Here is a 288,358-nt window from a genome sequence, read left to right as displayed (position 1 = left end):
GAATGGGGAACCCCTGTAAAGTCTCCATTACTGTTAAGAAGAGCTATAGGGCGGGTTGACAGCGGCTCCACGCATGAGCATGAGGAACAAGAAAAACAAATAAAACAGACATGTTTTACCATGACTGTCTGTCATTTCATGAATAAAAGCAATTATTTGGTGAACAAAGTGAAGCATAGTCTGATAGCTTACAGATCTAATTGAACTGACAAATTATTAAATTATTGATTTAACTAATACAGTTGTTTAATGTTTAGGGAACACTGACAAACATATTTCTACAACATGACAAATTAAAGCAACTAAAGTCCAATGTTATAGTTTATAGGGGTAGATGTGTTAAAATCTGACATATCATTTCTGTCTGTCTTGATGTGGGTTAGTGGACTTAGAACTTACAACTCAATGGGTGAATTCAAAATGTTATCATTATAATGTAAGGTATTGGTCCACCACAAGCCTCCAGAACAGCTACAATCCTACTTGGTACACATTCCTGAAGTCAGTTTATTTTTACTGGAGGCATGCAGTCCTCCAAAGATATTCCCTCATCTGGTGTTTTGATGGTGGTGGAGGAGAGAGCACTGTCTAACTTGCTGGTCCAAAATCAGCCATAGTTGCTCCGTCGGGTTGATGTCTAGTAGTGACTGTGAAGACCATAGCTCATCATTCATTATTTTCATACTCATCGAGCCGTTTAGTGACCTCCTGTGCCCTCTGTGAGCCCTCTTTTTGGGCATTTATGACTTGTTTGCACATCCTCATAAAGAGCAGGACAGTCTTGTAATAATAAATTAAGTAGTAATTTATTGATCTATTGTCATAATTAGCAGCGGAATACAGGATGGTGGGATTGCAGTGTACCCACTTATCAGCTGACTTGCCACTGACTAATCTGGAAATAGTGTGGTCACAGTGCTTCTAACCAACACCGCTCTGTAAACCTCACACATGTCAAGAAGAAGTAGTAGCAGTGCAAATTCACATTAATGATCACTTGATATCAATGCTTGGTGGTGTAATTGAATTTGAAGGTTCAGTCACACTGCATCATATTGAGGGATGGGAAATAAGTGTAATCAAAATATTATATTGTATATTCGAAACAATAAGTCAGAAAGTTGTTTAATGTTTTCACTTAAATTAAAACCTTTTTTTGGACTATATTTATGTTCTCAAGTGTTCAGGATTTCAAAGTTACATTTAAATTCAGGCCCATTTGTTTCAAGGCCTAAGATTTTTTTCTTCAAGCATGCCTATGTCTGCATTATTTCTTAATGAGGTCTACCTACAAAGCAAAACGAAACAAAATCAGAAATCACAGCTTTCACTCTGACTCACAAGGCTTGTTGACTCCATATTCTCTTTAGTTGAAAGACTAGATGCCTTTGATCTGCTGTTCACAAGAAATAAGTAGGTCAGATTCAGTGTCACTGTTAAATTACTAAAAGATCATCTTCAAATCTATCCAAAGTGTTAAGTATTTTATAATGAGGGAATGCCCGTACAACCACTACATAATTCTTCCCTGTGAGAAATTGTCACAAGTGTGTGTAAACTGCTCCCTCTAGTGTCATAACAGTGTACATGCATCCATCCATCGAGACTGTATGCAGTGAAAGAAGTATCGTGTTTCTCATTCAAAAGGCCTCAGTAAATTCATTTTTCAATAATTTGGAGTTACAGATTTTAAGTAAACTGTAGAAAGAATATTTTAAAGTCAAACTGCAGACAGTTATGTAGATTTCTCAAGTAAAAAATATCTCTTTTAGGAGGAAATGCACATTTTGTGCGCGCGCACTATTTTATGGTATTTAAAATGATTAAAAAGCTGTACTAACTAGCCCCAGTTCAGCTAGTTCAGTTCTGGACCAAGTTTAAATGTATTAATCAAGCTCTCATACTGTCCGTGTATCTTTCTTCACACTCCTGTGTGTGTGTGTGTGTGTGTTTTCTGCCATGGTTAAGCTTCTTTTGATGTTAGATGCAATAAAAACAAAAGACAACAACAACAGAAAAACGCTACTGAGGATACTAGACATGAATGTTTAAGAAGCACGCTGTTCCCTAGTCTCTGGAATGACCCACTGCCAAAGATTCACCCATCCTCTCTCTCTCTCGCATACACACACGCATGCATGGCAAGGCATATGACTGTCAGCAATGACAGATGTCCTAACAGTCTGCTAGTCTGGAGGCATGGTTGTGGTTGTTGTCCTGCAGGGCTTTGACACACGATGTATCAGCATACATTACACACATGTCACACTAATACTGCTCTATCTGCTCCCTGTCTTTTGTTTGCAACCATCAAAAAAAAAAAAAAAGATCCACATTCATTTTCACTTTTCCTGGGATTTCAGTCAGAGAGGAGGGTGGTGATATTTTTTGATTCCACCTGTTCCGGCCCTTTTCATTTCACTGCCTATTACATGTTGATAAAGATTCTTATTTTTTCCCAGGCTTCACTTTTGCTCAGAGTCAAGTGTGATTGGATGTCTGAATGCCTTATGCCATGCTATTACACACTTTCACTCCTAAGATCTCTCCAGTGCAACACAACTGAATGTAAGGCTGAAAAACAACAGTAATCATTTAGTTACTTGAGGAAAACACCTCACAGACACGCTACAGACATGATAAATTGATTGTGCTCATCTCCAACCTCAGTCCTCTTACTTTCTAACTTAGCAAAGAGAACGGTAGTGTATATTTGCAATGACATCTTCTAGGTACAGGTAACAAGGTGTGGTGTATTGTTATCTGCTCAGTTTATCATAGCACCAATGAAATGGCTCAACAAAACCCTGCAACAGAAGAGTGGAATGGTTGCTCTACTTATACGTGTTTAAATTTGCTAACTTACTGTCTGGAAAGCCTGGAAAAGCCTGCCATTGATGGATTATTTAATTAGTATTTATTCTCATTTCTTTACCATTATCCAGTAGGCTACATGTTTTGTCATTAATGTATACATTTTGTTGTAGATATGAAGGTCTCAAAATCAGGTTGTGAAAATAATTAAATTAGTTTTCTTTATTTGTTTTATTATTTTTTATTTAATTTTAATATTTATTTTATTTTTAATATACCTGCAGCATTTTGGATCTGTATTTTATGACTTTGTTGTGTCTTTTAAGCTCATGTGGGTTGGACCCAGTTTTATGCATGACAGCAATAAAGACATTACCCCAACCCATCATTTATTACAACACCATTTGCTTTTACATGTTCATCCGGATTTTATTTTGTAACCTGGTCCGGTCTAAAAGGTGTCACAGTTATGTGCTGAAATTGTGTAGACTCAAGGTACAGTTCAGCTGTTGACCATTAGGCAGCGCTAGAACACCACAGGAGAGATGAAGGCCAAGAAAGGAGGCAACAACGTGGAGACGTGAGTTCAGGATTGATTTGATCAACAGCATGAGTCTGTCTTAAGCCTGTTAATGTAAGACCCAATATGGTTCAAATTTGAAAAAGGCCTTTTTCAAAGTAGGGAAATCACAGGTGTAAATAATAAAATGAATGATGGCTGAATTTCAATTAGCTGCTTGAGTTTTAGGGTCCTGCTGTGGTGCATGCTGGTTTACTGTTAGGGTGTATTGTTAATGAAACGTTTCATCTTTGCATTTCCTCCTCTAACAAGTCAACATGTCTGCTGTGAAAAAGGCCTAGTACTAAACATTACTATACTATACAACAGAAGGTAAACACCATAAATGGTAGCATATTTCATTCAATAAAACCACCAGTCACCCAGTTACAATGATATACACATGAATTCTGGAGTTACTGTTGGATGTTAAAAGAGTAAGCAAAGATAGAAATCTTAGCTTTGCATTACCAATCAAAATTGTAGTGTGGGATCAATAAAGCCTGGTAAAAGAATTGTATTCATGTCAACCAAACTCCATTATGCTACAATATTAAACAACTGTAGCTTCCACATCCAATTCTCTAACAAATGGAAGCAGTAGTGGTTGATCATGTTTGAGTGAATTGCTGTAGCTTGTGTCGGGGGTGGTGGTTGGGTGTGTGGGGATTGACAGAGAGTGATGGGGACAGTCAGTACGGCAGCTGAGGAGAAAAGGTCTTGAATGTTCCTGGGACTGAACGGGATCAGGACAGAGGAGGAAGAGGTTTTAGCAGAGAAGCAGGGGAGGAGGAGGGTTATAGCTTCAGAGAAGAGAGACTGGAGAGATGGGGCTTAGAAGTTAGCAGAGTTTGTATTCGTGACTGTGGGGCTCAGTCAGCAGGAGTTATAGTCCCTCTGAGACCTTAGACTGTTTAATGCACTTCTGTATAAATGGCTGTACTCATTGCATGCATTCCTGGGTTGAAGATGTACACTTTCAGTGTGCGTTCTGGATGTCTAGAAACCTTACCTCCATGCAGAAGTATCTGCACTGCATGGACACGATTCATAAATTCAATTAGATTTAATCATAAACGCACAATATTGCATACCGAAGGCTGAATAGGAGAATGATGAAATAGAAAATATGCTCTGATGCTTAATGTGGTGATAACAGAGCGCCGCATTGTAATACAATCAATAGCCTGTGTGAATAATGCATCAGCTGCCCCATCACATTATGCACTGCTGATGTCAAAATTGTTATTCATTCTTGTCCATTTGTCAATTTACAGAAACTCCAGCACGGGCAATGAATCGATTTCATTTTCCAGCTCATTTTGATCAAGCTGCTTATTATTCTGATGCAGGGTCAGCAGGGACGTCTTTCACAGAGATTACATGTATATCACGCAAGTAATAAACAAAAGTGTGATTAAGTTACTTTCTCTGTTGTTTGCGTATGTGTAGCTCTGTGTGTGTGGGTGGATGCGTACAGTATATATGTTAATGCTTATTTGTTGCTGCCCTCTAGTGAGATGCAGCAACCATCAAACAGCCAATTTAGAAAGCTGCTTTGCCTCATACACGTCACTCTGGTACGTCTTCACACACAGTGGTTGAGATACATGAGTTTGATTCTTCCATATCAGACACTGATATCACTGAAGTTCCTCCCAGCACCAGCAGCTGAGATTAAAATGTGATTAAAACATTTCATTTTAAAAAACAAAGCAATATAATAGGATCTGCCTATATCTATGTAATTATGTAGCCTAGTAACTGTCAGAAAAATGTGTTTTTGGGTATCTTTCTTGTACCCAAAATGTTGAGTTCATGTCATATTGGACTTGCTGTCGAAACAGACTGCTGAGTGTAAACAGCATTTCAATTAGCCTCCTGGTGACAAGAAGTAGGATCATAGCCATTTCCTTCAACATGGCTTCATGAAGTGTTTCAAGACATGCAGCAAATATATCTGGTAAAGTTAGGAGGAAAAGGTGTTCAATGTCAAAACAAGTTATGTTTATGATATTACAATCGACTGTACTTTGAAAACCCATGCAGAAGTTTGTTTCTGATTTTAAGAGATGATTTTGGATCAAGATGTTCTGATGAGTAAAACCCTGATGCAATGAAAAGCAGTCTTCTGTTTCCTGTGACCGAACCTGAATGTGGTAAAGCAACACCAAGCAGACTGTGCAATATTATATTGGTAAAATTATGATTGTAAACAAAACAGGGCCGTCAGTTATTTTCAATTTGCAGCGAGAAAAGCAGCATATCCTCAACTAACAGCAAATGTTTGATACTTTTGTTTGCTAAATGACTCAAACTAAAAAACAAAACCTCTAATTTACCATTTGGATCATGCATTCTTTTTGACATTTTACAATGTATTATCAATGGTTCAGCTTTATCCCAGCAGCATAAAATATTTACTGCATGTGTGTGTATTTGGGAGACACCATCTGTCAAATACCATACCAGAATATATTGGGATCCTGCACCCATGTCACTTCCTCCATTTACATCATCGTCTTTACCGCTATTTTTCCTTTTTCCCCTATTTTTTGCTTACATTGATTCGGAGTGACAAACCTGCGCAAGCATCACTGTAAATGCATCCTGTCTGATTGTGTATTTTTGTGTTATGCAGTGAACATGACCTCCTTTTAAATTACTGGAATATTAAAGAGTAAACAGAACCTACAGAGCACGGATGGAGACGCCAGCAGGCAGCTGCTCCTCTCTCTGTTTTATCATCCGATTAAAAAAAAAGATATATAAATAAGCAGAAAACCCTGACAGAAGTCGCTCAAACTGAAAGAAAACACACATGCTCATACACACAAAGGAGGCTTTTGAACTTTTCTCTAGGTATAGCCTTTTTTCACAACATTAGAGGGGAACTCTGACTTTTTATCATTTTAATACTGTGAACTCATATGGATAATTCACACTCGCTGGCTTTGATCTGTACTGCCTCTCTTTAGTCTCTGCTTGCTCTTTTGCCTCCTTCTGTGTGTATGTTTATATGTGGTGTGTGTATACCTGTGATTCTGTGTGTGTATGTATGCAGCACAGCTTGAAAACCAGGGTAAATAGTAGAACACGTAGCAACTGTCTTTATTGAACACCAGCATTTTAGAAGGTAGGGATTTAACATATATATAGTTGAAAGCCTACAAGAAAAGTAATTTAAATATTTATATATATCTTTACAAATGTTCATGAGCGAGTCAGAGAGCTTGTGTCGGCTAAACTTGCGATCTCGGGAGTGTACAAAGATAGACATGCACAGGGAAGAGGAACAACGGCAACCGCAAAGTCACCTTTTACAAAATGGCTGAGTTGGACCCTTCTCTCGCTCTCTTCCACTTAAACACATCTTTATCTGTCCCACACGCTAAGACACACACACACACAAACATACACACACACACACACACACACTCACGCCACACTACCCCAGGCAATGGTGTCAGTCTCATATCCAGAAACAGTCTCCTTTTCTCTGTCGCCCCACCTAGTAAACACACTGGTTGCTATGGCACTGATTATACGGCGTAAAAATAAAAATAAGTCTGCTTTGTGGGGTTCAAGTGCTCTCACAGGTACAGAGGGGGTTTGCGGACTGTATGTACTGTATAAGAGTTCGGGTCAGGGTCCTTTTTTGCAATTCAGTCTTTTTGGATGTAAAATTATTTCTTTTCAGCTGACTGAAACTAGAACTTTAGTTATGAATTTATTAATAATTGAATACAAAGACATTGAATGAACCTTCAGAGGACAAAAAAGATGTTTTAGTTTTTGTATTGTTGCAGAAAATCCACATCTGAATTAGTTGGATTGAGATCAAATTGCCCAAAACCCTCATCGTGTGTTATGTTGTGTTGGCAGTTACCACCCCTGTCCTGGAAAACTGTGATTCCAGCATGTCCATGTTTACTTCCTGTTTTCAGAATTAATAAATTAACAAATAAAGAGTCTTAGATGAGCCTCAGCCTTCTCCATGGCGAGGCTCCTCCTTGTAATAACAGGTGTTCACACACGCATACACACACCCACACTCACACTCACCCACCCCTAAACAGGATGTGTTATTTCCACACACACATCAGGATGACTTGTTCGGGACAGTTCAGGTTAGTGTTACATTTCAACATAAGATAAATAAATGACAAGAAATATGAATTGTCCCAAAGAAGATACAGTAATGCATGGGAATTAACAAATCCTTTCTGAGAGAACACACACACATATCCACACACACACTCCCAAATGCAGCGCTCCAAGGCACGGGGACCGGGTGGGTGGGGGCTACTCAGTCTTTTCTGTTTTCCCGTCTTTGCTCTGGGGCTCGGCTGTTTTCCGGAGCTGCGTCTTTTCTGAGGTGTTGTTGATCTGTTGGTCGGTGGGTCCGCTTGTTTTCCCGCTCGAGTTTTTGTCCAAGTAGTTGAGCATCTCACTCAGGACTGTCTGGAAGGTGCTGAGAGCTGCGCAGACCGCCGGTGTGCCGAACCCATGAGTGATCAGACTATCAGGGAGGAGACATGAAATGAAGATCAGAACAATGACAAATCTTTGTTTCATTCAGGGGCAAAAAAAGTGGTACCTTTAGGGTTTGTAAGGCGTACTGGTTTACTTAAGAAGTGCAGATGCCTCTTTCTTTCCTCAGTTTTTACACCTGCAGAGAAACTTTCCTCTCCATGCATTATGGAGCTTCTAATCCTCCTAAAAGAGTTTCTTTAGTTGGGCTAAACCCTGTCAGATCAGAGTTTTAATGTCCTGTGATGTTCTAAATGCTGTTTCCAGCCTATTTCTACAATAATTTATGGAGAACACTAACTACTACAGCTGTATTCAGCAAATAAGCCTGAATATGTCAGATTTAACATATTACATAGAGATTACAGCTGAATCGATTAGTCGATTGTTAGACTGACCAAATAACCAGCAGCTATTTTGATAAACGATTAATTATTGAAAAATGTTCCCTTGTTCTACATTCTCAGTTGTGAGGCTTTGCTACTTTTCTTTGTTTAATGTGAAAGTAAACTGAATGTTTTTAGGTATAGGACTGTTGATTAAGGAAAACAAATACATTTGAAGGTTTCCCCTTGGGCTTTTAGAAATTGTGATGGGCATTTTTCACAGTTTCTGACATATTATTGAAAATAATCTTCACTGAAAATAATCCTTAGCTGCAGCCCTAAATCAGATATTATCAGCCAACCAGCTAAACCAGTTTGTCCACCCTATAAGATCATCAGGCAGAGCAAAATATCTGGTCACCTCTCAGCACAACCTTTAAGCTGCCAGAAGGAAGCTGCTGTTCATTCTGTCTGTCATAACTGTGTTCATACAACTGAGCTCACATCATATTTCTCTGCCCAGCACTCTACTGTACATCTCCCTTTGGAGGTTTGATAAAAACTTTGTATATTCTGCAAAGGATGACGCCACAGATGTGACATTTCTGCTAACAAGCCACTGTTCCCTCCTCCTCTGTCATTTGTGCCAAATAACAAACTGCACAGCTGCATCTTTCGAAAATGGCAAAGCGGTCGGAGCCAAAACGGAGAGCAGCCGGGCTCTGCAAGAAAACTGACTACACTCAGTACTTTTAATTATTTAGAGTCATTTCAGATTGGACATGTGAGTTTTTTAAAAAGTCCATTTATTCTGTATAAGTGTGTGTTACCTGAAGTGTGTGAGGTGTCTCTGGATGTCCAGGTCCAAGATTGGGGTCGGTCTGGAGGAGCCCAGAGGAGAACGATCTTGGCTCAATAAGTCCTGGAACTCCTTACAGATTTGCCTGATAGACAGAAGGAGGGAGGGAATGAGGGTTTACCATCTGTCTCCAACACAACCGTCGCAATTTGTTTCTTTTTCTTTATTTCTTTTTTTTTGCACCCATCCTCATCTATTTGGATCAACCCACATGTAAATTCCACCTAGGAAGCAATTAAAGGAAATACTACATGCATGAGCAAGATAGTTTCAATGTCAATCCAAAAAACAAGGAAAAAACTCAACAATCAAAAATTCTGCAAATGTAGTTTCAATGTTGGCTTTCAACATTGATCTAAGCTGTCTTTTTTGGATTTTATCCAGTGTTGAAATCATTGTTTGAATGACTTTATGGGAAAAGGAAAATCAACTTAGCTGGAAAAGAGTGGGAGCTGTTTCCCTTCAGCACATTCAGTACTTAATGTGCAATAGTGCTTGTAAGAATTCACTGCACACATATAAACAGCCTGATGACAAAAGCCTGATAGTCTAAAGTGTGTGAGCACAATATCATAGAATTCAAATCAAGTAGATGCTCTATGCATGAAAAGTGTGTGTGGTTTGGAGTTGGAGTTTGTCATACCTCATGACAACACTTTCCACCTACTGTGCATGAAGTGTAGACTTTTATGTTCTTCTTGTTAATCAAACCTTCCTGAAAACTTTTCGCGGTTGTCTGACTCTCACATACTCAATACAACCACCAGCATTTTTTTGTTGAACCAAGCACTTTTAAATCAAAGAATTGGTGATACATTTTTCTTGGCCCTATTCCAACTCTGGAACTGATTGTGATTTTCACCCACACATGAAGACCTGTAGACAAACACTAACTTTAATCTGGACCTTTTGACATGATGGGTCAAGAAATGAAAACCAGATTCAGCAGAATTTCAGAATGTTACAAGAACAATTTAAGCTCTAAACCGTTTCAATGTGTTATGTGTATGAATGTGTGTGTGTTTGTATTCTCACTTTGTAGCCAGAACCATTTTCTTGCGTGCGCTGGTTTCTTTCGGCTCACTGTGCTGCCTCGCCAAATGTTCCCCCACTGCCTTACTAGGAAACTCTGTCTCACAGGTGTAGCCAAAGTCCCTCGCCAGGTGGAGCGCCTCACCTGAGCACAAAACCAGGAAAAAGACTGATGAAACAAGTGCTAAAAGGATTCAAAATAAAAACTGTAATAGGAAATTAATATATCCAAAGACATACCTAAAACATTTTGGATGTTTTTGCAAAGTCCCTTACCTTCCACCAGGGAGGTGAGCAGCGTGACGTTGGCAGCTTTCCTCCGTCCTGCAGGCAGGTTGAGGCCTAGACGGTCTAATTTCTCACGAAGACACCGGCCTCCATTCTTAGACTTTGCTCTGTGGTAAAGTAAAATAACTTTTTTTAACACCACATGTTCCTCACCATCACACTATTACATTTTATAAGACACAGAAAGACTGAATGCCTCTATCACATTATCATTATTGATCACCCGATAATTTTTCATTGAGCCAAAATACAAATAAAATCATCTGGCCTCCTTATTCTACAAACAGATGTTTTATTTAATTAAGTCTTCCAAATAAGGATGGAAGAATATAGATATGCTTTGATTTGACAGGCATAAATTAAGCATAAAATCAAAGAGTATAAAATTAAAACATGTCAACTCATTATATATTAACTATGCTTTCTTTAGACATGGATATGGTTACATGTCCCCTTGAGTTTCCTCTTTCATTGTTTGAGCATTTGTCTCTTACCATACCCAAAGTTCTATTTTGAGGAGGAAAAACGGTCCCTGTCATTTCTTTATCTTTTATGTGAAATTTTAAAAACACACATGCTTACTTTCTCTCCGATCAAACTTATAAATATAAATAAAAAGACCCTTTTGGGACATTTTGATTAAAATGATTGAGGTTTTTCTATCCTTCTGTAACAAACCAGTGTCCAGGCAGAGGTACGTTCACAGTTTCACTGAAAACAAACTGCTGTACATGGAAGTGATTGTGGTTCTGATACTATGGCAAATCACACTATATCAACAAAACACAGTTCAGGTTTTCACCTGTTAGAATCATTTCTGTGTTGTAGATGTAATTTATTCTCCTCCAGATAAGGATCAACACCTCTATTTGCACGCTTTTTTTGTTTTGCTCTGTTGACGCCTCATCTTGTAGGACCAGCCATATTCTCTCTGCTCTCTCTCCTCTTCCCCCTTCCCTTTCTCTCTGCCTCATCAATAATACAGCGCTGGCAACTCTTGCTTTCCTCTGGTTCCTCTGATCCTGGCATGCTTTGGCCTGGTCTCGCCACCCTCTGGCTCCCTGGGCATGGCGGCGCGTGCAGCCCCCAACCCCTTTTCGCCTACAATAGTCTTTGTGGACGCTACCGTATATCCTCTGTTTCATCTGAGGGCTACACAGACTCAGGCAACGTTCACCAACCAGATTTACGCTTTAGAGACAACCTTTTCACTTTCAAAATCCCTCTCTTTCACACTTGCCTCTTTACTTCAATATTATTTTGTTACAAGACAGACAGAGGGTGGACAAAATAACTTAAAGATTTTAGTAATCTAATACAACTCAAAAGAACAACCCTTCAGCTCGCTCTCTCAATCCTACTATGATCATTGATCATTTATCATGACTTTGTCCACAAGTTGTTGATTTATGAGGCTATATTTCGTCGTTGTCGTTATTGTACACTGCCAGGTGTTTCCGTTATATCTTCGCACCCCTTCGCTATTACACTTACACCCTTTATTCTTATATAATATTTCTGCTGCAAGATGGACCCAATGTTTTTAAAGTTTTGTGTCTCTCATTCTCCCGGGATGATATGAACAAGTCAAGTTCTCTGCAACAGCAAGATGAAATGGTTCTACATGGAGTCATAATGCTGCAATAAGATGAGATGACTTTTAGACATTTAGCATGTAAAAAAAAAAACCCACACAACTCTTTTATTTGATTTGTCTTTATATCAACAAATCAGTATACTCTCTTGAGTCATTGTAGTTGCATTTAGATCCATTTAAGAAGCTGCCCCAGGCGTGCAGTCACATTTCTGCGATGTGTGCGTTTGTACTGACCTGCGCAGTATGCCGCCCAGTAAGGAGGCGTTGAGGCACTCTGGTGGGGACAGTCTTCTTTTCACCTCTGCGATGGTGACTTTGTACTTGGAGGTTGAGCTGAGAAGTGACAGTCGGCCCGGTACCGAGCAGAACAAATCTGTAGGGTTCACCACACATGTCCCCCCTGCACACAAACACAACACACTTGTCAGAACAAGGTTCAGCACGGACAAACAGAGCTGTTGTGCACTCACCATCAATTGAGACACTGATTTAGATCTCAAGTCCACAAAATACACAGTGAGTACATTAGCACAGCTCGATGTCAGCCTGCAGTAAGACAACTTCAGGGGCCAGGAATGGGCTGTTTTACGTCATTCAACTGGAAAAAAAGTGACCATCAAATTACTGCGAATGGGTAGGCCTGCATAATCCAACTGTAAACATGCTGTAAAATCTGTAAATATTTGTGTTACAACGTTCTATAACTAACTACCTTTCTTTTGTAACACACCATCCACTTTTCTGTTGACCTCTAAACTGAACACTAATTAATGATATTTTGATCTGTCTGTCCTATAAAAACCATGTATCTCCAAAATGTCACCTTTACCTGAACTAATAAAAACAGCTTTTCTTTTTCAGATATCCTCATGGAAATGTAACTAACAAGTTTCCGGTCAATTTAGTTTGCTTTGGAGAAAGCTTACATGGAGATGTGTTAATGAACTGGCTGTGTTTTTTTTAAACCTACAAACTCCACCCATGTTTCAACTGATGCAGGAGCAAATACGGGGAAACTATTTCTCTAATGATGCTCTGTTTTTTCAGCAGATAAACCAACATGAAACTGAAATAATGCAGCACAACAGGGGAACCATTGAACAAAGAACCGTGGAGCAGTCCAGCAAGTTTCCAACCTAGTGCTACTCTTGGTTAGCAAATGCTTTCTATAAATTAATGGTGAAATTATCTATGTGTAGCAGCATTTCTACTTCTGTGTACTACTGCAGGATCTAGTGATCAAAGTGGTCAAAACATCATTTACCACAGCCTCCGTAGGAATGCTAACCCAACTCTTGGCACATTTTACTCTGTATTGCTAATTGTCTAAGAGTGCACAGCTTATAATGCATCAAACATTTGTGTTGTTTTGGGAGAGTTCCTATGTAGACATAAGCTTGAATATTTCAAGGAAATTGTGCAGGCAGATTTATAATAGTGTTTTTATTTAGTTCCATTATGCCAATGACAATATACAGCCATGAACAGCAGTTATATTCAGAAGAGTTTTGGTTAAACATGTATTTTCACACTTTTTTAGATTCTGATCAGTAGGGTTTCAACACAAGTGGCTTTTCTCAAGTTCTGTAATGATAATAATGCTAATAACAACAAAAATGGCCTTTAGTTTGAGAGATACCTCATTTTGCAATGAATGTTGCAAGTTATTACAAGAGCTGCAAGAGCATTTTTCTTTACTTTTGGTGTAGGTGTACTGAGTGTATCCAATAAAAATCCATTTAGATCTTTAAAAGCCTAGAATCAGGAAATACATGTACATTTTGGTCCAAAAATGATCTAATGCATTAAACTATAAATGTATCCACAACCCATCCATCATTGATATCCAGTATTGAATTCATATTGTTCACAAAACAGTTTGAAACATGTTTTGTGGAAAACACTGAACCTTCATCAAATCCCACGTCAGAGACAAGTGTGTAGATATTAGCACCATTTTGCACCTTTGTTTTCAGAGGGTGGCTTTAGCTGTGTACAAACTTTGCATGAGGTCTCCCTGGTTCTTACTTGTAAGAATTACACATTTCAGGAAATTATACAAGTTATAAAAAACAACTACATGTCTGTGAGCAGAGCATACAGGAAGTCTCTTATCTTTTCAGGTGCAATAATGTAATGTGTCAGTGGAGCCAGTGTGCAGTCGTATCTACTGTCAACGGAAATGTCCTTACAAGAAAAAATGCTGATCACTAAATCTTTGCCACTTGTGTTATAACAAAATAACTTGATAATTTTTTTTTGTTGCTGTCCTAGGAAAACCTTGAATCTCCAAAATGAAGAGAAACAGCACTGTTTTCAGCTTTGTGACACATTTTTTCACATAATCCAATTGTTTTTAAAAGGCTTAGTTATCTTAAGAAGTATTTGTCTTAACCCATCAAAGAACAATTATTCATTTTAGTTTAGCTTTTCTGAACAATTAAAAATCACCAGATATGTGTTTTTCACTGGACAACAAAGTCTTGCTGGTTCATAGCCCTTATTATCCTTGTACACTCTTCACAGTATAGCTGTAAACATAATATATGATTAAATGTAATTTTAATCAAAACTTAAAGCAGAAGAGTCCATAGAAATACATAGGATCAAGCATCTACCATCACCATTGGCAAGATCAATGTGTTTCGCTCAGCACTTCATCAGACTTCTTTCCACTAGTTAAATATTACATTTACATCTTTTTTTTTTCTTACTAGGCTATATACATATATTTATATTTCTGTTTCAGCTCAATATTTGTCTGTATGTAAGAAAAGGCTGCTGTAATCCCAGGAGGGGAAAACAAAACCTCCCTTTAATCACCTTCCACCAACCACCAAGTTGATTTCATTGTGGACTTGAGGCTCCTGAATGTGTGAATAAATGATTGTGGTTGTGATAGTGAAGGCTCTTTCACATTATTAATTGCATCTGAATCAGTGTTGCTGGGTCCTCCTGGAATATATCGACTGCTCTGAGTAGGCCTGTTATTATTAAACTTTCACTTGAACTAACGTCCCAAGCAGCTGAAACGCAAGGTTTCTGTCTGATGTACTGTAGGCTATATTCTATTATTCATCCCCCTCATTATCAAATCTAACAGCAGGGTGTGTCGCTTTGTTATTAGGCCGTGCTGGATATGATGGAATGAAGAAAAGGGATGCCATTTAGGCCGAATAGAACAACGCTGCGGGCTACGATTGTCTACACATGCCAGTTTTTTTCGGGGCAATGTGGACAATTTCGCCAAGAGCTAAGCCTTATATATGACCAACTGTAACCTATATTTTTGCTCTAAAAATCTATTATTCACAATCAGCAGAAATGTGCTAGTTTCGTATTATGTTTCTGGCCGCAGGAAGGCAGTCAGACCTGTCATCAGAACATGTCATCTGGGTTCAGCACCACGGACAGCGGCTTCCACCTTTCATTTCAGCACCTGGACAGCGACTCGTGCCTGCAGCACAACCGGCCTCATCATAATGGTGTGGTAACAAAAGCCTGTTGTAGGCTACTGCAGCGGGCAGCGCTTTGTACGAGGCTGTATGTGACTTGTATTTCACTCAGGCTGTCAAAAATGGACAGTTGCAGGTCGAGGGAATTGATTGATACTATTGGTTAAACTTGGACTCCTTTGTGTGCGTGTGTGGTGTGCGCGTGTGAAGTCCGGCTCGTCTGTGTCTACCCTATTTGTGACACAAACCGGGCGGACCTGTCTGTCAGACTCACGCGCTCTGACAGGGGCGCGCGTCTCTGAAAGCCGCGGGTTCACATCATATTAATTCCCCTAAAAATGTTTTGATTCAAAGTAGTTTGTATTTTATGTTGCCAAGGGCAATCGAAAAGAGCTATTGCCGGTAGTGCAGTCAGTGGAGCGCGCGGGCCCAGAGGCGATAACGGTATTTAAGCAACGGAGAGTAGCCTCAGGCTGCGGCGCGAGCGGCGGGCGGGATCACACGCGAAATCAAGCGCCTTTTACGAGTTTGCCACGAAAATTAAAGAAAAAAAGACACGGGCCAAATGTCATTCTCCTCATATTTTAACAACAATGTTTATAGCTCCAAAAAAGCCCGCCAATGTCTTGACAGAAAAGAGAGAGGCGCGTACACCGGCTGTAGTGGCGGGGGCGAGCGCCTGACAGATCAGCTTGATCTGAGGCTGCTGCTAGAGCTGAACTGGAAAAGGGATAGCAGGGTGATTAAAAACACAGACGACTCCTCCTAAGTAGGATCCGCGTTTCTTGAGTGATTTTCTTTTGAAAAAGGTTATGTGAATATTCATGCCGCCAAAGCCGCAGTCAGAAAGAACAACATTAATATGATCTCGGCTGAATCCGGGGCCCCGCTCGGCATTAGCATATCAAAGCGTCCGCCCGAGGCGAGAGAAGCTATCGATACTGGAGCGGGAGGTAAAGCAAAGATTATTGGTTGTGATGGTTGCAGCGGCTGAGCTCAGGGCCAAATACGGCGCACCATTAACGGAAAGTGATAGCGAAGGGATTCCCGCGTCAATCCGAGAGAAAAGCCCCAACACCTAGGCAGAGCTGATGAAAAATTAAACCCGAGACACAACCTTCCTCTCTGTATGGAAAACTAGCCTACTACACATAGTCCCGACTAAAAAAACAGAGCAGGCTTTGACGGACCAAAAGCAGATCCACAGCGCGTTAAAACCCACACTCATGAGGAAATTGGCTGGCCTGCTATGTGTTGATGCAGACAGAGTCCACATCCACATCTTCACCCTGAAGAGTCGACCTGAACCGGCTTCACGACCCAGCCTTTAAAAGCTATAGGGTTAATTATACTGTATGTGATTAAACATGGCCTTCAGGTACATGCAAGAAACAACAATTAGGCTACAGCACTCATAATTATTTATGTGATGTACTTTACATTAGAGCCTACAAATAAATAAAGGCTACTAGGCTACATAAAAGAAAAATATAATGAAATAGCTTAGAATTTACCCAGAAGCAATGCATGGTAACACTGAGAACAGCTAGATTCATTTTGTAATAGGCCTAGGCCTAAATGAACGTTATTTTATATTTTCTGTTAGCATACCATCCGATTGAATTGAATCTATTCATTCACAATAGACAGAAACCTATAATTTAATTTCTAGACGATTGGTTTGTTATATTAAGCATCACAGCCTTTTAAATGTTGTGACATTATACATTATTTTAATAATAGTAAAAGTTTGGTCATAAATAATTGGGCTATTCCTTGTAATAGTCTGCGTGTTTCCTACTTGATTTTTATTACAAAAGAGAGATAAGATCATCAACAGTAGTGTTTGGGGATATGATGAATTTATGATCTCAAAATAAACATAGTCTACATATTATATTAAAATAGCGTAGGCTGAGCCTACCTTTGTTTTACCTTTGTCAGTCTGTTGAAATGTAGCCTACAGGTTTGACTTCAAAAAGGAAATGTCTATATGTAGACTATTGTGTGAAAGGCTATATTTAATATGTCAAATGCACATTTAAACATATAGCCTACTATCAAATCGGTGGCTATAAATGAATGACTGCTGTTGTGACATTTTAATTTTCTTAGGAGAAAAAGTCAAAGACAGTGTTTAGGCTGGAAAAAGCAGACGTAGATGTTGAGTGACAGTCCATTTCATTCTGGAAATGGGAAGCACCGTCTCCGCGCGTGTACACTGTGTTAGCGTTTAAATAGGCGAGAAAATGGGGCCGTTCCTGCTGTAACGTGTTGACAGCAGACAAGAGAGCAGTGTTCCGCCTGTTTGTCTGTCTCCTCGCTCTCTTGTCGTGTGGAGCCGTGAGTGTTCACGGCCTCCGGTGCAACAACAGAGAATTAACAGGGCCTTACCTCTCCGGATGACGCCCCCTTGGCCATTCAGCACGAGCCCACACTGCGCTTCCACGGAGCCCTGCGGAGACACGCACTCATTAGGATGAGCAGGGAGGTGAAATGACTTCACCCAGATTTTTTATACCGCTAGAGCACAGTTTAACCAGCTATCAGGCTCCAGAAACAGCATAAATGAATGGCGTTTCTTTCGTTTTTCTAAAGCTGTGATGCTTTATGGATATCCAAATGATTTGTTTCTTCAAGTTCTTATTTAGCCTACCATTGCACACCAAACATTCATCTTTGAGAAAAATCTTACTGATCAATGAAACTGAGACCGTAAAATCATGGTAATATCAGAATAAAGAAAAGTCTGTGATTAATAGACTATTTAATGATTATGGCAGCACTGTTGCTGATCTGCAGTGCCCCTGCTCACTAAATGTTCTGTCCAATAGGTCAGTGGTCTTATACCTTGTGTCCACAAATTCACAAGCCTTATGGTAATGAAGTCGTTATTTCACAAGCAAACAATATTAGATGTTAAAAACATTTCTATGTAGCAGAATACGTTATTTGATTCTTCCTGTGCAATTAGTCATCTTATGACCCCTCAGATGTGCGACCTTTAGGTTTCCTTACTGCACCTTGAAGTTTGGCAATTAGAGCGTCCACATGGCCTATTACCTTTTAAGCTATAGCTTCTAAAACACACCCTCCTTTGAAAACAATTTTCTAGTGGTGGAAGCCTTTTTGTTAGAAAGTCTTGGCCTACGTTACTTAGCAGGCTTTGAGTAAAATTGAGGGCAGAGTAAAATGCAGCTCACGGCTCACACAGAAACGAGCTTAATTTGAAAGGCTTCAGGCTGTAAGCGAGGACAGCACAACTCTTCCAGGCTGAAACATGAGTGTCCACAGTTTGCTGCAGCCACCAACCTGTTGGGGATAACTCTGGAGCGCAAGCAGCCCACAGTAGCCTATATAGGCTAAGGCCTATATATTTGTGGATAGCCTACCTGTTACTGCGGCCATTTTGGTCCAGATCACACTCGCGTGCTATCAACAATGTCATCAAGAAAGGAGAACACGCGCTTTTTTATTTAGAAAACGCTTAATCCCCCGTGCGAGCCTCGAGGCATGGCCCACGCAGAACCCCCTGATTAAAATAAACCTGAAAAAAGGAGCTTGTTGTAGTTCTTTCTTAACCAGCTCCTGCTCTGTTCCTTTTCTTCTATTCCGAAGCTAAAGTGATTATAAAATCAATATACAAAACGCAGAGGTCTTGCATGAATTAGCTTAGTGACGGGAGAAAGGTGTGGCAGCTGCTTTTGTTCAGCATGAAAATCTCTTTAACGCGCTCAAAGATGCGACCGGGCTGCACGAGACCATATGCGCATCTGTTCAGTTCATACATCCGCCTCTTGCAAGCTCAGGTTCACGAGCCGTTTCTTTCTTTCCCTCAATAAAGGGTCAAACCTGTGCTCTTTTCATGTGCCAAAAGCTTAAGATAAATATAGTATTTGCCATAACAATGATCAACTTTGAGCCTCTAGGTTTGAAAAATAAAATAAAATAAAATAAAGGCAACATGACTTACTTACGCTATTAATTTTAGATTATTAGAATTTAATAACACATGTTACGTAGAATAAATTGCATATTGTTGTCATTATCACCCAATTAAAATGATTAAATTTCACACAGAACTTGCGTTTAAAAAGGTCCATGATGACAGAGATCAATAAAACAATAATTAAAAATCATGCTGGCACAATTATAATTTCCTAAACTCGCTGTAGTATTTAGGGACAATTACGTTATTTGTAAATTGAATACATCATCATCTTCAAGGTTATACTGCCACACCCCTTAAATAGCCTATAGTAAAAGAAAATGAATTCGCCTAAAAGAAAACTGACTTAAAAATTAATAAATCAGATTACGCTATATTAATTTTTTTTAGCTTATCAAAATAGTAGTTATTGTTGTTGCCAGTGTAAACATTAGGACACATTAGGAGCGTGTGTAGCGTAATTACAGCTAATAATGTCGATAAAAACGACACTGTCTCGAGCTGAACTTGAGTGGAGCTGGTAAATAGTTAACTTGACTGAAATTATGTGTCGCTGTCTTAAATTGTGTTTAACTAGAGGCGTGTTTTAACCAGCTCAGATGTCGCTGCATAAGCAACAACGTTGATTGACGTTAAGTCGGTAATTGGATAAACTACGGTGCTTTATGGCGCTTGAGCTGGGCATTGTGCCTTGAACCCCGATCCGTTAATCCGCCCTTTACCGGAGAATAGAGCAACCAGCGGCTTTTCTTTGCCTCAACAGACAGCCGGACACACTCTCTGTCTCTCTCTCTCTCTCTCTCACACACACACACACACACACACACACGCTCAAGAACCGTGCGAATCCGTTTTCATCTTGACCATTTCTTTACATCGAAAAGAATTATGTAAAATATGGGTCACGTGTGTTTCTGGAAAAATAAAGGGCGGATTTCACAATGGGATTGTATAGACTGCCAGTCAATTAACCTTTAGAAACAGGCATGCCTTTCAGAGGAACTGCACCGTGTGGACTTGACATTTACTTAGCCTGTTGTAAAGTCACGTTTGGTTTGGCAACAAAATTATCTCAAGAATGAAATCCAATATTATTTACTCCAAAGTAGGACAGAGGCAGTGGCTGGGGATGACCAACAGGCCAAATGTAAGACAGACTTGTCAGTGTCGACAACAGACAGATGAAGCAGACAGGCAGACAGACAGACAGACATCTGGCGCTGTCTTTCTGTTCAATATTTTGGAATTGCTGTGTTGCTGGTACAATAGAGGGAGGGAGGGGGGTCAGTAGTAGGCCAGTGGGGCAGGGATACTCGGTCTTGTGGCAGCGCTAAGGGTATGTTGTCCTATCTTATCCTATATTATGGAGGAGTGTTAATAAACCAGAGATGAGAAGCCGAGGGAAATGAAAGAGAGGGTAGAAAAGAAAGGTGCAGTTGGATCTTCGGCCTTGGGGTGTTGTGAGACTGTGAATTAGCGGGGGAAGAATGATGGAGGCCGCCGGTACCTGCAGGTCGTCTGACGCAGACGAAGGGAGACCCAGACCGGCGCCCGGCAGCAGCCTCTGGTCCGGGTGGTGCATACCGACGCCGTAGGCCTGGGAGCCGTGTGACGTCATCAGCGACAGGTCATGGCGCCGGTAAGCGTCGAGGCAGCCAAGCTCGCGCCTCTGCTGCTCGTCCAGGCAGGAGGACTTGAGGGCCGAGCGCGCGTTGTGCAGATTGATGAAGTCGGCGGGCTCTCCGTGGTGGATCTGCTGGTAGTACTGGCCCGAGTGCAGCGAGTTCAGCCCGTAGGCCTCCGGGGCCACGGCCGGGTGGGAGTGCTGGAACTCGTAGTGGAAGGACTGGTGGTGGAGGGGCGTGTACTGGTGGTTGGCCGAGAAATAGGGCGAGGCGAACTCCGTCCCCGCCGGCGCTGGGTAGGTGAGCGGGGAGGAGGAGGAGTAGGCGACCGAGGAGTTGGCCACGGACTCCAGGCACCCGAGCTGCATGAGACGGTAGCTGTTTGATCCGTCGTGACGTATCTACAAGATAATAAAGAGACGGGGAAATATATGAGCCGTGTCATTTAGCATCAGCCGGTGTCTCCTCTTCTCTGCCTCCCAAACACACTCAAAAACACAACTCACACACTCAAAGCGTTTTTTTCCCACTTTAAACCACCTGAAGGAGATGTCATTTCCACACGCCCGGGAGGGGAACGAACGCACGGCAACAGGAGCCATCGGTATTTTTCCCCTCCCTTTGGCATGCCTGTCACTCTCCTCGCAGCGTTTAAAAGGCGTGCTGTTATATATTATTATTATTACCGAGCTGCTGGCAAATGTACTGTCCCAGCTCTCTCGCTCATTCCGGATGGGAGGTAAGCAGAGTGAGACACAGCGGAGTGTTCCGCCCTAAAATGTTCTAATCACACTGTTACCGGCTCACACACGAGCCTCATTTGCTTCCACACACTAATAAAAAGCCCCGTTTTTACCGGCAGCTGCAGTGAGATGCACGACTCATTCCTTCCCTCCATGCACATGTATATATATATTTTATCCACGCGATAGGCTACAGTATTCCACTTAGACTTCTTGAGAGCTGATGCTGTCTCGAAATGCCTCCATAACTCACTTTAAACCAAACAACATTTCTTCCTCTGCACATTCTTCTATAATTTCATAAATTAAAAGGATGTTAAGTAAATAAATTAGCCTACCTCTGCGTCGTGGACAAGTCCGGGGAAGGTCGCTGACATTGTGCTTTCTCCAAAGTAACCCGTGTTTTTTTTTCTCCGCTCTCTGGCCCGATCGAATAATAATAAAAATGCGTTAAAATCCTGAAAAAGCGAGAGAAATGGAAAAGTCCCCCCTCGCGCGCTCTCGGTAACGGCAGAAAGCTGGCGGAACGCGAGCGTCTCCCCTCTGCACGGACGGGGCTGGCTCACGGATTTTGTACTTGCAGGGTATTTCTCGGCTGATGTCGTAGGTCCCTTGGTAATATAGAAGTTTTGAAAATTAAGCATCAGCACTGAGGAATGGGAGGACAATAGACGGAGCGGAGCATCCCAGGAGACAAGGAATAAATATTGTATCTTCACCTTAATAAGGAACCAAGTGCTTCTTTCAACATTTTCTACGCTTTTTGTGGACATTTTCCTTTTTGACCCGTTTGTATTTTCACAAGGTCTTGTGCTCGGTTTCGTCGTATTATTTTTTATTGACACCGGCTAAGTCGTTTTTTTAAATGTTACGGATTTTCTACGGAAATGTAAGTTTGCTTTGAAATATTATAAAGTTAATTTCGACATTTCTCAGCGGAATAAAAATGGATTTTCGTTTGTTTCTAGACCGAGGTTGTATTGCATTTAGCTTGCTTCGACGAGGAATTTCATTTGGAAACGGGGTGTTTTCGATGCTTTCTGCATGCCTCAGATGTCTTAAGATACGTTTTCATTATTAGTTTTTAGGCATTTTTTAATACTGTAGTGTCTATGATGATTTCTTAATGAAACAATCACTCATATGAATGTGCACACATTTCCAGTAGAGATTCATTCGATGTAACCACAACCGAATGTATTAAATATTACCCTTTTAAGAGTTTATGAATTTAAAGCACGTTTTTAAAAATAATCAGTAACATACTTGAATTGTTTACTTTTTATGTGCAAATTTGCTAAATTAAATCGATAACGCTGCTTTAAAAAAATCTTTTTTAGTTATTTTTAGTCTTGCATGGAAAGGAGCTTTTGATGAACATTATTTATTTTTTCTTTTTATGGGGGATGGGAGGGGAGGTGTTATAAGTGTTGCCTTTGTGAAGAACCGACAGAAGCACGAGACCTTTTCTCTTTTCAAATAAGCAATGTATGTGTATGTATGACTAGAGGCGCGAGCATGGTTGAATCGACGAATTGATGATGTTGAGGACTGCTTCCATTTTTATTATTGTGCTCTATTATAATTATTAGGCTATTATTATTATTATTATTATTAGCCTGTTGTTATTTTTAGCCTATCATGATATTTGGACAGGCAGATCAGAACAGTGACTATTTTGTCGGTCAGTCGGTCAATCTCGTGACCCGTCTCTCTTCCTCTCTCTCTCTTTCTGCCTTTCTCCTTGTGCTGTAACTCACCTGAGCGCGCGCCCTCGGGGTGGTCCTGACCAGCTGAAGGGAGCAGCTGCAGACTGAGATGATAGAGGAGATTTTTTTTGCTTATCTTGTATTTATTTGAAAGCTTATAGACAGTGGGAAAAATAAGAAAAGTAACCATGATCAGGTAAAATACATTCTTTAACACAAACAGGTTTATTATGTTGCTGGCGTTTTATTGAACAACAACAAAGCATCGAAATAGTAACAGGTGTACAGAGCCACATATAGTGAACATCTAGCCTATATTATCAGAATGAATATACAGCACAGCTACTACTGCTGCCTTGCCCTAAGGCCACCCGGGAAGCAACAGAAATAAAAAACGTAAAAGCAGAAGCCCAAAGCATGTGGCCACAGTCTGAAGAACAGCAGAGGGGAGGAGAGGAAACTGAAGGAGGAGAGGAGAGTCTCTCAGATTTCCTGCCATTCAAAACAAACCAGCCGAGAGAGAGAGAGAAGAGAGAGAGAGAGAGAGAGAGAGAGAGAGAGAGAGAGAGAGAGCAGTAGCTCTTACCCATAAGCCCTAATCGGTTTTGTTTTGTGGATGTTTTTCCTACTCAGCTGTAACTGTAACCAAAGCGTCTCCCTGATATTATAAAAGTGCAGGCTGTGACCGTGCTGACGCCGGGACGCCGCAATTGACTCTGCACTTTAATTAAGAAACTATTTCCCCGCCCATCTGTTACTGCATGCGTCTCTCTCTGCCCTAATCGGCTACAATGATGATGATGATGATAATAATAACAATAATAATAATAAATTGTAACCCTAAATAAACCTTTTAGATTTATTTAAATATATATTATAAAAGGTGGTCATTTGCTCTTTCTTATTGATTTTCCTTCAGATGGTGCCATTTCTCCAGCTGGAAATACATTTTCAACTTGCTGGCCATATAGCTCAAAACACAAATGCCCCCAAACAAGCTTAAATATTCTACAAGATGTTCCTTTTCTTCTTGATCAAGACTATTTATCCTATAGTTTTGCAGTCACATCTGAAAGGAACTCCTCGTGGCAAACACAAACGGCCCAGGCGGTGCAGGGGCCGCCTTAAATAGCCTCCGTTAAAAAGTTCTCAAGGCCTTTTATATTTTAATTAACCGTTACCGATTGTTTTGCCTCGGGGCGCGACGTGAAACCTCTGCACGACGAGACCGGTGAAGGCCGGTTGTCGCAAGAGAGGGAGGGGATGAGAGTAGGGGGAGAAAAAGAGGAGGAGGAGGGATGAATGGGAAGGCCACGGGGCAAAGAGAGAGCAAGAAAGAGCTTTGGTGTAAATTAAGGTAGGCTACCTTAAGTGATTGTAAATGTGATCATATGGTCATTGCTTTGCTATGTTTATATTATTTTGGACAAGAATATAAAGAAAGACTCACCAAAAAGATGTTATGTCATGTCATTATGACACCAGAAAGGCCCACATGGGTGTACTTTTGATTTCAACTCTGGGCAGGAAATCATGTTGACATACAAGCCTTCAGTGGGAGTAACAGCTTAACCTGTAGAGCTAGACTGAAAGCATTCATTAAAATGTGACACCTAGTCTAATTTGTATTTAAAACGACTTTAAAGCCATTCAAGTGAGTTTCTCACAACTAGAAGCGATGTATTTAAAGGTTTACCCCAATCTCTGCACACTCCATTGACCGGTGTCAGATCACTGAGCGCATGAGTCAGATTTAGTTTATATGTCAGGAGGTTTTGGTGGTGAATGCTGTTGCCTGGGTCAGATATATATTCAGCCACCGTCGCCGCAAACCCGAGGCACCAGTTGCACTGCAGACGGTTCTAATAGGGCTTAATGCCGGCGAGTGGCCCCGCTTTACCAGGGGCTGGGAGCGCCGCACCAGATGCGCACTGATCTCCGGACAGGAGCCAGTCCATCTGCCGCCTGACGAGGCAGGGAAAGGCCCGAAACCCCGCACAGTACAGCCCAGAGGCGAGAATTTAGATAGCCCCGAGGTTTCTGGATTGACCGCCGCTCCTGCAGAGAGCAGGGGGCTCTGTTGTCATTTTTAAAGCAAGTGTCAGAAAAGAAGACCGCATGGAGAGGCAGAAGAAGATTAGGACGTGAGCTCATGCGTGGCATTTGCGCACTTGTGATAGGCTACCATGTGTAGCGAAAGTGACCTTAATATTGTAGGCTAATTCAAGAGATATTTGTATAAACCTGAATCTGAAGTGCCCAAACAATAATCAACAAAAAAATAATGAAAGGCCACAAAATTAAAATGTTGAAATGCCTCTACTAACTTCTACAAAAGCAGACCTACCTCAGTCTCTAGTTACATACAGCAAAGGGAATATAATGCAGACTAGGGTTTAGTCTTCATTTATTTAGTCATCATTCATCTCAATTCATTCACCAATCCAACATATTTTGTAAAATACACCAGATTCACTTAAAACATAAAGTTCATAATGTAAATAATGTTGCTAAATAAAGATGATGCCACCCTTCTTGGATTTACTATTAGTCCTGATTGGTTTAAATGCTTAATGAATGGGCCACAACTTATTTCTAATAGATCACAATGGATATAGCCTGCAGTCATTTACCCTTTTGCTACCAGTGTAAACAGTAATCCCCTTACAGGCTTTAAGGCTTCTTTAAGGATATTGTGTCACAGTGTAACACTTAGTAAGCGTTAATGTATTTAGTGGGTGAGGGGATCCATGCTGAGATATAATGGGCCTATAGGCCATACAGGCTAATGTGCCTATTTGAACAGGCTAATATGGAGTCTACATACTGTGCAAGAAGACGTTAGTTTACACATTTATTTTTCATTAGTCAGCTGTAACGCTCTAAATTAGAGCAGTTAGATGGAAAGCTTAAAATCTCACAATAGTGTCTGCTTCCAGTCTACGTGCACATGTGTTGGCCTTGTTTATGAGTCTGTTTGGTTTTAATCAGACACCGGCCCTCATATGGCCATGAGCGTCCGTTAACTCAGCCCTGTAGCCTATCTGTGGTGGGCCTGCACCTTTCCAGCCAAAATAACGACTGGCATAATGAAGGCAACCATAACAAACGGCCCAGAAGATGTTTGTCCTCCATCAACAGCAAAAGCAATTAAGAAAATAGTGTCTGACCTACATAAAGGATGCGTCTCGGAAGGAAGCACAGGTTAATATGCTAATATGGATCTGCTAATTGTGGGGATTTACTTGTCGGTTTGCGGAGGGGAGGGGCCCGGGCGTCACTGCCTTGTTTAAGCCTTCAAGATTTGCAGCAAATTAATTTCTCCCCATGCAGTGCGTGAGGTGAGGAAAGCAGAGGAGGCAGGAAACAGGTGGTCGCTGTAAAAAGGACAGTCAGGGAGAAAAAGACTAGTACTGAGATAAAACATCAAAAAATCTGCTTTATTGGCGCCTTCATTTCTCCTGTTTTTCTTCTCATTCAAATTTATTGAGAAGTGTTATCCTTCTCAGGGATTAAAACAAATCATATAGAATACATCTACGACCTGTCAAGTGCATACATCATATTAATTACTATAGCCCCCGGGTGACAACCCCACCTCCACCCACCCACTCACATACAGAGCCGCAGGACGTTTAGGCTACTTCAAGGACCCCCAACTCTCAAGGAAACAATATAATATTAAGTGTTTTTAAAAAAAATAATTTTGCGGGAATAACATGGGTGCTAAGGCTACCCCTTATAAGAGGCAGCCACCGGGTATCATTGCCGGTTTGTGTTGTCAATTAGCGTGTTCAATTATTGTTCTTTGTTGCCGTAATTACTCCTGAAGTCAATTGAGACGTTCATTTCAGGGCAGACACGTGTCATCTGCTGCGAAAACAGTAAAGAAAAGGCCAATCTGCTGCCAACGGACAGTCACTCACCAACATATTGGATAGCTACATATAATCCTTAGGCCTGTACATGGCGATAATTATTATAAACAATAAGCCCTGCGTCAAATCATGCCCCTTTTGGTCTATTATTGTGAAAATTACTATTTTCTTTGATTTCTTTTGTAAAACAACCCCAACTTCCCATTAATACATACCCCACCCCCCCACCCCCCAAGAATCGGAGATTAAACTAAAAATAATAAAAAAAAATATACCCTGTAGGCTAAGCAAAGTGAATGGCTGTTAAAACGGCGTCTGTTTCTTCTCTATTCAATCAATTAATGGTCCTCTATGGTGAATGATTAACAATATTTTAAATAGACGATTATGGCCATCACTCGGCCATAACCGATGCTATAAAATTGATCTCTAAAACTTAACTTCAGCAGCTGTTAGATCAGTAAGCCTGCTGTGTGTGTGTTTGTGCGCGTCGATCGATGTTCATTAACTGCTCTTTTCAAGAGTTTCTGAAGTGCTCCTGAAGATCACACGAAAGCTAAGTCTTTTGACTATTTCCCATCCAGTTTTTTTTTTGGTAATGCACAGATGGGAGGAAAGTGCAAAATATAGCCTACTACTTTCAGATTTTCATCATTTCTTCTTCTTCTTCCTCCTCCTCTTCCTAACGGTTTTTCTTTTAAAATGCAGCTATTCAATCCAGGTTAAAATAAAAAATTAAAACTAAATTATTACTCATAAATGAATCAATTATTTCACTGGGTTCAGTTTTGGCTGTTTGTTTAGATGGATGATGTATCTAAATTGTGTCTGTGGGATTTCAAATATTAAAGATGTGCCAGTGTTAAAAAAGATGAAATAATGGTGAATTGCTTGTGTGATTACTTTCATATGGCTCCAGGCTCTAATGGAGGCTTTTTCCTGCATGGTGAGTTCAATGCCAAGAGTCAAGTGGGTCTTTGACCTTTTGGCTTTATTCTCACTGCAGACAGTTTCAGTTGATGTCAGACTTTACTCTGTAATGGAAGACTTTCATATATGTACAGCATCAAACTACCACAGCTAGCTGGACTTGGCAGTAAATGCAGCTTATTGCTGGTTGTGGATTGTTTCTACTGTGGTCTTTGGTGGTTTTTCTCTGAATACAAGAACTCCCACGATTAGCTGGTTGTTATAGTAAGCAGGGTACCAAATGCCACATCAACACATCCAAGTACTGCCCACAAGTCTGCTTTATTGAGACAGCTTGCATGTGGATGTAGTAATTCAGCCCTTTTGAAAATGTTATTAATGGAACCGTTAACTTATCATATGCACTTCTCCCTGCTAAATTTATATCCATCAAGAGCTTTGCTAAGAAATTTTACACTAAGGTTTGAAACCTTTTTGGCAGTTAACCCTTAAAACAATGTGATGTTAACTTGTACCCCTCATTACTTTTTGCTTAAGTCTAATGGTTGTGTTCAAAACAGCCAAAGTGTGTTTGTTTATTTTTGAATCATTTTTAGAGGCCTAAAGAGGTCAAATGATCAGGACATGCACAAGATAAAAACAAATAATGCACGAAAAAACGAACAGAACTTTGTGTAGCAGATCTGTTTTCTCTGCTTCCCTGTGTTCTCAGTCATATTCTGACTGCCCAGGTTTATCTTGTGACTCCTTAAAATATGGCTTTAAGGACTTCTTTAACTAGGTTGCACTGATCTGCGAATATTAAGTGGTCTAAAATAAGCCATCAGCACACTGAAATTTGATTTAGTTTCATGTAGGCAATGTTCTGACCTGCAAAGTCTTAATCAGGCAAACAATTTGTTAGCATTTCCTTTTCCTTTACTATCTTGTCTAATCTCAGCTCTACAAGCTCCATTCTGTTCAACCTTTAGTGATTTCCATCTTTTTCTCTCACTCTATTTCAGGTCTTGGTACTTCACAACACACAGCACATGTTAACAACTGACATGTGTAGACTTTTAAACTGTACTGTGCTGAAATCAACACGAGATTTTTTGTTTGTGGGAAACCGGGCAAGTAAAGGTCAGCAAAGAATGAAACATCTTTTCAGTTCAATCACAGTCTGTCATTGTTTGACTGGCCCAGAACCGAGCTCCTCCTCTGGACATATAGTTAATGCACTTTAGCAATCTGTAATGATCCTGTGTGAAATGTCAAAACATGTTCTTCCACAGTGTCTGGCTGTTGTTTTCATGCATGAAAGTGTATCCGCTTATTGCTGTTCTTGTCCTGGCCAGCAGAGTGCGCCGCTTTGGCAAGGCAGCATGAGGGGAGATTAACCTGTGGGTCTCTGAGAAGAGAAGGGGAACACACACACACACACACACACACACACACAGATTCACACAATCTCTCACTTACAAAGCTAGTAAGTATACACATGTGGAGGGAGGGGGGGCGTGACGAAGGTTCAATGACTTTGATCGTGTAATTCCTGTGTAATCTCTGTAATCTTTTAAAGAGAGCTTTTTGAATGTATATTATATGTGTGTGATTGTGTGAGGGACAAATGTGCGTAATGTACATTGGATTAACAACATGAAGTAGCGTCCATGACTACTGGTGAAAGAAAATCTTTAAGAATCAAACAATCCGGCCAGTCGCTTTTCAGCCCAGTACAGTTACGACCGACAGACACTGGAGTTTTATATTGTGAGAGTTGTGAGAAATGACAGAAAGCGTGAACCATGTATATGCCACATAGACAGAGCCTGCACATTCACAGTGTTAGCTATTTTCAAGGATGTCTTTTTCTATTGTGTGGATGTGAGTGTCAGTAGGCAGTTGGACAGATATTATTGCTTTGAAAACAGGAGCAGAGATGTGAAGTGTTCACAAGTTCACAGGAGATGGTGCAAACTTCACAGTCAACTGGAGGGCAGCATTTAGAGGTGCCATGAAGGCCTCCAGGCAGCACACTTTGACCTTTTTTATTATTATCATAAAGTTCCATAACATGTAAGTCACCGATGTTACTTCTATTTTTTACATAACATAAACACGTATATGTTTGTATGGAATAAATCCAAAATAAATCCCGATCCTGAGAACTTCAACTTTGTGTGGGTTTTTTTTCTATTTTGGGGAATACACGTACAAAATCTCACGGTCTCCATTTTCTCAATACCTTACATATGGGAAGAAGCTTTGCTCCTGTATTGTATATGACCGCAGTTGTAATTGTCATTTTATTGTTACCCTGTATGCCATTGTCTTTTAAAGCCTATTAAACAATGGCTGTTGATATTAAAAACTAATCTGATGAGAGCTCAAGATGAGAGCCACCAAACCAAATATTGGTGTCCAGCCAACATTTAGTTTCTAGTCAGCTGTTACTTCCAGCGTGGCCTGAAATTATCTTCCAGGAAGAAGAGGTGGTATCTGATTTATTTGGACATTATTGTGAGTTATACAGACAGAAATTTTGTAGACTGATGAAACAGTGGCTTTAAAAAGTTTGCAGCTTTGTCCTTTATGGAGAACAACCTGCATCATGACCAGCTTCCATGGTTGATAATATAATGATAATTTAAAAAAATGTCTGAAGTCATGGTCTTATGTAGATATATATTTTCCGAGTCAGGGAGACACGTACACACAACATGCAATATATAAAATAAAAGCTATTCTTCTTATAGTAAACTAGAAAGGAGCACAAGGTTAAGGCGGGTAGTGTTCCTGACTTGGTTTGTTAATGAACATAACGACTTTCCAGCAAGAACCAGTTTCATACAGCCTTGTCCTATGACACGGAGACATTTCAAAGTTGTTTGATTTTGTACATTTTAACAATGCTAGATCCATTGAATTTATACCACAGATCATTCAGTAGTTTTCTCATGTAGAGTCCAACAAATTCTACCATCCACAGAATCAACTACCCCAGCAGCATAAATCACTTCTTGGCAGTCTCTCCCTATGCTCAGGATGTTCTGAACACTTAGGACAAAATATGGCTGAGAGCACAACTTGCATCTGTTCCATCATTACAGTGCCAGCCTTCCACAGAAGGAGCCAATTAATAAACTACACTAGGGATCATGACCAGTGAATGAACCAAAGATTGGCTTAGTCAGGCTAGCCAATGAGCAAGGTGGAGGATTGGAAGTCATGTACCTTGCACCTTGTACCTAACTATTTTAGCAACAGTATGTTGTTAGGAACATAGTGTTGGACAAAGCAAAAGTGAATTAGGCTGCCAGGGAGGTTTTTAAAGTTTATTTTACTTTTAGACCCGTGTTTATCTGTTTAAATCCAGCACATTCACAAGCTGGCCACACACCTTTTAGAGCCATTTTATAAATATCTAAAGGGGGGTGAATGTTTAATACTCAAAGTGATAGTCCTCCCATAATCTCTTTAGTTTTTAGACATTTTGCCGTTTTTAACAGTCATCAGTGTGTATGTGCTATATGCCTTAACCATTAGGCTACAGGGGCACCTCCAACGTTTTAAAGGACAGAACATTTTGCGAAGTGTGCTTATCACACTCCAGCCAAGATTTTGGATCAGAAGATCGATACCCTGTATGTCAGTACGTTTAATATGAAGCAACAGCTAGCAGTCTGTTAGCTTAGCACAAGAACTGGAAACAGGCTGGCTGGCTAAGAAATTGTCCGATAACTACACTTCCATTTATGTACTGATAAAACCTATTAGAAGTGCTGGTAGGAGGTACTACTAGGTGTTTCACCCTACTTGTAGTATTTGTATAAGCTAAGCTAACTGGCATCTGACACTAGCTATATTTACCGTATAGATATAATGGTGGTATTGATCTTCTCATTTAATTCTTGGGTAAGAAAGCAAATTTGTTTGTTTTTTTTTTGGCCAGCATGTCAATTTTAAACAGTAGGCAACATCTTCAGGAGGTCCTGGTTAATTAATGGCCTGGGCATTCCTAGGTTTTCTTGAAGTTGTCACAGTGGATCATCACCAAAATAAGCGATAGACAATGTAGGATTAAAGCTTTCACTCTTACTACTGTCATGTCCTGCTGTGTAGACAAGTTTGACAGTAAACATAACATCATAAAAACAACATTGTTTTGTCATCTATCCAGTGACAAAACTGCCTACACAAAAAATGTATAGAAAGCCTCTCCTTTTTTTCCAACAGAATCAGAAATACTTAGAACAAGGATTTCCATTTTGTCCCTCACAGGCTACCATTAGCCACATTGATTTCCCCCACTGTCAAACTCAACTTTCTCACTGTGTTGTCTTTTCAGCCTTTAATGCTTTTGTTTATCCTCAAATGCAACAGAGGCAGATCTGAAACAGAAAAAGTGTGGATGAAACAATACCCAAATCGAGCAGAGAGGACTGAGAGAGACACTGTAAAAGTTGAAACCAGACTTAGTCAATTATAAAAGACTCCTTCAGCTTTGAGCCTTTGGTCGGCCATAAGCTCATATGCTGTTTTCTTAAGTCATCTGCTGCCAGAGAAATCCTGTTTACTGTGTAACAACCAGCGTGGCTGTCAACCGCATTGTATACGCATGCACCTGAGATCACAGACCTGCTGCTTTATGGCAAGACAAACACCCACATTACACACCGCAATACACAGGAAACACACCACAACAACACTGAAACAAGCATATACAGGGATGAATGTGTGTGTGTGTGTGTGTGGTTACTTGACTGCTTCTGTATAATTACCAGGGAAGTCTCCTGATGTGGAACCTTTGCTGTTCTCACAATGAACCCATTTACCGCTGCAAACCATCAAACACCTGCCAAACACACACACACTCAGAGGCCTAGAGAAACACACACACACACACACACACACACACACACACACTCACACACACACAAACCATTTCAAACGAATGCAGGGAAATAAACAGAGACGAGAGCACACAACCCCTTCACCCCTCTGGGAATTTTACTATTCTGCACTTCTCTGCTTCTCTCATCCCTCTCTCTCTCTCTCTCTCTCTCTCTCTCTCTCTCTATCGCTCTCTCTCTCACACACACTCACTCTGGCTCTTCGTCTCTTCCTCTGCTCCTTTGTCTCCCTGATTATGCAGTCGATCCCAGGGTGCGCTACTCACTGAGATCATCCACCTGTCAATCTGAGGCACACACACTTTTTGCACACACCATACCACCAGTGATATTGATACAGAGGAAATATTAATGACTTCACTCACCTGCAATACACTGTTGTATCTTGCACTTCCAACACCGGGCCATGCAATTCATCAAGACACAGTTCTGGAAACTTCCACTCAAAAAAAAAAAAAGTGGTGAAATAACACTGAATGCTTTGTCCCTGAACACACACACACACACGCACACACACACACACACACACACACACACACACACAGATGTGTTGAAAAGCGTCACATCAAATGATAAAAATGCAAGATGGCGTGTATATTTAGCACTTCTTTAACATATGTCATGTTGTTTTTTTAGCACTTTGGCATATGTATATCTTTTTATTAGAATTTTGGATGGTGCAATCATAAATCACATGGTATGTGTTCAGGAGTGAATATTACAGTAAAGTCTTCACATGCAGGAAAATACTTACACAGCGAAGATGGATAAGGATGAAGAAATAAATATATCATTGCAGTATCTTCTAGCTTTTGAATGCATGTTGAATTATCATGTGCATATTTAAGTGTAATGTTTATTGTAGCATGTCTACGTGTATGTGCTGCGTCCTGCCCCACATATGAACTCCTGTGGATCCTCACACCAAGAGCATCAGTCAATATGTTTACTTTTAAGGAAGACAGAACAGTAGCAAGTTTAAACACTATAGGTTTTTGAAAGATGATACGGAGTCTTATAGAGTAAAGGAAAAAGCTGTTGATAACTTATATTTTTGTTTTGTCAAACAGTCTCATAAGACCAACACCAACAATACCATCTTCGTCTCCCCCAAGCCTACAGGTTATTACTGAAGATTTAAATCTTAAAAATTGAATAAATAATGAAAAATAGGTAAAATAATTCTGTAAAGGCCCGATCGCGTTGAGAACTCAAATATTTACAACAACATGAATTCATTCCAGTTGAATCATTGCAATCAGTGGATTTTCCCACCTGGGCAAAGTAAATCAACGCAAATCTTTTCAGTGGAGTTAAATTTTTATAAACCCTTATACGCCAGTTTGTGCGGTTGACCAACAGCAAGCCATCTTGACAGTGCTGGCCTCAGAGGGAATAGAGAGCCAGTGAGTCCAAACAGAGGAAGCTATCGTAGCTTATTAGCTGTGTTGTACCATCCACTTTTATTTAACTGCCTCTGTTGGAATATAAACTGCTTCACAAAAGAGAAATGGTCTCCCTCCAAAAATAACAATAAATGATGTACAACCTTGAAAACAGGGGGAGTGAAAAGCCCAGTAAAAGGAAACTGAAAGAAGTTTAGACAGCTTTTAGCTTGCACATTCCCAGGTAGCTCACCAGCTGCAGTAATTACTAACTAGCCCTGTAAGTGCAAGTACTAACTAGCCCTGCAATATCTATATCTATATCTATCTATATATATATACATATATATAGAGAGAGAGACAGAGAGAGAGAGAGAGATCTAGACATTTTGCCATTCATATGCCCTCAGAAAATTACACCAGTTGATTTTCATTCATAGAGAATCAAGGCAGTCGGAGACAGGAAGAAAGACTCCACACCACCACACTGGAATGTTTTATTTAGGTAAAAAGGGTATTAAAGGAAGAGGGCAGCATTGACTGGTTGAAAATGTGAAATCCTATTTCTACATACATGAGACAGCAAGGCATGCCTTTCACCTTCGTCACAGGTAGTCAGTCTTTGTTTCAGAGCAACACAATAGACAGACAGATTTCATCTCGCCTCTATAGCTCATTTCATTTCTGTGTCTCACTCCATCACTCTCTCTGAGATCCTGAGGCCTTAGCCTCATGTGCTCTGATGGTAGATGTTACCATGGCAACGGAGTGGTCTTGTGGCCCTGGATGTACGCACACACACACACACACACACACACACACACACACACAAACTCTGTCCCTCGATCTCTCTCCATCTCTTCATGCATACATATTCGGATCTACAGGTGCCCCCAAAAGTATCATCCTTCCTGATGTTGATTGACACACTCGAGGGGCGGCGGATCACAATTAGTGATGGTGCTAATTTCCCACAATGCCCTGCAGCCACTGGGCACCCACTGCGCCTGCAGCCAGCTCATAAATATTCATGAGCCATCTGATGAATATGCAAATGAGAAAAGCGGCAGTGTCCAGGTGTACAACTTCAGCTCACCAATCAGAGGCCGCCATATGCACTAGACATCCAGAGGTGGGAGACGTAGCAGGAAATGCCATCACCATTTCCTTTCAAACCCCAAGTGCTCTTTTACGACCAGATGTTGAAGTGAATGTGAAGACTAGCAATGGTGGGGCTAATCTATCAGCCAATATTATCTTATCACAGCTGCATCAGATGGGTATTGGTAGGCTTTTAGATTTTGGATGATAAGTAACAAGACATTGCAGTTCAGATATGCAAAATAAATTCATAATAAGAATAAAAACAATAAGATATTTCAAGAAAAAAAGGGAATATTGGCTGAGATATCATAATGAGTCTCAAATATTAAAATTAGTCTTGGATCTGAAAAATCCAGAATCTTTCTAGCTCTGGTGAAGATGTTAACCCAAAAGGACCTTTACATGAGGCTTCTCTCTATATCACTTGTATTCCTGAACCATTTTCAAGGAAGTTCTGTTAGTTTGAAAGAGGATATCTGAAAAAATTTTACTGATTTTGCGTGGACATGGCAATGCACAATAGAGACAATTTTGGTGATGATCTTGATCTAGAAGTTCAACTCTAAGTTGATTTTAAAGTCAAGAAATCAAACTGAGGTGACAAGAAGTAAGGCGTAATCTATTTTCTGGTTTACACAAAGTTGGTTTCAGCCTCTAGTTGGTTTGAACCAACCATTCTTAATTGTTGGAGTTCAGAAATATTTATGGGTAAATGTAGTCTAGTAACCCTGCAAGAAGCATCTGTCTTGTTGTTACACTATCTTATAAGTGTTTTTGGTGTTTTGAGTGGTTCAAACATATAATCATGCACACACAGACACACACACACGAAGCCACACCGGGAGCTGCTCTTCTGCAGTTCCGGGAGAAAAAAACAAAGCAGACAGATCAGAGCAGAGATATAATCAACCCTGAGTTCTGAGGAAAAACCATTTCGCTCCTTCCTTCCACTCCTCCTTTACCTCCTCTCATCTCAATACCATCTTTAACAACCACCACCACCACCACTCCCTCTTCTATCCCCTCCCCCTGTGTGGAGCTCGGTATGGCGGCTGGTGATGCTGGCACAAACAGAGCCAGTTCAGGGTTTGAATAGACAAACCAGCGGCCGGCGTTGCTCAGGACCCACAGCACAAACTCCGAGATGGGGCTCACATCGAGGCAGCACTCCGGTGCAGAGTTCAGCTAAACCAGAAGGTTTATTACTAGGTGTGTGCATGTGTGTGAGTGTGTGTGTAGGTGTTATTGAGAAGCATGGCTTTCCCCAGAGAGATCCTCCATTAATTGTGAAGTGAAGGAGCCTGAGGGCGACACCAGGGACCTCCATTAAACACAGACAGGCAACTGACAACCTCTCTCTCTCTCCCCACTTTCTTTTCTCTCACCCCTCATCCCCTCCCTCATTTATCCTCTAAAATTCAAATTCACATTCAAATTTAAACAAGGTTCATTGCCATGAAAGGAGCAACCTAATGTTGGCAAAGCAGTAACAACACACAAAGAAAATAGTTTTGTTGATTCTGGGAGGCTGCAAACAAGGAATGCATCACCTAAATGTAGCATGCATGCATAAAATATCAGATTTTTGCAAATTTCAAGCAGCAATTACCCTTGTTAAACAGCTTTTGTTGTGCAGGAACCTCATTCTGTTTTTGTCTGATTCCATCAGCTGAGTTTGACTCAGGATTCTAATTTCCTCTGCCACACACTCCTCAGACTTTTAAAAATCAAGATGCCCCAATTATACTTTTAAAACATCACACTATTTGTTAAGTGGCTTTTTATTGTTCATATTTGTCTCGTTCCGCACTGTGGCTAGCAAGTCGGCAGTCAGTGGAGATAAACTTTGTCTCCTCAGAAGCAAGCTGAAACTTCCTAATGGTGTTGGCTCTGTCCTTGGAGCCTGCCCTGCCTACTATGGGTGCTTTTTGTAGCTGGGCTGTGAGTCCCTTATGAACTTATTTCCAGAGCAGGGTAATTATTGCAGGTACAACGCCTCAGGACGAGTACCTGATTCCCAACAGGATCTGTCTGGACTTCCAAATAAGCCCATATTGAGATCTTCTCCAAACTGCCAGTCAGCAACTAGATCTTCACCAGAGGGAGCTCTGTTTTCTTGTCCCCGGTGAATCTGCAGCTTCTAGTAAGTACGATCGCTGCTCTGAATATAAAACTACTTTAAAAAAGGTCACCAATTATCTGCCATTGTTCTCGTTTTTTAACATCTTTCAGTTTTTTTTTCGTGTGTATACCTGCATGTGTGTGTAGATGAGCAGTGAGGGTCACTAGCCACTAGAGGGAGCACCAGTAGTGTAGAAAAGGCTCACATACTCACCCCTTCCATGACTTTGACCATCACACACACACACACACACACACACACACACACACACACACACACACACAGTACAGTATATGTACATGCGGCTGTATACTGCATGCTGCAAATACCAATGAACCTAATGGACTCCACCTTAACTCTGATTATCAATGAATTTGCCAGGTGAAGCACTGATGTGCATTTTATGCACGTGCACAAACAACTCGCTCTTGCACACACACACACACACACACACACACACACACACACACACACACACACATATACACATACGCTATAGCAGATGTTAAGGATTAGTGTGTGTGTATGGGTGTGTGTGTGCGTAGCCTGAGGCACTGTTCAACAATGCATTATTCCTGAGTGCACCAGTTAAGAGGGGCACTCCGTCTCCATGGCAACCACCCTGGCTCTGATGTAAACATGGGGGTAGTTGAACGTCAGCCCCAATAAAGTGGAAGATTTGCCCCCAAGATTACAGACAATAAAAGACAATAATAACACGCCAAAGTGGAAAAAAGTCACAGTGTCATTTGAAAAAGTGTGAGGATCATCTGTGTGAGGGCAATTTGGGCAAAATTAAGGTCAAGTGGGTAGATAATTTGAAAGATATTGCTGTATTTCTACCATCATGAATCCTCTCTTCATTTTCATCATCTAAATCCATGCTCTGTGAACATAGCACGCTCAAAATGAGAGCAATTTTGGTTAAATGAAGGTCAAATAATCTGGTTCTAAAGGATAAACATATTCCCTCCTCTTTTAATCTAAACCTGGTTGAGCTGAAAGTTTGCTTAGAGCATCCTGAAAATCATAATCTTTCATCTTAGATGTAAAAACCCCAAACAAAGCCGCTTGCTTCCTGGTTAACATCTGAGGGAACCCTGCTTTGTTATACAATGTAGACGGCTGCCAACTTTTGGCAGCCCGCAGAGAGAATGGTGGATTTCTGGGGAGATTAGTATAATCACTGGAGTCCCAACGGGGCTAAATATAGGTCGACCAAAAGCAGAGAATCTAAGCTAAGAGAGGAGTAGGTGCTGGTGGCCACGGGCAACATTTTGAGGTTTTGAGGCAGCGTTGCAGGGCAACTGTGACCAACAGTGTGCTTTTCATTATACTTCTTTCCCTCAGAGCCCACTGTTCAGCAGTAATCACACAGAATCTAGCCCATTTCATCCAGCTAAAGGGAACACAGTCCAAGGATGCAATCACATAAAGTTCCCCACTTTTCATATTGTTAAACACAGTGTTGATCAACTCGTTTCATTTATTGCAATGAATAAATGTCTGGTCAAAACCAGAAGCTGTCTGATTGCTACAAGTCAGACAAGACAGTTCTGTTTTGTGCCATGCCTGAGAAGACCCAACATTTAGCAATTGTTCTCATATCACTGTAAAATTAAGTTTAGTTGTTGGTTCATCATGGTGTAATGGATGAAAGCCATCAATTGTACCAATCACTTTCACTTCATCACTTGTGCATTTGTTTTTCTGAGGTGTATTTGTAACAAAATAATCCTTAAGTGTAAATGAACATCCTCAGAACATTTAGAAAAATGTTGCTTGGTTGAATTCATCACAACAAGTATATAATCGTCAAGTAGGGATCACAAGTAGACATCGCTTCATTTAAAGGGGTCACATGCCAAAAAGGCTGGGAACCAATGTGATATTGTATCATATAGCATTATTCTTTATTGGTCATATCATATCACATCATATCATAGCTGTTGTCATGTAGTAATGGGTTACTCAACAATGAGTAATTTAACTATTTATAATTAGAAGTAACAGTCAAGAGAAAATTAGTATTAAAGGTGCAGTATGTGAGTCTAATCAAATACATGTCTTTTTGTCAAATTCATCAAATATTTCCTTAGTCCACAAGCTGTCTGTTCTGTGTGTGCGCTAAAAAAAATCTACTCAGTACACATCCCCGGCTCTGTATATGGGAAACAAACAAAGTGGCTTGGACGGAGCTACACAACACTGTTCCAGTCATGATTTGTATCAGGTAACCTTAAATTACTTGCCCACAGACACTCATCTTATTTTCTAGTTTGCCAAGATGCTGTTGATGTGATGCTAGCTAAAGTAGAGTTGTGAGTTCCTGAAACCGTCTCGTCTTCTCTAAATGTTAACTTTGCAGCAATAACAGTAGACGGTTTGCTAACCCACAACTTAGATAACGTTAGTTACTTTAAGCTACTTACTGTGTTGTTGCTCGCTCTATATTATAGCATTACATTAAAGAGGTGGTATTGTGCTTTTTGGCTTTTTCACTCTCCTTCATTGAGTTATATCTCTTTTGTGTGCATGTAATAGGTTTGCAAAGTGAAAAACCCCAAAGTCCAGCTGTAGTCCAGCTGTTTCCCTTCCTTCACTGTGACGTCACAATAACAACGCATCATAAAGCTTGCCAAGCGGCTAGCAGGGGTCAGGCACGCCCTCAAACCAAGCTAGTCTGAGCGGAGGCCCTTTGATTTTAGATAAGCCCCTTTTCCACTGCACAGTACCAGCTTGACTTGGCTCGACTCGCCTTTGTTTGGTTTTCCATTGTAGAAATGTTGCACCTGTACCTGCTTCCAGGTACTTTTTTTCGTATCACCTCCGTCGAGGTTCCAAACGAGCTGAGGGAAACTAAAATGTAACGTGAAAACACGAGAGACCGCTGACTGGTCAGAGAGAATCGTCACTATCACTGCATCATCATCGCGTGCGCCAGACAGAGGCCAGCAACAAAAAGTTATATATTTTACAGTTTTCGTATGTAATTTCATCACTAAATCCACTTCTGAGAAGTTTTGAGGTGAGAAATCAGCTGTGTAGATTTCGAATATTGACAGTTTTACGAGAAGTGATGGCGGAACAAATGTGTGCTTGATTATTTTTGAAGTTGAGGAGCTCCGCTAGTGGCTGTGGAGGATGCTTGTGCCAACCCGCGGGAGGAGCGTGTGAGGCCGGCCAGCCGCCTGCTCACAGAGCCCTCTGCTCCCACCGTCACACAGACCGCTGCAGCAACAACGGCAGAGGAAAACACAGCTGGAAGGTTTTCATAACGCTTACCTGTCTTTACATTCTGAGTAATGTTGAAATGTTTTAACTTAAAAAAGAGAAAGCTGTGTGGATCACTGGTGTGTGTGTCGCATTTAACATTACATCGCGGCAGTTGTGTGTGGCGTCACTATGATGACAAGCTACATACTATCTCTGGGTACTATCTGCAACGGAAAACGGAGCAGGGCCGAGCAGAGTCGAGTCTATCGATTTGCGCTATGGTAGCATTTTTTGGCAAGGCAGCATAGATCGTCAGAACACCGGCAACAGTTCAATGTTTAGTCCTAAAAGACGATGCAACTCCGACTCTGTTTGAGCCTGGAAATTCACAATCACAACCTGTAAGTATGATTTATTGGTTGTGAATTATATTTAAAATAAACACGGCAATGTAACTTCACAGACTGTACAAGTGCGGAGTTGTTGTAAATGTTGGCTAACACAGCTAAAGTTATAGCTATAATGCTAACGTTACACACGATGTGAAAGCTACTGAGCAAACGTTCAAATTGTTTAGCCAATTTTTATGTAAAAGTGAGTTGAAATATGGTGATTTCTGTAGTGGTTTATGGTAAGATGTGGAACAATGATGTTGTGTGGTTGTGAGTAACTTACACCATCTGCTAGGTTACGGTCGCAGTCGGAAGCGGCTTTGATTTGGATCACACTACCTTGTTTCTTACGACCTGCCCTTCTCTGCTTCTGATTAGGTAGTAGTCCTTACCTGGGAACTGCGCATGTGCAACTCCCAACAAAGATTTTGAACAAGTAAGATGCATCACTGTAGCTCAAGAGCGGAGCGTACAACACATAGGGTGAAAAGAGGATCTGCAGCAATGTGCAGTATGAGAAGAATATGGTCATCCATCCATCCATCCATCGTCAACCGCTTATCCTGCGTACAGGGTCGCGGAATATGGAGTATTTTGAAAATTAAACCGTGTAAACCTGTTCTGGTACAACTCCTAATTAAGATTTTGAACCTGTAAATGAGAATAACACTACCTCTTTAAAGCATAGCATAGCAAAGCATACAGTAGAGCTTTGTCTATTAATCTCTGAACATTTAAAAGTAAAACAACAGAGTGCACCACATCAGAAACCCAGGACAACAATTTTTATTGATGGCACTCTTTCACCAACAGCTTATGATGAGTTTATAAAAAAAACCCTGTTCTGTGGTTCCCCAGAAAACAAATAGACGAGTGTCAAGTCAAACCAGCCAAACCCAGCATGTCATGTCCACCACCTCATCCAAGTTATTATTGTCTGGAAGCCACACAAGCAGAAAAGTAGGGGCGACGGGGGTTATAATGCTCATGAGTGTGTTTAGAAGTGTGAGTGTGGATCCTGAACTCTCTCTATCCATTGGAATGGATTCTAATGTGTGTGAGTGTGTGCGTCTGACAGCTCAGATGAGGACTGGCTGCAGGCAGCTGCTTTGCTCGAGGCCACATTCAGTTCCGTCGCGCTGCATTAGTCCCCAACCAACCTGTCACCCCTAGCAAGAGAGTGATAGCACGCGGCGTGCGCGCGCGCACTCACACACACACACACACACACACACACATTACTAAACACATTTACACACATTCATCAATCACCAGTTTCCCATGTGTTCATGAGGGAAAAAACGGCACATAACACATTGACACATGAAAAGTAAACCTAATGCAAAGATTATTCCTGACTTTATCTTGTGTTGATCGCACGTGGTGGCATAGCTGTGGCTTCCTGTCCATGCTAGTATGAAGTTGCTTATCAGTTAGGGGGAAAGTGTTAATCAGAGCGAATATCGCTGAAGTGCAGTGTCGGTATGTGTATTTGCGTGTGTGTGTGTGTGTGCAGTCCGTCAGTGCTGATATGCTAGTGAGGGGGACTAACCGGAGTTGAGTGGAGTCTTTTGTAGCGCAGGCGAGGCCCTCAGGCACAGCCCCAGACCTAGATCCCCCCACCACCACCACCACCCACCCACACATCCACATCTCACACACACACAACACATGCATATGCCCTCGGCCGTCGTGCTGTAGATCTGATGTGACAACTACAGTGGGGCAGACTTTCCCACCATCGCCCAGCGTTTCGACGGGATGTGACCGCGAATGGGTGTGTGAGAGTGTGTGTGTGTGTGTGCGTGTGTGAAGCTGTGGTGGGGTGGGGTTAGTTGAGGGGTGCCATAATGAGGCTTGGTTTGGTGGGACAGATGTTGGGATTCAGAGGGCATCGGTTGAGACAAGGAAGTGATGGTTCATTAGTATGAGAATCCCTCTCTCTCTCTCTCTCTCTCAGCCTGTCTGCTTCCTTGTGTTTTTCAGTCTCTATCACTGCCTTTCTCTCCCTCTCTCTCTCTAGTATGATTTCCTTTGCCCGGAGCCACTGACAGAGGCAATTCTTCCCCACTCTGCTGCAATGGTGCATCTCTGATTAACTTTTAATGACTTCACTATAACAGCTAGACACACAAACGGAGACCAACGCTGGCTGGAGATGCAAGCTTGCGATGAGTTGAATCAACCAAGAAGTTTGCACTTTGGCTCAGCCAGGCTAATAGTCTGTAATGGAAGCGATACATCGGAGCAATCAGACAGGATGGAGAGTTACAGCCTGGTGAAATGCAGGGGAATGTTTCTTTTCTTGCCCTATGTTGAGTGGAGGGTGGTTGGGCAACCTTGCTCAAGGAGTTGCCTCAGCATAACTGCTGTGATCATGCATGAGAAAGTAATCTCTAATAGATTTTTAACCCTCATTTTATTGCTTATTCCTGAAGGTACTGACCTGAATTTATGTTACATTTTAGTGGAGCTGTACATTAAACGTGAGACATGGACATGAATCAGACATAAAGGGGCACACAATCAATTTTACATATCAAACTCAATTTATAAGTCACAAGGAGTACTACACAGTCTGTCAAACCAGTTGTATAATGTCTTCTGAAAAGTCCCCCAGTTGACATCGCTCAGGTGTCTGGGCTTCAGTTTGGAGGCTACAGATTATGATCCCTGAGTTATGTGGTGTGGAGTTTGAAAGATGCAGGTGTTTACCAGTCACGGAGAGTCTCATGAAAGATAATATCTAGTTGCATTGTGGGAGGTGTATGATCCAGTGCTTTTGGAGCTGGACCCATATTAGGGACAAAGGATATCTCAAGACTTGTTGTCTTAAATTACTTGAGACTTGACTTGAAAATAATCTGACAAACTGGACACTTGACTTGTACTTATCTGAAACAACTCATGACTTGACTTGAAATTACCCTGACGGAGTTAAGACTTTGCTCGGACTTTGACTCAAAGCTGACGGCTTTGAGACTTGACATGGACTTGATTCAAATGATTTGAGACTTGACTTGAGACTCATTCTCACAAACTCAAGACTTTACCTTGGATTTGTCTCTAATGACTTAAGACTTGACTTACTCCCGCTTTGACCTGTACTTGTTCTTAGAGACTTGATATTTGACTTGAGACTTACTCTGACAGATTTGAATTTGTTGAGACTTGAATTAAACCTGGTATGACCATTTTTTCTCATTTGGGGGCAGCAGAAACAAGTTGTGTATATATATATATATATATATATATATATATATATATATATATATATATATATATATATACACAACATATATCATCACCTTTTAAATTGAATTGTTAGCACACAGTTGATTTTTTACACATCCAAAAATTTCGGAGCAACATGACCACTTAATTATCATTTATTTGGAGTCATGTTTCTGGCCACCTGATGAATGTAACTCCATTGTTCATTGTCTTTTAACTGTGCTATTGGCCTATGTTCACCAGCTAGTCGCTAACTGTGATTGTCTGCCATTTGGTGCAGAGCAGGAAGTGGGTTTTCACAGCTTCTCCACTGAAACAGTGCTGTGAGAGTGAATCAAAACAGTTAAGTTGTGCGTCTGATAGCTAAATAATAAGCTGAAACTCACTATAAAGCTCTGTAGTCAAGGGGACCTGCAGATTCTGGTAATAATTCTCTGCAGTAATTCACTTTGTCACATTGTTTTTACGTTGTTGATATAAAAAATATTTATTATACCCACTTTAAGAATTATTTTGACTAACTCATGACTTGACTTGGATTTGTCTTGATTGATTTCAGACTTGTACTTCCCCCAAAGACTTGAAAACAGATTTATCATAACATGTTCAGATGCTCGATTGAATCTTAGTGTACAAGAGGAAAAACATTCAATTACAAGCTTTCAAATGCTTTACAATATTACTGTGATTGTAAAAAAGGAGATAAAAAGCCTGAGCTGACTAAATAGGTGGGGGGAAAGAGAGCAAGCAGAGATGTGAAATCAGCCAGTGTGTACAGGGGGCACCGCTGAATTACCACAAACCTGCTATGTGTTTTAGCGCAGTAACATTTGAATGTTTAATACTCACCAACTGTGGTACAGAGAGTGACCCACTTCCTGCCCACTTGTTTAGGGACAATTTATTCACTCGAATTTAAAGTATAACAAGTTGATATATTTTGAGGGATAAGGGAAGAGGACATAATTCAAAATAAACAACAAATTGTACAACTAACATTAATGTGAACATCCTAGATGCGATGTCAGTGCACCATCAGAAAGTAATTCATCAATGTGTGTTTCTCAGTTTGTTCCATTGTGATTGTAGGCATAGGGTGGCTGTGTACCATGCAGGGTCAATGGCTAAAGGTCCAAACCCTATCAACTCTACAGCCACTCGCATATTTAGAGGTGATTTGTAAAAGCCAACACTGTAGGTGATGCACCTGTGCAATTATATGTATCAAATTTACATTGTAAACACCGTATTACTGTATAATAAGACCTCCAAGTGGGAAACTAAGACAAAATGAATACTTTATGGGAAAATTGTTGTTAGGTCCACCTAGTTATAACTCATGCAGCGTAATACAACAGCCCTGCACTAAATCTTACCTATATGACCGTTATAATGTTCAGTTTTAGAGTGGTGTTAATTAAACTTCATGGTCATTTGAAGGATGTAATTTGTGGTGCTGTTGAACTGTACTGCATTATACAGAGAGGTGTTCCTGTGCTCATTGACATAAATAGGATGGGGTCAAAAGAACAGAAACATTATTTGTAGTAGTATATTTTTTAATAAAAGCTTGATGCATCTGTTATGCTATGTGGTTTACTCAAGAAAAACATATTGCTGCAGTAACTAAAACTGGTTGATAGCGTAAAGCTGAAGCTCAGTGTTGAATGATTGATTTTTTGTGGCATTTAAAAATCCTGATCAAGATGACTCTGTCAAATATAAAAACAGATACTCTTTATAAAACGCTCAAAACTTTGCTTATCCCTCATCATTCTGTGAGTCTACTTTGCATCTGCTTTTTGTACTTGTACAGACATTGACATGCAGAAAGGCTTTTTCATTTGGTGTGTTTTCTCCTTGGGGCAGAACATAAAAACAACATAATCATAAACCCCACAAAAAAGAATAATACAATACAAATAAAGCTAATGCAACAATGTTGCATGGACCGCCATTAAAATAAAGTGTCCTTATGAAGTTTGTCATTTCTGTTTCCTTTCCCTGCGTATAGCTGCTGAATAGGCAGGCGAGTATTGATGAGTTCAGCCATTTTGTTTTTTCTCCGGGCAAAACTCTCTCTTTCATGTTTCTGATCAGAAAGAAAGAAAACAGTTATGAATTAAACATGTGAGTGTAATACCTCTACCAAATCCATACCTTATTGCATAAATATGTGTGTGTGCTCGTGCATGTGTGTGTGTGTGTGTGTGTGTGTGTGTGTGTGTGTGCGTACACTGATAGTTTCCAACAATGCTTTTTGAAGTCTGCTTTTTTTCTTTTTTTTTTACGATTCTCCTCTATGCCTCATCTGGATACTTTTTAGACTGCTCTGTCGACTTTAATAATTTCAGTCTTATTTTCCGCAGCTCTCCAACCGCTAACACTAACAGGTTGTGTAAATATGTTAGGCTTGTTTCATGTAACAGGTTGCTTTCAATTCAACCCTGCTGTGGGACCTGCCTCTTAAAAACATACCAATTGGGTTATTTGCATTTTTGGTCCTCAAGTACAATTACAGAAATATAGCAGACAAAACAATCTCACCACAATGTGTATTTAGTAGCTGGTTTGGAGCTTTCCACTGTATCACATGATCTTCATCTGCAGAGGAGTGTGGCCAAGATGTTATGTTATGCAAGTTCTTCTAGGACTTCTCATGCATGTTGGCTTAAAAGTTGAGTTACAGAGTTCAGTCTTGACCTTGGAAACTGCAGTTGAATAAACAATCTCACCACAAGGTCCATTTAGCAGTTGTTCTGGAGCTTTTGATTGAATCACTTAATCTTCCTGTGCAGATGGAGCTCAGAGTTGAATGTGATGGAGCTCAGAAATATCCAAAGAAGGTTAAAGTCAAGAGCAACTGGACTTGGTTGAAGATACTAGAAGACGTTTTGTCCCTCATCCAAGAAACTTCTTCAGTTCTGAAATGACTAGTGGGGAAACTCAACTCAGGACTTCAACCAAGTACAGTTGCCCTTGACTTTAACCTTCTTTGAACAACTATGACCTGGATAACTGAGAACCTTCACAGACATCAAACTCAGAAATGTTTGAAACATCAAGTCACTCTAGAGATTTCATGTTGGGGATGTTTTTCATTCTTTCTCTTCATTCCTCTCCCATTTGATCAATGTTGATGCCTTTATCTAAAAGCAAATGGCTCATCAATTTAGTTCTATGTTTTTCAGATAATGGAATAAATTGCATTACAAAAACATTTCATTTGTTCGCTCCTACAATCTCCTGACAACAATGTGCAGAAGGTAGATTTAAAAAAACGTCTCCAGAAGCCAAAGAAAACCCTCTACAGTACTAGTAAAGCAGAGAGGGATCCATTCAGGCAGCAATATTGATATTTCAGCAAATGGATGCAAATTCAAACTGTAAATAGCTACAGGTGTCATTTAGAGCTCCATTAACACATTTTTCAGCATTTTGTAAATTTGCCTAATTCTAAAATTGACATTTCCCACAACACATTGCAACCTTATTGCCAGACAGAACATTGATATTGGATGATTTTTCAAACCCTCGGATTATGTCCATTGCCAACAACAAAACAAAATCCTTTCTACAGTATCATTGCATGGCAACTATGATATGGTTTATGTTGGGTAAAGATCATGGTTATTTCAGATATAACACAACTAAGGTAATGTTAAAGCTGGACAACTAAAATATCAGAATAAGGTTAGGGAAAAGCTTTTTTTAAAGCAACTTTACTGTTGTATTGTAACAGGACATGAGTTCCAGTCTTCTGCATGAAAATTGGATGTGCTACATGCCCATCCACCACCTCAACTTTGACTTCCCCCCTTACTTTCAGCTTTTATAGTATATATATTTATATATATTTGCTCTGGACACAAATAGTGCGCTACAAATTCTTCCAATATGAACATTATTTCAAATAATAATTTCCACAGCATTTCTCTGCACACTTCATCATTTTTAAAAAGGACAATATATTCAATAGGTCCCTAGTGTAGAGTGGCATCTTGCACACACTGCTTTTGACTTGTCAAATACATCAATACCTCCTTTCTATTTTCCTCAGTCACCGCTCCATAGTGAGGAAGATCATCTGTCACTTCCACACACACTTTCTGCTTCCTCCAAAGCCACCTTTCTCACTGGTTGTGCAAAGTGTGTGTGTTTCTGTGTGTGTGAGGTTACACTGACATTGTAGGTCACTGAAAACCTGCAGCGAAACGAGCCTCACCCTGCTGCTAACCCATCGCATTTTATTAGTCGGGCTTTTTAATGGAGAAATTTGTTTATATGTCATGTGATGGTTTGACAGCTGCTTCAGAAGATCTTTTCCTCACCCTTTGTGAAAAATTGAATGAGAGTTTTAATATCAAAATACTGCAAAAGTATTAAAGATTTTTGAAACTGGAAAATATTGGCAGAACGTTGCTTCAAATGTTAAAAACTGGATTTTGGTGCTCTGATGATAAAACACAAGACTATGTGGTTAGCGTGGAAAGACTCTATAATGCTGGAAAACACCATCAGCCTTGCAAAGCCCCAACATAACTTAATTTCTGTGTATGTGTTGTGTCCATACTCTTGTGTTGTGGCCATGAGTTTCTGTGTGGGTGTGGTTGAGTGCTATGCTGTGTTGCATCTCCTTCGTGGTGGAGATGGAAGGCGACATGGCGGCTGCTCTCTGTCAGAGCAAGGCGAGTGTTAATATTTAACTGAGCGAGGCTCTATTTAGAGCCCGCTGCCTCTCCTCCTCCCTGGTGGACAGCACAATGCAGATGCCGACCGGCGCCGTTATGGAGGAAAGCTGTAGGAGGCAGCCGCACGTCACTAAGTCTCCCTGACAGAATCAGTTTGCAGATGAGCTTTAAAGCGTGTTGCGCTGTTTTCCATGGCTGCATGTTTGTGTGTGTGTGTATGTTTCTGTGTCCTGACAATCTCTAATTTAAGAGTTTCTCCTCAGAGAGACTTGCAAGGCATCCCAGCATGCATTGCACTTGAGCTCACAGGCCCATTGCAGGGCATTCAGGTGCAACAGTGCTCCCCAAAAGTGCAAAAGCCCACAGATTGAAACATTTCTTTTATCCCCACAGTTGTTGTTTTAACCTGAATTAACCTCATGCTTCTTCTTCTGTGTTCCTGCGACATCTCTAATTCGTCTTTGACATCTGCACTGTTTAGAAATCACGTGTGTCAAGTAATGTGCCCAGTGTTTCCTTTGAGCTTCCACTGAGTACATTAACATGCACATTAGTATCCCAGTTTTGATACAGGAGAAGAGAAACCAGATTATTCATGTCCCTGCATATGCATCAGCCTCGTTTCTGTTCTGAGTGAGATACAGTTGAGGATGAACACAGTTTGGATTCCAACTGTCTTACGACTCCCATTGGACTGATTTAGCATCTCCATCTAATCACTAGTAACAGGAAAAAAAGAGCCACAATACAATTTAGTTGCGGAATTACCAAAAAACAATAGATTATTATATTGCTTACATCATAGCTTTTGTTTTATTGCCTAACTACTACATAACCTGAGTTGAATGCACACCTATAAATGTTGTAGAATATGAACAGAAACCTGGTGTACCATGCCACAGTATCACAGTTTTTAGAGGGGTTCTCCAGATAGCTCAAGAAGATTAAAATTCTGTAGGTGGTGTCATCTCTTGAGCCATGGTGGCAATTTCTCTATTTGCAAACTTCTATAAACATCTTTGGTTTGTGTTTGTTTAAGTTTGGTAGAAAAACATTCAGAAGAACATTCAGAAAAGCATATAAATCTTCAACATTAAAGAAGTTAAGGAAGCCTTTAGGAAGGTTTCACTTGACAGGACAAGAACAGTATGTTTTGCAGTTAAAAGTCTTCTTTGTTTTGTCCTTTTTTTTTTTTGATTAATGATAACTTTCCCTTTGGGGGTAAATTAAGATCTTCTTGAGGTATACACCATGTCCTCTGTATGCCAGCTTGTTTACAAGCTGTTGAAATGGTCTGAGAAAATATTTTTAATTAATTTTTCTAAGGAATATCTGACTCAGAGCAAATCAAATCTGCATTATGGAGTTTGCTTATTCCATCTACAGTAAAATATTGAACAAATATTTATGTTGATGCATTTATAACATTCAGTATTATGTATTAAAATGTAATGTGTCCTTATTTATATGCTGTAATAAAACCAGTGTTAAAAGGTCAGCCTAATGCTAATATTATAGGATATATTTAAGCATGAAATAACAGACCTGTAAAACGTCCACAAATCTTTTAAGTCATGGATCAGTCTTTCTGAAGGACTGTCTGTAAACTGTGTGGCCTCTCTTAAACTTCTAACCTCCAGAGTGAGACCCTTTTGTCAAGTGCTCAACAAAAGCTTCTCTTCAGCGTGAGGAGTCCTGAGCTCCAGTGTCTGCTGTGGGACAGCCAAGACCTCCCTCCCTCCCCTGCCTCTCCTGCCTACCCTACCTCCTCCTATTATTCAAAGTACTTGAAGGCATTTGGATATAAGGTGTGTGCAGTTTAAAAAAAAAATGTCCTTGAAAACATTTCCTCAGACTCCTTACCTGCCCAGTTGACTGTAAATTCTCAAAAATATATTGTATTGTATTAATACATCTGATATTAACTATGTAACATATGGCCTGGTCTCTAATAATAGCTTGTTATAGCCTGGTAATTTTGAAACAAAAAAAGTGTGAAAAAGATAACGGGGTAAAAAAAACTGTACTGTGTACTGCCTTGCATAAAGGACAATGTGTACAATCTATATTATATTAAACTGTGGTAATTCCATCAGAACAGTAATACAGTATAATAATAATACCTGGTAAGTGTTTAACTGCGAGATGCTGTAAGGGTCCGAAATGGTATAATGAGACAGCACCGCACTTTGCAACATACACATTAGGTTACACTGACTATGCCAAAACAATTGTGGGTTTGGGACTTCCATCCATCCATCCATCGTCAACCGCTTATCCTGCGTACAGGGTCGCGGGGGGCTGGAGCCAATCCCAGCTGACATCGGGTGAAAGGCGGGGTACACCCTGGACAGGTCGCCAGTCCATCGCAGGGGATTGGGACTTTATTTTCAACCAAGGCATTGAAGGGACTGACTGTCTGATCTGAACATATTCCAGTCTCTCGCCGAGTAAATTAATTTGAAAATTACCAGTGGAAGAGAGGTCATTTTCAAATTATCATTTTACTCGTTTCTTATAAAAACAGCATGTAAACCTATTTTTTTTCCTTCCATATTTGTTAACCTTTTTTTAGCGCTTGCTTTCACCGCTAACCCCGTGTTTAACGTCACAACGCTATGAATTGTGGGTAATTCCATCTGCCAAAGTCTGCATAGATGCAGACGTAAGGGAAGTGTGCATAAAGAGCTCAAAAAGTATGCGAGAGCGCCCTTATGCACTTGAGGATTTGACAGTGGAACAGACCTAAACCCTCCTGGACATAGCAGGAGTGCGCCTCAAAGTCCATGACACCGTGAGTTCTGAGATTGGGACTTTGGCCTTGTTTTCCTCTACAGTTGAGGTATATTCTGAATGAGGTGAAACTCTGTGAATTTATGTTATACAGAATAAATACACTGCACCTCCAGCATCTGAAAGAGAATTGCAGGTAACAATTTTTAGTAACAAAAACTGCAAAAAGCCTGATGTATATTTTTGTAGTTGTGTAGAGACTAATCTTAAAACCTTCAATGTTATTGTAACTTCTGCTGTATGTCCACTAATGTTTACCATGTAGTACTTTCAATCTGACTTGTGATGTTAAATGTGCTCTAAAGTCTAGTGATTACTGACGCAGTAGCTCTTAGATATCTGGAAAACAAATTAAGAATAAACTATGAACTTTAATATTCAAGGCTGGCTCTGGCAAATTTAATTACCAGATACAAATAAAGCATTGCATATGTGTGTGTGCACAAGGGTGTGTGTGTGTGCGTGATCTGATGGGATCAATAGTGGTTTGGGAGGCCCAGTTGGCAGCTGCTGAGAGCAGGAAACAGGTGCAGACATGGCTGCTTGATGTACAAGGCGACTGAAATGAGATGAAACCACTTGACCCCCAGAAGAACCAATTAATTACACAAAATATCCTGCAACAGTGAAACTCGTACCAGCTCGAATGTGGCAGATCAGCGAGGAATGCCTGGATCCAGCACAGCCCTGCCTCCCCTATCTCTGTTTGAATAAAGAGAAAGATGATAAAGTTAACTGAGAAAAACCACAAGAGTTGAAATGTTTGCTGCCTGACAATGAGGTGGATTTTCCAATAATGCATGAAATTTTGCACAAACACACAGAGAGAAGAGAGAGAGCGGTAAAGACACATAGAGAGAGAATTTGTGTGAGAGAAAGCCAGAGATTGACAGTTACTGGGAGGATTTTCAACAGGGCTCTTTCCTGAGAGTATTGTAGAGCAGCAGCTGAGATGTTAGGCATGCTAATGCTACTGCTAATTATGCAACTGTGTGAAACTGGCCAGAAATACACAAACACACGCAGCAGCACCTCAGAGACAAACACACTGGCCAAAGCAAATACAACTGAAAATTTCCATTTCTACATCAGTACCATCTAAATCTCCCTTTTGTTCTTTATAAGTCTTCAATCCTGCTCTGATATAATAATATGGGGGAGTGCAAATACATATTTATTAACTCTGCAAATTAGACCAACTGTAGTTAGCGGTTAGATAGTTAGTAGGATCACGTAAAAAACTTGTTGATAGATTTTGGTAAATTGACAACTATGGTGCAGATCCAGATCCAAAGCACCACCATGTGGTCACACAGTACTGTTTGCTAACTTCTGAACTGAAAGTAGTTTCTTTGTTTTATACTGTGATTCAAGAGGTGTGGTACCATCACACTAAAATTTAAAACACCACAATATTGTTGTAGTTCATTACAATGAGCCACCATGATCAGTGGAGGTAAATAAGTATGACTCTTTGTTGTAAGGTTAAAGATTAATTTATGGTAATAATCAAAATTTTCATTTAAATAAATGCCTGTTAAGTCACTATCGGTGAATGATGTAACAATGGTGATGGAGCTGATGGCCCACTGATGAAAGGCCTTGCATTTGCAGTATTATGAACTGGGTAAGGATTTAACTGGCAAAACACGAGTAAACTTTTATTATAAGGAAGTCATAGGAAATGCAATGCTTTTGTCAGTGAGATTAGTACTGACCACCATAGCTCCTCATAAGTGTGTCTACAAAACAACACAACATTTTCAACATTTTTTGACAACAGATTTCAGTTTGAAATATTGTAGGAAGTAGGCTAATGTAACAACAAGAAGAAGCCACAGTGAGTTGTTAATGCAGAGCTGCAGGCAACAGCTGCACACCTCCATCCTCTCAGCGAGGCAACCAACTTCTTTCACTGTGCGCTTCTGTTCGCAGACTCAAGCCATGTGCAGCATAAAATCAGATCAGTTGTTCACAGAATGATGGAAATAGGCCATTTATTGACTAACTTCTTTATCAAAACCACAATAGTTTGTTTTGCTGCCCACAGATTTCTTCCACAAAAGAGGAATGTTGTGGTATGAATGTGTTGATGGTACAAATACATCTTGGGTTAGCGACTGACCTAGCAAGCTTGCTAGTTAGCAAGCTAGCTAGCTGGGAGAGCCACGGTTAGCATGTTCAAGAATTATAAATAGTCATCAAGCTTCTAGGGCCACATATTTCGTGAGGAGTGAAGGAACTTTGCTGTGCCACTTTATGGTATGACCAGGACTTTTCCAGCAGATCATTTCCACCTTTATCCAGTGCTCCTGATAATAGTGAATAACATATTTGAATAGGCCCAAAAAAGTTTTAGTTTTTTGATATACACAAAAAAAAAACATTATTCCTTGTTGCTAAGTGTTTCATAGTTATTGCCACTTTGCCTAAACTCTTTAGTGCATTGTGCAATTGCAACCCAACTTTGATGACAAATTTAGAAAACTAGTTTGTGGTCATCAGTCTGACTTTATTAATTCTTGAATAAAGCCCTGATTTTAGGTATTCTGAAGCAAACCAGCATGATTCCCCGTGAGTTTGTGTACTTGGATACAGATCCAGTTAAAAATCTCCATGCATTTGTACAGCATGCATTGCTTTTGTTATTTATTGTGGGAAGAGAATTATTACAATGGGGAGATCTAGTATGCTATTTTTCCTTCTTAACAGTATTTAAATTCTGAGGGACAGAAATACTTTTTGATGGGTTGACAAAGTTTTATTTAAATATGAGCATCATTTTCAGCCTTAAAAAAAACCCATTCAAACTCTTGAGCGTGTCAGTCAGCAGTAGGTGCATTCAGTCGGGTGAAGGGGTGAAGGGGGATCTTTGAGGTGTATAGGTATCAGGTGGCCTTCTCTTCTGAAGCACCAAGCAAAAATTTTGAACACTGCCCTAATTGAGTGCCCCTCCCTTGGCTGGCGTGGTCCTGGTATCCCCCCTCTCGGGGCCCGGGGGGGCCAGTGTGGCCGTCTGGGGGGGCCTGACCCCAAAACCCTGCCTGAGGCACTGACTGCCACCAGCCTGAACCCTCCCTAACCCCCAACTAGCTCACTCCCCTCTCCGGCTTTCTTTCTCTGATGCTCTGCTCCTCTCTGTCCAATTGGCTCTGAGCTACAGACTTCTTTTGTCTGTCCTCATTAGAATACTGATCCCACACACACACACACACACACACACACACACACGACAATACACACATTCATTTTTCACTAATTGCAGTATCATTAGTCGACCCATTGCTTGCCAGATGGTAAACAAAGGAATTTGAAAATTAAACTGAGAAAGTGGGTATAATTTTTCTACACATTTCATAAAATAAAATATGTAACGTAAAAAATATTTAATTTGGTTTAAAAGGTTTGGTTTAAATAACCCAAAATTATAAATTACAAATTCACCTCAAAGGGCTTTACAATCTGTACAGCAACAACCTCTATCCTGTAGACCATCTGGATAAGGAACCTGCTAATACTCACACACTTTCGGTGCTTGTGGATAATTTTAAGTACAGTGAACTGGTTGTTATTTTTCTTTATTACCATGATTTGTAAAATGTGAACAAGAAACCAGGCTTCAATTATTTGGCCATGAATAAATTAATAACCTTAAATGTGTGGATGTGCTGACAGGGACTTCAAACATAAAAGTAAAGTATCATTGTAATGGCACTGCAGCGGGACCAACGGTGCTTATCTGTATTCACAACAATTAAATGTGACAAAAACTTTGTAAAAACTCAGATATTTCTTCTGTTATTCTCATCTAACTGCACTACCTATCACTGTAGCCGCTTGGTATGTCTTTTCTGGCACAGAGGGAGAGGCGCTTTACGTATCAGATTTGTTTAGAAGAACTAGACAGTCAGCATGAGCACTGATGGTTACCATAACTGAACAGACACTGACATAAATACAGCCAGTATATAGTGTCTTCCAAGGACAGAACAATTCAATTTGGATGTTACTCCCTTTGTTGTTTTTATGGCATCCCTTTTTCAGTGCGATCATGATCACAGACTCTGCATCTGAAGAGTCTTTTTATTCTCTCTTCACCTCTGTGTGGTGTCTACGTGTCGCGGGGAATCCAGGTGGTAGTGAAACCCATGTGAAGAGAGAATAACTAATGTAGACACATCTATTCTTTGCCTGCACGAGTCCAGGTATGAGACTCACACCAGTAGAAGGCTGCCTGGCTTCTCTGTCACCTCATATCTCTCCACTTGATTTTTCATTCATTCAACACAGAAAACTGTATATGTGCATGCAACAGGACATTATCATAGGTGTAAGGGTAAAAGCGACAAGTGACTGTTACACTCATGATGAACTTTTCTGTCTAGTAATCTGAATCTACTGATTCTTAGAAATTATTTTCAGGAAAATACATTTTTAAAGTAAATATTGGAAGTGTGTACTCAAGACATTTAGAAGGGTACTGCGTGTCAGCATTTTAAATATAAATAAAAAAAAAAGTACATTGGGTTGATCACAATAGTGATAGCTCATTATTCATATGCAACACAACGTATAGTTTATAAATCAAATGCATTCACAATCCATGGCAATCAGGACAATACGGTGCGTCTAAATACGTATCTATTATAAGCCTCTGAACAGCTCAAGCTTGGTGCTACATACATACATAGCAACAGGGAAAAACATGATCAATGATGCAATCATGACCCACTGATCGGGTATGTGATTGCAGAAGTTGTGCCTACAGAGAGCATTGTCTCTTTTAGACACAAACAGAGAAATCACAGATGAGTTTGTCTGTGCAAACGAGCCGGTCCCTTCAAATCCTCTCTCCACCATCCACTAGCACTTGTCCATCATTTTGATTGGCAGCTCAGAGGAGGGCTCCGACGGGCAGATGAGAGCAAGAAGCCGATCTTTGCCTCAGAGGCAACAGCGGCAGTCCTGTGTTTCCTGCCTACCTCCCACCACCTCCTCCTGCTCTCCTGCCCGCCTACCACCGCCTCCTGCAGGCCCTCCTCCCTCCTATGCCTGCAGCCAATAAAAAGTGGACATCTCATGGAGGAAATGTATTGTTTACAAGGACCAGTGTGCTCTCGCTGTCTGTCTGGCTATTGTTAAGGCATCAAGGGAAGACAAGAAAGTGCAACATACATAAAGTTGTCACCAAGAGCTGCATTTAAGAGCATCACTTCTGTAGAGCTCTGAGAAACTTCACTAAACATTCCTGCACGGAGAGACTTCATGCTGCTGCGCCGCCTCCTTCTCCAAGCTCACTTTGCTTCCCACGTCTACCTTTAAATTCTTCTTTTTCACCTGCATCATGTTCTCCAGGACTGACCTCCATCTCAACCACCTTCATCTTCCTTTTATTGACCCTGACCTCGCTCCTCAGGCCCACTGCGCTCTCCAGGACCCCTTTCAGTCTCTTTTTATGGACCGTACCTGCCCCACAGTATACCACACCTCGCTCCCCAGGCTCACCTTCTTCTCTTAGCCCACCTTGTTTTCCAGGCCCGCTTCATTCTCCAAGCCCACCTCATTCTCCAGGCTCCCTGTGGCCACTTGATTTTCCAGCTACCTCTGCAGGCCCAGTCTCCACTCCACAGGCCCTCACTAGTCTCCAGGCTCCACATGCCCACAGCTAGAGACACTTTGATGTTGCCCTCCTGGCAGACAACATAGGGGTTGGTGGACGGATTGTGTGTGTGTGTGTGTGTGTGTGTGTGTGTGTGTGTGTGTGTGTGTGTGTGTAGAGCAAACACACATAACACTAAAAATAAAATCACATGTGCACATCACGAAAGAGCCTCATTGGTGTGTGTGTGTACCACACTGGAATACACTCTTTTCTTTCTTCACATTCACAAACACAGAAAAAAGGCAAACATGAAAAGGACTGGGTGATGAGCGGCTGACAGCAGACTGGCTCAGCTCGGTCTGGCCACAGTGGGCGGGGCGTCCTCTAAAGATTGACACATGTCACCACCAATAAGACTCCAGCCTGACTCCAGGCTGGCTCACAGCCCCTTGGAAGATTACACTGACAAAAAAATTAATTATAATCAAAAGATTTTCAATAGAACATTTATTAACAAACTAAATTATCTGAAGAAGAGAAACAAATTGGAAAAGGAGCATTTAACTAAAATTCAGAACTCTTCTGAAATGTTTCCAACATGGACTTATCGAGTTCTCACAATATCTGTATGGAAAAAAGTTTGTTTGTTTGTTTGTTTGTTGTTTTGATGTCAAGGGTTTAGCATAAGGACTCACAGAGAAAGTATTTCATTTTCAGAGATATAACATGTTTTACATTCAGGAAAATGAACAGTGATACCCACTAGAGCAGTTTACATGCATGATAAACTTTATCATCCAAAAAAGATATTTACTACAAATCTGTAAAGTCAACCTGTGCAATAGATGATCTTCCATATTTTGCTAAGGAGACAAACTCCCTCATATTATGGAACCATTTGCTCCTATAATCTATTGCATGTACCCTGAGTAACGTACACCGCACTTTTTCACTTCACTAAACGCTTTTAGCTACTGTAGATCCCTCCAGTAGTCAACACGAAGCACGAGGTCTTGTTTAAAAAACGGGGTTTTATTTCTACAACATATCATGTCAACCCCTAAGAACTGGGTGAAAAGAGAGAAAAAATAAAAGGTTACAATAAATAAAATGCATGTCTTGAATTCAGTGTGTGCCGCTATAGTTACACACTAGTTAACACAAGCTATGCACATGAAATATATCACAGACAACCGGATACAAAAGAAACATACCTCGTAGGCTGCTTTCTACTTAAGAGGGGCTAAATCTTAAAGTCTTCTTCATTGTCTTCTTTCTCCTCAGATAATATACGTCCAGATATGTTTATATTCTTAATATTTACTTAGCTTGGAGAGCTCTTGCTATGCTATGTTTTTAGCGCTTCGCTTACAGGTGTTGTGCCCTTTTAATTACGTGCGGAACACAAGATCGGAGCTAATTAGTTCCGCCTCTACGATCTCCTATTATTTTCGGGTAGGAACCAAAAACAGTAACAAATTTAACTAAAAACTAAAATGTGAGGCAGTTACAGCTATCTTGCCTTCATCAGTTTGGTATCTGAGGTGTCTGAGGGGTATGTATCACCTTGGAAAACAAGTATACAAAATACTATATTTAGTCTCAATGGCAGTTATGCAAGCTTGATAAGTCAACCAGATGCACCTGGTGCTGTAAACACCACTAGGATCAGAAAAAAGTAGAAAAAAAATGATTTCACAGTGGAAGCACAAGGAAAGTGAAAACGTAGACCCATGTAGACATGTTAAAATTGTCTTTTTATCTTATTATATTGGTGGTTTCAGTGAATGTAACCTCTGCAGATGTTTCAGGAACACAGACTGAGGTCAGAAGGTCATTTTATTACTCACTCCTAATTTATCCCATGTGGACTGGACTGATGATTTCCTGCCAAAGAACCTGTTAAAAACTTTGTAATGCAGTCCTCCAGTGGTGGGGTTTCTCTGAGCTAATCCTCTGTACTTCAATAAGAAAATTATAATTGCAAATGATCACAGATGAACTGACCGCTATCCATGGAAAACTATAATTGTTGCTGGCCTCATTTGAGGACTCTGGAGTAGATCTTAGGTCACAGCTGAACACCCAATGACATTCAGTGGTGGCACCTGGTGAGCTCTCTATAAGAATTAAAGCCAAAGTCAGAACAATTATGTGACAGTATTCCTCCAGTGTCTTGTGAGAGACACATCCGCTCTTAAAAGGAACATTTTGCTCCAGTTATTGCTCTTCAAGGGGATTACGCTTTTTATAGAACTATAGGAATTCACTTACTTCTCCCTCAAGGGGTACTACTTAAATGTCATTTTTGTCAAGCAGATTATGACAAACTTTAGACTGCTTATTAAATATCGCATGTCACGGCCCATCAACCTTGATGTTGAGAGCAACATTAGAAGCTCTATAATGATCAAATGTATTTTTGATTTGAAATGAGACAACAATGAAGCACCGTCAGAGGAGGATTCATTTGCCTTAGCTTGCGGTTGTTGCTGGATGTACGGCCTATGGCTGGCAGGCTGCTGCTAGCGCTCTGCCAGGCAGATGAGAGCCGGGTTAATGTTGGGATTTGTTCCCTAAAGCTCTGACACAATGGAAATACTGATCAGCTCTGCCGTCAGCCTCAAGACTTGCTAATCGCTAATCAGCCCTTACACAGACTCTGTCTGACTTACACACATGTACACAGACATGTACACACACACACACAGGTTCAGTAGTGACACAATTACGTCTCGGCATTATGCGTGTATGTTTGTGTGCAAAACTGAAATACCCTGTATGTCTTGAACTTTTTATTTTTTCACGTTTTCTGTCATACACTTTTTTAAATCTTGAATCTGCTGCATACATCTAGCAACTAAAAGCAATTGCAATAAACTATTTCAATTACTGCCATTCAAACTTCATCTTAGTATAGAAAACGGTTTTATGCACCTCAGTTCTTCTTTTTACCATCTTAATACACTAACCAAAAACAGTCCCCTCAGATTGGAACCAGTTAGCAACACACATCAAATAGACTGCTAATACAAAAAGGTCAAAATTGAAAGTGAAGTATAATTTAGGTCTAACTCTGTTAGAATTTTTGGGCCGATTGTTTGTATCTTTCTGTGTTACTGTCTAGAAATTGTCCCATGAATATTGTACGTATTTATCATAGGACATATATAGAATATATGAAACCTGGAAACACTAGAAACTGCACCTGCTAAAGCCAATGGCTGATTAACAATAAACATTGCCTTGTTTGGATTAACAGCTGTTATACAATACATTAAAAAATCTCACACAAGTGCAGTGGCTGGATCATATGTAAATTCATGTATATATTATAACAAAGCTAAACTACTGGGGTGAAAAACCTTTAACAACATTAATAAAAAGAAACAACAGAGTTTTTCTTTTATTATTATTAATTTTTGGTAGAACTTTTGTTAAATGTTGCCAATTCTAATTTCTAAATCTTTTTGAATTTGTTATCTTTCTATTTGCGATTATAGCAAAAAGATAATTTCTTTAAGTAAACATCTATGGCAGAAACTAAACAAAGAAAAACACTATAACTAGCAATATGGCTGCTAGACAAGATGCAAACTTTCTCATTATTCTAAAGAAGCATTTTTCTGCTACTGCTGTACTTTACATTGCTCGATCAGAGAGGCAAATGCCATTTCGATTTTTAAATCAAGACTGAAAAGACTTTCTCTTTTTTTATAAATAAAGCAACAAAATATATATCCATACATGTGACATTGTTATTATCTTTTGTTTATAGTGTATTTTAGTAGGGACCGATATACAGCTTGCATAGATAAACTGAAAACAGCAATCCAATGTGTGTATCATAGCGTTTTTAGCAGTTGCTAATTTGCAACACCCATGCCTAGAAGGGCTTTTAAAGAAAAGAAACATTAAAACAGTGAGGGAAAAAGAAAAATGAACAAAAGTATACAAGTACAAAAAGTTACAGTATCTCTGATTATCTCTGATATTGTGTTCATTCTTTTATTAAAGTGTATTGAGACACTGTTATTTTACACTTAAAAAACGTGCATGCTTACTAGTCAACAAACGCACTTAAATGACATCTTTTTAAGTTTATTTATTAATTTTTGTAGTTGTTCAAATATATATTTGCATTTTTTTCAGATTAGTTTAACCTTTTTTAATTTTACAGGTAATTGGCACAAAACCTGAAAGTGCAGTGCCACTAACAACTGAACTGAAGATGCTTGATGGATTTTTCTACCACCATTTAAATAATTTAAATGTAATATTTACTCAAAATATTGTCATTTTATTGCCTTGAAATTTCCCTGGAATGATAATATAAGATGAGTAAATCAAAGTCCATTTATGCATATTTAGGTGGAATTTGACTGAAGTGCAAATGTATAATTTCAGTCTTTCCATTGACAACCAGCCAACGGTAGTATTTATCAAATAATAATCCAAACTGCATCATTTCAATTGCAGCAGAGGTGGAGCACATCTGATTTGTAATAAGAAGGACAACATCCAGCCCCAGTATCAGTCTGTCCACCTGGCAGTTCCCTGTGATTAATTCAACATCTCAATCACATCCAATGTCCACAGCTGATTTCACTCTCCACTGCTCCCCTCAAAATCACTATGATCAAAATCCCACCTCAGCCATCTTAACCTCCTCGACCACGTCCAGGTACTTCCTGTCTGTCCCCACCCCCACCACCCTCAGATAGGACCAGTCATATGGAGGTAATATGGGTATTGTTCTGGGCTGGGCCGGCCTCTTCACAGGAACATTGGATTCTGTTTGAAGTCGTGATCCGGCACGGCCGACTCACCTGCAAGATCAATACGCCGGGTTCAAAGCTGCCGGCTTCACAGAGAACACACTCTTATTAATTTATAGAAACTTCTAGAAACTTTGTCTGAAGGGAAAAACCTCCAACTCTGTGTGGTGGAGAGACAGGGGGAATTATTAATATACCTGGAGAGAGAAAGAGAGACATGGGGGAAGAGAGAGGCCGACCAACCATCTTCTAACACCTTATATGAATATTTAAATGAGTTACTGTTTGATGTGGATTGATCATACAAAAAGTGTGTGTGTTACTGTGTTGTGTGTGTGTGTGTGTGTGTGTCGGGAGTAGACAGAGGGATAAGGAAGACGGTTAAAAGACTCATCAAGAACACGAGTGTGTGTAGGCGTGTGAGCATGTGTGTGTGCGTGTGTGTTTAACTCATTAAGGGAGTCTATTTGAGTTTTCTTTTGTTGTCAGATTTGATGATTTGGGGGAAATTTCCAGCCTTGGATTCAAAGCATTCCTGTTCGGCGCTCCAAGCCCGCGGCGGCAGGGTATGAAACACTCGGCATTTATATTTAATGATATCAATTTATCAACAGGAACAATCTCAGGATGTTGGCTCAGATTTGATTCCATGTTCCCCTGTTTTTACCTGAGGGACACATGCACACGTTTTCTCATCGCTGTGCCATTACCATACTCCTCTCTTTCTCTCACATCTGTGCGCTGATAATAACCAACAACTTCCTGACACTGCAATTCAATCTGTGCCTCGCTTGCTTACCTCAGAAACACTGAGACTGGTACTGAAGAGAGGGTGAGGTTTCGGGTGGAGTTTTCTCATACTGCATGCAAACCTTACAAAACAAAAAGAAATGTAGGAGTTAAGAAAATGATTTATGAATCATGTACAGAACAGTAAGTTATAATGTGTATAATAGGTAAAGTCTTGACTTACAATATTTCTTTTTGCAGAACTGACACGATCATAGAAGGTAAGTCACTGCTATTAATACTGTATGAATATGTGTTTTAAGAGAGAAAAGGCATCACTCTGAGGATGTTTACCCACCTTCTCATGTCCTGATATGCATGCTCACACTGAAAAAAGTACAGGTAAACAAACGGTTATATCAATAATTTCTACTGGTAGAAATAACACTGGAAGTTATTGGAGAATCCATACAATGTCAAAGATGACAATAGCAAAGCAACAGAGCCAAGGCTGTTTGGGCTGTGTGACACAGGACAGCTACGTTACATTAGCAACAATAGTGGCAGTACTAGTGGTAGAAATGGTATCAATAGTAGAGTAGATTTGGAGTTAGTTTTCAATAGCACTTTAACAAAATGTGATCCAGTAGCCTATTAAATCTGATTATGATAGTGCATCCTTTATCAAATATATTCAGGATATCTATTTTAAGTTGAAAGCTAAATTGGCCTTTTTTTGTAACCAGGCATCTTTAAGGGAGACCTGGTCAAGTCTGCATAAAAAGTCACAGACAAAACAACACTAAACAAAAACAAGTAAACTAAAAAACAAGCAACTACAACGTGAAATCCTTTTGAAGACGGATCCAAGTGGTTGGAGCAGAAAACATTATGCCATTTTGCCATCTCTGTCTGTACATTAGGGACAGACAGCAGGTTTTTGCTGTATCACCTGTATACTATACACTAATTATAAGCTGGTTTTGAATTTGTAGTGTGTTCACACTGGAAAAGTGACAAAATAAAGTATATTCAAAACAGTCACAGCAAACTAATTGTGGATGGTGATTAATCAGCACAAGGAAAACCTCAGACAACAAAATCAAGTTTCCTTTTTTTTAAGGGAGCAAGTCAGTGTTGATTTCTTAGTGTAAAATGCTAATAACTGCAAAACGTCATACTATAAGAATTAATATATAGTACTATATATTGCATTTAATGTGGATTGTTGGACCCGGCTAATGATTGAAGGTAAACTCTATGAAATATATTTGCAGAAACATGGTGGCCAATTGCACAGAATGGCTCTATAAAGAATAACTTATATGTAAGAACTTAATGGTATTATAGATTATAAAAGATAAGCATTTTCTCCAACACCAATCAGAGCCCAAACCAAGGTGGATTTATATTAAATTGATTGTTTATGTTAAGTTTTACAATACATCCAAATCCAAATAAAGATTTTACCCATGCACCAGGTTTCAATGAAGTCTCACTGAAAGAAATCATTTTGAGACTCCAAAGTGTTTCTGAACTGATGTCAGACACACAAGGACTATAAGTCCAGTATTTCAGTAGTCTCACTGTTCGTTAGCTTCAACTACAACTGATCTGACATGACACTCTCTTGATTCTGGCACCTAAAGGTGAAGTAAAAATCTGATTACAGTCCTAATCTAAAGAACCTCAAAGTCAAAGAAATTCTCTATTAATCACTGAGTGTCTAAACCTCCTGCTCCTCCTTCTACTGCTTTAATGTGCTGGTCTGTGTTGGTCGAGGACTTCTAGAAGTTGTGTGTGTGTGTGTGTGTGTGTGTGTGTGTACACGCCGCATATAAAAGCTCCTCCATCCTCGAAACCAACTGAACTCGAACAAGCTCAAAGCAACAAGGTTCAAGAGTGCACGGTTGAACTGGAGAAGCTGAAAGTGTGTGTGAGAGGGAGACGCTTAAGAGGTAGATATTACATGACTGTGTGTGTGGATGGAAAGTCCAGTGTGCAGGCCGCTGCAGTGAACTCTGGGGAAAGCAGAGAGAATCCTAAGTCAGTCTGTAGAGATTGAGGGCTTTCCCTTTCAACTAGAGCTCCCCTGGACCTGCACAATCAAAAAAAAAACACACACACACACAAAAACACACCCGGAGACACAGTCTTGTAGGTAGATCCATGCACAGACAAGCAACAACACACACATACTGACAGGAGCAGAAAAACACACACATACACACATGGGGGACATGAGGACGTGGATGCCCGCATGCACACACAGACAAAAGCACACATGGTATATCGCTACACATTGTTACACACCGGAACGCACACAAACGGATGCATGTACGCACATACACACACTCGCGCTCTCTCTCTCTTTTAGTGTCTCTCAGTAGTTCCTCAGTGTTTCATCTGACAGCTTATTCCCAGTGTGGCTCCACTCTGTATTCACCCCGGATCCCCTCAGCACAGACACCCTGTGAACACACATTCCCAGGTGGAGAGCAGGGGAAGGTGACCTCAGTCCACACACACACACACACACACACACACATACACACACACACACACACTCTCTCTCTAACATGATCATGTTCTCAACCTGACAAAAACAAATTCACCAAATTCAAATTACAAAATAAGTTTCTGCTGTTCACAAAAAAAGTGAAAATGTTACTGTTTCAGAATTAGCATATTCTTAAAATGTCTGACATGTCTGCCGTGACGAGGGGCTGTCTCCAACGAGTTCTGGAGATTTTCAGGTGACACATTTTCAGTTCAGTTTCTTGGTTTAGTTACAGTACGAGGTGAAACCTGAAGGGCTGAGTTTGCATGTGAGTGAAACAGGCAGTAAAAAAATCAAAACTGCACCCAGCTGGTAAATCAATGATCATGTTTTTTTCCCTCCTTAAAATCCGTCTACTGTAAAACTCCAAAAATATGGCTCATAACTATTTTGGCAGTCTAAAAAGTGTGAAAAGAAATCTAATAAAAAAAATGTAAAAAGTGAGTATAGTTCTTTGTCAATTACTGAAGATGTTTTTACTGTTGTTCTCTATAACATTTCTAAATACAAATATACAAAAAAATGGCATGTAAAGCAAGTTTTTGTAAGTTTACTCTCCACTAAATATCTTGTGAAATGGTAACAAATTAAAAGTTTTTCATAGATGTTTGTACAGTGCAGCCTAGAAACCTTGATATTTCTGAGATGTATGCAGGTGTTAATATTCAGTGCATAGCTTATTTTAAAAAATGTCAAAAACAACAAGTTTAGTGTTCCAATATATAAACATTTGTTCTTGCTTTTTTTCTCTTTCTTCGTCTCCCTTTAAAGGTGTTAAAATCAATATGTTTATATTCACAAAGGATAAGGTGAAATGTGAAACAAGTCACCAAAAGTGACAAACACTCTATCCACTGTACTCTACCTGCTCAGCACAAAATGACACAGTTGGTGACTAGCTGGTGAACAAAGTGAAGCATTTAGCAGCTAAAAAGCCAGATATTTCCCATAAGAATTTGTAAAGACCAAAAAACAGAGCAAAATGGAAACTGAATGTTGGACTTGTGTTTGTCAGGTGGCCACAAACACAACTCTAATTCTAATGTTGCTTTATGTCTGCTCAATTTTCTAAATAGGCAACTGTTTGCGAAAAAGTTCACCATATCGACTTTATAGGTTGTCCCCGCAGAGCTGAACCAGGCCCTTCACTGAAAAACAACTTTTGCCAAAAAGCTGAAGAATCCTTGTGTCCTAAAGCTTCTAGAGAAGAACAGGAACTCAGAGTATCTATCAGTCTCTTGCAGACCTGTTCGTCCTTGCCCCTGGGCCCAGGCTGAAAACATTTTGTGTGTTTTTTTTCACCATTAGAAGTTGGTTCCGGTGCATTTTGAGAACTGTCCTGTACTTTAAGTGAAGAGAGTGTAAACTGACCTGAGCAAAGACAAGTTTGTTTGACTTTATCTGTCCCCCATGTGGTTTAGATGCATCATCATAGTGCATTGTGGAACTTCATGCTTATTACTGATGAGTAATAAATGTAACAACAGGTGAATAGGCAGCTGTTTTGATTAGCTGGCTGGTTGAACCGGAAGTAGATCCCTTTGCAGTTAGCTAAAATAGATAATCCTGGTTATTTAAAATTGAACTTTAGGAAGTTCACACTGATTGCCTTGATGTACAGTATGCCATTTCACTGGAGCCTCTGTTGCAGTCTAAAATTGAGGTGGCAAGAGCAAAGTTAGACTCATAGACTCATTTATCAGATTTCAAATTCTCGCTGCTACAGCGAGAGCCGACACCCCCACTGCACACTTGTCTTGCACAAGGCCGTCAGTGATTAATGTTTTTTAACCATGTATCAAAACAAAATGATTTCATCAACTGTGATGTCGAAGGAAATGTGTCAGTAAAACAGGAGGTACTATAATTGTGTCTGTTTCATTGAGACTTACAGCAACCCAATAAAAAGGTAAATGTCCTCTACAGCAAGCTGATGATAAGATAAGATAAGATAAGATGCTTCTTTATTAATCCCCCATAGGGGAAATTCAAGTTGACACAGCAGCACAGAGGAATGTAAAAATAAGAACAAAATACAATAAATGTAGAATCAGTTAACATTCTATTATGATGTATTATTATTTTCACACTATATACAATCCAATACACATATTATGTACAAAATATTTACAAAAATTTCAACAGCTAATTTGCAGGTTTATCACATATCACATGTCAGTGTTCCCCTTTGTGGTATGTCTCCTATTCACAGTACACGTCTTACAGAAATACTGAACCAAACCAAACCACCAACTCAATCCTTAACTTTCTCATTCCTCCTCCTCCTCCTCTTCCTCTTCTCTCTCTCTCTCTCTCTCTCTCTCTCTCTCTTTCTCTCGCTCTCTCTCCTTAGGTTTCCCCTGCAGCACTTTGGGAAGAAACCCAGCGTCAGGCAAACCGCCTGCATCCCCTGAGAGTGGGTGACATCCACAACCCGTGTGTGTGTATACTGTACATGTGTACATGCACACACGTATGACTGTGTGTGTGTGTGTGTGTGTGTGTGTGTGCATTTTTGAGCGCGAGAGAGAGAGAGAGAGAAAGAGAGAGCTGTGGCTAGCCCTAAACCATCAGCCTAGCGGCACTACAGTAATAACCACAGGACTCAGTCACTACCACAGGCAATGTGTGTATGTGTGCATGTGCATACTGTATGTCTGTGTCTGTGTGTGTGGTCATGGGTGTATTGATCTATTTTATGTGTGTGTGTGTGTGTGTGTGTGTGCAATTGTATCCTTGCTTCCTATATTTTGTATAATTTCTAACAGTGTTCTCAGTTTTCAAAAGAAGCTGCTTGCTGTTTAACACACACACAAAAACATGGTATGTGCGTGTGCATGTACTGTGTATACAGTATGCATCCAGGTGTGTGTGAGTGTGCAGTATCGCCTGTAGTCCAATCACGGCTCAGTTCTCCAGCTCTGCGTCTGTCAATCCAACCTCGACAGCTATTGGTTTCGAAAGGTCCAAAGCCATCAAACAAGGTCACTACAGACAGACAGACAGACAGATAGACAGATAGATAGATAGATAGATAGATAGATAGATAGATAGATAGAAAGATAGATAGATAGATAGACAGACAGACAGACAGACAGACAGACAGACAGACAGATAGACAGATAGATAGATAGATAGATAGATAGATAGATAGAAAGATAGATAGATAGATAGACAGACAGACAGACAGACAGACAGACAGACAGACAGACAGACAGACAGACAGACAGACAGACAGACAGATAGATAGATAGATATGCATACAAATAACTTGCCACTAACTATATGAAGAGAATGTGAATTATATCATTTTCAAAAAAGAGGAATGGTAAAACGAGCCTGCCCTCTACTGCCTCTCTCTCTCTCTCTCTCTCTGGTTGCTGCAGGGTTGATTGGAGGTTTTGTCACGCCTGCTTTGACAGGCTGGGCAGAGCTCAGGTCCCAACGGTTTGGCAATTATCCTCTAACCCAGCAGCCTACTACTGCACAAATGCACTCACACACACACACATACACACGCACACACATACATGGCCTGCATGTCAATACGTCAGAGATGGGGAGACAGGCTGTCTGTGTTTTCCATCTCGTTCTCTTTCGCCATCTCCACATCTGTCTCTCTCTCTCTCTCATTAGCTGGGCGCGCTTTAGAGGGGAGGAAGGTATGAAACTCCGGAGACTCTTAATATTCCCCTCTAATATACAGTCCATCTTAAGCCATCCAGGGCCTGAACTCGCACACACACGCACATACGCACACATACACACACACTCCGTAATCCTGGGAGATCACAAGGGCTCCTCTTCCTCTTGCTAAGTAGCGTTGGACCCGTCTACAGACTCGCTGACAGTCTCTCCAGCTTAGCAAATGTACAGCAGCTTGTCAAGCACAGGAAGTAGCTTAGGCTCTGGAATTAACTTAAACATGCTCTTTAGAAACATGGAGGAAGCTACAGCATCCAGCCTGATGTTAAACCAGCAATGCAATTTGTAACTTTATTTCAAATTGTAATAAATCAATAGGATAGGACTGTATAGCTGGGTCCCGTTCCATGCAACGCAGTAGCGCTGTAGAGAAATGTCACTGTATGTATACATATTGATACTGTGGTATTTGGGCACTTTACTCGCAAGAAGTTAATGTACTGTGTTGTACGAACAGCATGTCAAGTGCATGTTTAGACTACTGCCAATTCAACAGCGAAAACCTTACAAATAAAGAAAAAAGATCCCAAATGGAGTTATGTTTAATTAGTCATAGTTTAAGCCATTATTTCGGTTTGTTTTGAAATTTGTAGTTGCCAAGTTAATTGCTGAGATTTATGAATTTGGCAACATTGCTAAAAAGAAGTCCAGTCTTGATGCTCATGTTTCTTGCCCCATTAAAGCCGCCATGATCACAGACCTTAGCAGTTAACTTGGTGAGTATAAATTGATCATAACCTATTGAACTGATGCCAAAAACTATGAAAATAAGAGCCAACGTTGTAATAATCCTGAATATCCCTTTAAAAACTGGCAAGTTATCAGCCCAGCTAACAAGATCTTCAAAAGCACCTATTATTATTGTGGACAAGTGTAGAAGTATCAACACCGCATTCAAAAATATAGTGATTTTAGGTTGCAAAAACATGCCATATAGTCAAAAACAAAATCAACAAACTACATAAAGTGGGAGTGGGACTAGCAGTGAAACCATTAGTCAGTTAAACAAGTAGTCAATCGACAGAAAATAAATTCAATGTAATTTTAATGAGCAATTCATTCAAGTAATTTTAGGGATTCCACATTCTCCAACATGAGAATTTGCAGCTTTAATCATATCATAACCAACTAAATTCTGTTGTGCAGACAAAATAGATGTTTAAAAGAACACCATGAGCATTTATTCTTATGTTCTGTACTTTTTGTAGATGAAACAATCAATTAATTAAAAAACAATAATCATTCATTAATGAAAATACACATCAGTTGTAGCCATGTAGCAGTCAGTGCTGTCTGTACTGTCCGTTGTGAGTGTGTCCAGTGGTGCTCCAGATGTGGCAATGTGGCGTGCCTGACAGCAATGATTACTAGTGCTTAAACTATTGGTCAATTAATCAACGGCAACATGAAACAAACGGCTGAAGAGCGACGCAGAGTTAGCTTGAGGTCACATGCCAGACGCTTGCCAGTTTGCCAATTTCCATGTAGAGAAGAAGTGATGCTGGATTATCCCACACAGTTCATCAGACAGCCCATCAACATGAGTGACAAGTTTAGCGGTGGTGACTGACGGGATGGATTTACAGCAGGTGCTGCAGGTGAATTTATTAGCTGGCGGGCAGAAATACTGGGAGTATAGTGGAAGTACAGTATAGTACTTGTTTTTATCTTTTATTCCTGAGTGCAGCGGCAGGAAACTGAGTTGTGGACCCAAATGCAGACTTACGCGAGGAGGATCCAGTTCAACAAACAGGATTTATTAAATCAACAAACAGGCTTACGTAGGAGCACAAGGCAAAGTCCAAACAGAGGAAAATCCAGAGCACGGGCAGAACACTCAACATTAAACGAGGATAAAACAAAAACTAAACAGAACAAGTAAACATTTAAACACCAGGTAATGAACAGGGCGAGACCAAGACCAGGTGGAGGACATGAGGTAGTTAAACAGAATGGGAAGCAAAACTAGACAATGACAGCAAAGGCAGACAACTTCAGACTAAAACAGGAATCAGAAACACGGGCTGAATGGCTCAGACAAAAATGTAACTTTACACAGACACAGAACCTACCACTCAAAATACACAAGCAAATGACATGGACGAGACAGACTGACAAACGGACAAAAACCAGGACAAACTACAGCAGACCAGGATGAATAAAACAGAACACAGAATACATGTAAAATCTAAATGGGAAAGTAACTAGTACACAGATCTAAGAACTAAAACATAGAACGAATACGCAGAAGTAGGACTACCCACAAAGACACTGAACTAAGACACCGAACTAAGACAGGGAATGAGACAGTACTGGCAAAAGTAAACTAAGCTGAACATACCAGATGAACATAAGAACAAATAAGGCTGAACAGTGGAAACACCAGACACAAAACCAAAATCCCAACAATTTTACCCTTTCAATTCCTATGGATATGTGTCTTTTTATATTGTTTTGTGTTTCTTTCATATATCATCTTAAAGATATAAAGAACAGGTCACTTACATTTTGGGTGGGAATGCATGCATTAAAAGCAGTGACAGGTCATTTTCTTGGTGGAAGCAATTGAGCATATGGCTATTTTATATGTGTATATATTTATTTTTTTAATTTTGGCTTGTAGGCTATAAGTGAGTCTTTGGAGTTCACATTTAACCTTCTTTTTAACAAAGATATCTTCAGACACTGCCATTACTCTCGTATGTTAATAAATACCTACCTGCACTCCATGTTTGTTCTTGTTAAATTTTTTTCAGACTTTTTCTTCAGTAGAAAGTAGTTCCAATGAAAACTGTTTACAGTGAGGTCGAAGGATTTTCCACAGTAACCTGAACATTATTTTGAAATGAAATTCCACATAACAGTAAGTAAAAAAAACCTGTCAGAATCCAAAAGGAAAACAGACTTAGTTTGAATCTGATAACGTAAAATTAAGTTTTGTTTCAAAATTAGATTTAGAAGACTGTTTAGAAGTCAAACCTATTCTCAAAAATGATTGCTTGCACAAAATAGAGCCTATTATTTAAAAATATTTAAAGTAATCAGTGGTTTTGACAAATTTTACCTGATGACTGAGCATTGTGGAAAGCAACTTAATTTCTACATCTAAACAGGTTTCCATGACACTTTGTATTGTGACTCATGGTGGGAAACATGAGCTACAGTAAATAAATAAAAATTTTGAAAAGACTAGTTTTGAAACAGTATAATGTGTCTTATTTCAGTTAGTTACTGATGACAATGAAAAGAGGGTGTGTTGAGAATTAATCTCAGCTTGTGTAGATTTCCATGATAGGAGATTTCCCTCCTTTTAACTTCTTTAATCAAGTTGTCCATGTTCTTTTCCTTTTCCTGTTTTACAGCGTGGCACCATCACTGTTTCTTGCTCAGCGCCCTGGGCGGCGTAATCGTCAAATCCATCAACACACTCGCCTCACATCAGATCAGCACGGCGCTCTTTGAAGGAGATGGACGTTGTAGCTTTATCAAACAGACAAAGCAGTGATCTTCCCTTCCGGCGTAAAGCAACTACATACACCTTACAGCAACAAACGCCTCTGTGTGAGTGTGTGTGTGTTTGTGTGTGGGTATGGAAGCAGAACAAGTAGGTGGGTGTAATTTCATAGGTGCGTTTGCTTGAGTGTGTGTGTGTGTGTGTGTGTGTGTGTGTGTGTAGGCGGACCTTGCCTCAAGCTAAAGTCATTGAACAGTTAAGGAGTTCCTGCTACACTCCAGGCTAAAGCTGAAATGCAACCGTCTGACCACGCGTGAAATTACCATCCTTTCATGAGTGCAAAGCACACACACACACACACACACACACACACACACACACACACACACACACACACACACACACATAATTGTACTCGGACATTCCCACATGCACAAAACATACTGTACGTACAGTATCTGCACACCTCTAATAGACAAGCAAACACACACACACAGACACACACAAAAGCATGTGAAGATAGCATGTCATGGCTGTTAGCGGTAACATGGCATGGCAACATGGAAGTGCCTTGGAAATGCTAATAGCCCTGCCAGTGCTATCCTGTGCATGGGTGTGTGTGTGTTGGTTCTTTTGTTTGAACTGCATTACGCAGTTGAATACCTTTATTTACACTATACAGCACTTTTCTATCCAACAGCGGAACAAAAATACAAGGAGATGATGCAATAACACAAAGATAAACCTTAAAAGAACCTGTCGATATCCTAAATTTATCAGATAAAATGTCATATTAAACAAAAGTATTATGGGACTAACTGACACCAGATACGGGAGAGGCAGAGGTGTAGTTTGTGGCTTAATTTCATATATCTGCTTCAGTTTCAGGGTCAGGGTCCTGGTGTTGTACATGCTGGCTCACTGTCCACAAAGCTGTAAATTATACGGCTTCTTGTCAAACATGCAAATGTCATTAATATCTGTTGCTGTCCTTGCACTCACTTCAGCCATCAGCACATCCTTTTGCAATGTAGTTATATAAACAAACAATATTTCCTGAAGAAAATGTCAGTCTCGCCCCCTCTGACGTTCAACTTTGCAATGAGATTGAACTTGCACAAAATGAACAAGGTCAGATGAGTAGGCAACTAGAAGCCAATTCACCTCACCCAGTTCCTTATAGAAAATAAATAGAGATCGACATCTATTGTGACCGCACCTTCACACTTCCTACAGAGAGGGTTTGTGAGAGTGTGATGGTACATGGATCCGTCGATGTAGTGTGAGCAGATGTACAACTGAGACAAGAGTTAAAATGTGTCGGTTAGATTCAGATTTCCTAAATTTTACAGATGCTACGACTGGCTTGCAGACCGCAAGAAAGGATATGCACCCTGAACTTAACAATGACATATTGAAATTCATTAAAGTAGGTAACAGAAATGGAAACAATGCGGTGTGGAAGTCAGAATCAGTGGTGTCGAGAGGAAGAAGCTGTTTGTAGAACATGTTTACTTGAACTTGCAGAGCAAAATACAGCTTCTCTGTCTCTGACTGAACCTCAGATAAAATACACAAAATAATTTCAAAAAAGGTATTGTAAGCTATAGCCGGTATTGCTCACTGCTCTCTTTTTGTTAGCATTAAAATGTTTCCATTATCATCGATATTGCACATATAACAAAAGAGTTGCGCACATCAAAAACAATGTGTACAAATGCTTCATTACACCTCCACAACACATGCTTGCTTTTTCACTGCATTATATTAGTTTCAGTTCAGTTGCCACTTAACGTAAATCTTTAATGCAGAGTAGCTGCACATCAGCACAATTCGGGCTGTAATTAGAGCAAGCGCTCACTCACTCTGAACACTTTTTATTCTACGATCTGAAGAACAGTACTCACTTAGTCAGTTTGACAACTCATATCACTGTTATGTCACCTTCTAAAGTCTTCAAAAAGTTTACAGTTTGTGTTTGAGTGATGCCACAACAGTGGATATTTTGTTTTCGGTTAATTTTGTTGTTTATGGTGAATATTTTAAGAGACATTTTTTATCCTGGCCGAACAAATCTCCAGCCAGGGCTCTAGTTGACTAAAGGTTTTCCATTGGTTCAGCTGATTTTGGATGTTCAGTAGCACTCAGTCTGTCAGTCAGACACTAAAAACTGTTCAGCTTACTTTCACTGAACACTCAATACAGAATCCACTCGTGATTTCTACAGACATTTTGTTTATCTATCTGCCAGTCAATCTATCAATCTGTGTTAGGCCTTACACGCACTCACACACTTAGCCCAGGGTGCTGGTTTCGTAGGGTAATACAGTCTCAAGACTTTCGCGAGGCCATATGACACAGCGCATTATCCCAATTTCAGATCACAGTGAGCGTCATTTAGACACACACATACAGTATGTACTGCTTACACACATGCGCGCACACACACACACACACTGAGCCATCACAGCAGTCGTCAGTTATATTTGGTTCTTTTGAAGCGGAGCAGAAGTGCGGTAATGTCACTGCCTTGGGCGACAGACTGCTAGCACCCTGACACCCATATTACTCCCCCGACCCTCCTCCCCTCCAGCTCACCCAATCCTCCCCTCGCCTGCCCGCCCGCCTGCCCGCCCACCACCAACACCACCTTCCTCTGCCTCACAGTGAACTCACCGAAACACACACACACATGCAGACTGTCACAGCATATCTAACTCCAAACTACTACTCAGTCTCTGTGTTTTTAATATCTCCATCTCAAATAGTGTGAGCTGTTTCACTGTCCTCTCCAGCTCAGAGAGAGAGAGGAAGAGAGAGAGAAAAGGCTAGGATACACTTAGCATTAAAATCAGTCTCAAGATATTCCCTATACATCTGCAGGTGGCCTGTACCTGTTTTCATGTCATCAACATGTAGAATTACAGTCCTACATTTGCTCTCCATATCTTTATGTTGTAAGTATAGCGCAATGGAAAAGATGCCTGCCTTTGGTGTGAGAGACCTGGGTTCAATCCCCCACTGTGACCCATCTAGCAAGACACTTAACCCCTAGTTGCTCCAGAGGCATGCGACCTCTGACATGTAGCAATTGTAAGTTGCTTTGGATAAAAGCGTCAGCAAAAGTAAATGTAAGTAAAAATTGCTTTGTTGGTTAAAAAGCAAATCGTTTTGATGCTTAAACCCTGTACAATCAGCTAAATTTGAATGAGAGCTGGATGCCTGACTGTGATTTATCAGATAGTTTCTTTTAACACATCAGTTTCATATGTCACTTCCCATTGGTAAACCTTTGATGTTAACCAGCAAAGACCAGTAAAAAAAATGATTAAAATATAGGATCTTTAAAGTGACTTCTCATGTTGGAGAAATGTCAAAGTACCATTTTGGTTTAATACAACTAGGGTCTAATTTCCATACTTATTATTATTAGTGTTAGTGACATTATACAACTAAAAGTTTCCTTCAGCCCACTGTTGTGTGCGTTTCCACCATGGTCCAAAGACCTGTGAAGATTAGGCAAATTAACCAGCTGACGTAGGCTGTAGGCCAGGCTGTACACAGCGATGCACTAGTTTGTTATTTGTAACCACTATCCATGAGCAACATTTAGAAATTACAGATTTGACTGGAATATAATGAAAAACTATAGGCTTAGCTTGACCATTAAAGCAGCTTTTTTGTGTGGCAGTATAATGAGGAGACACGCAATAAAGTTTGTTACACATTTAATAACAAAATGGATAAAGCCATTCTTAAAATAACTCCAGCACAGAGAAAGCAGGATAAATATAAAATCGTGACAGTTTGGAAGGTTATTACAACATTTCCAGCCAATGAGAGCTGCAGATCAGCTGGCAGCACATGTCTGTGTCCGCCTGCATCGGAGGAACGGGCATGTTTACCGAGCTTTACCTGCTGTAATAAGCTGTTCCACTTGTTTTGGAGAGGAGGAGACCGACTTTGTCTCCTTGTAGAAACTTCCTGACTGATGAAAACTCAAAACAACAACTTCTGACCCAGTATTTAGCGTAACTCCACCAGCTGCTCGCTGTAAACACACTGCTGAACGCTGGCTGCTGTTTCCCAGCTATAAATTTAATGCCGACATACGATCTCTGGCGGACATCCGCGAGACGTGTGGATAACAAACTGGATAAAAAATAAAGTTCTTAAAACAACTCCAGCACAGATAAAACAACACAAAAATAAAACTGCGACAGTTTGGAAGGTTATTAAAACATTTCCAATGACAAGAGTTGCAGATCAGCTGCAGGACTCACGTCTGTGTCGCCTGAGCGTTGGAGGAACATGAGCTTTATTACCTGCTGTAATCAGCTATTCAGCTGGTTTTGAAGAGGAAGAAACCGACTTCAGCTCTGTGTAGAAACTTCCTGACTGATGAAAACTTAACAACTCTGGACCCAGTAGTAACTCTATTAGCTGTTCGCTTTAAACACACCCAGGCAGGCTGCTATTTACATTTAATGCTGACGATTGATCTCAGGCGGACAGGGGCGAGACTCGTGTGGCTGTTTTCAAACAATGGTGGAAAAGAGAGGAGCAGTAGCAGACAAACACCCGACATTCTCCAGTTAAAGCCAGTAGTCTCTACTCGCCCATTCAGAAATTCACTGCAAGGCAAGCAAAGTGCTACCCCCGGGCAGGGTCTTTTTAGGGGGTAAAATGAAGACCCCAGAACTACATTTAGACCCTGGTCCCTCTGGTGGGAACGCAGTGAGTTCCTCCAAAGATTCCTAGTTCCGGGGTATAGTTCCTTTGGTCGAAACGCAGCTTTAGTTACACCTCCAGAACAGTAGTTTAAATAATCTGGCAAAGTGTTTACTTGCCTTTTCATACCTCATTGTAGCGCTGTCACCATATCCTCAGATCTCAGATATTTATTTGACTGAGCACATTCTTGACATAACTACTAAAAATGATGTCCAAAACTATTAACACAAGACCCCAGTTGAGTAAAATACAGCATCTGTTGTGATAACACTTGGAGGCCAGCAGGCCGTTTTTATTGACTTAGTTTTCACTGCAGCTGCTCAATAAAACTTGTTGTTACAATTAAAATTTCCTCCTTTGAAGCATTTCATAATTTAATTTCCTCTGTTTAGTCATTTAACAAACAGTGAATAGTATTATTAAAGTCTGTCTACAGTGGGTTTACTGTAATCTGACGCAATGTTAGAATATCGACAAGTGCATGTTAGCAGTAATGATAGTTTTACTGTAAAGCTTAGGTGAGCTCCAATATCAGCCAAGTATGAGGCACTAAGCTGCTTTTCACTTGTCTTCTCAACTCTTCCTCCACAAACGAGGCAATTTGGGAAATGTTCTGTTCCTGTTGTTCTGACCGCCGTCAGAGCAACAGGAACCGATGTGTCTCCGAACTGTGTTCACAAATCTGTGGATGTGACATATCGACTGAGAGATTTATTCAGTTCAAAAAACCCTGGTGCTTCCAGTGGATTTTCCTCGGGTCCCTGCTCTGTCTAGTCATCGGTCACACTCCAGCTCAAGGACGATGTGTGAAAACATTTTGAAAGGAAAAGAAAATACTATTTCCCAAATATATTTCTGTGTGTGTGTTCATGTGGGTGAGAGTTTATTTTGTTATGGGTGAGCAGGTCTGTGGTTGTGGATTGCTTTTATCTGCCTTTGTGTGTGTACAGGTGTACATGGCAACTCTTTGTGTTAATGTGTGTGCAATATTTCTATTAAGTATGTTACTGTGAATGTATGTATATTACTTTGTTTGCAAGTGCTGCTATGTGTGTGTCTGTATGTGTAGCTGTGTGTGTGTGTGTGTGTGTGTGTGTGTGTGTGTGTGATAGACCATGGCCTGAGGTTATATCTGCGTCAGGCGGCTGCTAGAGCTCAGTGCTGGAGCATGATCCCCTACGCCTTTAATTAGATACATTAACATACACACACATAGACACACACACACACACACACACACACACACACACTTCTTCACTCTCTCACTTCATCCTCACTCTCTTTCTCTCTCTCTCTCTCTCTCTCTCTCTCTGCCTCCCACAATAGGCCTGTTGCATGACCCGAGGCTATGCCGACCACACCACATTAAAACCTGGGCTAATCAACCTCATACTCTCATGGACACTTACACACACACACACACACACACACACACACACACACGTACACACATGCAAGCCCACCCCCATGTGAGTCACACACGCATTCTCAGCTTGTTAATTCTTCATACAGAACATGAACTCAGAGTCAGGGTGGTTACAGTCTGATTAGATGTGGTGACTGTGGCGAGGAGTAAATTAAAGCTTGAATACGACTAAATAAACAACAGGACAGACTCGATCTGGAATATAGAAGGATGCAGGAATGACTCAATACGTCCCTTTAAGCTTTTTAACTGTACACCATACAGCTGTCAAGAATAAAAAATCAATGTACCTGCCTGTGGTCAAATTGAACCAATAACCCACTGGGTAAATGTATAATCATGGTGGTAAAAGTAATGCAGGGTAATGTCACCATGCTCAACTGAGTCACGTCATGCAGAGGCAAACTGAGAGTTGTTTTTCTTGCTCAAAATTTGATAGAATGAGAAGATACCATATAGTTTCCCCACTAAGTGACAGAAGATATGGCAAAGAGAAAGTTTAAATATTCACACAGGTTGGTAGCAATTTCTCATTTAGCTATATAATCTAAACCAAGTGTTTGGAAATGACACAGAAATTAAGCACACCTGAAATGTTGATATAATCATTCAATGGAGAGAAAAACAACGAGTGATGTGTAAGGTGACTAGAATTTTATTTTAAAACATTGACAAAATTAACTAATATTAACATCAGAATGTGAAGAAGTAACAATTCCGACATTATGTCAAAGACAATCTACAAAGTACATAGATATGTATTGCGTTGGAGACCTATCTACTGAAATGAACATGCTAACTAGCTAGCCCCCTTCCTGTGCTGACTCATAATACCTATTTGTACCTAAGAAGCCATAGTGTAGCTCAGGCCTCTACCTTGTAGTTTCAGCTGGGAGATGTTTGCAAGCAGCGGGTTAGCTACCTCAAGCAAGCTCTCTTCGCTTTTTCAGTCTAATGAACAAAGAAAGGAAAGGGAAGGCACTTTATTGTCACATACACATACATGTAGCAAATTTCATTCTCTGTATTTAACCAATCTCTCTATGCCTTGGTCAAGGTACTGACCGGAGAACCTGACCTAACATGTTTTTAATGGTGGGAGAAACCGAGCACCTGGAGGAAACCCACGCGGACACAGGAAAAAACATGCAAACTCCACACAGAATAATCTCAAAAAGTGTCAAAAAAGGATATATTCTCACACCTATCCTTATTAGAAAAATACACCTTCCGAAGTTTCTCTCTTTCACAGACCTAATAGCGTTGTTAACTCATCCTAAAACACACATCATTGAAACTCAACAGAAATAAAATAAAACTCACCAGTTTGGGCAAAGTCAGCTAACAGGACCCTTACTAGCTGCACAGCTAACTGAGATAGCAGCCATTAGCATTTACTCTGGTGATATGCTGCCGCCTATTTGTTTGGAGTATAAATTCAACAGGTGGCCAAAATCTTTTGCAATTCTTATATATTGCACCTTTAAATACTTTAGGCCAAGGTTAAATCAGGACGTCGGCCTGCAAAATCAGATTTCTGTTTACAGACAGATTAAATAACAAGTTTGACTCAGTACCATATAACTGAACATCCCTGGTTTGATTTCAGCCAGGAACCTTTGTAATATATCATACTCCCTTTTCTCTCCCTCCCCACATCTCCATCTCCACTGTCCAACTGTCAAATAAAAGCAAGAAGCCAAAATAAAGTTTGACATTGTTTTCCCTTCTAAAAAATTTAGGTTAAAGATGGAGGTTGTTTACAACTTGTAATATTTTCTGACTGCACCAGTTCCTTGCTGGACTCCATTCTAGCGATGTTGGTACATCCTCACATCTTAGCAGTCGTGTAAAATCTTGAGAATGTCCGTCCATGAGATAATCAGTAGTTTCAGCTGACACCAAAAGGTCTGATAGATGATATAACTTTTAACCTAAATTTTAGAGCATGGGACACTAAAACTTAATTGAAATCTTCATGACCTTGTGGTGTTCAAATCTGTTTAGGTTAAGTCTGTTTGATAGGCAGCAAGACTGCATCTACAGTTTGCATGCATATCTGATTTTAAATTAAAAGCCACCACCAGCTCAATACTTTAGTTTAACCCCAGTGCAATGTCTTTCCTTGAGGATTTTACAAAACAGATGTATACACATGACTGTTGACAGCTGTCAATACTGTAACATCCTCATTTGCATGTTGCTTTCCTTGCTACTGACAACAGAGCAACAGACAATCTGCAGCAGATCCATGTAGGATATTCAGTGTAATGTGATTCCTGAAGTTCATCTCACAAATGAAGAAACAATTAGTAATCCACAGAAAACCTTTTTCAAATCAGCAGACTTGCCTCGGTTCATTGAAAATCAGTAGGTTTCCACTGGCTAGTTGCTTGAGGTGTGGACGTAACAGTAGCCTCAGGGTTTATAGCCAGGGATCCTTGAGGCTGCCATAAGGAAGTATTGTGAGTAATAGAGGCATGCACTGGCCACTAACCTGCAGCTAAATACACTGGGAGGCAAACACACAATGAATAGTTAGTGTCTTTGATCCATAAACACAGACTCACACAAGCTCCTGATGAATCTCCATATCGACAAAACAATTAAATAATATTGCACTTGTTTCTACATCCCATTCATTCACATAATTATTTAGAGGCAGGTAAATATGAGAATGCACACACAATTCCACATATATATTACCCATATGTTGATCAAGAGTGAGCAACTGACTGTCTTAAAAGAAAGTGTATTGTTGAGAATATTATATGCAGTTACAAGGAGCACTTTAACAAACTAGGCCTGTTGGGAAACTTTCCCCAATATACTATTAGGATAAGTTAGTCCTCGTCCTTGAAGCCTTTCTCCCTTAAAAGTAAAAGATAAAATACTTCTACTATTTGTGTTGTCCAAGTAGGTTTCCAAGTGCATGTAGGTCTTTATTCTGCACGTGTCTGTTTATGCTCACACACTCTTCTATCAAGTTCTTGGATGTGGTAAAAAATCATTTTCTCTGGTTGTTTGAGCTCCTCATCATGGGATTCTGCAATACCAGTAATTCTCAGCTGCTCTATGATTTGGTGTGTTTCTGCAGTAAAGGCACCGGGAGATTAACTAATTTTTACTCATCATGGCTTAATTTCCACCATGACGGCAAAAACTTTACATGAGATATCAGAAAATCCCTTAGCTTAAACTGGGCTTTAGGGCTAACTAACACTATAAGACCCACTGTAAGTGGACAAAAAGACACTGACTAGCCTAGCAATTTAAAAGGTGGGTTCTGATTTTTTTCAAGTATGTCTTAAAACAATACTAACATGCTATTATGAGGCTTAAGTGGTCTCAATTAGCCAAACCGAGTAGCCAACTTTATCCAGGTATTTGCATGTAGGCTTGTTGTTGGTGCTTTGTATCTGCAATACAACTAGGACGTATTCCTCTGCCACGGCACAGCAAGGTAACGCAAGGAAACTCAAAGACAGAATTTTGTAGTAACAAAGCTGTTATTTTGGAAGATCAGCTACAAATCACTGCAGCGTACATGTCCAAATATTATATCTGGCCACATCTTACGGTATATGTGGATCATATTTTATTACATTTAGATCCAATTTTTGTTTAGCTGGTATTGTTTTTTTTTCATCATTCCTATCAGGTGTAACAACATTTAACTTGACAACATGTATTTGCCTTTACAGATATGTTCTTGTAACTGCTTATCAGTTAGCCAAAACTATGTAAACAAGACTCAGACTGTTGATTAAAAGGACATTTCTCTTGAAGAGGAGATTTTAAAGGTCTTTAGTAATGCTGATTTCCTACACAGTGTTAAAATGCGACAATATCTAAAGAATTTGCTTGTGTGTTAGTTGTTGTATGTCCTTGTCTTTTCTTCTTTCCAGTCATGTAGTGTAGTAAACAAGTATAGGTGGTTAAAAATATATTTATGAAGGATTTTAGTTAGTAGTACTTGCCACTTTTGGATGAAGTTATCCACTTGCAGCTATGTAAACATGTACTGTAACTGTACACACAAACACACAAACACATATGATGGAGAATAGGCAATCGCAGATAAAGGGTAGAAAGACGCCGATGGCTCGTGCTCTGAGCACCTCTCACCTGGAAAAGTAATAATTATTGACTTCCCTCCAGCGAGCGTTGGGGACGTTCGCCTCAGGCCCTTGACCAGGGCAACCCCTCATCTCACACACACACATAAACTACAGAAGTACAGTTGACACCAGACACACTCAGCCTCAGAGGCAGGAGGAATCGGCCATTTAGCATCATTCTAATGGAAACCACGCACACACAAATTTAGCGTTGACAGAGGGTTAGTGAGGAAAGAAGGGGGGGTGAACGAAGAGAGGTTTGGTGAAGGAGGGGGCATTGTCTGCCTCTTTTTTTCACTCCAGTAGCAGCATCATTGCCTGGGGGGCTTTAGCCCTGCCACTCCCTGCCAGAGGAGAGAGGCTGTCACTACGTGTCTGCGTCACTCTGTGTTTGTGTAGTAGTGTGTTTATGTGAATGTGCATATCGGCATTGTACATGTGCACATATGTGCGTTTTTGTGCTTTTCCACTTGTCTGTGTGTGAGTGTGTGTGTGTGTGTGTGTGTGTGTGTGTGTGTGTGTGTGTGTCACTCCAGCTCTGTGTCAACTGCTTAAAGCTGCCAGGCCACATTGTGTCCTCTCTCGCTCTCTCCTTCTGTGTGTGTTTCCCTCTCTCACTAGCTCGGCACTGATTGGCCAGTTAGTTGGTTTCCGGGGGTAACCAAGGCGTTAATAAGCCAGGAAGGATGCGAGGGCGGCAGTGTTGCAGTTAGTAGTGTTTTAAAAGGAACTTCTCGCAACTTTTTTGTCAGTTAGTCTTCAGACAGTCTGTCTCAAGAATCACCAAAAGTGGTGTTTCTGCAGGTCCTTGAGGGGATTCAGAGGATGGCAATAGTTGCTATAGGTTCTAGTTTAGTGCAGATCAATTAGCTGATTAGCAGTAGAGTTTACCAGCTACCAGTTAATAATTTAAGTAATTCATTAATGGAGTGGGTTTTTTTAATTACTTTTTTGTGATTTCTTTGTGTAGGGATCAATGAAGTCTTTCAGCAAAATGAACTTATTTGCTTTGTTGCTGAGTTAGATGTGAAAATCAATCTTATGTCTGTGTGCCTGGAGTTGGAGCTAGAAGGCAATTAGCATAACTTAGCATGAAGACTGAAAACAGGGGGAAACAGCTAGCCTAGCTCTGTCTAACAGCACTTCTGAAGCTATAAGACATTTTATCTTGTTTGTTTAATCTGCACACAAACAGTAATGTAAAATCAACAATTTGTGGTTGTACAGGCAGTACTTACATCCTGTAACTTTCTTGATGAACAATGAGTGTGCAGTGACGTCTTGGAGTCTTTTTGTCACAGTGTGGCTGTCAGGTAACCAGCTGAAACACTGCACAGAATAGCTGAATGGACAGATAACAATTTTGTTTGTCAAGAAACTCCATAATCATTTGTTTTTTACATTTCTGCTTGTACAAAAAGACATAATGTGTCTCCATATTGACAACAGGAAAGCAGGAAGTTGATTATATTTGATGTGATGTAATGTGTTACCTAGAGAGCTTCAGAGGTGCTGCTAGGTGGCTAGCTGTCCTCCTTCAGTCTTTGAATAGATTTGCTGTTTTTCTCTGTTTTATGTCAACTGGATTTAATGATTACGAGTTATGGACTGATGGTTTGACAAAACAAGTAATTAGAGAGGTGTGACGTTGGGCTTTTGAAACTTATAATGGCCCTTTTTCCCAGTTTTCTCAGATGTGTATTGATTAAAGGAAGCCTGTGTGACTTTTTCTGTGTACTGTGTAGCATTACAGTAGTGTAACGGTAGCACAAGTAGAGGATAAGTGTGCAGTATTTATCTTAAGTTTTCTAATTTAAGATACATTAGCCACCATATGCTGCTGGTCACCAAGGAGGGCTGTAGCTGTACAACCATAAAGTGCATTGAAATAAGCAATGGTGTTTTTCATTACTTAAAATATTAAATACATAAATAAATACATTTTCATTTATTAGAGGAAGATTGTGTTATTCTTTCTTTCAAAAGTTACAAAGTCTCACAAATGATTGATTAATTGGAAAGGTATGACACCACTGCTACCTGCCCTATACAGCAAGTTCTCCATTTCAATAATAAATCAGTAGCACACAAATGTACCCATATGGCTCTATGGGATAAAATCAAAATCTGAGGCTTTTTGGAGGCTCATATGTGTTTGTGTGAACATTTGTGACATTAAACATAAGACAGCATCTGCTCAGTTAGGACAGCTTGAATTAAAAATACCACCAGAGTGACAGCCACTGGCCTGTTTTTATTGTCAGTAAAAGTATCAGTTGACTGATGTGAGGTTGTGGTTGTGTGTCTGCTGCCGTCTGTTTGAGATGTCTGGCTGGATTCAGCACGTCAGAGCGACGTGAGGAGGTTTCCCACAACTGACAGATGTGTTAAAGCCGAATCGGCCCTCGAAACCCAGCCGTGTCACCCCGACACGTCGCTGTCAGCTTCCCCCTGACAAGCTCTGTAAGTGAAATGTCTCTCTTGTTCAATTCAAAAGACGGCATCAGTTTCTTAAGCATTTTAAATGGTTTTGTTGTTAGAGTAATCGAGAAATTTTACTGAAATTTCAAGAACTTTCACATATTGTTTTCAGCAGGAAGAACAACAAATTTGATATCTTGTGTTATCAAAGCATAAAATAATTTGAGTGATTTAACGACACTGTTTTACTACCCCAAATATATTAATGATACAGTTTTAGATCTTTACAGCATTTGACATGAAACTAGAAAAGCATTCGTGACTCATTGCAATTACAAACAGCATAGCATTACTAACGTTACTTATGCGTAAAAAGAACATTTATAGCCTCTAAACACACATAAACCCAACATTATTCTTAGCATACATACCATTTTATTGTGCAAAATGCTTTCAGTTCAATAAATAAAAACATTAAGCAGGGTAGAAATGGACTTGTTTAACCACACACCTCTATTCTCCAATACTGATTACATTAATGGTAATAAAATGATGAAATTATCAGTGGTGTATCTTATGTTTCAAAGAGCATCATCAAGGCAGTTCACATGTGCTAACAAGCTCTGTCACAGAATACTAATAATGTTTTCTTTGCTGACCTACAGGGATTCACGATACATTATCCATCATCACACCTGAGATGTATTTGTATTTATTTAAAAACTACCATGACCTTCACAGGCCTCGTCTCATGGATGTCACAGCTACTGAACATGACTGAGAGGAAAAAATCAGTTGGAACAACAGCTTGGTGAACAACAGGGCAACCATCATACTGCATACCATACAAAACATGTACAGCATATGGGTTAGATGGGTGTTGGACTGATGGTACTGGATACTTACGATGCATATAACCCTGAAAGAAATCACAAATATATGTACATGTACAGTATATGGTCACCACTGTCAGGTGTATGACTACTGATACAGGGTTGAAAGATTTAAGTTTTGGGCAAACTAAATACTGTTATTGTCCATTTTGTATATCTGGTTGCTCTGGAAGCTATAATGAAAATGTAAACACGACAGGATGCATGTTGGAATAAAGTGCATCTCTGTCGCTCTAAAGTGCCCTTACTTCCGTCTCAAGTTACTATACTTGTTATGCTGATATATGTTTTTCTGGAAGTATTGTGCATTTGAGCACACAGATCATGGTCTTGATTTAATACATAAAATGTCCACAACATGTTTATTAACATTTAACCTAAATTTAATTTGTAATTGGAAACAATTTAGTACTATAGAAACATAATTTTGCGGAGACAGGGTTGACATAATCAAAAATGTCCTGTGCATATTCAGCACATCATGTCAGCAATTGTTCTTGTTCTTGATTAAGCATTGACATTATCCTCGCCACTGATGTACCAGTTAACCAATGAGCAGAGAGGCAGATAGGAAGAAAGGTGAGAATAGAGGGACGTGTGGAAAGACAGGGCAGACTTTTAACTCTTTTAATTCTGCTGGAGGAAGCTGGTTAACCCTTAAGTGTTTCGCCCTGAGGACATCCATGAAAACTTAATCAGCCCCACCTGGGATGGGCACCTCCATAACAATGACTACTCGTGTGTGTGCATCTAGGAAATGCTCATGTATGGAAAGGCTGTGAGCCGTGGTCAGTGAGGTATGCAGGTCTATGTCTTATTGATGAGCGACTGTCAGCAGATGGGCGGAGTCTGTGGTGTGGTGGCAGCACCACAGAAGAAGAAGAAGAAAAGAGCAAATCAGGAGATGAAGGCATCCTGAGGACCATATGCACCCTTTCAGATCGGTTAGCATGCCCAAAGGCATGAGCGCTTTCATCTGAATATGCCAACTTTGTAGTGCATGCAAAACCACCATAGTAGCTGCAGGTCAGTGTGGTCTGTTCAGCGTATGTGTGTGTGTGTATCCTTACAACAATGTCTGCTTCTGCCTGCAGAGATCAATACTTTCAGTGTCCGATGGTCTGCTGCATCAATAGCATTGATCACATCATATCTTGTCTATTCTGTATGGTAATGCAATGAAGCTAATGAGACCACACACACACACGCACACACACACACGCATGCACGCACGCACACACACACACACACACACACACACACACACACACACACACACACACACACACACACACACACACACACACACACACACACACACACAGTGCTCATCCCACCTGAGAGGTAATTTCTTGCTCTTGCTGAGAGGCACCAGAACAAAACATTCATTTATTATTCAGAAATATATTATTATTCATCTATTCAATTAGCTGCTGTTCTCCTCAGCAAACCTAAAGAATCAATGTGGGCAACGGATATGATATGCACAGTACATCGTCTGACACACACACACACACACATCGAGAGGTCAGTCAGACTGTGATAAGAATTTGTAATGGAATCTCCAACCTAAACCCACAGATCAGACAAGTAAGCCAACATTAACAACACACTGCATTGTTAAAAACTTTTGTTGTGTGGATGGCCTCTCATTTTCATTTATAGGACTCATAACCCTAACCCTTACTCATTGATGAGAAAATGATACATACAAACATAAAAGTGCCCAATTTCAAAATACAGGTGCCTTAAAGTTGAGTTGTGTTTATGAAAAGAGTTAATTTGAACGACCCACTGATGTGGCATTCACTAACTTGTGAGTGGAATTTTTTTAAATGTCCTTTTATTTAAATTGCCAATGAAAGTTTCCAAATTTACTTATTTTTTTGTTGTTGTTTCCAATTTATTCTAGGTTTTTTACCGTTTTTTAATGCTAACATGCTACAAATTATAAGAACTTTTTTTGTTACTACATGCCTTTAACAGATGTTCATGATTTAAACCATGAATACCAAGTGGTTTATTCTCCTTCCCACAGCAAGAACACCTCACAATTGCAAGGCAAGACGATGTGAATGAATCATAAATTATGGTACATTCTTATGGCTTTTGCCACCTTTGTTTAAGGAAGTAGCAAATATTATAACAGCAACAAAGTATCCGACTACTCTTTACATGTGTATCAATCTATCAGGACATGACTGTGTCTAGAGTGTCAGGTGACAGAAGTTTATAGTGTTAGGGCATTGCCAGACTTAATAAGGCATACAAATAAGAGACAGAAATCCAAGTTCATCAAGAGTATCTCATGTATCATATTAGACACAAGTAAATGAAAAGGCAAGGCTGTGTTATAAAAACATTCATATAAAGTGTGCCTTTTGCAGTTGAGGCTGCTCATGGCTTGGCTTGGCACAAGTATCTAAACCTATACAGAAGAACGCTATATGTAGCTTATATGTAGAGTATTTCCTTCTGCATATGTTGACTGTAGGTAATGATTTGTAATCTATTCACCAGCAGTGTACGGTAAAGGATTAAATATATTTCCCATAAACTCAACATGTCATGATAAGTTGCTATTTTAAACCAGCAGGCTTACTTACTTAGTGAACATAGTGAAGTGATGGCTCAGCAGATGTGGTCAAGAAAAACTTTTTAAAAATATATAGTTGTACACTCAAAAACTTGTTGTATTCATTTAACAAGCAGGTAATACATTTTTTTCAGAACTTCTCCCACGGCTTTTTAACCAACATCTTTAGAGCAACAACTGTTCATCAAAGACCTTTGTGGAGCGAACACACCAACACTCTTGACACTGACCTGTGTGTCAGCATGTAACCGATGTCAGCCTCTACATCACTTTGGGGATAAAGTCTTGACAAAACAGAGTCGTTTCCAGTAGGAATTAGCCAGAGGTTATATCCCCATTTGTCATATTCGTCAAAAGATAAAGTCTCATCCCCACTCAACACTGTGCATTGCTCAGAGCCACCCATCATCAGAGTATACTGAAGAGATAAAGAAAGAGATAAAGAGTGACAAACAGAAAGCGAGAGATTCAAGATAGAAAGAGAATAAAGAGAGAAAGTGTGTATGTGTGTGTGTGTGTGCATGCGCGCATAGCAATAAGTTAGCTTCAGATAGAGACATTGGGCCATTTTTTGTCCCTCCTCGGAGGGGATAATTATCTTTTGCATATTCATATATGCAAACACGACATGAATAATTTCCCTCTCCACCTTCCTCTCCCTCTCTCCAAAGGTTATCTCATTAATTACAGCCCAACAATTAGCAGGAAATATATTTTTATAATTAATTATTTTGTGTTTCTTTGGCACCAGCATTCGTGCATAACTTACAGGGGGGTCAGGACAGCTGTTGAGGGTGTCTGTAGCACACGGCGTGCCCATGCTAATGCAATATATGTCTGTCTCATGCTAAGTTGTTAATGATGTGTGTGTGAAGATATGGAGTAAAACTATTTCAAGATAAAAGCACATCGGCATACGCACCATCAAGGCAAAACCACACACAAGCAAATCAACGCACATGTCAAGACAAAAACATGCACACACAGACCAAACGCTCACTCTCCCTCACACACATACACATACACACACAGGCAGCGGTCTGAGTGTTGGTTGTTGCCTGTGGGCCTGTGGTCTTTGAACTGCCTCTCAGACTCCAGTCTGTCCAAATTCACTATGAGAGATCCAGCTCTCTGCCTGCCTGAACTACTGCAACTCAAACATACACAAAGAAAGAAACACATGCACATACATAACCCAAAGACAGACAGACAGACACATGCACTGAAACACGCGTGCGCGCACACATACACACACACACACACACACTGAAACACAGTACAAATTGCTACACCTTAACTTCCTGCAAAAGTTCTTGGAAAGTGGGTTTTGGTTTCTACTTTGAGTCAAACATCTAACAATCTCGCACAAAACTTATATAATTAACTAATATTTACCAGCCACATATTAACCAGTAGTTGTAAACAGCACCATAATGGATTCTACTATGTTTTCAAGTCTAAAGAAGCAGCAATACTGATCTGCAGAATCCGGACATACAGTCATTTCTGAAAAGCAAAAAAATGTGTTGCTAGATTATTAATCTGATAAGATCTGGGCCACCCAGCCTGCTATCTGCTGTCAGCCATTTACTTTCAATGGGTTGCGTTACATTTATGTGGAAAGCTTTGCTTATTCATATTTGAAGCAATAAATAGAGAATGCAATTATCCCAGCATCATTCTGTACTTGACTTTGTTCCGTCTGATTTTGGTTTGGTAATATCTTGATAAAGAGTCATTCAATAGGATTGTATTCACTACTTGTAGCCTCTCCTCTGACCTCTGTTTCTTCCTGAAGCAGTTTGGGACAGATAAAGACTTCCTGATTTAGCTTTTAGTCTGTCTGCAGTGGCTACAGTTAGTTGTGGCTGGTTGCTTTGTGTCAAAATGGATAATAGAAGGGCTGTATTGAAGTATTGGCAGTATTGGTTTTGGAGTTGCTTTTCATTTGGCAGAGCAGGGTTGTGAAAATTTGGATTGGATGAAACAGTTAATACGACTGTTTCTTCCATTTCTTACTCTCCAGATATCTTAAAGGTCAACACTGTCAAGATATTTTGCAATTAGTCCACAATGCATATTTCACCAAAGTCAAACAAACAAAAACATACAGTGTAAAATTACTTATGTAAACTTATGTAAATGTACATAAACAAACTAATCTTTAACACAAGATACTGGAGCTGAACTGAGTGTAACTACTGAATCAACAGTGTCACTGTTCATACTGTGCCAGGATATCACAGTATGTTACTGTTATTTTATTTTCCAAGTTCTAAAAAGGACAGCAAAATCTACAAAAGCCATTGTGATGACATGATATCTTTAATCTTTATTTAGAGAAGCATAATCTTTTAACTGTTGTGATTCATAATTTCAAGCTCTAACATGTAGCCCAAAACTGGATTAAGAGAGGACACATTTTCCTTTTTCACATTATGTGGTATAGTAATTCAGCAGAAAATTACATGCAGAAACATTACAGCAAGATGTTATTTTCATTGTCATCTTTATCACATTGAGTCAACAGGTGCATAAGGTGATAAAAGCTGCAGTTTTGCTCACAGCATTTAATGCAAAGTGAACAATACAACACCATGGTAACAGATTCCTTTGGTCAATAAACCAAAGGCTGTAATACTTTACTGTCACTGCGGTGTACAGCGGATAATTTCCCTTCTCTCGTGTGAAGGCCTGGCATCTTCTCACTTTGATCCAGATTCTCTCCTCACGCTGTGAAATGAGAGGTGATGTGACTGCGCCGCCGTTCGCCGTGTGTGTAGTTTGTCTCTCAGCTTTAAAGAAGTGCGTTTCAGTGCCGAGCAACCTGTCCTGTTCGCTTTCTCCTGAAGACTAATTTAACCACGCTGCCTCTCATGTCGGTGCCACTCTTACACCGCAGCAAAGGAGTTGTTGACTTCCATAGAGGCAGGAAGGTGTGCATATGTACACTCATCAAGTAAGTGTGTGTATTTTGTGTGTGTGTTCGTGTGCTTAAAAGAGAGAAATAGAGACAGGGATGACGCGTGGGCGTTTGAAGAGTGAAAGGAAACATTCTCCAGCTCTCTCCTCCCATTAAACATATTTGTACATTTCATCGCCAATAAAAACAGCAAATCAATCTCATCCAGCACTCTTCAGAGGGCCCTTTGAAGCCTTCTTAGTGAATGACCTCCCACTTTCCCCATCAACCACAACCCCCACACCCCCGGAAAAAAAGACTAGTGCAATATTTATCTCACTTCACAAAATTTTTAAGTTTTTTTTTCTTTTTTTAAGAAAAATCCTTGAAATTTTCATCAAAAGCATTCTAATCAGGCACTCCTCAGGTCAGCTAATGAGTTGGCAGGAGTGGGGCCCTCGCCGGGCGGTTCTCTTCAAAGGGCTAGCTCATTAGCGTTAGCGGCTCTGATTATGATACTTTCACATGCTCCCCTCACACACTCTTGCACATACACACTTGCTAGCTCACTGACGCTGTCTCTCCTGCTTTCACATACACACACACACACACACACACATACAGAGATGTCATTAGCATCATTAGCATCATTATTAGCCAAGGTCAGTGTTTGAAGCTAGAGACAGATGAGCGACCTCCATCTTCCTTCAACCAGCCTTTCAAAATGTCTCTTGGATACTTTAACAGCTCCAAAGTTACATTGCTACAGTTAGGCCAGAGGGAAAGAGAGCAGAGAGAAAAGGCAGAGTGGAGAAGAGGAGGAAAGAGAAGATGTAGTGGAGACGAGAGGAGAAAAGGAAATGAAGTGAAAGGAAAAGAACATGAATGGAAAGGAAAGGAAAGATGAGGTGTAAACCAAAACAGTAGGAAAAAGACAAATTTACTCTTCACATTCTCTGCCCTTAAACTATGCAGGTTTTTTGAAGCAAGCGTTTCCCACCATCTTTCAGAGAGAAAAGAGTTCACATGTGATTTGCCACAACTCCACTGAGAATTAATTAAAAAAGATGAAAAAAGATGTCACCCCTTCGTGGATTATTCAGCCTCCCATTTACCTCTTGATAACATCACTTCTCGCTCTGTGTGGTGACTCTTTAGGGGAGTTTTTCATGTTTGCTGACATTCGTTGAACCAGCATGGTGAAAGCATGATCATCATGTGTGAATTATAAAATCATGTATATCACCTCCAGTACTGGTTCTCCGATCTGAGTCACGTTTCAGACAGTAGATTCCATTTCCATATAATTGTTGTGCAGTTTTTAATCAGATTTCTAAAATGTAACCAAAATAAAATCCAGTCAATCAACTACCTTTATGCAATGCATGTTACAGAGGATGTGACAAGATTGCATAATTAAACACCAGGACCTCTGATACATGATGGCATTTCATTGCTGTTTCACAAGATGCAGACTGCACTTGTATTTTCTCTAGTTTTTCTACCGAAGGAATCTGTCTCTTCTAATCCATCCGTACCTTGTGGTGTTTTTATCGGCAGCTATGTTGTTCAAGAGGGGGTTGAGCAACAAAGGTACGTCCACTGTTTTCATTCTTAAAATATCTTGGCCTTGCTGTTGGAAAGGAGGCATGTGCTGTGATGGTGAGTGTCAGCATGATATGACTGCTTATGCTGTCTATGGCAGTAGCTTCCAACTTTTACTCGTGACCCCTTGTATGATTTTTCAGAGAGCTATTTATATTATTTATAGAAAAACAGAAATATAAGTTTGTTTCTTCCCTTTCTATCCCTTTTGTTATCTTTTGAGGGACAAGACCCCCAGGTTGGGAACCACAGCTCTAAAGTAGAATAATAAGAAGCAACCGCAACGTCAATGTGTACTTGAAAAACGTCTTTACATCAGCCTTTATTGTCTTTTTTAATATGTCAATGTTCTCCTTTTATGCAGAAATTCAAAATGCACATACAATCTGGTGGTCAGAGATCAAGTGTGTATCCTGTTTATGTCTGTATTGTCCTCAAAGAAAGGTAAAGTTACAAACCTAACCACTGACTGATTCTGGTACCATTTAGCCCAAAGATGGCGCCACAATTACAGGTCTAAAACATGGTGACGTCATAATTGGCCCAGAGGAGGAGGTGCATCCATCCATCCATCGTCAACCGCTTATCCTGTGTACAGGGTTGCGCGTGGAGGTGCATCCATTAATGGGAAATGGCATATGTACTGTTGGCGTTGTTGTTTATTAGTTTATTTAAAAATGTATTTTCTGCTTCAGACTTCAAAAGGAAATAAACCACATGAAACAGATATTTGAGGTGTTGAGTCACAGCAGTAGCTGTAAAAAAAACAAAACAAACACTTTTAGCTGCTCTAAAGCACAGTATGGGTGTATCATGACATCATGGATATCAGAATGAAGAGGTGGCATTTGTTAGAACCTAAAACCAAGCTTTAAACCAATATTACCGGGAGGTAAGACTTGTCTTTCCCTCTCATTATTCGTCCGTCCCCTCCTCCTTTTTCACTTGTTCTCTGTGGTCAGTGTGTGACAGAGGCCCCGGGCTGACTAATGGCTGTGGGCAAGATGTCTGGGAGATGGATCTGCCCCTCTAATTCACTGGTGGTGGACACACTGGATTTAACCCAGACTGACTGTGAATGTGTGTTTGAAGCAGTGTGTGTAAATGTGTTTGAAAGCTGGAAAGAGAGAGAAGCGGTGCTGCTGTGTGCATGCATGCATGCACATGTGTGTGTGTGTGTGTTTGTGTGTGTTCCCAGAGAAAGAAGCCTATTGAAAAGCCTCTCTCCAGTCTATCAGATTAGCTCCATTAGTGGATTAGCCGGATTAGCGGGTTAATTGCACTCTGCTGCTGCGTTGGTGCGCAGAGGCTAAGGATGGCTAACGCTAGTTAATCACACACACAGCCGCGTTAGCCAGCTACTGCCACGTCTGGCAACATGGCACACACATCGGGGAAACCAGCATATACCAGCTTCCCATGAGGATTAGGAACAAGACATATTTGGACCACACATCTTTTGCCAATAGCATAATCTTTTTTTTGGCAAAGTTATCTATTTTTTTTTTATCAACTGCTGTTGTGTATGTTTGTATTTTCATTTTAAACACATTGTTTTTACAATTTTCAGTTGTTGGAATTAGGATGGCTTTGCTTCTATGTGATGCATAATAGGTTCTGTCCTGTAAATAGATAAGTTTAAAGAAGATGTTGAAGCCATAATATGTTTTTGACCAGGTTTATACATATTTACCTCTGACCCTCAATTTGACTCTTTCAATTCTGTGTAATTTTTTATGTTTCCTTTTTGTCCACTGTCACAAAAACAAGGCTCCGCACTCCTTCATAGTGTCTGCCTATAAGAATAAGCCATGCATCTAAACTGAAGAACTTTGCTGCACAGTCAAGTAATCAAATAAAAAAATGAATGAGAAAAACAACAGAATCTATCGCTGCTTGTGCACTAGAGTGAATATCTTTTCAGGATCACATGTTGCAACATGCTATCATTATAAAGCCATAGGCATGACTTAATTTGTTTGCAAGCCAGGTAAACACTGTCTGCTTGCATAGTGCCTCAAACGACCCCCTGCTTATTGTTTATTTTATTATGGACAACAAATCAGGAGATAAATATGAATGCCTTCTCACTTCAGTGGTGTTTGTAACAGCATGGGGCTGTGGAAACAAATACAAATAAAACAATTAATATTTACAGCATTGGGACTGTAAAACAGCATTTTAATGGAAATTTAATCTGATCCTGGAGACGTGGTTCACTTGTGATATAATGCAATGAGTTAGGGATAGCCCTATTGTTGTTGTTCTCATTATTCTTTCTTTCTTTCTTTCTTTCTTTCTTCTTCTTTTTCTCCACTAAAACTGTTCGTGCAGCAAAAACAGTAAAACCAAAATGCATCGAAATTGGCAGGTCTGCTGCAAATTCCACCCACTAGTCAAGCACATATAATGACACACTGACCTTGCTACAACAGTCGAGTTTACATTTTTGCAATTATCTCAAAAATGGCTTGGTATAGAGTTAAAATTATTTTAACATTTTAATCTCTCAAATCATCTGCATTTGGTCTTCTGCTCTGAAAATGTCAAATTTGGCATTTTCCGCAATGGACCCCGATCCTTGCCTTAGGCATCTTTTTCATGCTTGTTATTTAATTTAGTTGGAAGGAGTCTTTGTAATAGTAGTTGGCCTACTACTAGTAACTGCAATATCCTGACTAACAAAGGTTTTAATGTCTCATTAAATGCTGTTTGAACAGTGGGCAGCAGTCATATATAAGAATGATGGACCAATACAGGTTTCTGATGCTTGATGTGATGCTGATATTTTTGGATTATTTATTTATTTCTGTAATGTTTATTTGTATAGGAACAAGTATATAGCATGGAGCTATGCCACAGGATTTAAAGCGTAAGCAACTTTGTAAAGTCGGTCCCTATCAGCCTTTATACAAATACACAAATTTTGACCAATTAAAATACACACAAAATGGCACAAAACACAAACAAAATAACCGTGAAAATCAAGATGACATGATCACACACTGCTTCAACCTGAGTGTTTAAATGATCACATTTAATACCAATATTTTGTGCAATATTGGTAATAAATTTGTCATTTATATGAGCCTAGGTGGACATGACAATTTTCTCGATCACATAAAGTCTTCTTCAGGTGTGTTGAAAGGTTGTCAGTGCTTAATGTGCATAAGAAAATGTGCTTGTGTGCATAAAAATAATCAAACCATATTGAATATCTGCACACATTGGCTAATCCAAAAATATTAGTGTTATATCAAACAGCAAACAACACCCATTTGGTATCTTTATTCATAGTGAAATTCTAGTTAAGTCATCCACATGTGAAATGCGGTCCAACCCTAAGTCCTCCTGGATCAACACCGGGGCAGATGTGTAAACAAAACCCATTTCAACCCCAATCACTGCCACTGCAGACATGAAAAGAAAGAGATAATCGGTCAAAGCGGCAGCACGTGATATGTTGCCGATGTGGTTTTGGAAGCTGAATGAGTGCGGTGTTATTGATGCAGTTGCCAATGAGGTCTGACACATGGCTTCAGGACAGGAAATGCCAGGGGTTGTGGGTAAAATGGGTGTTAGCGGGAGTGTGCAGAAAACCAGAAGCACACCCACACCTGTGCACATCGCTCGCACGCAAAGACATAAGAAGCTGGAATGTGAGCGAGCACTGACACACACACACACACACACACAAACACACAGACTTTCCATATATTCTGTGGGCACCTCGTCCTCATTAAGGGAAAGTGAAGGACTCCCTGCTCATCTTTTAAAGATAAAACAAAGTGCTGTGATGTCATACCTCATCAGCCTTTGCCAAGGAGACGAGAAGCACTTTAGCAGAAAGAGCAGAGTGTGTGATCGCCTGAACGCACAGACCTCCCTCTGACACTCTCTGCCTTGCTTTTGTTCTCACACACACACACACACACACACACACACACAATCGTGGCAGCAGTGGATGGTGGATGAGGGATGCATGTTGGTTTGGGGCTAAACATGATATCTCCTTTCCCCAGGGCCAGCCAATCAGAACAACCTGCCAGTAAAAAACAGCAAAAGCACTCAAGACCGGCTTGAAGAAAACCCACATAAACACAGACACACACTAACAGGCACATAAACCTACAAAACACACACTCCTGTACTTCTGCGTGCACCAACAATACCTCCAAGCAACCACCCATACAGACAAAGAAATGCTTCTACAGACACACACCCTAAGTGGCTGTCGAACGTTGAATTTACAGCATCTGAAGGTCTTAATCAACTTCATCGTCATCGTCTTCCATTTTATTAAATTCATCAATAGCAAAAATATCAGCAGCTAGATGCTATCAGCAGTACAAGCAAGTACAAAGCCAAGCCGAGTCGTCTATGTTCTTAGAGTTGCACCAGTGCCTGTGGGGGGGGGGGGGGGGGACTTTAGGGTGGGAGCTACAGGGTATGGGGCACAGGAAGTAAGTACCTGGGAGGCAGCAGTCAGGGGAAGCGCCTTGAGGTCCGGGGCCCAGGGAAAACAGAGTCAACGCTATCGGCTCAGTTAAGGGGGAAGTACTGGGGCTAAGTGTTTCCAGGGGAAGTGTAATAGTAGAGGGAATGTTGTTAGGAGGATGAAACCATAAAAAACAAATTGGTTTAAAGAAAAGATTACAGTGAATGCAAAATAGAATTAGGTGCTGGTGAATGTATAACAGTGTAAGAATTTCACTTGTTCTCAGGAGACATTTGTTGTTGTTGTTCTCCTTGATCTGATTTTTAGAGTTTTTCATTGGGGGGGAGGCTTTTTGTTGCTATGTTAATATCTGTGTTGAATATTGTGCAATGAATACTGTAACTGAACTCTTTTCGATTATAACACACCACCAGCACAGCTTAATGCTAAAAAGACACAGTCATTACTTCATACTGCATACTTATTTGCTTTCTGATCAACACAGGTCCATTTTTTTCCAAGTACTGAAGGAACTGCCTGTTCCTTAATGTCGGAGAATCACTTAGAGGTATGGTGGCCGAGGATGGACAGCGGTCACAGTGGTCACACTCAAGTAATTGAAAAATTTGAGTTGAAATAATAACTCAAATAAAAATATTAAAAATGTTAAAAAATGAAGCAAAATTATATATTTTTTTAATACAAGCTCCAGATGTAGTTCAGAGCAGTTCTACCAGAAAGGTAAATTTTCTACTTCCAGCTGTTTCTAATTTTCATTGTCAATAATTGTATTTTATTAATAGTTTAGCATGTAAAATATCAAGTTCACAGAGCCAACAGTAACGTTTTAAAATAGCTTGTTTTGTCTGACCAGACAGAACATAAAATTAAGTGACAATCTTCTTATTTGACATGCTGGAAAAAGCAAATGTTTGCCATTTTTGCTCGATAAAGGACTAACTGTAAGATTGTTGATTCATTTTCAGTAGATCAACTAATCATCCATTGTTTCAGTACTAAACACATACTTAACTTATTAACTTACTTTTACAACTTTACTTTGCAGATGAAGATTTTACATACAAAAGAAAAGACTAGCTTGTAATATGATGAATTGTTAAGATTAAAGCAGTTAAATCTCCACCCCGACGACCAACTACAAAATATAAGTGCTGTTCACATAAATATGCATCAGCAATAAAATATGTAATAATAAAACACTAATGGGGCATTCTGCTCAGTACATTTTGCTTATAATATTTATATATGTATATATATATATATATACTTTACTTTTACTGATATATATAATATACTTTTACTAGTGGAGTGTTTTTACACTGTGGTATTACTACTTTTACTTGAGTAAAGGATCTGAATACTTCTTCCACCAGTGCTTGTAAACCCTTACATACTGTACATTCAAATATAGTATCAATGTCAGCATGGCAAACTACAAACTACAAGAAAAAGAGCATAAAGCATCTAAAGTCTGGCAGTAACGAGTCCAGCCAAATGCTGCAGCTTTGGTCTCGGTTGTGTGACTTTCATTTGAACGTCTCGCCTATGTGTCACCCTCAAAACACACACACAGACCCACACACACACCAGAGGGAAGGCTAGTTATGCAATGTGAGGGCCGAAGCCACAGTGTAGAACTCGAGCTACTTGCTGGGGAAATTATCAAAATGTAACTGCATCAGTCTGGGAAACTGCAGATTTGTGAATCTATGAGCAGCATGCGAGTCAAATCATCAAACCACAGCTCAGGTGCAGCTCAGTGACAGAGGATTAGAGACAAGAAACGCTCGGGTTTGTTTGAGGAGTCGAGTCTATCGTCGCTCTTTGGTTTGCCTGTGGGTTTCACTAGGTTGTTGACCCCTTATCGATCTTGACAAGAGCTATCTCTCACTTTCTATTACATCATGTCGGCATGCGAAGACACCAACAAGTAAATAAATAAATTAAAGCTTGAGATCATCGACTGAAAAGAATGTTGGATAGATTTTCTCTCTTTACTTTTTTATTCCTGCATAGAATCATTGTACGACAATCAAAAATAAAATGACTAATACAGCAATGACAACTGTGATGGTGAGGGCGTGAGGTGTGGTAGGGGTATTTGGCAATGGCAGGGTCATTATGGAGTGTCGGAAGAAGGGGCATCAGGGCAAGGAGGAGGGACGGTGGGGGTGACAGTTGAGGAGATTTGCGTGGGGTGAAGGCTGGGTGTGTAATGGGGGGGGGGGGGGCAGCTTGGAGGCTGGTGTGCGGTGGGGGTGAGGGTTGGTGGGGAGGGGGGTATCAGTGGGGAATGGTGTCAGCTGCAGAGGCAGCAGGGAAAGCCGACATCTTAATAAAACAGCCTCAGGCTAAATCCCATTAAAGGCCTCAGAGCCTGTTACCACTGCTGGCCAGGTAGCGCACGTAACACACATAACATACATAGCTCACTTCACACACACACACACACACACACACACATCATATATTTCTGACTGTGCGCACGCACACACACACACACACACACACACACACACAGGAATATATTATGGATTTGTGTGTCCGTTTCTCTGTCTGTTCCTGTCTGTCCATGTGTGGGGGGCTTTTCTTTGTGCTCGTTGTGTGTGTGTGTGTGTGTTTATGTGTGTGTGTGTGTGTGTGTGGATGTGTGGTTTCACCATCTGACCATGGCACAATTATAGCCTCCAAATCACACAATACTGCACACCTCTCGCCTATTGTTGTTGAAGGCGCACAGTCCGTTCACAATCCAGTCGACTTGTTGGGAACCAATGTTGTCAGCTTCGATGTGACGCACCATTCTGCCTCCAAACCTCTCCTCTGATTAGAAAGAGCGAGGAAGAGGTGGAACTACCATTCCCGAGTGTTTTTGAGATCTGAGCTTGTGTCGTCCCTGAACTCACCACTGGAAGAGAGTGTGTTGCTGTTGCTACAGCCGAGGATTCTAGACCTCATCACCGTATAGGTGAAACGACGTGGGCTATATGATATGCGAGAGGCCTAAAACCACAAGAAATGTGGAGTTCTGTGTAGCTCAAGGCCTTAATTTAGCAGGGATGATACAAACTAATTTCAAAACATCTTGTTAGTCTACCTGTATGCCCTATAAATAATTTTGACAGGTTCAGTTGGTCCTATTAAGGAGGCCGCAGCCATGTGTCCTGTCAAAGTGTCCTTGAATGCCTAACAGTTCACTCATTAAAAATGGTTCATAATGAATTAAATGACTAAAATATCAAATGAAGGGACAGGAAATGGCATGAAACCTGCTGAAAGTCAGATTAGTCATTGTTGTATCACAGAATAGACCTCAACCTATTTAGTGCTTAAAATGTCACAGGTGCAAAGGGACTACTGTGTTATTTCCTCCAAATTAAATCGAACTTTCCTTCTGCTGATGGAAGCGGTCACAAAATAAATCTGAAGGGCCACGTGATGGTTGACAGCATGAGAAAGAAAAATATATTTAATTCTGCAATGATTTTATTCAGGCTTTTCTGGAATCTTTGTCTTTGTCATGTGAAATACTGGATAGTTTCACCTGCTTAGACCTCTAATTCTTTAAGCGAAATCATCCAAGAAGGGGAAAAAACATGCTGAAATACTTATAGCTCGAAGACATGCAACATGTGACAAGCGGTCACTTTTAAAGGGTCACAAACAGAAAAAGTTGGGAATCACTGCTCTGCTCCACACAGCTGCATGCAAGTACCTTCAGCTGCACTACTGGGTATGATGCAGAAATGGGAAGTCACATTTTTAAAAGCAAGAAAAGGAAAAGGCAGAGAAATCTTCTCCAGTGCAGATGAGCTCTAGAGGAGATTTGTCAATGATGGCAATTCCTCCCTGGAGCGCTACAGACGCTTGTATGATGAACAGTATCTAAACTGTCCTCTGAGTTTTTATCCACACATTCACGCTCTGATTCTGGGCTCAGATCCAAGTTTACTGGCCCAAATGAAACACATGCTCACACACACACACACATACACACACACAAAGTGGGGGAGAGATCAATATGAAAGAGGAATCTATATGTCCCAAAGTTGAAGTTCAGCCTCTGTCTGACAGAACACACAAGTTCCTGTTGTAGTAAACTATTGTTTTGACAGGATGTCACTTCAGTTCTGCCGAGTGTGTGTGAGAGCGCCGAGCGCCGCGCGCCTCCTCTTTATCTCAGGCCTAAGGCTACTGTCACTGAGCCGGGGGGAGAGTGGGAGACCAAGGCAGACAGACAGAGGGAGAGAGAGAGAGAGAGAGGCAGGGAGGGAGAGAGAGCGAGGCAGGGAAATAGGGAGGAAAAAGGGAGAGATAATTCACTTGTCAGCTGCCTGATGAAATGCCATTTTAACTGAAGCTGCTAATAGGAGCATTACGGGGGTTCAGCAAGCCTGAGACAACTTGCTGATAGTGAAGTGTGTGTGTGTGTGTGTGTGTGTGTGTGTGTGTGTGTGTGTGTGTGTGTGTGTGTGTGTGTGTGTGTGTGTGTCTGTGTCTGTGTAATGCCAATACCAGCATACTTTTTTCCTCCCTTTAAATAAAATCCCTTGCTGCCAACATATCCAACCCAAATCTTATATCAAGAATCTGACTCCACACTGACTGGGCAAATGTAGATTTTTGTTTTCCTTCTCCACCTAGTGATAAAACCTACTCCATCGATCCCAGTTATTAATTACTCCATGAGACTTTTACTTGTCAATGCTCATGTGAAATGATAGTGTTAAAGATCTAAATGATGTTTGAACCTCTCAGTGCGCTGTGGACTAAATGTGTTCTTGTCTTTTTCAGAGTTTGAAAGGATAGTATTGCGCAGGCTAAACATATCACTTGAAAAATTAGATTAGATTAGCTTCAATCAATCTTTATTGTAAGTACAAGTGCAACGAAATGCAGTATTTAACAAGATAGTGAAAACAGTAACAAAGTACATGTAGACATATATACAGATAAATGAATATCAATAAATCAATGGGGTAGTGATAGTAGGAAGGAATGTACAGTTACTGTGGTATATAAGACATACAGTACAAATGTATGCAGCTATGATATGTCAGTTGTGTAACTATAATATGACCACTACAGACAGAGCCGGTACATAGTATATACAGATGAATAAGTCTGTTTATGCATTATGAATATAAACAGCAAGCTCATATGTAATATGTACAGGGTAAAAGACAATATGTATACATTTACTTACAAAATGTTTCTACAAATACTTTTAGACACATCTTTAAAACTGAGTCATGTAATTCAATTTGTGAGACATACACCTTTTACATAATAGGTCAATTAAAATAAAGTAGAAGATCATTACTTTTCGGTGTAATGTTTAGATCAAATGTAATTTTGATTGAATTTAATCAGCGGTCTGGCTGTCATCACACCCATGTTTTGTCCATATTTATATAGACAGTTAAATATAGTTAATCTGTAACACGAAGTTCAACAGAAAACATTGATGTGCAGCTATCTATTGACAGTATAGCATTTGTATGAATCTGCAAATATTGGATTATTATCAAAATGAATTCAGGTTTTTGTCAAGTTTTAAAAGCACTAATTTGAAAAAATATATTGTCATGGAACAAAGAAACACTAATATGGGGGGAAACGCTTTACATTTTCAGCTACATAGAACACTGATATATACACTCTCCCCCTAAAAGGTTCGATCATCATGTCAAATCCAGGTTTTTATAAAGTTGTACAAGCAATGATTGTGCCAAAAAAAAACATGTGATCATCATACAGAAAAAATGCATTGATATATATATAAGAAAATTGTGTTACATTTACATTGTACTTGGACTTAAAAAAGACATCTTCATATCATACATTAGTTTGATTATTCTGATTAAAAAACAGCACAGCTTCTGCCAAATGATTGTAATTTAAATTAGATATGAAGGATTTCTGTCAAGCTAAAAATGCAGATGAGGTCTATACACAAAAATCGTGGTAGTAGTTTAATCACAAAAAGATATAGACTTTAATTTAAGTACACTTCAGTGTCATTCATCCAGATACTTCCCGTTTGCTGTCAAGTGAAAGTCTACACATTTTACCATACTGTATAGATTATATTGTTGTTATTTTGCATTAAAACACATTATTTTATTGTCTAGACTAAATTTGAAGTTTCCAAATGTATGTGGCATTTCACTTTAATATTAAGTCTTAATGTAAAATGAGTTACTGTAAAGTAACTTCCCTCTGATGGTTGTTTTAATGTGTGTTTTGGAACTTTGCCCAAACAGTTTTGATGGTGCATTAGATTTCATACAGATATAGTGGAAGCTTATGCAGCATCATCACAGCAACCAGTTATACTGTCCACCGACATTACTGTTTTCAAAGGGAAATCTAGCACACACAGAGACACACACACTCGCACAGAGAAAGGGTTAAGAGAGCCCTGAGGCCAAGTGATTTACGCAAGAATGGGCTGAATAGTTACTGTCTCTTTCTGCATGTGTGTGCATGCACACACTCATGCACGTGTCTGTCTGCGAGTGTGTGCGGGCACTCAAGTACTGTATTTACATAAAATACTCAGATACACATCTGCGATACTCCTTTCTAGCGGGCATTTAAGAGATGGATGGTTTGATGTCTTCATTCCATCATTTTGAACTTCATTTTTTTCCTTCTTTCCTTAGATCACACTGAAAACACACACACACGGAGACACAGATGCATTAATACAGAGCTAAACAGATAATCTAATGCACAGATATGTGGAAGCTGGATCAAATATGACTTTCAAGGCTTTCTTACCATTATTTTAAACTACGTATTAATTATGTTTTCAGAAACCATCCTTTTTATTAATTCAATTTAAATGGTTTAAATTTAAATGAAACTTAAATGGTTTCAATACATGGGGTTTTAGAGTTACCCTCCATGGATATTTTGATTCCCGAGCATCACAAGCACCATCATAAAATAAATCATCTTTTTTTGTTCATGAAATCATCCATATATATTTTTGTTTATGTCCTAAGAGCACCTATCTTCGTGTAACCAACAAGAGTTGGCTGCCGCTTACTAGGTAGGACTCAAATTTGACCTAAAGATGTCAATCTAAGAAGGCAGGACTTTCATTTGCTTTGGTTTCAGCCTACAAAAGAGCCTGAATGCCATCTAGTGGCTGCAGCAGGAACCAATGCTGAAACAGTGCATACAACAACAGGATCAGAGGTCACAAATGGAGCAACTTTAATGTCAACAGCACCCCCTGCAGGGTGAAGCTCACACTCCCATTTTCACACAGGAGAACTGTATTGGCTGCATTTTCAGTTGAACTTGGACATGTATGGAAGTCATGGTTAAATATTTGATATATTAAGTAACATTAACATTAAAGTCATGCACTCCTTAGAGAGGTATATGGGAGACATATAAAAAGTCTATTTCTTACAAAAACTATCAACTGTTCATTGTTTTTCTTCAACTTCTTTCTTTGTTAGACAATAACCATACACAGCATCTTTTGAGCTGCAGGTTAATTTCTGTATTTAGCATGTACTGTACACCAGCTACAATGATGCAGTGGAACTTTTAGAGAAATACTGAAATTGACCAAATTACGGAAAATTACAAAGCAGTTGTACACTTCTGTGAACTAAGACTGAATTACTGGTTTGGGTCAAATGTTTACCATCCAGCTTACAGCTTAGTTTACAGTAGGTAGTATCTTAAAGAAATAGTATAGTATAGTATAGTATAGTAATACTATATAAGCTTTGACAAAGTGGACATATAGTAGGTCACAAAAGAGAGAAAAAGGTAGAATTTATTTATAAATAAATAAAATTCATGGTGGCAACTCTTTTTCCCATCAGTAGGTCCAATACATAGTTATAATAATAGAATAAAGCACCATAATAAAAACAAAGCTGAGTGTTGTACTGGCTTGGGAATGCCTCAGGATCCCACAGGACGACCTGGAAAACATTGCTGGAGAGATAGGGACGTCTGGACTACCTTGCTTAGCCTGCTGCCACCACAACCCGGCCCCGAATAAGCAGCATGGGTGGGTGGAAGGATTTTGTACTGTATCTAATGTGCAGTATCTACCACCACATTTATGTCCCAGTGGCGGTCAACATTGAGCTGGTAAAGGGAAAACAGGGACATTGGATGGGCCTTCAGCGTCTGACTGTGGGGGAGCAGGGGACCATGGAGACTGACATGACACACACACACACAAACACACACACACATACACACACAGATACACACACATACACACAGGTGTGTGTACGCATTTTACAAAACTGTGAGTATGTGTGAATGTGCATTTTCTCAAGGTGTTCTTGTCTGCCAGTGTGTGTGTGTGTGTGTGTGTGTGTGTGTGTGCGTGAGAGAGGAGCTGTGGATCTCCTAATTTAGCCTCTAGAGAGCTGAGACGTTGGGGTGTCAATCTCACTGCGCCGCTTTTTTCCCCACTTAACTTTTTAACCGAGTTTCCTCCTCTTTGCAATCCTCTGTATTTATAGCTGCCAAGCCTGGAGCAGCCACGTATGTCTGTGTCTGTGTGTGTGTGTGTGTGTGTCTGCGGTATTTACCAACATTAAACTCTTTGTGCTGTGTGAGTGTGTATAGCTGCACAGCTGTTGATATTGTGGGGTTAGGGGTTTGGTATTTCAGTCAATTTCCACAGAGACGAAGATGAAGCGCAATGTGAGAGAGACAGAGGAAGTGTGGAAATCGCTGGAGGAAAAAGAGAGAGCAGAGGAAGAAAGAGAAGGAGGTGAAAGGGATGAGGAGGGAGGGATGGTGGTGGTGGGGTGGAGGGGTTTGAAGTGGGTAGAAGGATGGATGGAGGGATGAGGCAGACTTCTGGCCGGGTGCGCTGCTCTGAGACTAATTAAGGTGAGGGCAGTGGCAGAGACGAGGTAATGATGAAGAAAAGGATTTACTCCCTCCATCCCTTCGTCTAAGACACACACCACCACCTCTCTACCCGTCACTCAGCCCCTCACCTCTCTTCCTTCACCCCCCTCTCCATCTCCTCCCTCATGCCCTGTCCAGCTCCCTTTCTCATTCCTTCTCGGTTTCCATTTCCTGTCCTCGCTACCTAATGCAGTTTGGGACAACGGAAGATTTTGATTATACACACAACAGTGCTATGGCCACAAAAACTAATCTGGTTACTGGAATCCAAGAAGAGTTAACATGTACATGAATGAAAAGTCGATAACCAGTTTGATTTATTAAAACTACTTCACTGTAGTGCAAACATTTCACCTCAGGGGCAAGAACATTGGATCACAAAACAGCAAGTAGCTGTCCTCCTGTCCACTGTCATCAGTGGAAAATGGTAAATATATATACTTCTATAGCGCCTTTCTAGTCTTCCAACCAGTGAAAGCACTTTACACTACATGTCACATTTACCCCATTCACACATTCATACACTTATGGCAGTGGCTGCCATGCAAGATGCAAGCCAACTGCTCATCAGAAAGAAACTAATCATTCACACAGTCACACACCGATGGCACAGCCTTCGGGAGCAATTTTGGGTTAAGTAACTTGCCCAAGGACACTTCGACACGCTGGCTGGGTGAAAAAGGGGATCGAATGGCCGATGTTCCGGCGATGTTCCGACAGTGCAGCTAAAAAGGAAGTTAATGTCAGGCTAACACAAAAGAGGAAACACTTGGAAAAGTCAGATTTTTTCATTGAAATCATTGAAAAAAATTTATTGTCATAACTAATTTATTAAATTTCCAAGAAGTGGAATTTGTTTGGGAGCATGTTAAATGTCACATTAAACAATTTAAATCAATGTATCGGTATTCTGCAACAATGGTTGCTTCTTTTGTTTTCTTAGTTGTTGATCCACTTTACTCTGAATGATTACATGACAGCTGTCCTGGTAGTGTAGTGGTTAAGATGCATTGTGATCACAACATCCTGTGGCCTACAGGCAAAAAAACTTTTAAGGTGAGGTAAAGTCTTTCTTAGGGTTCATCTCTGTCTATCTTGCTCTCACTCTGCAGATCTGTTCCACTTTGTTTCCCTTTAATACACAACATGTACAGAAGCACCACTGTCACCTCACATCTTCCACATGTCAACATTTATTTTAGAAACTAAGAGAAACAGGTTTGGTTTTAGCTTGAAGGCTGTGCATTTTTGTAACAGTATCAAATTAGTCTTGTACTTAACTTAAAACAGAGGGTGGTGTATTTTTCTCAGACCAAAGATTATATTCACATCACAACAGAAATATGCGAAGTACATACTGCCTGTGGTTACAGCATGTCTTAATGTAATTATGAAAATATCTTTCCCTAAAATAATGTCTTCCATTTGGGGTAAAATGACAAAAACACAACACAGGTTTGAGAGGCAGATATTAATCTGTAGTGGGAAAATAAAATAATAATATAATAATATTAAACTGCAGGTGTGTATGAAAAATTTAATAAAGCGTGTTTTAGAACTTATCTCATCATCATGTACTTCAGTAAATGTTGTTGCACTTGCACCTTTAGGCCTTTTGACCTGTAAACATTTCTCTGGCTAATTAAAAAAAAATGTGGCTTCATTTCCACATTCTTGACATTTAGAGTTTATAGGAAAAAAAGACCTAAAGCAAAGCCAAAACATAAATTCTGATAGAGAGTTTGTTTGAGTTTAAAATGCTGATTTAACTAGAATATAAGACCTCTTAAGTTTTATTCCATATAAAAATGTTTGCTAAATTATTTTAATAGAAAAAATAGTTTTTACTGTACTTTAAAAGCTCTTGCAAATAAATAACTATTGTATAAAGTATCTGATTTACTTTTAAAAATATTATTGCAAACATTCATGTGATAAATCAAAAAATATTTAACATGCACATACAGTACAAGATGTGCAGGTTAAATATTTAAACAATAAAAAGGCTTAAGAGGGAAATATTATTCCAATTTAACAAATGCAGTGATAATAAGTGCCCAGTGCAACTCTTGTCTGACTTTTTCACCCCCGTTTTCTTGTTTTCTCCTATCTCCTATCATCCATACCTCCCTCTCTAGTCCTCTCTCCTCTCTCTCTTTCTCTCTCTCTCTCACTGTCAGGCAGGTGTGCGTCTGTTCGCTCTCTCCAGCTGTGACTCCTCCACTGGTTTTCTCCTCCCTCCATCTTCCCATCTCTTGCTCCTCAGGCATCTTTCTCTGGGCAAACAGGAAGCTATGGCGGCTTGTCATCAGGCCTCCTGTTCCAGCCAACTGTATTCCTGTCAACCAACAACAATGCTTCCCTTTCCCAAACGCTCACTTCCACCCACACGTTTCCTACATCTGCTTCTCACCGTGTTTTGGCATCTTCTTGTTACAGATTTGCATACAATTTGCAGAAACAGTGTCTTACCCTTGTGTACATCCTTTCCTGTTGTGTGTGCCTGTCACTCCCTGGCTGGAACTGGAACGATGACGTGAAATGTCTCCTCACTATAGTCTGGTCGTTTCAATGGAATGAATGCTCTACAAATATGTTTTGACTGTAAAACACAGTTAAAAACATCAGTTAAAGGTACAAAGAGGTACGATGCTAACCTCTGATGGTCAAGTAAAACAAAGTCTGGCCTAACACTCACATACATGTTACTTTAAATACATAATTTCAACCAGCACATTCATCAACAAGTGTGTGTTTTACAAAAAAAAGTTCACATATAAAACTTTTAAAACCTTAATTGATAGGTTCACATTTCACAAGTCCATCTTATAACAGTACTCACGTGCCCATACTGATTAGGTTTTTGCTTGCTGCAATCATTTCTGCTGTTGGCTACTGAAAGATCCCTTTCTAATGTGGTTCCTGTTGAAGAGATGAGGGACAAAATCCACAGTCCTTGCAAACCTGTACTCCAGAGTTTATCTGAAGTTAATATGAGGCTTCAGCAGTCGGAGTTACAGCTGTTTTTGGTACTAATTTGCCTCTTTATGTTTCCACAGACAGCGTTCCCATTGTGGTGGAGGAACAGCAACCCAAAGAAAGAGTTTTGCACTACATATTTTTATACTACTCAATTGTCAAGTGTCTCTCTTTAACATTACGCATTATTGTATAAAACAGCCTATATGCTGTGCAGTGAACCTCCCTGCATATATTAATGTTTTAAATAAAATAATAAAAACATTCCTGGAAAATGGCACTGCTGGTACATGTGCCATGTCACCGCTCAGCCTAGCAGCGCAAGTACAGAGGAACAGGCTCATGGGGAGAGACAGCAAATGTATGATGATTTTAAATGCAATAATGTTTATGTTAATGTTTAAAATATGCTGCCTCTTCACCACTTTCACCAGTTCAGGCAGCCAACTCATATATGGATTTATAATGTGAACACATAATATGCACAAAGTTGACGTTTAGATCTTGTCACTCCCTAAAGTAAACAAGCTCACAGAGACTGGGCAACAGCGGCTTTGGAGTGACGGGAATGAACCTCAACCTACAGAAATATATGCCTTGAAGAGGACAATCTCTTCTTGTGAAATGTTACATAGCATTGATATACAGAAAAATATACAGCAGATAAATATAGACATACATAGAGCATGAATATATCAGTTATCTGAAAACTCACACTGTGGTTTGTTTAAAGACTTCCTGAATAGTGTCAGATTTTAATGAGGCTGCGATGCACACATGGAGCTCGAACAGTGCTATTAAAAAGCAATCTTCCGCTTTCTTTCTCTGAATTTTTGACCTTTGTATAGATGCATTTAATCACATCTTTAGGGCTGAGAGTGATAAAACATTAAAGTTGGTTCACTTGCTTGGTATGCACATCCCCTTTTAAGATAATTTAGTTAATAATCCGACATAATTCAGGCTAACTCTGCTGAATTTATATAAATCTTTTCAAATCTGATGTAATTATTTGTTTCTTGCAAGAACGTCTAATTCCAGCTCAGTAAATCTTCATGAGATGTTAGGTTAGTGTGATGTTTTCTGCTTCAGAATGCCGGAGCACTGTGTGGAATACCTGCATAACTAATAGCTTAGCTTTTAATTCCTCGGGTTTCAATGAAAATATAAATTGTCCTTGCTACACATATGCTCAGTGATTTTCCGAAGGAAGTCGGGTAAATAACTAGACAAAAAAGAATAGCTTCTAAAAAGTGTACCCTCTGTACTTTTACATATAATGATGGGAGGACACAGCATGAAGATATCATGTTTGATCACTGTACACATCAGACAGAGAAGAGAAGCACCTCAGAAGAACTTTGGTGTTGGAGTATTTCTGTAAACTACTAAACTACACCTCCAGAGTCAGTATAAAAATGTGAAAGATTACAGAAAATAACACAGCGTACTTTGAGCAAAAATAATACAGTACACAATGATCCTAGGTGATCGTTGCAACCTTCAATTTCCATTATTTATACCATAAAGGAAAAAAAGGCCATGTGTCTCACTTAGAGATGTAGATTCTAGTATTAACAAAGCGTAAGAGGTTGTATATTTTGATGACACATAGGCTAATACATAAAAAAAAGTATCTATTATTAATATAACTCAGCAATACTGGCATGCAGTAACCTCAATTGGAGCAATTTGAAGTTGAAGTATTGTTCAAATATGTTAATTAATTAATTGTAAAAAGATACACAAGATGTCAAATCTCTCTCTCTCTATACACACATGCTGTAAATACTGACAGATAGTGTAGAATAAGGTATTTTATAAACAAACTATATAGTCAGTGAAATCTTTGAACTGAAGTGACCTGATTGATTCAAAGTGATTTGTAATATCAACTTCCAGCAGATTTATAATGGCACACCCTGAACTTCATCTCATTTAAGTTTACTCTAAACTGGCCTAGATGACTGCGTACCTAGGAAGGTCTTATGTCCATCATTTTTGTGTTCGTACAGTAGTTTTGCATTATAGTCCTTGCAAATTTTAATGTGTTTCTACAAAAATCTGCCAGAAAAACTTTCTGGATTCCTAAAGGACCTTGATGAATCAAGCTTGGTCAGCAATCTGTCACGTCAGCTCCCACCTGCTGCCCGTCCCTTTCCGCAATGCTGTCTGGTACTGCTTGGTTGACGGCCGTTTGAGCAATGCAGGGACTTTGTCCATCATCGAATTTACCTCACAGTCTTCGCAGGTGAAGTATGAGGTAGAAGAATAAGAAGCTAAACCTCCAATCCCAATCCTTCAATTTAAAGGAGACAGAATAGTAAAAACACCCCCTGATGAAAGGAAACACATGCACACGTATCCTTAAAGCACTATATTGGCAACATTCATTCACAAACCTTAACCTACATCTTAAACCTTAACTAATCCCAATCATAATTTCAGGGCTAGCAGTGGTGTAAGTGGGGTGGAACATAAAAGAACGCCGTTCAGACATTAAAAGTTGTGAGGGAATGGCTTTCCCGCTCAGGTTTCGAAAATATAAATGTTTTTGTTTAGGGGGAAATTCCTCATAGCTTTTTCACACTGTTTCTAAAGCGTGTTATGAAATTAATATAATTTATTGTGTTTGAACGCACCACAAATTCAGCTACTCCCCATACAGCCAATGGGAAGGCATGACATTGCAGGGAAACCAATCCCCAAAGTAGCGTTTCTGCATCGGCCTCCAGCTACAGGTGTGCTGAAAGCTGCAGGGATGCTGCTAGGTACGTGTCCTGTGTCTCTGATGCTTTAAACTCCTAATGGTCACAGTAAACTCACTATCGATGCACCCTATTTTTCTGTGATTATGCTAATGTTACATTACGACCAACAAATCTGTGTTGAAATCATAGAAATCCTGCTCTGTGAGCTCCTACGCGCACACACAGCCAACAGCAGAGCAGAGAGGCAGTGGTGTAGACAATGGATTACTTCAGTTGACAACAAAAATGCTTGTTACTGTATGTAAGTGCAAAATAACACTTGCAATTAAAAAGCCAATACTTTATTAAAACACATGTTTAATAAGCATAAACATGTACAAAGCATATACTGTATATAGTGACTTTGCTGTTGTAAAAATGACTGTTGCTGCTATAGAAACATTTAATTATTTTAAAATTTCTAATCCTGTTCTGAATATATTTTTTAAAAGGACTTTAAATAATGAAAAAGCACCAATAAGAGGTTAACATTCAGGAGACTTTATTTGCCCTCATAGGTAATTTTGTAGGTATTTAAGTATTGATAAAGAACCAATAGGAGTAGTAGTATCAATAAAATCCTAACAATAACCATTTCTAAACACAGGTTTAACAGTACAATTTATTAAAGAAAAATGTTTTATTGGGGACCCAAAACAATAAAAATATCCTTGTTCCAAAGATCAAAACTCAAAGTGGATTGAACCACAACCGGAAACACATCTAGAAATCAGCAATGAAGTCCATGTTTCAGTTACGTCAAACCCTCTTTATTGAAAGGAGGGGAGAAAACAAGCCCTTGACAAATAGAGTTTCTTTCTGCAAAATGGTGGGATGACAACCTTTGACCCCTCTTGATTACAGCACCTGAGAGGCGGGGCCCGCAGCCCAGCAGGCGCTCTCATTGGACAAGGTCACTGGACATTTGAGCCCTGTGGTGGGTCGTGATTGAAGTGCGAGCCTTGTGCAGAGCGCAGGATGCAGTCGAGAACAAGAAACACCAACACAGCATGAGCCACATGCAGAGAGAGAAGGAGGCTGAGACGAGAGAGGGAGATGGATGGATGGAAGGAGAGATGGGGAGGAAGGTGTGTGTGTGTGTGTGTGTGTGTGTGTGTGTGTGTGTATTATTGTGTATGTGTGTGCGCAACAGAAAAGCCCAGATAGCAGTGTGTCAAGAGTGCTGTCAGTCACTCATCCATCCAGCTGGCTAATTGGCTCCTTACCCTCTCTCTCTCTTTCTCTCTCCCTCTCTTTTCCTCACTCACTCTCTCCCTCCCTCATCCCTCCCTCCCTCCCTCCATCCCTCCCTCCCTCGCTTGCCCTCTCTCTCTCCCTCCATCAGGCGTTGCTCCTAACTGCGTGCCCGAGGCCAAAATGCAGATGAGCTCTGCCTCGCGTCAGGGGGAGCTTCTGCTCTGCTTAATTATCTGAGAGTGTGTGTGTGTGTGTGTGTGTGAAAGAGAGAGAGAGAGTTAGCTTATCAGCTTACCGGCCCACACACACACACACACACATACTCACACCATTCATGCTGCTACTGCTGCTGTTGCTGCTATGCTAAACAGCAAGGCATCCTGGGAATTGCAGTGACAGCTCATTTTGGTTTTTTGCAGTCTATGTATGAAAGCTGCTGAGAGACAACCCTTCCCTCCCCCCTATACCTCTCCCCTTACAACACACATACACAAACACACTGACACATACATACACACATTGACATATACACACACTCTCTTTCCCTGGTGCTCATGGGAACGGGTCCGGGGCCTGTCACTACTAACCCTCCCCCACCCCTCCCTCCCCACCACCCCACCCTCCCCTCATCGCTGCGGTGACAGGGCTTGTTGACAAACGCCAGCAGTCATCAGGGCACCATGGGAAATCTTCTGCCACCATTTTGTCAGCAGAATGACAGAAGTTGTTAATGTCTCGCCTCTCGCCCTGACACGAGACGTGGGGCTGACAGACTCTGACACGTGGCATACACACACACACACACACACACACTCACGCACAGACACACACAGAAATACACACTGCTTTGCGCAGCCGTACACTGACACAAATGTCACGCTAGATACAGACACAAACACACACATCTATGCACGCTCACACACACTGACATGCTGCACACACACTATTCATGTCCACATTTTGTGCCCCCCATCCTTCACGTTCCCCCATCTCACTCAACTAAATCAGTCAGTGTGCGCGAGATTGTGTGTGTGTGTGTGTGTGTGTGTGTGTGTGTGTGTGTGTGTGTGTGTTGTCTGACAACTAGATGTGTATGGATGTTTAGTGTGTATGACTTGGGAGTGTTAATGAGGATATGTCTATGAGTGTGTACGGCTCCTAATGAGTTGTACTCTAGTGTGTGTGTGTGTGTGTGTGAAAGAGAGCATGCATGTGTGTGAGAGAAAACAGTGTCTCAGCTCTCGTTATGGATGCGGCGTATGCGTCTGATCAATAACATTTACAATCCCGACAGGAGATCGAGCCTGGCGGACAACCCTAACTGACCGTTATGAGAACATGATGAACTCCGGACAGAGCGCGCACACACACATACATACACAGATACATATGGGCAGCTTCTCTGGACAGCCAATTACCGTTCCTCATAATCCACTTGCTCCACACAGCCTCTGCCATCCAACTGTGTACAGTCGGTGTACAACCGACAGACGTCAAGATGTATTTGTGAGTGTGTTTTTATGTGTGTGCATGTGTGGGTTGCTGAGGATGCCAAAGTTCCCTCCAGAATCCACAAAGATACACCGTCTTAAGCACACAGGCCCCTGAAAAGATCAACATTGGTAGTTTACCACATTCCGCTGCACTGGCTGCACCTGTTAGGAACTGAACTATCTATCTCAGGATTTTATTGAGTCGTACCTGCAGGGACAAACACTGCAGAATCTGTTGGAAAAGGAAAGAGATGTGTTTATATTGTGCTTCAAAGTGTGAATTTGAATTAGCTTTGGTGTTTCCAGAGGTGGGAAAGAAACCCAGCTAGCAATAAAAGATGTCAGATGCCAAACTGACCATGCAGAGGTAACAAAATGTGACCTTGTGGCTTGATGAAAGAAAAATCATATTACAGAAGGTTTGGAGGTTGCTTTGACATTACACCAGACAGATTTCACTTAACAACACATGAAGCGGCAGCAATTCAACATCAAAACTAACAACAATCAAAGGCTATAAATATCTATACTATATAACTATAAAAATATATCAGAAAAATACACACAAGGTAATGAAGCTGAACTAAAGGAGTATAATTGTGTGCATATCACATGTGTTAAGTGCAAGGCAATAGGAAAATTGCATTGATGAAAGGAGTAGAGCATGCACAATGATACCAAACAACAAATGTATCTAAACACACAACTTTCAGACAGATATTTATCAGGTCTAATTCAACAGATACATGTGATGCCACCGATGTACCTCTGATAAGATTTAGTCCAGGGGACCCACACCCATGCTGAGTTGCAATCTCAAATTGCATGTTTGCACACATTAAACGTGGAGAGGTAAAGTAAAGCTTTGATTGCAAAAGTCATTTATGCATGTGAATTAAAGAAGAACTTAACTTTCTGATGACCCTTGGAGAACATGAGAACACATAAGTATATATATATCTTTTATTAATTTGATTTGTTTTGTATGTAACATTCATCAGAGTAAGCAGCTTGACAGCAGGAGGTTGTTTTATTTCCACTCTTGAACTGATTGCAGGTGCGTCATTAAACATTTCTAAGACACTCTGACCCAACATGTTCTGATAATAGAGCACTGAACAGTAAACAGAAACTGAGGAAGGACACCACCAAAAGTTTAATTTATAATAATTTAGTGAAACAAAAGGCTTTGCGTGCAATTTAATAAACCAAAACTGTAGTTCCAATATGAGGATTTGCTGCTTTTCTCTGTTTTATGTCTTAAAATGCCTATCTTTGGGTTTTAAATTGTTGGCTGGACAAAATGAGAAATCTGAAGAAATCTCCTTGTGCTACAGGAAGTTGTGACGTGCATTTCCCACAATCTTCGAATGTTTTACGGACTGATTTTATAAATATTTAACCCAAATGCTGTCTTTTAAATGCATGTATTTTGCCCTGCTTACAGATGTTTATATTTTTGTTCATTTTTTGTTGAATTTCACCTTGTTTTTATTGTGGTCTTCAGAAAAATACATTTTAGAAATGCATAAGCTAGGGTTGAATTACTGAACATATTTGGAAACAATCACTGATCTGTGTAAAATAACTGAGCTCAGTCATACATATTGTCCAACTCCTCCTGGCCTATACTTTTATGACGTTTGATGATGTGGGTGGCGATGGTGCAGTGGATAACACACATGCCTTTGGTGTGAGGGACCTGGATTCAATTCCCACTGCAACACATCCACCAATGTGTCCCTGAGCAAGACACTTAACCCCTAGTTGCTCCAGAGGCGTGCGACCTCTGACATATATAGCAATTGTAAGTCGCTTTGGATGTAAAATGTAAAGATATTTTGACACAGTGAATCACAGCAGACATTAAAAATCAGTGGCCCTCAACATCTTTTAAAAGTTATTAGATGCTAGATGCATATCACCTGCTGCTCACATAATGTTTACAAAAGCTTGATCAAAATGTTTTTAAGGTATCAATTTTAAAAACTGTTCTGAAGATGGGGTCTTCATTTAGTATTGGGGTATTCACTAGTAGACTATCCGGCAGGTGATATGCTAGTACCAGGTGCAAATGTCACAGAGGAAAGAAATGTCAGGTTAGGCTACGTAGTACAAACATAGGAATTTCACACAGGAGACTGCTGTTCAAGGTGATGTGTGGTATTTGAATGCATCTACTCGCCATAGAAGTTAATAAGGTCTGGCATTTAACCTGCATGCAAAATTGGACTTCTGTGAATACATTGCACACAATTTTAAAGTGTAAAGTCGAGTTAATTTTACACAGACTGAATTTAGTATTCTACTTTAGTATAGGACTAGTAGTTTTACTAGATTAATTATGTTATTGTAGATCCTTTAGGGATTTAAAGGAATAGTTTGTAATTTTGGCTTCCTTCGTCAAATTGCCAGGCAGCCTGCAGAGATTCCAGGAAGTTTCAGATTGGGCTTTTAACTCATTAGAAGTGTAGCCATACTTTCATGATCTTTCTAGTGACTTTTATTTTCTACAAATTGGGGGTGAGGAACCAACCTGAGATGAGGTTGGGAAAAACAAACCCTGAACTCCCCATTAGCATAGGCTAATCAATACGCGTGTTTCGCCGCATTACAGTACAGTGCACTGAAACCTGTTTAACATCACACGCGTACACACGCACGGCATAAGCACGAGCAGGTGGAGGAAGCGCGAGTCAAACGCAGCTTTCACCAGGTGCCTCCCCGCGTGAGCCGGCTAGGAGGAGATGAAAGACAGCGCTGCACGCTGACTCTCTCCCCGACTCCCTCCCTCCCTCCCCCTCCGCGAGAACACCCCGCACCCCCCTCCCTCCCCTCCCTCCCCTCCCCGCTTCCCTGCGCGCTCGGTGAGGTAGATTTGTAGTGACAGCAGCGGGTGCATTCGCCAGTCATTCCCCATAAAAGGTTCCGTCTGATCAAAGCCCCGCTGAGGCAGGGAGGCGGCCCGCTATGTCGGCGTGTGTCTGCGTGTCTCCGGTGTCTCGCAGGGTTGAGGCGGTTTTGAAGCTTTAAAAACACAAAAACCCTCTCTGTCTCTCTCCCTGCTATTTACATTCGAGCTCCGTTTTGCTTTGGCAGTAAAACATTGGTTTTATTCCCTCCGCCTGTAGCCCGTGTGACAGGCTCGGTCGCATTAATCAGCTCCTCCCGCTCAGAGTCAAGGATTTCTTAAACTGGAAGAATTAAATCTTTAAATACATTTTAAACGGAAGTGTCTGACTGAAGTTATGTTAACAAGCCCCCCAACCTGAGGTGTGCGTGTGTGCGCGCGATGAGTGGAGCAGATTCCCCGGTGAGAGTGAGGAGATCCTACACACCAAAGCAGAAAGGAGGCAATGTGTTGATATAAATTTACCCATCCCCTGTCAATTATAACCACTTTAGCGGGTGTAAAAGTTGACTTTCCCCCCCACCATAATATCAACACCAGATATCAGGGAGACACCATTGCAACCTGAACTTTTAAGTAACCTGCCAGCCACATTCCCAATCTTCCATGTACATGTTGTTTTAAAATCACCAGGAAGCCCGAGCATCCCGTCTTTACCTCCTCATTAACATCAGTCGTCCCGTCAGAAGCAGACAGCATTACTTACCATCAATTAAGCACAGAAGACTCCAAAGCCAGTCTAGTGCTGACACATCCTGCTACAGAAGGCAGGGATGCAAATGCAGAACATTTTTGGTAATGCAAATTTTGAAATCTGTTTGAGTGTAGACTACATAGGCCTACCCCGATTCCCCCAAATTCACTGTTATTGTTGTTGTTATCTGCAGCACAAGGCTTTCTATACATTGATCTTTTTCCTTGCAATAGTTTGAGTCCCTGCTGAATTAAACACAACCCATCGGCACTGCTTGAAGTTGTTGGCCATGCATCAAGGCCTTCAGTCACAAAGGGTGTAATGTAAGTGAAGCAGAGAGAAAATGCAAACCCCTGACTAGCTATGTTTTGTATGCTTTCCATCTTAGCCTGATTACTGAAAACACAACTTACCAATCATCTTTATTGGAGGAAAGTCAAAACCTGGCTAACCCAGCTTTTGATTTATGAGAATGTTAAAATCCCTAAACCCCAATCAGTTTCCTATTATGAGCAGTAGTGTCCAACACAAATACAGACTATTGTACTAAAGTTAAAGCAGTTTTTTTTTCCCCTTCTCCATATGACAGATTTCTGTGTTTTTGCTCTTTTTACTAGTTTGAAGTAGGCGGGGCTCAGTAAAAAAAAAAAAAAAGGGTTAAATTTGGGATTTTAAGTGTTAAACTCTTAATAAAGTACAAACAATTCAGAACTTTGATGCTTATTCACAGATATTTTTTGATATAGAAAAAAAAACTTGAGATCTGAAAGTTTTCATGGGCTTTAAGGTAGTTTTTTGCGACAAATGATTATTTTCATTATTGTGTAAATCGGCCAATAATCTACTTGATTAATAGTTTCGTCTATAAATGCCCATAAGATAATTTTGGCCTCTCTCTGTCTCCCCTCTTCTCGGCCTTATTTACCTCTCTCTGAAAAAAGAAAAATGCTTTCTAATTTCAACTTCTGTCTTTCTTCAAGCATCTGCAACCTTGGTGTCAAGAGGGAATTTGGAATTGAGCTTTGTGGTACTTATTCACAATTTCCCTTGATCTACTGTGGCTTGGATTGTTCCTCATCTGTACAGTATGTCTGTTTAAATTAAAGTTTCAGTAGCTTGTTGCAACAGTCCAAATCCCAAAGGTATTCACTGTACTCTCACATAAGACTAGAAGAAAACCATCAAATTCACATTTTAAAAGCTGGAACCAGTGAATTTCTGGCATTTCGGCTGCAGATAATCAATGTGCATGTGCAGGAATGTGTAGACCCAGGTACTGTGAATGCTTGCAGACCGTCATGGCTTAGTGGCACACTTGACTAGAACAGAGTCATTGTTAATGCTACTAGCAAAATTGTTGCTTCTCCTCCCATGACAGGTCAAAATAACTGCTGTGAAAAAGACAAAAAAAGAAAGCAAACCCAGAAAACAGTGTGGGTATCATCACACCATTTAATTCGTAAGAAAAGAATATCACAGCGTATATAAACATTAGAATCACTCCAGCTCCCCTGAGTGCTTACATTTTACTATGTTACATTCGCCTCAGTGACAACGTTGACATGGTGCGCCTCAAAAGTCCACAAAGCCCTAGGCAACATTCCTCAATGGCATTCTGCTATAATTTAACAACCTCTAAGCAAAGTTGAATTTACACAAGATTCCTCAAAGACGCTCACATACTATATCTGACTCCTTTCTGATCAAGGCAAGGTTGTGCTAGTATGTACACTCTGTTGTCTGGATGTTAGTGTGTGTGTGTGTGTGTGTGTAGCAGTCATGATGAACCTGAAGATCAGGTGGTGTTTTTAAGCACTTTACTGGGGGTAGGCCTCAATCACCATGGCATGACCCTGGAAAACAGAAGAAAACAATCAAAATAAATAGGATGTAAAGATTTTAAATGTCTAAACAAGATCTAAAAAAGAAAGTTAAGAAAAATGCAGTCAAATGTCCCTTTTTAAAGAACATCAGAGCTGCCCAGAAATAAAAATGTGTAATCTGGAAAATTATTTTCCTAGTCACATTATAAATAAACAAAATACTATAACATATTGTGCATTTTATACTTAAGTCTACATTTTTCAATATTTTAAGATCTGAACTAGTCGTACCAAACTACTTGGACATTTTAATTTAACAGCCATGTGCATGAGACAGCAGAATCACACAAGCCATGGCTGTCAGCCATGAATTACCTGTCCTCCGGCAGCACAAGCCGCCACCAGTCCATACTGTCCTCCCTCCTTCTGCAGCCGGTGTGCCACTGTGGTTACCAGCCTGCAGCCTGTGGCACCAAATGGATGACCCAGAGACAGAGAGCCTCCCCACAGGTTGAACTTCTCCATGGGAGGAGCTCCCACCTGCACACATTTGGTCAGGACTGATATTTACATTTTTATCCTTCGTGTAAAAATCTGAATTCCGCATTCAAAGAGGTGGGGGCTAGAAACAGACACTGACTGGTTAAAGATCAGCTCAATACGTTTTAACTTTAAAACTATATCCAACATGTCTTCCATATTACTGGAATGCAGTTAAAATGAAAAAGAAGGGCAAGGAACTGGATTGCATTGACATGTTTTCCCTAAAAATTGCTTTGCATGGATCCCTTGGTGTTAATTCATGCAATTATTTTGTTACTATTTAGTCTCTTTATATTAATCTGTACTTTTCGAAACATTATTATGTATATAAAACAAAGCCAACAGATCACATTTCTAATTGATGTTCACTGATTGTGGTAATATTAGGTGTGAAATTAAAAATAAACTAGTAAAACAAGATCTAAATTTCTTTGATATTACTTTTTTAGAATTTTTGTATTTCAGTAAATCCGTATAGAAATATGATGACACCAATCCCAAATGCTTTTCATCATATGACTATCTTGGCCAGAATGTGGTCAATGTTCATCTGTTGCAGCATGCAGCAAGCATCCAGATGTACTGTATGGATCCATTCTGAGAAAAAGCCAACAGCTGATCAGCAGATATCTTTACCTTCGATTTCCTGCCCAAGTACGTCTGGCCGAACCAATCTGAGTCCATAGCCTTCAGATTTGCCATTATCTGACCCTGGAACACGAACACGAACACACACACACAGTTATCATAGATACCAGACAGTAAACACATTGATTTCTTCTGATTCAAAGGTGCAGGATATGAAGTAGACTCCAACATCGATGTCGATGAATAACATAGGCCACAATTGGATGAAGGCAGACACAGAAATTGAGAGATTCTAGTTCAATCATTTAAGAAATGCACATCTGTGACTTAAAATATCTTGGAGATTGACACGACAGTAAAAAGACCAACGCACACATTCAGACACCACTACACCAGCTCACACAGCTTTCTCCCCAAAATGTTAGGGCTGCTTGATTGATGATTATTTTGGTCAATATTGAGATCATGATAATTTAACACGATTACTCAATGACCTCAAAAACATCATGCATTATATATGCATTGTGCATAAAACCCTAAATAGCCCATGAAATAAGGAATAGTAATCCAACATTATTAACTTTAAACAGCATCTTAGAGTGCAAGACGATGAAAGCAAGGCAGTGTGTCCACAGGATTCCTTCTTAAAGGGGGGTGGATGGGCCACCGAGGGGGCTCTGTATGTGGGCCGGGGCTTCTTAGGTGCCAAGTGATCTACTGAGTTGATGACAAATTGTTATGTTGCATAACGCTGAAATTTAAACATGGTATTCTGTTAGGGAGAGGCAGTGACTTGAACTGTTGAGTGTGAAAAGTATAATTAATATGTAATTTGTTAAGCTATGAGTAGAGAAAAAGTCTGCTAGGCTAATGTAAAATGCCGTAAAACCTCTCATCATCTCGGCTTGAGCTGAACAAAACATGCCACAGCCTGGCTGAGAGTGAGTTTGGGCTTTTAGAGAGTGGAAAGGGGGTGCGCTGGATTCATAACACAAGACAAAAAGAGAGCACCACAGCGAAACGGAATGCGGTACAATCATCGTTTTCTCTCGATTATCTTGTTTTTGTATTTGAAAACTTCTGATTGATCGTCCAGCCCTACCAAATGTGATAACTTACTGCGAATGCCTCGTGGAACTCAAAGACATCAATGTCACTCATGGTCAAGCCAGCCCGTTCCAGGACCTTTGGTGTACCGTACGTTGGCCTGAAAAATAAAATAAAACAATATTTAGTCTTCAAGAGAGCCTTTACCTACAGAAACAAATGCACAGTAGGTTAAAACACACACATGGTTAGTTATCATCACAACTGGTATAAGGTACATATTACTTTTTTAACTGAACTAAAAAGGTGATATAAATGAACTAAAAATAAATTATAATAAATTAACTTCAAAATAAAATGAGGAAAAGCATCATCAGTTGACATGCCTCCCAGGCAATAATACAATACAGAGGGACTCACCCCAAGAGCAGCTGATCTTTGGGGTCCTGAGACACGTAGACAAAGTCTCTGCCAGGATGACAAAATAACATGATCAGCATATCAACTGATATAGCATCGCTGGGGGAATTGACCCTTCGCTACGCCACGCCCTGAACATGAGGCTGGCCTATCACAGCACAATATAGGATTCTAATTGAGGTCCGACACTTTCATGGCTGCGCTCCATCACAAATCCAGAGAAATGTAGACTGTGGGTTGTTCCTAATGTAATGTTAGTTATCTAACTTCCTATTGAATAGAACATTATAAAGCCCTACTGTTCTGCTTTTTAATGATTGTAATAGTGAACAGAGACCTACCCGGCTGTACAGAAATAATGTTGATCTTTAATATCGTTGTCCTCCATCTCAATAGTCAGGTGATATTGTGGTTCACTTTTACCCTATGATCGGTAGGCTTTAACTTCTATCATTATTTTTTTGAGTCAGTTTGACAGCCTGAATACAACCTTCATATGCACAATGCAACTGCAAAACTGTCTGCTTCTTTCTGAGAACGTTTTTTCCCAAAAATTAGACAATATTTCTCCAGGGAGAGCAGTAATAGACAGTGGCAGCACTGTGATAAAAGTCTGTCAGGTCCATTAGTTTGTTGGACTTAGCTACAGTAACTAAGGGGGGCGTGGCTTAGTGAAGGGTCAATTGAGGATGCTCTACCAAACAGAGTGGATGCAGTTACCTGAGGTAGGCCTTAGGCTTGTAACCCATAGCCAAAGCTTTCTCTTCAGACATGATGAGCACAGCAGAGGCACCGTCAGTCTGAGGACATACACAAACAAGCAGCATGGTGACAATGCAAAGAAGGATGAATTAAGAACACAGAGTGCTGTGGGGCCTGATATGTGCGTGTGTGTGTATGTTTACCAGGAAGGAGGAGTTGGCAGCGGTGACTGTGCCGTGAGGTTTAATGAAGGCAGGCTTTAGTTTGCCCATTTGCTCCATGGAGGATGGGCGGATGCCGTTGTCCTTGGAAACAATATCACGGCCTGGTAAAGACAAAAAAATATATATGCTCATCGCGTAAACAATAAAAACAAGCTCAAGGCTATGTGATGTTTTCTATAAAGCAATACTAAATTGGACATACTGTATGTTGCATTTGTTAAAGTAAAAAAAAACTTAAGTTACAAAATTATTAGCTACTGTGGTAAAGGCTGTACTTTTCTATTCAGTTAGCTCCGACACTGGAAAAAGCACTAGCTTTGTATTGTGTGTACTATGCCGTACGGTTATGTAATTGGCTGGTGGTGGTAACTTGACACCATTATATTTACCAGATATGTTTTACTAACTTTCTGCATCAGAGTACTCAAAATACATATAAAACATGGCAGCAGTCAAGATGCTGCAACTGCATGCAATCCCATGCCTCTCTCACACAATCATTATTTAAGCCAGTCAGTTAAAATTGATTCTGTAAATACAAACACAGTATGTGCATAAATCTATTCTCCTTCAACGGAAGAATGTGTCTTCTCTCTTTTGTATTATGTTTTAGCCTTTACCTGAATTTGTTGCTGGTATACAGTGCTATGCATAATCTCTTCATTTGGAGTCAAAATGAGTTAGTTGTATCACTCCAAGGTACAACTTGGGTAGGAATTTATCCATAGGCAAGATGTACTTAAATGACTGCTGCCTAAATACAGTTAGTATTTATTTTATTGGATCCCATCAGCTTCTGACATAGCAGTTAATAATATTTCTCGAGTCCACACAATAAAAATATAGTAAATCTTAAAACAGTAAAGTTTAGTAACAATATTTAGATAAAACAAAATAAAGAAGAAAATGACATAACTGATTAATCAATTATTAAAATAGCTGCAGATTCATTTTCTGCCGATTGACTAAGCAATCCATTGTTTCCGCTCTACACACAACTACTAACAATCTAAATAAGGTTAAAATCAACACACAAAAGTAATGCAAACATTGCACTACTAATTATAACAATAGAACCAACCATATTTAACAACCATCTACAACTCTTTATTGTGTAATGTTATGTCTTACAGTTAAAAGAGTGAAGCAAAGTTTACCTGGCACTTTAAAAGAGACGACATCCTGCAGCAGACCGGCATCCTGGGCCTTTTTGGCAAGAGTGTGTGATCGCAGAGCAAACTCATCCTGCTCCACTCTGGAGACCCCAAATGCAGCAGCCAGACGGTCAGCACTGTGGCCCATCGTTTCAGCTGTGGAGAACTCTGCCACAGCAGGAAGCTGCGCGCACACACACACAAAGGTTACAGGATGGAATAGTGCACTGTAGGGCAATGATCCAAGATTTCTGAAATTGCAAAACAGCTTTGGAGTCAAATTTAACAATCTGAAAAAGTGAATCTCTAGGAGATTTTAAGTGAAAACGTACCTCTGGGGAGAGGTGTGCCAGCCGGATACTGCCAATCAGACTGAGCCTCTGGCCAACGGTCTTTGCCTTGTTGAGGGACAGCATGGTTTTCCTCATCTTACGGCTGTGACGGATAGGAACATCGGACATGAACTCCACCCCTCCTGCCACGACAGCATCACACTGGCCTGCAGCAATCAGACCAACAGCTGGAGAGAAGGAAGGATGAGAAAGAGACAAAGGTCAACCAACCCAGTTAATATGGAAATTTAAAAAAAATAAGAAACTTTTACAAAAATGACATTCACCCTGTTTTTATATTCCTTGTTTTTTACCATAGCGTTCTTTGCACATGTGCCTTACTGTCATGACACGTCTGATCTCTTTCTCCTGCTGTGATCCTCCACCATTATTTCCACTTCATTGTCATCAGACATCTATATAGCTGTTTTATGATTCCTCATCTTCAACATGCCCATTTGTCAAGGTTAAAATGTATTTTGATTACTTACAAACAATAACAAAACAATAATATCAAGTCAATAAATGACAATATGTATAATGATGATGATTGCCTAGACCAAAATATACAGTACATGTCAAATGGAAGAGGTTTGGTGTAGAGATTTCTTCCCCTCACATACCTGAGGTCATTGCCTGGTTGGAGGAGATGCAGGCCATGGTGACGGTGTGAGCTGGGATCTTGTCGGAGAAGCCTGCACCCAGTGCAGCCTGAAATCACGGTAAAAAAATGAAGGTGCACAACAGAACTGGAGCCCCCTTCATAACTTTACACACAGATGTATGTGCAGAGCACAGAATGCTCCTTTGGTTAATATTTTATATTACTGCTTAATGCTCAATGCTTAGGATTGAGTCTTAAAGCTAGTAAATGAAAACATATGTACGTGAAGCTCCAGATACTATAACCATTTAGTGTGAGTGAGTGAGTGAGTGACTGAGTGAGTGAATACCTCTCTGGCTACATTGCTGGTTTTGACCTCCTGAATGACTGTTCCATAGATAATGTAGTCTACAGCATCTTTGGGTATACCCGTCCTGTGTAGCAGACCCCTAGGGAAACCCATATGTAAATCTTTAAAAAACAACTTTCTGTCATACATAAAGATTCTCAGAATTTGAGAAACAGGCTTGTGAAATGACAGGGACAAAAGTAAACAAAATATTCCCACACTCCACATCTCTGTCAGATAGTTGCGCCATTGTTCACTCCTGCTGTCTACAGCGTTTTAGAAGCTTTAAAGCAGAGATATTAACATCTTAAGGACACCCACTATTCACAGAACAGTGGTTATATGTAACTCTTGTTTTAATGCCTATACTGGCTGGTAACACCACACATTGCACTCGCACGTGATGAAGAGCCTTTCTTACTTCCCCAAATTGAAAGCAGTGATTTCAGCACACAACTTAAGGACACACTTACTGCATAGCTGCTCTGGCCAGGTCATGGGGCATAAGGTCAGCATATCTGTAAACACAAACCAGGAAGGTTTTTCCTTCAAGCCAAGATTATCTCTCAGTAAAAGTAATGTGACTACAGGTTTTCCTTGACAATTCAACATTTAAAAAAGACAAACATGTTCATTTCACTTTTCTGATCATCTACAGGTCAATGAACCTTTGTTGAGCTTTGTTCTCATCAAAGCACCATAAACTTAAAGTGGTCACAGCCACAGCAGATACGTACGTGGTTCCAGACAACAGGAAAGGGGTTCGAACTCCTTCCACCAGAACTATGTTCTTCATACCAGGGCGAGCCAGTGTCTTTTTGCTCTTTGTCTGAACTGAAAAGAAACCGGTTGATGGATATATGGAATAAATTTGATTACCATCACAATATAAAATTTCCAAACATTTAGATTCATAGGATTAATTCAACATTTAGTTTTGCACAGGTTCTGTCCAGAAAAATAAATGAATCAAATAAACAGAGGCTCTTCTGCTCACATTTAAAACAGTGTGATCTCCACAAGGCTATAATCTGGATTTTTATGTGAATGTAAATGATATCACTTAAGAGTCAACTCACCCTGAGCCTGAAGCTGGGACGTGGTACTGAGAGAGCGCGCCCCTGCAACACACAGAGAAAAATATTCCTCAATAGTTTAAAATACTTCACCGAACTTAGGTTGGAACAAACATTTATAACGATTAATATACTATACACCAATATAAGGAGGTAACAGTGTTTTGGCAGCAAATGGAGAGGCTAAATAAACAAAAGTGCCAATGGCCAAACAATAAGTGTTGGTGTTGTATGTTGCCTTTGTGACTCCATTCTGTTGTTGCTAGAATGTTTTTCTCAGTGCCTTGACATATATTGAAAATCTGTAAAACTGTCAATGTACACAACTTACCAAACTGCATCGCCCAGGAAGGGCTGACCGAGCAGCCCCGCATCGTGTTCAGCAACATGGACGTCATTATGTTCTACAAAGAATAAAACTTTAATTGTTACAACAAAGTTTACCAGGCTCCTTATGAAAAGGTTATGGCCCTGAATCAACAAAAACTGAACAGTATAACATTCATGAATGTAAGATTTATTGTATTAGACTGCATTAGTTTTAGCTAGGTACCTAATTATAAATGAGTATACATACTTCTATATTTTTAATAGTGTTTTTTGAAGTTGTGGCTTTCTATGTCTCCATTTACAATGACATTGTTATTTTAAATGTTTATCTGCATAACTCATGAGGGTTTTATGTATTAGCATTATAATCACCACTCTGATTGTGGAGTGATATAACCACACAAAAACACAACACAAGGCCTCTCAGGTAATACTCAGACCTACTTCTGTAGGCAATAGGTCAACTGTAGTATGCACCTGTGACTTCAACATCTGAATCACACCAGACATAATAAACTGCATCAGTCAGAATCAGAAATGCTTATTCTAAAATCTAAACATCTAAATATAAGGAGTGTTGACATGTACAGTATTTTACAGAATTAACAGAAGTGTCATGATAAATAGTAGTAGTAAATTAAATACTAATAGAAATAATAAGTACAGGTACAGATGATATTTGTGTATATTTGTGAGTATAGAGGATAGCAGCTGGTGTAACGTTAACTTAGAGAGATTAAACTCCATATACAACTGTAGAAATACAATGTTACCCTGCTAATCAGTAGAAACACTAGATGTGTGTCTAACTATAAACGTAAGACATTTAAAGATTCGTCATGAAGCACATGCACATGAAGCACTCTGTTCCCGCATTTGGCCATATTAAATTACATTACATTACATTTATTCATTTAGCTGACGCTTTTATCCAAAGCGACTTACAATTGCTATACACGTCAGAGGTCGCACGCCTCTGTGTTTTAAAATTGTGTACATATTTAACGTTAACTTACAGAAGAAATACGATAATATAATGTTTTATTCTATGCTTTATTTTGTAGAGATATTAAGACATATCATTAACGATCACCCAGCCCAACCCCCCAAACCCTGGCTGTGACCCTTCACCTAGATTCCTCTCCTGGACAATGACAGTGACAGAAATAATGCAAGAATCACGGGACTCAATCAGGGTCAGCACTGCTTACAGATTGTCTAAATATTTGGTTTCTTAAAGTAACGTTTAAACCTAAAAAATACATTACTGAAAGAATTTAAACAGCAAAACGATGAAGCTGGAAGCTAGATGCAGGCTAGTAAAGCTAGGCGGCTAGTTGTTAGCTAAAGTTTCCAATCAGTTGTGATCTATTTCTCTGTGCTTGGGATGAAGTAACGCATTTGCAGAGTCAACACTATATCTTTTCTCTTTCTAGTTGTATTATCTATCACTGTTATTAACAGTGAAAGCGAAGTTGAAGGTTACCTGTACTTCTGTTGTCTTTCCCGACACAGGGTCCCTGTCAAACGATCAGCCAGACTAGTGCTACAGAACTACGCTTTCAAGGACCCACCAATGTGTTTTAGCTGACCAGAATAATGCCTGAAGAAAACAAATTAGTAACTAATTCTATAGTTGTAATTTATAATTAAAAAAGCTCTTTATTACACGCGGGTGTAATTATAATTGAATTATAATACTAACGTCACAAAATATTTTTTAATTAAATAACAGATAATAATTTGAGTATAATAACATTTTATGGTACGGCGATATTTTAGCGTGTTTTGAGGTCCTTATCTTGTTTGCCTTTTGACATGCTGGCGCCCCTAACGGTCAGATTGGACGCCGTTGTGAAAGACTTTCAGGTGAAGATGGCAGTTTCTCTTGCAGCCGGAGTTTTTATCCAAGTTTGCAAATAGCAAATATCCTTTATTGTTAGTGTATGTCATACGAAGTCAACAATTGAATATTTGTTTTATTGAAGACAATGTCCTCACAGTTTTATAGGCTAAACAATTAATCGATTTTTTTTTTTTTTTTTTTTAAGTATTGACTGAGACCGAGGTCCTTTATTTCTAAAGTTAGTGTTTTAGTTTGAGCTTTATTGACACCATCTGTTTACCACTGCCCGGCTGCAGGAGAGCTGTAAGTTACTTTATTGCCAGTGATGGGAGGGTTGAGGGTAACCTTAGATCCAAAAGTAGATCAAGGGTCAGGCCTGCCTCCTCCTCATGTGAGGGCAATCTATGAGCATACAGTACAGTATCTAATAGCTTCTAATATACACTGACAACTGGGGGTCAGACTGATGATTTACCAATATATCAGTCCGTTTTAGTAAAAGTAAGACATTATCAAGTTTGTGTGGCCATTATCTGATGTGAAAGTTTCAAGTCCAGATTTATAGATGTTTAAGATTGTGAATTAAACTGTCCTCACCAGTCTGTAACAAATTCACCCCTCCTTGTTTCACATCATTACTGTCTGTCCTGTAAACAAACTATTTGCATTGTTGACTACTCATCAAAACTATTCAAAACTATTTGCATTGTTGACTCATCAAACACACTGTGTGTGTCCTTGAGGTGAATGTGTTTCCTTCCTCACAAAACATCATGCAAACTTTCTTTTATATTTAGTTCTTTTACATTTTGTAACCTCTATTGTTTACATCCATGTTTACAGTTTGTCGTCTTCTTCGGTGGCAGTAGTTCAGTCTGTGGGGACTTGGGTCCAGCACCGACCAGTCATACAGTGTGGACTGGTAGCTGGAGAGGTGCCAAGTCACCTCCTGGGCACTGCCTAAAGTGCACATGAGCAAGGCCCTGAACCCCTAACTGCTCCCCAGGCGCTGTACAGTGGCTGCCCACTGCTCCTGATTAAAATGTAGAGAATGAATTTGACATGCATTATACTGTGTGTAATGGTGTGTGTGTGTGTTTGTCCTGAAGTGTGTTTTGGTTACTCCAAACAATAAGTTGCTATTTGTGAACATCATCGGTACCATCTGCCAGAGATTGCGTCACCTGACATTGAAGACCAGCCGATAGCAATTTGACACTTCAGTATCTGCTTTTAACTTATTAGATTTCTGGCCACACACAGATTTGATCTTGGGGTTTTGTTACTCTTTAAAAACATTCACTTTTCATTCAATTGCAATTCACCTGGCGACAGGCTGGTTTGTGGGGCCCTCCCAGTTCCAACATTTCGCCTGTGTGTCCTTGAGCAAGGACACCGTTCAAGTGTATTAATGCAAGCATTCACCAGGGATACTGTTAAACTAGCAGAAATTAGCATAATATAATACTGGTAGCCCTCTATTTGACGATCTATCCTCTATTTTATTTTATTTTTTTCACTTTTCTCTCCATCAAGCTCAGACACATCAGCTACGAGCTCAAGGATCACGTGGCTGTTATACGACTCAGTGATTCAACAGACAAAGTGTGTGCGTGTAGCCGTGTGGGTGTGTGTTTATGGAAGAAAGAATGAGACGGTAAATGTCAGAGAGAGAGAGAGGGAGAGATTATGTTTGTGACAGTCTTGACTACCTGTCTCTGTCTCAGTCTCTCACTGACAGATGCGACATGATTAATCAGAATGTGTGCATGTGTTTGTGTGTAGGTGAACACACTGTCGTTGCAGATGCAGTCTGAGCTGATGGAGGTGATGGGGGAGAGATCTGGTCGAACGGAGCAGTGAACAGTGCCATCTTCATCTCCAGCAAGTCTGGCTGCTTCATCGCTGGGGCAGATATGAAGTAGGCCAGGGGTTTTCAAAGTGTGAGGCGGGCCTCCCTAGGGGGCCTCCAAACCGTTTCAGGGGAGGCATAGTGAAAGGAAGTGAAACAATATTACATTACTTATTGCATAAGTTATCAAAAGGAGATCGCACAGAATAGCCTACATGTGTGAGAGTTTAGAGATACAGTAATTTTTGGGAACTGTTTTCGCCCCATCAGAGTCAGAAACTAATAAAAAATGCTTCATACTTTCTTGACTGCAAGCAAACTGGGGCTTGTAAATTGGGATCTAATCCTGTGAGAGCAGTGAGGAGGCCACCCATCTCTCTCAGGAACGTCAGAAGATTGAGAAAGCTTCCATCTCTATTGTTGCTGCCATCTATGGCTCTCAAGGTATGACCGTGTGTATGTGTGTGTGTGACTAAGATTTGACCACTAAGCCTCGTCTTCTCTGTAGAAAGCCTGTCATTACAGAACAAAAACCAAAGAAACGTTCCTGGGGACACCAGAGCTCATGTTGGAACTGCTGCCTGGAACAGGCGGCACTCAAAGGCTGCCTAAAACAGGATACATACACACACTCATAATAATCAGTTATTCAGTTAATGGCTTGAAAGTACTGTCACAGTTTTGTGCTAGTGGCTACTAAGCTACACTGGAGTATATTAAGGTCAAGAGCCTCACTTGGGGGGATATCAACTCACAGTATCTGCAACCCACTTGTTGCATGCACGTGCATGTGTGTGTGTAGGTGGGTCTCCCCGGAGCGTCTGACATGATGCTGACAGGCAGGAACATCAGGGCGGATAAAGCCACGAAGATAGGTCTAGTGCACCAGCTTGTGGACCCTCTGGGTATGTTCGACGTGTGGCATTTCATAATTTCTGTGCTTCATACGAAAGATAGTACTTTTTTCCTGCTGTAATCTTCTGTGGTTTGCTCCTCTAGACGAGGGTGGAGGGGGATTAAACTCTGTTTGTTGACTCAAGGTCCTGGTGTGAAGCCTGCAGAGGCAAGCACTATTGAATACCTTGAGGAGGTTGCTGTGCGCGCGTGGCCAAGGGATCCAATAAGAAGGTTCCCTTTACAAAGGAGCAACAGCCTCAAGCAGAGTGAGTGAAGGCTGGTTCACACTAGTTGCCCTAATTTAACTAGATATCATGGCTGACGTCTAGCTGTGCAAAGACTTACAATTTATAAAATTACATTTATTATAAACATTTATTAAATAGAGTAATGTGGACACAGTCAGTAAATCATATGTTTGGTGGTACACATCTGTATTTGATTTCCAGAGAACAGATATGCAGATAAGTCGTAATCAACAAATTATATACGCAGATATAGAGGTCAGGCTCTAAATACACCACATGGTCCACATCTGTAAACTGTCAACAGACTAAAGACCTCTACCCTGCTCCTGTCAAAATCATTGGGGTGAGGAACTCACAAATGGGAAGTAGCAGAAGAAAAACACATTTCCACACGATGTTGTTCATATGTGGGTCACGCTCTGTCTTGTGTTTGACATTCTGTGTGTCCAGACTGGAAGGGAGCAGGACTGGAAGGGAGCAGGTCAGAGAGGCACGTTATCTGGCTGAAGCTGTGGTGAGTTTGTGAGTTTTCTTTTCCTCAATTGTTTTTTAGGCAAAATGTTTCTACAGTTTAACAATTTAGTTGGCAATGACTTCAGTGTTCGAATCTCAGTCAGGTGACTTGTAAGAAAAAACACTTTGAGCTTCAACTAAGAGTTGTAGACAGGGGTGATATACTGTTAACAACACCCCAAATATTTGATGTATTGACAATAGACTGTATATAAAAAGGTATTGCCTCAATGTCAGCAATAAGACTGTATTTTCTGTACAATAACTGTATAATAGGTTTTGTGTGTCAGGAGGCTGGTGGTCCTGGGTGCAGGGCTGATGGGTACTGGTGTTGCCGAGGTGGCCTGACCACCATTCTAAAGGGCACCAGAGTGGAGAACATCAGCAGGGGACATAAACAGGTCCAAAAAAGGTGAGATGCACATGTAAATTTGCATTTCGCCATTTCTCAAAAAATGGTACAAGCAAGTGGCTTTCACAACAACTCAGAAGAATAGAATGATCCTCTTTAAGGTTTGAAAATGTCTTGTCTTTGCCTTCAGTCTCAACACTGAGGTTAAGGGGGGAATGTTGATGCCGAACTTAAATATTCTGGTTTCGAGTCTGCTGACATGGTGATAGAGGCTGAGTTTGAGGACATCAACATTAAGCATAAATCCTGAAGGAGGTTTACAATCTCATGCTCTGAAATTCAGTTACCTCAGCGTTTCAGTTTGAGAGTTTGGACAACCAGTTTTAAACTGTACCAAAAATACATGCATGCATGAAAGAGCTCAGTAGCTCTCTGACAAAACAAATGATTTAATGTTCATATTTTAAAAAGTATGATATACAGTATATTGTTTGGCCGTTCGGTCACAGCTGGTTACCCAGAAGTGGTATTGACAATGAAAAAGTGGAACAGTAAATGTGCACTTCTTTAGGATTTCTGGATTCTTTGGAGAACAAACTTGTTTCACTCCCTGAAAGCCGCACTTCATCTAACGTTTAGTGAGATTTGAACAGAAACCTTCAGGCCCAAGCCATGGAGTGCCTTCCTCAACCTTTACAGAATTTACCGTCAATCTGTAGGTTTGGGGGGTCAATCCCAGCTTACAATGGGTGAGACCCTGGACAGGTCGCCAGTTAACCACAGGGACTTTTTTTGGACTTATTTTTTTTTCAAAACACAATTTCAGAATGCATTAAAGTTAGTGGGATTAGTGGGAAATTATTCAGGGACAGATGTGCAACACTATCTGCATGTAGGTAGTTAACTGCAGCAGTGGGTGATAATTACCACTAATGTGTTATTTAAAGTATCAGCTCAGTGTGAAGATGCACTGTTGATATGATACATATTGTACTTCATATTGAGTCAGTTTCTTTGAGAACTGATTTTTACTAAAACAGTGCATGTTTTTCATTCAAGGAATACAGGAGTGTGAATCCTGAAGATGTATAAATCTTCAAGAAATACAATGTGCCAGCTCCCCTGCGGTGTAAGACATTGCACTCTGATATCTCTATAAAATAATGATCATGTGTGTTTCTAGCAGTTCTTCAGACTCTGACATGCAGTACCGGATTGTATCACGCTTTTTAAATGAGGCAGTTCTGCGTCTCCAGGAGGGGATACTGAGAGACCCAGTAGAGGGAGACATTGGAGCTGTGTTTGTAGTTGGCTTCCATCCCTGCCATGATGGCAGATGTAATCAAAATGGAATCCATAAATCTAAAATTGCAGCCCTGAAGTACACAACTCTCTCTGTAGTGAATGTGCTGATCCCACATTTTTAATGTCATGTTTCTTCAGGTCCGTTCAGGTTTGTAGACACATTCGGTGCAGAGCGTCTTGTGAGCATCATGAGGCGTTTGGAGGATGTTAATAGGAACAAATCTGCATTTACCAAGTTTTACAAATGAGCCAATATGGGGATTTTCAAAGTTTTTTTTTCAAAGTTTTTTTTTTTTTAATATAAAGCATGACATTAATTTGGTGATAATGTGTTCAACTTCTGCTGGATGTGACTTTTACTTTTTACACCAATGCACTTATTTGACAGCTAAAGTTACTGGCTACTTTTCAGATTAAGATTTTTTACATTAAATAAAACATAGAAAATGCTTAAAAAATACAGTTCATTGTATGAAAAAATTAATCCAGTGGTTCCTAACCTTTTTGTCTTCAGTTTCAGATGTTCATTTGGTTACATTAAAATAACTGCTCAAGGCCCAAAGAGGTAAAAATCATCCAGTGTTTTACAAATAACAGCAAACATTAGAGAAAAGTCTAAAATATTAATACACATTTCCACTCCAATTTATCATCTCATGACCCCTCAGATTTATCTTGCGACCCTTTGGAGGGGCCTAGGTTGGAAACCAATGGACTAAACTACCCACATGAAGTGTTTATATACAGTCTATATTGTAGTTAAAATGATCTCTACCTTGACCATGGTGCTTACACATCATGATGATGCATCAGTATTAACAATCTAATTATATAATTTCTAATAACATTTAGAACAATCTTGTTTCTTTTGAGCTCTCTTGAGCTTTTACTTTTGAAACTTAATTAGTTTTACTGATTGTACTTTTACTTAAGATTTTGAATGCAGGAATGCAAGTATTGTAACATTTTTGTACAGTATTGGTACATATACGTGAGTAAAGGTTGCAAGTACTTCTTCCACCACTGCTTACCACTGAAGCATCATCACCTTTTTCATGATTTGTATGATTACTAGCTAAACGAAGGCGAAGTAATCAGATTGATCACTGCTACTGTAAAAAGAAAAAAGAGGAAATGGATCAATTAATTAATTAAAAACACGTTTTCTACTTCTGATCTTGTCTTTCTTACCTGGTTATGACTCTGCCATAAGCTTCTGATTCATCTTGTAACCACTGGGCTCAGTTGAAAGTGTGAAACTCTTCATATCTTGTTTATGTTTTGTTTTTTATATGAAGGCCAATTTACTTCTGAAACCACAACCATCGCAGTTGCAGTGACATGTGAGAGTTGTGCTTGTTGTATTTGTACCTGGAATAAGATGTTTATTTATACTTGAATTGAAAGACCATTAACTGTTGGCATGGCTGTCTTTTGTAATTTGTCCTGGACACTGACATGGCTAAATAGCCTGTCGCACCGCCCATGTCTCTGATAACTGATTGATCTGAGATGCTGTTTTATTTTATCATTTTCTTTCAATGCAATAACTTTGATACTGCATCCGGCCTTATCTGCAATAAACCTCACAACTTTCTGCCTGTGTGCTGTTACAACTCTAGCTTCCCACAACCACCAGGGAAAACAAAAGGATAACTTGATTTTCAGAGGTCATTAAGCTTCTATTTATTTTGTTTTCTCATATTTATTTATTCATTGCTCTTCTTACAGTGGCCTTGCAGTTACATGATCAGAGAGAGAGGATTTATGGAGCTTGTGAGATGTCATGAGAAACAGTTTTTAGGTCTTTAGGTTGGCCTATCAAATTTTGGTCATGTGGAATTTAAAGAGGATTACTTCAGACATTATGAGAGAACAGCAGCTTGTATGGCAACAAGAGAATCACAAGAAATAATGAACAAGTTTACTTTGACATTTAAATGACACATAACATAAAATGCATTTTCACAGTTATCTGGCTAATGATCTTGCTCCCGCAGTGTAGCTGATACTACAGTTCCTAGTTATATCACATCATTATCATCAGTACCTGTTTGAAAAAATTGTTTGTACCCCTATTAAAGCTGGATATACAGTATGTGTAGAATTCATAAAGCAGGCCCTGTTCAATTTTGACAGATGTAGAAAAACTTCAGTCCCTCCATCTGCTGATTTTTGAGTATTTCTGGCAAATATCTGGTCATTTTGTTTCTTTCAAAATTCAGTTTATTTGTATTTTTAGCCACAATAGATCAAATCTTTAACATACTTGTACTTTTTCTCATTTTGTTCCAATTCCAATTATATTTGGTCTAATTTGGAGGTATTTAAATGTAGAACTGCAACTAATGATTATTTTTATGATTGATTGAATTATATTTTCGATAAGTCATTCAATCTTATGGTCTATAAAATTTAGGAAGATAATGAAAAATGCCTGTCAAAATTTCCCTCAACTCACAGATATTGCTCTTAAATTATTCCTTTTTTATTATTTAATAACTGGACAGTTACAACTGTTGTAACTGTAACTGTATTAATATCTGATTCAATATTAGTAACACTAATTAATAAAACAGTTTATAACTATATCGTCTCCAATGGGGCTTTGGACCTTTGCTCAGAGTTTGACATTTCCATTGCGGTTTATTTACTGCACCTATTACTTGCATCAGTGTGTTCTTTGTCTAGTGGTGCGTAATGAAGACATAATAACAAAAAAAAAACAAATGTCTATGTGAACATATTACTTAGTGTATATCATTTATTATTATGCATGGCTAAATCAAGCCTATCTGAACAAAGGATCTGAGGTACATTTTGAGAACTCTATTTCTGAGGCAGTCAAGATTATATTATAGCATGGCAACACCTCTGTGTATCTGACGACAGACCGAAGGACATCTTGTGTTACCCTTAAAGGGAATGTTAATTAAAAAAATGGTCCCAAAGCACAAATGGCCCTGATACAGTAAATTCAGCGATAGTTAAATGAATCATTGATCAGTACCAGAAACTCAATAATTACTTCATTGGGTGCTAAGATTTCTGACTTTCAGATTTTCTGCATTTTGTTTTTTTTAATTTAGCTTTAAACAAACTAGCTCTTTCTTATCTACTAAGAAACTTGCACATTTATGCCAATTACAGTCCACTGAAGTTCAATAAGACAGGTGAAGACGGTTGTGCAAGAGACTCGGGTAGGGAACAGGTTCAGTGTTACATCTGTGTTGTTGCATGTCTTACTGGTCAACAATAGAGGTGGTCTCTTAACGATCCTTACATTACAATAAGGGGTGTTAAACCCTTACTGTGGTGTGAATAACACAATATGTAAAATCTGTTCATTTCTCAAAAAAAGATTTTTGTAAAATAAAGAAATGAAGGCATGTTTTCCCCCCATATTAGATTTTTTATGGTAGCACAGCATGAAGGCCACACAAATCCATGTTGTGTTTAACACTCTCAAAGCATGAAGATGTATTGTGGTTGACTATCTGCCCCGAAGACGAACTGAAACAGGGCACTTTCATCATGTAGCTCTCTGTCGTAGTCATTTGTTAGTAAGCTAGTCCCAGTCTGTGATTCAGACAGGAAATATGCAGTCAGTCAGTCAGACTCCTGGCATGAGAACCAGTCAATTGTCAGTTCTATAGGTTGACCACAGGATGGCGTGGTTTCCTTCAGCAAAGTCTTAGCTTCAGTCAGTGGGGCTCAGCAGCCAGTTGCTCACAGTGGAAGGCACATTTAGGATGGCTCAGTAGCCAACAGGCACATTATCAGGACAGTGTGTGTGTGTATGTGTGTTAGATCTTGGGCCTCCAGCCCTGAATGAACTGTGTGATCTTGGTAACATGGAGTCGGCTCAGGTGGAAGTCATGTGACAGGATGTCCTCAGTCAGCTGCACCAGGAGGCTGCCATCGATTCGCTCCCTCTGGAATACAGACACCGCCGCCTCTGATAGGCCAATGAACCGCAGGCAGGCCGACACTTCCTCCAATGACAGCACAGACAGATCAGCAGGAGGCCGCCAGGTGGGGTCAGGGGGCGGAGACAACGCTTCATTGACCCCTGTGGACGTCCCACCGCCCTCTGCACCTCGGGAGGAATCTGTCGTGGGATTGGCAGGGGGCTCAGGTGAGGGGCAAGGGGACTGGCGGTTGAAGGGGTTCAATGCCCCGAAGGGAGCAAATCGACTCTGTGGAGGTGGTGGCCTCAGTCGAGGTCCGGAGGAGGTGAAGGAATCTACCCACGGCTCTGCCCAGGTGGCCTGTGCTGGCTGAGGATTGGCTGTGTTGTCTGCAGGGATGACAGAGACTGGCTCAGGACTGGCAGGGTTCGGGGCAGGGCAGTCCGCCCAGGAGCACGGGTAACAGTAGAGGGAAGCATCCGGAGAGGGCGAACAGCTAGGACAGAGCAGGAGAAAGTCACATTAGCTTCTAATAGTAAAGTACTATATAGTTATTCCCATATCAACTAAGTTAGATTTTCAACAGTACTTATATTTCAATGTCGATCAGGTTCTAACTACATGCATTCAACCAAATTTAGCAAAGTTGATAAAACAATCTCACCACTTGGTCCCATAAGTAGCTGCTCTGGAGCTTTTAATCGTATCACATGGTCATCAGCAGAAGATTTGCCCAGTTTGCCCAGCTGAGGTTTCAAGTGTTAAAGTGCTTAGGAAAATATAAACTGCATTTACTGATGATCATGTAATATGATCGAATACTACAGAACAGCTGCTAAACAGTGTTTCCAAGGTCATGGAATTTTAGAGCGCAAATTTAGCAGTTTTATTTTAAAATATGTTTCATTGAGCAGCCAATACATGATATTCTCTACCTACATTTAATATTACAGTTCTAAATGTGGGGGTGAGGAAAGAAGTGAGTTTACTAGACATCTGTAGCCCACTCCTCATTTCTGCTTGAGACTAGAGGCTTGAGGCTACATCAGTCATAACACATCCCAATGTCCAACTGAACTGTTGGTGGTAGGGTTTTGTGGGTAATTTAGGTGGCAGGTGAATGTGTGGAATGAAAAAGATTATCTCTCTGACTCTGGATTGATTTTCATCCTTTTTTAAGTGTCCATCATGAGTCCAACAGTGTTATAAAAGTGTACTCTTTTAAGTGACGCTAACTCTTATGTGAGGGTGCTATATGTAGCTATTTGTAATTTTCAGAGTCATTGTGTCAGCCTCGATCACTAGTCATATTACATGAATTTTGATTTGTCCCTCTTGAAGAGCAAGAAGGATGAGGATTTTTTGAGTAATGCCAAAACATTCACACTGTACCTGTCCTGAAGTCCAGAAGAGTAGAAGGAGAGGTTGGGTCTCGGGGAAGTGGAGGTTTTGGGGAAGCGAGGTGGGACAGGAGGGCTGGGGACCGGACTGGAGATGGAGCCTCCTTTAGAGCAGCGAGGGGGAACCGGAGGGGCGATCAAGTAGCGACATTCCTCTCTCACCTACACACACACACACAGAAAAAAAAGTTAACTCTTAAAACTTGCCTTCTCAGAAGGCTTTATGGGAGGTGTATGTGTGTGTGTGTGTTTTGTGTGTGTGTGTGTGTGTGTGTGTGTGCTGGCCTGTCTCAACGTTCTGCTTGGTAAATGTCAAACTTGGTGACCTTTACACCTCAAACAAACTCCCTCACACAGTAGCAAGCTCTTACACACACACACACACAGTGTCTTGGCAGGCTAAATATCAGGGAATGAAGAATGCTGTGTGTGACAGGGTATAATCCAGCTGCATGGCAAACATCAACACCCACACTCCCTCTCTGTAGCGCTGCTAACTGCCATCACTTTGACAGAAAAAAAGGTAATTAAGCAAAACAAGTGTGATAATTTCCCCTTTACAAACACCGACATATGAACACTAACATTTGAGGACAACTTAATAACTCCGAAATAAAAACAGCTCAAGCATGTTTTCAACATGCCTTACTATTTTCTGGTTTAAAAACCATTTCCTGTTTGAGATGGTTACAGTATAAGAAAGTAGTAAGTACTGGTCATCTAATAGAGAAGTATGAAACAATGTGGATAGAGCATGTTTCCAGGTAATTATTAATTAATAGAAGAACAGTAGTTTGTTTACCACAAAAGTTATTTTCAAATAACTTAAATACTGATCATTCAAGTACTCTAAAGCTGATGATGCACGGAGCAACTTCTAGAGCAATGGTGCTGGGCAATGTTGCCGTCAATGGTAATGAGTAAAGATTACTACTGTAATCCCCTTCCCCCACCACTCTGCCACCTGCCCTGCCTCCCCGCTATCCATTCAAAACATAGTCAGACTTGCCACCAGCAAGATTGCCATGACCTTGAAAAAGGTGGTTTGAAATAACTGCATTAGTGATCAACAGAAAAATAATCAACAATTTAAAAAAACGGATTTGTCATTTAAGCCAGAGTTTGTGCTACTTTTCTCTGTTTTACATAGTTAAATTGAACATCTTTGGGACATCTTTGGGTTTTGAACTTTTGCTCTCTGGGAACCTTTTTTTTCATGATATTTAATCAGCACTGGGCCACCTGAACAAATGTGGGATGAGCTGGCACTAGCAGCTACTGCCAACATGGCTGATCAAGAGAAAAGTGTCTACTGAAACTAAAACTTTTTATCACTGAAACTCTAACAAAAAGGACTGCCCACCCTGTTCGTTTTCTGTTCTAATCATCAGAAATGATTAAATAGTCACTCTGTGGCCACCTTTTATCATGAAATCAATAATAATTTGGTCATTCTTAAGACCAAAGGCTCCATCAGTATTATACTTTTCTAACATGGGGCTGAACTGCCTCTGTACTATTTATTACATTATTGTATTCAGCACACATGTATCTGCATCCTTGCTGATGACAAATGTATTCATGTGCTGTGAGTGTTTGGGCTGTGAGTTTATGGCAGCCTTTCCAGGAAGTCTGTGTGTGTGTGTGTGTGTGTGTTTGATATGTGGTCACTGAGGTTTAAAAGCTGTAATGTATGAATAATTCATGGCAGGCTTTCTGACTTTTAACAACCGGATGCTGCTGTGGACAGATAAGAAAGATGAGAGACAGAGGGATAAATAGAAGGACAGGAGGCTAGGACTGAAACTCACAGCATCCGATTTTGGAGGTACAGGTGGCGGGGTAGACACTCTTGTCAACACGGTACCAAGAGAACCGTCTAATGAGGAAGACGAATGGAAGGAGATGAGGTTTGGCTCCTTCCCCAAGCCCTCTGCGCTCTGATTGGTCCATAGTTCCTCATAAGGAATTTCCTCACTGGTCCTCATTTCAGCCTCAGTCCACTCAGGAGTCACATACTCCCGCTCTTCACCTGGTCCCTCCCCGAGTTGCTCTCCAAGAGAGTCCCTGAAGCGCTGTGATAGGCTGTCCGAAACCCCACCCCCATACCCACACATGGAGAGGCGCTGCAGTGCCGGTGCCAAAGAGTCCTGACCCGACACACACATACGAGAGCGCCGCGGGCTCACACACTCCTCTGTCATACACTCCAGCTCTGGCCGGGTTTCTCTAACAGCACGAGAGTAGGCATCTGGGTCAAATGCGTGTCGCAACAGGAGGCTCTCTAACGCCGCCGTGTGGACAGAGGCCTCAGCCACATTGAACCGGGGCATGCACCGCAGCAGCAGGAAATGGGAGGGGGAGACTTCCTGTCGGCGGAGTACCATGCAGAGTACCACTGTCTTGCTGACGATGTTGAGCAGCTTGTAGCGGTGGCCCTCTCGGACCGCATGGCGGTCGTAAGGGTTTCGCGGTGGTCGTGAAGGCACGGACACATTGACGGGGAGGCGAACCCTCTCGATGATGCTGCGTACCGTGTGCTCCCCTCCCAGCATGCCTTGCTCCAGAGGGGAGCGTGTGCAAAAGCGTCCACGGCAGCCAAAGGGCAGGCTGACACTCTGATTGGTGCGATGGTTCATACAGACCAGGCAGGGTGTTTTACCTGAAGAGGAGACAGGAAGGTGGATCAGTCAGGGGTCAGAGTACCAGAACACAGAGGAAAGGTTCGGTCACAGTAGCATTCAGCCATGAAAAAGGACTTAATGTCACAGTTCCGATGTGGGTTATATTCACATATTGAGCAGAGTTTGTAGTTTGGTAGTGTGATGTACATGGTGAAAAAAAAAACGTGTCAGAGTCTCTGTAGGCCGCAGTCCAAAGCGACAAAGTCAGCTGTTTAGTGATGGTCTCTCTATTCTGGTGTTCTGGAAAGACCATTGCTAAACAGAGGAGGAGGGCTAAGACACCATTTATCCCCCAAGCTTACCCGGCTGTTATTTAATCTCTTTCCAGGGGGGTGAACAAACACTCATGTTTGGCCTCATGTGACAATGCCAATGACATGACTGCAACAACCACAACGACTGTCGTTAACAGCCAGGAGTACTAACAAACAAAGCCGTATCTGTCACATTGATGAAACCCTAATTGTGCTTTCAGACCAAACATGAATTTAATCCTCGCGACGCTTTCCTTGCGTGAGTACATTCACCAAGTGTTCACACACAACGGGAGAAGGCGATTGGAACCCGCGAAAATTCACTCGAGTTGGAAATTTTCAACTCACGCCGGCAGAGTCGCCGACACCACCTCCTTGCGTCGCCCGACAGGAAATCGCGGCTCTACGCGTCTTTGTATTGACTTTGTATGTAAACTCACCGCCCCGAATGCTCGCTTCGCTTTTGGTCTGAAAGCACAGTAAAGAGGTGAAATGGCTGGGATTTCCTACCAGTCCTTCAAGACTGAAGAAGAACATCTTCAAGTATCTTCAACCAAGTCCAGTTGCCTTTGATTTTAACCTTCCTTGAAAAACATACATCCATTTTAAAGGAGGAATAAACTTATCAACCCATACAGTATTGCCTATTATCTCACTGATTGCCCTTTCCTCATTCTCATGTGCAACTCAACAGTTTGGCCTTACTTACTTCTAGGAGTCTTTCCCAGTCGTCTCAAGAGCGCGCTCAGTCCTGTCTTTTCCTTAGAGGGCGTGGCACAGAGAAGCTCCGCCTTCCCCATGAGTGACAGCTCATCTCCAGCCTGCAGAGTGAAGCTGTAGGGCTCACTGTCCTCACTGAACTCCCCAGAAACCACCTGCGTTATACAAATGTATGGATATGTGGACATGATATAGCATGACAGAAACACTGAGCATTATATTCTGATGTTATTAAAAAACAAAAAATGCAATGTAGTGTACAAAAACACCATATAAAGTAATTATATAGCAGATGCGGTAAAGAAGCATATGTGCGTCTGTACGGAACACAAACCTTCACGCTAAACGTTATCATCTCCATGACAAACACCCGGTCAGGGAAGACTCCAGCAACTTCCTCAACACTGGAAAAATATTGGACCGGATCCCTGACGTCTCTGTCTTCATCCAACAACTTGAACTTCCCTACAGAGAGGATGAAGGCAGGACAGGAGAGAGAGAAGACAGTAGAAGTTTAAGACGTGAGATACAAGATAGAGGGAGGAGGAGGAAGTCAGTTGGAAAAAGGAAGTGAGGGAAAACACAAAAGAAGAATAAGGTGGAGGGAAGATGAAGTTAAGGGAGGTGAGGTGTTTGACAAGGAAAGCGGAGGAAAGAGATGAGTGGAGGACAACAAGAAGGAAGGAAAGTGGGGGAAGCAAGAAGGGGAAAAGTTGTTTTTGTCCTGTCTTTCTTTTTGATGACTCCCTTCAGTCTTTCTGCAAACACACACACACACACACACACACCGCAGTAGACACTGTTTCGACGATAAGAATACAAAGACACCTCCATGACCTATGACCTGGCACCAGCTCCCGGCCAATCAACAGCAGACGGGGTTGTCAGGGCAACCAATAAAGGACCCCCATTCTCACGCAGAGCAGAGACACATCACCATGGAGACACTCACACTCGCACACACACACACACACACACACACTCTCTCTCTCTCTTTCACCCTTTCTTTCCCTTGCTCATCCCCTCCTCCGTCTGTAAATCTTCAACACTCGTGCGCTCCAGTGTTCCAGCAACTGTTTTGTGAACTGCAAATATTTTTAGTTTGTGCCACTTTTTCATGTTGTAAAGACCCCTCCCAGGAATGTAGGCCCCAAATCTGCCTTGTTAAAATCACATTATCTTTTTTCTTATTTACCAGTTAATCGGATTGCATTTAACTACTATAACCCTCGAAGGTGCCTCCTTCTTCTCACAGAGTCAAAGTGTTGGTGTGTGTGAAGGGAAAGGGAGATGAGAAAAGTTTTTTTTGTCTGGGAGGTAGAGCAGAATACCAAACTCCACCATCTCCTCGCCAGCACCTCCCGTCTCTTCTGTCCACCTCTTTCACCCCCCCAATTCAAACAGAGCCCCCAGGATAAGGAGCTTCAACACACCAGACAATACCAGCAAGTGCTATTTCTCAACACAACCCACCCATTCCCTTCATAAAAACAGATTTAATACAGATTACCACTATATACACCATTTATATAGCCTATCAAACAAAACTCCAGCGCCATCCTGGCAACTCCAGTATTATGTAGCTATAAGTGAGACTCCAAATGTTACCAAGAGAACTGAGATGTAACAACATATTGCCCTGTGAGAAAATGTTGTTCAGAGAAATAAAAAAGGAGTCACTCTGAGGCTTTTAAATCCCTACACACATGGCTTTGGCAGCTAGCTCCACATTACAAGGGTAGCTGTGGCGCCACTTGCTACCTTGAAACTCGTTCATTCAGCTTTTCTGTCGTCTACCCTTCAGTTATCCTTGCCTCTCACTGATGGACAGGGGAGGATACAGACAAAGAGAGAGAGGATAAGAAGGAGGGAGCATCCTGTTGTCCATCCCCAGGGGGAAACCTATATTGCTCTCCTCCTAAGCTTATTTAGACTTCCTGTATGAAGTCATCACACAGACATTAGCTCATCACTGGCGATGGCCTCCGATTCCATAACATCTCACCTGTCATATTTAAAGAGACGCAAAGGTAGTCCTACAAGTATGCATACATTAAAATTGGCTTTGTTGGCTGGCCAGAATGCATCGTTAAACTGAGAAGGATGTCAGGTTGATGTAATGCTGCAGGGTCCAGCAAAACAATGCCCACAGCTATGCAACTTCATGCATTTTTCCAGAAAAATTCCAATCTGAAAGCACCCTATGGCAGCTCTTACAAGTCTGTTACTAAGACCTATTAAAAAGAACTATTTCGGTTCTTTCTCCACAGTTACTTCCTTCTAAAGAAGTTCCTGCCATGAATATTACTAATTGGCTAAACATAAGAATACAAGCCTTTTTCAAAAAAGGGAAACTAGTTGAAGAAATATAAAGCAGCAGATGTTTGTGTCAGACTATAGTTAGAAGCAGCCATGTGGGAAATTGGGGCGTGAAACCACTCAAACACCAAGACAACTAATCACATTTTCGGACAAGCCAGAAATCTATCTGATCAGACGGCCAGATCGTTGACCATTCAAACAGTTGACCAATCTGGCAGATTTTTGGATTCTATAATTAGTTGGGGTTTACCCATTTGGGGTGAAACTGGGCTTAATGCATACAGTGTATACCTGGAGATTTAGAGTTTGAGACAATGGAATAAAAAACTGCAACTGAAATTGTTATATTATTTATAATATTTCACTTATATTTTTCTTATACTAATGTGACTTGATTGTAAGTAAATATAATCCACAATATCTGCAGTTTTCCGATCCCCTACTCCCAATGTGCTTATTCTTGGCACTTCTTGTGGTGTGGTGGAAACATATTGTTCAAGGAACTTTTGAAGTTCCAGAACTTTTTATTACTTCTAGTCCCTGGATCATTGGTTGCAAAGGGGAATTAAAGGGGCACTCCACCAATTTTTCACATGAAGTTGAGTTTACTCCTCTCAAGAGAACTAGTCAGCTATTTAATGTATTTTGTGGCTCTGGAGGGAGCATTCCAAAATTAGACAAAATAACCCTGATGCTAATTAACAGCAGTTAATTATGGGAAATGTAGGATCTAGTGTTTAGGTAAGCCTGACCCATACTAGACACAAAAAATCATAGCCTGTCACAGCTTCTGCTTCTATTCAAACAAGTGTAATACTAAATCACTGGAATAACTCTTTGATTGGTTACAATAGCACACCCCACTGTTACGTTAAAACAGGGTTAGTAAACAACAGAAAGCAGCATGGAGGCCAGCAACAATGTTATTATGGTGGTTGCTGTGTATATAAAGGTGTAGCCGCGGTGTTTGTGGTTAACAGCATCGTGCCAGGCAGGTGACCGGTGTGTTTATGGTGTTTGTGTGCTATAAAAGATGTCACAGTGTGGATATAAAGTCACAGCTGACAGACTGTTAGCCAAGCATGCTAATAATACATAAACATCCAGATTAGATGCTTATGGACATCCGCATAAGGAAACAGATGAAAGAGTCGCACTGGTAAAGGCGAGAAAAAAAGAACACACACACACACATATAGTCGGTCATATGCTTCCGATATGATGCAGCACCCACCCACCCACATGTTCTTTCATTCTTCTGAAGAAAGAGCCTGAGAGGAGGCAGTAGTGTGAGGTGACATCAGCACTCCCATCAGTGAAGGAAACGGTGAAGAGGAGTCATTAGGATCCAGTTACACAGTGAATAATGTGACTGGTCGGACAGTTTGAACAATGGGATTGTGGCGATTGAGCTCCGGTGAGGTCATAATGACTAGACTCATTCAGCAGGAAGAAGACAGGTCAATGGACAGGAGGAGTCAGGGAAGGTCACGTCTACAGTTTCACCCAAAAGCACAGTTTTCACAAGTTCACAATTTTTACAAGACAATGTAAAAATGTCAATTTAAAATTCTGTCTGCACTGACTGGCTCAAGATAAAGTAAAAATATTCTTAATATAATACCTGGCATACATGCCTTTTGGGAGCAACCAACCACGAAGGTCACACAAACATGGAAAAAACATGCAATCTCTACAAAGAAAGGTTCCAACTCAACCCTAGTGGGGTTTGAACCCACAAGCCTGCAATATATAATGCAAAAAAACATTTCACCATTTGAATTACAGCTTAAATAACAGATTGTGACAGGGACGATTATGTAAAACTCATTCACGTTTATCATAAAGAAATGTTTTTTGATTCTGGCAGTTTAGTCTGGGTCCGTGTTATGTCATACTTGAAAGGTCTAAGCTTTTGAATGTTATCTGCCAAGTTCACGATGAATCACCAGATAAACAAAACAATGACAGAGACTGTTCCACTTCTATTGTAAATATGTGTTGCAGGGCTAAGACAAATTCTTATCAGCTTGTTCCCGTGGAAATAAAGAACTTTAACTTACTGTATTTCAGCTTTGGAATTTATCTTAAATGTCAATGTAGATTTTGAAGGACACATCAGACAATATTTCTTGCCACTATCAGTTTATCAGTCTAATGTTACTGTCTTTTGTATGTGTTTGTTTGCCTACCCTCAAAGAAACATTTTCCCTCCAACAAAAATTGAGCAAGTGGAAAATGTTGACCTTGTGAGAAAAAAAATATTTTTTTCCCTCCCAGAGGAAATAGACATTTTTGTGGAAAATTTTATATTTTTAGAGTGAGGACAAGATTTTGGCTGACTATTAACACATTTTTGTGCAGTCTAATGTAGAAATTTGTGTGTGTGTGTGTGTGTGTACGCTCACCCTGGTATTGCAGAGGGATATCTATCTTGGGTCCAATGACGTAGTGTCCCTCCTCTAAGCTGTGGGCAGTCACTGTGGTCCACTGACGACAGGAGTGTAACAGCACCACATCCTCCTCCGACAGACCCTCCACACATTCACCTGGAACACACACACATTATCACACAAATCAATGCACAGAAATTTATTAGGAATAAACAAATAGTCTAACGGCCTGAGGGCCGATGAATCAAAAAGTTTTTAATTTCTAAGGTCACACAAAGTAGCTCGCACTCCACACAAACATGCATTCAGGATTCTGTGTCCATAATTACCACCATCAGTGACAGTTCCCCTTACATGCTCATCAGGACCCCGCTATGCAACTGGCAACCCACTATTACACAGCCCACATACATACGCACACACAGCTCTCCAGCTTTCACTAGAGCCATCATGTCGCACTACAGCATCGATTTCTGCTGATAGCACAGTGGTACAATTCAATCCCATCACACACACACACACTCACAGACTCATACAGATCACATGGATTTTGTTCTCTTTTGCTGATGGATAACTGTTACTACCAAGCCTTTAAATCTAACAATCACGTTGATGGATGGGTTGAATACAAAATCAGGACAGATGACGAAAGATTGTAAATAGAAATGCAAAGGGCATCTGAAAAGACGATTATCAGCAGAAGAGTTTGCTTTCTTTTGGGCTTTTGACTGATGGTCATACTAAATTTTAATATCTGTATGTCTCAGGTTCCTCTGGCCAGAGAACTTGTCAATGGTTTTGCTGCATGCTGAAAGGTCAGTTCACCCAAATCACAAAAAGACACATTATTTCCCTTTTTTCATTGTGGTTATCAAGACATTGATATGTGCTCAAAGCAAAAATTGTACACAACAGCAATACCATTGTCCATACACACTTGTCTCCATGGCAAACACCCAAGATATTATCTGCTCTGACAACAAGCTTAGACAATAAATTGGGTGTTTGCAATGGAGACGTGCTATTGTTTGACAAACAGTGACAAACACCTGTACACTGAAACCTGTGAGGTGCAATATGTGAAGTATCTTGAGTAATTAAGAATATGTAAGTGGCAATACCATACAATAAAAATAGAAAGGTTGTTCCACCTTCAATGGCACAAACAACTATTATCAGCTAAATGTACTTTAAACATCTAAAGTATTACTTATGCAGTATGTCTCTGTTCAAAGTGGTATAGTATAACATACTGTATACATTATGTATTATGTAATATAATATATGTTATAATATTGTAATGTGGCTGTTAGATTAAGAATCTATAACAATGCATCATAATTTATAACTGCTCATATGTTTTGTATGTTAAATCTTAATCTGCAAAGTAAATAGTAACATAGCTGTCAAATACAGCAAAGTAAAAAGTACAATATTTCCCTCTGAAATTGCGGCATAGAAGTAGGCCTATAAAATAGCATAAAATGGGAATACTCAAGTAGAGTACAAGTACCAAATATGAGTAAATTAACTAGTAACTTTTTTCGCCACTGGTTACAACCCCAACTAATTCCATTTGGATCACATGAGAAAAATGTTGTTTTCATGTGATTTGGGTTAACTGATACTTAATGTAGGTGGAGAAATGCCTTTGTGTAGCCTAGTGTATTTTACATCACACTGAATTACAGTCTACACTTTTACATACCACTGAACAACAGTTTCATACAGATAGAACACTGTTGTTGTTGTTGTTATTGTTAATAAGAAATGGAAGGGAAAAGGCTTGCACAAAATGCTGACATCCCGTCCTGTTGTAAATAACTAACCACCATCTGGGGTGTCAACTACAGTGCAGTTAACAAACACCTACGCGTGCTCTCTCTCTTTCGCACACTCGTGCTGTCAAAAGTAAGGTGCGTAATTTTCGGGGAACACAACACTGCTCGGGTGCGCGCTTTTGTCCACGAAGGACGGTTTTCCTCCTCGTTGCTGCTCGTTAGTATTCACCACATTCACCGACAGATTACAGCATTTACATATGAAAAGAATTGAGCAGCACTTCAGCAGCACAACAGACACTTTGTGGCTTTCCGGGCCTCGCTGGACTGGAACAACTTTGGCCATGACACACATCGACCGTTCCCAAAGTAAAGACACCAAATCTGGTGAAGCAGAGCGGCATGTTGGCGGCAAAACATGAAACAAACAAAAAGAAAAACTGAACACTAAATGTTACATAATGACTCCCTTATGCAAGTCAGTGGGTTGGTGTGAACTAGAAAAGTCAGAGTCCGAGAAATAAATGCTGCAGCTGCATCAAGGTAGCCACGTTGAACAAAATAATAACGGAAATGATGTTTGTTTCAAAATAAGAGTACCAAATGAGCCCAGGGAACTGGGCCAGTCAGTGAAACAAAAACACGAATGGTCTAATCCAAATTTGTCATACTCTAAATGGAGTTGTATTTTGACAGCACAGCCCATTTTAAAGAAAAGTCATTTGACTAATGTATGCCCTGTAAAGCATATGTGTCATTTACACTGGGGACGCTGGGGACATGTCCCCATCACTTTTTGAAATGGCTGATTTTGTCCCCACCACTTTTTGAAAGCATTTGTTAAAATGAAAAAAAAATAGCTTACACCAAAAGATTTTAACTAACAAATAAAAATACTTTAAGAAAGGTTTATTTGCATAATAAGAATAAATGCAATATAATTTAAATATAGAAGAAACAAATGTGCACTAACTAACTTAACTAACTTAAGTTCAAAAAAACAAAAAAAACACAAGCATCTGGTTACTGCATTACATTCTGTTGTATTTTTATTTATGAATTGTCACCTGCCAGCCAATTTTTTTGTTTCCCTTTATATAAATACAGACATTTCCACCATAAATCGGACAATAAAACAAGTGACAATAGCAAAGCACATCCAGGAAGGTGTTTTCTGCTGTCTGTCACTTATGGGAAGTGTTCACCCAGAGCCAGGAATTGTTGAATTAATAGCATATATATAAATTATAGCATATGACATATAATTCTAAGTCGCTTTGGATAAAAGTGTTAGCTAAATGAAGAAATGTAATGTAATGTAACAAACCCTAGTTAGTGTAATGCTGCCATAAACTTGGTAGTTACTGATTTAAAATTAATTTCAGGAGGTGGGTAACAGAAAAGCAGTACCAAGGTACACCCTGTTATGCAGTTCCAGATCTTAATTAGGAAACATTATAATAACATAGGATATAAATTAATTATGCAAATTATCTTCATCAACATGAGAAGAAATAAGATATTCTAAAACAAAACTCATCATACAGTAAATAACATTTATTTGTCTAAATACCTATTGAGTGGCTGGTAAAATTTGAACATTCACTAACCGTTTGGCCCGTGATCAAAAAGGTTCCTTCAATTATCGCCATTAAAGTATGTATAAAATTTCTGTTTTGCTAATATATGCTGTGTGGCCAAGATTATGCAAGGTTAACCTCTAAGCCACTGATATGCGATTACATATATTTATTTTATTATTTAAAAAATGTTAATTATTCTCCTAAAACAATTTTCTCCGTGAAAAGATTGACAAAGTTAAGCATTTATTTTGAAAACTTTAACCGGAAGTGAAGCCTTTTCCTGCACATTTTGACACCGTTAAAGTACTCCACAGATTCTTAAGTAAATTGCTTCACTTGTTCTTACATCCCAGCGTCATTATTCTCATAAAACCCTTTCGAAACACACTTTCGTCGATGAATGTTTAAAGGTTTTCTCTTTTTACAACTGGAAAACCATATTTATCGTTATTTATCATCGTTACTGTCATGGTTATCTTAACTCTGGTGACATGAGAGCACGGAGGAGCGTGAGAGTTAGCTAACAGTTGTCAAAAGAATACAAAACGTTTTTTAACAGTCGTGCTGGAGGTCGAGGCACCCGATAACGATCGTGTCTTACCGGGGGCCAGGCGGACCAGAGTGGGCAGACGGAACTTGCTGACCACCGCGTCCAACGGCAGCGCCAACGGGCTCCAAGAGATCTCCGACAGGCTCGCCGACAACTTCTCCATCCTCCCGGGTCATCACGGTACCGGAGATAATGGTGATGGTGATGGTGAAGATAATGATGGTGGTGGTGTTGGTGGTAACGATGAAGAGGAGGAGGATGAGGGTGATGGTGGTGGTATAATGTCAAAGAGTTTCGCCATGTTTGAATGTTGGAAATAGGCAGCGCAGTCACAGTGGGTGCGCACGAGCGGTGGGAGGGAGCGCGAGCCCTCTCTCTGTCATTATTCAGTGGTTGTCCACCCCCACACGTCCACGAGAACAAAATAGCAAACTCAGGCAAGCTTTGATTTTTATCACTATGTAGATATCAAGCATAAATGTCAAGGCGCCTCCTATTAATCTTTTCGCGCGTATTGTTGATAAGCTGCCCTGTCTCTTTATGTTTTCCCCATCAATTATTGCAACACTTTGTCCACACAGCTTAATCTGAGCAGGTGTGTAGGTGGTAAGCGAGAGACGCAGGGACCTTTTCTGGCCTGTTGTGGGCTAATTTTTAAGATCCCACATTTCAAGAAGCCCATACAGAGATGGTATGCAGCATGTGAATTTGAGCCTAGCAGGGTCAGATAACTTCATGAGGTACAATTTTGAGGTACCCTACAGCATTTGTGCTTTCAGTTTTTGCTTTATGGTTTCTACTTTTACTTCCATGTCAGGCAATAGCTATATTTACTCCCCACTTTGCAGATTGGAGGTTTTACACACAAAACTATTATTGAATTTATAAAAATCCTATGCATCGCAGTAGTTCATTGCAGTAACCAGGGGACTGGGATCTAGATAAATTTGAGGGTTCGCAAGATGACTTACAGTAAAGATGACAAAGCAAAGGCTGCTTCTGCTACACAAAATTAGGCTATTTATGTTTTCTTGACTTTTACTTCTTCCGTCCTCTTAACAGTTATTCAAATGAAACAATCTAAGAAGGGGGGAAAAACTACTCTTTAGTGGAACTACACATGACTCAGACATATACATGTTAATTTTCAGGGTTCATAAGATACAAAGGTTAGGAAACACTGGGTTAAACTGCCAAAGGTGTGCAGTTGTTACAATTAGCTCCTCCTAGGTCAAGTACAATATTAAAATGCTTCTTACTTGTATTAGCAAAAAATAATCCAGTATAATATACTTTATCACATCAGTAGATAGGACGACCGTCAGTACTCATATACAAAAATTAAAGGGGCCATTTTCTGCATAATAAGAACTTTTACATCTGATTTTATGTTTTACTTAGATTTTGTGTGGAAAAACTAACTTATTTATATGCAAAACATTTTCTGTGGGGCAGTACTGTATATTTAGGCATCCATGGCATGACAGCTGTGGTACTAGGAGCAGGAAGAAACCTGAACAGCTCCCACATCAGACTGTAGTACATTTATTTAATGATGTAGCATTAGAACAAATTCATGAATGCCTACACACCGGACCAGTATCTCATGATCCCTCCAATCAGAAGCTATCGATTCCTCTCAGTCAGTCAGTCAACTCTACAAAAGACCACTACTGCATCTATGACATCAATAAGACAATAATAAAAAATGTTCATGTTTGGAGGCACCTAGCCTGTTTTGGGGGTGGACTTTATGTTTGACAACGAATGAGTTGCAACAGATATGATTGCATGACTTAAGCTTCAGTCTAGGTGGTTCCTAACAAAACGTATTGACACAAGATAAGTTCAGACTATTGAATTGACACGTTGATTTCAAACCATTAAATATTATATTGACATTTCATGTCCAACACTTGTGTGATTAGTTAGTGGAATCAGTTTATCCACCTCTTCACCCAGCACTAAACTTCTGGCCCCAGGCAGGACTCTGCTCAACTCCCTCTCAGTTCAGTGAACCACACTGTAAATAGAAACTGATTCATTCGCAATTGATTTTTTTTGCCAACAAACCAGTTGTGATGCTACAATCCTTTGTGCAATCAGAGTGAATTATTATATTATTATTAATTAGAATTATATAACTGATGTTAAATATACCATTGTAAATATCAAATGTAAAAGTAATAGCGCTGAGTGTGCATATGGAGATCGTCATTATCATGTGGGTTCACCCCATTACAAATATTAGGTTAAATTAGTGATGTCTGGCCTCCCAGAACAAGCAACTAAATCCACACCCACTCACAACCAAATATGGCAGTACTGTTTAAATTAGTTAAAATGTAATCCCAAAACATTCATTGGCTCTGAATAGCTCACTCATTGTCTCCGGATATGGCAAACACTAAGACACAAAATGTCCCAAATGTGAACTGATCTACTGATGAAATGGAGTTGTCAGACCGTATAATGCAAGTCTCAATCTGCATCAGTAAGCATCCCTGAAAATATAGCAAAATTGTATTAACCATATATAAAAATAAACATTTTCTGTGGAGACAAAGTGTTCTGTAGAGAAGCGCCTAATGTTAATTTTGAATACATTATTTTGTTAGTAGCTTCTTCTGTCTACACTCACCACTGAATAAAACAAAACAAAAAAAGTCATGTGGCATTACTTTAAAGCCACAACAATACAAAAATAACACCACCAATGAAAATAAAAAGTTGTGGATAACAACTTTATTTGTTCCATATTAACAAAAATTCAAATATGAAGCTGAACTTCTGGGCTAACGACTGGGGCATTATTTCACAGCAGGTGGAGGGGTGGACATCATGGTGGAAATTCAATGGGCAGGCTCTGCAACAAGAGAGGACCACAAATAAACATGTTTGATGACCAAATTGATTATTATTGATGCAGACTCGTACATTTCTTATTAACAACAACATTCACTAAAATAGCCGCCACTGATGACGGGATTAGTCAATCACTGACATCTAGAGGGAAATATATGTAGTTGCACAACATCTGACTTTTGCTGTAGCATACAGTAGCTCACGATCACTGCTGCAAACTTTTTACACAGACAGAGAGGGCAATGACTGATGGCTTACCTAACCATTTTAACACGTGTTTAAAATGAACACACCCAAGTGCCCAAACTTGGTGCCATTGCTAATAAAGTTTGTTCTGTTCAACATATTTAAATCCAGGGTAAATTCAAAATTACAAGCATATTGCAGACAAATGTTTACTCAAGTGCAACATGAGGCCCACAATGGCCAAAACACTCAGAGATCTGGGGTCATTAAGTTTTTAAATTATATAGTTTGAATACACAAAATTTTAGGCTACTTACTGTCCTTTACAGCCTTCTTGCCTGGAAGAGAAACAGACATTATATTAGACACATTAACCCATACCTCTGAGAAACAGTGCATTTTAAATACATCTAAGTAATTATAGCTGCTTATGTATTCAATACTATGAAAACCAAATGTATTTCACACCTGTTTCTAACTTCAGTATTCTTAGGACAATATCCTAAGGCAATAAATTGTCCTAAGAATATATTGTATTAGGACAATAAAATGTAAGTATATTATTATTACTACAACTAAATTAGTAATCAATCAATCTGTGCTATGAAGTGCACCTATATTTTCAACAGTATAAATTAGTAAGACTTGAACTCACCCCCATAGGAAAGTTTGTAGTACAGGTATGTCATAATGCCAAGACCCACCCACATCTCCTGGTATGCCTTAGTGTAGTAAGGGCTCATCTTGCCCCACCAACTTGCAAACGCACGTCCAGCCATCTGTGGGAGAAAGCAACAGTCTCAAAACGGTGTTCATTTACTAGGTCAGTGCAATGACACAACCTCAAATAACAGTTTATTTCAGTAGAGGCATGACTGGAACATCAGAAGAACATCTCTACAGAGAAAGACTACAACAAACTAATTTACTGATGTGGTGTGCTTAAGCTTACCAGGCAGAACTAAATGTGGGCGTTTAATTAATCATATAGAGTTCATACTTTTGGCATAATCCATAAAATATGTTAGGTTGCACTGATGTTTACTGAAGCTACGTTTTAGAAACCGGTTCATTTTCTTGATTCAGATTCAATTCAATTAACTTGGATGCAGGACTCTGAGTGATACCGTGACCCTCAGCTGTGTTAGGCCTCAGTAATGAATTTGGCCACCTAGTAAATACTGATCAAAAGAAGAGGTAAAATAGCATTTCACTTTTCTTATCTTTACTGTGAGTGGGATAAGAGATTTTTTCATCGACGTGTCCAACCATGTATATTTACTAAAATAACGTAACGTATTTGGCTATGCTAGTTGTTACTGCTAACATTATAACTTTGATTCTGTAAGTTAACGCTAGTATCCAAGACAGCGTTAGCAATAAATGCATACACGTCGGTTAAAATAAGAGAGTATTTACAAGCAGACACATTATATATATATATTAGTGTTTATTTAACTTGACTAGCTAACGTTAGCTGAAAGGCTCTGTGCTAGCGTCTTAGCATCTTCACTGGACAAACGGAAAGACTCCACTACACTTAGCAAGAAGCTAGCTAGCTACCTGAGTAAACCTGCAGAAGTAAGACACACAAGCATGATAAGTAGAGACGATTACTTATTTTTAAATTCCTTTCTTGAGGCAACAACTGCTTATTTTCTGTTATGATAAAGTGACTTTCCTAAATAAGCGCTAACTCTTCCCTTACCTTTCAGTTTGTCACGCTGCAGTAGGAAGGTCAGGGCTACTGCTAAACGTCAAAGTCGTGGGGGATGTCTTCTTCTACTCTTAACTGAGTAGTATTTAGTTCATGTTTTGGTATGTAGCGCCACCAAATGGAGGTAACGTTACACTATTAGCTTATTTAAGAGACAGTATGCCTACCTTTATCTGTTGACTCCACCTTGAGGACTTAACCATAAATGCTAAACTACAAACTTAATGTAATTATACAATCCTGTTGTAAAATGACATATACACCCTGTACCTTGTGAACACTGATCTTTTCTTCATCAAATCATTTTGCTGAAATCTGGGGATTATGTGCTGCTGACACCATCATTTTATTTAGATTTGTAATTAATTAATGAAAAATATATTTATTACAGTAAATGTATAGTGTAGATATCATGCTGTAACCTAAAGACTTAATTATATTAATTGTAGTCTCAAAATTAAATGTGATAAGATGTCATATACCATGTCACTGAAACGACATCTGCCAATGGAAACATGATTTCAATCATAGTTCTGTCAAAAGAATAAAAATAAAAAGAAGAATAATGGGTATAAAGCTAATTTTGGTCATTCTCAAGATTCCCTCCCTTGATGATTTTCTTACACTATGTTTAAAAAGGATTCTAAAAGGTGGTTCCTAGAAAGAGATTGAAGTTAAGGTTGTGGCAAATTTGATGGATTGGTCAGCCATCTGAAAACTAAAAAAGAAGTGGACACTCTAAATTGGCCATAATTGTGAATGTGAGTGTGATGAACAGGCAACTTGTCTAGACTGTATTACGCCTCTCACTCAATGTCAGCTGGGATTGGCTCCAGTCTCCTCACACAACCCTGCAAGGATAAGCGGGTATAGATAATGAATGGATGAATGGACATTTTGTGTAGGACCAAAGGCCAACAATTGGTCAACAAGAGTTTCTGGGTTTCATCTTGTTAGACGTTTAGATTTGCACATTGGCTTCATGTATAGGTAAACAATAATTGACCACTGAAATCTTATAATTACTCTCGTGGTATATTCAAGTCTTTATAAGACTTACAAAATTGACATGCATGGGGAAGTAAGAGTTTGATGGTGTCATATACTTGTTGATGCAATTAAACCCGATACCAGTTTTCAGTTGATGCTTTTATAATCTGTGTTTTCAGTAGAAATACACTAGAATAACCTTTTAATGTGAAAAACCCTGCCTTACTTTCAGTTTCAATCACACACTTTGCAAAGGAACAATTATTCCTTACTGTATATTCCTTATTATAATTATAACCATCCTGTTCTACGTTTTCATGCCTGTACCACTGCCATGACACACGTGGGAATTTGAGGTGAGGTTGCAGCTGTTGTGTGACACACAGACCTGCTCTGTCTGCTCACCATAGTAATACAACAAATAAAACACTGGCACTGATCTCAAGGGTAAAGAAGGCATTGTATGACATGATCTACTGTTAGTACACTCTCTTTTTGTTCAGGTGAAACAAATAAATAATGTTCAGTTTAAATTCAGTTATAAGCATCCTTTTCAGGTAAAGTATTAAATAAACTTGCTCCCAGTGATTACTTACTTTGAACTGTAATTAATAATGATTGAAAAGCTTTACTAGATCGCTATAACTCAATATGAAACCAGCTGAGAAAGTACAGGCAGAATTGCATTTTTAAAACTGTATATTGCAAAGTCATGAGGGGGAATGACCCATAAAAGGAACCTGAAACAGTTTCACAAATAATGCATCTTTTTCAGTGTCATTTTTTCTCAACTGTTACATTATTAAACTAGCTCACAAGTAAAAACAAGAAAAGGATAAAGACAAAAGATATAGCTAGTATAAGAGATTTGTGTGTATATGATTACTTTTAACTACAGGATAAAAAGGTTGTATGAGAGTCTGCAGGAGTGGTTTGGGCCTGCAGTGTGCGTGGGCGGGACTTTCCACTCGTTTTTGTCCTCACGCTCCAATAACCAAGAGGCACCTTTTTTCATTTATGACCACCTAAAGGCCAAGTCCTATTTGAAGGACCTACACACAGTGGATCAACGCAGAGTTGTGCCAATATGAAAGGACACAGCTGAGGACATTTATTGTAAACTGTACACACTCTACTGGGTTCTTCTTTGTAATGCAGTATGTTCTAGCTGTGTTCAGTGACTACAGCCCTGCTACAGGTATGTTGAAGATGAACTATTTTTGGATATCTTGCTCTTTCCATATACCACGGTTATTCCTCCTCGTTGAGCTCTTTGTTTCAGTGTTTGCAAGTGTCTACTTGCATCTATGTGTGTGTGTGTGTGTGTGTGTGTGTGTGTGTGTGTCTGGTAATGTAGGGTGTGGGTGGGTGCGTTCTCACTGAAACGTGACTAATGGCAGTGGAGGCAGCTAACTAATCTTTTGAAACAAGCTTTGATACTAGTATTTACCATCAGCATTTTCTTTTCTTTGTAGCATTGTGGATTGCAATTGTGCGGACAATTTACTTATCTCTGTCTCCTGGACCGTTCTGATGTTGATCTCGTGCTGTGGTTAGAGAGACTACATGGCTTCAGGTGGAGCAGAGGAAGACGATGGAGGCATTCCATTGGACATTGACAACGTGCACATGCTCCTCCAAGGTCAGTCTATTCCTGTGCTTTTGTAGATGTTGTGACATGTGATGTGCTGGGGTGGGGAATCATAGTAATGGCCAAACTATGAATTCTGTTGAGGCGATCTGTTTCTGTGTCTTGCATTACTTTAATATGAAACATAACACGCACTAGGAATTCATAACCTAAAGAAGTGAAAATGGGAAGTGCTGAAAATTGATAATTGTGTGGATTTTTAAAAGCAGTTTGACTGTCAGGTTAAAGCTATTTAAAGTTAAAGTTATTTGTTTGCTATTTTGCATGTGTGGAGATTGCATTTTCAGGACTTTTCTGAAAATTAAAACAATCTAGTTAACAGCTAGTTAACAGCCATACCCTTACTCACACACAGGAGATAGCACTTGTATCATCCACTTTACAAAATATTGCATATTATTAAGGTAATTGCAGCTTCTGCCTTTATTTTCACTTTTGAATTTGAGAAGAATCATGGCTTCTGAATGGTATATTATAAAGTATATTTATGTATTAAAAATAACACATATCTGCCTTTGTCTTAACAAATGCTTACAAAATATATGTAAATTCATATTCTTTTGTCATTTGTGTTTTTAGCAGTATGATAGGATATTTGTTCTTTGTACAGAGACAATGAATGATTTTGTTGTTCAGTCCCTGAGATTTTTGTTTGGTCCATACGAAGAAGCTCAATCATTAATGTGACTCCAACACTAATTAGATGAAACATTTAATTTCCTGGTGATACTGGGCTTTAATCATATTGCTTCACATTTTTAGTTTGATTACCAGACACATTGTTCTTGGTACTTCAGGCTGCAGAACTACTGTATGTGTAATGATGGATAGTCATTAAAAATTACCTTGAACGTTACCATATTCATTGATTGACAAAGATTTAGTCTCCAAACATGGTGGTTCTCCCAATTGTGTTATCTCACTTTTGAAAACTATGCACTATGCAAATCTTGTCGATCTTGAACAATTACCTGCTGAATTAAGTGTTAAAAGGAAAAAATCTTGCTATGTTTTATGCAAGCTGAAAATATTAATTTTGATGGCAAGAGGTGCAGAATTTTGTCATGTAATGCTATAAGAAGGTGTGCATTTAAATACGGCTATGGTTTTATCAGTGTCCAGTACTAATTATGTACTTGAAAATAAGAATTTTACTGTGAATCAGGGAATATCAGACATAAGCAGTTTTGACAATGCACCAAAATAAACAATGGCAAGTGTCTGAGTACGTGGTAACTTAACTAAACTGATGTTAAAAAGTTGATATACTTAGATATTGACATACATACTCTTCCAACATTAAGTCGTGTTCACATTATGTTTGTTGTAAACATTTGTGAAGAGCTATACTTTGACCTGAGAAAACATACTTGACTGATGCCATCTTACAATGGCCTGAAGTAAGAAGTTAGTGATGAAGCCTCTTACTGCTGTTTGTATTGGGCGTTCTAGCTGAACTGGGTGGAGTCGAGTGATTAAAATGCTCAGGAGATTCCTGCATTGGAGGCTCTTAAACAAACAGCAGACTCACTGAGTATGATTCATAGCCAAACCTGATATCTACATGTGTGAGTTCTTCAATCTGAAAGTGAGTGTGTGCATTTCTGATTGCCTCAGACAAAACCTTAAGTTCCTGTAGCTTTGAGTGTGCAATCTTTGTCATGTTTGGTCTGCAGGAAAAGAGACTTGAAGCAACATTGCACACTTTTTTATACACAGTCTATGATTGCACATAGATACAAAAGTAGTAGGTAAAAGTTTATGAAAGCGATGCAGGCAGAATCATTTAATTTTTTTGAACTTTTTATGTTGGAGACAGTTATTTATATTCTACGAATAATTTTAATTAAAGTAGTAAAATACTTATAATTTGATTTAAACACCCATTATTTCTTTTGATGTAAATATAAAGTGGACACCAAAATGATTCATGTGTTCCCAGGAGATCATTGGCTTCACTTACCCAGTCAGTGTTTCTTCATACTAAAGTGGGCAAACAGGCAATTTCCAAAACTACTTGCATATTACTTAAAGTGTTCTGTCATTTCTATAATACTGTAACACGGAATGCCTTTATAGTGTTATATATAGTAAAAGGTTAATGTTTTGGCAACAGAATCTTAGGATCAGGTCTAGTAACTCTCAAGAACCATATATGCCCAAAATCCCTTACTGTGTGTGTGCAAATGTCTGTTTGGGAGTTCATCATGGCTGTGAGTGTGTCTCTGTGTACATCTGCTGTGTGTGTGTGTGAGCGTCAGTATCTATGTCTGTCACTGTGTTGGAAGCCGTCTTGTAGCCAGATCCCAGCCGGTAGCCTTACTTTAGCTTCAAGCTTCCTGCCAGTCTGGGTCACCTAGTGTTTGAGAAGACAGTAATATGTTATTTAAAGTAGTATCTTCACTCATTATATATGGGTTTATTGACTATCAGTTATAAGCATGGAGGTTCGGAAGATCCTTCAGTCCTCTGATGTCGGTGAGTATCTTTTTTTATGACTTAGCTGCAGCTTAGATCAAGGTTCCAACTGCTGTAATGAAATGTCTGGATTTTTACAGCAGCATATTCCAGACAGGGAAGGTCAGAGAAAGTCAGGTTGCTTTTGAGGAGTATACTGCAATGTTTATGAAAAGTGATTTGTGCATTTGTTTACATTAGTTGGTGTTTTCAGGACTGTGACAAGCCAGACATGACTTTTTTTTCAGGGATGCCAGCAAACACAAGCTTCCATGTTTATAGATAAAATGTTTTGTCTGTTTCCTCATCAGTGGAGCATGAACAGATTCAGAAAAGGACATTCACCAACTGGATAAATGCTCAACTCTCTAAGGTACATTTAGATATCATATTTATATGTGATGCTTATAAGATAAATAAACTATTATAGATGAAAACAAAAACTGCTCACTCCTGATTTTGATGCTTCTGGATGGTTTTATTGCTTTGAATACAGTATAAATAAATAAGAACTGGTGCTTTGTCAAAGATACCCCCAGACAAAAGTTTGCATTTGGCTGTTTAATAGGATATATCTTCTGGAGATTACCTTGGATTGGGGAGAGGCTGGAGTAGTGATGCAGAAAGGGACTGACAAGAAAATGTTAATTCAAGGTTTATATGCTACTCGCAGCATTGGCTAAAATGTAAAAAGGAAACTGCCTTTTGCAGGTATTGCATGCCTTTACTTTTCCTTTAAAGATATTTTTCTTATGTATATTCTAAAACTTAACTTTAATTTAGGAGATGTCTCAAGCAAAACATGATCAATAGTATTGATTTATGTTTTGCTCTGACTTTAGCTGCTTTTCAACATGCAATATTTGGGCAAGAATGAAAAAAAAAAATGTTCTGGAGAACTCTACCTAGGTATTATTGAAACATCATGCTGTGGTGGAGCTGTAAATGATATGAAGAAAGCTGTAATCATGCTGAGTCAGTGTTCAGACAGTGAGGTGTAGTGAGGCAGCTCACCATGGATCTTGTTGGAAAGAGGACTTGAGCTGCTTGTGACACTTGACTGGAGTATAAATAGTGCTTCAGTGAAGCAAAACAGCATGTAATCTGAATCCAGCCTCCTCTTCATACCTCACGTCCATATGACTGCGCTCTAAAATCACTGGTTCATAACCTGCCATCTGTTACACCAATCTGAGTGGACTGACAACCCCCACCAGGAGTATTTCCTTTATGTCTGGGGGACAACGTTTACTGTTGTGACTTGACCTAAAGCTTTGACCCGGAAACATTTCAATGAATCAACTGCAGTTGCATGGCAGTAGGTGTTGGAAGGAAGACAGAATTTGTAGGCTCTGACCTTTTTGGGTAAAGGATGCATTTGTAAACTGTGCTGTGTGAAGCATTAAGAAAATTCATGTCATTGTAAAAAAAAAAAAAAAAAAAAATTTAATATAGAATTTTTCAGTGTTTCCCACAAAGTAGTTCACATTTCCTATAAACCCGTTTGCTTCCTGTTGCACTCTGTGGTGTGCAAAAACATAAACAGCTCAGCACTTATTTTTCCATCAGCCTTTTACTTTTTGTTTTACCACATGACACCACATGAACCTGAACTTCCTGTTTTGTATAAAATTATGGCAGTAAATTTCCCACCAAATATGACTCAAGGTTATTTATATTTATTTATATACAGCTGTGGTGGGTGCTTTCATTGCTAAAATTCGTTAGCACAACTTTGATACCTTTTGTAAGCTCTGTTACTTCCTGTTTTGAAATTATCAATGGAAATGAATGTTGTGTATATTGCCTTCATTTGCTGATATTCACAAGGCAAGAAATGCAGTACATTTTATTGTAATTTTTTAACATACAACCTTCGACTATGCATGTTTGTTATCTCAATATCAGTAACATTACTGAAACTGAAGTGTAGTAGATGGAACTAGTGAAATTAAAGAGGGACCATATATATATATATATATATATATATATATATATATGTATATATATATATATATATATATATATATATATATATATATATATATATATATATATATGTATATATATATATATGTATATATATATATATATATATATATATGAATTGTTCAGCTGGACAGATAAATCAGTAATTTTTGTGCATTGTTACAGAGATGCCCACCCTCATATGTGTCAGACCTCTTTTCTGACATCAGAAATGGGTCACAGCTGCTCGACCTGTTGGAGGTGATGACTGGCCAACCGATGGTGAGTTACTACATGTGCTTCTGATATCAATGAGTTGAATAGATTCTATATTCCTCCATTACAACTAAATAAATATTATTCTCATAATAACGCTGATGTTTATCTCCACAGAAACGACAAAGAGGCCGTGGGGTTTTCCAGCAGAGGGCCAACATTGAAACAGCACTGAACTTTCTCAAGAGAAAATCTGTAAGTTTCCACACACACAAAAAAAACATAGCATCTGAATCCACAGTGTGTTTGGTTAACTGTTGTTATGGTCGGTTGGTGTAGATCAAATTGGTGAACATAAACATCTCAGATATCATAGATGGACGGCCCTCCATCATCCTCGGACTTATATGGACAATCATCCTCCAATGTCATGTGAGTGCCAATGATAAACTAATGCCACCACAAACAGAATTAACCTACTACTGCTAATGTGAGAAAAGGAAGTAGGAGGAGAAACAGAGGAAGACGAAACAAACAAGCATTTCGTGATGCATCATTAATATTAAAAAAAAAAACTTAGTCAAAGTATTGGCTTTAAATTGTACATTTTGGTCATATTTCACATATGGAGGAACCATTTGAAATATAATGATAATTTAATGTCTATTATATTGTTTCACTATCTCTGTTTTAGATTGAGGAGCTGGCCAGCACTCTCTCCTTCAGCTCTTGTCATTCCTCCCTCGACTCTTTGGCCAGCCTGGACTCCTGGTCAGGGAGCCCAGTCCCAGCTAGTCCGGTCCCTGCAGGCCGGACATCGCCTCTCCACAGACGCTTCCGAATGTCCGCCAAGAAGGCCCTGCTCATGTGGGTCAGGGACCAATGCCAAAAGTGGGTTATCTGCAATATATATGAATGCTTAAAACAAAGGCATTACACAGGTGTTTAATTTAAGAAACAGGCTGTAAGTCAGTAACGCTAGCAACATGAAATTTTTTATGAGCAACATTGTGGCTCGGAGGTTGCACTGTTCCACTACAGGACAACTAGTCCTACACTTTTCATTGGCACCACTAATCCCGAGTAGTACTTTGTTTTCTTCCCTCTTTTTTTGTCATCCATCTGTCTTTCTCTCTCTAGGGTTGGATGCTCTGTCAGTATGAAGGACTTCAGGTCGAGCTGGAGAAGTGGTGTTGCCTTCTTGGCCATCCTGTGTTCTCTCAGACCGCAGCTGGTTGATCTCTCACTGGTCCAGTCCAGAAGCAACCAGGAGAACCTGGAAGAGGCGTTCCACCTGGCTGAGAGGGAGCTCCACATCCCCCGCCTGTTGGAGCCACAGGGTGAGGCTGATTAAGTAGTATTGTTGAGTAGTTCTAAGTATTGTTTCACAATAGCATAGCACTTACTAAAACTCATCAGTAAAAAATACCTGATGGTTATGACAGGGTATTTTCAATGAATACTGCTTTTCTTCACCCATTTTAGCACAGACATAAATGTGTCACATTGATTTTTGTACATGGGAGAAGGTACAAACAGTGGCTGCAGTATAAGAGTTAGAATAAGCAAACTGACACATTACTGCGCCCACAAAAAAACATAACTATTATTTTTCATTATTTCCTACTATATGTCATTCAAGACAACATCGCTTAAAATGACAGTGGAGGTGAGTAGCTGCCAAACTGAACAACAATAAAGACTTTCTGTGTATTTATCTGCGCTACAGATGTTGATGTTAAAGACCCAGATGAGAAGTCCATTATGACTTACGTAGCTCAGTTTCTGCAGTATTCCAATGACATGCCAGCACCTGATGACCATCTGCAGGTAGGTATTCATATTAATATTTTTAATCACACCATCACATTGACTTTCACACCTTCTAAAGACTTTGCTGCAGAACAGAAAGCATTGCTTTTAGAAAAATACATCTTCCCTCATGAAAGTTTAAACAAGTCCTGCAGAGTAACAGTGCTACTGTTCCTCTGCTCCTGCTGCTTCCTGTCCCTGTATTGAGCGTGAACCCACAATCTATTGCATGAAACTGAGGGGTATTAATTATTTTCCCTGTTCTCTTCTGGTGGCGGTGGTGTAGCTGTTTCCTCCAGTCCAACCCTTTTCTCCCTCACCTGTGAACTTGCCTGCTCACTTCACTCCAGCAATTGCTGTCTCACCCTTACGTCAGGTACTATACACCAAGCAAAGAAGTCCTTCTTCAGTTAATATTTGTCCAATTTTTATGTCTTTCTCTCAAGTTTTAGTGAAGAACATTTCAGCTGTATGTGTTTGATGTTTATAAGATGCATGGCTATGCATGGAACTTTCCTAATTTGACTTTTCTTAACTTTTCTTAATTTGAAAAACAAAATCCACTGCTGTTTTCAGGGTGTTCTCACATTGTTTTTCATAGTTAATACAAAAGTGTAGTTATTGACAATTAAAAAAAAATAATGTAGGTCTCTCCAAGTGAGCGAATACTAGAGATGACTTGCTGGCTGCATCAAGCCTACCAGGAACTGTCAGAGGCACGGATGGCTACAGAAATGTCGAGCTATGCAGAAAAATATCAGGTAAGGCGAAGCACAAATGCTGAAATAAGAAAACTTTCATTGTTGTACAGCGATTAGATGTTGTTGCTGCGTTTGGTTCATCAGGTGTTTCAGAACCTCGCTGACTCCTTCACTGAGCAAAGGAGACCAGTGATGAGCCTCCTTGCTGCCATAAGACGCTGCCCTGAGCTGAGCCAAGAGCAGTGTGCTCTCGTGACAGCGTGGGATCATCTGGAAGAGGAGGTGAGGAAATCCACTGTGGAAAAAAGCAGCAGGGTCACACTCTTTCCTCAGAAGGATTTTAGTCACTCTTGCCCTGCACCCTTATTGCATCCTGTGCTGTTGTTTTATCTTAACATGACTTAATCATTATGCAAAATAGAATTAGAGAGGAAAAACTTTCTCCTGAGGTTTCTTTTAGTCTTTCTGATCTACCTCCTTTGTCTCTCTCCAGATGAATAGGCTTACAGAGCAGTCATTAGACAGCATAACAATGACCAGGCTGTGTATGTGTGTGTCGTTCTTCAGCTGCAGAGACGTAAAGCAGACCTGGACTTGAGTCTTCCTTCTCCTCTGAACTCTGTTGTTGTATGGCTGCAGCGTGCAGAGGCAGCATTAACAGAAGATGGAGGAATAACGCAAGATCACGCAGATGCTGCAAAAAAAGCAAGAGCTCAACAAGACACGCTAAAGGTTATTTTTATTTTGAAGCTGCACAACAAATTTGATCTTTCCTGCTCTCAGAAATCCAAAATGTACAATTTGCAAGGGTTTTGAAATAACATATAAGTCATGGGACACAAATAGGGCAGATCTACATATGAACAGGCAACATAACAATATTTTGAGACTTGAAGCACAATCATCATCTAGTTTATGTGCTAATTATCTTGTCTGCTGTTTTTTTCAGACTTTAATTAAGGAGATGAGCCACCACATCAATATCCTTGACACTTATGACAACATGGATGACTCAGGGAACGTAGTAGTGCCCCTTGAAAAGTTTGATGCGATAAAAAGACGGTACATAATGACTTAATTCTTAGTAAAATCAATATTCCAAAATGGACGTTTAAAGTCATAAAGCTTTTAAGTCCCTTGCATTACAAGTGTATGTAGTTTGGTTACAATAAATTAATGAAATAATGCACTGATGCATTCTGTATTTGAAAACAGTTTAACCAATATCAGAGTCACAGCCAAGTATCAAGGGATCAAGTTAGAATACCAGGAATCCTGTCACACTGTACTGGATCTTCTGGGCAGCATCAATGCTAAGCTTCAGACCTGGAAATCGCCCTACACTTCCCAGGATACAGTACTTGTGCTTCTGCAGGACTGGCATGTAAGTATTTGAAAGAGCCGTACATGAAGCCAGTTCCAACAACACACTAATATGAGCAGCATTATTATGAGATAACAGGGAATGGCATATTATCAAACTAACAGACTAGCTTACATTTTTTAAATCTAGTGAGTGATCTGACATATTATGCTTCCTGAAAAGCCAGCAAAATCGATGACTCATGTTGGTTTGTTGTCTAGGAAACAGTGGAGCGCCAAGGCCAGCTTTTGATTCTGATGGATGCGCTCCAAAACCTGAAAGAAAAGGCAAATGCTTACACTGGCAAGGCAGCACTAAGTATGAGCAAAATTTTTGTCTGTCAAATGTTCTGTAAGCACAAAATCTGTGCTATGCTATCTTAATCTTTGATATGTTGTGAATTCTTGAATTTCTAAAAAGCAAGACTTGACATCCACACTCCCCAGGTCAAGATTCCCAGCTTATTACTCGCCAGGTGAAGGGAGCAGAAGGTGAAGCTGAATTGGTCACACAGGCTGTGACGGCTGTGAGAGGGACGATGGAGAGAGTGGTGTCTGCGTGGGAGATTTACAACAAATGCCTTCCTTCTCTCCAGACATGGGTGGCACAGAACATACAATCGCACACCCAGACTCCTGCTGTAGAGACGCAGGTAAAATCAGTTTGTCCAGAATTTTGTAAAACTCAAAAACATTCCTGTATGACTTTCACTGTGAGGTCCAGTGTTTGAAAACTGAATGACCAATTATTAATGAAAAAAAATCGCTGATTTGGGGTTGCAGGAAGCCCTAGATTCACCTTTTGGTTTGGTTACTGTAGGATATGGGTGAGTGGACTTCATGTCAGGCTAAGTTAAATGAGGCGGGAAATTTGCTCATTGAAGTGACAGAATCTTCAACCAGCCTCACTCTGGCCGAGCAACTCAGGAAGGTCAACATGCAGTGGGCTGAATGCATGAAGAGGAAAATGTTTGTAAGTATGCATGTTCTCACTGCTATTTCTACAGGTAGAACAGACCTAACAGACAGTTAAGATAAAATGCAATGCAACGATTTTAAAGGTTCATGATTTCCATGAAAATGTTTCACAAAAGTAAATGAAACTTTAAACGTAGGAAAAATAGGAGATACAGACACCAATAATGGCTGCTATTCATGAAGCATGTCTTTCTTAGGAAGTGTCATCAGAGCCCAGTGTTGGTCCGAGCTGTCTTCAAATGGTGCATTCACTGACCCAGGAGGCCAGCTGGCTACTGAGGCAGCCACTGGAGGTGGCCTCAGTCCCACTGAAGGCTAACAGACAGAAACTACAGGTTGGCAAAGTTTCAAATTAATGGATGGATAGCTAGATAAAAATCTGCAGCAAAATATAGACACATTTTTAAATCTGTCATGTCTGAGCTAGTCTCTTTTTTTTTACTTTGTGTACTTTCTTTTTATCAGCTACTGAGTAAAAAGATGGCTGAGGTGGACTGTTCATCTCTCAGTCCATCCCAAGACTTTCAAACAAGCCACATAGAGAACCTCCAGCAAAATCTCCCACAGGTACTCTGCTGCATTTCAACAGGCCTCAGTCCATCCAGTTTTTGACTAAACCCATTCTGAAGCTGAACTTTATTAAACCAGTGCACAGGTGAACACACATTCAGTCATGTCCAAGGAGACTAGAAAGAGGAAACACAACAGTTGTTGCCATTGTTACAATTACAACATCTTGATAGGATTTGTTATTGATATATTAACATGTGTACATAGTCCTGCTACCCTGTGTTGTAATATGACAAACTAAGGTTTGGGTTCAGACCTAATTGCTTGTATCTGTACAACAGATGCTTGCTGAAGCAGATAGGACATGTAGAGAGCTACAGCGGGCTGCGTCCAGGCTGGAGGGCCATTTGGCTGAGCTGGAACGCTGGAGCACAGAGGCCCTGGACTGTCTCCAGCACCTAAAGGGGAAAAAGCACGGAGGACACTCTGCATTGGAACCTATGGCCAAAGTCAGCAAACCAAAACTTTATGCACCTTCTAATTTGGCATTATTTAGGTTTTATGATAATGTTATCACAAATTATGCTGAAGCCATTTTCACAAGTGATCTGTGAGCATTGTTAACATGCAGATTACAAATGGTGGCGGCGTGTTGCATATTTGGTGAAACAGGTCCCAGAATTTTAATAATAATGTTTGTGACTGATGTTTTTCACTCTCTTGTCTCTCTTTGTTTGATCTTCATTGTTGTGTTTTTACTGTGTTTCACAATGTCTACTTGTAAATGATTTGAGTACTGTAATAACCCTCCTGGGTAGCGGATGGTACGCATGCACATTGAAATAGGCTAAAACTGGGTTTGAGTAACATGGTTTGAGGCCACAGGGCCACTCAAGCATTCCTTTGGAGTGTATTAAGGGAAAATATAAAGCGTAAAATTTTCCTGTGAAGTTGTCAATCTATGCTAATGATTGGTTTAGGTACTAAAAATAACAATACAATACAGATAACACAGTATCGGCTGTATAATCATTTCAGGTACTGATTTCTCGAGGCTTGCATCTAGAGAACCAGGTTATAACTGAGGGACAGGATCTGCAGGATTTTGTGGTTCAAGTTCAGAAAACCTGTCCTCTGCAGCACCTCAGCGCCTCTTCATTGCAGGACAGGATCTCAGAGGCAGTCTCCCACTGCCAGGTGAGTTAAATAAACTTTTTCTGTTCTTCAACAGTTACTTAGTTATTTGGAGACTATGTGATTTGTATATGTTTTATTTCTTTAGGAGATTCTTGGAATGTTTAGGTCATTTGGGTTTATGCGAGATGTGGAAGCAGACCATCAAACACAGAGACAGCCAGACGCAGGGTTATTTGTTGTGGCCAGAACCAAACATGTAGACCAGATTGGGAACGTTATGCTGCAAATCCAGGACCCAAATCAGGTTTCACACAGGACAATAGGTCTCCAGGTTTGGCCTATAAAGCAACACATGAACAAAGAGGATGGACCAACCATTGTTATACCCAATGTCCAAATCAAGCCTTTGAAGGAACCAGTACATCCTCTTGCTCAAACTGTAGAAGGGGCTAAATTTTCAAAATCCCTCACTCAAACTACAAGTCCAAGTCAAAATGATGGACCAAAGAACACAAAACACCCAGTCCGAGAGGAAAAGCAAAGCTCACCCCCCTCACAAACTCAGATATCGAAACCCAGAGTAAGCGTTCTACAGAGTAATAAAACATCTCCATGGCAACCGCTCATGGTCCACGGTGAAGTTCATTCGAAAGCAAAGTCAATGGCGAGGAGCAGACTGGAGAAGGCCAGGTTTCGTCTGCAAGGACGCATCCAGCAAGCCATGAAGTTATTTGGGGGCAAAGAGATTTCGGAGACACAAGCCAAGAGGAAACAGGTACAGTTTTAATGATGGAAAACAAAAAAGACATCACTAACTGATTTTTTGTGTGATACATTTCAAATTGACTGTAAAGACAGCTTTCTACCCACTTGTTGCTTATCAACTGATTAAAACAGAGCAAATGCTTTTCGTGCTAAAACATCCAAACCTTGGAAACTCAAAATATTATTTCAGAATTAGGCCAAGTTATTTAAAGGTTTGTGGTGTTTCGCTTTGCATAGCTGTCAGTTTTGTCTATGTATGTTTGTCCAGCTTTATGTCTTTCTGTGCAGAAAGCTTTAAAGATTCTGCAGCCTGCCATCCTCGAGGAGTTCCTGGATGCAGTGGAGGGTTTGGGGGCCTTTTGCGCTGGGCCCCAACTCCAGGACTTGATGCTCCTCTCTGACTCAGTCAGAAAGCAGTGGGAGGTATGACAGGGACTGTACACAGAAGATAGTTGCACCCACTAGAAAGAGATGAGCCTCTTCTGTCATAAAGAAAGGTTTAATTGATTTTAAACCAAGTCTAACTGTACTGTAACTGTACTGGGGTGGCTATGGTACAGAGGATAAGACCCAGGTTTAATTCCCTCTGTGACACATCCACCAATGTGACACTTAACCCCTAGTTGCTGCAGAGGCGTTCGACCTCTGATATATAGTAATTGTAAGTCGCTTTGGATAATAGCATCAGCTAAATGAATAAATGTAAATGTATTCAGTAATTTAAAACACACCTAACATTTACTGGGTTTTATTGTTTTAATACAGTAATTTCTTTAAAAATTCCATTGAGTAAAGCTTAGTAGGGAAAAAACACCTCTAAATGTATTATCCCAAAGTGTCAATTTGGTTTCATTTAACTCTTTTACTTACAATGTCTTACTTTTGGGGTTATCCCACCTGTAGAAGAAGACCTGATTAATTCAGTATTTTACTGGTTTCCCTTAGCTCTAACAGCTGTGATATACCATGATAATCTGGGACCACTGACATATTTCATACAAATTTTGATAAATTTTTTTTGCAAAGTAAGTTTCTGCTTGTTTTGTCACACTCAGGATGTACGCAGAGAAATGGCTGCCTTTGTTCCCATCTTATGGTCTAAGATCAGAGTTGGAAAGCAGTCATTTTCTGTTGTGCAATGTGAAACGCAAACTAACGCTCTGCATGAAGCCACTGACCACACTGACCTTGAGTCTTTGCCGCAGAAACAGGTATTTGCGTAACTTTGTAACATGGCATTAACGTCTGATTGTGCAAACTGTATGATTGTGGCAAAAGATCAGATAGCCAGAAAGAAATATACTTCAGTTTATCAGAAGCTCACATTCCTCCCAGGCTGTCGTAGATGGAGCTGCATCTGTCGAGGAATGGGCTGAATCGCTCGAGGAGCTGTGTGAAACTCTAACACCAAGAAAATCCTCCTGCCTAGCAACAGATCAACTGCGGGAGTCAGATGAAGCACAGGAGACACAACCCAGTGACACAATGCTCCCATCTGACTGGTAAGGTCATGCTATGGAGAGGCATCATGCGGTGTAACATATTAAACATAATCATATTAAAGGTTCAGTGTGTAATATTTCTGAGGATCTATCGACAGAAATGCAATATAAGATCCATAACTATGTTTTCAGTGGTGTTTAAAGACCTTGCATAATAAACCATTATGTTTTTATTACCTTAGAAAGAGCCATTTATATCTATATAACCGTGGGCACCCCCTTCCATGGATGTCGCCACGTCACATCGTCATGTTTCTACAGTAGCTGAAAACGGACAAACAGCGCTACAGAGCGCACTTCGTCACTACTTGTTCTACTTCTGGTGAATTCAGGCAGTGCAGACACTTGTCACTATGTTGAATATGTACATTAGAAGAAGAAGAAGTAGTAATAATATACTGCAGGGATCTGCAAATAAGTTGTGCATCAGAGAAATAGTTTTATCTATTAGATCGTGGTTGATAATATAAGCTGTAATATTGCCTTGTGTCAACATGTGCTTTTGTTAGCTCAGTTGGTAAAGCGCAGGACTCACAATCCAAGGGATGAGGGTTCAACCCCACCTTGAGACAACTTCTTTTTCAGATCACAGCATGTGCTGCACTGTTTTTGTTTCGGTGTTTGATCCTCATCCATCAGCTTACCTTTGCAATTCCCCAGTATTTTCAGGCAGAGGACATTTAGGGGAATCACGTTTTTTGATGGCTCTTTCAGAGGTGTGTCAAGCAGGCTACAGATACTTTTAATGTCATTCAGAATTCTTCAAAGTAAAAGCTCAGTTCAACTCCAAAACTGCATTACAGTAAACAAGCTTCTCTAGCTTTTATTTTGTAGGCAAAACCACTAAAGAGGAAGTGATTGTGTGAGTAACTGTTGCTGTCATGACTGAGATCTATTTCAGCACCTCTATCAAAGTATATATTTATTTATATTTTTGCCCCTATCAGAGCACCGTAATCTGGCAGCGGGCCAGATATTATTGTTGGCAGTGGTCCATAATCACAGAGAGAATGAATGTGTTTCCCTTGTCAGTGTTTGTATAAACTTTAACTAATGTGTGGTTTATAATGGACTGTGGTGCAGAAACACCACACTTACTAACTTAATAAATATACCTAAAGAACCCTTGACTGGCCACTTTCTGCTGCCTCAGAAGAGACACTTTTGTGCTGTTGTCAGCCACCGTAGCTGTCCTACACTCTGGGTAGTGGTAAACTGGACCGATGGTTGCAATTTCACCAATAGATGCCACTAAATCTTACACACTGAGCCTTTAAGGTAGTGAAGGAAATGACAAGATCTGCATCTCTTGTATGTATTTTCTGACATGTCTGCTCTGCTCTGGAGCAAAGTTTATGCATGTCTCATTTGGATTTGTTTATAACTGAATCTCTAGATTCTAGATATATCTCTAGATTGTTGAAAGTCTGTCGCTTTGTGAAAAATACCCTGAAAAGTATTTATTTTGCATAGTAGCTATATGTAATGTTCCACAACTGTCTTACCACTACGACTACTTAATGGATATTTGTGTTGATAAAGCAACAATTTTAAAATTAATAATTTTTACAAACCTTATTAGAGATAATCATGTCAGTCATATTTTGAAAGATGTCATGTGGTACCTCAAGTCAAGTTTGAGTGCTTATTTTCACCAAACAGGACCTTGTAATCATTATCATCAATTTGCTCTCAAAGTCTAACCCTAGTGCTGCAAGTGTTTGCAGTTGTTTGGTACATGTAACATAAAGCCAAATTCAAGTCAAAAAATGTTTTTTCAGCAAGGAGGCTTACAACTTCTGCCACGCTAAAGCCACTTATTGGTAGGAGCACAATAAACATTAGGAAGAACATCAGATTTTAGTTTAAGGATATTTTATATTATTTGACTTAAGTTGGACGGAAATAGGACAGAATTTTGCAGCATTAGAATTAACCCTTGAATCAACGTTCAGCATCTATTAACTGTGAATTGAATTTAAGTTGATTGATTGAACTGAAGCAGCAGCTTATTTATTAACAATTGTCCACTGTAATTGTTTAAGTCTGTTCATCTTAATGAGATGCCTGAGTGATTCTAACTGACTGGCCCCGACCTCCCCCTGGTGAACATTTCTTAACTCAGCAGGGGACGGCCGCTCCATGGAAAGACCCCGCTGAGAGCGACTGGCATATTGGCCGACACGCAGCAGAGCAACAGTCTCCCGCAGAAACAAAGCGTGGACAGCCCACAACAAGACCTCTCACCTGTGGGTAGTGCTGTGTCAGTGCGGCCTCGTTGTGATTTCCTGCAAGTGCAGGCTCAGGATGTCCCAACAGAGAGTGAGGATGACCTGGCACAACGTAGAGGCTGTGGGTCAGGGAAAAATCAAAAGCCCTCACTTCGAGACAAAGAGCAGCCGCTGAAAGCTCGTCTACTACACATCGCTGAGAGCAGTCAGCAAACCGAAACTCATATACAGGTACAAAGAGAGCTTTCATATAGATTTTTTCAGCTCCACTAGGTATTTTAGGACCAGTTTGCACTTCGATACAACTATTTGCATTTTTAAAAGTTTGATGAATGTAACGTAAATAGCTTCTTTGTAGTGTGTGGTCAATATGGAGGTGGTTTCAATGACACTTGCTAGGTCCACTTTTCTTTGGATGTAGCACACATTCACAGAAGTTTTGTATCCACTCTTCTGTACTCAGCAGTAGTTCATAATTTGGGTAAGTCAAGCAGTTATGTGGCATGTAACACTTTCCTCTGTTACATCCAAACTAATATGACACATGATAAGACATGACATGTATGTTTTAGACTTCCATGTTTCTGGACATTTTGGACGTTTTAGGATTAAAGTTAAGAGTATGCTTTCCACCTGCAAGCCAGAGTCTCACAAGAACATGTGTGCATTTTCCTAAATTCTTCATGTTTTCTTTTACATAAAAATGTTGCCTATGAAGTTTTGAATTTGATATGAGACAGGTTTTGTTTTATGTTGCCATTACAGGCCGATGGTAACACAAAGTAAAATGCTATGATGTGACTTGTTGCATAAAGCAAATTATTTTAGACATTATATGTTGCACGTTAATTGCCCTAAATTAATCTTATTTACTTTATATATTGCATTTAAAGTGTTCTTTCCTTAAGTCTTCCTGGTCAGAAAATAACTCAGCATTTTCATTGGCTGACCTGTACAAGACACAGCACCAGCTGTAGGGCACTAATCCTCATTAAGTGGATAGACCGCCGCTCCATCTTTTCCTCTTTTCTTCACTGGGCTGTTTCTATGCGACTCTCCAATCTTCCAGGCGGTGGTCAGGGGAAACACTGTGGAGACCAAGCAGGAGGCAGAGTGGACCGTCATCCCAGAGACTGTCGGCCCACCACAGGAAGAGGACTCATCAGAACAGGAAGTACTGGAAAGGTATGGGTTAATATGTGTGTGTGTGTGTGTGTGTGTGTGTGTGTGTGTGTGTGTGTGTGTGTGTGTGTGCGTGTGTGTGTGTGAAATGACAGCATGTTATATAGCTTCAACTTAGACCTTTGTTTCTAGATTAGCACAGTAGAACATAAGAATTGAAATCTATCATTTCGTTGGCTTTAAGGAAGTCATCTGGATAAGCAGAATCTTCTGACATTGACAATTTCATAAAAAACTTATTAAATAAATTAACAAAACATAATTAATATTTACAATTTAATGGGGTTTTGCCTGTCTCACATGTTTTAACTAATTTACATATACTAATTTACATACAAACATAATTACCTTAAAGACATGAAAGTGCCATGTACCTTGTTTTCAGTGTAGTGAAATAAGAATAAAAGACACTAGTGAGATGTCACAGATTATGCAGCAGGCTCTGTTCTCATGTTATATTGAAACAATCTTTCACTGTAGGTACCGAAAGTCCTGCTTGGTATTTCAGACAGAACTCCAGAAGAACAAGCAACATTTAGAGAAGTTTATCCCAGGCCCAGTCTCCATTTCCACCCTGCAGAACCAAAAGAAGCAACTACAGGCAAGTTGAAGCACAGCTTTACCATTTTATGTTTGTAATCACAAATTATTTGATAAAATTAGAATTTAAATTTTTCAAGCTTAAAGCATACTAATCTGTGTATAACGTGTGTTTCTCTGCATCTTGGTGTTTTTCTGCAACCTAAAACCAAACAATTGTTAAGCTGTCTTTTGCTCTCATGGTCAAACTTTGCAATATCAAATTATTGCTTAGATTTCTTTGTAAATGTGTCTCTCCGCAACAGACTTTAAAACAGGAGACAGAGGCACTATGGTTTGAATTTGAGCTCCAGTATGCCCAGATATCCCAGTTCTCCCATCTCATGACCACGGAAGATAAAGGTCAAGTGGAAAAAGCCTGGGAGCAGCTGAATCAGCAGTGGAAAGGCCAACAAATGTGCCTACAGAGCAGGTACTGTGCACCTCTCAGATTAATGTAAAGTATTTTATTTTATTTTATTTACTTGGATCTCTTTTAGCTCACTGGCACATAATTGCTAATTCTTCTTTTTTTTATATTGTCATATACATACATTGGCGCATACTGTATACTGTAGTGTACCTACATATATACACAAAGTAATTAACCTGTGTTCACGTATAAAGCCAGTCTGCAAACCTACTGATGATATAATACAATAGTGTGGGATAACTATAACTTGCTGTACTATCACTGTATACTATATTAATTATTGTAATGCTTTCTGTAATTTAACAGTTCTGACAATGAAAGTCTTCCCTTTTCTGTTTTTATTTTTGGTAATACTACTACCCACACAATATTAGTGTATTTTAATCATTAACCCTATCAGATATATTGTATAATTGTAGCCAGTGTTATTTTGGAAAATCATTAATAACATCACTGCAGAATATAATTTTACAAGGACTGTAAATATAATATAAGAAGAGTTTGAAATTTTATTCTTGACCTTGAAAATAATTTGCCCACTTCAAGGTCTATTAAGTAGTTGTTCTGGAGCTTTCAATCATATTACATGATCTTTAGTAAGTAACATTGTTTTCACTTTGGTTTGTGTCAGTATGGCATCTCTAGAGAATACTGCAGACCTGTTAGAGTCTGCAGATGATCAAATCACACTGATCACAGATAAACTGGACCAGATCATCAGAACGTCTGTGGACATCTCCTCCTTCACCTTGGCTGATCATAGACTTGTATCAGATTTAAAGGTACTTTTATGTTTTTTAAAATTAATTACCACTTTAATTCTGTGAGTGAAATATGCAAACATTATTATTAACCCCCCTTGCATTACCCAGGAGATGGATGATAGACTGCAGTCTGAAATGAGAAACCTCTCAGAACGACTCATTGAAGAGGAAAGACCGGGGCCCGACACCACATGCCCTTCATCCCTCTGCCAGGCTCACAACAACGGTATCCATCATCTCGATCAGCTCAGACAGCGGCTGGAGAAGTTTCAGTCAGCTGCCCAGGCCCTGGATCAATTCCTGGCCACAGTGCGTGAAGTCAAGGCTGAGATTTCAACCGTGCTGGCGAACCAGGACCCCAGCAGACAGCAAAATGAGGCAGACTGGGAGCAGGAGAGACACTCTTGGCAGGCTACAATGCAACAGAAGTTGCAGACTGCTGTGGAACAATCTGATAGTGTTGACAGCACTTTAAAGGCAGTGGGGATGACTCTGACCATTGATGGTCCAACAGTGACGTGCCAGGATGTGGTGACATCATTGTCCCAGCAAGCTGCGGACGTGGAGAAAGAGCTGATGAGAGCCAGGAAGAGGGAGAGAAAAGATGAGAAATTTCTAGTTGAAAAGGAGCAAATCAAAGAGAATGAAGAGGTGAATCGTTTAGAGATACGTCAGAAAAAGACAGGGGATGATTCAGCACAGCAGGAGCATCCCACTCCAAGTATGATGGAAGAGGAGACAGAGTTGGAGGCCAAAAGGAGTAGGCTGGAAGGAGATATAATGATGCAAAGTGAGGAAGGGAACAAGGCTCAAACATGGAAGTCTGAAGGGGATGTCTTAAAAGCCAATGATGGGAGAAGAAGAAGAAGTCTGGTTAAGAAAGAGGGCGAAGAGAAGGAGAGCTGTTTCCAGAGGACAAGTGCATTGTTAGGTGCTCTGAGGGAGATTAAAGAAACAGCTGAGCAGCTGAGGTTAAAGGAGCCCACCCTACCTGCTCTGCAACAGAGGTACAACACTGACTGAGTCCAAAAATAAATCATTCCTAGTGTATGTTGCTGTTACTTTGATTGCGTAAACCTTGTGGTATTTGAACACTAAGAAAACTAATGATTATTTCATCTGCTGCAGGTCACGTGCCTTGACAGAACTGGAAAGTCGTCTTGCTGCCCACCTCACTGAGCTGCAGTACATACAGGAAGAATCCTCACAATCACGAAACCCTGATGTGAGTCAAACCAGAGAGGTGGAGGACGTCTGGGAGGAGACCAAAAAAGCTGTAACTGAGAGGTAAAGAGAGCCGTTTCTGTCTTGATTAATTAGTACCGGTATGTTGAGTTATGGTACTTTGCTGAGTTTAGTGGATGGATGTGTTTTGTTATGCATCACATACAGGCTGGAGCAGTGTAATGTTGTAACAGAGCTGCTGAAGAGGTTTCAGAGCATTCGTGGTGAGCTGAGTGGGACACTGCAGAGGGCAGAGAGCACCATCAGTGAACAAGCCTCCTACATGGGGAAAGACAACCTGCAGCGACTGCACACTAAGGTATACCACACTGTTTAACTAAGATGATGAAGGAATACACCTGTTTTGTAAGTTTGGGTTGTTAGCCAACTTGCTAATGAAGTACAGTCAACAACCAATTCTTCTGTGTGTCTGATAAATCATTGTCTCTGGTTCTTCATGAGGACCCTTGGTTGAGGATGTTTTATATGTGTGTGTGTGTGTGTGTGTGTGTGTGTGTGTGTGTGCTTTCTCAGGTCCAGGAAACAAAAGCAGAACTGAATGGCCTTGGGGATGGCATAGAGGAGGTCCGCAGTGTCTGCAGGCAGCTTCACACTCATCTACGGCAGATCCCAGAACTTATCATCCCATTTGAGGGTGAAGCGGATGCTCTCATGGACCGCTGGCTGGATGTGAGTGCAGTCATGTCATTTAAAGTTTTTGCCATTATTTCCAAAACTTTATACAATTGCTTTTATTGTTACCTGTGTCTGTGGTATATTATGTTTAATTAATGATAAGATGTGGTAACTTTAGTTTAGCTTTAATTATTTTGCCTTTTTGTGGATGTCTGTTGTTCTTGCAGATTATTGTATTAAATGTATTTCTTCAGTATTTTACCTACTGTTATTTAAGCAGGCTTGACTACACAAATTATACCTCTCATTTTCTTCTTTGTGTTGCTGATCCCATAAGTAAACTAAAGATAGATAATAGATAATTATCATTGAAAATATCTAATTTCTAATCTTACGTTGAGTTTGGTTGCGTGTTGTAAGGTGAGTGCTAACATTCATTGCAACTCAAATTCTTGCAGATATCGGAAAGAACAGATTCCCACCTTGAAAATATACACCTTGGCCTGACTCTGTGGGATGGGATCCTCCATCTGGGAGCAGAGGTGGAGAACTGGACTGCCAATAAATTGGCAGTATTTGCTCAATCTCCATCCTTTCAGACAGAGGAAGACATCAGTGCCTTGCGGGTAACGCTGTCTCGCTGTTTCATTCTTTAATACACAGGTTCAGGCCTGTCTGGGACGCCTTATGGGAAATGAAATGTTCTTCAGATTTCTGCAGTTGCTTTAAACAATGATCATCTCCCTCTAACTGTCTCCAGAATGAGATTGTGGCCCAAGAGGAGAATATGGAGCGTTTCCACCGAAAAACTATTGAGATTCAGGTGCTGCTTCAAAGCTCAGAGCCCCATCTGGAGCTACAGGTACAGCATGTAATTTTTGATTTAGTTTTCTATCTAAGGTGTTGGACACCTTTTTTTGTTTTTGTATCACGAAAACAGTAACCATTTATTGTTGCAGGTTGTGGTGTACATTACGGCTGACTTTGTGACTTCTGAGACTGTTAGGTAGCACTATGTTAGTCATTTCAGATGGTGGATCAGATTGGTTACAACCGCTTTCTTGATTTTGATTTTGCTTTGTCTAGGTTGTCGAGACTCAGATGAGAAAGAAGATGGAGCAGCTGAAAGAGCTTGTTTCTGAAGCTGAGGATGTTTACAGGCAGTTGGTAGCTGCTAAAGGACAAATTACTGCCAGGATGGCTGAATGTTTTAACTCCCTCCAGAAGATTCAGGACTCCCTCCTCACTCTTAGTGGTTCAGATGTTGCAACAGTCCTTGCAAAACTTAAGGTGAGTGCTTAAATTGCTACGGTATGCTTCTGTTGTTGTGACTTCCCTTTATTCTGATATCTTGGTAATGAAGGTAATGTGTAGAAAATTGAGTTTTTCTTTAAAGCTTTATACTTTAATGACTCTTAACATTTGAATATTTCAATGCATTTTATTAAGATGACAAATTAGCTGGATTTTGAGTGCAAATAACATCAGTAGTAACATACAGTATAGACCATCTAAGTCATCAACATGAAGGAAATGCAAAGGAAAGCAAATATTTTAGGCAAACATTCAGCAGCAGAACTCTACCACATACAGAGGAGACTGTCCCTATACTTACCTTGTTATCTTGTCAGAACAACAACATAAAACATCATCAATAGCTACATTCACATTATAAGACAGCATATGCTTGAATTATCTGCAAACTGTTGAACATATTAATTAGAAAATCTAAACATCTGCATTCATTCATTTGTTCTATAAGTTATTTTTGGCATATGTTACCATCAGTGATAACCAAATTAGCCAAACTAATAATTAAATAAGTAGAAGTAGCCATGTTTGAGTCCTAATGATGGAGCATACTTGCTGCTTAGGAAATCTTTTTATCATTTCACTTAAGTTTGTCTGTCTGGAGCAGAATTGTATAATGACGTCAGCTCTGTTTGGGCCTGTGAAGTGAACCTACTGAACTGTAGATAAAAAGTATTTTAATGATACTATACTATATGTCAAATCTGAACATGTGACACTGGTGCGCCCCCAGTAAAAAGCTATGGTAGACAGCGATGCATATAGACACTGAAACAAATGGGTTGAAAGCAACATAATCTGCACCAATTTTCACCAGAATTGTTTCATATTTGTTTAAAGGAAACTCTTGTTTTTTTGATGTCTTACAATCTATTTATTTGTAATGTGTCTTGTTAGATAAACCGACTTACTATAATATATATATCATTGTGATATATATATATATATATATATATCACAATGATATGATAGAAGCTATAATAAAAAAAATTCCACACATAGTGGCTAAAGTTTGACAACAAAGTTAGAGTTCATGTAAATGTCTGAGGTGACCAAATTAGAGTCGACAGTGATGTCTAACTAAATGCTAATCACTAATAGTAACTAAAAGTGATTTTTCCTCTACAGGAACTATTTTGTGAGCTCCAGACCCAGGGTGAGCAGGCAGAGAGTCTGCTGGAGGATCTGCATGTTATGGCCTCCATAGCAAGTTCATCCAGCCTACAGAGTCTGTCTGTGGACGGGATGCAGCTACAAGATAAAGTCAAAAACACCCATCAGCTCTTTTCTGAGGTGGAAGAACAGACTGAGAAGAATATCCAGGCCCTCAACAGGTAACTGCTTTGATGTTTCATATTCATGATTCATTTCATGGCTGGTATTTCTGGAGCATGTTCAGATTAGAGGATGACATTTTTTTTGGTAATCCTGCTTGTCATGGGACTGCTGTGGGATTCTTGCAGTATGGTCAAGTCAATTCTTTTTTTTTACTCTGTTTTGGGATTGGTAGAGGACAGGATTATTTTTGTGGGAGCGGCATCAGACAGGAGTGAAAATCCTTATCTGCTAGTTCAAATGCTTTCTGTTTCTTTGTCTAATAGCTGCTTGATCACTTAACTGTGTTTTAAAGGTTATCATCAGGGGATCTGCATAAAGAAACAAAGCAGGCAAAACCAGACTTTACCTGACTGAAAATAGTAACTAATGAGTCTGAGTTTAAGAGCTATGTGACAAGGACTATGTTCAGAAAAGCATACAGATTTACAAGAATAGATATGTAGTGCTAAATCATAAACATCGTACGTGTAATTACTCAAAGTAATCTGTTTTGTAATCCATCAGATTTGGATCATTTTTACAGTATGTTTGTGCTGACTGTCTGAATCTATACACTCATTTTTAAGTTTTGTGATTCTAATGTTTCACCTTCTGAATTATTTGTACCAATAAGTGAAACATACCACAGGGTCTGACAATACACACATACTCATTTGCAAGTGCTCTGTCGCACTTTGAAATTACTTTTTCACATTGACAGCGTACACAGCAAAGAAATCTACATTTGGTGTGCTGTGTCCTTAGATTCACTGTACTGTATATCTTTCACAACATGATTTCAAGGATAAAGTTACATATAGAATATCCCCAGATTTATCCTTGAAACTCTGTAGACACAAGCTCCAAGTACAAACTGTCTACAGTCATACAGTTGTTACGGCCAAACACAAAAAAAGACAGCAGAACAAGTTCAACTTGTTTTCTGAAGTCAGTCTTGTACTACTACCATTTTCTCACTATGATGTAACTTTAATCTACTGTGTATTGTGCATACTGTACATACACGTGTCTGTCATGCCCGTGTCTGCATTGTTACTGTATGTGTTGTAGGCTGCAGAGGGTTAGTGCGCATTTGGAACAATGGTTGCAAGCTGTTGAGGAGAAAGCAGTGAAGGAGGAGGATCTTAGTCTCCTGCAAGAGGAAGCACTTCAACAAAGGTAAACTGTTTTCTGATTTGAGATATATGCTGTCCAGCTCTGTGTGCAAATAAGCAAATCTTGTATAAAGTTGTGGTCAAGACTTTACAATTATTTATAAAGTGTTATCAGTCAGTGTGCAGGGCAGTATTCTGTATATTTAGTTTATAGTAACATTTTACAGGATATAAAAAATAGAAGGATAATGAAGATGTACATACGTTCATTTAGACCTAGAAGATCATATAAAAAGCAGTAACTAAAATCTGTAATATTCAGGAATAAAGTAAAGAAATCCCATGTAGGCATACATATTGTTGTGGTTTTCTTTGTATAGCCTGTTATTCACTAGAGATGACTGACTCATTCTTTACAACATGACTGTTGTCACACAAAAGGTTGAGAAATTGTAGATCAAGAAATAATTAATGAGACAACTTATTATTAATCCCACTTTCCATTAATAGTGCAGGGGACAGCAATTTTAAAAGGCCAGAATTATATCACAGACAACAACACAGTTAAAACACATTGTTTTAATATGAAACTTTATTTTTAAGTGTAGTATTTTGATTTTGATTCTTCTTTTTACTTAATAAACATGTTAGTACATAACCTTGACTCTGACAAAGAGGAAGCTCTTAACTAACATTTGAAAGTGTGAATAACAATTAACTGATCATCAACACACCTCATATTATTTCCCCACAGGGTGAGAACAGAGGCCCTCAATCAGCTTGTGTCAACCTTACAAAGCAGCCCACTTCAGCAGTCTGCTCTGGTGAAAGAGAGTAGCAAATTGCTGGAACGATACCACACCTTTCAAACCAACACACTGCATGGCTTCACGGAGAGGCAGAGCTCTTTGAGCAGGGACATCGGAGCGTTTCAGAGCCTTTCAAAGTCCACTCAATCCTGGTTTGGAGATCTGAGACACACTGTTGACTCTCCACTAGGTGAAAACCTTGATATCCAGAGTCCCGTAGAGCAGAGACTTCACCATGCTCAGGTAAAAAAACATTGACTTAAGACACAGCAGATGTGTTTTCTATGAGTGTATACTCTTGAACACCTTAGGCTGAATCACATGTGTGCGGAGTACATTTTAAAATAATAATAATTATTAATAGTACTTTAATAGTATTTTAAATAACAAATAATTTTTATTTTGTTTCACGTAGTTCCAAAAAGGCAGTTGTTACAGTGCTGTTGAATACCATTTAAGGGTGTGGTCATACAGATCTATTGTTTCTTTTGATCTACATTTGTTTCTTCTCCTTCAATAAGGAGTGTGCACTTGTTGTTGTTGTTGTTAAAATTTTTTGAAATGAAAGCACAGATTTAAAAAAAAATACGACCTGTAACACACTCCTCAGTCCGTGCAGTGACAGATTGGTGCACTTGCAGTGAAACGTGTTAAATAACTAATCTGTAAAAAAAAAAAAATTATTTCAGGCTGTGGTAAGTGGAAAGGCAGAGGAGGAGGCTCGCCTTGAAAAGCTCAGAGTAATTGGAAATGATATGAGCCACAGACTGTGTGATGGAGACGACCTGAAACGTGACATTCAGGAAACCATTCAGAAAACGGGGGAGCAGTGGAAGGACCTTCTCCAATCAGTTGAGTCTCATCACAGGTGAGTGGAGCCAGTGTATGGCTTTTCTTCAGTGATTGCAGATGAAACATAAAAGGGATGGGTTTAAAGAACTGTGAATCTTAGGTTTAATCTTGGAAAAGTTAAAGCAATAGTTATCAACACATAATCTGTGCCAAAGGTTTGGTGAGCATTCCTATAGAATGACATTTTGACCTATGTAGGTGTCCCCCACATATTTCAGTCCTCCTTGTCTTTGCTTTATTTGTTCACCCACAAAAAAAAAAAAATCCCATCTTGTTTACTTTTTGCATCCAGTGAGTTTACTTCTAAGCATTTACTCTCAATGGCTGCTGCCTTAGCATGCGTGTGGCGATGAATGTGCCAAAGTGAAGCTATACCTGAACATAAAGTACATGTCTGGTCCTTGGTTATCCATTTTCTAGGATTTTAGGGAGGCAGAAGCTCATAAGTTGCTCCTAGCATGAATCTAATCATGTCTGCTTCTGTGCAACACACTTCCCTGCAGCTAAGACTTTTCCTTTCTAAACTCATCCACTGGCCCTGCTTTGCCTGAGAGACTCTTGCACACCTTTGAGTTTGCTGAAAGGCCTGACGTCTCTGTACTCTTAATGCCATCAACCATCAATCTCAACCTTGAGAGTTTCATCATACGTAAACTTTTAACTTGCTTCTCTAACATTGCTGGAATTGCCTCTTCATGTATATAAAATCTCCCACTTGAAAGCACACCCTTTACAATTGAAATACTCTTTGCCTTTTGGCACATGGTGGTGTTGTGGTGTGTTTTGTTATTCATGTATGCCCTTATGGGTAGTAAGCGCTGCCCTCACTGAAGACTCTCTCCCTCTAAGACCCGACAGTGAAATTGTGGTAGTAGTGTTTGAATTTTTGATGGTTTGTTATAATCTCTTTTTTTTCTCTTGGTGCCTCAGTGTCCTACAAGGTGATCTAGAGCTCACCTCCTCCTACCTTGCCCAGAGACAGCAGGCCTGCCGCACAGTGGAGGCGCTGCAGCACAGAACTGCTCGGCTTCCCACTTTATTCCCCTGGCCTGGCACGGCTGAGCGCAGACAAGTCTGCCTTCTAGCCCGTCAACTGCAGGATGAGTCTGAGTCACTGCTATTGACTCTTACCAGCCTGGCTGAACAGAGGAGGGTGATGAGTGAGCGAAGCAGCGACACCATCTGGAAAGATTCCTCCTCGGCTGAGCTGGAGACCTGCTTGTCATCACTGAAGGCAGAGCTGCTGGTTAGACTTTTCATAGTCAAGTGATTATTGATGGTTTAGTACAGGGATTCCCAACCAGGTGTACTCATAGCCAGGGAGTACATGGAAAGATTGTTGAGTAGCTTAATTAATTATGAATTGATTAAAAAAAAGAAACATATTCATATATATGAGGACATCCAAAAAAGGATAGAAAAAATTGGTGTGAGGTTGATCTTATTTAAATTTGTTAAATTAGGCTACGTTTTACCATTGCTTGAAAACTAATTAGCAAGTTGAAATAGTTGGCTAAAACAAAAATATGAAAATCACTAAATAGCCATTCTTATATATCTATTATATACTGTAAATATTATAATAGTATTATATTGTGAATAAACAGAACCACATAACTGCAACTTCTCAGTTGATTCCAGCTGAGAACATTATGTGTCGTACCCCTCTCTCTCCCTTTTTACTGTCCACCACACTGTCTGATCTAATTAAGGTGAAAATGCCCCCCCAAATAAACTTCAGCAAAAACAAACAGTTGAAATATTTTGCTAATAAAATGGATTAACAGTTAAAATACCTAAATAAAAATAATGTATAAAAATGTTTAATAACTTATTAGCTAAACGTAAGTTGTAGATAAATGGTTAAAAGGTTCAACTTCTGCCACTCCAAGTGGTAGTAAAACGTTGAAAATTTTGGTGACAGTCACCAATTTAAATGAACACACATGGAACATGACAGGTTGGGTCCATGAAGGGATACTTGAGCTCATCGGATAGGGGTGTAATGGCACATCAGATGAAAAAGGTTGCAATCCACAAGTTTAGTATAATCACAATAAGTCTGTGAAATGATATATAAGCCCTCTGACTGTGGCTTGGTGTGCCTGAAATGTCCACAGGGTGTGTGTTCCCGCCTCGAGGAAGGTGTGTGTAATGAGGAACATTTTGGCCAGTTGCTGCAGGAATGCCACCATAAATTGACATCCCTGCAGGAGAAGATGTCAGCCTGTCAAGCCCAGAAAGAAATCTCAGTTGGAATGATCACTGATGTACCAGCTCTGGAGGTGAGGTCCATTAAGAAAACTGACCTGGTGAATCATGTTCAAGCTTCCTTACATTTTTATTTCCTTCTACATTAAAACCACACAAAAAGAAGACATTTTTATTAAGGGGATAGAGAATTTTCTAACTTTTAACCACCTATATTGTACACAAAACACACTTTATCTGTCACTCTCTCCACTTTCCAGGCTTTGCTACAAGAAGTAACAGACACAGAAAAATGCCTTTTAGAAATTCTAACACTGAAGGACTCTATCACAGCCAGTTCCACAGCCGAGGCCCAGTCCAGCCTCTCCCAACAAGTCAGCAACCTCCAAAACCACAAGATGGCACTAGATAGTAGCATCAGAGAGGCACTGCTCACTGAGATCAGCAGCCAGGGAGTTCAACATGTGAGGGACGAGGTATCCTGTGTACAGTCAGCACTAAAACACCTGGCTGAAGATGTTGAAAATTTGTGTGGGAACCGTGAAGCGTTGCTTGATATCAGCCAGCTCAAACAGCAGTGGTACACAATACAGGTATTGTTAAAGGGTCCAATCAAATGTTATTTTATCCCCGAATAACAAGTTTATGGAGGAACTCGTACTTCCATCTGCCCACATGCCTTTCTTAAACACATTCACATGGGAGACAGTATGATCAAAGAAGCAAAAATCTCTCTCTTAGGATTGTGATACCAGGCTGAAAGAGTTGGCAGCAAGAGTTAACAACCTCCAAAAGCCTGCAGAGTTGAGCAACACACAAGAAAAGCTTCCTGCAGCTGTAATTTTGACCATTGATGCTGTTGCTAAAGACCTTGACAGGTACTTTACCTCATTTCACATTGCAAAACAGAAAATTTGCATTCCTCAGAATGATTAAAATCCAAATGTTTACTCACAAGATGCATGGAGACATTTATTTTAAATGTATCGTGTAGAGTTTTAAAAACAACTTGTCATCCTGAAATTTCTTCTCCCTCTCTCTCTCTCATGTTCTCACTTAAGCTTCAGGTCCATTTATCTACAAAAGAAGCAGGAGTGTTCCGAAAACACAGCTCACAGGGTGAGGCAGGTCATCAGCCAGCTGCATAAGTGGAGCCAAACAGTACAAGCTGAACCTTCATCAGCCAGCCCGGTAAAACCCACCAACATGTCCATACATTTGTCTATTATTATTTTATATTATTAAAACCCAGAATATTAACAAATATGCTCATTTACATAATAAGCTTTAGAAAAGCAGGGAATGCATTGCTATTTTTGTAAATCTGCACAGTTGTAACCTTTCTTTACAATATTAGATTTAGATTTAATGAAGCTATAATCTCGCCAAACAAAACTAAACAAAGTGTCATTCATTAAATTCAGTTTAAATGATGAGGCTGATTTATTCTATACTTTTCCCATTGGAAGAAAAGACTTTTCATCTTTTCATCCGATTTGTTGTCCATAAGGAAGATGTAGAATATGGCCAGCCTTATCCTGTTAATATGAATTTTTGTTTATATGTGGTCCACTCAAAAAACTACTTTAGCATTCATATACTATAAACCTTGTAAGATAAGGCTGTTTCTCAACTTTATCATTTTTCCTTTGCATATAAAATAGGCAAATAAAACAATGTAGCCATCAGAGTCTGCTTTGTCCTTTTTAAAACCGTTATATCCAAAAAGAAACAAAGTAAAAGCTGTTCGATGCGCTCGATTTGAACCGGCCCTTGATGCCAATGTTTATTGCCTCGAACTTGTGGAACAGAAGACGCTCCCACCAAGGCAAAAAAATACAGCCATCCAATTCCATTTGGGCGTGCACTTAATACAAACACTTGTGTTTTGCTGTGTCTGGCTTACCATGATTTTTATACCTAACAGGACCTTTTTCATCTTTTGTAGAGCAGAGGTCCATCCTCTACTCTCTGATAATAAATCAAGGGGAATACTTTCTCTTCTTTGTGGTACATGGTGAACATAATAGATGTTGTGATTACTAAAGATAATAAACGTGTTGTGACTCATTCTTCCATCAGCCACTGCCAAAAACTCCGATATCTGAGTGCCGCCCGCCTGTGGTATTCCTGTTTTGCCAGTGCTCTGAGTGATATTCTTAGTTGGTTCATGTACAGTAACAGACTACCATTTATTAATGGTAAAATGCCAAATGATATACATTTTCAGCTTGTATGTCTAAGCATTACATCAACTAGATAAGGTTTGGGGTTCATTCTTGAAGCATTCATGATCTGATTTCTATATGCTATATATCTCAACAATTGTGTGATCAATTGTAATAAATTTTGTGATCCCTTAAATTTTTCATTTCTTTCTTATAGGCAGCTCTGGATGAGGGTTTGTTGCTTCAACAAGCTGTTCATGACGTGCTCTCAGAACGAGATTTTCTTCTACACTGTCACTGTGGAAGAAGAGCGACAAAGGAACTGGAGAAAAGTGCTTCCTATGCTCTCAGTGAAAGCAAACCTAAAGTTGAAACTTTATCTAAATCCCTGGTGAGTTACTCCTCAGTCACAGAATTGTACCATCCAATGTAATAATAATATAGGATTTTGTGCTTTATATTTATGCTCAATTTTATAGGTTTCACAGGTCAGTCAAGGTCACTGTGAAGAGGTATTGGACAAATATTTATCAGGCAGAGTTGTTGAAGAAATTGCTCCTTCCCCTTCTGCAACTGATAACAAGGAAAACTCTGATCAAAATGACAACAAAATTCAAACCAAATGCACTTTGGAAACAGCCGAAGAAGATGCCTTTGTCTGTAATCAAGTCCCATGTGCAGAAATCCCAGATGCTGTCAAATCAAAAACCCAACAAGAATCACAACAGTTAACATCAACTCCACCAAAAATAAACTTGAAGACTGATCTCGGGCCAAAAGATGATACTGGCAAATTGAACACTGATAACAATCCTTTAAGCAGTGGGTACAGGACACTTCCTGGAAATAACACAGAGCCTTTAAAGTCAGATTCCCTTTCTGCTCTCAGCAAGAGTTTAATTGCTTGGCAAGAGAACACTGAACCATTGCAAGAAGACACTACCTCAACCCAGGACTCAAAATTGTTAGCTATATGTACAAGCAATGCCAAAGAAACCAATTCAGCACACTGTGTCACACCTCTGGTTGGATCCGCAGCAACAAAGCCAGACTACGTTCCCCTTTCTACCACTGAAAAGGTGTCTGAAAATCTAGCAGCACAATCAGAGGCATTTAAGGCAGTTATAGATGCTCAAGCACAAGAGAACCACTGTGAGAAAAAAAGTGCAACTCCAAAGAAAGTGGTTTCAATTGTGTTGGACGTGGAGCCGCAGGACATGCAAAAAAACGAAAAGGCTAGTCCAGATGCACTCAGATGTTCTCACAGAGCAGATCTGTGCGATGCAAAGTTCACGAATGTTTCAAATACAGGATTTCCTAAAAAGAAATCTGGACTCTTTACAGCACTAATCAGTCCCAAATCAGACAAAACAGGCCTTCATCCAGCAGCACAATCAGATACATTTAGGGAAGTTACTCAAGAAAAGGAGAAATACTGTGAGGAAATCAGCATGAGCCCTGATAAAGTGTATGCAATAGTGTTGGACATGGAGCTGCCTGAGTTCCAGCCACAGGATAGTAAGCACAGGGAAAATGTTGGAGCCAGCAGTCCAGATGTATCCAGATGTTCACAGGGAGCAGAGCTTTGTGATGTAACACTCATAGAAGTTTCAAGTATAGAATCTCCTGAGAAGAAAGCTGGAGTGTTTAAAACATTAATCGCACTTGAATCAGATGAGACAAACTTGAAAATCAATTATTTAAAGAGTCATGCATTAAAAGAGTCCCAAGTGGCAGACTCACTGCCAGAAAATCCCTTGGCAGTTCTAAGAACAGAATTGGAGGAGGTAAATTCTACAATTGCCAAAAAATTATCATGTAAAGGAAACCCAGAAACCCACAATGAGGTGTCGAATTCCTCCAAATCATGTGGCAGCGTTGCTGAGTGTGAGCTCATTGGTGCAAATGCAGCAGAAACAACATTTCCGGACGGCAAACAAGAGGAGATGACAGATTTCTGTCACACTGAAGAGCAAACAATGAGCTCAGGCTTGTGTACTGTGGAGGGGGATGCCTTAACTGAAAAACAAATACCTGCTGGTGACAAACAGGTGACTGTTGCTGACACTGCACAGGACACAGGTACAGCAAACTTGGAGATGGCAGAGGAGGAAAACATGGAAGAAGAAAGTGAGCCTGAACACCCAGAGTCCAAACTTTCAAAAGTGCCAGACAGACGAGACAAAGTTACACTGCCAATTGAAGAAAGTGAATTAAAGGTGCCTGCATCGCTGGATGACACAGAGGTGACACAGGGACAGGTAGATGTCATATTAAAAATCTGGATTTTCAGTAGATTTTCTGCTTTTCTTTCCGATCAACTTCTCAGAATTTTGCTTCCCTGGTAAAAAAAAAAAAAAACAACCTGCCTTTTTGTGCAGTGATTTCGATGTCGTGGGTTCAAACCCCAGTTGCCCCAGCCTTTCTGTGTGGAGTTTGCATGTTCTCCCCGTGTCTGTGTGGGTTCTCTCCAGGTGCTCCAGCTTCCTCCCACCATCCAAAGAAAGACATGCAGGCTAGGTTAAATGGTGTATCCGAAATTGTCCTTAGGCGTGAATGTGAGTGGTTGACTGTCTATGTGTGGCCCTGCAATGGACTGGCGACCTGTCCAAGGTGTACCCTGCCTTTCGCCCAATGTAAGCTGGGATTGGCTCCAGCCCCCCAAAACATCCTGTACACAGGATAATAATAATATGAAATTAACTTGATTGTCGGTGTGGCATGCTGGGCGGGAGACACGCAGCTCAGCTCAGGGATGAGAAACTACGAAGTGACTCCACATCACTCCCCATGCCTGTGTTTTGGGTTGGCATTGATGGCATATACATGTTATATAAATCAAGTATCGCCCCACCGATTTTTGTCAACAAATATGATAGTTTGTTTAATAATATTACCAACTGGATGATTAAACAAGTGACAAATTTGGAGTTTCAAATCAATCTGAGCTTTTAAAATCATTACAGCAACTAACTTTAAAAAAAAGTTTTTTACCCGTTGACATAGTTTGAACAATGTGAAGAGGTTTGTCACTCCTGCTGGCAGAACACCAGGATGTCCCACCTAAATCGACAGTCTTTGCTTTCCTAAATTACACTTATCAAACACGGTCTTCTTTGACATTTTCAAACCATTTTCTTTCCTTATCGTACCTTCATGTTAGAAAGGCTGGGTGTGTTCAGTGAAACTTAGGCCTTTGTGACATTTTGCAAGTTTTATTTGAGCCTAAATTCATTCCTAAACTTAACTGAAATGTATTTGCTTTAAATATATTTCTTCCTCCCAGCATTTGGCATTTGAATGCCGTAACATTTGCTAAATTCCTGTCATACAGTTATACAAATCTTTTTTGGGGAACATTGTTCATACTGTGGAAAGACATTTATTTTTCTCATGAGAAATGGATGAAATCCATGTTGCACATTACCTTATTTTTGACACAAAATTCTAATTAGAATAATTATATACTTTACAATTATAAACTTCAAAATGATGCAATACAATATGTAATAAAAAGTAAAAGTGCATGTTAAAAAGTGAAAACAAGCTTAATTAATATACTCCAACATTAGAACCTCAGTCGCTACAAGAAATCTACAAAAAAAAAAAAACATGGAAAATTACACCAATTTAGAAAGGACCCCCCCTCCCCCAACTCAGCCTGCAGTAGGTCCAAAGACAGATAAGCAATGAGGTATGAAAGAAAAAAAGATGATGAGGAAGAAATATTTGTTTACAGACAACTAGGCCCGGGCTGTTAGCATTGACATCCAAAAAAAACAAAGGAAGTACACGTGTTTACTGCCAGGTAAAATAAATAAAGCATTAGAAAGTTTCTTGAAAGAGAAGAAAGAAATCTACATTACTACTTTACTGCTGTTAATGCTTGTCATTTTCCCCTTCTGCAAATTTTGTAATTGCCAACACCATAGCCCTTTTCTTTTGTATTCAGGGGACCACACAAAACCAGACTTAATGCCACTGATGCTTCCACTGCCTGCCACATAACAAAGTTGATTTGTCAGAGTGTTTATATGTAGTGCTCTTTAATTATTATATGTGATTTGATAGTACAAGCCACAGTCTTCAAAGGAATTGAGGAATTTCTCACTAAGCCAACCTGTCATGATTGTGGGTAATAACAGCGTACCTTCTCTCTGTAGACAGCTGAAATTTGTTTACAAGGATGAATGATGTGAAATATTTGTATTTAAGAAACCATTGATTGGTTTCCTGGCTGCTGGAAGTCAACAGATTGTGTGTATAAACAACAGTTCCACCATTACAGTGAATGTGATTCAGGGGGCAGTTCCAATAAAATACTGAATTTTTATAGATACAGATATCTCGTAGTTCACTTATTTCTAGCTTTAGATTTAAACAGTTCCCTAAATGTAGTTTCAGGGGAGGGGGTGGGATTTTTTCAGTTGGATACTTTCAAACTCTAACTGTCAGTCTAGCTAGTTTCTCCAAAGTTGCCTACCTTAGCTTTAAGCAGGTAAATGTATTTGTCTTTGTACTGTTTTTTCCTACTGCGAATCAGAAACCTGCTATGTGTTTTCTTTCCGCTCTACCTGCACCCAGCTCCAAGACACACCTTGTCATGTCCAAAATATTTGGAGAGACACCTCCCCTGTTTGTAATCTAGTAACCAAGCAGTTCATGTCATGTTTTGGTATCTAACCAAGTTAAAACAGATCAGTAATTTAATTAATGAAGCAAGAGAGACAGCACTTTGTAGATGAGTTGAATCCTTCTCCCTGAGGGCAAACTGCTCCCTACTCAGGCACATTCTTGTGTTAACTGTACTGACTCGCTGGGCCACCGTCTACATAGTAATATTTATCATTTTGGAGCAGGGGAAGAACAGGAAGGTATGTCATTATCTGTGGACAAACACGGGGAAGGAGGAAGCTAAAATGTGACGCCACCCCTGTCTTCTGTGTATTTTGCTTCAGATCCAAGAAAGCATGGAGCCTGAGAGGACGGCATCAGGGCTTGGCATCTGATCTGCAGGCCGGGAAGACAGCAGGTGGATCACCAGAGTCCTACAAACAAAAGTCCACCATGCAGGATATTTTGTCTGAGATCCAGAGCTTGGTGGAACGAAGTAATATAATAAATGTGAGTATTAACTGGTTTTGATTGGGGAAAAAACTGTTTGCTTCATGTCTCTTAGTTAGATCTGTTGTAGGCTTGCTATGTTGCAAAACATGGTGATATAGGCTAATAAAGTGTGTGCACAAAAGGTTAAATTCTGAATTGATCGGAGGAATTAAAGTATATAACAGGTTATGAATTTACTGTTTGTGGCACTGATTGGATTTCTGTAGTAGCACACAGAATGTTTAATGGACATAGAAATAAAAATCATCATTTAAGCATTTTAGTTTTATGATTTTAAGTCTAACTGCATAACTCCAAAAAAAAGGACAAGAGGTCATAAATGCATTTAACAGTTAACAGATAAGAGTAGCTGTGTTTTTGATTGATGTTTGTGTATTCCCATGATGCTGCTGACGGAAAGGTCCACAGGAAGGAACTATTAGATACAATGATTTCCTGCAGGGTCATTAGTGGGTATAATTAAAGTCTGTGACTTGCTTTGCTATAGTTACAATTTTTTTTATGCCAAGTGTGATGTTTAATTTTGTAAAAGCTATTCGTCATGTAGATATGTCTAACCTTGAAAAAGAAGAAAACTAAAGTATGAAAGCCAAGCAAACTAAGTTGCAATGACTTGCAACTTGGGTCTCTGGTGTAAACAAGTCATTTTAAGCCTGGAATTGGGCTAATATTTTTAGTAGCATCAAACTATAATCTGATTACTCATATTTTGCTTGTTTTTCTTTCTTTCTGCCTTTTTACATTATCATTAAAGCTGAAATGATTAGTCAACAGAAAAGTAATCAACAACTACTGTGATAATTTAGTTTATTCATTTATCACTATTTTCATTTTATTTTACTATTATGTTATAGCGGACACCACACATTGATTTGAATTGGTACCTGAAATCCTCTCCTGATGAACCAGAGATTCGATTGGTACGAACTGTCCAAAAAGTTCTGATATGTCGCTATAAACCAGCACAACTTGATATCATGGCAATGGTCAAACAACTGAAGGAGGCAGAGGTGTGTACCCTTTCTCTTTGTTACAAATGTAAATTGGCCTTTTTTCTAAATGAAGTAAATTATAAACTGGCTCTCAAAAATCAATTATGTAAAATAAATCTCTTTATCGGTTGTCTGCTGTAGGACTACAGACGCTGTGTGCAGGAGCAAGTGGTTACTATGAAAAGCATAAGAGCTGCCAGGATTTGTGACCCAGATGCCTTAAAAAGTGCTGAAGAACAGTGGAGTGCTGCACTGCTGGATGCGTCTGCCACAGTGCAGGTCAAAGCAGCACAACTGGATCAGGTCAAACAGTATCACAAACAAATGAAGATCACCAGAGCATTTCTGGAGGTTGTAGCTGTTGAGAAAGACAAAATGAGCTTGTGAGTAAATCTTTGATTTGACAGTAAGATTCTACTCTAGTTAACATCATTGTAACTTACGATTATGTGTTTTTGTACCTGAAACACTCATATACTTCTGTTGTGAACAAACATGTGATACTTCTGTTTTATTAGAAAAACTTTGGGAAGCAGTGCCCTTCAAGCTGACAAACTCCACGCCCTTCTGCAAACCATGGTACAGAAAAAAGACATGATAGAAGAGCTCCTCCAGTTAAGTAGCCAATTGTCAGTCCACTTGAGCAAAGCTGAAAGTTCAGGCGCTCTTCTTGCCCAGCTTGAAGATATCCAGGAGGAATGGAGGCTTTTAGAAGGAAGTATCAAAAGAGCTCTGCAGCATGCCTCGAGCTCCGCCACTCAATCCTCTCTTCTCATAAAAGAGGCTGAACATCTTAAAGCCAAGCTTGAATCTCTTCAGGCAACCAACTTTCAAAGCCATGATTGCAAAAGTGCTTTAGAATTTGTTTGTCTTACCACTGACCTAAAACTGTACAAACAGCTTTATCTGCACTTACAATCCCAGTCAGATGCTCTTGTCCATTTCTCGCTGGGTCAGAAAGAGAAGGATGAGATCAAACGTTGTCTTCAGGAACTGGGATCGTTGCTAAATGTCACCAAGAGCAAGCATGACACTTCCTTGTATAGCTGTGGCAGCATTTCTTCAGCTAAGATCAACAAGCAATTACAAGACTTGATCATGTGGGCCAAAGAGGCAGAAAACCACATCACTATTGTGAAAAGGTTAGCTCTTTTCCCCGAGGAGGCTCGTATTCAGATTGTTGAGATGAAGAAATTTCAGACTGATATTTGGTATAGAAGGTCCAAGATGCAAGAAGAAGTGGAGCAGATGAAATATCTAGCCTCTGATATGGAAAAGGAGGAAAGTGACCAAGTATTGAAGACAGTAGAAGATATGTATGAAGCCATTGCTGACAGCTTGGATCATGTTCTTGGCACCATGAAAAAAAACCTGCAGGAGAGGGAGACACTGTTATACCAGCTTGCTAGCATGGATGCATGGCTAGCAGAAACACATGCTAAAAGAGACCCTTGCACCCATGTTGACAATATTTCAAAAGCTGACATCAAAAAGCTGGAGAGTGAGCTGAAAAATCACAAATTAGTTACAGCAGAGATAGAGAGCCATCTAAAGCTGGTGGAAGCAATGGCAGAAAGTTGCAGGGAAATAGCCGTAGGGTTGAGTCCAGGAGAAAGCCGCTACCTTGTCAACAGACTGTCAGGCCTTTGGACAGAATTAGATGGATTGCTAGCTCATGAGAAAGCAACCAGCTGGGAATTAGAAGAGCTGATTCATGAGCAAACCTCATTAGATGAGGAGTTATCAACCATTCAGGCTAGTTTACTGCAGATTTCCACTGATTTGAAGGAGCAGAGGTTCCCTTTAACACAGGAAACCTTTTCAACAATTGCACATTTGAAGCACATGCTAATGGAGCATCAGTGTCAAGTACAAGAGCTTCAACACTGCCAGGAGGCCAAGCGAAGCTCCCTGTTATGCACCATTGGGGAACTACAAGACCAGTGCAAAACACTTACTATTAATATCTTTGAGCAAGTAAAATATCTTCACCTAAGGAGACAAATAGAGGAGTCTTGCGACATTGCCAAAAAGCAAACCCAACGTGCCAAAGATAAAACAATCAGTGTGGGTCAGAGGTTCAGACTATGCCAAACACTTTTAGTTGACCTTCCTTTGGTGAAAACACAGTGCCAAGAAGCAGCTGACCAATTGGAAGCCATCGCTCAAGACTTGTACCCATCTGAGCTTAATTCAGAGAGGCAGAAGATCCAGAGCACTGTGGAAACTTTAGTCTCCCTGGAGTGTTCTGTCACAGATGATATCAAAAACCTAGAGGCCAAGCTTCTGCTGGGTCTTCGTTTTTCCTCAGAGCTTCCTGCCTTAATAGAGCTTTTCCAAAGAACAAAAGTGGAGCTGGAGGGAGCAGAACAAGTAAATCCAGATGAAAAAGCCATAGATATTGCACTAAGAAGGTATTGGGTTATTTGGAGAAATATGGAGTCTGGGATGAGGGTGTTGGAAGGTCTGGGACGGAAAGAAGAAATTAACCTGAAGAACTACAAGGAACTGTACTCTCTTAGGGACACAACCATGCAAGAGTGCAGTTTACGAATGGTAAGCTTAAATGTTCAAAGTTAATCCAGCCTACTTTTGAGAATTTTCAACTTTGCAATTTTATACTTTTATGTGTTGTTTCTCTAAACTGTGCTTGATCATGTATCCAACAGGAGAGTTTATCCCAGGCTAGAGAATCCTTGAAAGATTACCAATGGGCTGCTCAGGTAGCAATAGGCTTCCTTCATAATGCTGAAGCCACCTTCTTATCAGCTCCTGGAGGGTTTTTGGACTGTACTGAGGAACAAAGACAGACTCAGCAGGCTCTAGATGCTCTTGAAGATGGATTTCAGGATCATATCTGCCACCTTGCAGACGTGGTGCCCCACCAAACCTTGCTGTCCTGCCCAGAGACTGAGCAGCTCCACATCAGCATCCTCAGTCAGTTGTTGGTGGGAAGAGCCATACTAGAGGCCCAAGCCAAGCTCAGGCTGGAGACCTTGCAGAGGTACTGGCTGTTCTTACCTCAGTGAAGTGTTTCTATTTAGCTTTTTCTCTTGCGTTGTCGTGATAATGTCTGTGTTTTTCTTGTTTATAATTTTAATAAAGTAAAAACACCTAATAGGCAAATTCTTCACAGGTGCGAAATAAGACAAGAAATCCACAGGAAGTGTCATGAAGACATTAGTCAGCATCTTTCAGCGCTTGAAAAAAAGCTTTCAGAATGTGCTGCAGAACAAGTGACATCATATGACAAATGTGTTGCCCAACAAAAAAGAGCCAAGGTAGGTTTGATTCAGCATTATGTTGTTGGTAATTAGAAAATGTTTCAGCATGTATTTGTCTACACAAAAATTAGATGTACTTGAATCTTGCATGTAATAGATTTTTAAAATTTACAATTAGCTGTTTAGTCATGCTAACAGGATTGCTCTATGGATGGCAATGTTGGTCTATCAGTTGGGCCACCACTGTATATTTTACAGATATTAAAGGGCACCAGAGGATGAATCCTACTGACTTTGATGATCCCCTGAGTTTTTCTCTAGCGCCACCAGCAGGTGGATCTTTTTGTCTTTAGTGAAATATCTCAATGACTACAGGAAGGAATACCATGACATTTTGTACAGATATCCATGCTGCTTAGTTGATGAACCCTAATGATTTTGCATGATCCCCTGACTTTCCCTCTAGCACCATTTGGTAATACCAAACTGAATTGGTATGATTGGCATGAATTGGTATATGATTTTTAATTTGGCGTCATAATCATTTAAAATATATGTTATATATTTTAATATATGACCAAATACCAGCAAAACTAATGACATCAGCTTATACTTGTAATTGTTTGTACTAACTACAACTGGTGAACATGGTAAACATTATACCTGCTACACATCAACATGTTGGCATTTTCATTGCGATTATGTGAGCATGCTCATGTCCTATTAAAGCACCTTTTTGCATAAGCACAACCTCACAGAGCTGCCGGCTTGGCTGTAGACTCTTGTCTTGTTTTTACTTGTTTGGAGTACCACGTGTACCTGTACTGGGCACAGGAATGTACTAAACATTTGACCGATATATGGTTCATGTAGAAGGAATACTTCCTGATTCAAACCTTAATTTTAGCTTTATTTCATCTCTATAAAGGTTTTGATGGAGGATGTTCGCAGTCTCGCTGGTAAAATAGAAGAACTGAGAGCTGGATGTCCGATGCAGGGCTGTGGGGTTGGAAAGGGGGGCGAGCTAGACACCCTCTGGAGGCGCTGGGTGTCATTACGACGTGGTGTTGGTCTCCTCATGGCACACACAGAACAGAGGGCAGAGGAATGGAAGGATATCACTACAAGTGTGAGTTTTACCAATAAAAATTCCTTATACAGCTTTTGCATCTAAAATGAACATATTAAAAAAAGTATTTTTTCCGGTTTTCTGTATTATTGTATTTTCTGGCTACCACATGTGTGTGAGGTTACAGAACTAAAGGACTGTGTTAAGTTACTTTTATTGAGACAACACTGGTAACAGAACACAAAGGACAAAGAAAAGTAGAGATGTTGAATATTAAATCCCATTCTCTTTAGATGGAGCAGTGTTGCAGCTTTTTGGCCAGTCTTCAGGCTGAGGTTCCTGACTCCTCCACCGTGAGCTTCACTCAAGAGGAACCCCAGGAGCTTCTGGTTCAGGCTGAGATGCACCAGGTTGGGCTGGAGCAGGAGCAGCAGGCCTTGGCCTCCCTGGAGCATCGACTGGAGCACGCCCTGAGCCTATCTAGTTCCCAGGATCCCATCAGCCCTGGACCTATTGGCAAAACACTAGTGAAGATCCAAGAGAATGTCAGGAGGTGGGAGTTGTTTAATATACATGTGAAAAGTGATTACTCATTTATGTCAGAGATGCTGAGAAGATACTGTTCTCCACAGCTTGAAAGAGAGAAACCTGCTGGTTGTAGCTGCAGCCCAGGCAGAGGAGAAAAAGAGACAGCAACTCCAAGAGGACATAGGAGAGGTGGAGCAACATGTGTTTGCCATTCTTCCCTTGCTGGAAGCCTGTTCAAATCCATACAAACAACAGGTCAAGCTCTTTTTTTATGCTTTATATTCCACGCTTGAAAATTTGAGCATGAGGTTTATAAGAGAGTTGAAGTAATAATAATAATAATAATATATACATGAGGAAAATAATGACAAATACTCAAGAGTACCTTCCAATTGATTTTACTTACTACTGTATATTGTTTACAGTAGTGTTTGAGATGTTTAATGTCAGGGTTTATTTAGAAGCCCTTTACAGCGCCAGTGAGAAATATAAATTGTGTTTATAGGCCTGTTTTTGTCAGGTGTGACAACAGACGACATGTAGCTTCAATAATACGATTCAAGACTGTGGTCTTTTCAAGTCTAAACTGTCTCTGTGAAAAATCAGCAGTTCTGTAAATGGTTTGCTGCAGGTCATCCTTCTCTTTTAAAGACAGAGCATACTAAACTTGTGAGGGGCTACCCGTAAGCTTATGTTCAACCTTTAACTAGAAAATAAGTTGAAGTAATTTTGAAAGAAGGGGTTTAGAGCTAAACTTTTGACCCCTTCTTGCTGTCTATCTTTCATGTTTCCTGTCCTTCTGATTTTTTTGTCTTGTTCATTTCCACACTGACAGGAGCTCAGTAGGGATTTGTCCTCCCAGAAGACCAAACTAAAGTGTATCATGGACAGTCTGCAGAGCCAGTATGCTGAGATACCAGCTGATATCAGCAAAAGGTTACAAGAAGTTCAGCTGTCTCTACAAAGAGAACAGGAGAAGGTAACTGGAACAGGAATGAAATCCATCCTCAGTGTCACATGAACTGTTCCTTAGCAAATCCTTATATTGTTCTAAATGTGTGTGTGTGTGTGGTTATTCTGCAACTTATGAAGAAGAGCGACCCTGTTCAGAAGCTGGCTGATCAAGTGGTGGAGTTGGGTTCTGGCCTGGAGAAAGTTAAAGCGTTACTGGAGAAAAGGAGTCCAACAGTCAATGAAGCTCAAAATGTACTCAAGGTGTGTGTATTTCTTGGTTTATGTATGTGAGTCTGTGTGTGCATGTTACATAAACCTGCTGATATGCACGAGTTTGAACATGTTTCCATATTAGTCATGAATGAATGAAAACGCTGCCAACCACAAACAGTAGCCTCTACTAGCTACGTTAGCTATTGTGCAAATGTATGTAGGCTATAAGAAGGGTGACCAACGGCCTAGAAACGACAGTGTAGCAGTTAAGACCTAGCTGCCAATGTTTACTAAGAGCTGATGACAATCCAGGATTACAGTATGACTTAAAGCCCTATATTGGTTGTTCTCCAGCATGTGTGGGATGAGCTGGATGCATGGCATAGCTGCTTGATGCTCCTGGAGAACGAGGTGCAGGATCTTGCGGAGGAGAATCCAGATCAAGCTCACCTACTCATGGACCAACTCACCCAACCACTGCAGCTCTACCAAAACGCAGCACAGATGGCCGAGCAACGTACTGCCTTCCTCAGCAAGGTCAGGCATACTATGTTACATTAACATGGTACTGTAGTGTATTGAATACAGAAAAGTGGGGATGTGAGCTCTCAAACAGCAGGGAACAGGAACCATGGTTTGGCTTATTGTGTATCTTTTAAATGGACTACATCACAGGTACAAAGTGGAAAAGGCTTCTAAAAATCTCTTAGAAAACTTCTATTCTGCTTCTTTATACTTTCTATACTTTGTCAGATCCCTGCCTGTCTTCAGGAGTTTGAAGATATTCTGTACAGCGCCACCTGCTGGTTAGATGAGGCCCAGTCATGGCTCACTGCTCCCTGCTCGTTTACAACAGCCAGAAGCCTCCAGAATCATGCAAACTCCCTGCAGGTCAGTGATACCAAGTAACAAGCAAACAAACACAAAAGAGCTGGGAAGAACCATGATAACTAATTTCACATTGTTTGATGTATAATGTGTTATGTTTTTTTCTCTATATTCTCACATTTGTCTGTTTTGTATTGGGCATTTGTTTTAATAGAACATTTATTTTCTGTGATGCGTTTTTATTGATACTGCCATCATTCTGTCATTTGTGCACACCCTGTATGTTTTTTTTTTTACAGTTTATTTGTTCATTTCATTCATGTATGTATGCATTTTAACACTAACATTATAATATAGTTTTATTTAATATATCCTATTATTATTATTATTAGAGACATAATTTAGTATTGGCCAGAGTATTTACAAGCATTTTCAGAGATTTCATATTGAGGAGTAATTTCACTTTCAATAATTTACAGCTGGTCCTGGATGACTCTGAGAGGATCAGGCACACCCTGCAGGATTTCAGGCTAGTCCTAGAGGATATCTCTGCTGTGTGTGACATCAGCACCCAGGTGGAGAGGCTGGACCAGAATGACCAACAAGTCCAAAAAATGCAACACAAGATCCTAGAGCCGCTGGAGCAGCTCCTGCAGGATGTTGCAGTAAGATTTTTAGAAAGAGGGATTCCTCAAATGTCAGGTTGTTAGTGACCCTAAATGGCAGAGGGAGGAAACTGATATGTCCCCACCCTATATTTTGGTTCCTCCCACTTCATTTGTGCAGAACACCTGACTTCCATTTTGACAGATTAACTGGATGGGATAGTGTGGTGCCTGCATTTTGAGATTTTGGGCAGACATATACATCTGTAAATAGTAGGAATGACAGGAAACATGAAAGAAAGCATGCAAAAAAAATCCCTTGCCAGAATTGAACCAGGTATATAGTGGCTGAAAGTGCATTGCCTTCGATCAACAAGACAGTTTCATGTGCAGTTACGTTCTTCTATGTGAACATCCACACTTATTACACTTATTATGAGATTACAAGTCAAGTTGCTGAAACATTTACTGGCAATCTTCATTTCAGGTGGTGGAGGCAATAGAGGCAGAGCTTAAGGCCATGGACAAGAATGTCCTGAAGATCAAAGCAATTTTATCCTCCATGGACAACTCCAACATACCTCTGACGGAGCATCTTCACAACCGACAGGTGAGAGAATGACTTTGTAATTCTTAATTATGAATTTCACACAAATACTTTTAATAGTAAGACACACATGCAACCAGTGATAAAAATATGAAACACCTAAGACTAAAAAGTATTCTAGATGTAGGACTGCCTCATTAAGGAAGGAAGCATACAGTTCTTCCTAAAGATTAATGTGACATCCCACCACTTCTTTTTCTATATATGTACTGATTTGACAGTGTTAAAAATGAAAATCTGTCCACACATCATGACACATGAACTGACACTCAGTTTATTTGTCATGCAGAGTCATACTCATCCTGTGAAAACAGTGGAACATTGTAAGAACCAGCATTTTTGGAGATTGACCATGCTAGCCATTCTAAACTAAAATTAAACTAAAAGTCAGGATTTCTCGGCCTCTGTTGAATAATTTTTTTATCTGTATCTTTTTAGTCCCCCGGGATCATAAAAGTGCAACTGGTATATAGATCTAAGTTATTCACAAGACAAAAAAATTTAAAAGTTTTATAGTTTAACCAGTTTGTCTGTTTCAACTGGAAGGTGATACTGGCCAACATGCAGTTGATGCGGAGGACATTGGAGGAGGTGGAGAGATGCAAAAAAGAGCTTCACCTCCCACAGGGAGCACAGGAGAGTCTACTAATATTTTCCAGAGCCAGACAACTCCTGCAGCCCCTCGAGGAACTGGAACAGCTCACCCAGCAACAAGCCACGATGCTGGAGGTACAGCATAAAGTGCCACTGCACTTATGTATAAGTATTGATTTAATCTGTTACTCTGGAAGAGTAGAGTAGAGATATTCGACAAAAGCTGTTTCATGAATACTTACAATGACTGTACTTGTTGTGCAGGTATAACTTCATTGAACAGTGAATTAAATCAAGGATGTTTCTTGTTAGCAACAGGGAACGTAGGCCAACAGTTTTTATGTAATTTTTCTCTACAAAACACACTCAAGGTTGCTCTTTATCTTTTTTTAATGGAACCGGTTTGCTGAGTCTCAGTTGTTTCAGCCTTTGGCACAAACAAACCCAATATTCTGCGGTACAACCTTGAATATGTTTATCATTAACTTTTGTCTCTTATCACATTCTCTCCCTGTTTCGCTCTGTTGCTCTTGGCTCTTTACATAGAACAAGATTAGGGAGGAGGATCTTTGCATCACTACAGTCTCTGATACCCCTGAAGAAATACAGCAGCTAGACGGATCTCCACAAAGATACTTCAAGGTAATAAAAATCAAAATAATAATAAGGTAGAATTCATCACTAGCTGAAACAATAACAACAGTGATATGTTTGTTTTATGTTTTTTATTTTAAGAGTTGGACATATCTTTGAATTAAATCAATAAAACTCAGCCTCTTAAAGGTTCAGTGTATAAGTTTTAGTGGCATCTAGTGGTGAGGGTTGGGAATTGCACCCCACTCCCCTATCCAAGCGAGTTGTATAGCTCCGGTGCCTGAGACAGGACAAAAGATGTTCTCTGTGAGATTGCAGAAAGATGCCAGTCAAAAAATGAGGTTTCTTTAGATAAGTAAATATAATTTCTTAATATATCTAATTATTAAGTAAAAATATGAATATTATTGTTATTTGTTCATTAATAAACAACAGCCACATCAAGAAAGTAAGTGCTACAGGATGTCTCATACTCTTGTAATACAATATTTTACAACTTGGGAGGGTTGGCTCATCTGGACTAACATACCAAAGAAAATGACATCTCAGAAACACTATCACATCTAGTGCATTAAATATGGCCACTGACAGATAACAGGAAAATGGAAGCCTCAGCACAGTCCATTATAAACCACATAATACATGAAGTTTACAAAAGCATTGTCAGGTGAGGATCAAGGCTCCTCTGACTTTGCTTCTGCAAATCTTCCCAAAATGTTTTTTTTAATTTTTTTTAAAAATACAACAGAAACACAAAGTAGTACTGACAGCCTTAATTTCGGCTTGTGCAAATTCTGAAAGTATTCATTATTGGTCACTTGATAGTGACAAATAACATGACCGTGTGCCTATTAGCAGTAAAATAAATACATGTTTTCCACCAGGGCAGTATTCAACAGAAGTTTAGCTGCTGTTACCGTTTTATTGCCAATAATATTCATCGGCGGTTTGTCTGAGGAAGGTATGGGCACATTTCTGTCCATGCAGCAAAGCCATAACAGAGCGCATATTTTACACAATTCCGACAAACTTAATTACCTGTCCATCAGAAAACTTCAGCTCTGCTTTGAAAACATCAGTCCCACATCAAAGCCTTCTATCTGGGAAAATCCACACAGATTATATACCTGATTTTTTGCGGTCAGCTGTCTGCATCTGTCCCGAATCCTCTTGCTTCATGGTATAAAGATCCACAGGCTGTTTGCTCTAGTGCTAAATAACGTGTCTGCTCATTCATTTGTCCAAATGTCACTTCTCTTCTTACTTCTAATAAACGAGAGGACTACTCAGACTGTTTATTATTATTATTATTATTATTATTTCCTCTTCTTCTATGGACGCATTTAATGTAGTGACGGTGTCGACACTGCCGGAATTATACAAGAAGAAGAACGCCGTGATGACGAAACGCACTCTGTAGCGCTGTTTGTCCGTTTTTGGCTATGGTAGAAACATGACGACAAAATACAGCGACCTCCATTGAAGGGGGTGCCTGCGGTTATGTAGATATAAATGGCTCATTCTAAGGTAATAAAAACATAATGGTTCATTATGTAAGGTCTTTATACACGACTGAAAACATAGTTATAGATATAATATTGCATTTCTGTCAATGTATTCTCAGAAATATTACACACTGAACCTTTAAATCATTTAATACTTTTTTTATTGAACTGTTTGGGGAAAGTGACAGTCACCAAGTCCAAGATTCCCACTGGTTGCCAAATTTTGAAAGGTGAAAACTGCATATTGTATCTGTTGCATGCAGCTCAGAACAATCATCTGGACTTATTTCAGTTAGCATATCTTTTGTGTGTCTGTAGAATAACATTTAGATTTACTTTAAGCCTGCACATAGCAATTGAAACTTTAGTTTTTTCCTGGGTAAATTTTTTTTTGTTTTTATTATGAATCTTCTGAAAAGAAATAAAAAAATTTAAAACACTTTTCTTGAAAATTACATTACGGGAAAGTTATATTTAATATAACTGAGGAAGGCGTTAGACTGTTATTTGTTCCATTTCCTTTAAATCACATCTTTGATTGTATCACTCACCTTTATCACTAAAATCAGGAGGATTTTGAGGTGTCTAATTCAGAGGAAGAGGAGGATGAGGAAAACGAGAGTTGTCACTCGTCGTCCTCTGACACACTAACATGCAGTATTCCAGAGGTAAATCTGAAAAAAGAGCACAGGAGCTCAGGAGAGCATGTTTCTGGCTACCTCCTTTCATTTTGGGTTTCATTCTAATATGTCACACTTAACGGCTGTCATTAAAACTTTACTATTAGAAATCACTTAATTTAAACTCATGATGTGTCATTTATGCCGCTAGGGGTCTCTCACATAACAACCACCATTGTTGATTAAAATACCTAACAGGCAGAAATCATGTTCACCAACGAAGTAATATGGGTTTCACAGAGTTGAAAACATTTTGGAAAATCAACAAAATATGTAACACAGGTCTCGTCGTTTTTAGACATTTTAATGCGCAGATGTTACATATTATACCTTTTTAACCTGTCACACAGAGATACATGACAGACTTTCCAAAATACACAGAGTTTGTATTGGAATGAAACTCAAAATTTCTTGGGCTCCTTCTTGTATTTTCCCTCCTTTTTATTCATATTTTGATTCATTAAAAAGTTTTCATCCTTATAATGTTGCATCTTTTTCTGGCGGTGTGGAGGGGTTTAGCAGATTTATGCATGTTTATAAGCAAGCTGTGTCCTGTTACCCGATGAAGCCACTTCTGGCACTGTCAGAAGCAGCTGCTTGAAATATGTTGCTCCTCTGAAAAACACACACACACACACACACACACACACACACACACACACACACACACTCTTGTGTCATTGTGTCACTATCTTCGTGGGGTCCCCTCATTCACTAGACCCTAACTTTAGCTTTAACCATTACAACTAAGTGCCTAACCTTTACCCTTCCACTAACTCAGTTCTAACCCTAAAACTAAGTCTTAACCCTTAAACAACTTTTAAATTTGTGAGGTCCCTCATTTTGGGCTCCTGGGGGCTCCTGGTTTTTGGACCCCACGAATATATAAAAACAAGCCTACACACAATGACATGTATGTGTGTGCGCATGTATTCCATTTGCATTTTTACATTTATATGATTCATGTGTTAGGACCCAGAGGAGACACTCAATGCTTCAGATGCGCAACGAGAGGATATTGATGAAATTAAGCCACTATCAGAAGTTAAGGTAAATAATATTTTTCATTTCAGAGATTGGTTTTTTTTTGATGAGCACTTTCAACATTTAGCACATTTTGTTTTGAATCCTTAACTTTAGTTTTTTTTTTACAGTGTTTTTTAAAAGTCTCTTATTAGTGTATTTATTTCCTCGTGGTTGAAGTACACACACATTCAGATAAATTAATATGACAGTAACCATGATAATGACAAATTGTAATATATTTTGTATTCTCGTTTTATTGTCTTTATTCAATGACTATGACAGAGACTGATAAATTTTTAGTTAAACCTTAAATTATCGTATTCATCTTTCAGGCACTGAAGAGTTTGGCAAGTCAGTTTTCTTCTGAAGTGGAGATGAGCACAAAAGGTGCTGAAACTGGGTTTTTATCTATGGAGTCTGGGCTTGATACAAAAGAGTCTGAGTCAGAAAATGATCCAGTTGAAACGGGATTAATAACAATGGATTCCAAAGCTGATGTTGGCAAAGCATTTAGCCCTGAAACACTAATCGCTGCAGCCATTCCAGCAGCAGAAAACAAGTCAATTGCTGTTGCTACACTGGACCAACATGGGTCACCAAAGCATGAAACCCTTGTCACCGCCCCTCATACAAAGAAGTCCTTTCAGGCAGCAGCTCCAGTGGAAGACACAAGACTGATTCCTGCTAGACCTATAACACCTTTCACTTCCATCAGAGCATCAGATGAGTTTACAGAAGAGGGAGATGGAAATCTATCTTTATCCACTGCTCTCCATCAAGATTTGGTAAGTGTCTGAGAAAGAAAAGAGACACCCTTTAAAATAATTATCTAACTTCTCCTAGAAATGTGTGACATCCAGATTTAACTGAGGAGAACAATAAAAGCTTGATTGTTTTTATGTTTGGCGTTAAATTAACACTGATTTAAAACATGAATTGTGACAAATGTGATGTTTCTCATATGTGACATTCACATAATATACAATAAAAACAGTGAGAATATTGCAATTAATTTATTTGTTTGTGTTTTTCAATGTCCAGGACACATTAAATATGTTGAATGAGCAAAGTGAAGACAGTCGTGGTAGTTTGGCGGAAGAATCTCAGTCGTCTAAGCTGCCGATCAGGTAGGAAGAGTGCCATTCATCAGAATAGATGATTTACAACTCACATGGACATAGCATACCGTAGTCTCAGGCATATTGTGTGTTCCCTTTGGTCCCTAGCTTGGCTGGACATGAAGAAGATGGGGAGCAGCAAAGGTGGAGACAACTTTATACCCAGATCTCTCATAAACTGACCACTTTGAATAAAGTTAAGGAGGAGCATGAAACCCTGATCAGCTCAGACGATGGAGGGACCCATGAAAAGGTCGGAAAATACAGAAAAGGATTGTTTCTGAATCTTTGGAGGGTCAAGACAGGTTGATTCAGATTTTGGTGTTTTGTTGTTGTTTTTTTAAGTTGAGCCTTGGAATAGTCGTGATGAGGGGGGGGTGAGATGAGACCACAATAGATAAAAGTAAAATGTTCTCTAAGAATTGGATGCTACGCTACCATCTCTCCGTTACATCTGTTTCTAGTGCAACAGGTGGTTAAACCTTTGGTAAACATGTACTGTAGTAAATGAGGAGGATTTTGTCCCTGTATGCTGACACTCCTTTTCACTTTAGGAGTTATTAAGTCTTTACTTTGACATACATTAATAAGAGGGACAGATGGCACGAACCTTGAAAGATTATACCAAAATAAATTATTGTTTGCAATTTTTATGTGTGCCTGCAGGTAAGTGATATCCACTAAAATATTTTTTTACACAGGAAGAAAAATTTTGATTGTCCTTATGTCAAAAGAAATACAAGTGAGAATGTATTTGTCCTGATATGAAAATAATTGAATGCAGGAGTCATTTTCATTTCATTTCTGCTTTCTGTCCAGTCATTCCCTACATGCATCTTTTTTTTTTTCATCACTCACAGTGAAACCTAAACTACTTATGTCCGTTTTCCTTTAGGTTCCAGAAATGGAGCTGATATTAACTGGTTCTACTTCTGCTGTTCTCCAGCGGACACATGAGTCCGTCACCATGCTGAGACACATAGTATGTACAGTTGTAACAGAGGTTAAAGAATACAGGTGTCTTCCTAGTCAAAAGGACTTGTCGGTAGACGCAGAGATTGTTCACTCTTTTAAATAATACACTGTTTTGGATAAATTGTCCCACAAATGATCAATAAACATGGGTCTGTGTAAGCATTTTCATTTAAAAGGATGTATTTGCTAGAAATTATATTAAGATGATGATTTGTGAAATTATCTTTATGAAATGTTTCAGTTTTCCATTTTATCATTTAAGAAAAAAACTTGCTTTATCCTTTCAGCAGTAGTTGGTTCTTCTGTAAATGCCAATTTAAATGAAGCAAGAACCTAGATGTTCCTAAAATCAGATGTTTCTTTACCATGGCAAACATTGCATTGAGTGACCACTATGCATTTGGTTATTTCCCAGGTGACCTCTGCAGATGATTCACATCCAGGTGGAAATGAGGAGTTGTACAGGGGTGTACAGAGGGTCCTCCTCTGTCTGGATGCTTTTGACTGACCTTCTGTTGACTCCTGGTGGTGCTGGTGAAGATGCCCCCCAGCTAAGGCTGCTACAGCAGGAGGTGACTGACATAATGCTACTCAAAGACACACATGATAGCTCTGTTTTATGTAAAATCTACTTAAAATAAAAAAAAAATGGGTGCATGCAGACTTATGAAAACAGAATGAATTTTTCCACCTCTTAACTTCTTTGACCAAACAATATGGATATGTGTATTAATTTCTTTGTGCCTTTTCTTTATATGTAGATCCCCTATTCATTCTAAAAGCACTCTTCTGTTTTTGCGTTTTTTTGTATCTGTTTACATTTCTGCGTAGTGTGTATCAACTGAGCTGGTGACTCTGGCTGAGCTGTTGAGTAAAGTGGAGTCAGAGACTAGGCCTGCACTTTCGAAGAAAGAACCAGAAGCTCTCTGCTGTTTGACTTCCCTTCAGGATTGCCTACACACAGTCCAGCTGGTCTTTAGCTCATCCCACAAACAGCTCATTGAACATTTTGGCATCACATACCAACATCAGGTTTGAATACAAATTACTCACAGAGTTCAGTATATTCCAGGAATATTTTTTTTATAGTTATAGTTTTTCACAGACTCAAGTGATAATTACCATTAACCATATACATTTTACTATTTGGATCTGAAACAGTTGGAAGACATTAAAGATGCACATCTCCACTGTCACGTGACCACAATGTGATTTAATGATGTAAAATTACAAAATTTCAACTTGTAAGGAACCCAAAAAAAGATGTGGGCGGAAATTTGGGTTTTTTGGCTTACAACATGATTAGTTATTATTATAATTTGCTTTGGTGTTAAGGTGCTACACAAAGATAGACAAACATACAGTCTACATAAATAAATGTAGAAATATATAAATATGGAATAAACAAATGCAAGTTGTATAAGAATAATTAAAAATAGAGAAAAAAATAATACAACTATTTGCAGAGAAAGAACAATGTGGCAGATATTTACACGTGCGTTACTCCGATTCGTGTTGTACAGATGTATCGCAACAGAAGAGAATATTGTGTACATAAATGTGTAATGTGTAAAACAATTACAACAAATATGTGCAATCTGCACATGTGCAGAAATATTATTCACACAAGACATATACTAAGTTAATGGAATATAATGCATTGCTATAGATTACCCCTAACACCAGCATGGAAAGTCATTATATTAAGCTCCATGTCGACCAGCTACAACTAAAAATATTTATTATATAACACAATATAAAAGTGACGGGAGCAATTCTGCAGCAATGACAACTATTACTTTGTTAATTTATGTATATTTTGGTGATAATATTTATTTACATTTTAGATTGTAGCACTTTTACTTGTATTACAGTGTTTTTATACTTATTGGTACTTTTACTTAAGTAAAGGAGCTGAATGCTTCTTCCACCACTGTTCTTAAACAACACACAGGAGCCCTCCTCCAACCAGCTTTGTATTTTGGATGAGTTTGAGCTGGGACCAAGTGAGACGTTCCCCCGCATAAAGGATGCTCCCAATTTGGAGGTAACCTGTGTGTGTGTGGGGGGGGGGGCTAATTTAAGAGCTTTTTTCAAATAGCAGAAATTTTGACCCTTGAAGGCTCTAACTGCTACATTATCATTTGACTCATGGATAAAGACTAATTTGAATTTAAAATGTATTGTCCTGATGTGGTGGGTGCCATAATTAATGGCTATCATTTCAGTTTTTCTACATAAATAACAAATAATACCCACTAAAATGACTTTGACTACACCCTTAGCATAAAAAGAAACCACCAATTTATATACTATAATACAGACTAATATGAAAGTAGGGGGTCACAGGATCAGTGTTTCAAAAGTTAATAGTATTTTCCTTAAACTTTGTACTTTTCCTGCATCTCTCAGCAGTGTGTGCTGGGCAGACATCTGAGGGAGATTCCAGGGGGAACAGCCAAGCTACAGCAAGCTTCCCAGTCCTTGCTTCAGGGGATAACTCGTCTCCTCGAACTGGGTGAAGAATGCATAACAGAAGGGCAGATGAGCCAGTTTCACAACCACAGCCAACTTCAAGCCGTTCTCTGCAGACACAAGGTATCTGACTGTGCTTTCAACAAGTTCTTCAACAGGCAGGCAAAGACCAGATTTAAACCAGGCACTTTCTTAAGAGTGTGTAGAATCCTCTTGATGCTGCTGTCTTAAAACAACCTCAAACAACTAATGATCAGACTTAACACAAAGATATTTAGACCTCAGTCACATTCATTGTCTGTTATCGCTTCTCTTGTCTCATTTATCAGGCGTACTTTGCAATTATTTCACTTCACTTCTATCATAAATCTGTTCTCTTGGTGATCCAGAAGCTCCTACAGGTCCTCAGGTCTCAGTTGGCTTTTGTGCAGCATCTGTTCCAACGTGAGCCAGAAGCGCTCAGGTGTCAAGAGGATGAGCGGGTACAGTTGGAAGTCAGAGCTAAAGCTTTGCAGCAACAGGCTCTGGAACAGGAAGTAGCTTGTCAAAGGAGGATCCAGGTTTGTCATGCACATTTGCTGAGGGCCATATGAATTAATACATGAACAGTGTTTGTACTCACAAACTAAATGTTAAAATTGATGTGTGGGTTTATGGTTGGACCTGCTGCAGGAGTGGACCCGGTGGGAGGATAATTGTGGTCGACTGAGCAAGCTGCTGGATGATCTTGAAGCCTTCATCAGCAGTGGGGAACCAGAAGGAGATGACGAGAAGGTGATTCAGCACCGACAAGATGCCTGCCAGGTAAAAACCCTGTTGATTGATAGAGGTCTGGTCATGAATCCTACAGCTTTTGGCCTCTTTACAAGTTACAATTTCTCTGTCGCTGCCAGACATCACATCGGGGAAGCAGATGTTTTTTAGACCACTTTATCTCTGTTAAATTCTTCTCATATTTACTGTATATATTCTCAGATGGTATGGGTCAGATTGGTGGAGACAAAGACATTTGTTTGTAGAGACAAAAGGAGCGGCAAAGATCAGTCATATATAGTGGAAGTTGGGTTGTTTTTCTTGTATTTTATTCTTTCCCTTATGTTTCTTATCTGCTGCTATCTTCTATCATTTTCACTTCTATCATTCTTTTCACCTTTCTGTCATCCCCTGCCATTTCACATTTCACACAATCATGCTCCTTAACCCACCATTTTCTCTACTTTGCATAACAGTTGGTTCATGCTGTCTCTGTGTGAAATTGGCTTGTCAAGAAAATCTCATGGAGCTTGATGTAAACTCAGCGTAAGCACTGTTGCTTCTCCTTGTCACATAGCAAACATTGGTCCAGCTGGATGAGAGCAGAGTTGCTTTACGACTGCTCCTGGATCAGGGGAAGGTGCTGCAGACGGATCCAGGGTTTGCTGCCACAGTCAGTCATGCAGGAGGCGCCCTGGAGCTGCGATGGCAGAGGGCCTACAGGCGAACAGAGCAGGAGATTCAACGCTGCAGAGATATGCGGGACAGCCAGGCCAGGTGGGACAGGCTCAAAAATACCATCTGCCAACTTATGTTGAAAAAAAAAAAAAATAACGATCTAGAAGACATTTTATCTATCAGTGTAGGCCAGGCAGTTTTAATTATTACCTGAGCAGTTAGACAATGTTATTGTCTGAGTAAAAATATTGTGCCAAAGTTATTGATTACTCCAGAATAAAATCACTTCGGCATCTAGGATGAAATGTTATCTCATGGGCATACTGTGTCTTATTTGGGGTTTGCACTGTGAAGAAGTCTTGTATTGATTTGTTGGATTAATTCCTAAATTCATCGATCCTAAAAATCATCAGTTTACAGTAACAATCTCTTTTCTCACATGGGTTAATGTTGTTCAGCAGTATTGAACTCCTGCCTACGTCCTTAACTCCCTTTTAGTTAAGGAGCAGTCATGTTCTGCACCACTGGATGAGCTATCTGTTTTTTTCACCCTCCCCACAGATTCCAGACTGACTTTGCATCAGTTAGTGAATGGCTGGTTGGTGCCAACAAACGTTTGAAGACTTGGTCAAACCTGGCTGACACCCCTGACCTAAACGAGGAATCGATTAACAACAATCTTATCAAGCTGCTGGTATGGCTTTTTTGTCTACTCAGCACATTTATATAATCTTACATAGAGAAGGACTATTGACAACTATGGCTTTTTCACCCAGGGTGAAAAAAAACAAATTTTCTCTGTCATTTTGGGGTTTTGAATCCTTTTAGAGCAGCACCAATCTGCAGGTGAAAGTAACAAAACGTAATGTTAAAACAATGTAGCTTGTAGGCCCACTAAACAATATGCTACAAAACAACAACACACTGTCAACACTGATATTAGTAGCAGATCAGGATCTAAATGTTGACGAGTAGAGCTATTTAAACAGAGTCGTTACAGGCTTTACCAGCCGCTCTCTTTATCTAAGGATGCATGGGTTGACACTGAAATTGACACTGATGGACATGTTTTCTGACGCCACACCCACCCAGGACTTCTCCATGGAGCTTAAAGCCATGTCAAAGCCAAGGACATCTGTATCCAGGGAAGCCACTCAGGTGCTCCGCCTGAGGGAAGCTGATTGTCCCAGGCTAAGAGCTCAGCTCGCCAAGATGGAGGTCAACTGGAGCCAGCTGACCTCTGATCTGTCCAAGATACAAGACCAGCTGCAGCAGGTACAGTATTCACAAGGGTTTCACCCTCTGCTGGAGAAAAAAACTCAATGTAACATGAATTGTTACGCTGTCATATAATTACCTGAAATAAATGCAGTGATCTCGCATATTCACTCAGTTTTTCCAAATTTTGGACCCAATGTCCTATAAATCTTGAACATCACTATATTCTAGTCCTTCAATTAATTAAAATGCAATGGTCCAAGTACCATGGACATGCTGTTAGTTTTCAAAAATAATTAGGCATTGAGAAATCCCCTCCTGAAGGGGAGTGTAAACCCTGTTGAAATCAGTTTTGGGGTGATTGAGGACAGGGAATTTGGGAGGACTTAGAAAGGAGGTGAAGGACACTTTTAATTTTTCCTCATCATTTATCACCAGTGAATGAAACCAGATATTCTAGATTATAGTAATTACACCAGTCTTGCCAAGTTTAGCTTGCAGAAGGTTCATTTAGATTTCTTACACTTTGGCAGTCACTTCAGGAGATGATGAAAATATCCTACCTACCAAACATTATACATTTTTTAAATAATATAATAAATTAGATTTTTTGTTAAATAATTTGGACAGGCACAAAAATCAGTTGTAATAGAACTGTTTACTGTATAACTATCTAACTGGATAAGTACAACATTTTTAAGAAAGGTTCAAGTGTTCATGTAAAGATAAAATCCCTTTCTCCTCTGTTGTCATGTGTCCGTTAGCGGCTGCTGGTAGCATGGCCACCGGTGAAGCTGCTGTCTGACCTAGAGGACTGGCTGAAGAAGCTGGAGGCTCGACTGAGCCAAGAGAAAAAACAGTCCTCAAGGCCAAAGATGCTGCTCAGATCACTGAAATCTTGCAGCACTACCAGGTACCTATATACCCACTGTGCATCTCTTTCAAGAGTGGCTATATTAGAATGTTCATTTCAGTGATTTAGAGAAAATTGCATGACACTGAGTTAATAAGCACTGGGTTTCAGCATCCCTTCCCCTCGCAGACCTAACATTTTCTGCAGTCACGATATTCTACAAGATAAATCAGCCAACCATACAAGGAAGGAAACATAAATGAAAGATGGAGTAGTAGTAGTATAATTTTGACAGAATTGTTTCAAATAAATATTTGAAAGGCAAAAGAAAGCAAATATTTATTAACAGCTTTATGGCACTAAGAACAGTAGGGAAATGCGCATATTATAATGGAATATGTTTCTGGTCAGGCATTGAGTCAGAACAAAGTCAGTGGTACCTCCATGATCTTAGAGGTGGATGACATATACGGATTTTTCATGTATGCAAATATATGATAACTATAAATCTTTTTCCTTTAAGTGTTTTTAATTGATTTCTGTCTATGTAATGTTCTTTCTCAGGAGTTAAAGGCAGGGATGATCAATGGGCAGCTCCTTCTTGATTTCCTGTGCCAGTCTGGGCCTCAGGTGTTGGGAGTGGACGCCCAGGTTCTCTGCTCCGAACGTACAATGTTTGCCGAGAAACTAGGCGCCGTCAGACTACAGTGGCTGCACCTTCAGAGAGAGCTGGAGAGCCAGGTCTGTTCTTCAGCTGCCAATATACAGTAAAAGACCACAACCTGTAGAAGCTGAAATTAAATGATCCGAATGTAACCTTCTCTTTATTTTCTGGTCTAATATTTTAGATATCACCTAGATATCATATCTAGGATAAGCTAGCAGTTGTATACAAACAGGAAAAGGATTTGTTTTGGGCTATGCTAGCCTGCTAATGTGTGAAATGGATGTAAGTTATATTGACAAATAATCCAGCGGAAGTATTTTAATGTTTTGTCAAAACTGTTTTATCAGCACAAATATAGACTGATGGTTTATATAGTCAGTGGAACCCATTAGTCAGACCATAAACATAATTCAATTTATGCCCACAACAATAGAAAAAACTTGCACTATGTGACTCTTCAAATTGTCTAAAAATAAATAACTTTTCTGACTTTTATTTCTACACATGAATCAGCCACTGTTTGTTTTGTCCCCTTCAGATTTGTGAAGTTGAACAGATACATCACACTTGTACAGACAGAGAGAGGCAGTTACATCGTCTTAACGGCTGGATAGAACAGCAGAAAAAGCAGCTGAATCAGTGGAGACAGCCCACCAGTCGAACTGTGGCTCGTAAGGCTCTACTGGAGTTGGAGGTAAACTAACAGGATGTAAGCAGGTGCACATTTGAACCGTCTCTCTTGCTGCTGTCCTCTGATCTTTGACTGCTCTGGTTTTCTTCCAGGCTGTTGTGGGAAAAGGAAAGGAGGAGGCTGCAGCTTTGCAGGAGTTGAAAGCCCCTCGAGTGCATGTTGAAAAGGAAGAGGATCACCCTTGTGATATCTCCTTCTCTGGCCAGACAGAGAGTATTTGTCATGCTTGTGGAGATCTCTGTCAACAGGTAAAAAAAAAAAAATAAAAAATATATATATATATATATTATTTTGGTAAAAGTAACACAAAATTGATTACACATAAAAAGCATATGCTACAAGTCAGCAAAATCAATTAATCACTCAAATCAGCAAATATGCTATTTGTTATATGTGTAGCTCTTCATGATAGGTACAAACCATTAATGCCCTCTTACTCAACTGTAGTCCCCAAATATTTGAAAGTAACAAGACGGAGCATTACCAAACAGCATTCTGTCTTCCTTTATGGTAAATTGCAGATGGAATCTCTGAGACCAGCTCTACAACAGACTGTGGAGGAGTGGAGTTGTTTTGACAGCGATCTGAGGGAGGTTTCTCTGCACCACTAGGTTGCGTTGTGCTCTACAGTATCAGCCGCTGTTCTCACTGAAGCAGGCAGAAGGATACAAGGACCTTCTCCAGGTGAACAAAAGCACTGACCATCCATCTTGTACACATGTGCACATGAACGCTTTACAGCTGCAATAATCACGTATATCATAACAATGATGATCACATTAATTACAGAAATGTTGCTGCTTCAACCCCTTAAGCCTTTTAGATTTTGGATCAACTTGCTTGACAGCTTTTAAGCTACACTTTAGACAAGTAAAATGAAGGGTTTTTTGTTACTGAGTTGTAGCTGTATGAATTCTGTTTTGACAGATGGTGTGTATGACAAGCAATGACAGTACTTGCTAGTCACTACACTTAGGTTTTGGGGAAGTAAATGCACCTCTGAAGTGAAAGTGTTTTTTGTGCACAGCAACTCCAGGAGAAGGTCAGAAAAGGGGAGCAGCTTTGGGCATCCTTGGACAAATCCTATCAGAGTCTAGTGAAGACTCTTCATCATGGAACAGCACAGGCACTGGAGGATCAAATGGAAGAAGAGCGAAAACGGTCAGTGACCTGACATTTCCAAAATGGAATCAGTGGATCAAATTCAAGACCAAAAAAAAAAGTTTAAAAATCACAGTTTTAGTATTTCAGGTGGAGTGAAAAACATTGAATGCAGTTGATGCATTTCACAAAGCTACAAACAGGGCTGTTTACTTAGCTCATGATATGTTGAAGTTTTGGAAATACACGGTGTCAGATGATAGCATGTATACATAATATCTGTTATCTAAAAATATATTACTGCTACCATTGTAAGATATCTTTTCCCCCAGAAATGGGTACATCAGGAGAGTAAAACTAGTGACAATGTTATCTTAAATGCATATACCGGTATTGTGTGCTCTTCTAAAACTGAAGAGGTGATTTATGTAGTTGTTGAGATAAGAGTACCAAGCTCCGATTATGTCCGTTCCATTCTGCTGTTATTGTACTTACTTACTCACAGAAACATACAGTAGATTTATGGATCTTTATCCATCTTTCTATCATGTATTCAGATTTCACACACTGTCATTTTCATTTTAAAAATGCCAATAACACCATACACTACACCTTAATCAGACAATTGTAGCTTTAACGTACATACATTATAGAGCTATATGTTAGTTATAAAGTACATGTATTGTGTTCATGTCAGGTGGCAGGACGTGGTGCAGGAGCTAAAAGATGAGCACATGAAGACCGGCGAGACACTTTCCCTCTGGCAGGAGTACATTCACCTCTCTGATCAATGCTCCCTTCACCTCCAAAACCTGTCGCATCAGTGTGAGGGGCTGTCGAGAGCTTCATCTCAACAGGACACTCAGGCCGTGGTTCACTCAGTGGAGGTGAGTGCAGGGTGCTTTCAGCAGAGTTTGAATATGCAATCTAGTGTAGTTGTGTACACCAAAATCCAGTGATTGTTGATCAGCTGATAATGATAATAATGAACAGATAACATGTAAAAAAATAAATAAATAAATAACACTGATCACAGCTTTTACAGCCTTTTGAAATGCAGTGTTGTTAGTTTAAAACATCCACATATATCAACAGGACATTGTACCACGTATTTATACATTCATGTCAGCAACACCGACTTGTTTACTTGTGATTTTGATGTATTTTAAGCTTTTCTAATAGAGGTGACAGAACCAGCTGGATAACATGCGTATTAGACTGTTGACTTGTTTTTTAAACGGTAATGCAGTTTCATAGAATTGTCAATTCCCAGCTGATTCAGAGAGGCTATGCATTACCTACACATCGTGTTTTTTCAATGGCAGGCCTCCTATTCTCAGAAAGGAGCAGACAACATGTACTATTAGGCAGAATTATCAGTAATAGTCTCTCTTGTTCTTGTACCAGCGTAGTCTAGATGCTGCATTAAGTGTTGTTTTGCATATTCATGCAAAAAAAGTCTTAGAGCCTCCCTTCATGTCTTTTTTTCTCATTCCATCAAAAATGCACTGAAAGTGTTCCACTATTTGTTCAAAACAGAAGATTTCTGTTCCATTTCCAAATGCAGCTACTGTGTTGTGACCTTTTAGTTTTTTAAAGTGCATTGATGGAAAGTAAAATGAAAAAGTAAATACTAAATTATTAAACTCAATTAAAGGTCCAATTAAAACATTCCTTCATCTAACTGTATTTTTTCTGTCTCACTCATTAATGCCAGAAGTTGCAGGATGCTGCTAAGGATTTGCAAACCAGAGTGGGAGATGTTCTCGCAGCTTCCAAGCCTCTTATTGGCCGTCTAGAACCACTGGCCGCAAATTTAATCCAATCAGAGACCAGACTGCTGTCACGTGATGTCCTGCTGTTGAGCCAGGCAATGTCAAGAAAAAAGAAAAGTCTTCAGGTGAGGAAATAAGTCACAATATCACCTTAATTTAACAATAGCAGAAAATAACATAACAAAAAGCTATCTATCATCAAAACTGAATCTATTAAGTGCCTAATGAATGGAGACAAGTTTCCATAAATTTTAACGTTCATATTTCACAAATCCAGGATGATAATAACATGATCACATTTCTGTGTCCAGGAGGATTTGAAACAACAGAAACAATTTCATGCTCAACTGGAGGCTCTTGAAAAGCGTAGCAACCAGCTTAAACTCAAGGCCAGCTTGAATCACACAGAGTCTGTGGAGGTTGGTCAGAATCCCTATTATTTCCCATGAATTAACTTTTTCTGTATGTTCCTTCTGTGCTATTTATCTTGGATTAGATTTATCTTTAAATCTAAAGCAGAGATTTTCAAACCATGAAGGACAGTTGAAGGGTGGCACAGATTGAGAGACGTGAAGCATGCGTTTCCACTTTGAAATAATAGAAGCAGACTTCAGAACTTGCCGCAAAATAATAGTTTTTTGGTTTTCTTCAGTATCAAAGTAATCCAGTAATGTCTGTACATACATGGGGGCACTGCAAACAGGAACTGCTAAAAGCTAATTCACCCTACTTTTTATGGTGCCAATTTGTCAAAATGTAAATACATATAGGCCAAAAAACAGGTCTCAAGTTGTACCGTATACCCCACAGCTAACTCAGTGACTACCATGGCAACATTACACTTCCTGTCTACATCTCGCAAAACCTCCTAAATTATGGGAGCTGTAGTTCCTAAATTTAGAGCATGATTATGCCCCAAATACAAGTAAGACATTAATAGTAATAGGAGCGACAAAATCCATTAATACCAAATTTTATCATTTACTTTTATCAGTATTGATATTCCAGAGGATCAGAATGTTGAGTCTTATAGGTGTGAGTCTGTGTGGGGTGTTAAGGGGGCGCAGGATAAAAACCCCTGATCTAAAGCAATTTGAAAATGTGCCATGTTTTTTTTGTCTTGTGCAGCAGGTTCTCTTGGAGCTCAGTGATCTGTTTCCGTCACTGTTTGATGTCAGGGAGATGAGTGGCTACGTGACCCTTAACAAAAATTACACAGAAAGACTGCACATGCTCAGCAGGCAATGGGTTGAAAGCATGACTCGCTTGTCTGACATGAACAGGTGAGAAAGTTCAATTCAAAAAGATGCACAAATAAAAATCCATACTGTGCAATTGTGTTGTGTATTTCCTCATTGTTGCTTTTTGAAGGTTCACAGAACATTTTGCTAAAAAAAGAGATATAGCCATTTTTTTTTTTTGTTGGCGACCTTAAGTTATTCTGGCTTTGTGCAGAATGTGTGCTATTATGCATTTACAAGATGTGCAAGGCTGTAATGACTTGAAAACGCGTAACCACTCCTTCAAGATGAGGAGTACAAAATGTTAGAGCTGTAACATCAATGTATAGTTTTATTTTCTACTGACATTCTAAATAATAAACAATTATAATGAAAGATTGTGCCTTCTTTTCTGATAGAATACAGTGGATGTGTGCATTTTTAAAGTATTTTTTTCTCTCCAGAGAGCTGCAGGCTGAGCATCAGCATTCTCAGAGCTTTCAGGAAAAGTGTAAGAACCTGACGTCTATCCAGACGAAGCTTGAGGAGCAATTCATCTCCAAAAAAGATGAAAATTACTCCAGTCTCCAAGAGATGCTGACTGTCCATCAGGTACAACACACTTTTCTGAGACATTAATTAGATTTGTATCTGACAACCGGAACCAATGTCCAAATGGCATTAGGACTTCACTTCTGAAATCCTCTGGGAATTAGGGACACAGAAATGACAAATAACTCATCTTACTCAAATTTAAATGATTATAACCCTGTTAACTGGCCAGCTATTCTCATTTGTTGTGAGAAAACTGAAGTGAAATTGTTTGTTGGCTTTCCCTCCCTTACATCTGCAGATTAGTCTGAACTCTAGATAAACAGATAATCTGTATACTGCTCATGTGTTTTGGATGACAAGCATGTTGACAAAGTTTGGTAATTAGGCTTGCAGTAGCTAAAGTAATGACCTCATCAGCACAAGTGCTTGCCTAATGTGTCACTGTGAATATGTCAGGACATTAGGAAGCTTGAGTGCCATTTGCTTTAAATCAGTCAAAGTTTAAATAGAGATTTGATCTTTTTTTTCTCACTGTGTTCTTTCTCCTGTTGTTATCTCATGTTCCCACAGAGACTTGAGGTTGTAATGAATATTGGACATCAGATTCTGCAGGGTATTCTCTGTCATGCCGTCGAGTCTGTGGAAAAAGAAACGGGAGAGAAAAGGTAAGTTGTAAGTAAACATCTTGGAAGAAATTAAATGGCAGATTAAGACTTAAAAACATTTTAAACATGTAATAATTTTAATGAGCTTTTAGTTGGAGAGTCTAAAATAATGAGACCGCTTTATCCTTTAGTCTCTATTTTACCTTGGTTCTAAGTATACTCAGTTCTAGGGGAATTTTGTGGGGGACTTACAGTTAAGCTTAGCAGCTATACCGGTTACGTACAGGCTGTCTACTGACAGCTTTATGTTGGTTTTAGAGAAAATCTAAATCAAAATACTTCCGCACAGTTTCCGTGTTTCTCATTACTCCACAGAACATCAATATTATTCAGCTGGGTGTACTGCAAGAGAAAAACTGTGGTAGTAATCTGTGTTATCAGGGCATGTTGATTTGAAGTCTTCATCACACCTGTCACCTAATTAGATTTGAGATTTTCCAGAAGCATTGCTTTCTTGTAAGAATCGCACATTCTGGGTGTACTCCGACACACAACAAAATGCAGTGTGTGCAGCTATCCTTAAATCATTTTGTGCATTGTTTGGAAAACTTGGAAGGCTTTTATATTTAAATCTGCTGTGATTGCTACTTAAGGCTATTAAACAGGCTTCAAAATCCTGTTGATTTTGTGTTGATTTAGAAATGACTCTGGATGAACTATGACAGACCCATTTGTAATTTTTTATCCTTTTGTTTTGTTGCCTCTACCATTGTTATGTGATTTTTTTTGTTGTTGTTGTTGTTTACAAGGAAAGTGTATTATGGTAAATTCCATTTCAAAAACCTTATATCCCCAAAGAGACTACTGATTGTTTCACTCATCCCCCAATTGCCAACAGGTGTTAACACAACAAGCTAAAGCTCTTGTGTTGTTCCTTGCACAGATCTAAGCTCATGGCACAAGTGACCTGTATGAGGGAGAGCTGGTTGAACTCTGTGGCTCTGGCTGACCAGCACAGGTCCCTGATAAAAGAACAACTGGGCCAGTGGAGAGTCTACCATCATGGCTTGAAACTTTTGTGGAAGTTGATGATGGACGTTGACCCTTTGTTGCCCCCTGCTGGACCTGCTCTCTGTACACTGCATCAGCTACGGAGCTGCACAGATAATTTTCAGGTTAGTATTTATGGATACCAGGAAAATGTACCATACTCCTAATTATGTCCGTCAGCTTAATGGACAGAAAGCTTCGACTCTTTTTGCAGTGGCGGGAAAAATACAATTGTGCCAGATTTTTTAATGTATTCAGAATGAATAACAACAAGCTGTGTCTCCCTACATCTTTCACAGTGTGTGGAAGACGCTCTGGGTTTGCACTCCACTGTGTACACCCAGACTCTGGAGGCTGGCAGGCATTTATGTAAAACCATGACGGGGTCTGAGTGTCAGAGCCGACTGCAGTCAGACCTCCAGGCCATACAGGAGGCCTGGGAACAAACCACTTCACTGCTGGAGAGGAGAAGAGCCCTAATTAGCACAACAGTTCAGGTAACAGTCATATTTCCATCAAAGCCCATGACTCCCATATTTATTATTTTTAATATTTAAGATTCATTTCCAATGTTACATTTGACAAAACAAGTTTATTGTCAATATATTGTCTTAACATTACTGCATAATATAGAAATATTCAGAAATAGTTTTTCAGTACTGCACAGAAATATAACGCTGCTCTGCTGTGGATGTTAGTTGTCCTGGCAGCAGAATCTAGTGAATCATGGAGATTTTAGCTCAAAATTTTAGCGTATCAAGTACTGACAAAACCCAAAAGAAGAGCATGTGTTACACTATTAACAAGGACGTAGGTTGTGTCAGCTTTGGAAGACCCATATCCAGAATCTGATCCTACACACGCACACACACACGCCACAAGACTGATCAAAGAGAAGCTGAAATCTATCCACACACACAGACACACTCGTGTAGGAGAAAAGCTGCCACCATTGCTAAAGGTTTTTTTTTTATTTGACTTTCAGGCAGAAATGTTGGACAAATACTGTTTGGTTAATACTTTAAATGCCATTGCTGATATTTTAGTGAAATGGCGTTTTACTCCAAGCTCTGGCTGATCACTGATCAGTCTGAATTACAGAAAGGGCTGCCCAGCTTCACGAGCTGTGTTGATTAGAGCAATGTTTTGATGCCCAGGCTGAGCAAGGTCAGGGAAAGTTGTGTTAACCCCTCTTATAAACTAATCTTAATCCACCTGGGGAAAAGAGAAATGCCTCTGAGCAACATGTCGAAGATCACACAGAGAACAGCATTACTGGACAAAGTAGAACTCGCAGCAAGAGACTAACTTGGTCATATATGGTCAGAAAGGTGGTGTAATTGTTACAATTTACATTTGGATTTATTGAGCTAATGACTATACTTTTTGCTTTAATAAAACTGTCAGATGTTTGACTCCAGAAATCTCATTCTTCTGTGTGCTGCTGATTATTTAGAAGTATTCTCAGTGTCAGGATGGGATAACCAGCATCATGTCTGAACTGGATGAGCTGAAAGTCATGATAAAACAGACGCTGCCTGAAAGACCGTACAGCTCAGAGGACAAGGAACACCTTCAGGTAGTTACAATCCAGGTAGTCTGTGTATAACCATGACTGTATTCCTTATAAGATGATGATGATGATATATCCATAATATAAAGGAATGGAAAAATGTTGTTTCACAGCCATTTTTAAAGAAACTTTAAACTTTATCAACCTTTATCAACTGGGCCCTTAAAAAGAGAACACTGACACAGAAATTATCCCTTTGTTCCTGGTACATGGGTGGCTTTGGTGCTCCATGCCAAACTACAGCATACATACTATATGTTGAATGGTAATACAACATTATTCAAAGTACTGTGAGAAATATAATCTTTCCCTACTAAATAAAAATTGTAGTTAAATTAAACTTTGCATACTATTGAAACAAGGAAGGTAGTTCAAAACAGTGTTTTAACTGTTACTGTAATGTATTTTATACAAATCAGTCAAGACAAAGCTGCCAGTATCTACAGTTCCTTATTTCCTCAATTTTAGAATAATGCTAGTGGCTAACAAGGTCAGAGCTACCACTGAAGACACTGAGATCATGTCCTTTGTATTTTGCAGGCTGATTCCAGTGATTTACACTCGATATATTTTTAAAGTTTACTAGGTAGATGTATTTTAGCATTTTACAACACATCAGGTACTTTTGTATCTCTTGCCAGAAGGCAGCATGTTGAAGAGTCTGTGGCTGGAGTGGGTACTGTCTTTTAGTATCCTCTGGGCTCTGCGTAGGCACCTCATCTCTCAGATATCACTGATGCTCGGGAGATGGGTACCAATGATCTTCTGAGCAGTTTTAATCACCCGCTGGAGAGCCCTCCTGTCCTGGGCCACGCACATCCCATGCCAGTTTGTAATGTTTCTAGTCAGGATGCTTTCTATTGCTCCTCTGTAAAAGTTAACAAGAACTTGCTAATGCTAATATAATTGAATAGAAAAAAATTAAAATGCATTATTCCAAAATCAATACACTATAGTGACCATGTACTGACACTTAGACTCACTTGGTATTTCTAAAGTCCTAGCTATGTTCCTGCAGCAACAATGTTAGTCCATATCAACACAACCTTAGCACAACACTGAAAAGACACTTTATATTAACAGAGCAGGAATCCCATTTAGCATTTATTTTCTGCAAAATACCAAACATTCAAAAAATCTAAGGCCCAAATTACTTCTCAGTATTCATGTTTGACTTTGTAGAAAAACAGGCACTGAGAACTGACTGTTGCGTAACCTGATATAATAACAGACTTTCCATGGTCTGAAAATTGGTTATCGCACAATGTGTATGAGATTAATGCAGAAAATTGCCAAATACTTTCTAACAAATCAGCAACATGAATCCATTGGAAGAAAACCGAGCAGGTCAGCTGATCTTTAACTGGCCAAAGTTCCCCAATTCCCATCCATGCCTGCACTCAATCCTACCACAGAGTGCCTCTGAGTTTACCCCCCTTTCCCTTATTTAATACTCCCATGCTTTCACTCCCCTCCCCCTTTCTGCCCCTTCTACCCTCCCCCTGTCCCGTCCATAGCCCTTTAATCTGGACGGTCCAAGCGAGGAAAGAGGGAGAGAAGCCTGAACACACAGCTTGTGCATGGCCGTCTGACAGGGTGTTAAAGTGCTTGTGTATGTGCGTGTTATGCAGGAGACGGAGCTCTCTCTGCAGCGTCTGGCCAGTGGATTGAGGGAATTAACCACCATGAAGACGGACCTGTCCCAGTACGTTGCGGCCGGTGACTCGGCTCTGCTGGAGCAGCAGCTGGAACAACTCCACAGCCAATGGGAAGAGCTGTGTATGAAGGTGAGCACTGATAAAAAAGAAATGGAGAGAAAGACAGGCCATATATTGAACCAGAGAAAGTAAGAAATTGTAGAGGGTACAGGTGGAGAGGAAGGATTGGGGGGGAGAGGGAGAGAGAAGGAGGGAAAAGTTGCTACCAGCAGTAACCAGCAGCACAAAGCCTCTGCACCACTGGGGCTGAACACACACACACACTCACACATTCTCTCTCTCATTTGGTTAAGAAAAGAGCTACCATGTGCAGGTTCATGGAGGGAAAATTACACTTTTTTAAATTGGAGGTCTTTCTGCTTGTATCACCTTATGAAGAAATGTGAAGCTTTTTGCAGTTTACATAAATGGAAATACTCACTTGACAGCTCATCAGGTTGTAAATTGCTCCTGACTCAGACTCGCTGTGCTATCACATGAAATACTCGAACAGAACAGACTGTTCTTTCTGCAACTGCATTGTTGGTGAAAGTAGCTCTACTGTATACACACAAGTTCAAATTCCTACAGTTAAGTCTTTTGGCTTAAACACAAACCCACTCTTGTTCTTGAAAAAACGGTTATGACATGTTCGCAACGTATTTGTCAGATATTAGGGCCATGGGATGATTTGCAGTGTGCTAATTGAGTCCCCAGTTAGACTGGCCACTTCCACCTGCTCCTGTCTTGGCAGGGGTTACTGGCATTCACAGATGCAGCAACAGCAACCAGTTTGTCCAGTCATTAGCTTTCTGTTGCTGTTCGGTCCATCTGTAAGTCTCTTTGTTATCTGTACAATAATGGTAGGTGCTCATCTTAACTACTTAATTCATATGTTTGTCCCAAAACAAACCTGAAACCTGAAACATACTGTCTCAGGAAAGACCTACCAGTCACTTGAGAGTTAAGAATATGAAATGTAAAAGCCTACATTAAGTTTTTTATCGGACTGATAGAACAACTTACTTCAGCCATCACAAAATTGATTATGACAATTCTTTGCTAAACTATTAAATTGCTGGAAAAAATGGTAGTCAGGTTATTGAGAAATCACTGACTAATTTCAACTGTGAGATCACACAAGAGTTTTCATCCCTATTAATTCCTGGCTGGGGGGCATGGATCTGAGCCACAGCCATTTCCTCTGCATAGTTAACAGGTTGTAGGTGGGGGAAGCCACTGGAATGGGTCTGATGAGCAGATGGCCTGGCTGGGGTAAAGGATTCAGGGGACAGGCTCTATTGTTCCTGGGGAAGCACAAAGTCCTCATGGGGGGACAGCAGCTCACAAAGCACCCTAAAATTACCCAAAAGGTCCAGCAGTGTTAGTATATTAAAACCAAAGCAGGGCTCATTTAAATCAAATAAATGCCACTGAACAGTAAAATATAGCTGGTTCAAACATGCCCCATGGGCTCGCTAAGCCCTTTAACCTTAAAAAGATCATCAGCCCCCTCTATAGCTATGTAATGGGGTGTTTTATGGCATTAAGCTGTCATTAGGAAAATGGACCTTGTTCATTTTAAACAGTGTCCCTTGGGGATTTCTCTCAATTCAGTTGATTACTGACTCTGCTATTGCTTCAATGTAATGAAAATATTCAGTTCAGTTTTCTGTTTTTAATTCACTTCTGTACCATGTAATCTCTTTAGTTGAACAATACGTATATACTTTACAGATTTTGAGAAGTTTTTTTCAGTAATGTACCAGATTATGCATTCCTATGCACCAAGCTCAAATCTACAAAATACTGTTGTGTAGTAGAATTAGGTCGGAGTTTCCCGGATACATACGAAGTATCACAGAAAATATCCCTGATTCAGACTGGACTGACATTTGTTAAAATCAAAGGCACTGCTGTTCTCAAGCCTTTGTTTTTGCACCAAACCCAGGACATTTTAAACGTTATGACCATTTTGCCTGCAGCTGTCTATTAATAAAAATTTGGCAAAAAAAGTCAGTTTCATGGTTTGTTTTAGAAACTATAAATGTTTAGGGCTTGGTGTGGATAAATCACCATAATCCCTGGTTTGTCTCTGAAAAACAGTCATCTAGTTACCCTAAAAGAGCATGATTGAGGCAGCAAAGGTTGCTAGTGCAAATATTAAAAAATATAAATTAAAATATTCTTACTGCAGCTTAGCCACAGGTTTCCCACCAGCACTACAAAGGTTTTTATTTCTTTTAAAACAAAGTATTCTAATGGATCATGAATTTGCACCTGCAGTCATTATTACACCTGTCTGCTCACCATGAAGTCTGTGTGCTGATACTGACTTTGACATTCGTATCCCTGCCATAAAGTGTGCCATAAAATGCCACTTGTATCACTTTCCCAGGTGTCCCTGCGCAGGCAAGAAATTGCAGACCGTCTCAATGCCTGGACCATCTTCAATGACAAGAACAAAGAGTTCCATGATTGGCTGACTCAGATGGAGAACAAGGTGTGCCACAGCGGGGATCTGAGCATCGAGGAAATGGTGGAGAAACTGAAAAAGGTACAAGATCTAAGGAATATTTAAATCTTCCTATCCAATTCATTCTGTAATACCCACAATAAACCTATGGTTTAGGGCATGGTCACCACTTGCGTAGGTCCATCCATACATGAGCAACATGCTGTTTATACCAGATGGTGGCCTGGAATGGGGAATGGCCGCATGCCCTTTGTTCATACTCAACAGTTTTCCTTTCAGTGACTGAAAGCCCTTTGTACCTTACTGTCTCATCATGAGGCATGCTTATTTAGTCAACAAGATAATAATTGGTTTGAACGTTGCAGGATCGTTGTTTTGAACTGTCAGATGAGATCAGAAAATTAGAGACACTTGATAGTCCCTTTTTAATTATGTGTATAGCTGAAGATGGCACTTCCTGGCGATAAGCGACTGCTCCAGGGCATGGAAACAGGTTGAAGTTGAATGAATGGGATGATGAAAATGGGATGCAAGCTCTTGACTGAAGCATCCCTCTTTATTTTAAACTGAACTGAAATCTGCTGCTTTGCTGGTCATTTAAAGTTTTAATTGACAAGCGTATGTCAAAACAAAGCCTACTTACTCTAAAGTGATCACAGATTGGCCAAATAGGTGAACATTAGTAAACTCCATGTTTAAGCTAATGTTATGCTTCATGATAATTCATATTTTCAACTCCAGCTGAAATTTACTCCCATACTACATAGGGATTACACTACTGATAAATAGAAATAAATACAAGAAGAGTTGAATTTTTAATTCCAACTGCATTGGATAGATACTGTTTATGAGGGTTTTCCTGCTTTTTCTTTAGGACATGGCGTTTGTTAAGCAGCCTAATCTTATCATGTTTATACAGGACTGCATGGAGGAAATCAACTTGTTCAGCGAGAATAAGAGCCACCTGAAGCAGCTGGGTGAGCAGCTGCTGTTAGCCAGTGATGAGGCTAAGCAGACCCGGGTCCACGGCTCGCTGCTGGAGGTCAACCAGCGCTGGCACAACCTCTTCCACCACATCGAAGCCAGGTGAGAGCAGCCACAGTCGTCACAGAAGCTGTAAGCTCTAAGTGATTTAGGTAGGAGGACAAAAATTGAAGCAAACAATACTGGAAATTAATGACTACGTATTGCAATAATTACAAAGTGTGTGGATGTCAGTGAGCAAGCACTTAGTAAAAGAGTTGTTACATTTAAAAAGTGTGTGTTTAGCTGTGTGTGTGTGAATGGTTTTCTGTTTTGCCGCACTCTATGGACTAAATGTCACCCCATTATTAGACTTACACAGAAGCACCTTTCACAGCGAAGCCACTCTATATTAAAAAGCATCATTAAGAACTAAAAGGCTCTAACTGAGAGCCTGTAATTAAACAATAGCTCTAATGCAGATCCATCCACCTGCTGTTGTGATAGTCGTGCTCTGCAGCTGTCAGGAATACATGGCATCTAATGTACAGACAGTAAGTTAAGCCCTTGTGATGATAAACTGTTAATGCCCCCGACCCTCCTCAGACAGATGGACAGTCCTGTGGAAGGGCTGGAGATACGGGCTTCACTCCTAAACCTGCGCACCCCCAGCCTACCCGTCCCACCACCACAGGGAAAAAAAGCTATGCTTAGGTCTCAGACAGTACCATATGTCCACACAGACTCCCTCCCTTTTTCTAGTCTGTCAGAGCGAGATGATGTGAGGGAGGGTGGGTTAGTAATGGGAGGAGCCGGGTCTGTCGGCATGCATTAATCGCTGACCCTCAAACTGAGGTTCCATGAGCATATTTCAGAGAGCCTGATCCCATGCAAGATGTAGAATACTAAAAACCCTTGATTTTAATTTTTTCTTGGGGTTCCTTAAAAAAAGTAATCCTCCCAATTAGAGAGAGTATGATAGCCCTTCATTTATTGCACTTTGTTAGAAATCAAAGCTGCCACATTAGAACCTGTGGTGTATCCCGCAGCAACTTTGGTGTCTTATATCTTTAGTTCACTGGCTAGCAACAATTAATTTTATGCAATGCGAAAATCAAGATGAAATAACATGAAATATATATATATATATATATATATATATACACACACACACGAATGAGAAAGCACATGGAGGGTAAAAGAGCAGCACAATTACAGCGTTAAGAGTAAATGTCAGTTGGAGTTTAATCTCCGAGTAACTGTGAGCCCCCCTGTGGTTAGCTGTACTTTGTTAACCTTGTCCTCCAACCATATATCCTGACTTATCTTCCAGCTCTTTTCTGCTCCATCCATTCTACTCTGTCCTTTTCCTCACCAAGGACCCCTACCCTGGTTTTGTGTCTTTGTTGGGCCTCCACATGAAGCTACTGGTCTTTGTTAGACTGTCAGAGGTAGAGAGAGAGTGAAAGAGGGAGAGAGATCATTCGGTTGACTAGGATGGTTGTATCTGCAGAGGAGAGACGAGTATATTCTGGACAAAATTTACATCAACTCTATTGTGCCTTCATTACAGGGTCACAAACATAAAGCCACACAAACCTCCACTGACTATATACTGTACATTATTCCTGAACTTTGACAAGAGCTTGGAATCAGTAGAATGTCTTAGTGTTAATCCAACACTTGAGTTTTACCCACAAAATAGAGTATTTTTAAGGAGTCAATTTTTTCCATTTAAAATATTTCTCAACACAAGCTGCTATACATGGACTCCGTCTACGTAAATTAGTCCAGATGATACCTTGTGTTACAGACTTTTTTTGTTAGTACTTTTTTGTCATTATTTTTATGTAGTTGTGTGATACTAATCTGTAGGACTTGAGATTTTTGGATAGTGCATTACCAAGACCAAAACAGACAGTTTTTAATACATTACTTAGTATAATAAGTCTTTTAAATAAATATGATTTCAATCATGTGACCGTTTTCGGTTGATACTCAAAAGTAACAGATCTAAAAGGGCTCTCACACATGCACACAGTCAACTCGTCCCAATGTACGGCATCTGCGCCTTCCTGCCACTTACACTCACTGCAGTTTGTAATGCTTATTATTTTGGTAGAGGGTGTCTCCCTCCCTGCCCTGACAGGCCCTGCTGCTGGACCTCGACAGAGGAGGACGGATCAAATGGGGAAATTAACTCAAACTCCCAAATGGGGCACACTTCAGGCTTTTAAGCCTCAGAAGAGAGCGCTTATTGTCCCAAGCGTTGCTATGACACCCAGTCAGTGTGGCGCTGTGTGTGTGTGTGTGTGTGTGGGTGTTCGTTCACAAGGCGGTCAGTTGTCACTGTGACTTTGGAAAGTAGCTGAGAGCTCTACCTGAGAATGTTTTAGTGAACAGCTTTCTAATACTTGTCTTTCATTCTGTCTTTCTTTCTCTTCCTGTCTTTATCTCATTTTGGTGTCTTTCTCTTTTCTTTTTGACTTTATCTTACTAGTATTTCTGTCTTTTCAATCTCTTCCCTTTTTTGTCTCATTCTTTTTCTTCAAGTTGACTGTCCTTTATTGACATGAATGTTTCATTTAAACAGTGTTGCCAAAATGTCTGAAGGTTCTCAGTCATCCAGGTCATAGTTATCCAACGAGGGTTGAGGTCAGGGGCAACTGGACTTGGTTGAAGATACTAGAAGACGTTTTGTCCCTCATCCAAGAGACTTCTTCAGTTCTGAAGAGAACAACTGAAGAAGTCAGTTGGATCCACATTAGACCTCAACCTTCGTTGGATAGTGTTGCCAAAGCACTTTGCAGCAAAATCAAAAAGTTTACATTTCAATATGTTATAACAAGATAGTGAATTAATGCAATCAAGGTCATTCAATTTAGCAGTTATAAACAAAAATAACAAATTCAGATAGATTGTCTTCTTTCTTTCTTGGACCATGTCCAAAAAACATCAATCTCTTACTAAGAAAGAGATGCTTTGCCCCAAATTTAGCTATTAGATTCTCTGTCTTCATTTAACTTTTGTTTAAAGGATCAGTGGTTCCCAAACTGGGATTTGGGGCCCCAAATGGGGTTGCAAAAATAAATCTGAGGAGTCAAGAGACAACTTATTAGCACTTTTTTCTATGATTACTGAATAATTTTACCTCTTCGCCTTGCTAAAAATTCCTAATCCCTTTTTAGATAACTTGGTCATTACCCAAACCTATATTCAACCAATGACATTACTTAATTTTAAAGGGTCACATGCCAAAAGAGTTGAGAACCAATTGGTTAGATGTTTGTTTATACACGCAATAAATTGGTACAGATGTTACTAATAGTCATAATTGCTTACTTTAAAATTGATTATAATAAAATAATAAAAAATAAATTTTAGTTTCTAAAACTGTGTGTCTGTGTGTGTTTAGGGTAAAGAAACTGAAGGAGACTCTGGTGACGGTGCAGCAGCTGGATAAGAACATGAGTAACCTCCGCTCGTGGCTTTCACGCATGGAGTCCGAGCTGTCCAGACCCATCACCTACAGCGTCTGTCACCACCAGGAGATCCAGAGGAGGCTGGCCGAGCAGCAGGTAGACAGAAACACACACAACTACACACACCAGTAGTTAATTTTTTTTAAATTTGATTTACTTTTATTATTTATTTGTTTCTGAGTATCTGTTTCTTTGTGTTTCACTCTTCTTTCTATTATGTTTATCTAGGGTCTTTGTTTTTACAGTATTGTTACATTTAAATTTTATATTTCTTGTCACACTTTTGTTTTTCTGTTTCACTGTCACTCCCTCTTACTTTGTCTCTTATGATTAATAATTCATATCTGTCCTTTGTTCAATTTTGGGAGGGGTGGTCTCATGCAGTGAGCTTCTGTCTGTATGTCTGTGTACTGATGTTTGTTTTCATGTCTGTCTGTGTGTCTGTGCAGGAGCTGCAGCGGGACATTGAGCAGCATACGGAGGGCGTAGTGTCAGTAATCAGTCTGTGCGATGTTTTGCTGCGGGACGAAGATGCTGCTGGTGGCACTGAGGTGGAGAACGACTCCCTGCAGGAGACCAGCCATAGCCTGGACCAGCGCTGGAGGACCATCTGTGCCATGGCTCTAGACAGGAGGCTCAGGTAGGAACTAAAACACACACACAAACTGTATGGGAACCTCACACATTTCACTACATATACATGTATATCTCAATCCTTACATGCAACCTGTTGAAAACAGGCACCTTTTTCCAGAAAAAACACCTAAAATTACATACCCAAAACGAATCAGGAATAACTCCTCAACCATTTGGCCTAGATGCATAATTTTGGTCTCCTTTGAAAAGTCAGAAGCTAAGGAATACAAATCCATTGTGTATTAATATAATTATTTTACTTTTACAGACTACATGGACTACATTTTCAAATATACCTGGCGAATTTCCATATTTTGGCAATATTTATTGTTAAAATGCTGACTTTTATTGATATCTTTAAAACACTTTTTCAGTCCATACAACCAATTTCCAAATGACAAAACATTGAAATATTGATAAGAACAGGAGTATTCATCAACTCCCATGCTTTACAGGCCTGTAGATTGAGAACGGAACAGTGATGGGGATGGTATCAATCGATCCAGCTTTAGCAGACCTTTCATTTGATACCCTGCATGTCTATATATCTCCAACCGACCGGCCACAAAATGGCAAAAAACACTGTGTGTTCTCAAGTGGCATGTTTCTTCTCTGCAGAAAAAGAGGACAGCAGGCAGGCAGCTTGCAGGTATTGCGCAATAATCAAAATGACACCCGCTTAGACTCGGAGCAACAACATAGGCGGGTTTCGCTAAAACGGCGCAATTTTTTTTTTCAATCAGTAATATGCCCCAGAGCACCATCGCCCCCGATACCGGGGGCGTCTGTTTTCAACAGGTGTTCCACAGTAGCAGAACTTAACTTATTTAGGTTCTTGTCTATTTCTAGTCCTATTGATTTTACTATATGATTATTACAACTCTGTTGAACACCTTAGGCTGAATTATCAATTAACAGGCTGTAACAGGCTATATAGACAATAGGCAGTACTTAATTTATATCCAGTATGTCACACTACACTCAAGAATTTATTTCTAACCAAATGAATCATTTAAAGATTAAATTTTATGCTAATGCTATTAGCATACATACTATCAAGGCAAGGCTTACTCATAAAAACCCTTATTGGTTAGAAAAGCCTTCTTGATGTCATGTACATGTCTTCTTGTAGGATTGAGGAGACGTGGCGACTGTGGTGTAAGTTCCTCGATGACTACTCGCGGTTCGAGGATTGGCTCAAGATAGCCGAGCGAACCGCTGCCAACCCCAGCTCTGCAGACGTCCTTTATACGGTCGCCAAGGAGGAGCTCAAGAAGTTTGAGGTCAGTTGTGAGGTCGGCAGATGGAACAGACTTGGAGAAGCTGTGTTTTGTTAGCTTGTTTGTTTCTCAAAGTGAAACATTCTCATTGTTCTTTATTAAAGTTTGTGTGACTGAATTTATGAATGTTGAATTGTTGGCTTGACAGGCTTTAAGGGTGTTTGCCTTTATTCTATTGCACAACCAAAACAACAGAAAAACCCTCCTCAAATTGTAGGGACAACTTTTCTTCATGACCAGTCATTGCCACAATGTTCTTTCTGGTCTCTGATAAATTTGTTTTTGGTCTCTCCTACTCCATTTTTCTTTTATAATGGCTGAAACTAAAGATTATTTTTAGTATCAATTAAGCTGCTGATTACTTTCTCAGTTAATCATTTAGTCTAAATAAATTGTCAGTGAGAGATCACAGTTTCCATGTTTAAATAGCTTGTTTAGTCACACCAGATATTGACTTTGCTTTTGTAAAATACAAAATAAATATTAGTAATACAGTAAATATTCACTTAGTAGAAGCTGGAAGTAGCTTTTTTTTTTTCTTAAACTACTTAAATTGATCATTTTAAAAACTACTAATTTCTTAAACTAGTTGTTTCAGCTCTATTTGACATTATGAAGAACATGTAATTGCATAAACAAGTGCAGGTGTGTTAACAAAGACTACAATATTTGGAGCTCTTTTTATTACTCTAAATCTACGCTTTATCCCATCCTCCCCTGTTGTCTTTAGAGTTTCCAAAGGCAGGTTAATGAGCGGCTGACCCAGCTGGAACTGGTCAATAACCAATACCGCCGCCTGGCCAGGGAGAACCGCACTGACCGAGCCAGCCAACTCAAAGCCATGGTGCACGAAGGCAACCGCCGCTGGGACACCCTGCACCGCAGAGTGGCCGCCATCCTCCGCAGACTCAAGGTACAGTGCAGAGGGTGTGAAACAGCACAGCTGTTTAAAACATATGAGATGAATAATTTAATTAGCTGAGAGGAGGACCTGTTCATTTTTTTTCTCCAACACTTTTATTCATAACAATGTGCACCTGCACATACAGTATGTTATACAGTGAGCTACAGTCAAGTCAGTTACTGTGTGTTCTATGTGACTTGAATACAACACGCATCACTGTAGGCACGTACTTATTTAAAGCATATAGTGATGTATGTTGGGGGGGGGCGGTTGTGCGTCATATCTCATTAATGAGCAAATTAGTTAGGGTTAGGGGCCATAATGAAATTGTTTTGATGCTTAACAGGCTGTCCTGTTCCAGCATAGCTCAGAAAAGTTTGAAATATTAATTGTGTAATTAGTAATGTTGTAGAAAGGCCAACTGGTGATTTATTAACATGGAAAGTGGACTAAAACAAGCTTCACTGTTCCTGTCACAAAATGACATAAATACATGACCATTAACACTGACATCTTGGGTATAAATCTGGACTGGGACTTTCATTGTCTGCTTCCCTCCTCAGTCTTATTTTATCTTTATATACTTTCTATCCGATTAATTTATAGATCTACAAAACACACCAATCCAAGGGATAACATGGGAAAGTGAAAGACGTATTTTCAACAAGACATTAAATAAAAGATACAAAACATGTGACATAAAAAAAACAATATGTTAAAAACCAAACCGAAATGACATCAGTGCAAAAGAGAGAACCCCAAAATCTCAAGAACAATCAAGTCAGTGAACCTTGAGTGACCCTCAGTCCAAGCCCAGGCTATTAATGGAAGATTAACGGTATTTATCTCTTAGCCAATGGGACTCATTGCTAATTCTTACTTTTTGCATTAAAACTAGGGATGTAACGAGACACTTAACCCTCAAGACGAGATTTAAACACTATTTTCAAGAAATCTTTAATGCTACCTCAATGATAAATGAATTCATTTTAATTTAGTAATAAACTCCTGGACTTTAATAGCTCCTGTGTGTCAGCAGATTTTCTGCGCATGTTCAAAACTTTCTGCACATTCAGAATCTCTACCATATAGGCCATCTGTTTTTCCTGTTAAGTCCAGAGAAAAGGCAGAATATTACCAGACTAACATCATCATTTAATGAGAAGTCTACCTGTTGTGCATTGCATGTTATTGACCCGCTGGTAGTAACGTTATCCCCTTGTTGATGATCAGGCAGAAATCTCATCACAAATCTTCACATTTTAACATCAGCAGCTCATAAAGTGCTCACAGTTTCAAACAGAGCAAGGTTGTGCTTCAGTTTTTAGATGTTTATGTTGCAAAACTCTGTTACCACTCGTCACAGCTGTCTGGACCATTGAATGTGTATAAAAGATCCGGACTCAACGCCAGCGGGTCCAGCTGATTACTATACATTTGTATTTCACTGTGCGAGAAAATTAATGTGTGATAGCGTGTAAAAAAAATTAATTTGCGTGACTCTTGCTAGACAGCTTTTTACCTGACGAGAAATCTTGTCATAATTTAATCTTGCAAGATCTCGACACAACCCTAATTATAACATTTTATTTTAGGGTGCTTTCACACCTGCCTCATTTAGTTCAGTTGAATTGCAGTAGAGTTCGTTTTCCCCCTTGGTGCAGTTCGTTTGGGCAGGTGTGAATACAGCAATTGCTCCTGGGTGCACACCAAAAGTGGACCAAACAAGTGTACCGAGACCTCCTTGAAGAGGTGATCTCGGTACACTTTCAAACTCTGGTGCGGTTCGCTTGTGATGTGAAAGAAAACAAACCAACCACAGGATTTTATGATAGCAGAGCTGTGATCTGAGCATTATTTCCAAAGCTAAACCACTAATAAATCCATGTGCCGACCGCGAAATGTGTTCAGCGATCTTATAATTGATCTGTATAAGCCATGCTATGTTTATGAAAATCATTTGGTAACGTATGCTTTGAAAAAGGAGAGCAAGTAGCACTCCATTTACCTTTCAGTTCATAGTCCATAAAACATTTGTGACAGTGATACCACAGTATACTAAAGGCTAATAAGCCCCGAATTATTACTGTAGTACTTATCCTAGTTTTACGTTATTATTCATAATAAGCTATGTGATTGATCTACGGTCTAGCATTACTCATCATGCTTATAATAAATTATTACTTCATGAGATCTTTGCAATACAGATCAGAAGCATTAAAGTGCTGCACAAAGTTCTGTCAGTCACTGGAATTTGATTTCCCCACGTGGGTCCTGATGATGCAGGATAACAATCGCAAAAGCTGTCCAATCAACAAGTTACCTGTCAGTGTAACGTCATGATTAATTCTCTTGGCTAATTTGTAAAAGTGCAGTGTGAACATGAACCGGACCAGAACTAAAATGCAACAATGTATAATTTTTCACTTGATCTGAACCAAATGAACCAAACTACAGGTGTGAAAGCACCCTTAATGACGCTGACCATGAACCGCAGCGTCCACCATTTATCTTCTTTGTTCTCTCCCATTACTCATCTCCCTTTCCCTTTATTTCCTGGCATCACTCGGTTTGCTATGTAATAAGATAATGTCTGTCCCCTCTCCCCTTTTTTAATCTCATCTTTTTCTTCACTGTCCTCGCAGTACTTTACCAGCCAGAGGGAGGAATTTGAAGGCACCAGGGAGAACATGCTGGTGTGGCTGACCGAGCTGGACTTGCAGCTCACCAATGTCGAACACTTTTCAGAGAGCGACATCCATCACAAGATACAACAGCTCAATGTGAGGACATACTGTAACCACACAGATGCTCACACAACCTACACTTGCTTTATAGCGACCGCATAAGGAACAAACTCACTGTGTGAGAAGCTCTCCTCAGTTTGTTCCTAATTTTTAACAAAATACCTCTTTTTAAGCCTTAAGTGTCTTTTTCAGGAGATATAATCTATCATGACCAAAATGTCTTACAAAAATATGTCTTCAGTCACTTCTCTTGTTGTTTACACCATGCAGCCATTAGAAGAACTCCATGTTAAGATGGTTTCTCTTTCAGTACCAGAGCCCGACTACACACATTTTGGTTGCTGTAACATTCTTCTTATTTTCCTGACTGAGTCACTGGTCATCTAACAATCCAACCCTCCTCCTGCAGAGCTTCCAGAAGGAGATCACCCTGAACACAGAGCGCATCGACGGCCTAATAGTCTTTGGAGAGGGTCTGATCCAGAAAAGCTCCCCGCAGGATGCGGCGCTGATTGAAGACGAGCTGGAGGAGCTGCACTCCTACTGCCAGGAGGTTTTCAGCAGACTGGTCCGCTTCCACCAGCGCCTCAGCCAGCCCCCGGTGAGAGGGAGCACACATTTTCTTTAAACAACTTGTACAATTGATTAAATTCAAAACTGTTGATGTTAGTTTTGTGAAGTGATTCTTAGACTATGACACTTACCTAAAATGAATCCTAATTATGAGTGACGACAATGTGAGGACATTTCAATGATCCTCACTCATAAAACTTTATTGTTCACACATCTGACTACACTCCTATTATTTTTTTGCCTTAGACAATCAAAGAAGAACCGGAGATCTCTAGTACATCCTTTTCTTTGGAGTCGAGCTTGGAGCTGATTGGCCGGCCGTGGCTGGGGCGGAGCCAAGGAAGCCTCCCGGCCACACCCACCCACCTGCTGGCCTCTCCGCTGGAGCGTTCGGGGCGGGAGACCCCAGTGAGCGTGGACTCCCTGCCGCTGGAGTGGGACCACACCGGAGACGTTGGAGGGTCATCCTCACATGAGGATGATGAGGTGGAGGAGGGGGAACATGAAGATGAGAGAATTTACTTCAGCGCATCAGGTAGATTTATAGTGTCTCACAGGAAAAACATGTAGATTTACGGCACATCAAGGGTTAACACACTCTTTTTAATGTCCTCATTTTTAATGCAGGAAGGGATTTAAATGTCACAAGATCATAAAACCGAGATGTCATAAACAACTTTTCGGGAATAATCCCTTATGTGACTGATGTTTTTAATGGTTGCTGCAAAGGAGACAAGCACATAAAGGGACACTGGAAACATTAGAAAGCCAGGGAGTGTTTGACACGCATGAACACTGGCATGAAATTTAGGCCTCCATTTCTTCAGTCGAAAAACTAGTAAACTAGTTTTGTTTGTTACTGGAAAAGTTCCTGCAGTGGAAAATGATTACTACAATTTTGCCATACTACAATGAAATTGACAAACAGCTGATTTAATGGGATTTTAAAAAATATGACAATGTAGCAGCCATTTCTCTCTGTCTCTCTCACACACACACACACACACACCGACCCACACATCCATACACCTCTAGTCTGACCCCTCTCTCCTCCCAGAGGTGGAGTTGACTGAGAGCCAGGAGGAATATGTCGAAGCCCCAGAGGCGCTACAAGCCTCCTCACTGGGTAGGCAAAAGATCATCTTCACATTCTGCTTAATAAATCCACTCACAGCTCTTCATGGTGAAATCAGTTTCCAGCAAATATCTTCCAGCTGCTCATGTATCACTGGTATCTAATCGCTCGTATTTGCTATAGCTGTGGTTTGGAAAATCCTTCAATGTCAAAGCAAACCCCTTTCTGTCTTTTTATTTCCCTGACACACATTTGTTTAATGGTATTTCTTCATTTTACGCAGTGTGGTCTGAACTTTAAGAAGTACACTAACAGGCTAATGGGTGGGATATAATAAAAGGTAAACCTCTCTAAACATCAAAATAACTGGTGTCAAATTTTTATTATTAGTTTTGGGTCTTTTTTTTTTTTTTTAATAAAACTTGTCACTTAAAGGACACATCAGGTTTTGTGAGGATAGATCTGTCATTTATTTTTCCACATATAAGAATTCGTATGTTTAACTGTCTTTCCCCACCAAACCTCCTATTTTCACCAGTCCGATCTGTTTTGTATTGTTAATTGTAGCTCCTTCCTGCATGACCTTTCATCATCCTCCAACATCCTGTCTTTAATCTACCTCTCTTTCATACTTTCCTCATAATTTTATCCCATCTCATTTCACTCATCTTTGTGAATTCCTTCTTCTTCCTTGTGACCTCCCACACTTAGTTGTACCACATTTCTGTTCACCCACTCCACTCCATTTATTTCTAGACACATCTGTAATAACCCTAAATGAACAAGACCTTTGAGATGATCAGCCACCTCAACTGACCAATGCATTTTACTTAGGTTGCCTTTTGAGGAAAATCTGATTGTTTTACTGATTGTTTTACAGCTGAGCCTTTTTATTCACTATAATTTGCTGAGGTATCAAAATGTAGTGCCTTCATTGTTAAATAACTGGTGTGAACTGCTTTTAAATTTCCCGCTTCAGCTTTCCCTGCTTGGGTCTTGGTGCCATAATCTCTCTCTCCTGCAAACATGTGAAATATGGCATTAAGTAAACACTACCACACGCTCTTCAATTTCCTGAGGCGGGCAATGTACTGAGCGCGAGCCAAAGAACCAAAACTTCCCAGCAGGTTACATTCAGAACCATAAGAGTCTGATGACATGTACCTAACAATTTGTCTCACTCATACATTTGAGACGTACAGTATACCCAAATTATAAATCTTTGGTAGGAAATACTATTAGATTACGGGACTGTGTATTAGGTGAGGGTGTTGTGCATTCATGTCTGTGTTTTGTTTGTGTTTCAGTTTCAAGCAGGTCCATGGCCGCACATGACTCTCCAAGATGGCGATCACAGGAAGACAAGGAAACAGAGTCTCTCCAGCTGGACTCGGAGGGCCACACCGAGGCTCCACCCAATCTCACCAGCACCCCTCTAAAGCAGGGCTATGTATGTTTCAAAAATATCGCCCAGATGATTCCACTCACGTGACATTTAGATTTCACTGTGATTTTACCTTTTATGATTACATGTGAAAAATAAACATGAATGAAGTAAACCAATACCAGTTAACTGGTGCGAGGTGGGAAAAAATGAGTAACTGTGTATGTCTAAAGGAAAGATTGAAATGAATCTGAGTAGATGCTTTATACAAACAGTGCACTAACAGTGTGTTTGTTGCGTTTCCAGTTGCATCTCATGTCTCAGTGCAGCGGCAGCATCGAGGACATTAAAAGAGTCTCACTGATCCTGGACGATGAGGAGCAGCCAGAGGAGCTCGGTCTCACAGGACTGACTGCCTCAGACAAACAGTCAGGTGAGAGACGCTCGTAAGCAAGGTTAATAACGACTGAATGGTTCATAATTCACATTTTAAGAGAGAGTGAAAACAAGCAACTATTAACATTTATTTTGTTGAGGAAAAAGGACAGAAAAAAGATCTTAACTGTACTACTGCTTAATTATTGATTAAAAAGATTTTATCATAATTTGAATGTTCTCAGATTTGTTAAGTGATCCACTGTTTGGCATCAAGTGTTTGTCATGGCCTGACCATAAAGAATAGTTTAAAACCACAAGTAACTATCAGGGTTCTTCAACTTTCACTCAGGCGCAAAAATCAGCCATTAGACATTTACCGCGCTAATTATAGATGTAGAATTATGTGAATTTTTTATCGTCATAACATTTTTGGCCATATCGCCCAGCCCTAATAATGCCATGAGTTACTAAGTGGTAGTGATATCAGTCCATATGCATTAGCTCAGGCTACTGATCCTATGAACAGGGATATTCCAGCTTGTCAGACAGACATTTCTGAGTGTTGTGCTTTGATGTAAAATATTCTGTAAACAGGCCCCATTTGCTGCCATTTCTGTTTGATAAGCTGTAAGATAGGATATCTGCATCCACAGGAGACACAGCTATCGCAGATTCGTCAATATTCAAGAGCGAGTTGTGACAAAAAACAAACAAACACGACAGTACATCAGTAAATGTTGGTGCTCTCTCAGGTGTGATCGAACGCTGGGAGCTCCTTCAGGCTCGGTCCAGGAGCTACCAGCACGATGGCCTTCAGGAACCTCAAGAGCTCATCTCTGACCTTGATGACATCACTTCCTGGTTAGAAGACGTGATCCCAGAGCTAGAGCGCCTCCAGCAGGTGGACCCAGCAGCCAGTGTTGAGGACATGGCAACCAGAGCCAAAGAACTAAAGGTGAAATTTAGGACCAAAAACAACAGTTCTGATGATAAATATTCAGTTTTTGTGTTTATATTCATGTATTTTGTCTCACAGGAGATGCAGAAGACATTTACTCGCTACAAGTCTGTGATGCTGTCTGTCAACCTGCGAGCTCAGGAAGCTCCAGAGCTTCAGGAGAGACTGGCACGTATGAACAGAGACTGGAGCAGAGCGTGTACAGGCCTCCAGCAGTGGGACACCAGTATGAGGAAGACGCTGATGCGCTGCCAGGTCCGAAGAAAATACCAAGTATTTATAATAACCTCAGGGAATGACTTTCTCAAGTGAAACATCTGTTGCTCTGTATGTTTTCTAACTACTGTTTTCTAAGTATTATGGAATGTGGATCAATCGATTATGTTAAAGCCTTAATAGATTTTCCTATTTTCTTAAATGGAGCTTAAATTTGCCAGTCTTATAACATTTTCACTACGTATTTATCTGCCCACAAACAATGATCTGTTTACATGGTAACATAGTGGGTTTTGTTTTACATTTGTTCGACTCTCATTATGGCAGACACCTTACAGTGGTTCAGAGTTTGGGCTCATTTTAGTGAAGGAAATAAAAATACAACTACAGTACTATCATTTCATCATATATTGTGATGAATTTAGGTCCGGACTAGTAGCTCCAGTGATTTCATTTAATGATTCAAGATTTGCATTTTGCACACGTTCTCACCTTTTGATTTTCAAGTGAGTCTTGCAGCATACAGAGAAAGTATACACAGTAACACTCTACTCTGTCTATCCATCATATTAGTCTTACATATACCATAATTCCTAACCACAGCACTGTTCCTATGCTTGAGATAGTACTGCACTATTATTTGCCCCGTAAGCGCAGGAGTGAGTTTCAGTTTAATTGCTCTTGAATAGTTTTTTTTTTTTTATCACATTTGACTTGTCAGTCCAGAAATATAGTTGTAGTATATTGTTGTTGTGTCAAAATTTGCTTAATGTTAACACAAAACTGCTTCTGATTGGCATTAATACTGTAGGAAATAACCTTTACCCTTCTCCATACAGGAGTTCCATGAGACCCTCCACTCTCTGCTGTTGTGGCTGGCCCACGCAGAGAGCAGGCGCTATGCGGTGGACATCAGTCACCCAGACACACCTGTCAGGGCCCTGCAACACCACCACAAGACACTCACAGTAAGCAGACAATAATTAATTAGTTGAGTATTGACTTTCCAGCTAGGATGCACTGTCACCATCTCTAATTTTGTGCTTTGCAGAATCTGCAGGAGGAGCTAGATGGCAGGCAGACTCAGCAGGCCTCACTCCAGGCTTTGTGGTCTCAGCTCCAGCCTGAGGATGAGGCTGAGGAGAGCGACGAGGCCCAGGAGAAACTCCACGTGACCAGTAGCAAACTGAAGTTACTGCTGAGGCAGGTGGACCAAGACCTCAGCACCCTGCAACAGCGCCTGGTAAGAGTTTAACCTTAAAAGTTTTCTTTTAGTCGTGGCAAACAACTATCCCGAAATTAAGAATTTTAAATTGTCCAGCTAATCAATTTAAAACACCTCACAACATGAGAAATCACAACGTACATTTTAACCGTTGATGTTTATTCTTGGTTGACATTTTATTTGGGTTTTATTCCCTTTGCCTAAAGCACAAGAACATAGATTTCTGTATGTTGAAATAAGAGAAATGGAAACATTTGTATGTCTTTAATTCAGGATCGTGAATCATCAGAAGTCCAAGGCCAAAGCACTTCTGCAGATCTTTCTGAGGAGGCCACAAATTCAAAGAAAGGTTCCTCTAGTCAAAGGTATGCAGAAATACATCAATATTTTATTAGTACAATACTATTTCATTGTGTTAAATGGTGATTTGTAGATTGTGTACAAGAGATTGCAACTACTAAAAAGTATTTGCAGGCTCTCCTGATTTTGACTTATGCCCTTATCACTCAGTAGTGTGTATTTGTTTCCTGTAATAAACTTTATCAATGTGTCTTGCAGAGAGAAGAGGGACTCACCCCCACCTCGTTCCTTCTTCTCCCGGGTCCTTCGTGCAGCCTTCCCCTCCACCTCCTCCTACTGTTCCTCCTCCTCCTGCCCTGTCTTATTCCCATGTCAGAGAGCGACCCCAGCTGTACAGGGGCCAACAACTTTGCCTGGTCCTTCTACCCCATGTTACGCTACACCAACGGCCCACCACCCACCTGATAGAGATGTACTTTGGGTGATCGGACACTGAGAAACACATGCCACCTTTTTTGACACAATAACCACGAGTACAAAATGTCTAACAAAATTTAAATGTTAAGTTGATGAAGCGATTGTCTTCTAAAAAACATCCAAAGTGCAGAAATTGTATTTGAGTGTCTATTTTTAAAGATTTGATCTTATATTTATTCCATGAACAAAACCTCCCATTTGTCTCTATTTCAGTAAGGAAAACACCATGTGTGGGGTAAAAAGAAATTGATATTTTAGTTTAATAATGCAAAGATCTTCCAAGAAATGAATCACTGCATCCTCTTGGAGATCTCCCTGCAAGGAGTCGTACAGTAGATGGGGTCCTGACACTTGGGGAGAGGTAAAGCAGCATACAGTATATACTGTAGCAGCGACTGCAAAGAGGCACACGGTAACAGGTAAGATACTTTAAATATCCTTCAGCTACTGTAGAAGCCAGCAAACATATATTCCACTGGGTAATAAGAGGTTGCAACCAAGTATGATGAGGGGAAAAAACAACAGTAAAACAGTATTTTCTTTTACATGTTTATATTCAGATATGTCTCCTGCCTCGGTCCTAAAACTCTCCATTTTATGAACTGTTGACATTTCATTTTGTCTAATTTGACCCTGCATACAAAAAGCAGTTCAATCTGTTATATTATGAAACATTGTTTTTTTTACAACAAGATACTAGTTACATTGGAATGTAATCTTTATAAGGCCAACAGTACAAAATGATAGTTTTATACACATCATTGTATATGCATATTTTTTAGATGCTTTTTCTTGAGTAGATTTCGAGCAGAGTACATTTCCATGCCTGTTTAAACACTATAGATTTAGCAGGATGATGTGTATGTAGAGAATGTAATATAATGCTTATTTATAACTGTAATTGTGGAAATAATGCTCCTAATTAAGTAGTAAACACTGTCTTAGTTGTATTTACTCATGATTTTTTTCCCCATGTTCAGAAATGAACCCATTTATGATTTTGAGAGAAAGATACAGTAAGCTTTGGTCAGGGAATAAACCTTTAAAATACACCAAACTACTAAGATGTTTAATTTATGGAAATGTGATTATTTGTATCTTTCCTAGAGTCAGATAATAAGATGTATACAACTCATGATTGTACCTTTAGATACAGAGCTTGAGCCTGGAGGCAGTTGACTTAGTACAAAGACTGGAAGGAGGAATCAGCTGGCCTCGTTCTTTCTGCACTCACTGCTTAACATACATCTCACTTGTTTAATCGGATCTCGCTGTTACACAGCATCTAATTCACCTTAAAATAACAAATTGTTTTACACCAGCGTAGTAGGCAGGTTTTTGGAGTGTGTCTGGCTAACTTAAATGTCCACTTACGAGCTGCTTCCCCCAGCTTCTGGACTTTACACTAAGCGCCTCCTGGCTCCAGCTTCATGTTTGGCGCAGGGACATGAGTGGTATCAAACTTCTTAAACTCTTGGGTGAAAAAGGCAAATAAGCTCTCTTACAAACAGGTCAAACTATTCTCTTAACTATTTAACAAAATATTCTGGTTAGTTTTAATATTAAAGACAGGATTGAATGTGAAGTAGTTAGGAAATGGGAATAATTTTAAATTTATCAAGCCACACCCAGTATGTATCAAAACATTTTAAAACTAATGTGCTAAATACCATAGGGCAACTTAAAATGTATTCAGAGGTAAGAGCAAGTCCATTGGCTTTTTCTAGAGCTTTCGGCCGTCAGTGATCACTAATAAGTCAAAAAGTTGTCTTGGTTACAGTATACACACTGCGTTCGAGGGACACAACAATGACTTACAACATTCCTCACTGGATTTATTCAAATCTTACACTGTTCTTAATTTAATCATGTGTTGCTTTTTTCATCAATCTGGATTTTGATAAACAAGTGGAGAATGTCACTACCTGTACAATATTTTTGCTTTATTTCATGGTGTGAACGAATACATGTTTATACATGACAAAAAAGCGTGATCATCTGCAAATTGCATTTTCTATGCAGAGTGGGACGCTATGAGTCGACACCTGCCATCTCAAATCCCTGAAGATTCCTCTGTCCTTGATTTGCAAGGTGGAGGAACACAATGGAGATAATAAACACATGAAAAGTGACCACCGGAAATCCAGTTAGGAACGCCAGATCCATTATAACAATCTATTCTGGAAACAGAGTACATGGACACAGTGATAGTACAGTTTACAATGTATGGTGACAGTGTGATGGGAGGAGCACTAGGGCTGAACTAGTACAGAATGGGGTAATGATTTCAAAGTCTACATATTTTCATGCTATGCGCCCTTCTGCAGCTATGGCTACTGTGGCGAGTTCTTAGATACAAAAATAACTTTCTTTTTCTTTAAGCAAAACTTGACAGGTATGAGTGCAAAGGTGTCTTAAGAGCAAGAGTGGTTTTAATTGTTGATGTCTTTAACAATAAAGCCAGGACTGTACAGTGAAAAAAGTAATCTGGCCCTCAGGTGTGTGACTGTGCTATAAAAACGCCCTCTTGTGGTAAACAATGGTTTGCTGTGATGCAACAACAGTTCGAAAAAGCCAAAAATTACAAATTAGCTGTCAAAAGAATTAGCAATAACAAATATCTGGACAGAATTCAGACAGTTGATTTCTGGGGTTGAGCGGAAACATTAATGACAACTGACCAATTTCTAGTTTTTATGACGTCAGTCTGTTGACTACAGTAAAGTAGATCTGAGTGCTTAAGTCTGCTTCCAATCTAGCTTCTGTTCTGTTAGCTTTCAGTTCTTAGTTACTATTCCAATCTTTCAGTGGCCTTACTGAAACGTTGTCCGTCTATATATTAAGCTAAATGGGTCTGCTACTGTACTGAACAGTAAAAATTGACCATGTCCTTTTAACCAAGATAAAACAGTATTGTTAGTATTTAACAACAGCCAAAATCCCATGGGAGCAGTTGAATGCTAACAAAATAACTGTTTCATCTCATGTGCCACAGATACGGTCTATCACGCTATGTCATTTTGTATTAAAGGAATAGTTTAACTTTTTAGGAAATGCGGTACACTTGCTTGCTTTTCTTGCCAAGAGTTAGAGGAGAAGATTGAAACCACTCATGTTTGTACGGTAATTGTGGTGCTGCTGGTTAGCTTAGCTTAGCATAATCTATCGTTACCAGCAACTAAAACATTATCTCATTTGTGTTAAAAATGTCACACTGGTTTTTGTACGAATTTGACAAACCTAACATTTTAATTAGTGAGCTTAGAGGTGCTGTTTGTCAGATTTTTTAACCTGTTGGAAAGAGCCAGGCTAGCTGTTTCCTCAAGCTTCTAGTCTTTATGCTAAGCTAACCAGCTACAGGCTCCAGCTACCTATTTTACATACAGATGTAAGAGTTGTATTGATCTTCTCATCAAACTCAACAAGAAAGTGAATAAGATTTACCAAAATGTCATTCCTTTAAAAAAAAGAAAAAAGAAAAACTCTTCCACTATTATCTGGAATTTCAATTCTTAAACTTTTTAATGGTAAAATGACTGGATGAGAATATGTAGATAAATTAATCATGTTGATGCAAAAATTCTATAAATCCAATATATACCCAGCAATATTAAAGTAGTAGCTACCTCAATATAAGCTATATAACAAAATCTCCTTTGCTTGTGTGCTTGTATGTATGTGTATATATAATCTCTCTCTCTCTTTCTCTCTCTCTCTCTCATTTCACCCGAGCCTATCCCAATCTACACCTGTGTTTATAAACATGGGCTTGTTTATCTCTTCAGTTATTATTTATACACAGCATTCTCTGTTGGGCCTCCAGAATAATACAGTGGACGATGGGAAATGTGACTGCATGGATTAAATGGTTAGAAAATACATTATTTATCTCATACTGTCTTTATCTGAGATTGTCTGGCTTAGGGCCCGTGTCCACCAAAGGGTTTTTTTCCAGCTGAAAACAGCACCTGCTCTTCTGAAAATGTCCAGCAGGGAGCACTAGCGGGCTCAACGCCCAGCGAGGAAAGGACGCTCAGCACCTCGTCACGCTGCTGGCGTTTTCACCATGTTGTAAAAACGCGGTACTCTAATTGCAATGAATTGAATGAATGAATTTCCTGGCCTCAGGAAAAAACGCTTTGATGGATACGGGCCCTTAAGCTTTGTTATCCAGGTAACACTCATCTCAGGATCTGAGTAACATATGAGTGTGCTACTGGCCAAATTATGACAGCAATTGCTTAATCTGTTCAGTGCTGGCTTTTTAATATGTGGTGGTAAGGCAATGAATACTGTCTGCAGAATTACATCTTTAGGATTCAACTTTGAAGATTTGAAAAGGTTCGATAAAAGTAGTGCACAGTGTGTCAAAACTTGAGTTTCCCAGAATTCAGCATGCTGCAGAGTTTTGTGAACTAGTTTTGTGCAAAGCGTTGAAAATTCATTCCATCGGACTACTGCGGTTCACCTCCACCTGGTGTCCAGGTATTTGAAGGGCAGCTACCAGAGCTGTGTGGCCGAGCAGGAGCCTCCCTCTGGTCCTCTGCGTCTTGCTGTGTGGGCTGGTGAGACAGACGGGAGCTGTGCATGATGTGGGCATCCAACATCTCCAGCAGCAGGTCATACAAAGGCACCATGTTCTTCATTTTCATGCAGTGGAGGTGGTCCATGCCTTTGTTACTGCATTTGAAAAGAAAAGCAAAAGAAAGAAGAGAGTAATAGAGGCAGGTGATTTTTCTCTGGCACAGCAGTGGGCGTGATGACATTTTATAACAAAAGTAGTTCGGTCAAGATTATGATAGTCCTGTGTGTCACATGTGAGCAGCAATTATCAGCTTTGTATTATAATGGTGCACAAAATCAAAATAAAGTAGTAAATCTTTAAGGATCTGAGGACCAATTTTTGCAACATTACATAAGCATCATTGGCATGTCATGGGATCCTTTTACCTGACATGGCGGATGTGTGAGAGCAGCATAAGCAGGTGGGCGAGGCGGGTGTACTGTTGGCGGAAGGTGAGGCCAGTTTTGGCGATAGCCCACACCAGAGCGTCCGTTACAGCGTCCAGAAGACGCAGCAGCTTGGAGCGACTCTGCAGCTCCTCGCTGCCCTCTGAGGAGCTGAGGCACATGTCTGGTAACACACACACACACACACCCCTTTATAATGTTTTTCCACTCTGACTTTTATCATTAGTTTCTTTTTCAAATCAAATCATGTCTAAATATTAAAAGTAAGTAAATAACATGGTCGCATAATAGAGCCATAATTGTGTAAGCTACTATAAAGCTAGTTAAAGCGTTTTGCTTTAGATTGTTGGAAAGACCGGATTTGGCTAAAGTTAGACTCCCAACATGACCACAAAAAATTTAAGCTTATTCTTAAAATATTAGTGTTGAAAGTTTAAAGTGGGCCCATAATGACATACAAGCAGTATATAACTTTTAGAAGGTGAGAATTAACCAGCCATGCAAACTGGTCATGGGTAAAAGAGGTGAGAATACGCAAGCAGGGAAATGTACAGAGGCCGTGTAAGAGGGGTCTTTTTTTTTAAGCTTACATGTTGTGTAGATAATGTGCAAGGGTCTCACTTTATGTTGAAAAGTAGTGGGGAGATATGGGCTCGGATCAGGGATATGACGATACACTTGTTGTGATCACATGTTTCACCTGTAGATCAACTTTTCTCATGCAATATCTTCCCTGCTGAGTCAGCACACATGCAGGCATGATCTAGTCTTCCCTACTCTTGTTATGTTCACAGGGAGAGAACGTAAAATTTGGCCAAATAGAAACTGTGAAGTTGTTAAAGTTACTGACTTGTGCTGCACGTTTTGGGGTTATTTTATAATCAGTAGCTTGTTTTTTCTTACTTAAAACATAAATAAAGATTTCTCAAAGCTCTTTCATTGCTTCCTTACCATTTCATGTTGCAAGCCATTTTTCAAAGCCTTTTTTTTTTTTAACGTTTTCAAAAAGTGATGGGGACATGTCCCCAGTGTAAATAAAGGTGCGTTCACACCCAAAGCAAATCCAGCGTTTTGGGCGGCTTGATTACATACAAAGTCAATGCAAAGACGCGGCGCGAATGAGGCGTTTGTCGCGCAATTCGCTGGTTCGCCAAGTTAAAATTTTTAAACTTGGCCGAAAAATTAGCTTGACACGATGTTGCGAAAGCCAATCAGCGGTGAAATAGTCCAAACGTCACCACTTCGGAGCATGTTTGGAGAGGATCAGGCGAGCCGACAATCCACTGGCCCACGGGGAGCTGCTAAAGAACGGGGAAGTGGACGGGGAGTAGCGCTGCAGCTTTCAGAGTTAACGGTTCTTATTAAATTAGCTTTTTACTTTAGTTTTTGGAATTACAACTTGATTTATCTTCACTCACGCTTCTCGGCAGCTAGCTTCCGTGCACATCTGGTTCCACTGTTAGCATCGGATGGCACCAGAGTTCTGCTGGACTACTACTTCATTTTTATATAAAAACAACAACTGTCGTTGTACTTTACTGTGAACAGGTTAGCATAGCATATCCCTGATCGATCCGAACTCCATTCAGAAAACAAGTATTTTAAAAGTTGTCGTCCTGCTGACTTGCTGACAGACCTGACAAAGTATGAATTCATGTGTAACAAAACAGCATCATATTGTAGTTATTTCGGCATCAGTTTGATCCGTTTATTGCAGTTAAATCACAGCAAAGGATTTACTTTGGGTTCAGCTGTAGTATCCGCAGGCTGTGTTTAATCGCTTAAAGAGGTGGTATTGTGCTTTTTGGCTTTTTCCCCCTCTGCTTTATTGAGTTATACATCTTTTGTTTTGCATGTAATAGGTTTGCAAAGTGAAAAAGCTGAAAGTCCACCCCAAAGGGAGTTCCGATCTCCCACAGAAAACTCTGCTCTCAACTGCCTGAAAACAGCTCGTTTGTAGTCCAGCCTTTGCTTCCGCTTTCTTGTGATGTCACAAGAAAATACATGTCATAATGCTTGCCAAGCGACTAGTCTGACACTCCCTCAAACACCGGTGGAAAAACACTGAGCTGCAGCACACCTCTCCTCTCCCTTCCAAACACTAGCTACCCTCCAGGCAGTCAATGGACATAAAGTTGTTACTGGGATGTAGAGACAGAGCTCAGTTAAAACTTTATGGATGAAAGATATGTTACAAATTAATAACTCACCACTCTGAAACTCTTGCTCTAGTCCATATTGCCAAGCTGGTCGGCAACATGTAGCCTACAGCTGAATCGAAGCTGTTTACCGGCCTTTCGCTGACCTGCCCTTCTCTGCTTCTGATTGGCTAGTAGTCCATAACGAGGAACTGCGCGTGTGCAACTCCCATCAAAGATCATTTAGAGACAAGGGCTGTTTCTCAAATACCGGAGTTCGCCAAGCTTGGACGCAGTCCACACAAGTCACCACAGATGCAGGCTCGGTTAAACGGGCGGAGTGAGAACACATCCGGGTATTTCACTGTACTTGCCTGGATGCAGACTTTTGAACTGGAACAGTACTTCGACTGATGAAGTCCACAAGTACAGAAAAGAACGCAGATTGAGAAACAGCTAAGATATCACTCCATAGCTAAAAGGAAGCCTTCAACACACAGGGTGAAAAGAGGAGCTGCAGCAATGTGAAGTATGACAAATAATATGGTGTTTTTTGAAAATTAAACCATGTAAACCTGTTTAGCAGTGAAATGTTAAACAGAGAAGCTTGAGAGTCTATTAACTATATTAGCTGTCATTCTCATCTGGATTTCATAGAATTTGCTGGGAGAAGCCATCCCTGTCATTTTACCTATAAAATAGAATAGTGGTACATTCATTTAAAATTGGAGAAACTGCAATATTGTACAAAGTATGGAATATTTAAAAAGGAAATTAGAAAATGTGAGGTTTTGTACATACACTATGTTGTAAGCATTCTGAGGGAAATGGAAATTTAAAAAAAAGAAAATATAAGATAAATAAGATCCTTCTCTGTCTCTTTAAAAAAAAAAAAGTCAGTTCATTTTTATTCCAAAGGACGTTTGAGTCTAAGTAGATAATTTCTCATGTCTTAATTTTTTTTCCTCCATCCTGATAAGATATAAATGTTCAAACAGATAAAAGCTGGAGCCCTGTACGACTATGCTGGTAGAGGCAATTAAAAAGAGTAAGTAATTAGTCAGACATGAATTACTTTCTTGCTCATAAAAGAGGTTGTTCATCTTCAACCACTGCCTGTTACTCCAGGCAGAATCAGTGGGTGCAGAGACTCTACACACGATGTTCCCATTAGGGCTTGCACTGGTAAGTTATATAGCTGGTCCCCTTGCCAACCCTGTGCAGACTCACTCACAGATAGGATGACATGCTGAGAAACCAATCAAACACTCAACTGTTGGTTCCACGTACTGGAGCTTCACACACACAAACATGCATCACACATAAAGAGGACACAGGGTTTGCAAATAAAGAGACCTTACAAGTGTACCCCCCCCCCCCCCCACACACACACACACACACACACACACACACTCACTGGAGTTAAGGAGGATCATGGCCTTGAGGCAGACGTATTCCTCCCTCTGGAGCTTGAGCTCTCTCACCCTGGACGTGGCAGCTATCAGCATATCAAAGATCTCTGCGAAGCCCTGGACACAGCTCCCCTCTTCTCTGCCATACAAAGACACAAACACAACTTGTTGTTTATCAGAACAACCTCGTGATTTTTGCCGCACCAAATTAGGCAGAAATCAAAAGACATTTTGCAAAAATACTGCATGCATTTAGTTCCCCACCAAGATCCAAAAAATAAAAAATGAAGCAGTGCTTGTTATCACCTTTACCAATATTTTACATTTTATGCTACTTTAACTCTACTACATCTCACAGGGAAATAGTCCTTTTTACTCCACTACATTTAGTTGACAGCTTAAGTTGATTTTCACATTAAAATCTAAACTACAAAACATGTGATGTATTTCTAAAGATTAAACTACCCAACAGTATGAAACGTTGCTCCACTTTGACCAGCTACTCCATTTAAGCACCGATTTAGATGTTGATGTATCAATAATAATTGAAGAACACAACTAAAACAGGAGCCATTCTGCATAATAAGTACTTTTACTTTTGAATACTTCTTCCACCACTGGAAGATTAATGTTCAATGAGTCATGCACTGCGCTATTTCAAAGATATACAGGTGAAACTCGAAAAATTAGCATATTGTGCAAAAGTTCATTTATTTCAGTAATTCAACTTAAAAGGTGAAACTATTATATAGAATAGTGGGATATTTCAAGCCTTTATTTGATATAATTTCAATGACTATGGCGTACAGCTTATGAAAACCCCAAATTCAAAATCTAAGAAAATTAGAATATTGTGAAAAGGTTCAGTATTGCTCCTGAACAACAAACAACGTCAGAAGCGTCTTACCTGGGCTAAAGAAAAAAAGAACTGGTCTGTTTCTCAGTGGTCCAAAGTCCTCTTTTCTGATGAGAGCAAGTTTTGCATCTCGAGCTTTATGGAGATGCTGACTTCATTTTCCAGAAGGACTTGACACCTGCCCACACTGCCAAAAGTACCAAAACCTGGTTCAATGACCATGGGATTACTGTGCTTGATTGGCCATAGAGAATCTATGGGGCATTGCCAAGAGAAAGATAAAAGACATGAGACCGAACAATGCAGAAGAGCTGAAGCCCGCTATTGAAGCATCCTGGTCTTCCATAACACCTCAGCAGTGCCACAGGCTGATAGCATCCATGTCACGCCACATTGAGGCAGTAATTCATGCAAAAGGGGCCCAAACCAAGTACTGAGTACGCATTTTATATTGATTTCATTTGGGGGCGGCTGTGGCTCAGGAGGTCGAGCAGGTTGGCCGTTAATCGGAAGGTCGGCTCCCCCAAGCTGCATGTCGAAGTGTCCCTGGGCAAGATACTGAAGCCTGAATTGCCCCTGGCGGCTTTTCCGCCAGTGTGTGAATGTTAGTTTCTGTTTGAGCACTTAGGCTCAGTGTATGAATGGTAAATGCAGATGTGGTGTAAAAGCGCTTTGAGTGGTCGAAAAGACTAGAAAGGCGCTATACAAGTACGGAGCATTTACATTTAATGTTCTAATTTTCAGAGATTTTGAAATTGGGGTTTTCATAAGCTGTAAGGCATAATCGTCTAAATTATATCAAATAAAAGGCTTGAAATATCTCACTTTGCATGTAATGAGTCTATATAATATATTAGTTTCACCTTTTAAGTTGAATTACTGAAATAGGTGAACTTTTGCACGATATGCTAATTTTTCGAGTTTCACCTAAATGATGAAGGGCCACCAAAGGAAATGTTTTGCACAATGTAGATGAGCCTTTAGTGAGAGAGCTCAGGACACTTTGGTTGCAAGAGGTACCTGCAGGTGCTCAGGTACTAAACTGGAACAAATGTGAGCACAGAAGTCCCCAGTGCTGCTCATTTATAGCCCGTTTCGCAATGACAGTGCTGTTGTGGAGATAACACTTTGCACTCAAATCTATTTCTCTCTCTGATTAAAAAGGAGTGTATACTATACTAAAGTAATACTTAAGATAGGGCAATGCATTTCTAAGCAAGATTACAAGAAATGAAGCTACATCTATGTTATTTATTACCAACATTAAGTCAGATTGTGTTAGGGTGCACAAAATTTGGGATGGATGACAGTCTATGTTTTCTTTTTTTCCACAGATAGGGGCTGGGGCACATAGCAAGACCAATACTGTATGTTTATGATTTTATTATTTAAAAGGATAACAATTTATCAGCCAGTAATCCCTTTTTAGGATCACTCAATTAGTAATCCTTGAGATTTCAGTCCTGGTTGTTTTGGTGACCCCAGCAGTTACCATAGTAAAAGCAAATTTAATACAGCAAACCGTCCTTGAAGAGCTACTTTGTCGGAAATGCAACAGTGACACTGGAATACATACAGACGGGGGACAAATTAAAGGAATAAAGTCGATAAAAGAGTGGACTAATATCAAATGCAGATGCTTCCGTGCACCAGGTCTCACTGAATGGTTTGGTGAGTTTGAAAAGGATGTGAATAAAAATGCTACAGCCTTTCCAGTCACCAGAGCTCAACCCAAATGAATACCTATGGAAGATTTTGGACCAACATGTAAGACAATGCTCTCCACCACCATCTCCATGGTGGTCCAATGATGTAAAAAACTCTTGTCTTCAACTATGTATTGAGTGACTGTGACCATTTCTGATGCTGTATGTCCATTTGTCATATCTGGCTATGTTTTTCTTTCTATCTGCTATACTCAGGTCTCTCTTGCAAAAGAGATCTTGATCGCAATGAGATTACATTATTAAATAAAGGTGTTATATATAAATGAGGGAATATCTTGTGAAGGACTGGTGTTAATCCCTCCAATAAAGTTCCACAGACTTGGCAAAGAACACTGAAGCTGCTCTGGAGACTCGTGGCTGCGTAACTCCATAAGACACTTGTTTATCCTTTAATTCGTCACCCATCTATACATGCATGCTATCCCTTGAATCTCTTGTGCATGTGATGGAAATCTGAATCCTGAGAGGGAAATGCACTAACAATGACAGACAACTTCCTGGTAACATTCAACATAACATCCACAATAGTGTGATATTGTCCGTTTAATCAAGCTCCAGGGGAAGTAGGCATGTGAGATTTTGGCAGTGTTACCTGCTCAGGCTGAGGTCACGGGAGAAAATAAGTTTCCCTGGATGGTCCACAGACCTCCACATCAGTCCGACCATCAGCACCTCCAGCCAGCAGCACTCCAACAGATGCACCTGGTCCAAGAGACCGAGCTCTACAAACCCTGAGTAAAAGACATGATCCAATGTTATTTAACTGTGTGCTGCCAGGAATGCCCTGCACAGACAGCAAAAGACAAAACCGAAAGAAGATGTTTTCAAACCAGAGATAATTGAAACAACATTTAACCAGCAACAATTAAAAACAACAGCAACACACAGATGCAATAAATAAGGAGAAAATAAAAATACTAGAACCCTAAAATCTCTACTGGCAGGTACCTGAGGGAGGAACATTAAATTGTGAGTACAAAGGGTTAAATAATGAAATGGGCTTTCTGTGCTTTCCTATTAAAACACACCAGACATAGAGGAGTGGGGTCAACTCTCTTTTGTTGACCATTTTTGTACATAATTTCTCAATATAGTTTAGTAATAAATTATTTTTCACTATTTTACATATATTTTTAGGTTTCTGACCAGTATGGCTTGTGCTTTTATCAGTACTAAGACAGACACACAAACATTCACTTTAGGGTGAAGTAAAAGGTTTCTGTGTCATGTCTAAAGCACAAGAAGGGGACTTTAGGACTGTAGGCTAAAAGCGGCTGAAGTCACGACACGCCATTCAATCAAAACTTTCATATTGGGCAGAGAAGCAGTTTGAATCAAGCAGTGTGTATAGACACACTATTAAAAGATATGTCACAGCTCATTATCCTCCTCAAATCACAAAAACACTGCTGTTTTGCAAGAGAGACAATTACTGTGTCTGGCCAAGATATTAGATAATTAACGTAGATGCTCAGATGACTGAAGCATTAGAAAAATATCCAGAAATGTTATTCTGGGTATAAATAAAGCAAATTTTTCTTAATAAATTTAAAAATGTTGTGTAATCTTAAAGTAAAACCAACAAAATGTGTTTTGCGACTATTCTCCCTCTCTGTTTCTGAAAAAAAAAAAAAAACTTGTCTTATGACTGCAAGTTTTTAACTCATACATTTTATTTTTTACACTTTATATATGATATCAGTCCTCTAAATATGATATCAGTACTCTGAACTCTGTAATCATCAATGCAGAAGTCTTAAAAGTAAAGTCAGAAATAGGTAAATACTCCTGTTCGCTTTCTTGCAGAGTCAGATTAAAATATGGATAGCACTATCGTGTCACATTGTAGTATGGAGCTATAGCTACGGGACAATTAGCCTAGCTTAGCTAAATAAGGGGAAGCAGGTGGAAACAGAAAAGCCCACAGTAAAAGCACTTCTAATGTAGTAGTTAACATCTGGTTTCTTTAAATTCCTATGCAAACAGAAATGTAAAAACAACAAGTTTTGGTTTTATGGGAGTTAAGCTATTTATTGGTACCCTGCGGCCCCGAGTGCAGTGACCAGCAAATATTCCACAAAGTCACTGTGTAAGGATTAAGCTAAACTAAATTAAACGAGATCCAACATGCTAATCAGTGTGCTTTAGAGGTGTTGCTGGGTGTAGTTCTGTGGACAGTCTAGCTCTGTTGGACAAAGTTTGCACCTTCTTCCAGTTTTTATGCTAAACCAATTAAGCTCTAGTTTCATATTTAGCGCATTAGTGTAAGAATAAGGACATGATAGCAGGAAATGAGTTACTGAGTGATGAGAAGTCCCACTGGATGAAGCAAAAGGGTAACCCTGGTATGCAAACTGCATTTAAAAATAAAATGTTGCACACTGTAACGTCACTGAAATGAATTTGAATCTTCTGAAAGGCTTTTTAAAAAGGACCCCTGGATACCCTGACACACACCTGGAATCTTCTTGGCCCAGCTGATCATGTGAACCAGCTCTTTATCAGCAAGGTTGGTGAGCGACATCATGACATTTGCTTCAGTCAGAGGCCTCCTCATGTCTTTCATGAGGTAGATCTCTGGTGGCTCTGCATCCATTATCCGCTCAATCAGCTGCTCTGGGGTCAGTGCAGGAGAGTGAGGCACGATTAGTGAACCTGCAGCTGGTCCAGTTAACACTGCTGGTCTGTTAGTTCTGCCCTGTGTGGACAGACGGGTCACTCGCCTCATCTGGGGGTTCCTGCAGTTCCCACGCTCCTTTCTTATACCTGAGAAAGAAAACAAGACATTTTTGTTGATTTTCATGTTTTAAAATAGTGTTAAGAGAACACAGACATAATCACCGCCAACATGAAAGTTGATATGGTGAACTTATTAGCAACCAGTTGCTTATTTAAACATCCAGGAGATATGGAGCAACATATTTAGGGGTCGGTCGGTCGGTCGGTCGGTCTCTCTCTCTCTCTCTCTCTCATACACACACACACACACACACACACACACACGAGGGATAATAATACCTACTCTAATAATAAATTCTAAAATTTAAGTAAACTTAAATAAAGTGCTTATTTCCCAAAAAATGAAATAAAAAGTGTAGCTTGAAGTACACTCTCAACCACTTTTATAATAACTCAACACGTCTTAACAAATGAACAATTGTAATGCATCTTCTTTCATTCCCTCTTATATAGCTACCACTTTCCTACTTCAGTGAGAAACGTGAGCTCTAGCTTGTCCTGCCAGCTAGGATTGGAGATATATGAGATATTTTTCATTCTGAACTGCCTGTGGGAAGAATGTACATGTAAAAATCTGTACATTCTTGGTTAAAAGCCATGTGAAATCTCTTTTGCCTCCTCAGTTTCCAGAACGTCTCTGGTGTATGTTGGAGCACATGCAATTGGTCTGCGGTTAAAATAAAAACGCTCCGTCACAAGATAGTAAGTCTCAACAATAAATTGGCTGTAGGTCCGGGTCCAGAGAGGACGGTGGCTGCGTCCGGACCGCGTTCCGCCTATTAGTGACCTCTGCTATAGAGTTTGAATTATCACCTTGTGACAATTTTATGTTTCTCTTTACATAAAAACATTTTCACCATAAACTGGTGCAGAAAAATTAATCAGAATGCAGGAATTAAAGTGTTTAACGCTCAAAATGTTTATATAATTCAGCACTAAATATTTCTTAAAGAGTGGTATTATGCTTTTTGTGCATGTAACTGGTTTGCAAAGCCCAAAGTCCAGCCCAAATGGAGTTCCCATCTTCCACAGAATGCACTGCTCTGAACCGCTTGAAAACAGCGTTTGTAGTCCAGCCCTTCACTTCCTTTACTTGTGACGTCACAATGAAAACGCGTCATAAAGCTGCTGACTGGTCAGAGAGAATTTACACTGCATCATCATTGAAATTGAAATATGGTGATTTCTGTAGTGGTTTATGGTAAGATGTGGAACAATGATGTTGTGGACTTGTGAGTAACTTATACCACCTGCTAGGTTAACGTCGCAGTCCGAAGCGGCTTTGATTTAGATCACACTACCTTGTTTCTTACTACCCGCCCTTCTCTGCTTCTGATTGGCTAGTAGTCCTTACCTGGGAACTGCGCATGTGCAACTCCCAACAAAGATTTTGTACAATAAGATGCATCACTCTGTAGCTCAAGAGCGGAGCGTACAACACACAGGGTGACAAGAGGAGATGCAGCAATGTGCAATATGAGAAAAATATGGTGTTTTTTTGAAAATTAAACCATGTAAACCTGTTCTCGTACAACCACTAAATAAGATTCTGAACCTGAAAATGAGCATAACACCACCTCTTTAAAAATGGTGTCTCAGTGGTGACCCAGTCCTGAATCTCGTCTCGTGGGTTAAGTGTCTCATCACACCCCTACATTTGTGTTTTGGGTCTACACTTTGTGGTAGTTTGTTCTTTGAGGGCAGAAAAAGGTGGGAACACACATAAGAGGACAGACAGACACTAACCAAACTTAGTCATGCCAACTTCATTGCATTTGCGAAGGCGGCACGCCTGGCAGCTCTTACGGCGGTTCTTGTCTATAGTGCATTGATTGGTTGCTGGGCAGATGTAGTCATTGTGTCCTGAAACAAAGAGAAGATGAAGAAAATAAGAGAAGGAAGGAAGAAAAGAAAAAGAATAATCCAGAGTAATAAAAAAAATTATCTGAAACAATGAGAAGAACAGAAATAAAGAACATAAGACACATTCCTGCATAGAGCGCTGGCTCACTGCAAAATGAGCACCTGCTAAAGAACGCTGATAAGCTTGTACTGTTTTTTTTAGGGAGGATGAGTTCAAGCTCCTTACTGAACTGTGAACATGCCATCAAAACTTTCCATGAAGGCTTAGTCAGCAAATGCAGAAACTACAGTTCAGACAGTGGAATTCAACGACAGTAGATGTCAGGCAACAAAAATTCAAAGCTCATGTTAATTAAATAAATGTCAGAAAAGTGTTTCAGAATGGGAATTTTGCATTTGTTATTCATTTATGGGGTAATTCAACCTTGTAGGAGCTCATACGTTTGGATCACAAGTTACAGTTATAAGGTGCGACAGTGTTAAAATCCTGATAGAGTTCAGTGATAGTTTTGCACATTTGCATAAACATCTACAGCCATGCTAGCAGCTGTGCGAGGCTGAACATATAGGCAAAACAGTGCTTTTAGCAAAATGTTAACATCCCCCCAGGGACATACTGAAATTTTGCAGGTGAAAGTCAATCGTGTCCACCATCTAAGTTTGGCGTGTAAGCATGCTATAATTTGCTAATAAGCACACAAAGTTCAGCTAAAGTTGATTGGATGGATGTCTATCAACTTTTATGGCAATACATCCAATAGTTTAAGTATTTTAGTCTGGACGAAAGTGGTGTACCGACTAAGACTGTCATCCCGAGACCCACAGTGCTAGCATGGCTACAGAAAGTCTACTATCAAGTTCAGTCTCAGTCTCAACAAAAACTGAACATGAAGAGCTTCACTACACATGTATTCCTGTGATTGTGACCATTTTCCCACCATACATGCAAAGATACTGTATGTTTTTGTGTCTCACTTTGGATGCTCCTCTTGAAGAAGGCCTTACACCCCTCACATGACCAGACGCCGTAGTGGTATCCTGAGGCGTAGTCTTGACACACAGCACAGTAGTGGAGGTCCGCCTTCCCGCCGGACGACACCACGCTCTCCTGGCTCTCCTGAGAACGCCTCCTCACACTCTTACTAACAGATAAATATGAGTCATCATTTCTTCCCAAGACAAAAACATGTAAAATAAGCTATCTGGCATAAATAGGTAATGCAGTTTTATTAAATGTCCGGCATGTTCCATTGTAATAAATCATTATCAGATTAGTAGTATGATTACAGATTATGTTGGCCTTCGTTATCATGATCATGGTTATATTTTGACTAGTAAGACAGAATTTGGGTTTTAAAAAATGCAACTGTCTAGACCCAAAAAAAGTAAAATAATCAGCTAGTTTGGTCGACAGATATTTGCTATGTCACTTAATTAATATATCAACCAAAAGTGCATTAATTTGCTGTTTCCCGGCTGGCACCTGAGGAACCGCTGTGTTTTTAAAGTTTTTTAATCACTGTAATTAAAAATGCTTGGGGTTTTTGACTGTTGGTTGCAAGCAATTTGAAACTAAACAGTTAATCAATTGATTGTAAAAAAATATTCAAAAGATTAAGTGATAATTTAAATGATTATTAGTTGCAGCTTTACTACAGATTGGGGTGGTTGTTAAAACAGCATGCCAGAGTCAGGAAGTGATGCACCATCCTACCTGGTTGTTAAGGTGCTCTCCAGCGGCGACAGCTCCGCCCATGGATTCTGGATTGGCTGTCTGTACTGAGGTCTAGGCTGGGAGTGGTGCAGGGGTATGGGGGACCCCACGTGGCCATGGCTGGGCCAGAATAAGGAGGGGCTTAGTGATTGATGGACGGAGGGGCGGTCTGAAATGCCCGGACTGGCATAACTAAAGATAGTTGGATTATAGAAAGGTATGGTGGTGAAGTCGTGGCTGTGGTCGGTGTAAGGGGAGGGGATGCAGATGGGCTGGCTTGTTTCCAGGGGGGAGTTGAGGATCGGGGAGACAACACGGCTGCCAACTCGACTGGAGGTCTACCTTCTGGAGCTGGAGGAGGGGCTGATCTTTCTCTATAGAGCAGGCACCAGCCATTGCAACTACTGACCGTCTCAGTATCACTAGATCTACCACATCATCGACAAAGAATATGGGCCAAGGATGTCATTAGTCATCTTTTTCTCAGTGTAGGTTCACTGTGGTAATGTCATTATCTAGACCAAGTACTGGCCCTGGAGAAAAAAAAATAAAAATAAAAACTGGCAGTAAGTAACTATACAGGTCAGAGCAGTTTAATGTTTGTGAGCTCACATTGTAAATTTCTAGAATGATGAATAACACCAATCTAACCTGTGGTGAACTTTAACTCTGCTCACTGTGAGCTGCCAGCGTTGTTATCGGTCACATGATCATCCTGACAAGCACAGGGAGTCAATGGAGAAGATTGTGAACAGGGCCGCAGTCTGTCTACCCCCAGAGCAGGGAAGATGTTCAGTGCTCAGTCTCAGTCCAGCCATGAGTCTCACATTGTTAAGAGGTAGCACAAACCAGATGTGTGGCGAGCTTCTCCACCTGGGAGATGAAGAGAAAACCACATGTTGAAGTACTGAAATACTGGTTTGTGAACTGCACTGCTGAATTGACACTGAAGTAACACTTTATTAAGTTTGTTCTCACACTAGGCGCTGCATCTGCCAATTCAATATGTCAGGTACGACCACTTATGTCACGTGATGACACCTGAGCAAGTCCCATTTGCTGAAGATGGCCATGAGATACAGTCAAAAGCTCTGGAAAAAGCTATTAATAGAACTTTGAGGGTTTTTTTTTTTTTTAGACAGTACTGATCTAATTTTGACAACATTTACATTACATTAAGTTTTGGCTTGGTGAGGGTGCTATGGATTAAAACAGACTGTGGTCATAATTCAGATACAAAACTAACAGTATGAGAACCAGAGCTGCTAATCATCACTGAAGCGGATACTTCACGGAGGATTGCTGTGTCTGAAAAATTATGAAAGAGGAAATAGGAAACCAAGATTTATAATGTTCTGTAGACAGAGACCGCTGGTAGATCAATACACACACACACACACAAGTACAGTTTAAGGACATGTTAGTTTACTCTTACGACATCTGACACAGCAAATCCAGCAGAGTTAATCATTCCTGGGTGGCAGGAGTCTGTCTTTAGTCAAAGTTGGTACACATTTTCTACACATTTCTGCCATAAAGTTCACTTCTGTAAGTCATTGTTCATCCTGAAGAAAAAGGATCCATTAATCTAGCCAAATGTCTGAGAGAAGCCGTGGGTTTGGCTCGCAAACAAAACTCGATAATCCGTAGGAGTAGCTGGAGTCTTATGCTATAAGTGTAAAATGAACACTGCTGAAAACTGGCAGTAAAAAAAGCTGCAATGACTGCATGTGACCATTATTTCTATTGGATGCTGTGGAAGTGCCAAAGTGCGATTACAAATTAAGATGTCACAGGAGAAATCCCTCTTACAGCTGTGAAAACGCAGAACATTACTTTCATTGTCAACACCTTCCAGCCATTTTATTTTTGCCACCAGCTCGCTGCTACTTCATGCAGGAGTTACTGTATGTGAAAGTTCTGACAATCTATGTCAAATATAAGAAATGCAGTAACAGTATTGTCATTTCTCAGACTCTTCAAATATTAATTTACTGTGTATTTGTGTACATCAATAACAGACAGTGGACTACCATTGATGCAAAAGGTGTGGACACATTATTGGGTCTACCCAATTTTAAACTATTTAAGCATTTAGCATCTGAAGTTGGAAGAAAGCAAATCAGTGCCAAAAGGAGAGTGAGGACTGGATTTACATTCATCAGGTGGACACAAACACGGCTCCAAATGAATGCTAACGTTGCTCCATAACCGCAGGAGCAAGTGTTTGCTCACAAGTTTGCTATATTTTAGGGTTGCAGCAGTATGACTGAGATTTTCAAGGAACAATAACTCTCAGAATCTCAATAAATATCACGGTTTCACGGTATAACAATTATTATTACTACCAATGACCCTTAAAGGAATGAAAACAAGAACACTTTCTTATAAATTCACAAAATATTAAATCCTGCCAGACATGAAACTTGATATAAACTTGATATAAACTTGAAATATCTTTTTTAAAAACACTAATACAGTAGAATTCAATACCATAGATAAGAAAATGTATAAAGTATAATAACCGTCAATAGTCGTACCACAGCATACCGTGAAACCCCACTGTATAAAAGGTGATGTGTCAATGTTGAGTTTACAGATTATTGCGCTAGACCCAAGCGGGCAAAACATCAACTAATGAAGTTTTTAAATTAATTTGTGTTTGAGATTTCATTTTCACAGAAAAGCCACTATGCATTTTGTGTACATTGTGGTGTAATAATGAGGCTAGGCATTCACACTAAAGTCTTAAACTAATGGGAATCTAATAGCCGTTTATTAGTTATTAGTGATGACTGACTCAGTGATGACACATTATCCTTTAAATTTTCTGAGCTGAGAAACAGCTCTAAGGCAACATTCTTAAGATTTTGGCTTTTTAATGACATTTGGCTTGACGAACTATCCATATCTGGCTCATAACACTCAAGTGTCTTGGCAGTGGGAGGACGGCTTTACCTCTGTCTTCGACGGGTCTATTAATTCTTACCTGGCATCTACACTGATGAAATGCCAGGAAATTAAAGATTTTGAGAAAGTCTTTGAGGTTTAATCACACCACTTGCCAGCTCATCTGTTTCTGCTTGAATCATGGGTAATGACTAATGGTAAGTAATACACTGGGTCACAGAAACTTCAGTGACATCCCTACTGTCAACACAATTAATTATACTTAATGTGAGGATATTGTAAGTAATCTACAGGTTATACGCTGATAAAAGCATAAAAAAGTACAGTAAAAAGCACCATTTAGTTTCACCAAGTCTCTGTAGCCAATGAACTGACTCCAAAAAGAGATATTTTAAGGGAAAGGATAGGAGTTTGTGGCTTCTTCAATTACCATTTGGGGGTAAAAGCAGATGTGGAAGAGTTTTTGTTTCCTTTGAAGCGTTGACCTTGCCTTCAAACCTCACCGTCACACTGTCCAGCAGCTGGCAGCTCACTGTGAGAGAAAACCTCCCAGCTCCTCCACAACGCTACTCATCCTGCCGCCACTAATCCCAGTTCACGTAGACAACAAATGCTAAAAAAAAAATATACAGTAATGTCCTAGTTCCTTTACAAACCTCCTTGTGCTGTCTTTTCTGTACATCTCTGAATTCACATTATGTAACTCAGCTTTCAGGGACTTGATTAAAAATGTCAATTGTATTTTTCCAATTCCAATGTAGTCCACATCATCCCAGTTAGATGCTTTGTATGTTTATATGCTACTCTTAAAAATTAAGGTTCTTAGCCAAACTGTGCAATAGATTTATTAGTTCATGTCTTAGGCAATGTCTTTTTAGGCTGACGATAATCATTATCACAGATCTTGCATAAAGCTTAAAAAAACGTTTAGCTGTACTACGTTTGAGCAATCTGAAGGGTGCAGAAAAAAAAGACATCTACACACTATATATTATCCAGGTTTCTTGTCCATTTGACTTAGCTAGTTTAAAGCTAGGTTAGGTAATGTCTTGCATAAGCCTTTTTGATATTGGTTGAAATTCTATTTACATCCAGGCAGCAATCAATAAATGAAATGCTCTGAAAAGAAATCAGGTATCTGTGGCCTGTAAAGCCCATTTTGTCAGTTGGATACTTTCAAAATCTAACTGTCTCTTGCTAGTTTCTCCGTTAACATTACTCTAGCTTTAACAAATCAATCTTTAAATATGTTTTTTGAAAAAGGTTTCTTCAACACATCACATCATGTGAATTTCTCAAGAGTCTGAGGCGGCCGTTAGTGCTACTTTGCTAAGCTAGGCTAGTTAGCTTTTAGTAATAAATGTAGTGTTACTTTTATTACTCTTACTTCTAATTAGATTTAGCTACTGCGTTATTTGTGATATAACAACAATTACTAAAATGTTTGAGCATCAAAATACATTTTCAATTGCAGGAAACGAGAAGGTGGTAAAGCTAAGGCTAGCTCAGCAACTATCCATAACTAGCCGGAGCGCAGTCACTGCTACTTTTGTTTAAATTAGACAGTCAGGAATGTCCTTATTTGTACAGTCAGCAAACATTCATGAAACTTATACACTTACGCATGCACACACAAACACGCATGCACAAAGCATGTATCCCAACCTCTAAATGATACACAAAGGTCAAAGCCAAATAAAGCTAAATCTTAAGTGACAGATCTGTTCCTGGTCATTAGCCAGAAGTGCATGCCTTTTAAACAAAAGCTCAAGGCCATGTCGTTTCCCCATCCTAAAATCTCATTGCCTCCCTAAAAATCTGGCGGAAACGGATGTGAAACAGCTCTGCAAGGAGAAGCCGTCCCTTACTATATACAGTAAGGGAGTACGAGTGGGGATGTGAGTTGTGGTTAGCGCCAGAGAATGTGAAAAATCTGATTTAATTGTTTGCTCTGCTGCAGAAAAACCTCAAGTTGACGCAGACAGATTTATGTGCTTTTCATTTACAGCAATTACTTTAAAGAGCCAAATTAAACTTTAACATTAAATAGCCTTATTTTATGTCATGTAGTTTCCTGCTGTAACTAACCCTCAGCTTTACACCGATTTACCTGTTCATTAGGTACAATTGTACAATGTGCAGTAATCCAACACAGCAGCTACAACATATGATACCTTTGTGATATTCTCTTTTTTTTTTTTTTTTTAAACCCTGGGACAGAAATTGAAAAAAAAACATAGTTAATTTTGGTTATATTGTAGTTAGTGGTAATATACTAAAAGGATGTTTCTAATGTTTTGACCAACCCAATGTATAGACATGGGGAGAAAGATTGTAATCTATAACAAAACCACACCTCTACGTTACTCAAAAGCCTTAAAATTAAAATATGCTTCAACACATTGACAATTGAGTTTGACCTATTATTCCTGTAATTCAGCAAACTGTAAAAACTTTTTCCATTTCCATTTTTTGTATGTAGTTACTGTGAGCAGCAGCCACAGCTGGGGGTATGCGATTGACACTGATTGACAAGTGATCATAAGAACAAGCAATAGGAGGCAATGGCATTTAGTTCCATAAACTGACAAGAAATATTCTCTCTGTATGCTCATTTGATGAAAGGAAAAATTAACCGTAATCAAGCAAATACTCCCTGCAATTGTTGTGTTTTTTCCCTTAAGAATGTTCCTCTAAGTGTGCTCAGTTCATTGAGACCCTTTGGTATTCATGAGAAAGTTAGTAATTTCTGCTTATATCAGGTGTAAAGACAAGCGGGATGCATTTCAACTAGGAAACATACTTCATATCTTACCCTTTTCTAAAAAACAGTAATGAATTATTTAATTTTACATATAAATACATATATAAATACGTGACAAAGTCAGGTCATCATTCAGTCCAGTACAAATTCTGCAGCTGAAAAATTTCAAATGAAAGTCTTTAAACAAATTGCATCAAAATGACTCAAAAGCAGGTTGTTGCAAGCAATATTTCAAATATGTATCGGTATTCTATTTGGGCATGTCCAAAATAAGCATAAATGACACCCAAGTCTGTTAATTGAGATTAGACATATTTTGCAAATAAATATAATACTAAAATAAATCAGAAAAACGTTGTAGTGATCCACCATTCAAACAAGGAAAACGGACACTTCCTGTGAGCTTGTTTGTATCACAGCAGCTGGCAGATAGCAGCCTCTTGTTTACACAGTGATAAGTCCTTTTTGAAGTATTCACATTAGGCTTGTTTAAATTTAAAAGCCTGTATCATAAAGCTCATTAAAAACCCATAAATAGAGACCCAACCAGGGGTTAAAGTCTCAGGGATTCAAGGTTATGGATATATCTAATGATTACAAGATGTGGGCATGAAACGCATCCATGATTAGAGGTATTAATTATTTGCCTGCACAAAGTCTTAAATCCAGTTGAGATCTAGAAATGATTGAATTAGCCATCGCCTCCTACAATAAACTCTCGATTAAAGTCTCACCCTCCTGGTAATGGTTTCTTGCTGGAGTTAATTCTGTCACCTGTTAACTAGTGTTAACAAGTCTACAAGTCGCAGCTGAAGTCTGAGCTGATATTTGATGCACGCAGTTACAGGCCTTCTACCTGTTGTTGAAATATTTCCCGCCGGGACTTTATCCCAATATCCAGCCTGCTGTGCTGCACGTCGCCTGATTCAATACAAACATAGACAAGTTATGTTTATAAGCATGAGAATATTCTTACCCCTTGTTCCAGAAACACCAGTTGCAGACAAAGTTTTCAGTTTGACAGCGTGAAGTCTCGAAGGTGCCTCGTGTTGGCAAAGTGTCAAATAGGCCAAACAGTTTGTTTTCCAAGAGCTGCGATGAGCCGCAGGAAGGCCGAGCACCGAGCAAGTTCAACGACAGTCTGAGAGCGTTCACATACAGCCTGTATAAGACACGGCTGTGGAAATGGTGTTAAGTCAGACAGAATGAAGGTGCACAAGATCCGGTCACAACCTTCAAAGTAAAAAATGTCCCTCACAAACGCTGCATGGATTCTAGCTGGGTTTTGTTTCCTTCAATTTCTTGCATTATTCAACATCATTGTCATGAAATATTAAAAGATTCCCAAATTCAAATAACTATAGACTCAATATCACCCCCACCCCACCACCCTTTCCTAAGAGAAGAGAGCTTTTTTTTTTGTTTGTAAATGGGTCCTCAGTATGGGATTTTGTTTTTACCTGTAACTATGTGCTTTTAGTTTGAAAGACTTTGCCTCAGTTCCGTCTTTTATATTAGTTTTATTATGTGAACTTGACGCCGCTCAGGGAAAGTCGTCCAACGACGTCAAGATAAACCACACCTTCCTGATTGGTGTGTTATCACCACCCAGTACAAGTCGATCTAATCCCAGTTGGGGCTTTTAATCACTGCTCCCACCCAATTAAAGTCAGACACAAGCACAGACTGCTCAGGTAATTCTGGACAAACCACGTCATTCATATGTCTAGATAACAAAAAACATGGAGCCATTCAGAGTGGCTGTTTGGCTGCTCAATCTAACCTACTTTAGATGTTTATGTACATGTTTTTATGGCATCACGACTCATATAAAATGTAAGAGAAACAACAGGAAGTCCAGTAGAAAATCCCCATATCATCATTTCATACATTAAAAATCCTCCACTGTAGATAATCGCTACTTCGTTGTACAAGTGTTTCAGGATGTTCAGTATTTCTGTGTATACTGTGAATGTTTAACGGGCTAGAACGTTTAAAGTCAGCTCAACATTTACAAATACAATTTAATAAAGAGTAACTGAGAAAAGATGGGGGCAGACAGTCCTGAAATTTACAAGACAACATCATACAACATCTATACAGGCAAAAACCTATAGTTAAATTCTGAGATATGACACAGTGGAACAAAAAATCAAAAGACACTGAACACAACCATACGTTACAGAAGGTGTCCTGCTTTGTATGTCCTCACACTGAGTATTTGTTACACTCCAGAGCAGTTTACTCTTTTATTGTGGCCTGTTTAGTTTCCTGGGGATCCATTGTACTGCAGCTGAGAAATACATTTCAGCCTGTCTTTCAGCTGCTCTGCATGTAGATCTGCTGAGGCTATTGTTGTTGGAGACAATGAAATCTCGTCTGAATGTAGAAAGTTAGTCAGTTAGCCTCTCAGAATCAACTTTTTAGGCAGTTTAGAACAGAAATAAGGAAAATATATTAACAACTGTGACATTTACTCACCTTAGTTATAATAATTGTGATCATATCTAAATTACATGTGTGTCTCCTCATGTGTTTCCCATGCAGCAGTGACAGCGTTGACACATGGGTTATCCACCAGAGCATGTGTGGCTTTACAGAGGTCTGGGTCAGCATCTGACCTCTGCTTTCCTCTGAGCTCATTAGCAAAGAGTCCGGAGAGGAATTTGCTTATTATTCTGCAGCCAAGGCAGCAAACAGTCTGCAAATAGGTGCAGAAATCAAACAATGACACACATAGATTTTTATTTTGAGAGGGATGGAGGAAAGGAAAGTTATCCAGTGTAATCAGTATCTACTGAAGGCTAAATGCAGGTAAACTCGGGTTCCCCATTGCCTGCTTTTTGCTTCAAAATATTTTTTTTTGCTTTCTTTTGGTTTTAGGGTTGTTTTTTGGGGGGCTTGTTCCTCAGTGTTGTTTTTCAGACTGTAAATAAATGTTGAATGAATGACTTCAGGGTGTTTTACAGAAGAAGTGTACCTTCTTCCAGAAATACTGGTGGTTGTTCACCATATGATGTTCACCAAGTGGAGACCATCATCACTGGGAATACTGCACTGATGGGGATTTACACATAAGTTGGTATTGTTATGCAAAAGCAGCGGATTTGGAACAAATGTCACCATAGAACTGCAAGTAATTATTTTTTCCAGTAATGTTTGGTTGTTGTTTTTTTTTTTGAGTGAAGGTGCCCTGTGGAGTTTTCTCAGACAAAAGTTGACACCAAAACACACGTGTGCGTCTGGCAAATGGGTTAAGTGCATTTTTCTAAAACAGCAAAGCATTTTTTTTACTGTCTTCTTCTTCCCTGCCTTTGTTCATGCGCTGCTACACAGAAAAGCATGAAACCAACAGCAAGTTGTCAGTCACGCAACCCTCATGCTAACACGCATTGTGAAAGTATGGCTCCATAGCACTCACTACTTGTGGTCAAAAACTCTGCAGGATACCCTCAACTTACATTATTTATAAATAATCAAGATGGAAGAAATTACCTTAAATGATGTATATTCCTTGTTAAGTAAACTGAACTTTCATGTGTAGAATGGATTTTTACTGTGGATTTATGTCACTGCCACACGTGTGTGCCTGAAAACAAAACATCTTTTGAGTTCACATAATGTTTATATATGTTTTATACAAACACATTACATTCTTCTTTAAGTCATGCATTGACTTTCCAGTGCTTCTCTACCTGACAATCTGTCTCTCCACCCCGTTGAGTACAAACTGTACAGAGTGTGCAAGGTGTACCTCTACTAATTGTAGGGCTTCTAGTGGTTATGTGCCAGGTCCCTTCAAGCTGTGATGCCATAATGACGTAAATCAGAAGGTCCATCAGTGCCACAAAATTATTGGAAAATTATAAAAAAAAAATGTATGTCTGAAAAGCAAGAATGCTCTCGGTTGCAATTAGAGAAGTAATACAGAACATAATGTACCATTTATTATTAGCTCTAAGACCTGGAATACTTTCTCCAGATTTAATTCCCACTCTACACCTGCTCTCCCAGGAGGCAGGAGGACAGGGTATGTATGTCTGAAAGAGCATTTTCACTTCTTTCACAAAAAGAAGATGATGATGATGAAGAAGAAGAAGAAGAAGCTTTTCCCAGTCGTGGACCTCCGCCACACCTGGCGAGATAATCATTCAGAATTACAACGCGGTCATTTCTCAGCTCTTAAAATCCAATTTCGGTGATTACATTTTGTGGCTGTGCAGTCTATCAGTGCTTCAGAAACTCATTTGACATAGCCAGGTAATGGATTACAGTCTTTACATTCTGACCACACCTACGTGAGTGCACCGCAGGTTGCAAGGTGCAAATTGTGCCAGACGATGTGACTATGGCTTCTACCATCTTTCCGTCATTCGGTTTAAGGGGACCTGAGGAGCAATTTGCCCTCAAAATTGGGCTTTTAACCTTCAGTTGTAATGATGGCACATGACGAATGAAGATTACTGAGATTTGGAACCAGTAGTTTCATAAGCTCGCCACTTCACTGCTGTAGCACAAAGATAAATGTCAGCAGCATTTTTTTGTACCTAAGGTGTATTCTTTCTACTCAGATCTTTCTTCTTGCCTTCCAGTGATGGTGCTGTATTAGGATCAGTGGGTGTCAGGCGATCAGCTTCTTTTATTTGCCAAGTCAGTGGCTCAAGAATTAACCTCACTCTACCCCTGAAATGGACTACGAGCATGCATGTTTTCCTGTTAGTGTGCACACAGAGGTGAACAGATCCCAGAATTCAGAAATCACAACTGAGCAGAAGTCATCTGTTTGTGTAAAAACACAGAAGAGCAGTTATAGTTTCTTCTATATTGCTTCATCTCAACTTATTAAAGAAACAATCAAGTATATCATAGTGGGTGATGGACAATGTATAACCAGATGCCAGTGTTTATTGCTGGTGAGTCACACAACTCTTATTAGCCTATGTACTAAAGGGGCATTATGTAGTTTTCAGTGGCTACTAGCAGTGCGGTTCTAAGATTGCAACCAGGCCTGTTCTCGTACACATGCTCGCTTGAACTCATCAGAAGTAGAAGTAATGCAACGGAAGAGAATATTGTGTACATATAAATATAGAAACTGACAACATACAAATCTTCTTTCTGAAGTCCACGACCATCTCCACTGTCTTCAGAGCTTTGAGCTCCAGACTGTTGTGGCTGCACCAGGTCACCAGATGGTCGATCTCCCACCTGAGATGGGCCCGATGAGGGTGGTGTCATCCGCAAACTTCAGGAGCTTGACAGACCGGTGACTGGAGGAGCAGCTGTTGGTGTACAGGGAGAAGAAAAGGTGGGGAAATAACGCAGCCTTGAGGGGAACAGGTGCTGATGGTCCTGGAATCAGAGACATGTTTTCCCAGCTTCACGTGCTGCTTCCTGTCCGTCAGGAAGTCTGTGATCCACCCGCAGGTAAAATCAGGCACATTCAGCTGGGAGAGCTTGTCCTGCAGCAGGGCCGGGATGATGGTGTTAAAAGCAGATCCACAAACAGGATCCTGGCGTAGGTTCCTGGGGAGTCCAGGTGCTGGAGGATGTAGTGAAGGGCCATGTTTACTGCATCATCTACAGACCTGTTGGCTCTGTAGCTGAACTGCAGGGGGTCCAGGAGTGGGTCTGTAATGGATTTTAGGTGGAACAACACAAGGCGTTCAAAGGACTTCATAACCACAGAGGTCAGGGCGACGGGTCTGTAGTCGTTTAGTCCTGTGGTCCATGGTTTCTTGGGGACAGGGATGATGGTGGAGGCTTTGAAGCAGGCTGGCACATGGCATGTCTCCAGTGAGGTGTTAAAAATGTCTGTGAACACCAGAGACATCTAATCAGCAGAGTGCTCCAGGGTGGATGGGGAGACAGAGTCCGGCCCAGCTGCTTTGCGGGGTTTCTGCCTCCTGAAAAGACCATTGACTTCCCTTTCTGTGATGGAGAGAGGAGGGTAGGGGGTGGAGCTGGCCAGCTCTGAAGAGGGGGGGGGGGGAGTGGTGGACTGAAGCTAATCGGAGTCCGATTGACTCTCAAAGCGGCAGTAGAACTGGTTCAGCTCATTTGCCAGGCAAGAATCGTTTATGGAGTGGAGGACTTTGGGTTTATAGTTTGTGATCTGTATGAACCCCCTCCAGACAGAAGTGGCGTTGTTTGCAGAGAACTGGTTCTTTAGTCTCTCTGAGTACAGCTGTTTAGCTTCTCGCACCTCCCTGCTAAAGTTGTACTTTAACGCCCTGTACCCGGCCCTGTCTCCACTCCTAAATGCCTCCTCCTTTTCCAACCTTAGCTATCTGAGTTTAGCTGTAAACCAGGGTTTGTCATTGTTATAACTCACCCTGGTCCGCGTTGGAATGCAGCTGTCCTCACAGAAGCTGATGTAGGATGTCACAGCCTCTGTAAACTCATCCAGATTGTTGGTAGCATTCTTGAAAACATCCCAGTCAGTGCAGTCCAAACATGCCTGGAGGTCCTCAATAGCTTCACTAGTCTACTTCTTTGATGTCCTCACTACAGGTTTACAGAGCTTTAGTTTTTGCCTGTAAGCAGGAATCAGATGGACCATCACGTGATCAGATCAGAGTGAGCATCAGAGCGAGCATAATCCGAAACACAACCGCTTTCATACAGAAATCCCACAGTCAACGCGGAAACACCGGCATGCCCACTATGGCTTTTCGCACAGACATGTTCAGGCTCTGTTACTTCCATGTTCCTGGCTCAGAGGCAGATCAACACCGGCTCCGTACTTTTCATTCAGCGCAGTCAGACAGATATCTGCACAATACTCCCGGAAAAAAAAGCTGTCACAGCGGCTATAGACAGACAGGGAGACAGCTTCACATAACATGCTGGAAACTCAGGTAAATTAACACAGAAACATTACAGTAATATTTGTATCAGCTTGAGGTCGAACTAATCCATGTTACACATTGTCGATAGCTCGCTTGCTGCTTTTCAGAAACTATCATTACTATCTGTACATCTTTCATCGGAGGCTCAGCAATGTGAGCACAGCTACATGTATTGGATGATAAAGACACGGTTAGCGAGCTAGACTGAATACTTTAATGAGATTGTGTCCACACAGTTATAGCGCAGTAAGTAACTTTACTGTAGTGTTAGTGGATGGCTCTTCCTCTGTGATGTTGTCGCCGTTTTTTTGCAGTGTTGCATATTATGTGGGTCACATCAGTTACAGCAACTGAGACAGTGGATAAGCTGTGTACCTGAGTATCGATAAAACAACAAGCGTTAGCTGGATGCCCAGCCCTGCATCACTATAGGCTATTAAACAAATCACTCCACATTTGCTTTGACCCGTTACATCATTTCTTGCAGGCTAAATCAACACTTTGACATATTACCGGTGGTACATACACACACACACACACACACACACAACATAATATGGGTCAACCTAGCTGGTGAAGTAATGTGGAAAGCGATACAACTTTGCACTGGATAAGGTTAGCAACTGTTTGCTGTTAACCGGCGAGCTACTGTGAGACTCTCCGCGACATCATACATCACATAAACCTTTATTGTTGTTTTTATCATTAGGTGGAGTTTATGTTGGAGTCTATGTTTTGTGGTGTTAGTGGACTGCATATCTTTAGCTGCAGTGTTGGTGCTGTAGCTGGAGAGGGGCTCCGGTGCACGAATGAAGCTACATTCGACCCGGTGTCCTTGCAGTGAAAGCAGAATAGAGCTGTTCCAAGCAACAGCGAAAACAGGCATGTACTAAATGAGGCTACAGCCCTTTGACAATAAGTGAATAAGTGAAAATCTGATTTATTAATAAGTGATTTCATTGAAAAACTCCATACAGCCCCTTTAACACCTGTCAGTCGCTTTAAAAGTGAGCAGGTTCGAGTTGTGTTTTGAATTTTGATGATGGAGAGAAACTAGAGTGTGATGCACTGCTGACATGGACATTTGCATGATTGCAGTGACTATATTTTAAAACACAGTGTTGATGTGGATTGTAAAATGATGGTGGGAGGACTCATTTTTCTTTAAGACAGTGATTTTAGTGCGGAAACAGCTGGCACACAGAAAGGAGAAGTCCTCTGTGTCTTGGAAGAGATGGATCCATCAGTAAGAGGAACACAGAAGGTTATGCCCCCTACAAAATACATAACCTAAGAGAGCTGCCCTCCATTTCACTGCTGATGTTACATAAACTGAAGCTGCCATAAATCCAAGGACTGATCCACTATTACGCTTCAGGTCCTATGATCCCAAATCCAAGTCCCAAACACTCTGCAAATTGAACTGTCATGGCCTGAGGCTATATCCATACCAAATCAGGTGTTGCAGCCATTAGCACAGGGTTGTGAGGCTGTGTCACTACATGGCACATTTGTGTGACATGTGTGCTATAGCACAAGTAGAAATACTAACCTGAAATCCACATGGAGAATCTATATGGTAGGGTTGTACAGCTCTGGGAAAGGTCATCATGGTGGTGTTCAGTCTCTCTTCCATCTTCACAGTTTCTCAGTAAACACCTTAATGCTACATGGTAAACAAGGTTCTTCTTCGTCTGATAGCTGGCTTGCGTGACTTGCCACCACAGCGTGACGTCGGGTTGCATTTCTTAATTTCTTTAATTCTGTTTTATCTTTTCAGGCCCCCGCCCCCCAACGTAGCCTAAATGCTATCCCCACATTCAAAAAAATGGATGGTCTTGCACAGCAACACCTGATTTGGTGTGAAAACAGCCTAAAAGCATATTTACAAACAAACAAACAATCTCTCTATAACAGTCTATAAACAAATACATCACTGTTTTTTCCAACATGAAGCATCAAAACAAGGAATCGAAACTGCCTGACCTCCCAGCTCAAAGGGTCTTGCCAGGGCCAGAGGTTCATGTTGACCTCTAAAGGCATGGGACAGGACAGCCGTCACATGCTGGCAGCTTTATAGAAGTGAGAGTGGGAAGTTGTTGCTCGTATTGTGGCAACCTGGCACATGAGGTGACACTGAGGCCACTGCTTTGCATTTTGGGTATCTGGTTGCACATCCTCACCAGTATGGCTACTCTTTATTCGCTGTAATTTAATTGTCACAGGGATGAGTCAGGGCATAGATTGATTCAGTTGGTTTTAGTAGGATGACGTGTTTAGAAACAGGGATGTTGTGTGGGCAGAGGATTATAAATGTTTTCAGTTCATTCCACCTTTACCTCTGCAGTGCCCTGTTTGCCTACATTAACCAAAAAGTACTAGAGCAGTTCCCCTGTGACCACAATTATTGATATTTTCTACTAAAACTAAGGGTTACAGAATCATATCTACCCTAGCTGAGTATCTGCTCAAGAGGTATTTGCCTAAATTACTTTTTTAAACTTTGGATTTTGGTTGCAAGCAACCTTGTTCTTAACCAGGCTCTGACCGTTTCACTGTCTCCAGACCAGACTAAAAGCTGAAGATGATAAGCACTTTTGGGATGACATGCCCGAGGATCTCAAGCTGCCAGAGTCAGTATCATATCAGCTCACCTCTTTTACTTAATTTTGAGTAATATTAATACAGTTAATGAACAAGTAGTCTTTGCTGCATTATGATATGGAGTTAAAAAGGAAGAGTTGATTACAGTGAGATTTTCACAGCGTCAGCATAGCAGCATCAGTAAGGGTTGAGATGATGGTCAAGCGAATATTATGCACTTTGTGGAAGGATAGAGAGACTGAATGAGTTAGCGTAGAAACCAGTCAGCAGGGTAGCATACAGTTACAAGCTGGAGGTACACACTCTAAAAATTACTTTGATCAGAAAACCCTGGACAGACAATTTGTGTTCAGATTAAAAGATAGTTTATGGCTGAATCTATAATTCATATAATAATCTATAATAATTCTTATTAATTCACATGCAAGTAAGCTTTAGTTTTACAAGACAAGATTTTCCAGGTGAGATGAAAGAGTGGAATTAATAACACAGATATCAAAAGTTCAACATGAAAACTGGCTTATGTGAAGAATGTTTTTTTATTATAGGTCAAAAGTCTTGAAGAAAATAAACTAAATCTGTTGAGAAAACAATCTCATCCACATCAGCAGATGGAGCTTGCCCACTTCTCGTCCACATTGGCTTCATCAGTAAGTGGGCAAATGCCATCAGCTGATGAAGATCATGTCATGTGAACAAATGCACCACAATTGCTTCTGAATAGTTTTCTCAACTCCTGCCAAAGTCAAGAATTTACTTTGAACCTTAAACTAAATAAAATTAGCCGGACTATTACAGTTTTGTGTCCATCCTGCAAAATTGCAGTGTTATCAAAAGTTGTAGATGTTTTCAATAAGTTTGTGATGATGTTGAAATGTAAAAAAAAACAGCATTACAGTTCAGTAATGATAAATAGTAAAGCACTGGCTGCTGGTAAAAATAGACTGCTATAAAGGCTTTTCAAGAATTTGTATGCATGCTGCACGAGACATTGCAATGATACAATCCAGGTGTGCAGTGGGATGACTAATAATTGCTGTAACTTCGGTATATTCTCATTGAAAGAGAACATTCACAAGTGTTTCAGCTAAAAGCCTAAGACAAAATCACTGCAACATAAAGCCAAAATCACAGCCCACTTGACAAAAAGTTGCTCATCTACAATGTTTTCATGAAGGGTTTATATTTATATATAAATATTTTGAGATGGTCTCAAAATATTTTGAGTAGGTCTGTAATATTGGACTACTCTGTTCATATTTTAATGTAAATACTAGGGCTGGGCATATTGACCAAAAAGTCATTCTGGTACTGTTAAGCTGACTATCGGGTATCGGTATTTTCTGTTAAGTGCGCACACTCACAGACTTAATGTACCTCTGCTGCAAACAAGTCAACGTGCCCCGCTTCTTTTAATCTCTCCCTCTCCCTGTGAGTCTGCTCCAGTGAGTTTCTTCATCAGTATTAGGCTACATTATATAGGTCGCCAAAGAAAAGAACTTGTCTTCTGGACTTTTTCTCCCGCGATTTCGTTCACAGCAGCAGCTGCGCTGCATTTTGAGGAGTTGACGACATAGCCTAAAAAAAATCCAACGTGGTAGCTAACGAATGACATCTGACAGGTGTGTTCACTGACGCTTGTCTAACCTGGTCCGCGCTTCTAAAATGTCCACCATGTCGCGACTTGTAATGTAATAACTCTGTGTTTCTCTGAAAAATGCTACAATGTGGCGCCTAATGGGCGGACCGCCGAAGTAAACGCTGACTGAACCGTTGTTTTTCCTATTACAAGTCACGTCTTCAGCACTGTGTCTCCCTCCATGTTGTTGAGAGTTTGTGGGAAGATGGCTGGGTGCAGACACAGGGGGAGGGGCGGGGCTAACCCTAACTCAACATCAACCTATGTCGGTATAAACAATATGGTCTAATTTTATCTCTCTTTTGAAATTATATCGGTATACCTCATAATACATAATATACCGTCCAGCCCAAATGAAACCACAACTAAAAAACTCAGGATAATTGGTCACACCTGAGAAGTAACATAAGAAGGTCCACAACAATATTTACCTCATTGCACAGTGCAGCAGTGACCAAATGAAGAGGAGAAATACAGGTAGGCATGTTTTTATTAACAGAAATATTACAGATCAGCTCACCCAAATCACTCACTGACAAAGTTCAAAGTGCTTTACAAAAGCCAGGAAAGGTATTAAGACAAGATTTAAAAAGACCAATGGCAAAGAAACACATGATATAAAAGGATAAAAATAAAGCAGAATAGATTTAAATAAGATAAAATAGAATAATACAGATTAAAGAGTAGAATAAATGAGTGCAGCTACAGTGCAGTGACAGATATAAATAAAAAGTACCAAATGTGTTTAGGTTTTTACCGCAGGTTAGTTTTTCTGCATGTGAAACTGTGTGTAAACCCACCCCAGTGCTTCCTGCTAACAGTAGACTCAAATGATTTTGAAGTCTACAGAGCAGAGCTATATAGCTTCTGTACAGTTAGAATACTTTCCGACACAGGATAGACTAAACAAATCCACAAATCTACAGCAGAAACATTCTTGTGACAGCGCTGGCGAGCCGACTGTGGGAAGAAAATGAAAAGAGGAAGAAAGCAATAGACTTTCTGAAACGAAAAGGTTGAAGAAGGTGGTGTGAGACACTAGGTAACAGACAGAGCAGAGAGGAAGGCTGTAATGTGTGTCAGTCTATTGGACTTTTTTGCTGCTGGTTTCCTGTAACAGGCTGAGAAGGTTGTTTATTGTTGGTGTGCACCGTGCCTGGCATTCTCTCTCGGTACACGTCGTGATGTGGGAGTAATGCTGCTCTTCTGAAAAGCAATTAAAACCATCTGGGATAAAAATAAAAATGCTAGTCCAGAGCTCCAATGACATTTTTCAGTGTTGAATTTAAAAAGATGTTTTTATTCCGCATATTAGGCTTATGAGACTTAAGAGGAATCCTGTGCAACGTAGAATGTGAATAAAGAATAAAAAATGTAATTGTTTTATTTAAATTGTTTCCCTTTTCCCCGTTCTTTGAGTGCATGTCCTAAATAGAGCCCCAGAATGAACCCTATTTATCTCTTCTCCAGCGAAGCCACATCTGTCAATCGTCTTCATTCCCTTTCCAATTAAAGACTTGAATAAGAGTTAGCCATTAAATTTCATTACAAATAAATTATGTTACTTAACTGACATTGTGTGCCTGGTTCAAATAAGTTTTACAAGACCAATATTATATATTTTTTCTATTTAAAAAGCAGTCCTCCATCCATAACATCGAGTGATTGTGTCTCCTCTGAGCAACGTTAAAAGCCATTTAATGGTTTGGCCGAGTTTCACTTTGCAAAAGAGTCACACCACCAGATGTTGCTCCTCGACAGATTTAAAGCCTCTTGGCCACAGTTTTATCTGTTTCACTCTCGTAGCTGACCCACATTACAGATGGGTCACAACTTCAGGCACAGACACTATATTATAAACTTATTCTATCCTGTGTAGTGATTGGTGCACTTTGTACTCTGGAGGCTCTGGACATAGGCCAGACTCAGACTAAAGACTGACCTTGATTAATTTATTGCCAGACCAGCTAGCCTGTCACAAACTCACTTCAGCTCAAGACAAGAAGTATGGCAGCAAGTTAGTGATGGAAAAGGTCACACTGCTTTCAGTGGCACTATTAAAGTATATTATTCCCTTCTGACTTGGCCTCAATGACCTACAACACAACTTTCTATCATCACCTTTTAAGTTGATATAAATCCAATATTCACTCAATTCAATTAAAATTAGCTTTATTGTTCACTCTCTTTTAGCTTTACGTCTCTACCAACTACCGAGGGAAATATCTGACTCTTTAGCTGCTCAATGCTCCACCATGTTCACCAGCTATTCACCGGCTGTGTCTGAGTGCCATTTGGTGCTGAGCAGGTAGTGTACAGTGAGTTTTCAGAGCCTTGTTGCTCAAAATAGCTGCCTGCTGTAGCAGAAGATACATGATGAAGCGGTGAGGGTGAATTAAAACAATAAACAATGAGCTGAACTTCCCTATACAGCTCTGTAAAGTAGATTCAGGTGATAATTCTCCGTAGGTTCCTCACTTTGAACAACACCACATTCATTTGATACATTGCTATTACATTTTCAGATTCACATTAGTCATAAAGACGATGCATAATTTGAAGGGTGTAGGCGCCTGTAGGGACAAATCCACGTCGAATTGTCACCCAGGTCCGCAGTTCCCCTCAGCTTTTGTAGCATTTAAGCTTCTTTCCACACTGCACTTTGCTGCTTTTTTTGCTCTCACTGCTCTCATCAGCCTTATTTCCAGCTGCACCAGGCAATTGTTCTTAACAAAAAAGCTCTAAAAACACACTGTACACTACCTGCTCAGTACCAGTCGGCGGACAGACAGTCTGGTGAAATAGTGGTGAATTTAGCATGAGTTAGAGAGCGTGAATAATCAGGTGGCCAGAGACATGACTACAAATAATGATTATGGTGCTCTGTGGAATGTGTAAATAGCCAACTGTTAGCGAACAAGTTTGCCATGTCACCTTAAAAAGTGATGTGTCATGTGCACAACTCATTTCTACAACACTGGGTGGCCAAAAGTTAATGCTTGTTTAACTGTTAACATAATTTTATATGCTGGACTAAAGTAGCAGTCAAATATTTTATTTTTTACCATTTAAAGCTATACTAATTGTTCCTACCTCCATTTGTTATGTAGGGTGATGAAGATGAAGTTAATATCACATGAAAACAATAATTGGTTTCTGATGGCAGATGTGGCCACTAAAGCCACAGGTAATGGCAAATTCAAAATGAACAGTAACAAAGTCCATCCAGAGAAATCAAATATTACTGATAATGGCACCACAGCCTTCGCACAACATGAAGAGGATGTGTAGTTTGTTAATGTAATTTAATGTAAGTGTTTGACTTTATGGTAAAAAGTCCTTCCATTTCAAGAGTTTTTACTTTACTTAGTATGGATTTTATTTTTGTGATTAGAGGCCCGAGACTGCTTAATCTGCTTTCTTTTTCCCCCTGCATCCATTATCTGCTTGGTAAGCAAGTAGATAAATATCCCTCTGTCAAAGAACAACTTAAAAACCTCCAAAGCACTTTACCCCAATACCCATATCTAAAAATGGCATATATAAGCATTATTGAGAAATATACAACAGATGACGCCATCTAGTGCACATATCCACTACTTAAGACTTTTTAAAACTTCTTAAAAGTAAATTCTAAACCTATTCACACGTCGGTCACTATGTTGGTCAGGGTGACTGACTTTCTGAAAAATCTGTGTATTTTACTATTTTACTATACTAGTGTATTTTTCAAATCAACAATTATGTTGCGAAATGTTAATTGGAGAGCATTTTGGTCAATCAGAGCTGACATGGCCCTGATGGGGCTGTTTAAACCTGTAGAATAATTAACTCTGAGCAGTATGGACCACAACTACACATTTTTTTTTACATGGATAATCGTTTCTTATTATTCTTTTGGATAACATTTCTGTTTATCTGCTTTTGTAGGAGCTTCCTGAATATGGGTCATTAATGTAATTATATCATAATGATAGACTTCAAGTCAGTTTTTCTACTCTGAAATGGTACTGTCACAACGTCTTATGTGCTGAAAATCATTTAAAAGTTTTATGCCTAAATTTAGAATAGTGTTTACACAAGATTTTAATTTGATGCTGGGGGCTTTAACTATAAGGGTGGTATCAGCTCCCTTATGTTAAGTTGTTTTAAATATTGTTCTCTTAAACAGATTTTGACAATAAACCATCATTACGTTGAAAGAAGTCTGAATTATGTGAGTTGCAGTTGTGGTGATCTTCTCAAAATAGTTTTATCCAAAATGTTTATTACCGTGAAGATTGCAATTTGAAAAATTACCTTTTCTCCTTGTCTTGTATTGCTGATTTAGTCAGTTATGTAATAACTGAATATCAATTAAGTTGGTGTTTATTGTCAAAGTTATAAGTAAGATGAACGTACTGCTCATCGTGAGTGTATCTCTAATGGCATAAAATCTAGCAGCTTTCTGAATCAGTGTATTTAAAATCCAGATATTATTAAACAATTTTTTTTACCCTGAAAGATGTCCATGGTGCGTGTGCTGAATTTTGTCTGTCTGTCTTGTCACTGAAAACATCATCTTTTTTTAAATTCTTCTTTTACCATTAATGTTTTGAACATGTTTTTGTTTCACTTCCTTTAAATTTGGGGCTTACTGGCTCAGTCCCATGCAACAACTATCCTGAGTAGCTTGTAAACTGTTCCGATGTTTGTCCTTGAACCTAAATGTTTTCATGTAGAATGACAGTGCCCCCTGCTGGTCAGTTTTCTCACTTACACTAAATTTGGACTACAATTACAATGATGAGGTCATGTTTCCAAGTATTTTACATTGTCTGGTCATTATACATCCACCATTCTGCACATCCACTATTATAATACACCTGTTATCATAAGTTACTTTATCAGTACAGGCTTCTGCGCATATTTCTGCCTCTGCAAACATTTATTTATGTCAAAAATACTGAACTGTATTCTTGTCAAGGTGGCAGAGCTTCCATTTACACACACTGATAGCAAATTATATTTTTGTCTGCTTTAGCAAACTCCTTAAGGAAGAGTGTTTAGGGAACATTAGCTTTATGACACCTTTTATGTACCTTATAAACTCAAAATTGGATTACAGTATAAAGCATCGTATAGAAGGGTAAAGGTCAAACCTTTTGGAGCTTTGATACAGAGGCTATAGTGCTTAATGTGTTTGTTAAACATTGCTGAAAATATGTTCACTTCACCACAGTGTACCACTCTACACTTTAATTCACCATTATAAACAAAAAGGACAGAAAACTGCTGTTACATCAGCTCTCTTGGACATTCTCATTGTGGAATGAGAGAAACCCTAGTTTGCAAACATATTTTATTAGTAAATCAAGTTTTTGATCTCCTGATAATAAAGAACAGTTTGTTATTTAAAACATAATTTAAGGGAGACTCTGGTATTGTTCCAGACCTCTGAATCACTGCCTCCAGTTCTTTCAGCCATTTAAATCAAATTAATTAAGTGGCAACGGAAAATTACGATCCATCAAATGGGGTAAGTGCTTATGAACTAACACATGTAATCAAGCTTCACATATAATTTTGTTTCTAAATACATTGCTGCTTTATCTTTATCATAAAATGTACATCCTAGATACTCAATCTGCAATAAACAAAGCTTCTTATAAATGACTGTGTGATACATTTATTTTTTATTCATTTATTTTTCATCTTAATTATTTGTCTGCTTATTATGTTGTTTCTGCAAAACAACAAACTATATTTGGTTACTGTATAAGGACCTAGAAATTGATAATACCTTAAATTATAAATGTGTTTTTGTATGCCCATGTGACGAGTAGACATCTATATTGTCTTACAAGGCACACACCCCCATTAGATGTTGATACAAAGGGAGGCGTTCAGTGAACTGTAAAAATACTAATGGGATCTCTGACAATATAATTAACTAACACGGCTGATGGAAATGACTGTCCAGGACACCACACAGACACCAGACACCCACACTCCTCTCCCCCAAATGATCCTCCTCCTCCTCTTCTCTGGATTCTCTTTCCTCACTTCTGCTGCTGCTCTCAACAATGTAGATAGATATCATCATTTTATCACTTATTCTGAGATATTCTGACCAAGTTTGGTTGTTTAAACATAGGCAATTACTCATAAAACTGCAAATTGATCAAATTAATTTTGATTACATAGACCCAATTTTCTGGTGGTTTTGATTGTCAGTAAGATTTTAGTTATTTGGCTCTTAAATGAAAACTCATCTGTTTCCCACTTCTTTATTCTTTAATTTTAAAAAAATGTTTTTATACAGTTTGATGTATGGTACTTTTAAGCTGTATGTATGAAAGGTGATATTAAACTCTTATGTTGGTTGTTTGTTTTATGGTAACGATTAACCTAACAATTATTTTTTAGCAATTAGTTGAACCACAGAAAATAGTGACAAATGCAAGTTTTAATTTCCCACAGTCCAAGATATTCAGTTTACAATTATATAATATAGAGAAAAGCAGCAAATCAGAGAAGCTGAAATAATTTTTGCTTGAAAAATGTTGAAATTATCCATTGTTAAAATAGTTAGCAATATTTTTTCTGCCATCATTTTAGCTGTACAGACAATGAATCCATTAAATGATCAATTGTATGATCAATTTAGTGGGGTTGATAACACTAAATGGACCTGCTGTTTGCTCCACTGCATTTGACCCACAGCACTGCTACGCCTATTATTTAAACATTGCAAACACACCAACTGGTTTGGATCCATTGAAATATATCCTGTCTATGTCTTTCTTGATCAAACTTTCAGCACTTGGCCAGCTGGTAAATAAATCTCCTTCTCCGATCGGATTGATTCGCTGCTTTTACCACCTGCTCTTTCCGGTTACAACCTGCACTCAGTGGGACATTTTGTTTGGCACAAAGATCGACCTGCTGTGAGCTTGTGCATGTGTCTGAGTGTGCTTTATACCCCAGTGAGGCTTAAACTGCAGGTGCACAAGTTAAGTGAAACCTAATTAAAATGTTCTTCTGTTGAGTAAAAAAGATGAAAATAA

At 39.7% G+C, this 288,358-nt stretch overlaps 5 protein-coding genes and 4 long non-coding RNA genes across 9 annotated transcripts; 3 read left to right on the top strand and 6 right to left on the bottom strand.

Moving 5' to 3' along the window:
* Positions 1–6,499: 6,499 nt before the first annotated feature.
* Positions 6,500–21,489, bottom strand: tfap2d (transcription factor AP-2 delta (activating enhancer binding protein 2 delta)). The gene is given in 7 exon segments (XM_038727858.1): positions 6,500–7,895; positions 9,063–9,176; positions 10,127–10,268; positions 10,400–10,518; positions 12,243–12,408; positions 17,858–17,918; positions 20,920–21,489. Coding segments are annotated over 7 exon segments (1,389 nt in total). The 3' UTR covers positions 6,500–7,678.
* Positions 21,490–46,212: 24,723 nt separating this feature from the next.
* LOC119908446 lies at positions 46,213–59,093 on the bottom strand. Its single transcript, XR_005445274.1, has 3 exons — positions 58,946–59,093; positions 52,768–52,831; positions 46,213–46,737 (listed from the first exon to the last, which is right to left on the bottom strand). It is a non-coding gene; the product is annotated as an uncharacterized LOC119908446 (long non-coding RNA).
* A 61,384-nt stretch (positions 59,094–120,477) lies between these two features.
* Positions 120,478–129,811, bottom strand: hadhb (hydroxyacyl-CoA dehydrogenase trifunctional multienzyme complex subunit beta). Its single transcript, XM_038726986.1, has 16 exons — positions 129,724–129,811; positions 128,239–128,311; positions 127,911–127,952; positions 127,569–127,665; positions 127,305–127,349; positions 126,832–126,931; positions 126,502–126,589; positions 125,879–126,066; positions 125,550–125,730; positions 124,372–124,493; positions 124,187–124,266; positions 123,467–123,514; positions 123,119–123,206; positions 122,048–122,122; positions 121,244–121,408; positions 120,478–120,898 (listed from the first exon to the last, which is right to left on the bottom strand). The coding sequence occupies exons 2-16, from the start codon at positions 128,303–128,305 to the stop codon at positions 120,863–120,865; spliced, it is 1,422 nt and encodes a 473-aa protein (XP_038582914.1). The 5' UTR covers positions 128,306–128,311; positions 129,724–129,811; the 3' UTR covers positions 120,478–120,862.
* Positions 129,812–131,077: 1,266 nt separating this feature from the next.
* Positions 131,078–133,092, top strand: LOC119908891. Its single transcript, XR_005445352.1, has 4 exons — positions 131,078–132,004; positions 132,251–132,379; positions 132,738–132,840; positions 132,976–133,092. It is a non-coding gene; the product is annotated as an uncharacterized LOC119908891 (long non-coding RNA).
* Positions 133,093–133,540: 448 nt separating this feature from the next.
* Positions 133,541–135,117, top strand: LOC119908892. Its single transcript, XR_005445353.1, has 3 exons — positions 133,541–133,594; positions 133,870–134,005; positions 135,005–135,117. It is a non-coding gene; the product is annotated as an uncharacterized LOC119908892 (long non-coding RNA).
* A 2,042-nt stretch (positions 135,118–137,159) lies between these two features.
* LOC119908890 (GRB2-associated and regulator of MAPK protein-like) lies at positions 137,160–153,414 on the bottom strand. The gene is made up of 7 exons (XM_038726809.1): positions 152,900–153,414; positions 148,950–149,090; positions 144,554–144,684; positions 144,209–144,374; positions 142,373–143,223; positions 140,554–140,723; positions 137,160–139,657 (listed from the first exon to the last, which is right to left on the bottom strand). Exons 1-7 carry the CDS (start codon positions 153,009–153,011, stop codon positions 139,057–139,059), a joined length of 2,172 nt encoding a protein of 723 aa, XP_038582737.1. The 5' UTR covers positions 153,012–153,414; the 3' UTR covers positions 137,160–139,056.
* A 2,158-nt stretch (positions 153,415–155,572) lies between these two features.
* Positions 155,573–157,748, bottom strand: LOC119908889. The gene is made up of 4 exons (XR_005445351.1): positions 157,608–157,748; positions 156,555–156,678; positions 156,217–156,237; positions 155,573–155,714 (listed from the first exon to the last, which is right to left on the bottom strand). It is a non-coding gene; the product is annotated as an uncharacterized LOC119908889 (long non-coding RNA).
* A 1,913-nt stretch (positions 157,749–159,661) lies between these two features.
* LOC119909481 (nesprin-2-like) lies at positions 159,662–248,173 on the top strand. Its single transcript, XM_038727728.1, is given in 117 exon segments — positions 159,662–159,804; positions 160,082–160,248; positions 163,026–163,087; positions 164,869–164,964; positions 165,076–165,153; positions 165,238–165,330; positions 165,593–165,789; positions 166,039–166,238; positions 166,628–166,728; positions 166,997–167,086; positions 167,358–167,471; positions 167,556–167,693; positions 167,979–168,143; positions 168,361–168,473; positions 168,627–168,795; positions 168,996–169,092; positions 169,221–169,426; positions 169,594–169,746; positions 169,949–170,086; positions 170,217–170,318; positions 170,603–170,770; positions 171,300–171,458; positions 171,544–172,173; positions 172,452–172,586; positions 173,219–173,374; positions 173,499–173,665; positions 175,791–176,127; positions 176,966–177,081; positions 178,722–178,872; positions 178,963–179,861; positions 179,983–180,141; positions 180,247–180,397; positions 180,613–180,768; positions 181,173–181,340; positions 181,475–181,576; positions 181,801–182,004; positions 183,154–183,359; positions 184,414–184,521; positions 185,212–185,509; positions 185,956–186,134; positions 187,049–187,364; positions 188,239–188,403; positions 188,590–188,922; positions 189,071–189,207; positions 189,391–189,520; positions 190,715–190,888; positions 190,977–192,758; positions 195,041–195,132; positions 195,456–195,621; positions 196,479–196,634; positions 196,758–196,999; positions 197,135–199,172; positions 199,286–199,620; positions 199,753–199,897; positions 200,769–200,969; positions 201,203–201,462; positions 201,542–201,692; positions 202,273–202,416; positions 202,530–202,652; positions 202,959–203,141; positions 203,358–203,495; positions 203,912–204,097; positions 204,525–204,647; positions 205,191–205,373; positions 205,785–205,880; positions 207,907–208,005; positions 208,990–209,067; positions 209,376–209,828; positions 210,085–210,170; positions 210,270–210,414; positions 211,057–211,143; positions 211,552–211,635; positions 211,637–211,708; positions 211,968–212,168; positions 213,091–213,183; positions 213,549–213,734; positions 214,001–214,171; positions 214,284–214,415; positions 214,942–215,141; positions 215,604–215,736; positions 216,135–216,317; positions 217,025–217,115; positions 217,118–217,173; positions 217,678–217,854; positions 218,319–218,474; positions 218,564–218,719; positions 218,993–219,072; positions 219,074–219,155; positions 219,499–219,632; positions 220,270–220,459; positions 221,290–221,472; positions 221,659–221,766; positions 222,476–222,630; positions 223,032–223,179; positions 223,693–223,787; positions 224,671–224,902; positions 225,077–225,274; positions 226,234–226,356; positions 227,982–228,137; positions 230,446–230,604; positions 231,443–231,609; positions 234,902–235,064; positions 235,418–235,608; positions 236,737–236,887; positions 237,615–237,797; positions 240,434–240,571; positions 240,945–241,136; positions 241,355–241,643; positions 243,491–243,633; positions 243,874–244,000; positions 244,698–244,900; positions 244,982–245,158; positions 245,959–246,087; positions 246,171–246,362; positions 246,618–246,709; positions 246,903–246,964; positions 246,967–248,173. Coding segments are annotated over 116 exon segments (22,860 nt in total). The 5' UTR covers positions 159,662–159,804; positions 160,082–160,172; the 3' UTR covers positions 247,110–248,173.
* A 762-nt stretch (positions 248,174–248,935) lies between these two features.
* Positions 248,936–271,363, bottom strand: esr2a (estrogen receptor 2a). Its single transcript, XM_038726901.1, is given in 11 exon segments — positions 248,936–251,801; positions 252,072–252,255; positions 255,648–255,781; positions 258,818–258,956; positions 260,683–260,991; positions 262,711–262,827; positions 263,803–263,969; positions 264,542–264,877; positions 264,879–265,074; positions 265,193–265,414; positions 271,192–271,363. Coding segments are annotated over 9 exon segments (1,671 nt in total). The 5' UTR covers positions 264,938–265,074; positions 265,193–265,414; positions 271,192–271,363; the 3' UTR covers positions 248,936–251,575.
* Positions 271,364–288,358: the final 16,995 nt, after the last annotated feature.

This window comes from Micropterus salmoides, unplaced genomic scaffold, assembly GCF_014851395.1.
Source record: "Micropterus salmoides isolate LMB-PRFRI ecotype aquatic unplaced genomic scaffold, ASM1485139v1 Ms_hic_scaffold_18, whole genome shotgun sequence".
Taxonomy (NCBI): Eukaryota; Metazoa; Chordata; class Actinopteri; order Centrarchiformes; family Centrarchidae; genus Micropterus; species Micropterus salmoides.
This window is presented reverse-complemented; position numbering and strand designations above follow the sequence as displayed.

Coding starts and splice junctions, on each gene's coding strand:
- hadhb (XM_038726986.1), bottom strand. CDS start 128,305: ATGACGTCCATGTTGCTGAACACGATGCGGGGCTGCTCGGTCAGCCCT. Junction 124,494..125,549: donor CGTCTCTTTTAAAGTGCCAG/GTAAACTTTGCT, acceptor TGTCTTTACCAG/GCCGTGATATTGTTTCCAAG. Junction 124,267..124,371: donor CTGCCAACTCCTCCTTCCTG/GTAAACATACAC, acceptor GTATGTCCTCAG/ACTGACGGTGCCTCTGCTGT.
- LOC119908890 (XM_038726809.1), bottom strand. CDS start 153,011: ATGGAGAAGTTGTCGGCGAGCCTGTCGGAGATCTCTTGGAGCCCGTTG. Junction 143,224..144,208: donor ACTGGGAAAGACTCCTAGAA/GTAAGTAAGGCC, acceptor TCTCCTCTTCAG/GTAAAACACCCTGCCTGGTC. Junction 139,658..140,553: donor TCTTCTGGACTTCAGGACAG/GTACAGTGTGAA, acceptor GCTCTGTCCTAG/CTGTTCGCCCTCTCCGGATG.